The sequence below is a fragment of the Enoplosus armatus genome, chromosome 7, assembly GCF_043641665.1.
Source record: "Enoplosus armatus isolate fEnoArm2 chromosome 7, fEnoArm2.hap1, whole genome shotgun sequence".
Classification (NCBI taxonomy): Eukaryota; Metazoa; Chordata; class Actinopteri; order Centrarchiformes; family Enoplosidae; genus Enoplosus; species Enoplosus armatus.
Genome location: NC_092186.1, coordinates 13792692 through 14043619, shown reverse-complemented (window position 1 = coordinate 14043619; position 250928 = coordinate 13792692). Strand labels below are relative to the sequence as shown.

The window sequence follows — 250928 nt, the reverse complement described above, 5'->3', positions numbered from 1 at the left end:
TTTACCTGTGTGTGTGTGTGTGTGTGTGTGTGTGTGTGTGTGTGTGTGTGTGTGTGCGTGTGTGCTCTCAATAGAGAAAACTTGCCAAATCAAGTGAACAGCAGAGACTGGCTGTACTATAAGTAGATCACTGCAGGCAAACCCAAGTGTTGCCCAAGCCTTCCCACAGAAGTTAGTGTTTTGATTGTTATTTGAACAAAATATGGTGAGACATCGATCCAAGGTGTCCAAACCTCTCCTCCTCCTCTCCTGAGACACAGATTCTAAGTGCGTTTTGTGTAGGTGAACATAGAGGTAGCATGTACAAATGTAATACGATGAATGTATTTTAGCTTTTGGTTCTTATGTTCAGGTCATTTGAGAGGGTTGCTGTTAGTCTTTACTGTTCATAGTTCATAGTGAGAGTAGCAATGAAACGGGTTGATTCAGACGGATTTTGGCAACCAGCCACTCCACACAGTTCCTGTTTACAACGAGAGCATCCACATGGTTCATGGGCATTATACAGTCACTAATCAATAAATACTCAATACAGGAAATCAAGTTCCAGACCTTAAAGTGAGCAAAACCTCTAGTGATGGTCAAGTTATTTTTCTGTCCTTATGTGAAAACAATGACAGTGTACCTTCAACTTCAGCAGCACAGTGCAGGTTTATTTTGGCTCTGTGGTGTGAAAAAGATGCTAAAGATATTGAACAGATTACAGAATATGAGATGTTTGGTCTCAGGATACTGGACCATTGAATTTGTAATATATTATCTGAAATCTTCTGAAACGATGTTCATCTGAGACCCAAAATGAAGACTTGTGAAAGAAGCACTAGAAATGTCAGCATGATATCAACATGACGAGACTGGACCAGTGTAGATTTCACATAGGCCCTGAGGTCTGCATCTGCTTTGTTTATGGACAACCACCTGTAGGACAGACAGCCTGAGTGAAGGCAAAATGGATGTTCATCTTTCACGTTTCTGTGCTGGATAACCACAGTCAATGTTGTCAGAGAGGTGAATAAAGCCATTTTCTTCTGGTACATAGAGCCAGGGACGTGTCTTCTTCAGGATGTGTTGCCTTCTTTCACGCAGTGACGAAGATGATGAGAAATGAATGTCCTTTTTACATGTGATGCAACATGGATGCTTTTACAAAAGAGGAATCACAGGCACCGTTTGTCTATATGTCAACTGCCACATTGTTTTCGTCACATTGAAGCCTATGTTTTCAGTAGAAACAAGCTGTATTTTCTGTGCTCCAGAGTTATTGTAATTTTCCACATGCATGATCATTGTGACAATGATAATGACAGAGGTGTGAGAGAGATGAGCCTTAGAGCTGCCTGGTTGTTCTTATTTTAATGTATCCATGATATTAAATGGGATTTAAAACCTCTTCACCCACGGAGTGATTATAAAACAGCAGGCAGAGAAATGTTGATCCTTTTTCAGTCCTAGCATTCACTGTCGGTATCTTCCAACCTTCAACCATTTGTTGTTCCCCTAAATAAGATGTATATTTATATCACGTGCTGTTGTGTTAATGTAATATGTTGAGTTTGACATGTTGCTGAAATGTGAACACAGGACATATCTGGACTGAGGATCCACAGGTCAGAAGAGGTCACACTCACCTGCTGGAGTCCCAAACAGAACTGGAGTCCTGGACTGAAAAAGATGTATTTTAGCAGAGAAACCTCCTTTTTTGAAGTGTGTGGACTGCAAGGCTGGATTCATACAGCACATAAGTTAGGTCAAGGCTTCTGCCTATAGTTTATAGGAAAGTGCGTAACATGTACAGTGCAGCCTAGGACTTAACCTCGATGTCCGTCTCTGTACAGAACAGCCTAATCTGTGCCTGGGGAAACTCGCCCTAAGAGTTCCCCCATCAAGCCTGGATTTCATAGATAGAGAAGCTTTCTGGTAAATATGTAGTATAAACTGTACAAAATTAAATCCATGTTTAATTTATTGCACCGTTTATATTTGATTTGAATCATGATGCCTGTCTATGACTTTAACAAAAGAAATGTTTACATATCTGTTCAAAGGACCATTAAAGAGAGATCACTTGTCTTTTCTGTTCTGGCTGATATTCCTACTTTTAAATACTTAAGAATCTAACCACACATGTTTTATATTTTTCTTTTTTTTTAATGGGGATGGGGAATAACATGCCACAAAATCTACCGGCGAAGTTCATGGTCAGCGCCTTAAACTCCTAGGACAGAATTGAACTACTGTATACTGCAATAGCAGTTTTTAAAGCTTTTTTATACATATACTGAATGACATCCTCAATGGTATAATGGCCTTTTGAAAGTGGATACCAACACATTTGTACTGTATGCAAACATCCCTCCAACTGCACATAAAAATAAAAAAAAAACAAGACAATATATTTAAAAGCTATCAATAAAAGATAACTGCACTTGAGGGGAAGTATCTGCAACAACTGTTCCTTTTGAGTTTCAATGCACTTACACACTTTTGACGAAAGTGTTTGTCAAATGAATGTAATGTTTAAAACATGTCTTTGATCAGACAGGTGCCTGGAAATACATGTTTATAATCTTCTTATCAGCACCAAAGCAGTCAGAGAACCATTAGTCCATGATTGGATGAATAACAGGTTTAAGCTTCATATGCACAGATTTTCATGATAATATGATGTGTTACGGTTTTCACAGAACCCACTGACTCCTCCGGGAAGGTGTGTTTTTGCGTGTTTCTGTGTCTATGTTCACATATTCCCTAAATCACCAGGTGCAGAGGTGTCAGTGCACTGGAAACGTAGGTGAGATATCTAGTTTGTTGTTGAGAGATCAGAACACAAGCGGAGTGTGTTTGTGACGCCGGGCAGGCTCAGCCCTGCAGTCGTTGTGTAGCAGCAGCTGAGATGTTCTAACAGCATCACTTCTTTCTCTGCCGTCTACTGAGGACATGATGCCGAGCTCATCTTTGCTCTCGGTCCTCTGGGTTCAAGCCTGTCTGTTTATGGTCTGTCTCAGGAGGTGAGCACATCACAGCTACGTTATCTCCGGCCTAAAGCAAAGGATCATGGGAAGGCCGGAAGACGTGAGAGACATGCAGACTTGAAAGGTAAGCTACCTTAGGAAGAGCTCTCTGATGGCTGAGTGTGGGGGAAATGTTGCTGAGATTTAATTTTATTCTTTTTAATGTGAATTCAGTGTTTCACCACATTTTCACCACATAGTAATACGTTGTGGCTTGTTCCTGAGAGCATTACTCATCCACTTTACTCAAAAACATCAGTTTCAGGTATTCTGCTGACTGAATGACGTGTCAGAAATTTCATCTGGCTGTTAATGTCAATGTTTGCTTATTAACCACATGTCACTTCTGAGGTCAGCGTGGTTCATCAGTTTGAATCACATTGAACATAACGTTAAAATCTTATTGTTGTTTGTCCATATGAGATGTAAAGCATCCACCTATACTTCCACATTCTCCACAGACAGTTTCAGTAAATGGCAAAAGCCCAAACTCTGGCCACAGGTGGAGCATCAAGCTGTAACATAAGATTGTGTTTGCAGAAGTGGATCTGTTGCAGCTCTTGGACATGCAGTCGGCCACTCATTACAACGTCTCAACAACAGAAGATGACCGAGGACGTCCAGCTTATCAGATTGGAGAATATGCAACGCTGTTCCTACCAACAGCTACAGTATTTGGTCCTCTGTAAGTATGACCGATCAGGCTCAACACAGGATCTAATGGTGAAGAAGTTAGTTAGTAAATAGAGTTCATTAAGTAAGAAAAGGAAAGTCTCTGAAATTATTTAGTGAACACGTTCCTACACGGATGTTGTATTAAGTCACGTTCATAACACAACCAGAGGTCTCAACAGGAAGTCGTGTCATCTCAGGCCCACTCCACTTCACACAGACCCAAACTAAACTTGTCTACTATACTATAATAACTTCTCACCTCACCTGTTCATAAGTTTGTAAGAAGTTTCTATCAACATTTATTTCTAACATTGACAATATGTCAATAGTCATTGTACATTGTCCATCAATGTATGTATGATCCTAATTTATATAATGTGTTGAAAATCAAACAAATCAACTATTTACTTGCCTGTAACTCAAAAAGTTGAACAGTTGAGGAACTAACTAAGATGGACCAACAACAGTTCGTTCAGTCCAGACCAGTTTACTGTGTTTTGCTTCACATGGCATTATGCTTCCAAGGCAAACGCTCCATTTGCAAAATATTTCCCATTTACAGACTAACTCTGCTAAGTTTGTTCTGTAAATCAAGCTAAATGAGTGGGTGTGTTTTTCTTTAAGCCATAACACATTTATTGAAAAAACTGAACACAACAAACTAAGTGGTGTCAGATTATTGCATATTTTACTACAAGAGATGATTTTCCAGAGACAAGGTCACACAAGACTGCAGTGAACTTGGATGGTTTTTCTTGCCATGATGTGTAGGTTTGAAAGGATTTAGCTCAAGGTTTTGGTGTTAAACTTGACCTAGACTATTTACACAAAGAGTACAAACGCCGTCTGAATCTGTCAGCTTTGTGATACAGTTTACGTTCACTTGTGAAGTGGCTGCGAGGAAAGTCTTTAGTCTCTCGGTAACACCACAAGAGTGGGTTTACAATATATACTGTCCTGTCTACTCATCTCACAACAGTCCAGGTCCAGAGAGTGACTAAAATGTGCATATGAGCATGTGTGTGTGGGGGGGGGACAGAGTCTTCTGTATGTGTACATTTATTTGTGAATGTGCTAACGTTTACATGACAGTTTTCCAGATGAGCTGAGTGTGCTGATGTGTCTGCGTCTGGGTCAACGGGGGTCAGAGGAGATGACGCTCCTGGCTATTTTAGGACAGGAATGGGAGGAGCTTTTTCAGCTGAACGTGGGGCCCAGACTCTTCACTGTCGTCAGTGCCTGGGAGCAACACTATGAGTGAGAAAACACAAAGACACACACACACACACACACACGTATACCACAGATAATAATGATCCATAAACAAACATCCACCACTGAATGTGTAATAGAGAGTGTTTTTTCTGTACTCAGTCATCTTTAACGTTATCAACACCTGTAGGTGAATAGTAGGAATTTTTCAATGTGTGGCACATTTTTTGAAACATTTCAGTTATTAAACCAAATGTCCAGGTGAGGGGAAAAAAGGTGCAGGGTCTCATAATAACTCATAATCTTTGCAGATCACAAAAACATAAGCACTAAAACTGATTTAGCTCCCAAAGTAGTAGAGTTGGAGTAAGTAGTAAAGTAGAATTTTGCTTTCTTTTAGGAAATATAACTACTAAAACCCTAAGATATTAGGTTAAATGTTAGATCCTACAAATGTCATGTCAAGTCTGCATATTTGTATTTTCATGAAGATGGGAGAATGCAAGAGTCAGCAGCAGCACTCTCAGTTTCCCATCAATGCTCAGTGATTTCAACCTACAACACAACTTGCTCCACTCCAAACTCATTCCCTGAAGCCTGAAAGTGAAACTATAGCCAGCTTTAAAGTTACTATGTGTATAATTTGAATGTGATTATTTACTTAATTTAAAGGACTCTGATGGCACAAGTTTTAGTATGTCGAATATAATTTAAACTTTTGAGTCGTGTGCAGTCGTGAGTGTTGCTTTCAGCATTTCAGCATATTCATCTTTTGATACTCCCACTGCAGGACACCAGAGTAGGGAATTTACACAATTTTACAAATAATTGCTTTTAAGAGCAACTTAACACCTCCTGAAAACCTTGTGACTCCGACCTTCAGAGGTTTAACTTTTCACCTTGCAGAAGTGATGTAGAAGTGTGCTCCAGGGTGTGTCAGTTCATCGTGACATCACTGCTGGGTGCAGTCAAACTTGAAACTTTCAATCTGAGAGTACAGTAAAACACTGCTTTTCTGAAAATTTTTGCTGCATGTGACAATAAAAATTCTCACAAGTCTGTCTGACAGGTTTCCTGCTGCTCCTCTGTGGGATGGACTGTGGCACAGCCTCTTCCTGTCCGTATCTCAGTCCAGACTGGAGCTGTATCTGGACTGTTGTCTGCAGGAGACCACCCCCTGGCGTTGGGGTCTGGGACCGCAAATCAACATTTTAGGCCTGACGCTGTTGGGAGGAGCTTCACGTCCTCACCACACACCCTTTACCGTAAGCCCCAACCTCATCCGACACAACCCTCCTCGGGCTGCAGCCCCTCGCTCTTCTGATCTTCATGTCACATTCCTCACCTGGGCCTCAGTCCTCCCCTCCTGACCCCAGACAAAAAGGATGGAGGAGGGAGGGCTCAATGTGAAGTTCAATGGCAAATTGAGCAAAACGCAGTCATGAGTTGATTCATTTGTTATTAAATAATGGCAAAGTTTACTGTTGTAGGGGTTTAATCTCTTAAAATAATTGAAATCTCAGAATCTTTATGAACAATTAAATGATGTCCTCTCTCAAAAGAGGAAATACAGCACATGTGAATCCTTTTACATGGTTTTTACCTGTCTAACACTAACCCTTGAGCTAGCAAATCTGTAAATGTGGGTCTTTTGTGTGGCCTGATGAACTTGGAGTAGGAATAAGACTAGAATGGAGACAAAAGGAGGGTGATGAGATGAGCCTCTCAGGATAGGAAGCTCATCCCTCATCGCAAGCCCCCTTCAGTGACAGCTGTGTCTCCTATAAAGTCTCACCTTCGCCATCAATCTGCCCTGATCTAACAGTCTAAACCACCTGGGAAACAGGGGACTTACACCTACAGTACAGCAACAGACCCAGTAGACAACACACCTATGTCTGTGGCTGTTCACACTTGCTAACTTGCTGAGTGTTAAGCTGTGGCCACAAGAAGTAGAAGGGATATGAAAACATGTGTGTGTGTGTGGATGTCTGTTTTTGTGCTGCATGTTTGTACGAGACTTTGGGTCTGTTGATTTCATCATCTCACTGGGCTGTATGTGTGTGGTCAGTCAGGCCAGCGCTGAGCTCAGTCCTCCAGGGAGGGGTGTGTGTTTTAAAATGCAGCCCCTGGAGGAGTGTGTGAGGCAGCTACAGTCAGAGGAGTGCAGAAGTTATCTTCATCAGAAGCCATGCAGGGCGCTGTGGTGCCGCTGCTGCTGCTACTGAGCTGCGTAAGTCTGATTGTCTGTATCATTGGTCTCGAACTTTCTGAAAACTTGTGGTAGAAGATAAACTGTGTCTTTTTAGATTTTAAATGTTAGATTAGGAATACAAAGGGCTCTAAAAATTCACTAAATTTTAATCATCAAACAATGTTCGAGCCTTGCTTAATTTCTAAAAATGTTATTTATTCAGAGCATTTGATCCCATCAGGATGATTTGGAAGCATTATCTTGTGACTTTTATGTTTCTTATGCCATGTGGAGATATGCTGTAAAAAGAATTATACATTATCTTATAACCTTTAGAGTCACACTTGACTTTCTTATCTTCAGCCTGCTTTTCTCTTTCATTTAATGGGGTTTAAGTGGTTTTCTATAAATGTTTTGTAATTACTGTTGGCTGTGCACCAGTTTCTTGTTTTTTTTTTTACATGATGTATCACCAGTTGCTCAAATATTTCTGCATTAGGTTTGCAGGTTTCTAACGTGCATGTGAGAGGATGAGAGGCAGGGGAAGATTTTCACATCAACGAGTAAACCTCATAAAATGCTGTGTAGAAAATGGCACCCCCTTTGTCACCATGGAAAATTTTAAGCACTGCATCAAAATGGTGGACCTGCAGAAAGAAGTATTTAACCTCAGAAACTCTTGGGTTTGGTCTTAGTCAGTCAAATGAGGATGCAGTGAGACCTGACAGATACCTACACAATCGAGCCAGAATCACCTCGATTTCAATTCACTTCACTGAAGCTATAAGCCATGGTTTTGAATGAAACTCTTTAAACTGGCCACCATCTGTCTCACGTGTGTCTGTATGTTTGTGGTGTGTTCAGGGCACCATCCAGCAGATGATCTTTGTCTTGGGAGATCCTGCAGCAGCAGAGCAGCACTGTCGAGATCACAGCAGCACCTGCTCAGCTCTGACAGAGACACAGGTACAAACAACACACTACTGTTTGCTACAAAACAACTGTGGGGTTTTCCACAAAAGGTTTACGTCCTGATAACATCTGTTTTGTTGCTCTTTTTTCCTGATATTAAAAAGCTTTCCAGCCAGGCAAAGTGTTAATAAAGACAATTTAATTAGGAATGTAATGGTTGTTATTGCTGTTGTACTCATCCAAAAATATATTGTTTATTGTTACTTTTTATGTGTAATATCTAATCTCTAAACCCACCTTATTATAGATTCCCTTGTAACTGTTGAATTCTTCCGCAAGTTAAACATTTTCTGCTGTGGTGAACAGAGCTGAGTGGTTTGAAGTCTTTATTTTCCCACAATTCATGGCAAATGAGTCTTACCTAAGATAGTCAAGAACTAGAAAGCTCTGTGCAACAGATGGAATTAAACATCTATCTGAAGTCTGACTATAAGTTTGATCTAAGCAACAGTCAAAGTCTATCTTTGTGAAAATGGCCCCTGATCAGGTTGAAGTTAAGAGGAGCTATGCTGGTAATTATGTATACTCACCAAACTCCATGCAACAAAGCTAATAGTTCAGGAAGATATCAATTAAGCGTAGTTTGTATACACCCACACAGTCTAATTAGAAGAGGTCTAATGAGGCAAAATATGTGAAAACACCTGTGTTGGTGAACTGAGTTTGTATGAATTGTATCCTTTGGTCATTAATTATTGTTATTACATAATAGCTGTTTAGTCATTTACTTTAGGTCCTAGAATGGATTTAACCATTCTTGCTTTGGATATATTCAGTAATGGGACTGAGGAGAATTACAAAACAGTACAAAATGTACTGATACATCTTGAAAGAATTTCCTGCTCTCAGGTCTCTGTTATTCTCACAAAGACTGTACATAGGAGACTTAAAGGGGAGTTCAGCACCACAGTGCATGTTGGGGATACAGGGTAATGTGTTTTCTTATTTAAATCTTTTCCCAGGAAGTTGGCGCTATAGATGAGGTGACCGCAATCAGAGTATCATCCAGACCAGAAAATTCCCCCCAAGACACGACTCTACAGACTGGTCCCACTGAGCTGACACCAAGACTGGACCCAGTGAGCAGCACTTCCCCTCTAAAGTCACATCCTACTCCAGAAGCTGTTGACGCCAAAGCTGTAATGACAACCCTGGCTGACACAGACACACAGACTGTTGGCTCAACCAGCAGAGAAGAGGCCAAACCAACAACTGTGAGTGAGGAAGTAAATCAAGGTGGAGGTGCTGAACCACAGTCTCTCTCTCTGACTGGAAATGAACAGCTTTCTAATTTGCACCCTGACATATTAGAGACAATGAAAGAACTACAAAGCACAGAGGGAAGTATCATAACTAGGACTCCTTCTGTCCACACACTTCAAACTGCTCAGCACCCGAGACAAGTTCTTCAACCGGAGGGCTCCAGAACAAGTGACGCATCTGTCTTGGAAAATGTTGAGACGGCCCTCTCAAGCCCTAACGTTCAACAGAACCCCACAGCTCCAGGTGTCTCATCAGGAGGAGTAGGGGGAGCTGCAGAAACTTCACGCACAGAGACATCTTTCTCTAATGGGCCACAGGACTCTGAGTTTGCTACTGGATCTACTCTTGTCTCAAGCCCCATCACAGAATCAGGGTTTGTCGCTTCCAGCGCATACCCTTCATCTAAAGGAGGAGTAAGGGAGGCGAGACAGGAGGCGTCGCCACCAGTTATTATACCTCCAGTTTCAGCAGACCCACCAGTCTTAATTCAGACAGAACTAAATGTATCACTCGGCAGAGCAGCAGTTGAGGACTTTGCTGCCCCTCAGACAGATCCAGCCCCAAACCTGATTGTTTCAACTCCCACACTGCAAAGCGGAGAAGAGCTAAGTACCCGGAACTTGGAGGGTGAGATGGGTAATGTTTCAGCCAGTGAGATAAAAGAAAAAGAGGAAATGGAAGACAGGCTGGAAACTCTTTCAACCAACAAAGAAACATCATCACAACAACGACTTCCAGGTGGGGAGCAGGGGAGTGGGGAAGAGCCAGATGAAGAGGAGATAGATTTAGAGGTGGAGGGGGAAGAGCAAAGACATGCAGAGATGGAAAAAGAAAGTTATGATAATGACGCTGACATCTCTGAGGATTATAATCAGTCCTCACCTGATTTGATCTCCCAGTTCAGCACTGAAGACTCCTTTATCCAATCAGAAACTGAATCCGCACAGCAGACTGTTAAAGCAGCCAATCAGCCGCCTACAGTCAGACGTAACAGCCAAAGAGGTCAAAGGGTAAGACATTGTTTACATTTAGCAGTACCTGTGTAAATGTTCATAATCAATAATAAAAGCTGGATTTGTCATATGAAGTTATATTTGTCGTTATAGGTATACTTTAAACGTCAGATTTATTCACAGTGACGTTGAAGTCAGAGTATTAATGACGTTATAAATGCATAAACAAACCACATAGGAGATTTTAATCACATTTGTGTGATATTGTGATATTCTCATCTCATTTTCCGTCATGACCTTGGATGAAATTGAGTTTGCATGGAGCTGATTTGATGACTGAGATGGCAACATATATCTGTGTCAATTCTAGCACCTAGAGAGCCATGTCTGTGTGTGTGTGTGTGTGTGTGTGTGTGTGTGTGTGTGTGTGTGTGTGTGTGATTGAAGGGAGGGGTTAGTCTCTTCAGTGAAAGCTGTCATCTCCCTCCTCTGGCTAAACTGTGGTACTGTAGCCCTGAACTGTGAAATCCAGCATCTCTCCCCTAACCTTTACCCTTTGTCACGAAGAACAAACATTAGATTTATCAGAATTCAAACATAATAATCTGGAATATCTCCATTTATTTTGTCTTCTGTATAGGGAATAATGTTTAACAAGCACAGTTAAAGTTTAACTTTGTTTTTCATTCCACCCTGCTTTTGTCAATAAATCTTAATGGATTACAGTACATTATTTTTGGTCCTGCTGATTATCCAGATCTAACTGTTCCACCTCACTCTTTCATCAGGGATTGCAGGGTCCACCTGGGTTATCAGGACCACCAGGGCCTAAAGGAGACAAAGTATGTATTCAATTGAACCTGAATAAATTTTTTGTATCAACACTGAATCAAATGGTTGAGTGTAATGTGAGAGGATTTCTCATAGTGCTAAACAGATTATGTACAATATACTGCCAAACTATGCAGCCCTAGTATGCAGTTTGAAATTGCTTTTAATGTGGTTTAAGTTATTGTTTTGGTTTACAGACACTCGTCAGCTCTCCAATAGTGTAGGCCAGTCACTGTCAATTAGGAGTGTACCCCTGGGGGTATTTCAGGGGTTTCAAAAAATGTGGAGCAGCTCAACCAATTTGAAAATTAACAGTTCAAGTAGTTAGATAAAGGTAATGTATAAACAGTTAGCTAAAAGTAAAGGGTAAATAGATAAAATGGATAGCTAAAAGTATTGGATTAACAGTTCAAATAGTTAGCTAAAGGTAATGTATAAATTGTTAAAATAGTTATAAAGTAATGGATAAACAGTTGAAATAGCTAAAAGTAGCTAACTGATAATGGTGAAAAAGCTAAAAGTGATAAATGGTTGGAGCATAATTTCTGTAAGACAGGCATCAACAGTTTAAGCTTCTTAGGACACCACAATCAGATTTAAGATTTATTCTCATATGATACAGGCTTTAAATTGTCTTAAGTTTTTAACTTCAGCTATATTGAAGCTAAATGACACAACAACAGCCCCAACAGCAGTTTATAGCTCAGGGCTGTTTTTGTCAGCTTTTTGTGGAGCTTTTCTGCACCCTAGTGGTAAAAAATAACCACTAAAAATAACTTAGTGCAGCTGTGAATGTTCAATTTTGAATTAAAAAGCCAGATTCTTATCTCTGTAAGTGTTGATCAAACTGTTGGAACCGTAATCTAAACTCATCCTGTTTTCCACATCAAAGAGACATATTGTTTTCTGTCCTCTCAGGGTTATCAAGGCGTTATGGGCAGGACGGGGCGGACAGGATATAGAGGCCCCATTGGTCCTCCTGGGATGCCTGCCATTGTTGTATTCAAAACCTCTGAAGAAGAGTGGGAGGCTTTCAAGGTGAACTGCAGTTGTAGCTCTGCACCAGTAACCACACGCCCTTGGTGCTACATACTACAAATTTTTAGTATGAATATGGATATGGATCTATGAAAGTAATATTATGCCAATAGCTATTCCAAATGACTGACAACTCATACAGTACAAAGAAAATGACATTTAGTTTGATGCTGAAACAGTAGGGACTATTATACTAGCATATAAATACCAGTTACATTATTACACATGTATTCATATGTATTTCAGTATGAATGTTTTGCAGGTTGAGTATTGTCACCTCTATATATTTCATTGTAAAGGATTTAATATATCACAAACAAGCAAATTTACCAGTTTAGATCCACATTTTATTACAGAGTCATTCTTATGCTTGGGTTATTGTTCTGAAAATGTGTTATATTCAATGCAAGTATTTGTGAGTATAATTTGTTGAGTGAAATGGGTTTACAGTATAAAAGAAACATTTCATTTCCTTGCAGAAAAAGAAGATTTATAAAAAGCTGATTTCTGCCTGGCCGGTAGGTGTTTGTTAAACAAAAATGAATGCACTTAAAGTCCTTTTTTTTTTATCATTGATACAAAATTTTAACTTACTCCAACAACATGCTGTATTATTACTTTATTTAGAGTGTTTCTAGTGTAAGAAATACACATGTATACAATAAGGACTTGTTGAAGACATTGTGTTTTTTATCTTCAGAAACTTAAGGGGCCTCCTGGACCTCCTGGACCTCCTGGAGATGACGGGTCAATTGTAAGTGGACAAAAGTGTTAAAGGCTAATTTTAAACAGCTATCCAGGTTTAAACTTTATCATACCATGGCAATACAAAACATAGAGAGACTGTAAAAGGACTCTTTTTCTGTCCTTATTTTGTATTCCAGGGGCCACCTGGAATTACTGGGAAGCAGGGACGAAAAGGAGTTCAAGGGAAAATCGTAGGTATCTCTACTTTATTTGCATCTTGTCAGAGTCTACAGTGAGGCTTTGCTTGCTAGTTTATGGGCACACCACACACCACTTTAATAAGGATTATTTTATTTACACCTCTTCAAGTGTCAGACATTTAGAAAGGAAATGCTAAGCTTCATGCACAGTACATTATTACAGTGTCTGCACTCATATGACAAAAACGTAGATTGATAACACATTGAGTTGACTTATTCATGTAGAACAACATGGAGTTATAGATACAGGTTGTGATAGTGTCATTTTGTCAATGAAATGTATGCATACTGTTCTGCTATCTAAGAAAACCTCACCAGGTGGTTGCTAGGCAGTTGCTAGGGTGTTAGTAGTGGTTGCTAAGGTGTTGCAAGATGGGTGCGGTAAGGTGGTTATTATGATGGATTAACTAATTGCTGTGGTGACTGGTTACAATGCAATCAAATTCAATAAACTGTTTCATCTCTGATTTCTGATATAAATAATTAAATACATTATCTTATATTTTCTGCTATGAAAGTTCAGAGACCAGGCAAACTGCATTACATGTTATGTTGTACTTCAGGGTAGTCCTGGACCACAAGGTTTGCCGGGTCCCCAGGGTCGACCCGGAAGAGAAGGGACCCCAGGAGAGTATCCTGATCCAGGCCCTCCAGGTTTACCTGGAGAACAGGTAAATCTGCAGAGAGACATGTAAAATATGTGTGTATTTTCATAGTTGTAATGCTGTCAAACAGGTCCTTAATACCTTGTTATATGTATATGTATTTCCAGACAGACATGTAACTCCTGTTGCAGGTGGATAAATCCACTCTGTGCTTGTCCTCATAGGGTCCTCAAGGCTACAGAGGAGAGGAGGGCAGCAAAGGGGAGCTGGGTGAGTGGGTAAGAGTGGCCTGGACTTCTAATGTTATGGGGATTTAAATTATGGATGCCCAAATATATATGTGTATCTAATATGTATCTATCTTGCTGTCTAAGTACTGTTGCATTTTGCTTTTTATTTTTTGCAGCTACCTCACACTATTTTCATTGCAAAGTTGTTAATATATTATATCGGACTGGAGCATTTTATTTATTGTTATTTGTCAAACCACTTATTCTCCATCTTTAGGGTTATCAAGGGGAGGCTGGACCACAGGGAAGCAGAGGACAAAAAGGAGACAAGGTCAGATTCAGCATCCACCACACACAAATCTTTTCCAGGAGCAGTGGGCTGGTACATGTGATTCTAATGTCCCTGTCTTTGCTGTAACCAGGGAAATAAAGGAGTCAGAGGTACCGTTGATGTCCCTGGCTACATAGTAAGTACGACTAACTTTGCTATAAATTACCGGTCCAAAATTATAAAGTGCCATTTGAAACACAAAATAATTTTTTACTGTGCTGAAAACGATTACTTTTTGTTTATTGATGGTTGTAGAAGTGATTTACAACGTTACATTTATGTAAAGTGAATTTCTGCATTGCAACATCTGTATTGTCCCATGTTTACAGGGACTGCCTGGAGCCAGGGGTCCTTCTGGTTTTCCAGGACCATCAGGACCTCCGGTCAGTGTCAGACAACTCACTGTGTGAAAATTATTCATATATACAGTGGGGTCCAAAAGTCTGAGACCACATCAAAAATCTCAAATATTTTCACGTAAACCTGTAAATTATCACAAAGTTTGAGGATTCAGAAACATTTAAAAGCACCAGAAGTTATGACATGTAAAATGAGGAATATTTTGATTCTGCACTATTTTTAGGTCAGCAATCAACAATCAATTTAAGCAAATTTGTGGCATTGACCAACTTAACTCCTTCGTACAAAAGGTCAGATTTGTTTGAATTGTATCCCTTCCATTGAAGTGTGCCTTCAGATGACACAATATGGCTGTGCCTCAAGTTTCCAGCAAATCATTGCTTACTAAGTAGCATTGTGATAGTGAGAAACATGGCATCCAAACTGAAATCCGAAGTGAGAGTGTCAGAAGTCAAATTGTTATTCTGAGCAAAGGAGGGCTTTCTCAGTGTCAAATCATGGCTAGACTAAAGGTTTCTAAGGGGGCAGTGCATGGAACTCTAAAACGCTTTGTAGAAACGGGATCAGTTGTATCCAAAGCACGATCAGACAGACCAAAAGTGACCACACCATCAGAAGATCAATACACCAAGCTTAGTTCCCTGAGAGATAGAAAAGCAACTTCATCACAGATACAGAATCTGCTAAATAAAGAACGCAAGACTCCAATCAGCAAAAGTACTCTCAAAAGAAGGCTGTCTTGTAGTGGTCTCAGAGGACGGGTAGCAGTTTCTAAAAGTCTTCTCAGAAGGGGAAATAAGGCCAAACACTTGGGGTGGGCTAAGAAATACCAGCATTTTACTGTGGATGACAAAAAGTCCTATTTACTGATGAATCCAAGTTTGAGATGTATGGCAAAAATGGTAAAAAATAGTATTACATTCAAAAGAAATTCAAAATGGAAGTATCTTGACCAGCGGTCTCAGACTTTTAGACCCCACTGACTAATACATCTTGATCATGAGGCCCACAGCTCTTGTTGCTTTTAATGACACTGATATTCTTGTTTGATACACTGCTGATTATTTTCAGGGAGAGATCGGAGCTCCAGGCTTTGGTGGACCACCAGGCCCACCTGTAAGTGTTCTAACACAATATACTACTACAAAGTTTTCATAAAATGGATAAAATGATGATGCTGAATTAAATAATGAGATACCATTGATTCATCTGTCTTCTGCTCAGGGCAAAATGGGCCCCAGAGGAGTAAAAGGTGTCTTCGGAGTTAAAGGACCTCCAGTGAGTAAACAACTTGTCGATCAAGTTGTAATCCAAACTGACTAATAAAAAGATATTTGTGAAACTATATTTTTGTGCTATCAGGGTCATCAAGGTGAACTGGGCGCCAGAGGAACAGCTGGACCACAGGTGACAAGACACTTATAGATGAACTCTTTCTTACAGAGACCGAACAATAATCCGCTATGACATGTACCGACCTTATCAAATGTCTAACCTGTATACATGTTGCTTCAGGCAGAGCCTGGTCCTGATGGAGTGGTTGGGTTTCCTGGTGTTAATGGCCCTCAGGTATAACAAAACCTTTTGAAGAGTTTCATAGTACTACACAAACAGTTTGATCAGACTCAGAAACAGAATCAGTGTGTTATTGTTAGTTGGTTTGCATTTATAGTAATTGGGGATTTGACTTGGTAGTTTGGTTATGAGTAGGTCATAAACATAAGACAAACTAATCAAGTTGGGCATGAAAAAAAGAGAAGAATATTTTTCCTCTTTTCCTTTTAATTGTGACCAATGAAGTGCTTTACTTTCAGGCAAATCTTTGTTTTAACAAAAGAGATGGTTGTAAAAGTAGAAAAAGTAGAAAATTATGAATAAAGAAAACAATTTGAATTTCTTTTTTTCTCACAGGGAAACCCAGGACCAGATGGACCTCCAGGTCCTAAAGGTGACCCTGTGAGTGCAACCAGAAGCAAAAGTTGTAAATGCAGCAGCTGATTGCCGTCATCATTTTAGACTCACTCTGTCATCTGCCCTCTGTGTGTTTCAACAGGGTGATCCAGGAGATGAAGGGAACATAGGGGAACCTGGACCACCTGGACTTAATGTAAGACAACAAGGCCAAACCCTTTGCACAAGCATCATGAATTCCCAGAGAAGATATGAACTCAGATGGACGGTAGCGACTTTGTCATGTTGGAGATGAGGATATTGGTTTTCTTTCTCATTTCAGGGAGCCAATGGGAATCCAGGAAAGCCTGGACCCTCAGGTGATCCCGTAAGATTACTTAAAGCAATTTCAATATTGACAGCAACTAAAACGTTAACATCACTTATAATGTATGCCAATATTTAATGACTTTAACCATATTAAGCCGTTATACTGTAACAGCCGTTTTGGTTCCTAAGGACAGTGCTAAATCTGCGTGTGTGTGTGTGTGTGTGTGTGTGTGTGCACTTTTGTCTACCAGGGAGCTAAAGCCAAGCGAGGTGAGAAGGGTGATCCAGGGTTTAAGGGAGACCTGGTGAGTTTGATCTTTCCTGTCTATCTGTTTAGTTGATTGCTGATCAGTTAATTGACCAGATCAGTTCAAAGACTGTGTGTGTGTTTGTGTTCAGGGACTTCCAGGGCCTCCAGGTAAACAAGGATTTAAAGGGCGTAAAGGCCCTCTAGGACTTGAGGGACTTGGAGGACCAACAGGGCCACCGGGACCACCAGGACCCAGTGTGAGTGAAATAAACGTAATGAATCAAGACATTTTCACTAACGATACTATACTGTAGCGACTGTAATAATCAAGTTTTGTCTTATTTCGGCCTTCATCGTTGTAGGGGTTTGATGGCATCTTGGGGGAGCAAGGGAAGCAGGGAAAAGATGGACTGAAGGTGGGTTTTCAGAAAGAATCATGACATGTGTTTTCTATTTAAAAATAAATGTTTGTGAAATTGTGCATGTGTGTGAATGGATCTGCATGCATGCACACGTTTGATTCTGTAGGGAGATCGAGGGCCAAACGGTATTCAAGGAGTTCCTGGGCCTCGAGGCGACAAGGTAGGACAAAGATGGATGCTGAATACATAGATTACTAGCTTCACATTCACTGGTCATTGATGTTAATTAGAGGGAGGGAATTATTGTTAAATATGTCAGATAGCTACAACTTGGCACCAAAAATAAAATGTAAGAAACATGGTCATATTCCTTATATATGCAACATTTTGAAGAAACATAGTCCAGTATTGATGCTATAATAATAAACACCAATATGCAAAATACTGATGATACACTCAAGTCACCACAGGTGTCAGTATATCCTTTTTCTATTGATAGCGTCTGAGCTGATGCTATGTGTCACTTTTATTATTTCAGTTTAGTAATAATACCAGTGAAAGCAGCATTACACCTACAGTGGGAACTCCTGGAGTGGATTTTCTATCTTAATCAGTCATTTTTCCTGTCAAAGGGTCGAGAAGGTCGAGCAGGATTTTCTGGACTGCCAGGTCCAATTGTGAGTATGAGTGAGAGGACATTAAGTTTATTCTAGTTGCTGATCATCATACTAAATCCATACAAATGATGTGGTTGTGTTTTCTGTTTGTAGGGAGAGATGGGAAAATCTGGAGAGAGGGGACGTGAAGGAGAACCTGGTATTAAGGTTCCTATGTGGCTACACTTCTTACTCTGTCCTTATGTGACCAAACATATAATCACTTTACTATTCACTACTATTTTTAAAAAATACCTCTGACTTAATGGCTTTAATTAACAGTTTAGCGTTGATTTGAAGATGTTGAATGTGTCTTTACAATCATATATGTAGATTGTCGACTATAAAAAGCCTTTCAAATATTAATTTCCCATTTATACATCTAGTCTATCATTTTAGTCTGTCCAAAATGAATATGTTCATGCGATTTAAGACTGTATCGCTCAAATTGCTGCTAATGTAGATTTTAATGAGGCCATGTGTTTTTATTTGTGTAAACCTTTCGTATAGGGAATGCCTGGAGTCCTGGGAGTGACTGGACCTAAAGGCCTAAAGGTGATCAGAATTATATAGACAATGTCAAATATTGTCAAGTAAACTTATTGAAATTATGAGTCTCATTTTAAATTTAAATACTTGGAGGAAGGTACTGTTTTTTTTGTAATTTGAAGTTTTAGTCGATGAATGTCATGTAACCTTTCGTTCCAGTAGACTCATGTTTCATCCACAAGAGCAACTGCCAAAAGATCTCACATTATCTGTGTCCCATCTTAGGGATTTCAAGGTCATTTGGGTAACAGGGGACAGGATGGACCTCTTGGAGCCCTGGTAAGAGCAACCAGCAATATGTTACCATTCATATTTTTGACTTCCAACCCCATAAACTCCATATTTATGTGGTCTTGGCCTCTTTACTAAATGTTGGACTGATTTTTCCAAATCCATGAAGAGAGGGTGTAAATTAAGTTTTTATTTTTTGTTTTGGTATTCATTGGGATACACAGCACAAGCTGTATAAAAATTGTTGATGAATATGCCAAAAATTAAGAAATCAGCTGCAATATTTATCTTAGAAGTTTAAATGTAATGTTCTCTTTTTTTAAGCTAATGGTCTGTATTTCTCAGAAATTACTTTCCCGTGGGGTTATTAAAGGGGTAACCCTTAACAGGGAAAGACATGTGATAAACTATCATCTTTCTGTCAGGGACCCATTGGTGCAAATGGAATGAATGGGGACACCGGACCTCCGGGACCAAAAGTGAGTTTAGCCCTCTATAATCAACACTAAACAAGTAAATGTTCTTGCCTTATAGTGTCACAAATGGATAACTAATACTCTGCTACACATTTTCCACAGGGATTACCTGGGAAGACAGGGCCTCCTGGTTTCCAAGGACCTGTTGGGAAAAGTGTGAGTGTCAATCACCTTTGTTTCAGATTGTTCTAAACTCTTATTTAATGAAACAAAAGATAACATTTCTGTTAAGAGTAAATGGGGAGAGTTGTAGGAAACAGTTATTTATGCATTCACAAGTATTTATGTGGCCATACCACATTACTGTAGGTTACTCCAAATTATATGAGTATGTGGTTCTGATGGGATATGTTAATGTTATATAGCTCTACATTTGTGTCAATCAACAGGGAGATGCTGGCAGCAGAGGAAGGAAGGGGACGTCAGGAAGGATAGGAGAGCGAGTAAGTTACAACATCACCATCTGGCTTTTCAGGATGTTACAGTGCAAACTCTGTCTTGTGGTGCCACAACACAGTAAAGCTTTGATAATATCAAAGCAGAATTTGTTGAGATTACTAAGAAAAGATGTGATACTAGATTTTGAATGTAGCCATGATGATGTTGAGATTAAAGAATTGTTGGTTTCCTTTAGGGGATTAAAGGAAAAGAAGGCCCAGGAGGGCTTCCAGGAAGTGAAGGCTTAAAGGTATCTGTTAATTCAAAGCTTCATGTTTGTTAATACTTAATTAGAGTACATGTCAGTATTATAAGCTGCATCATTCTGTCATGTTCGGACCAATGTGTTCACTTGGTTACTCTGTCATGGTATACAGTTTGCAATTTAATGTGGTGTTCACCTTGTTATATTTGTTGTAAAGGGGAAGAGAGGTGAGGAGGGACCAAGAGGGAAACAAGGCCGCCCAGTGAGTGAATCAGTTTCTGTTTCATTATATATTACCAGTGCCAGCGCATGTCATTAGATCAGTTTTATCAAGTTCAAGTTTTCAAGTCAAAATATTGCTTTTTTTGCGGTCCTTCAGGGTGAGATGGGCATGCCTGGACCACAGGGATACAGAGGAACTCTTGTAAGATGATTTTATTTGTTCCTTCCAAACACTTTGTATTTTTGTTTATTTCAGCATAAAATGCAAACAAATTCAAGAGATATTAAATAAATGTTGTTCTTGTTTTTTTTCAAGGAGCACACCGTCACGGTGTGCATCTTCAGCTTCCAGTCAGTATTAGTCTTGAGCATAAGCTTGCTCTATATATACTGTGTAGCATTTACTATATGCATTGAGTTGATCATCGATTGACCATTTTACCCTGCTTCTAATAGCCTTTTCATAAGCCCAGCGAAACTCCTGTACACTCCCACACCTCTTCCCTTATGTGTTAAGATTTCTGCCTAAAGACCTGAATCTTTATCCTCCCAGAATGCTTAAGTTTACTTGGAAACCAAAGTTAATGTGAGTCTGTAAAGCCAGTTGAGACATTATGAATTATATATAATTAACCTGACGTGACCTGAAATTTGTCTTGATAAACAAAAGGTTTCTATCTTGTTTTTATGAATACTTTTTTTCCTCCAGGGTGTCCAGGGTAACATTGGACCATGGGGTGAGGTTGGGCCTCGTGGCCTTCCAGGTGACAAGGGACCACTCGGCCCAGTTGGCCCCCTTGGAGTTACAGGTTACCCAGTAAGAGCTGAAGCATTGGTCTGGGTTTGCTACATTTTATTACAGAAATCATTTTGAGTTTTACTTATCTGTTGGCTGGCGGCAGGCCTCTTGTGACAACTGCTGATCGAAGCTTGATCTGATCATTTCTTTCCAGAGTGACATGGGGCGAGAGTTTCTTCTATGCGTTAGTCACCAGACCAGGTCTGGTGGTATAAATAAAATTAATTAATTGTCGTCTTAATCATTGTGTTTCAATACCTGTCTTCGAAGATACATTAGATATTGCAAATTTTGTTTATATCGTCTGATTGATATACTGTCTGTAATAATAAACTTGAATTCATATTGTGAAATTGATCATGCTAAGAAATTCTGCTGCACAAAAACCTTAAAAAATATTTTTTTGGTTATATTTACACACAGAAGTTTGTATAATTCCCTGTGCATCAAATTATAGACAGTATGAACAGTATTTTGCATATTATAAAGATCACAACAATGAAATAAGCACAGAGCCGTTACATTTAATTATTTGTAAATACAAACTGACATACTGTACATGTTAAGGTCCAAGCACTAAGCTCACCAAGATGAGTTAGTTGTACACGAGCTTCCTGTCTTCCTTTGGGTCACTTTGAAAGTAGGTTGTAGGGCAGGAATATGAAGCGCATCAGTCTTTTCTGTGCAATTGTTGTTTTATTCTCTCTACATTTAGGGTAAAGATGGACCTCAAGGACTAAGTGGATCAGCTGGTGTCAAAGGAGATAAGGTAATGCTATGCTGAACATGCTTCAGGTATCTGCTACATACAAGAGTGGCGGGGAGATGGAGTGGTCTGTGCAACCATTTCAGAAACAAGACATGTCTCTACATGTCGTCTTTTCAGGGATCCAGAGGAGCTTTGGGGCAGGAGGGAGTTGCTGGTCTCGATGGTGAGGAGGTAGATTGATTAGACTGTGTTTGTCACAGATTTGATTTCTATCTTTTGCAAAGGCACTTAAACGTCTTATTTTCTAAAAACACAGGATTAGAGGCCTATGAACGCTATAGATTTGACTGTCCAAAAAGATAGATGTATGTTAAGCTTGATCCTGTGTATGAGTAACCCAGCGCTCTTGTGTTTAGGGTCCAGTTGGGCTGAGGGGACCTGAGGGGCCAGCTGGACAAAAAGGCATATCTGTGAGTAAATTAATCAGTCAATTTTTAAATGTGTAATTTTGTTTTATTTTAAAGGGTGGATAAAAGGGTTATTTTTCTATTCTTCATGGCCCTGCATGTAGATGGAGGAGAAATGTATCAATCAAACTTGAAAACCATTTGTTTTACTTACATTTCAGGGTGACAAGGGGAACAGTGGAGCTCCTGGACAGAAAGGGCCAAAGGGAGCTGAAGGCAACAGAGGCAACCGAGGGCCACAGGCAGCAAAGGGGCCATCAGGGAAACAGGTGTGTAGGAGTTGTTTCTAAAGTATAGTTTAAGAGAATATTGTAATCCATCTCACTTTCATACAGTGTGAGATTAATGACACAAAGCAATGCCAGCAATGAAGCCACTGATGTCTAAAATATGAAGTGTGTTGAATATTTTTGAAGTGTAAATTAAAACAAGACAATGTGTCCCCTCTGCTCTGTCTTCACCATCAACCCTCTTTTGCAGGGATACAGCGGTGCACCAGGGGACAGAGGAAAACTAGGGGTCCCAGGGCTCAAGGTGAGTCATTACGGTCGGCCAGAAGTAATGTTGGACTTGACCTGAGAAATCATGTTGTGGTCAAAGTCTGCAAAGTTAATGTTGAAAGTTTGGTTTAGAGTCCTCAATTTATGATGATGATGATGATGATGATGATGATGATGCTTTCACAGGGTGAGCCAGGTACCAGGGGTTCATCAGGCACGCCTGGACAGTTCGGACCAGGGGGCAACACTGGGGCAACAGGGGCCAAAGGCCAGAAGGGGCTCAGGGGACACACTGTTAGTAACACAGCTGGATTCTTGAAGCAATGATGTCCAAAATGCTGTATGATGACGACTAATACCAATCATGATGAGCTTCATGTTATATGCAGTATTTCTGTGTCATATGCTGGAGCAAGCTTGCCTTTCTTGTGTCAAGTGTCATGCGGTTACTAAAACGTATATTTGAATTCTATATTTAGCTGTGATTCTTTCTTTTATTCTTTTTCATGACTCGGATGGAAAAACACTTTAAGTTTTATGCCATCTCATTCCAGGGCCCCCCTGGCAGTATAGGTCCCCCTGGAAAAATTGGACCATCAACACCAGTATGTGTTATTAGATGTGGCATTAACATATTTACCACATATTATTCAAGAGAAAATCCACACACAATGTTTATTACAACCTATGTAACCTGTAAAGTAACATTTTACTGCAAGCGAGGCATGCACCATGTTGAACATTTAAACCACTCAATGGCAGTTTCTCAGCTTGTGTTTAGTTTGACTTAAATGTCAAATACATGAAGGTGTACATTAAGATTGCATACACTGTGTATGAAACTGCTTTTCCTGAATTGGTGGGTGAAGTCCATCAAGGTTGCCATACAAAACAGATATGACTTAACTTAAAGCCTGATCTTGTTTTATTGTTAAAGCTTCATATTTCTAAAATTTAATTCAAATAATCGGACATCAAATATGTATGTGTTTTTTCAGGGTTTGCCGGGCAAGAGAGGTGTTGAGGGCAAACCTGGAATCCCTGGACCAAAGGTGTAATGTACCATCTTTCTAATTGATTCATTCTGCTGTGAAACACTTCAGTGTGATCTGCCCGGCTGCAGTGGCTCACTTGATAAATGTAATGTTGTTCTCTGCTGTGTGTTTGTGCAACTCAGGCCAGTCATGGTGAGAAGGGCGAGCTCGGTCTTCCAGGCGTCAAAGGAGACATGGTGATATTTCATTATGTGTTGCACCCTGTGTACATCATTAATCTGGTCATGTGTATTTAATGGTGTGTATAAAGAGGCCTCACGATGTCTGTGTGTAACTTTCTGTAATCCACAGGGCATTAGAGGTCAAAGAGGTGCAAAAGGAGAGCCTGGGACAAGAGGCACAATGGTAAGAGAGTATATTTGAACTAGTGTTACTGAATGTTATATTTTATCTGTTCCAAAAATCTATTTCTTGACTCAATAATGATACTATTATAGTATAATTTATGTGTGGGACTGTATTTTTTAGGGGACAGTGGGGAAGATGGGGTTTATTGGCACTCCAGGTGCTAAAGGTCGACCTGGACCTGCTGGTCCTCCCGGTCTTCCAGGAACTAAAGGGACTCAGGGGCCAAAGGTAAGAGGAGGCCACTGCTTCACAGCTCAGATGAAAATCTAAAACAGACTGTCATAACGGAGATAATGTCTTTATAAAGGGGAAAGGGGCCCAGCCTGGAGGGAAAGGAAACAAAGGAGCTCCTGGAAAAACTGTGAGTTTTATTTTAATCTTACATTTAAAAAATAAACATCATCATATATTATCTATCTCTCAAATATAAAATCTGATAACAGACATGGCAGAACTGAAAAATTATAAAAGACAGCTTGTACAGTACTTTATACTAACATATCTGGAGGTAGGATTAAATCACTCAATCCAAATTCTTCTCTGAGCCTCACAGTCTTGGTCTGGGCGTTGAGCTCATCTAATGAAGTCTGTCTTTTAGGGAGCTGAAGGCCCGCTGGGTAGACCAGGATCTGCTGGACGTCCTGGAAAACCCGCAAGTATCCCTTTTGACAGATGAAATACATACATATAAAGTATATAAATCACTGCTCAGTTTCAAGTCATGCAAACCAAAAAGTGTACATTGTAACATAAACTGTTGTGCTGTAGTTGTATTTTATCACACAAACAAAGTTAAAGTGAGGAATGCGTTGACGGCTGGTTTCTTGTCTTGTGATGTTCTCAGGGCCGAAGCGGTTTGGATGGGTTACTAGGGGTTGAGGGTAATGAAGGAGATCCGGTAAGAAAAATTATCAATTATGCAATTTAGTCTGTTGTTCAACCTTTTTACTAAATTCAGTCCCTCCCCTGCTCATCCCAAAGGGTGAAATTGGTTTCAGAGGAGCTCCTGGAACACCTGGCAGGCCTGGCAAAATGGTAATCTCCCAAACGGACATGGAAAATATGCAGTCCTGCACCATAAAACCATGGGAATCTTCCCTTATTCACAAATATGTGTTCTAGTTTGGCTTTCAGATGCATTTTGTGATATTGAATACATTTAAAACATATAATGCTCTAGGGAAAACCTGGAGCTCCTGGGATCATGGGAAACACTGGAGCACCAGGCTTCAAGGTACAATATCAATTTAAATTTAAGATAATATACATACATATATGAAAAGTATGTTTTCTGTGAACATGTGTATAAAACTAACATAAATCACATTGCCAGGAAATGCGGTATTTAACATGATGTCCTGTTGTGTCTCTCAGGGTGAAGCTGGACCAAAAGGAAAAGAAGAGCCCCCTGGACCAACAGGGCCAAAGGTATACAAGTTTGTTAAGCTGATGATAATAAGATCACTAATAAATATAATACCTTTTCCAGTCAACATCTGCATCATTGCTGGTCCTTAATACAGGGTATTCCAGGACTGAGAGGGGAGAAGGGCGAGTCTGGAATTACTGGTCCAAAGGTAATAGTCTGACACAGTGCACCACCTAACCCCACCTGGATATGGCCAAATACGTTTTTTAATATTTAGAATATGTTTTGTCATATTTACCGGTGTTCCTTGCTCCTATATTGTGGGTAAATACTTATTTCATATGATACTTTCTGTAAGTGCTTTGTCCTATCATGTTTCTGTTCTGTATACATTGTTCCCATCATCTGCTGATGTTGAAGATGTTAGTTAAATAGACTATAGAAGACTTTAAATAGATATTTGGTCTTTTAAAAGTGGTCAGTTGCATAGCTTCAGGATTTTGCATGCGCAGAAATTCAGACAAAACAATAACAATCACATTACCTGAGAATCATGTTGTAACATCATTCTCATCCTTCTTTTCTCCACCTGCAGGGTCTCCCAGGTGACACAGGAATACTGGGACCAATCGGGCCACCTGGGCTGAAGGTTGGTTGAAATTATTTAAGACATGAAATATTTTTAAAATGCAAAAAAGGGATAATTTCAGTTGGTCTACCACATTTCTAACTTTTATCTTATAGGGGAATCCTGGTTTGCAGGGGCTGAAAGGTCAAACAGGTCATAAGGGAAAGCTGGTAGGTTGTGTTGTACTTTTCTTTTAGCATTGTTTTTAACAGGTAGTTAAGTTATTAATCAACTGGCTGATTTTCACAGGGGGATAGCGGTCCTCGTGGTCCACATGGGCGAGAAGGCTTCCTTGGTCTTCCTGTACGTTGCTTTGATTTTCTGCTATATAAAACAGTTTACTGAAACATTTTTCTGAAGTTATTTCTCTTCTGTCTTTGTTACAGGGCCAGCTTGGAAAGAAGGTGAGAGACTGTTTATTACTTACAGTTTTTGTTGATTTCTGTTTATGACTTTGCAGGTTTGTGGGGTCTTCCTGGACCTGATCTGGTCAGACATTGAGAGTGCTTCTTTATTTCTGTTTTATCAGAAAAGTCACAGTTTCACTTTATGTTTGTTAAGAAAGCATTTTGGTGCACAGCTGATATCTTTTATTACTTTTACTTGGCTCTATGATTACCTTGATTGGGAATAGTGAGATTTGTCTTTATGCGTTAGTTGTATCCAGAGAGAGCCTGACTGTGTTTGGACCTTTACAGGGAATGAAAGGTGTCCAAGGCAGGAGAGGACCAAAGGGAGTGAAAGGCAAGCGTGGACCTCCAGTAAGACATTTTGCTCACACAATACAAATGAACAAATGTTTGACCTGATCAAGAAACTAGACTGTAACATACTGTAAAGTTTTAAGATGCATTTGAATTCTGCTTAATTGTTGAGAGGTTTGTACCATGCTCTTAAAGCAAAGTCATTTGTTTCAAAGGGAAAGCCAGGTGCTCCAGTCAAACGCAGGCCTACACAAAGACGGGGACCAAAACCTGAACCCAAACCAGGTCAAAGAAATGAGCTAAGGCCTAAAACAAGACCCAGTACAAAATCGAAACTGAAAAATGTGCCAAGATCCAGACAAACACCTGGCCCCCTGAAGCGAAGGGAAGGACAACAAAAAGTTGGTACAAGCTTTCTTCTCATATACACCTTATGAACACAATGTCTTCATTTTGTTTTGTGTTCATTCATGATTTATATTCAAGGAGCTGTATTGTGATTGATAGTTGGCCAACTGAGTGTTTGGTTGTCTGATTGAATGACTGAATTCCTTTATAGCGGCCCAGGTCGGTGTCTAGGAGATGGTCTGAAGGAGATGAGGCTGAGGAATCCTTCAGCTGGCCCCAGGGAACCAAAGACGACCCTGCCACCACCTGCTATGAGCTGGGACTCATACACCCACATCTGAATGATGGTAGGGTTCTGAATAGGCTCATCACCATGACGTGATGTGAATCTGTTTCTGACAATACACTGTATACCACATTAGTCTCATTTGTCAATTATCTTTCAGGTTACTTTTACATGGACCCCAACCAAGGATGTCCCTATGATGCTGTGAAGGTATTCTGTAACTTCACAGCAGGAGGAACAACCTGCATTGACCCTTTACAGTCACAGGTATACTCACTTTCACCTACAAGGGTTAACATTAGCAGGCCGAGTGCTGAGCGAGGAATGGGTTCACTTTCTTGTGGTAGGCCTTAGCAAAGTTACAAGAACATAGAAAACATTCAATCTCCTGTTTTCAACTGCAATGACAACATGATATGATCCCATGGTTTTACATCATGATATACTTATATACTGTTCATACACTATTGCTCCAATTTCCCACAGCAATGATTTGAAATATCATAAAGACGCCAATGTTTGCAAGTGTAATTGATTTTTCAGCAGATTTCAAGTGTAGGAAGCAGCATTCATAAAGCTATTTTACCCAAGGCAGTGTGGGCCTGTTAATAAAAATAACTCCTGGAAAGAAGGGTATTACTACTCATACTTTCTTTGATTAATGTAAGAATGTCTTTCAAAATGTCAGTAATATTCTATTCTTTAGATTAAATTAATTTGGGAACCAGAAAAGAAGAAATCCAAAATGTCTGTCCAGTGGTTTAGTCAGCAACATGGTGGAAGCAAGGTAAGACTGTACGCACATACACACACACACACACACACACACACACACACACACACACACACACACACATTCACATTTGTGGATTGATTGAGGAACATTTAGTACATCTAACACCAGTGAGCCTTTTCCTCAGATTTAAGATAAATAATTTCTGTTTCTGATAGTTTGAGTATGCTGGTGTGGATGTTGTCCAGCTGAGGTTTCTGCGGTTACACAGCCACACATCTTTCCAGCACATGACTGTCAGCTGTACAGCAAACCACTCATGTACTGCTGCCGCAACTAATTCAGCCAATAGGATTGTTCGCTTCCTGGGAGACTCTGGAAAAGAAATAATTTCACACCTTACCACAGTGTCCAGGAAAAGCCGTGAGGTGAGACTTATGAGATTTAGTTTCTGTCAAAAACTATTTTTTGTCAGTTTAGCAGCTTTTGGTCACAGGAATAAGTTGTAAATCCAGGAAGAACAAAGTACACATGTGTCTTGTGTCTGATCATTTTGCAGGTGGAGGTGGTTGTGATGGTTCAGGGGAGCACGGAGCTACATCGAGGTGATATGGAGTTACTTCCTGTCAGAGATCTGGGTGTAGCGATGAGGGCGCTATCTCCCCTCGTCCATGAGTTCACTGTTGTTTTGGGACCCCTCTGCTTCTTGTGACCTATGAGTAGTGTGTGTGTGTTTTTGAGTGTGTGCCTGTGCATGATGAAACTGTGTAAATTTCTTTTATGTAGAAAGCATGGATATATGGTGTCTAGATATTTTACATGAACATTTTAGTTAGGATTTGTTAAGATTAAATTGCTCAGTACTGTATTTTGTGTATATTTATTGAATTGTCACAAGCTGAATGGATTGTTAGATTGCTATTAAATGTTATGTAGCACCAACTGAAAGTGTTTATACTACAACTCAACGTATTTGGTGTCTTATTATCCTCACAGGGGAGTGATGTGCTGCTCTATCAAAATAAAAGAACGACTTTGAACATGTGGAATCCAGCCATGTGCACCTGTTGTTTCTTTACTAAGCCGGCCTGTTACTACAGAATGTGTAGGTTGAGATCTTACACCAATCAAGTTCAAGTTTACCAGTAAGAAATGAAAATGATCTGTCTATGTAAGACTATTACTAGTATAGTACCATTGATTTGAGCCCTACTGTTATTTTTTACTCTGCTGCAGATAAGGGCCTGATGTCCGAACAGTAGATTCACAATTTTGCATTTGTGCAGTTTGTTTGGACAGAGTAGCAGCTTCCCAAGTGTCCCAGTCCGGGAACATTTGAAACATTTCTCATGGCTATTTTGATTGTGTACAACATCACAAAGTGGCCTTGTTGTGACAGAAAAGGCCTGCAGCCAGGCAGCTGAAATGGCCTGCGTCTCTTTCAGCAAACTATACTGCCTTTTACCAAATGTATGTTGAGACGCCTCATGCTCCTCGCTCTCAAATTGACTGATTTTCCTTATTGCCCTTTAATCATGCACAACACAGTCCCGAAGCAAATCTGTGGTTTTATGTGTGCTATTATATTACATAATGTAGATGATTCTCATAAATGTGTCCCTGTGTCTTTGCATTTGATTTTATTTGACACACTCAACTCATAAGACCAGTTCAAGTTATGATGTATGAGTCACAATTTAGAGTATATTTCAATTCAGTATGCTTTTATTAACACAACTTTACACTTATAGTATGATGTAATGAACTTTTTGTATAAAGCACCTGTGGTGTAACGATTGGATATGAGATAGTCATACACATATTAATTATTTGTGTAATGTGATAAACACTATATACTAGATCATAAATTCATTTTTGAGGTAACAGATGTTTTCCTGTGTTTACTCATAGCTCATCTTATTTACTCAGTTTGTGACTTTAACACATGTATTATGTATAGCTCTGAAAGAAAAGGTACAACCAAGACTGAATTACAAACTGGGCAAAGCAGGCAATAGCCACAAAGCCCCAGACCCCAAGGTGTGGTAATTTGATTGATTGCAACTTTTGGGGGGAACACTGGAATAGAGTACAATATCGACTGACATGAAAAGGTGGGTCCTGTCTTGAACAGGGCCCTTGGATCAAAATCCAAAAGTTTTAAGACCTTCTGTATTTCAGCTGAAGGTGTGCCTGCATGGTGCCTGTTCCTAAACTCAATTCCTGAATACAATTCTGTTTCTGTCCATCAATAAGCATTTGTTCAAATAAACTAATAGCATTATAAAAAATAAAATAAATAAATTAGTGTAATGGCCACACGTGTACACAAACTACACGTACTTGGTGCGTGGTGAGTCAGATGTCAGCGATAGTCAACAGTATGGTCGCTGATGACGTCGAAAGGAGGAGAGACTTTCGACCAATCAGCGTCGGCTTCCCTGCTCATCATCTCCTGTGTTTATACAATGGGGAAGGTGAGCAGCAGCAGCAGCAGCAGCAGCTCAGGTTGTTGTGATTAAAGGAGTTACACTGAGAGTCTGAGTTTGAACTCGGCAACGTCGGAGGTCGACCTGAAGAGCACCCGGTGGTTGAAGCGAGTAGGTATCCAGGAAGTCGGTAGGCAGCCTTTTTATATTCCCGTCCCGCAGCTAACGATAGACGTCAACAAGTTGGCTAATTTGACTAGATGTTACCCAGAGCTAGCAGCCGCGAAGCGTGACTGTAAGAGTAATAACCAATCCAGGTGGCTATTTAGCTCACGGCTGTGTAGTTAGCTCATGAATTAACCGCCGCCTGTCATACTGACTCTTTAATATCAGCTGGCGGGAGCTAACTGACCTGTTAGCTGTCTGTCTGCTGCGTGTCCGTGTCATGTGAGACTGATTTGATTGTCAACTGGGTTTGAGTTGTTTGTCCAAGTCCTTTAGCATTCTTACCCATGTGAGGTGGTACGAGCACTTCTTCGTGTGTCCTTAAGACATGATGCCTTTACTTTGGTAATGCTGCCACTCATTACATTTTTAAACTTAGATTACTTTCGGTTTATGTAGGATGGAGAGTGGGGTTGACAGTGTCCTCCGGTCTCGCTGCCGAGCCATTCCTGAGATACCCGCCTTCCCTGATTTAGATAGCTCTTTGGATGGGGAGTGTAACCAAGGTGGACACCAGCAAGCCGATGGAGACAACCACATTACCAGCAATGGTAAGAAAATCTCAACCCCCGCATCAGCAGGGCCAAAGCAGAGGACATTGACCTCTTATGACATTGACATTTAAGCAAAGTGCATGTTGATTTTCCTTTTTTTAAGTTCAGTAAAATTCCCTGAGTGTCACTGAAACCATGTCATGGGACGATGTGTTCCTCTTAAGCAATGTGATGTGACCTGTGGTGACTCCCATGCTGTTATCTGCCCCACATAGTGACACAGACAACAAGTGATGGTCAATGAAGTGATCGTGAGAAGTCTGACATGTCTTTGGACAACATCTCTGTATATTGTCTGTTATTTGAAAGTTGAAACATTTGGAAATTATGCTAATAAAATGTAATTTATTGGGTTTATTGTCCTCCCTGTCTTTGTTACAATGTCAAGTTCAGTCAGTTTTCTTCTTTGCTATATTGTTTGTTGACATCCTCTTACTCGATGGGTGGAGTGCTTCTGCTGCTTGTCTCTTTGTGAGATTGAGCTCAAGCTCAAACTTGTTCATCATCAGACAGCTGTCAAGACTAATAACCTATAGTAACACTAGATTGTACTTGCCACACTTTGTCATAGGTCAACTTTCTATTGAGACAAGGTAACCTGGCAACTGTGTTGCTCTGTGTCCAAAGCACTTTATAATGGTATTGTAAGATGAGAAAACAGCATGTTGACAGCTATTATTTGATCATATTCTCAGACTTGTGTGTTCTCTTTCCAATTTCAGGAAAAATTGAAGTGGAACAGGTGATCAGCAAAAAGCTGCAACTGAAAAGGAGAGCAGAGGTTAGTAAGTCGGTAATTTGGTTGTTGGAACCAGCCACTTCGAGCACCCTCCAAGAGGAAAAACTTATTTACAATTTATCTCCGTCAATAGTAGTCTTTTAGCACTTACTTTAATCATAGGGTTTATTTATGTTTTAATGGGTTTTCTGGTGCACTCAGATAGACGCTGTTTGAGAAATTTTGTGAAACCAAATCCCTACCAGATTGATTTCAGTCTTTCTCAATCCTCTATTTGCTCTATTTGCTCTCTCTTGAAGATGTTCTGACCATAGAAAATGTGGATTATCTGTGATCTTTTTTATTGGTTCATTACGCATTTTGTAATACTAGAACAGTAATTTTACAGTGGTTTCCACAAGGCACCTACAGACTTCCTTGTGATTAAATGAGTATATTTCACATTCAAGCAGTTGCGCAATTCTGCAAGCAATGCGTTCAGTTTACTGTCTGTCACACGTATGGTATGTTTTAAAATGACAGTAAATTACACAGTTAAAGTGTCATCATAATGCTAACACATAGCTGCTGTTGGCATGAAAGAACTCTGGCTTGATGTTGACTGTTAGTAGATCAACAATTTCACAATGCAGTTTAACAGTGCTGCAAATGTACTCTGTATTACAAGGGCTTGTATGCAAAGTGTGAAAATGTACATTTTTGGCAATCTACAATATTTCGTCTAAGTGGTTGATGTGCCAAAATTCCACCTGTTGAAAATGTGCTCAACATTTCTACATTTACACTTTAGCTATTTAGCTCTTATCCAGAGCAACTGCTGATGACTGCGGAGGTGTTTCAGTGGGTTGCTCAAGGACACTTGACACTTGAAACCATTTTCAAACCATGTTTCTTCTCTCTTGAGCAGTGTCAAAAAATAAAAAGCAATATAACTAATTATGAATCTTCTACGTTTGCTACAATCATTTTTGCATATTCAGAAGGAACTTCATTGTTGCCACATAAATACAAAATATTCCATATTTGTATTAGTATTTGCAGACTACGAATGACAACTCTTCCTGCGTCTTTTGCTATTGCTCAGCACCTGAAGAGTGACCTGATGCGTCAGTTTGACAGTCAGGTCAATGACTTTATGGACAGTCTTATAGAGGAGTCGGCCAGCCTGGAGCCTGCACCTGTACCTGCTGTTTTCTCACCTCCGCTGTCAGACAAGGAGAGGAGCAAACTCAGGTGCTGCCTGTCATCTTCTCTAGCCTAAAGCAAATTGAGTTTTAAGTTGCACTTAATACCAGATGAGGTTTGTTTCAGCACACATGGACACACTTTTCCCATTTCTCTCTTAGTCATACACAAACACTTTTTCCTCCAACAAAAACAGATGTGCTGGTTACTCATTTTGTTTTGCTGATTCTATTTCCTTTAGGCATTTTCGGCCTCCTCATGGCCAGGGCAAGCAGTTTGTCAGTCGCAGGTCGCTCCTAGAGTAAGTTGACACTATGATCTGAAAGAATTGTAAATATTGCTGCCTGGAGTGCATTGCAACACATGTTTATTACAGCGCACTTCATTAAAGTCTCTGCTGCTTGGAGTTTATTTGTCAACATCAGTGTAGCTGCACAGATTCTAATCACCTGCTGTCTGTTTTTCCTGCAGTGAGCTGTTTGAGGTGAACCACATCAGGACTATCTACCACATGTTTATTGCCCTGCTCATTCTCTTTATCCTCAGTACACTGGTGGTAGATTTCATTGATGAAGGCAGGTAATGTAGAGGACTGCTATGTGTAATACTTGATTGATGATTTTTGCACCTTTACAATTAAATCAATCAACTTGACAAATCACCATCTTGTTCTACTTTTGTTGAAGTAATGGATTCCTTAAATTGCTATCACTTTTGATCTTGGTAAGACCCTTGACGTTTCTCATCTCTACTTTATCACCTCTGCCTCAGACTGGTGCTGGACTTTGACCTGCTGGTCTATGCGTTCGGACAGTTCCCTCTGGTGGTGTGCACATGGATCTGCATGTTCCTGTCTGCATTGCTGGTCCCCTACACCCTGTTCCACCTGTGGTCACAGACCCAGTCTGGGTCTTTTAGTCACCCCAGGTTGTACAGTTTGCTGTTAAGCTCTGTATTCCTGCTCTACCAAGCTCTGGGTCTTGGATTCCTGCCTACATATGTGGTGGTGACCAACAGTTTTCCCCCTGCATCCTGCTTCATCGTCATCCTGGAACAGGTAGATGACTAGTTTGATCAGTGGGACCACATCCACAGTTAGTGTGTGCCATATTTCTTGCCTCATGTAAAGCACTTTCAAACGCCTTTTGAAATGGGCTATATAAAGTTGCAGTCCCTTTTTGAATTGACTCCGTAGAAAAAGTTGTAATAGCTGCTGTGTCTTTTTTTATTATTATTATTTGTCTAATTCCAGGTGCGTCTAATGATGAAAGCCCACTCCTTTGTCAGGGAGAATGTACCAAGAGTCCTGACCTGGACTAAAGACAAGACCAGTATGTAACCTTCCAACCACAACACATCTTTTTCCTGCTTTCTTTTTTCCTTTATACATTTTCTCTCTTTCTTATAGCTACTGTGTTCCCTTTTCCTTATGTCCTTATGTTGATAAGCAGTCTCTCCTGTTATCTATAGGCCCCAGCCCAGTGGTCCCTCAGGTTTCTCAGTATCTCTACTTTCTGTTTGCACCCACACTCATCTACAGAGACAAGTACCCCAGGTAAGCAGACCCTCTCATTGTTTGTGGGGTTTTTTCTCATAAAGTAACTCATGTGTAACTCACCTTGTTTCTGAATGAACGCAGGAACCCAGTGATCAGATGGGGCTACGTGGCCACAAAGTTACTTCAGGTACCAACCTCTCTCACAATTTAAGGCTGACCTTACTTAATTGCAAGCAAAAGATATTAGCCTGTAGTTCTGACAATTTCAACCATTCCTACCCCACAGGTACTAGGCAGTCTGTTTTATGCCTATTACGTGTTTGTGCGGCTGTGCATCCCTCAGTTCCGCAGCATCAGTCTGCAGCTGTTTGACCTGAGGGCCATGGTCCTTTGTGTCTTTAACTCCATCTTGCCAGGTAAGATCGCCCAGTAGTTTGTGGACCCTTATCAACAAATACCCGTCATATACACCTTAGTCTCACTCAGTGTAAACAAAGAAAACATGTTCCGTCTTTTTTCATTTGCAGGAGTGTTGGTTCTCTTCCTGGCATTCTTTGCCTTCCTCCACTGTTGGCTTAATGCTTTTGCTGAGATGCTCCGCTTTGCTGACAGGATGTTTTACAAGGTACTTCTACTGCCACTGCCAGCTTCAGCAAAATGTTAATTAAGTTCCTTTGTTGTACTTTATACTTAACTTAATGACTTTTCATTACACATCACAGGATTGGTGGAATTCAACCTCTTTTGCCAATTACTATCGCACTTGGAACGTAGTGGTCCATGACTGGCTGTACTACTATGTGTACCGGGACTTGCTGTGGGTGAGTGGTTTTGCTATTAGGGATTTTATTGACAATTTTCTAATGATGGATGCAATTATAATATCAGTGTGAAAAGCCATTAAACACATTTTCCAAGTTATTGCTAATGCAAAAATACATGGATTAAATTAAACCTGTATGCCACTGTTGTTTTGACGTGTCTGTTCTCTCCGTTGTTGTCATTCCAGATGTCTCAGAAGCGTTTCAGACCTGCAGCCATGCTGTTTGTGTTTACAGTGTCTGCTGTGGTCCACGAGTACATTCTTGCAATCTGCTTTGGCTTCTTCTATCCTGTGCTCTTCTGCCTCTTTATGTGCTTTGGAAGTAAGAGAAAAGACCTAAGTTCTCCTCACTATTGTCACACCACTCTGTTGTCTGCTGTTACCCAGACTTGCTTGAAAATTCAGTTAAACCTAATATCATAACCTGATTATTATTCTGTCTGTGTTATGACACACACAAAATCAAGTTATGTCTCTCTGCATTTGTGTTTTCATTATGCTTCCACCCTCATCTTCATTCCTCACCCTTTCACAGTGATGTTCAACTTTATTCTGCATGACCAAAGGAAAGGTCCCATCTGGAACATAATCATGTGGACATCCCTCTTCCTGGGTCAGGGAGTCATTATCTGTCTGTACTCCCAGGAGTGGTATGCCCAGCGCTACTGCCCCCTGAAGGAGGTAACACCTGCAGCATTTCTTTGTGCAGTCAGGTGAAATGTTGCCCTCGACACACAAGGAAATGCTGTTTATTTATATACAGAAATTCAGCTGAAAGTTATTTTTTGCTTCGCCAGCCTTAAGCATAGACACAAATTTAGCTTCATGTGATGTTTTTGTTTTTTTTTCATTTTAGCCTTCGTTCCTTGAGTTACTGAAGCCTCGCTCCTGGACCTGTCAGAGAGGCCTGATGGCGGACTCTGATAGGCTGTGATCTACATTTGGACCACTGCCAAGGACCATCACTGATCAGTATAACTTTGACCAGCCTTTTTGTTTCTTTCATAACTTCTATTCTTTCTTGTTTGTTTTATTGCACTAAGGTTGTGACCTGTGTATGAATGTGTGGAAGTGACTCAATAAGTATCTGCCAAAATGTCAAAGTGATGCCTTACTTACCTGTTTTATGTTTTCGAAAACAAACCCAACAAAATTACAAGTTCACATAAAACCACATGTGAACGCTTTTATTTTTATGTACTATTTATTTTCCAGATGTATTCCCATTACTTTTGCCTTGATCAACTGTGAAACCACTCCTTGTGCCAATATGATAGTGGTAATCATGATATGGCAGCTGAATACAAACATCATTCACATATGCAGTAATAGTTCATATTTAACAATGGTTGCAATTACTACTATATTATAAAAAACATTCAGTATGTTGTTTGGAAAAACTTTCAATTTTATTTATTTTCACTGCCAATGAGATTTATTTTGGAAAATGGCCACTGCTTGGTGTTTTGTATAAATCTATGAGGAACTGTGGCCTCTGTATTATAACTTGAAGATTGTAGTCAACTTCTCTGAAGCTGATATAGTTGGGAAATTATGTTATAGTAAATCTGAAAATGTGATTTAGAGCTTTTACAGATTGTGGTACACTTGAACTCTTAATGTTTCCCAAATCCCAAATGCAATACTAACTTTTCACTTGATCTTCAGCTGTAGGGCACTTATTCACAATCATGACACTGAACTCCATTAGACACAATGGTAAACAAAATAGAGATGACAATTATGCTGTATGGAGTTAATGTATTCTGTGGCTGCTGAATGTATTGATGATCATTCGAATATTTTCAGTTGAACTGGTTTGAAAATACATTGTCATACAGAAAGTTTCTTCTGAACCTAAATGACGACCTATATGTTTTATTTTGTTCACAACCAACGTTGAGAGTTATGTGAATGTGAACTCAGAATAATTACGACTGTAACTGATGCAGCTGGCTGCTAGAATGTTATAACATTGGAATAGTGATGATACTTGATTAGCAATAAGGGCTACAATCTGCTTAAATGAGACAGTGTTTTGTTGTTGAAGTCAGAACAGTAATTCCCATGTCAAACATTTTATATTTACATTTATATGCTCCGTGTGCTTTTAGTTCTTGTCGTCTTGAAATAATGTGTTTACACGTTTGTATTTTTTTTTTGTTGTTGAGGAAATCACAAAGTTAATGCACAGTTAATGTTGCCAATTCTGACATATTTCAATGCAGGGAGACTGTATTTACACTTATTTACACTTCTTAATAATGAGATGCACAAAACAAAGTAAAAACCAGCAATGGAAAACTCTGCACTTCCAAAAACTGTATGACCACAAGGTGGCACTGTATTAAAAGCCCAAAGCTTCTGATCCTTCATCTGCTCTATTTGGCTGTGAATTCTTGTCAGGAGCAAGAGAGGCTTCCCCGGAGTCCAATACAAATTTTATATTAGCAAACACAAGAACCAGCAACTTATTTTTTTTAATATGTACAGATAATATTGGAATGCCCTGTGGTATTTACTACTAAGTAACTATTGGGAACTCCACATTTGGCTGAAGCTTAAATATTGCTTTATGCCTTTGAGATTTTGTTAATAAGGATAATATTTATAGTAGTGAAAAGAACCAGGCTGCAGAAATACTGTTTATTTAGATGAGATGTTTATGTTTGGGAGCAGAGCTTTGCCTCCTTACTCTTACAGTGATATTTGTGTTGATTGTGATTTTTTTTTTCTGGGCTTGAATAGTTCAATGTGTCAGGTGACAATTTTATGAATCAATGTGTTGTATTTTCGGATGTAGACAAATGTGTGATACATTCTTTACAGACACATCAAAATATAAGTACGATGAAGAATAAAAAACGAAGTATGTCCCTCTTTATCTCTTTCATTCAACTTTATCTTTGATTAATGTGTTGTATATAATGGTCAACGTAGTACTAAAATAGTTTATTTAGAGTTGATTTGCAAATTATCAGATAAAATAGATGAGTTCAATACTGATCAGAACAAGTTTATACAGTCTATTGGATTCTGTAGAGTCTATAACATTTACAAATCACTAGCATTTTATTTATTAGATTATGTTTTGCACTTGAGAGTTCAGTTTTATTACATATGGATTTAGGATATAGGACATACCTATAAAGGCCATATTATAGTGTTATAGTACAGATAATTTCAAATAACCTCTTGAAGCACTCATTATTTTATATCACCACTCTGCATTGGCTTGGCAAAACAATAGCTGATAGTGGTATTTTAAGATTTTCTGCAGGACTCTGGGATCAGATAGCCCATCAGCCCCCCGCCCCCCGCCCGCTGGAACCGGTGCTCGGGAACTGTTGGGACCCAGTTAGTGTTTGTGCTGGAGAGGTGGAGGATCACGGTGACAGGGGATCGCGGCGAACCCCCCGCCTTGTGCAACACATCTTCTATTCTGCGGTAAAGATGGCGGCGTCAGAGGGGGCGCGCAGCGGCCGGACAACGGCAAAACGATTCTGAAAAGCTCCAGATTTGACCGAATCTCACTCGTTGGGTACCGTTAATTTCTGCTCGGATACCATCTGGATCACCGGAATAGAGACAATCGCTGTCACACGCCGGGGTTGCGATTTTATTGTTAAAGGCAGGGTGGGTGGGTTTCACTGATAGCTGCTAACAGGCTAGCCAAGCGAGCTAATACGGGCTAGTTAACGTTAGCTCCGTGAAGAAGAGCGGGGAGGGGATTGAGGAAGACTATTCGGGCCAGGCCGCTCCAGCTTGGGGGAATGTGAACCAGAGGTGCGCAGGGGGTTTGCTCGCTTCGTCCCTAACGTCCTCACGTCAAACTACCGGGATGGGACAGCAGGTAGGCCGCGTCGGTGAGGGCACATCGACCGGACTCCAGCCACCACAGCCCCACGCGTCCCAACCGCACCAAGGGAAGGGGAACCGGGGGAGCGGCGCCGGGAGGAGACCCCGAGAACCCGGCAGTAGCACCGGGACACCGCCAGGCAGGACTGCTGCAGTCAACGTGCCCGACCCAGGGATCAATATATTCACGCAGCATTCAGGTAACGAGAGAAGCACATTAAATAAAGAGGCGTGTATGATTATGAAGGAGTCCGTTTTTACATTGATGTGTGTTTAATGCTGATCAGCGTTTGCTAGCTGAGTCCATGCTAGTTTGACAACGACGCGTTAGCGGAAATAGCCATGCCAACCAGCCTTAGCTTTCCATGTCTCATCCATTTTACTGAGTCTGTGTGTGTGTGTGTGTGTGTGTGTGTTAATTTGTCCATTGTCTGTGTATACAGACATGAGGCCGTTTATTCACAAGAGGAATAACTAAATTGCTCCGATATAGCGGTATGTTGGAGTAAATGTATGTGCTGCATGTGACCTAGTGATCTCCAAAGGAGAGACAATGTTTTTGAAAAGAGGAAGAGTCTCCTGTGCTCAGCCTAAGGGTCATGACTGGAGGTTAGCTGGTTATGATTTCCTCCAAGGCCCCTCTGTGTGAGACTTCGTTTGGTAAACAGTGATTCTTGCCTCCGGTGGTTGAGTAGCAGTTCCACCCCATTAACTCACTATGGAAGCCACCAAAGGCTCACATTACAATACCTAGTGGGTTTCACATGCTCGCTTACATCCTCTGTCTGATAATGTCTACTGTTACAACACACTCAGCAAGCTGACTGCACAGTTTGATCCAGTGGGAAATCTGTGTGAATTATTTAAGTCACCTTCTGTCATTATTTGATTACAGTCATGCAAACATCAAAGTTTAAAGCTACTCTTATGTGATTTATATTTTAATACCCTAACGTCTCATTCTCACATGATCGGTGAAGTCATTAGGTTACTCATGTAGTACAGGAATAATGTAGGTTATATATAGGTTATTTTTTTCCCCCCGGGGATCAATAAAGTATTTCTGATTCTGATTCTGATTCTGATAAAAAGTAATATATAAAAAGACGCCCACAAAACAGAGGTTTGGCAGCACCTATCATCACCCATGTTACTGCCTCAGAGCAATAGCTAGGCATTGATATTGTTATCTGCTCTGTGAGTCATGACAAATAGTCCAGCAGTAACCCCTCCATGCCCTAGATGGCCTGCCTCCTACCTCCCAGCCTTCTCCCCTTAGGCAGGGTCTGTCTGTGGCTGATATGGGCTTATAAGTAATGGAGACGACAGGATGCCTAATTCGTGGCGTGCATAATATCATCATAATTGTAATGCATTTTATTCATAAAGGGCTTTTCTTAATACTGCAGTGTGTTTTACATGGCAATCAAGAAAGCACCCACACATGGTTTACCCTTACTTGATTGTACACTCTGGGTGTAAACTTGGTGGGATGGTTGTTGTCTGTCTACCTGCTGTTGGCTTTGTTTCTCACTCGTGTGTGTCCTCCAGTGGATGGTCACTTCACATGATATAAAGATGACATAGATGTAAAAGTATTGGCATAACTTTCCTTGTTTCCGCTGATGTCTCAGACCCACCTTCCTCACACCATTGCCGTGATCAAGGACACATAGAAGGTGCAAGCTTTTGGGCATGAAACACATTTTCAGTTCCCGACTGGCACATCTCAAAAGTAACCATCCTCAGCTTGAGGTACATACACAGACAGACAGATATACTAAGTGCAGCACCACTCAGTGTCTGAACTGTTCTGTTCTCTCCGATGTCGGGGCAGGAGTGGCCTTTTTATAGCAGCCAGGATGCAGTCACACAGCCACTCTGCAGAGAGACTGCTTCTCTTCAAAGCACACAATAATAGAACAAAGACTCTTAAGTGAGGAAGCTTGGGACTGTGCACTCAGTCCTCAACTGACTATCAAAGTGCCTTTTTTCTAGAAGTCTATTTATGTGATAATGATGCAGCATTATCTTACACGTCTGTGTGGGTGAAATTTTGATATTTTTCTAAGGAGGATATTTTGATTGTTACAAAGTCAGTGTTCGTTAGGACTAAAAGAAATCTTCATTTGTCATTTTTCTATTAATGTCTTCATCTTTAGTTTGTAAAATGTCAATAAATCACAAACACTCACAAGTTACAAGCCCAAATTGATGTGTTGCAGCTGCCAATGACCAGAAGCCACAAAACAAGTGTGTTATTTTTGTATAATGTATAATATGATATATAGCAGCTCCTTGAATTTATAATCATGTAGCCACAGTCATTTATGGGGTTTAATTCATCTGTTCAGCAATAGTTTTGATTGAATTGATGAAGCAGCTAGATTTGATTTCAGTTGATTTGACAATGACTTTGTGTGACCAGGTATTGTCAAGAGGAAGTTAAGATAAGATAAACTTAATTGAGCCTATGCAGGGAAGTCGAAGTGCCAAAGCAGCAAAAGGAAGTACAAGAACAGATTCGTAGTATAGTTATGAGTCAACCAGTGGGACGAGGTGTTGCTTTGACAGCAGCTCTAATTCAATGTGTGTTTTCATATCTGTTGGTGTTTGTGTTTTCTTAGGCAGAATGGCTTCAGTCTCTCCTACTGAAAGCTATCAGAGATCAACACGCTGAAGCGGTTTTATTAATCCAGCTTCATAACCACGTTATAACAGACTAGCATACTTTTGAGGCTAAGTGATGCCTTCTTGTTGTGTAATTGAAAGGTGGCAGTCTAAGAAGAATGTGTTGAAGTCATGCCCCTGTGTTGCTGCCTGTCTTTCCAGTGGGTATCAGTGGGTATCATATATGCACATGCTTCCACTAGAGTTTCTATCAGTATACCTGAAACCACTGAGTCATATTAGAGGAACAAACAAGACTCTAGCCATTGTCTGTTATCATGCCTGGCCCAGTGGCCTCTACCTCCCCTTTCCCTTCACGTCTCTCTCCCCAATAGTAGTGAATTGTCCAACATCTGTAGATTCCAGCTTTTGGGTGTCCACTTTAGACAAGGTGAGTCAGCTGCTGTCCCTTGCTCAGGTGGGCAGCAGTTCTCAGCTCATCATCACTAATGTAGCATCTCTGTCTCCCAGCAAGACAATGTTTATCCCACTAGACAGACAAGCCAGCTAGAAAAAACACTGAGCTAAACAAGGACAGACAGGGAGCAGACCGCCTCTGTGCTGATTCAAAGGGAGCTGGCCAGACAGCCACCTCTATGAGTATTGGTGAAAGTGCAGTATTGGTGAATCAGTGGCTGCAACATATTGATGGTTCCATCCCTTTAGCCTTGTCAGTAGTTCAGAGATTTCCATCTCTGCAGTGGGTTCATCTGATACACACACTGCAGTGGGGAGAGTCCTTTGAACTGACACAGAGGGGTGATTCTGCTGAAAAATCAGCCTCATTAATGAGGCCATTGCAAGGTTGCACTACAGTTGATTGCTTTTCGGTATTTGTCACTTTCACATGTCTTATAGTTTGAATTTCTTAAGTGATACCTATATCTCGCTTGTAAAAAAAAAATCTGAGGCCTGATTTTGTGTATTGACTGTGTAAAGAACCGGTAACGGTACTTTTGAAGGTTCTTTTTATAAAATCAACAAAGCGATAAGCTAATCTATTTTTACTCTAAACAGATCATAGAAATTGGGGCAGATGAGTGGATTGGAATATATTTTGGCAGCAGTACTGATAGTGAATGTAGAGCCAGCTCTACCTAAAGTGCAGCACTGTTAAAGCTGCCCAGAGGAGAAGAGAGATGCCTGGATCCAGGATCCAAGGACCTAAGCTGATTTGCATCACGGGTGAAATTAGATTAGAGACAAATCCACTTTTCTGTTGACTCTATGTGCTAAACCCCCAACAACCAGGATAAGTCACACAGCAGCCACTGCAATATCTGGAGAAAATCAAGTTTCAGATGCTTCAGTGGCTATGGGTGAGATTTTAATAGGCTTTAAAAGATAAATAACCTGAAGTAAAGATGCTCTGTTGATAAAAAGAAGTTAGTCAGTCCTAGTGGCTGCCATTAACCACTAGGAGGAGCCATGGCCACAGCTCCTCTGGGTGAAACTGACTAGAAATTAGGGCAAAAATTATGAGTCTGATTGTCTCACAGTTGGGAATAAGTGTGAGTAGATGGATGTGTTGCTAGAAGCATAGAGTGTTTCTGTGCAGATCATTTTAACACAATGCTTCATGTCTGAAGATAGCATGTACCATTGTGCACTCTGTAATGGTTGTGTGTTAAATAATTTATGTCTCTCTGTGCCTTCATCCTCATCCCAAGCCTGCCCTGTGCTACAACTGACTGCCAAGCCTCTCTATCCCCCAGCCTGAGCCTCTGCTACTTGCTACCAGCTCTGCCTGTCTACAACCATGTCTGTGTTGAAACCTGGCTGCTGTGATGGGCCTCAGTCCCAAATCTATCTAAGAAGAACTATGCCATTAAAAATCAGTAAAATCCCCATTAATTCGAGTTAATTTATTCATAATACATCACAACAACGTGCCATTTATCTCATTTGCATGTAATCATATTTTAAGAAATTTAACAAATAATGATAGTAATACCAGAGATGAAAAAAAATTAACAGCTGAGTTTTTGTCCCCCCCCCCCCAAGTTTTTGTGTCATTGTGACTGCATGCTTCTGTGTCCAAACTCACAGTTGTAGCCTTGAGTCTTTGCATCTGCTACCAGTCAACCTTCTGCAGTTCCCAAAACCACAGTCCTAGTTTTTTTCCTTGGCCTCGGCTCTCTGCAGCTTATATCATTAAAGAGTGAGGATTAATCAGAACTGTGAGTGATTGGCTGTGCAGATGGTGAAACCATCCTTTGCATCTGTCAGCTTAAAAACACCAAATGTTTTAAACTTTGCGGAGAAGTCTAGCCAAATTGTGGTAGCTGCTCCTGGTTAAATCGCAGTTTTCACTCTTCAGCTGCAATGTTGCAGCAGTGAAAAAATTAGATATGGGGTAGGAAAGGGGGGCAGTCCCTGTGCCAAGCCTGTTAAGCATTGATTTGCTTCCAGGATCAGTCCTCTGTTGCTGGCATTATCGCTGCTGCTTATCTTCTGGGTTGCAGGCTGGAGACTTGGCTCGAAACACACTCATGCACACACTTACTGCAAGACCCACACATGCATGCTCATGCATATACCCATTCTCACACACACACACTTTCTTTCTGTCTGTCCTCGTCAGTGAAGTTGTAATGTGGTGCAGCTCTTTAGAGGATTATCCAGCACGTCCTACTCCTTCAGTGTAATCGCCCACCAGCTGACCAGCCAGTCAGAAAACCTTAATCTGGGTGCCCTGGGGCACTGCTGTCCTCAAGTATCCTGTCTGATGCATGTGATTATTCTGAGAAGAGACGGCTGAACTTGTTAGTTTTACCGGACTTGGAGTGATTTGCTCAGTGAAGGATTTCAGATTACTTTTCAGCCTCGGTTACAGGCAGAATGAGAAGGATTTTCCGACAAACAATGTATAGACTTGTACAAAATGAATCCCTCTCAATCATCACTCGTCATAAGTGTGTGCCGTTGTCTGTATCTACAGAGACCCTACACTCACAGACTACACAGACGCCGGTATATTTCTATTATTTTGCTGTGTTCAGGACATCATAGTGGTGTGTAGCTCCCAGCCAATAACAGCGCGCATGGTGTGAGTGCGGATAACCAACCGCAACTGACAAATCCTACTCATTCTGCCTTTTAATTAGTTTCATATAATTAATAATTCTGCCACCCTCCACTGTCATGTTATGCGTTATCATTACATCAGTAAATAATGCTGTTAATCCAGTTTGAATTTGAGATGGTATGTGTAAGATGAGTAACCATATATGTGAGGAATGGCATGGCATGATACACTGAATGAGGATGCTCCACTGGGCTGTTTGGCAGCCAGAGGCATCTCAGCTATCTAACCGAGAGCACAGTGGAAGTAAAATCTTTTGGGCTCCGATCGCTTCTTTAAACTGAGTCATTGTAATGCAGCTTAAACGCACACCCTAGCACAGCTTAACCACACCACACACAGATTAGCTGTTCAGACATGAAGATTAGCCCCCGGATTCCTCTGTAAACCCTCACTGCAAAGAAAGAAGGGAAGCAAGCAGGAGGCAACAAAGAGAGTGTCTTTTATTTGGCTTTGGAAAGATCTGCTGCGGTGAACACACCTCTTTACCTGTGAGGAGTTGGCAACATAAACACACACCACAGCCAGACATTTTACATCATCCGCATACATGATGTGTTGGACAAGAGTGGGCAGATCTGCAGTGAGGACAGTGCTCTGACAACTACTCTAGTCATATCGGCTTAACTTTTCCATTCAGTGTACTTTTGTGTGAATTTATGGCTTCTGCTGGACAGAAAAACACACTTTCTTTTTGACCTGGGGATTGTGCAAGGCTAAAGTAGAAATACTTGTTAACAAGGGCACGTTCTTGCTTTTTTTATTTCTATTTTACATCACACCGACAATGATGTTTTTAAGCACAGACACCCAGTATTCTGCACCACACAGATCAGAGAGCCTGGATGACTCTACATTGTGTATGTATTGAAATATAATTATTAAATGTATGTGTAACTGGCCTTTAGCTCGTCAAGCAGTAGTTGCAATATTTGCCGTATGTGTGAAGCAGACCACTCTAGTGTGGATGACGAGTTTGTTTCAAGTCAACGTATGCCACTCATCCTCTCTGCTGTCACATAAAGGAGCACTTAGCTTTGTTACCAGCACACCTAAAGGGAAGCACTTAGAGCCCATTATTAACCCATAACAAGCCCTGAGAGGGGCAGGGCAGGGCAGGGTGAGCTGTGGGTTAGGGCTCCATTCTTCTCCATTCCAGGATGATCCACTGGCCCTTAGGCCCAGACTGCTGTTTGTCCACTCCCTAATTGGTGTATTTCCATTTAGGCAGCAGACGTGGACAGAGCTGAATAGAGAACATTCACAGGCGTTCCCTACAGCGGTCTGTGTGTGAGTGTAATTACTTGTTCAGAGAGGTTTGTGACACCAGGATGTGTGATGATTGAGGGAGACATGTGAATCTCCCAGTATGGACCTGCGTGAACTGTGGGCACAAGACAAGTGCATGCATGTATGTGGTTATTATGGTTATTAAGTATTATGTATCCAGTAGTTCCACTGCTGATGATAAACGAGGAAATATCTTCCTGAGCCAGTCCACACACACACACACACACACACTTGTGATGTGGCATTAATGAGACTATTGTCCTTTGTCCATTCCTCATGAACAACAACTGACTCTCCTCTCCAGCCATGGATTCTCTCTCTCTGCTTCTCAAACTGTTGATGGATTAAATCCTGTTTGTGACACATACATAAAAAGCATGTTAACTTACAATACAGTTCAACAAATATTTTTTTCCAGTATTGACTTACCTTGATCTTGATAAATCCATTAAACATTTACTCAAATGTCTACAATTAAACAAATGAGGATTACAAAGTTATCATTCTGCCAAAAAACGTTAAATGTACATTGTATCTCAGGCTCCAGCCCTCCTTTTATGTAGATATCTATGACTCCCCCGAGTTCTTCAACTTTTCTGTCGCTGAGTCTACCACAGGATCTGATCTGGCCTGTCCCATAGGCTTATGTAATGTGTTGTGTATGTGTGTCTCATCCGCAGCATTGTCTCAGGATTTTGTTCAGGCTTCCTGCAAGCAGGCAGCCGTCTATCTCCGCACCACCATCACTATGTGCTCTGCAGAGTTATTTCTGGATGTCATGCTGCTATGTTTTGTTCTCCAGCAGCTAAAAATACACCCTTACCTCGCTGGTCATGGGCTTCAGATACGATCTGTATTGTTTTTGATGAGGGTGTGTAGGTGATGTTATTGTGTTGTTTAATACTTTGGCGCAAGGTGGTGGGTTGGTGAAGTGAAAGCTTTGTAGACACATGGAGGCACAAACTCTCAACCAAACAGCTGCAGGGGAAGCAGCAGGGTTGTGGGACAGCCAAGGAGATAGTCTCACCATTGTTGTGTGTCTACATGTCATGTGTGCCTTAGGGCCAGGGTCACCTCTGTCCCAGCTGTCTTAGGGGGTGTAGGCTTGGCGTGCCCCCTCAGACTTGCAAATACCCTCTCTGCTTTGCTGAACACAAAGCCGTAGTTTCTTCAGAACGCACATGTGCTACACTTCACAGCACACACACACTGAGGCACCCGGACGGGCACACGACATACCCCACGCAGACCAACTGCTCCCTCAATCAAACGATTCAGCACATGAGTTTTGAGCTTGGCCAAGTGGAACAGCATCTTGCTTTTTGTCTGACATACGAAGGATTTAGAGGCGACTTAAGAAATACGATCAACTTAATGAAACTGGAACATGCTTTGCAAACAATTTGGTGTAATTAGGTTATTTGATTTGTGCCTTGGAATACTTGAGTAGTCAGTGATTGAGTTTCTTTTTGTGTCTTACTTTTTGTCTTTGACAAATGTGTATGGCATAATATCACTATTTCATTAAAAACATTCCTGAGAAGAGTGATGTGATACGTAGCTGTGTAAGAGGAGCAGCTCTGACAGTTGGCTCAGTCTGGCTACAGCAGTTGCAGTCATGCACATTTACACACTTCTTACTGACACACACACACACACACACACACACACACACACACACAGAAATAAAAGTGTAGGTCAATAGGACCCCCCACCCCCACTCCCACCTAGGGGAACAAGACCAGCCATCTGCTGTTGCCACAGTGCTGGTCCAGGCCTCACACACACCCACACCGCACATACACATACACATGCACACACGTCACATTCAGCTCAACTTTCCTCCATACCATACATCCTGCCCTACCCCCCAACCTCTGTGTATACATGCCCCCCCCCCCCTTACCACACGCCTTTCTCGCTCCCTCTCTCTGCCACGTTTTGCCATCCCTTACAGTGCATTAAACCACAGAGAACATCAGTCATGGATGTCTGTGCTCTCCAGATGGACCTTGGAAATCTTGACTCCCTTAGGCCACATCAAAGCTAGTAGGGAGTTCCCAGCAGGAGGCTGCTAGTCACTACTGTAACTTCAGAAGTTTAGGCGGTTTGATTCAAGGACAGCGTGGGTAAATACTTTGTCTGGGGGGTCTCCGTCTCTCCGATTTCTTCGCGTATAGCATTTGTACTCCCACAGTGAAGGAGATGGTTTAAACACGTAGCTCGTGCTCCTTAGTCTTTTTTTTTTTTGCCAGGAGAATGAACACTTGTGCTTTTCAGTCTCCATCGTCTCAGTCCACATAGACTCAAGCTTTAAAGCAACTGTTCAGAGTCAGCACAGCGGATCGAGAAAGCCACAGTGTTTCTTTGGATACTGGGACTGGTAGCTGACCAGACCAGGGCAGAAGATGTACTGGGAACTGTGGCTGAGCCAGGTCACGGCCAGTGCTGCGCTGCAGTGCATGCTGGTCCAGAACAAAGGTGGGCAAGCCTTGTGTGTAGATGTGGAAGCATAGTGGACAGACAGGACAATACAGAGCTGAATCGTTTGGCAAAGGTGAAAGATATTGAGTGTTGGTTTGAACATTACCCTACATGTGCCTGCCACATGGTGTAGACTAACAATGGAAAATGCTTATTTTCTTGATGAATTTCTGCCAACTTTGCAAGATTAGAACAATGGCACTGAATGCTTTGAATTTGCATGGAACAAACTGAACTGTTCTAAGGAAAAATTGACCATTTAACATGGCTTAATCGCCAGTGTCTCAAAAGCTTAGAGTGAAAAGGCTGCACCATTCTCACTGACTTACTCATTATGGTCTGATGTTAAAAAGTTGTCAAACATTTATCAAGTTTATGTTCTCAAATTAAAAAAACAAATCTAAAAGAAATGTTAACTTCTGAGCTGTGTGATCTGTATCTGCTTTATCACATGAGACTAAATATCTTGTCATATTGTTTTAATGTAGTTTTTTCTGTTGTTAAAGGCTGCATTACAATTGTGAAATTAAAAAAATTAAAAAACACTTAATCTCTGACAATTATATCTACACTATGTTTTTTTCATTTGATTCACCATGAGGGCTACAGTATTCATACTGCACCTACAAAATCTGACCCTGTTGGCAATAATGAAACCTGTGTTACGAGTCTTACATTGAATGTTTCACTGCCAACTGTAATTGCAACCACAGAATCAGTCCATGGTGGCTCAAGGTGAAAAGACAACATGACAGGATGATATGCCTGCTAATTAGTGCTTGTTATTAAAAGCACAATTACTTACAAGAGGGAGTCATTTGTCAGGTCCGACAGTAAACAACTGCTTCCGGAGGACTGTTATGAATCAGCTAGTTTTCTTAGAATACATTAGAACTGCTCCAGGTGGAGGAAACTGTTACGAATCAACTAGTTTTCCCTGAAAGCGTAGGTGGTAGCTTGTAGTGACCGCAGATGTTGAAAACCGGAAGTTAACCATTAGCTGTCCTCATAAATGCCTTATGTTGTTTTATGTTAAAATTCCAAGTCATACCCATGTGATTTGTTTTCTTAATCTTGGACTTCAACATTAACTATTTAGTTGCAGGATTCAAGACCACACCATTCTAATTAAATAATGACAGTTTGTGCTAATGTAGTTCACTGCTAAACCACTGTTTATGGTCTTGCCATCATTGTTGGGTTTGTAGTGCTTTCCCTGTTGTTTCTCCAATATTTTTCTCACATGGACAAAATATGAACACCACTCGCTGTAATGCTATCCTAAACAACTAAAGCCCCCAAAAGAACCATGGAGTTAAATGAACATAGTACGGCTGTTGTTTTGGATTATATTACACTGTGTGTACATTTTAAGCAAGTGAACATAAATTAAACACCAAATCTGTCATTTCTTTCAGTAATAGAGTTGTAACATTGCAGCCAGTGTACATAGATTAGATCTTGTGCATCTGCTAAGGACATTGTTCATGTTTCAAAGTGATTCTATGAATACATGAATTAAGAGTCACTCTGTTAATGTTTGTGTCACAGAGTCCACCTTATTTTAAGGCAAAAAAAACTATTTAAAAGATTCTCTCTTTCGCCACCCTCCTCTCCCACTCGCTCAGCAGCTGTCCAGACATGCAGTGACTGTAGCAGCAGCTGTCGAGTGTAGTATGTATTAGCCACGCATGTACTAGTTCATCATTGTGTGTATGTGGGTGTGGGTTATGTAGCTATGGTAATCACTGCATCCTGTCTAGAGAGAATCTTTCCTATCCCAGTGTTGTAGCTCCTCCCTCTTGCTCTCTATGTATATACACACACACAAAAACGCTCCCACCTCAGATCTTACCTGGCACGGCAGGCCTCTGTGTGTAGCCAGTGATAACATTGCTCTTCAGAGAGTGGATTGGTAAAGTAATGCCTTTGAGGTGCCTGCAGGCAAGCAGCAGTTTTGAAGAAGAGTGGACAGCTCTGAGCGGCTGTCATCTTCACACAGGGCTCAGGCAGGGGAAACCATCTGGACAGACAGGTAGAGGATCTGCGAAATGGACTCTTAGGAATATGGAGAATTCAATCTGTACCATTTGGTCAGAGGGCATCAGTCTTACCACTCAGCTACCAAATACTTTTTGCCTCAAGACAGTACTGGAAGTGGACAGCTTTTTGTGATCAGTTTGTGCTGAGTGATTAGTTACAAAACAACTCATTGTAATGGGTTCCAGTGTGTTAGACTGTACATTTAGTCTGCGATTGTGATTTTTGTTTTTTACCCACTGTTCACCTGTGTAGATTATTTTCCATTTTCAGTTACACTTAGCTTTCAAGTCTCATAGTTTGTCTTCTCTCTCCCTGACCCTTGCTCCTCGTCTCTCTCTCCAGAAGCTCTCCACCGGCCTTTCGGCCTGGACACGGCGGCGCTGACTGAGGCGGTGCGCTGGAGCTCCAAGGAGAACCTACTGGGGGCGGCCGAGAGCGACCCTAACCTCTTCGTTGCACTTTATGACTTTGTCGCCAGCGGAGACAACACGCTCAGCATCACTAAAGGTAAACAATGGCGTGCTGCTGTGACTTTTCTCTCTGATTTCACAATGTACTGAAACAATACTTGAAAGACTTCAGTACACTCAATGCATCACCACAGAAGGTTGTTACTAAGCTACGTGATGTTATTCCTGTAGAGATTTGTCCACGTCATTGATCATCTCAACCACGCCTTCCTAAGCCACACTGTTGTCATTTGTTGCAACAGAATAGAGGGATTTCCTTATATGTAGTAAAGAGTCATTGGTAAAATCCTTAAGGCAATGCCATTGATTGGCAGGTCAGCAACTCCTTGAAAGAGTAGTAGAGCTGTTTTATGAGTAAAAGTGTAGTTATGCCAGAGGAATGTGGTGTGTCAATAGAGCTTACCCAACCGTCTATAATTTCACCCTGTCCTGACATCAGCAGGTATCTGAACCCAGCCTATAGTTTTCTTTGTCACCCACCCACACACCCCACATCCCTCCTTCACACTATACTTTAAACATTTACCCCACTTGTGAGACAAATGTTTTTCTACTGTATTATCCACTAGTCCAGAGGTTGAACATTAATATTAGAGCCTGTAACAAGCAAATGTTATCTGGAACCTGTGCTGATAACATGACTAAAATACAAGTGATGCTTATACTATGGCTTAATCTTTTCACTATTTTCTTATTTCCCACTCCTTCCTCCATTACACGCACTCTGTCTTCAGTCCAAACCTCCTCTCTCTCAACCAGGAGCAGTTAACCAGTCAACTAGCTCTCCCCTGAGTAATGAGCTTAAAATATCCTCATAATATTATCCAGAGACAGCCAACCGATCTAAAGCATTAAACGTGGCAGAGTGTGTTAATTATCCATCGTTTTAGGACTTCCACGGCAGCTGCCTGGGATGGAAATGATGTTTAGACCCTGACTCATGGAGTGAATCTGAGATTCCTGCCCACATGCAAGAACATGTGCACTCCCAGGCTCCACTGCACTTTTCCTATCTGTCCAGCTCTTTGCTCTGTCACATGGAAACATCCAGGCATGCCTCTAATGCGGCGTTAATATGGAATACATTCAACTGTAATAATAACAGGTGGATGAGCGCAGTGGGCAGAGGCTGATCGCAGAGAGGGACTTAGCAGGCTTGTGTCATGGGCTATTCGTTGTCTCTTCTCTCTGCTAGGCCAAAGCAGGCTAGGCCAGACCAGACCAGAGTCCTGCTTCAGGCACACATTGCGCCCAGTGTGAGGCAGGGAGGCAGTCAGTGTTTCCACTCGCTCAAAACCTACAGACACAGAGGAGACTGATGGATTGGTGGGCTGAATGTGGATAACCATCTCTGTTTAATGTAGTTCTGTGGATTGCAAGCATTGAGTGTTTTGTTTTAAGGGCTAGACCTGCAGCTCTGGTTCGTGGTTATATGTTGGTGGGCCATGGTTGTCTTACTTACTGTAATTCCTTAAGTTGAATGTCTGCTGTTTCTCACAGTTTAAGGTATTATGTGACAGAGTCATGATAGCCTAAAGCAGCATTCAAATCGACTCTAACTCTGCCTGAAAAACTGTAGTCACAAATGAGGCGCACATTCCTGGTAGATAACTTTGTAATGCTGTATTTCTATTGTTTATTTCCCAACAAAAGATCAAATATTTGCTGCTGTGATAACTTTGCAGAATAGTAACGTCCTGTCACTGAGTGAACTGCTGTGCAGTGTTTTGGCATCTGATAAGCCTTTAAGCTCATTAATCTGTTACTCCACATGGATCATATTTCATTGTCTTACCGATATCTGAAGTAACACACCCACACCAACACAGCCCCTTTTGTTGCTTTACCAGAAAATGGCTTGGTTGAGTAACATACCATGTGGTCATCAGAGTTGCTGAAAGAATTCAAGGGTTAAAGGATACTTTGTAAGTAAAACTTTGAGTCTGAGTGGAGAAAGAGATAAAGACAGATATAGACAAGTAGAAAAGGCGTGGTGGAAGTGCAGCGGTAGCTAGACTGATGCTTCGTCCTCCCTCCCTGGGCTGGCTGAGTGCCTGCTTTCTGCTAAACCATCCCTCCCAGCCAGTCACTGCCCTCTTTCTTCTCTTTCGTCTTCCCCTTTTCTTTCTCCAATCCTCCATCAGACTGACTGATCACTGCTTCATTCAGTGTTGTTTGTTGTACCGATGCCCCCCTCCCCCATGTCTCCAGCATATCAGCCACTCTGCACCCTCATGTCTCCCGTACTTGCATCAGAGAGAGACAGATAGAGACAGCAGACCAAGTTACTACATGCCTGGTTTTGCCTAGCCCTCTATGACAGATATGCAGTTCACCCAACCCTATCATTGTTCCATAGCTTTTGATGTAGTTTCAACAAGAGGCACGTCGTATCATGACTCCTCTCTCCTTTGTGTAGTATGTTTGTATTATGGCTCCATGACGCTGTGACCTGATGAGGAATTTCATTCTACTTTCTGTCGCGAAGGAACTTGAAAGAACTGAAGTAATGAAATCCTGTAATCAGCGTCAGATATTTAATCATAAAACATTAGCACCTTTTCTTCGAACTCATGCTCGTGATAAGTTTTATCTCCACGTTTCAATTTTAAGCATTTGGCAAAATTACTTGCCAGGCTTACTCCTGTACTGATTAGCTATTGTCTCTTTCTAAAGGGCACTTAAGCAGTACGCGTAGATGAGATAAAAGCCATGAACATGTGACTCTTTTACCATATTAATCTTTCTAACCACCAGTCCATGCTGCCGCTGATTATATCACCATTAGATCAAATCTTACAAGCTGCCCCTCCCATGTCCAGGTGAGAAGCTGCGTGTGCTTGGCTACAACCAGAATGGGGAGTGGAGTGAAGTACGCTCTAAGAACGGCCAGGGTTGGGTGCCCTCCAACTACATCACGCCAGTCAACAGTCTGGAGAAGCATAGCTGGTACCATGGGCCCGTGTCACGCAGCGCCGCAGAGTACCTGCTCTCGTCCCTCATCAACGGCAGTTTCCTGGTCCGGGAAAGCGAGAGCAGCCCCGGGCAGCTGTCAATTTCTCTCCGCTATGAAGGGAGAGTCTACCACTACCGGATCAACACAGCTTCTGATGCAAAGGTAGAGTGAAGTAGAGTTTAGAGTGGTCCAGAAAAATGGAAGAATGTTAGGACCTTGACATCATTTATTAACTCTGTCCCTCTCTTCATGCTTTCCTCTTGTCCTTTGTCCTCGCCCATCTCCATGCTTCCCCATCCCCTCCCCCTCAGGTGTATGTGACGTCTGAGAGCCGCTTTGCTACCCTGGCCGAGCTGGTCCACCACCACTCCACTGTAGCTGATGGCCTGGTCACCACCCTGCACTACCCAGCACCCAAATGTAACAAGCCCACAGTGTACGGTGTGTCACCCATCCATGACAAGTGGGAGATGGAGCGCACAGACATCACCATGAAGCACAAGTTGGGAGGAGGCCAGTATGGGGAGGTGTACGTGGGAGTGTGGAAAAAGTACAACCTCACGGTGGCTGTCAAAACACTCAAGGTAAGCTGGCCCTCTTGTCATTATTTAATTTCACAGAACAAGGAAGCTGAATTTTAAAAGATACTCTGATGGTTATTATCTCAGCACCTTTGTATCTGTACATGATGGGCCATGGGCAAAACAATGGTATAGATCACCACCTGCAGGTTGAATTTGGTATTACATGTTACCATCACTTTAGATACTGTATGTTACATGTTACCAACTGCTATGTCTGTCCAACCCACCGATACGATTCCTCTTTTTTTTCATTTTCTATAATGACAGGAGGACACCATGGAAGTTGAAGAATTTCTGAAAGAGGCAGCAGTTATGAAGGAGGTCAAACACCCAAATCTTGTTCAGCTACTAGGTCAGTATTTAGTCACCAATGATTGTATGTTGATGAAGCTTTGCTTTCATTTTATTTACTTCATTACATTCTGACCTCTGAAATCTTGAGCTGGCTTCAACAGACATATTCACTCATAGTGGTTGTTTGCATCTGTATTCTAACTGCTGCCTCTCCCACAGGTGTGTGTACGCTGGAACCTCCGTTCTATATCGTGACAGAGTACATGCCACACGGCAACCTGCTGGACTACCTGAGAGATTGTGACAAGGAGGAGGTGAATGCTGTGGTGCTGCTCTACATGGCCACGCAGATCTCCTCTGCCATGGAATACCTGGAGAAGAAAAACTTCATACACAGGTAAGGGCATAGTGTGTGTGTATGTGTGTGTGTGTGTGTGTGTGTGTGTCTGTGTGTGTGTGTGTGTGTGTGTGTGTATGTGTGTGTGTGTGTGCGTGTGCGCGTGCGCGTGCCTCTCTTTGCCTCTCTTTTGTCCAAATCATATATCAAAGTAGTCTCATTTCTCTCACTGTCCCACCTTGATTCCCTTCTTCCTCTCTATCTCCCTCTCCTCTGCTTGCTTCACTATCTCTCTCTCAGGGATCTTGCAGCAAGGAACTGCCTGGTCGGGGAGAATCATGTGGTGAAGGTTGCAGACTTTGGCCTGAGCAGGCTGATGACTGGTGACACCTACACTGCCCATGCAGGGGCCAAGTTCCCCATCAAATGGACAGCACCAGAGAGCCTTGCGTACAACACCTTCTCCATCAAGTCTGATGTCTGGGGTAAGCAGTACATGTGCATACATTCATACAGTGTTGATTTTTCTGTCTTGTCGCTTATTTCCAATGTGCTCCTGTTTGATCCTCTGAGCATTTCTTCCTTACAGCATTCGGGGTGCTGCTATGGGAAATTGCCACCTATGGCATGTCTCCATACCCCGGCATCGATCTGTCTCAGGTGTATGACCTCCTGGAGAAAGGTTACCGCATGGAACAGCCCGAGGGATGTCCACCCAAAGTCTATGAACTCATGAGAGCTTGTGAGTAGTTGATATCTTACCTACCTCTTACATATTCACCACATGGGTGCACTCCAGTGAAAAGACATGAATAGAGGTTGACAGCATGCATTCCAAAAAGTTGGGTTGCCCATTAGTCTTTCCTAGATTTCTGTCACATCTTTGTCATGTCACAATTCACTCCATCCCCCTCCATACTGTCTTAAAACTTGTCATTGTTATTAGAAGAAAAAAACAAGACTGACAAAATATAGTCTGGAATTACAGGATCTGTGAAAGACCAGATTACTTTAAAATGATTTTAAGTCATGTATAGTCGTCAAAAACAATACTTTCTTGTAGTAACATGCCTTTTTGTATGTCTCTCTACCAGGCTGGCAGTGGAGCCCATTAGATCGGCCTTCATTTGCAGAGATCCACCAAGCCTTCGAAACAATGTTCCATGACTCCAGCATCTCTGAAGGTACGAACATGTAGCTTCTCTTCAGCTTCAACTGTCAGGCTTTTGTGCAGCTCAAAACCTGCTTTTCATAAAGTGTCTAAAATCTCTGCACTGAATAAAATGCAGGCAAACTGGACTTACTTTTGTTAGCTGAGCTGCCAGTTCAATCAGATGAAACTTTATTAATCCTTGTTAAGAAAACAGTGCCATTGGAGCAGCAAAGTGTTTAAAATACGGGTAGTAAGAGAAGAAGGAATAGAGGTGTAAAATTAGAAAAGGAAAAGGGAGAGAACAGTTTATACCTGACCACATAATGCAAATTATTTAATGAGGGTTAAAACACTGTCATGTAAATTAATGTAGGTTTATTTGGTCATCAAACAAATGTATGTTGGTTTAAATTTGGATTGTGACTGCCTTCTGATGGAGTTTTCTTTCTTTTTTGTACAGAGGTAGCAGAGGAGCTGTGTAAGACAGCCTCCTCTGGTCACTGCGGACCACTGCACTCTTTCAGTCACGACATGCCCCTGTTGCCTTCCAAATCTCGCACACTCCACAAGCACACAGAAAACAAGGAAAACATTGAGGGTGGACTCGACGGACGGTCTGACCACAGCACGCACGGTCACTCAGGTACAGCCAGACATGCCCACCTTACTACCAACCAGTCAGATGCACCACATTATGATTCTGCAGGTAAACCAGCGGACACAGAGTCACAGAGTCAACTGCAGCGCCGGCAAGCCCGCCGTCTGAGAGGAAGGGCTGTCATTTTCCCCACCAACTGACTGCCAGTGCCAGCATCTGTCTGGCATCCAGTCGATCATCCAGTGCTGTCTCAAGGCGGTTCTGCAAGCACAGCCTGACATAGTCCCTATACATTGGCTTAGAATTACAACTGTGTCAGCACTTGAGAATTTCATTAAAAAGTATTTGATTTCTAGGGTTCAAGGTTATATTTATTTAGCCATGAAACTTCAGTGCTCAAATCCATCATCTAACACCAATTAAAAGATACTGAAATACTAGTAGAGATACTGAAATACCTGCCATCTTTACCAACATCATGTAGTACTGAAGGATAATGGAGAGAAAATACTACTCTGCAAGACTTCCACTACATTACCACTACGTTTAATACTTTCTTTAGCCTGTCTTTACAAGTTTTACTAATATTACTAGTATCTAATATCCATTACACATTAGTGTAACGGATAATACATTAGTTCCATGCACAATATATATAGATGACAACATTTTAGCATTACCATTAAAAGATTTCAGTTTCCTCAAACACTCAAAATTATCTATCATGTGATCCATGGGCTCACTCTAAGTCAACCACAAACTGATCTACATGTTCAGCCACTGTTCCTTTTCCTCTGACACTTATACAGTGCTTAACAAATTTATTAGACCACCTGTCATAAAAATGAGAAAACACAAATATTTTAGAAATCTGTCAAAAACTTGTATTGTATTGTTATTTATTAGGCAAATAACAAACTGGAACAACTAAATAGTCCTTATTCACATATATTAACCAAAAAACCTCCTTTGGCCCTGATAACAGCTTGCATTCTTGCAACCACAAAACACATTTTTCCGTTCAGGAATGCAAGTAAATAACTGTAATTTGGTATCTCAATCAAAAAATAATAATGTGCTTTACTATTTTTTTCTGCTTTTTTGTAAAACAGTAAATTTGAAAATTCATGGATAACAAAAATAATTATATTTAAGCATTAAAGATATCATTTTGATTAAAGAGCTTGGCTTGCACATACCGGTGGATTAACCATTACAGAAACATAAAATATTTTGGTAATCAGCAATACTGTTAATTTGGGACAGCGGTGGCAAACACCTTACACTGGGTGGTGGTCTAATAAATTTGTTAAACACTGTATATGGAAGCTGTTTGTTACCTGTGATTGAATGTCTTGTCCTATTTGTTGCGTTACTATTATTCCCATATCCCAATCAATACTTCATGTATTTACATTTACTAACCCTAATATTAAATTTCCATAATATTATTTGTCTTGTCTTGTTTAAGTTATTTATTTGTTTTATGTTTAAAATAAACTTTTGTGTCGTGCGTGTTTACCTGATGTGTAAAGAAGACTGAAGACGTCTGTCCTGTTCTTTGTCTTGTCTGCCTTTTTTTCCCACCTCTTGAGATATTTTTGTTTAGCTTTTATGTTTTGGTCCATGAAGTATTTGCCAATAAATTGAACAGCAGCTTTCATTAAGTCATAAATCCAATAAAAGAGATGTGAACATGCAGAATTTTTCACAGCACAAGACTCTTGAAGTGTAAAACATCAAGTGTACATATGATAATAATGAAACCAGTTACCATCTTTTTACTTTATGTGTCGTGTTAATATTTCTCGCCTGTATGCATTTATATTTACATGCAAATGCTATTGATAAAGAGAGAGCCATGCCGTGTGAGTGAACTAATAGTGCCCTCATTCACGTCACATAACTTTTGTAGGTATAATGGATTAGGTTTTGCAGTTTTCTCCTCCACAAGTCCTAATTTATTGCCTGATTAGAGAAAACTGCACTCTGCATTCTGTATTGATTTGAAGGCCAGCAGAGCTGTGTATAGAAATGTATTTCCCTCTTTGAGCAAAGCTACACGATAGTCCTAGTAACAAGGGTTGGGCAGCTTCTGTGTGACATGTTATCAAGTGTATTCATCATCCCCTCTTTTACAAGAGCAACTTGTAAATCATTGAATTAGTGTGTACATGTGTGTGACTGGCATGGCCTCAAAACTTTCCATCCCTTTTCCTGAAATGCTTTTTAACTTATGAGTCCCCAAGGAGGAACAGCTTTAAGATAGAGAGGGAGCACACAGCTGTCTGATGCAATGAGTGACATTAATGTATCGGCAAGCATATTGAGATCAGTATTGTGTTCATTAGCTGTTTCTTGTAAGATATTAAGCAACCTTTAAACAAATAATGGATGTGTTCCTGCTGAGTTCAGCCAAGCTTTGATGTATTGTTTTAATCTAGCCCTCTCTTCTCTTTCCAGGCTGGGCTTCTACTTTGTTTGGAGGGGATGGCCGATCAGGCAGCTCCCCGGCTCTGCCCAGAAAACAGCAGCCACGAGATAAATCTCCCGGCAGCCTTTTAGAGGATGCACAGGATATGGGCACATTTACACGAGACCGCAAGACTGGCTTCTTTAGCTCCTTCATAAAGAAGAAATCTTCCTCTTCTTCTTCCTCACCATCCTCTCAGCTCCAACAGAACCTCCCAACGCCACCCAAGAGGAGCAGTTCTTTCCGGGAGATGGAAACACAGCCTCACAAGAAATACGAGCCTACTGCTGATTTCAGCGCTCCCCCTCCCCTACCCCAGTCGGACAGTCTTGGTGGCTTCTCTGCCTCTCCCTCTCACTCCCATGGGGAACCCACCCAGGGTCAGTCACGCTGCTGTGGGGCTGCATTTGGACAGAAACCCTCTGGTGGGGGCCTTGGTTCACAGGTGACAAGTGGCAGCAGTTGGGGTGGGTTAGCTGGTTTTTTCACCCCTAGACTCATCAAAAAGACCCTGGGATTACGGACAGGAAAGACAACCTCTTCAGAGGAGGGTGGTAGTATAGCTGGAGGGCCTAAACCCTTCCCTAGGTCCAATTCTACCTCCTCAATGTCTGCTGGGCTGCCAGACCTGGAGCGCATGGCTCTGACTTTACCCAGGAACCGTAGTACTAAACCCCCTTTAGAGAGGACAGCCTCTACAACCTCCCAGCCAGAGAATGGGGCTGCACGGCCCTCAGAAACTCTGCTGAGGAGGCTGGATGAGGGGACTGCACAGATCAGGGAAAGGCCCAAAGCCAAGCTACTGCCCCGGGGCACTGCTGTAGGGGTGAGGGCACCAGGGGTTGGGGGGGAGGTAGGAGAATCTGACAGTCTGTCTCGGGTCAGGGAGGGTAGAGAGGAGAGTGGTGGAGGACTGGACAGGCAGCAGAGTTGGTCATCTCCCTCTAAAACTTCTAGTTCGAGTGCTTCATCAGCTGCAGCAGGTGCACCAACCCACAACCACAAAGTTCCAGTCCTGATCTCCCCCACGCTGAAGCACAGCCCAGCTGACGTGCACCTGGTCGGGCTAGACTCTCAGGGGAACCGCTTCAAACTGCTGTCTGAGCACCAAGCAGACCGGGACAGGCCACGACTTGTAAAACCCAAGTGTGCTCCTCCTCCCCCTCCCACTCTGCGCAGCCTGCAACACTCCTACAGTGGCGACGGAGAGGAGCAGGTAGGAGGAGCACCTGTGGAAGTAAACGGAGACACATTAAAAGGCCACCGGTCAGGGCGAATGTCAGGAGGAGCGTCGACGGGCAGACCGTCAGTGCCGCCACCACAAGTGCCTCCTGCTTCTTCCTCCTTCTTTTCCTCTTGCTCTGCCAGCACCAACACAACTCCCACCAAAATGGCCAACGGAGCCACCACCACTGCCTCCTCCTCACACACAGCACCATCTGCCGGTTCCAAAGTGGCACTTCGGCGAACCAGGCAGCAAGTGGAGAGGGTGCCCCTGGAGCGGGTTAGTCGTGAGGCCCTGCTGGAGTGTGCTGAGTGCCTGAGCAGCGCCCTCCACGCCAGCTCCGAAAGCCCCGCCAGCAGCCAGGTGCTGGATGCTGGCCACCAGCTGCTAGACTACTGCTCAGGTTATGTGGACTGCATCCCTCAGATGAGGAACAAATTTGCCTTCCGAGAGGCAGTGGGGAAGCTGGAGCTCAGCCTGCAGGAACTGAGGGCCTCGTCCTCAGGAGGTGGAGGGCTGAGCAGTGTGGGGCCCAACACTGTACTGGACAACCTGCACGGCTGTATTAAAGAGATTACTGACGTAGTACAGAGGTAGCCACTGTGACACCAACTGTCACCTCTAACTACCCGACAGATCACTTATATTCCCTTTTTTATGTTTCCGGTTCTATTGACAGCTTTTTGGGGGACGAAATGAGACGAATCTCTAAAGTACCTCAGAGAAATCACTACAAAATTTAATCTTTTTATTGTTTACAAACAACTGTTTCATAAAATGCCAGTGTGGACACTAATTTTGCTCTGACCTGTACATATTGAGAAATGTTTATACCAAACTAAATGTGGTTTGAGTCACACCATGAATCGTTAAGCCCCACGTCGCCACCTGGCTGTGACAAAGGCCTTTTTGTTATATGAATGTCGAGTGTATCAGCTGTGTGTAGCCAGCCCAGAGAGTAGGTAAAGTCTCAGCTCACTCTGCTTGTCTGTCAGTCTGTCACATACTGAGAATGGTGGTGGTTGTGCCCAGCCTTACTGAGAATACTAGACAACTGTTTTCACTGACTAAGCTCGAACAGTGTTTCACAAATGAGTGAATCATCAGTTGGGTGTACAGTGTTTCACAGTAGAGTACTTTACTCAGTGTCTGGGGAACTGAGTGACCATAAGCCATTTATTTTGAAGCCATTGTATTCTAAAGGATTGGAAACAACATCAGCATCAGGATTAAATATGATTTAAGGTTTTGGGGTCTCAATTTAACACTTTTATTTTGTGTGGAGATGTTTTTTATTTTGTCTTATTTTCATTTCATATCATAGATTGCAACTGACAGTCAGTATTTTTAAGTAGATGGACAAATGTGGTAAAATTATAAATCCCCCCCAAAATTGATTTTGTTATCGGATTAAAGCCTTGTTTTTGCGAATAGTCTTTAGAGAATAATCAGCTGTTTTGACGCCGACATTCCCACGTGTCCACACACGGTGAGACCGTTGAGAAAGACTGAAGGGATCACTTGCATCATTGAAAGTTGTGTGCGTGTAAATAAGCTCAAATGAAACGTTAAGTTTGCATTTCAGTAATACCAAATACAGGCTTATCAAATCTAAAAAAGAAAAGATTTATATGAATCTATTTTGTTTATTCCCCACAATAGTAAAACATAGTGAATGAATGTGGGGAGTCTTATCATATGCACAGCATTTGTCTTCGCTTCAGTGATGTGACAGATGTTCACACCTTAACACAGTGCCACATAAAATGGGGAAAATCCCCAGTCCCCTAAAGCATTTCAATATTTATGTCCAGTTATCCTTGCACACTACATTTCTCCCTTGTCTGATGGAACATAAAAGAGCGGAGTGAGGGGAGAGCACAGGGTAGCGCATGAGCAGGTGAATTGGGACAGTATTTCTATAAGTGTCCTTCCGAGTATGGACAGTGCTGGATTCCCTGTAGCCTTGTCGTGGCCTCAGTGCCTCAAATTCTTCAATGTATGAACACTGCGAAATGCAGAGACCTACTTTACACTAATCACACAGTACTGATCTTTCAACAAACAAACTGCAGTATGTCTTCAGCACATGAGCGATTTGTACATTATTTGGTTCAAAGAAAAATGCTTTTTAGAATGTCTATGTATGAACTTGAATTTTAAATTATTCCTGTTTTTTTTGTTTTTTTTTATTAAAAGCACAGACCTATTTTGAGAGAAAAGTTATGTAAATATTTGATTTATTTCATATCCAGGAAACAAAAGATTTATGTGTGGTTACAGCATAAAGAGCAATGTTTTTGACTAAAGAGATGTATTGCAAGACTGAGGCTCATCCACCCAGATCTGAATATCTGCTTTATGAATGTATTATTCTTCTGTTCTGAACCCGGCCGAATGTTCATCTGCATGACTCTTTGCCATTTTTTTTTTTTATTTATTATAATTTTTTATTGGCCCATACTTCTAATTTTGGTCACACTAAATAATTAAGTCCTGAAACAGCTGCTCTGTTTTTTGAGCACAAACAAAACTGTGTACAGCACGTACACAGACACACACACACACACACACACACACACACACACACACACACACACACACACACACACACACACACACAGCCCACAGATATGTTTATTTTCTTTGCTTTGGCTCACATCTTAATGTACACTGGATAAAGCCTCAGACACATTGGTTCATTGACACGTGTTGCATACAAAATCTAATCTGTAAACACTGCAGGTCCATAACACCTTCAAAATGCCTGTTAATGACACTTGATGGATTGCCAAGTAAAAGTTTTTTGTCAACTTGTTTTGTGGTGCATTTCATATCATCAGTTCATGTTATTGTGTGTCAGTATAAACGTCCCATTTCTTGCCAAACCGGAACCTTTGAGACAAACTGATGATTCTATTCACTGTGAGTTTCAAATAACATGGACAAAAAAATGCCATTTTTTTTTCCCTTTGTTCATGATTCTTGGTGCCTTTTTGTGAACAGAACATTTATGTACAGTACACTATCACTGCAAGAATTCACAGGCATGGCAATGTTAAAGTCCATCATTAAAACATTAGTGTGTTTTCTTTCCTTTGCCATGAGATTGTGATGAGGATATCACTACAGCACGCATTTCTGTCATTTGGAGGTTAATGGTCAGATGCAAACTTGAAACCGAAAGGTGCACTTTGTCTATTAAGATTGTGTATGTAGATACTCAGTTACTGAGGCCATTCATTTGTGGCCGTTAACACTGTTAGTGCAGCCACATCTGGTTATGTTTCCTCTCTTACAAATGACACACATGAGTCTGCTGCGCTAAACCAAAGCTGCTCTGTTGTCTCATAATCGGACCACATCAAAGGTTTTGTCTCTTTATAATTGCCAAGCACCAGTCTGCTCGTCTTTGTCTGTTAAGTTTCTGTTGATTTTTAGTGCAACTCTGTAGTGCAAAAGCCTTGTCAAAGAGTGAAAAAAAAAAAGTGTAATCTCCCAGAATCAAACACATTTCCAGTCTGGACTGTTTTTTAAGAAATGAAACATGTAGACATTCAATAAATGATTACAATGTCAATCAATTGATTTGGTACCAATGTTGTTGTTTTTTTACTCAAATCTGATATCTGAACAGATGCTGAATATTTGAACTTATCACAAATTTCTGCTCATTCTCATTATCCGTCTTTTGCATTGTCTTTCTTTATGTTGCCTGCATTTATCCTGTATATCTGTTTTGTTTTTCTTCTCCTGTCTCTCTGTTTTGGAGAACAGCTCTGGAGAACGTGTGTACTCATCATTATACCAAAGGCCACGTCTTCAGTTGTACGAGTGCAATGTAAACCAACACACACACAATAATGGAATATGTGAATCTACACAGGGATGACAAATGGCAGAGATGTTAACATTAACTTTTTTATTGTACAAAATATATATTTTGTGTTTTTGTTTTTGTTTTTTTATTTAAAGCTCACGTTATATTACTGTGAAGTTTTGCTTATCAGTGTTAAGCCTATTGTAAATAATAAAGATATTGATGAATACTGTTTTGTTTTTGGTTGTTCATCTGCCTCCAAACACTTGAATCAGTTATTAAAATTAGTGTCTGTGGCTCAAGAGCAAAGGCAGATTAGCCTCTTCGGTAAGCAGCACACTGGTAACCATGTCTATTATTATTATTATTTGAGTAATTGTTTTGGTCAATAAAATAGAAAATAACTTTCCCAAAGCCCAAATTTACATATTCAAATAGCTTGTTTTGTCTGACCAACGATCCAAAACCATTCACCTTAGAGGAAGAACAATTAAACGATTATCAAATCTGTTGACTAATCATTCAGCTCTAGAGGCTTAAGGGGGCATAGTTTGGAGAGCATTAGAGTCTCAATGGTTTATATATTTTTAAGCAGATCCTGGTTACATGTTTTAAAATGACAGAATTAGTGCGGTGGGAGGGAAAGTTGACTGTAGCTAATACACCTAGTGGTAGAAATTAACTACCTAACCAAGTCAGTTTACTCAATTACTGTAATTTAATATAATTTTGAGGTACTTGTACTTTAGCTTTAGTATCTCCATTTGATGATACTTTAATCTTGTTTCACAGCTGTAGTCACAAGTTGCTTTTCAGATTAAGAATTTACTAACCAAACATGATCAGTTAAGAAAATATGATGCATTATTATAGATTAAACTACTAACTACTAAAGTACTTAAATGAGATCCAATAATACAATCATATAACACTGACAGGGGCCATTCCAATCAGTATTTTTAGCTTTGATACTTGATGTACATTTGTTGCTAATACTTCTGTAAGATTTTGTTGCAGTTTTACTTGTAATCGAGTATTTTAGAGGGATGTTGCTACTTTTGCTCATTTAAGGATCTGAATACTTCTAGTATTTAATACATCCATGTAGTGAGTCAAGCATCCCTGATATGGGGCGCACCATCACCATCTTCATCATCATCATCAGCAGCAGCAGCAGCATCCAGCCCGTGACGCCTGCCCACACCTTATCCGAACTCCTCCCCAGCCGTAGCCTATTGTAAAGATGGCGTCCATCATGGAGGGGCCGCTAAGCAAGTGGACTAACGTTATGAAAGGTTGGCAGTATCGTTGGTTCGTTTTGGACTACAATGCCGGCTTGCTGTCATACTACACGGTACGTTCATTTCCACAGTTTGTAAACGCTAAACTGATCCGCTCAAGAGGTTAGATAGTAGAAGTTGTCGCAGGTTGTCAAGCCCAAGTGGGATAAGGGCCTTGTGTTTGTCAGGAGTTGAGCGACTCAGCTGGCACAAAGAGGCGAGTCTCTGTGATGACAGACCTGTACGTTAGCCAGTAGCGACGGTCCTGGAAGACCAACTGACGAATCGAATGACAGTATTTTTTCCACACTTCCGCTAATGGAGCTAGCTAGCTAGCAAAGAACTGAAATACACAGATTCGTCGAAACATTATTGATAACAGATAACTGCAGCATTAGGTGAGAGAGAGACAGAATGATGTATGCTGGCGAGATGACATTTGTCCCCGGTTACGTTAGTTAAATAAGAATTCGACACTCACTGGTTTGCTAGTCAAATAGCTAACAAGACACCGCGGGAGGAGACAGTGGCTGCTAGTTAGATTTTGATTAGCGAATCCTATTGAATTCACTGTACTCTGATCAGTCATGTCGAAAGTAAAGCAGGCAAGAAACTGTCAGTGTTGCTGCTAGTGAAACAAGTTGTAAGGAAGATAACAACTGAGTTAGCCAAGAGCTGTCCACTCCTCAGAAAGTTGACTGCGTGGTCAAAGCATTAATTTATCTTATTTAAGATATAGCTGATAAAGTTGTTGTCTTCAATGAATGTAAACGAAAAACTCTTTAGCTCGCCTAAGGAGGGTTTTGTTTAGATAGCTGCATGAAATAAATCACTGTGATGGTCGAGATTTGGTGCCTGGTGAGGTGTGAGAATAAACCTGCAGTTACTGTATATTTCTGGGCAAAGCCCCACTGATGCAGAGGTGTGAACAAGTCAGTTCTGCTCAAGTCCAAAGTCAGACTGTAGTCTCGAAAGAAAGCTCAAGTCTTGAATCTGATAAATGTAGAATATAAAGTCATACAGTATCTGATTTAGAGCAGAGGCGATCAGTTCATTAGCAGATTGACAGAAAATGAGCAACTATTTTGATAATAAATTATTTGAGTCACTCTCCAAGCAAAAATCCCAACCATTTGGTGGATTCAGCTGCTCAAATGTGAGGATTTGCTGCTTTCCCATTTTCTTTGATGACGATAAACGGAATATCTTTGATTTTTTGACTGTTCGGACAAAACAAGCAATTTGATGGTTCTGACATTTTGTAAACCGAATGATTAATTGAGAAAATAATTGGCAGATTAATTGACAATAGGAATAATGCTTAGTTGCAGCCCCAATCTTATGTAAAACAAAAATTTCAATTGAGTCAGTTATATGAGAAAAACTGAGTTTTAAATGTATCTTACTCCTTTTTTTCAGTTTACATCATAAAGCACACATTAACAGTAAGTTGAATTGTAGCTTGAGTCAGACTTGAGATCTAGTGATGTGACTTCAGTCACCTCCTCTTCCTTCATATGATTTTTGTCTAAATTTTTGTGGTTTTCTCAAATGTATGACTTTTAAAAACTGCTACATTCAAATGCAAAACACAAGTTAAGAGGGGAGCATCTTCTCTCTATTAAGAGCAGAGACTCTGAGAATATAGGTGGATCAAATTGCTCATAGATATTAAAAGCCTTGAGACATACAGAACAGCCTGACTATGAAGTTCATATGCAGTTAGCCTTGTGCATAATATGGAGCTGGCCAGTTATAATCTCTTAAATAGTGATGTGTGTTAAATGTTCCTAACTTAACCGAAACTTCATGCTACTAATGTGCGTGGTATCTGTAAGCTTTTCACAGCAGACATTTCGACGTGGTAGAAAGTAGAAAAAGCACTGGTGTTACTAAGAACATTAACAATGGCTACGTCCTATTCAAGTGTCCCAGTTAGCCAAGTGACAGTGTGCACAATATCAGGACCCTGAAATTGAACCAGATTAATGGAGTTCAGCAATTGTTCATTTTATTAGTAACACTTATGCTTTTACTCCTGTGTCAAAATATCTTCTGTGGAAAATGCCCATTAAGATTGTTTCCTATTGCAGCATCTAGCACAGGTTTAAGCATACACTTAAAAAAAAACATTGGCAATGTCCACCCTACCCTGCATACTGACTGTATTAATCCCTGATCTGTTCTGTTGTTGATTTACAGTCAAAGGACAAAATGATGCGAGGATCCAGAAGAGGCTGTGTGCGACTCAGGGTAAGATTCTCAGTTTAACAGTTGTCTTTTGATAAATCAACATGCATACTGTGCATGTCTGGCTGAGAAGCTGGTCTGCTTTATCAGATATTTGGAATAGTTTCCACATGTTCAGGGTATTGTATTTCAAGTGCAGTACATCACATCCCATGTATGACTTTCTGACCAGGTTTGCTTTGTCAATGCAATCTTTCTGGACCATAAAAGGCTGGTACAGTATATGCAGAATTGTGCAGCTTTCATCTTACATACTAACTGCCTGATTTGTTGGCCTAGTTCAACAGATGTCAATAGTTTAGTGCAGATAAATCCACAGCTCGAACGCTCTTGTTTAGCTTTCCCAGTAATGCCATTTGCCCTTACAATGTGTTTCAGTATCAAGCAGTGTCCACTAGATGGCAGCAGTTGCCCAACTACAGTATCTGTTATACTACTTCCAAGGAGAGGAAGAGGAGATTTCTAATGCAGTAGGGACTAAGCCTACATTAGTAACAAAAGAATGAGCTCTCATTTCTTGAAAGGGCTGTATTTGTCACGAGAGAAGCCAACAGAGGGCCAAACCTAAAAGGTAGGATTGCATTGGCTTAAGTTGATGAATTATAAAAGGACAACATTTGTTTCTCTTTTGAGGCAGTTATGAGGTGAGTCAGTTGAATGAAATCTCATTTTGGTCCCTCGTTTTGGTCTTTACTGCTTACTTGACCTTTTTAGTCTGTCTTCAACTTTTTTTTGTAAAAGGTGAAGTGGGCTGGGCGTTTCTTCCACATCCAAATTCCTAACTTTATACATTGTTAACTTGTAGACCCCCCCCCCCCCCAACAGTATTCACATGCCTGACCCTGTACTTGCATAATCAGGGAGGTAAAGTTTCTCATGAGTTTTCACAGAAGCAGTAGTGAAAGCCATATTTTCTGCCACCACACCAGTTTTAGGACAAAAGGTATTGCCGAGCTCCCTCAAAATGTTTCCGTAGATCTCACTGAAGGGAGGAAGGAACTACCTGAAAAGAGGATCCAGTGTCATTTATAAACACGTAGTCATGGGTCAGAGGTTTCAGTTTGGGGTTAATTAATGTGACACAATTTATTGCAATACATTAATTTGATGATGTGCATCATGAAAAAATAATCACTATCAACTAAATTGAACGTATTCATTTCCCTTGGACTTGTATTTTGTTTTTTTACAACTTTGAATTTGGTTAACAGAAGGAAAGAGGCCTTCTAATGTGAAAGCATCTCTACAAATTCAAAAATTAATCAATTGTTGAACTTCTAAACATTGTTTTTGTCTGTTTTCAGCTTTAAAGAAAGTAATTGTATATTGCACCAAACCCTGAGCTGACAGTTTCAGTTTCTTACAGTAAAGTATTTTTCCCGCGGCTTCCCTCTGTGTTCCCGCCAAACCAGTCATGCCTTTTCTTGTACGAAAAAACAGTGTGGCCATAACATCTAATGTAGTGTTATTATGGTTGTTGTTGTTGTTGGATTATTTTCAGGGCAATGTTTTGTTCCCATTCATACATTAGTCGTCTTTTTAACCATTTGTTTTCCTTCAACTAACTATTGACCAACTTGTCTCTGACAGTAGGGGCTTTCCTATAAGATATCTTGGGAGGAGAATATCCTAATTGGATCTTGTGTTGTTAATTTGTTGAGTCTCATTACTATTACGCATAACAAGATACTGTACATACCAGACCTTTTGTTGGAGTTTTTCGAATGGAAGGTTGTTTTTGATGATGCTCTGCGTTGTGTCATGTGGTGCGACTGTCTATCAACATTTAAATGATTAAAAAACCAAAGGGACGCAATGGAATTGACTTTATGTGGGTTCTGTTTTTTTTTAATGAAAGGGTCATAACGTTGTTAAGAGTCGCGGTCAGTCAGCTATACTTACGAACCTTGTTTTGGATAGATTTCAGTTTACACCTCACTGAGAGTCTGAAATTAAACATTAATTAAACATACGTTTCTTAAAGGTGGGGTTTATGGAGAGCTATTCTACTGGACTGCATAATATTTTACAGCTGTTTATATTATTTCATCCACCCCTGTAGTTGTTGTTGTTTTTATTATTTTCAGGTTTGCTGTATGAGTCACACACCCTGTTTCTGTTGCTAGGAGCTAATGTCCCAGCTAGCCAGCAGGCCGTTTCGCTGCAGTTTTTTTTCTCTTGCTAGCTGCTGGTCCCCGGTGTCTGTTTCTCTCCACCCTTCACTGCCTTTCTCCTCCTTCGCTGTCTCCCAAATCCCACCTCCTCCTCCCCTCCCTTCTTCTCTCTCATGTTCCAAAAGGCTGCACTCGGATGTGTCTGTTAGAGATAAACACAGAGTGATTGTGAGAGGGCAAGAGGAGCTTTTGAAAGGGTAAATTTACAAAAGAGAGTCAGTCAGGGGCTGCTGGAACATGTGGAGGGCATGAGGATAGAAGTGGAAAGTGGAGTATGACGTGTCCCGCTGTCTGACTGCCTGCTTTTTACCCCCCCCCCTCTCTGTTTGCCCAGGGAGCTGTGATCGGCATTGATGACGAGGACGACAGCACATTCACCATCACTGTGGACCAGAAGACTTTCCATTTCCAAGGTGAGATGTCCCCCTTTTTAATTTTGTTGTGTTTATGCCCCCCTCTTCTCTGTTTTGCCATCACTGGCTTTCTTTCTCTGTGATCTCTTTTGCATCCATCCCTGCTGTTCATTTGCTCGCTCTCTCTGTCTCTCTCTGTCTCTCTCTCTGTCTCTCTCTCTCTCTCTCTCTCTCACTCTCACTCTCACTCCTCTTTCCCTCCCCTCCTTTTAAAGACTTGGATTGGTCTGCTCTAATGCCAGGAAACACATGCACACAGACATCTACACATTGTCAAAGCGTGCTGCGTGCATCTGAGCTTTTTCTCTCATGCTGTGGAACCGCTCCAAGCTCTGTGAAGTTGGACTGACACGTATTTCTGTAGATAAACAAGATTTGTTCCACTGCAAGCTAGACAGATTCCTCTGGAACAGAACGAGCAAGTAAGGCTTTTTTTTTTCCTCTGCCCTCCCGACTGTGGCTGAGGAGGAAGATTGCTGCTTCTGTGTCTCTGCAGTTGAGCCTCTGGGAATAATAAGGGAATACTGCTGAGCTGGAAGCTGAGCTCAGGTCTCTTCTGGTTGCTGCCGCTGTTCGCCCTTCGCTACACCGCTACCGCCGCTTGCTGCCTACCAACCACTGACTCCATAGGGACAGGATTGGCTCCCAGCTACAGCATCGCCCCCCTCCCGTCCTGCCAACCCTTCCCTCTTTTTTGACAGGGAGCTGTCCAGTCCAGTACACCGCAGACACCCTTTTTTACTCTATCACTCCACCAGGTCTTTAACTAACCTCCTCCACCTTTCCTTCATCTCTGTCCTTCCATTCGTCTATTTGTATCCATTTCCCCCCCCTGCCAACACCAAACCCCTCACACTCAGCACCCCCCCTTCACCTCCTTCCTGAGGGTCACCAGCCACAGTCCATGGGCCCCCCGCCCCTCTCACCTACTCCATGCCCTCTCCCATGTCTGTGTTCCGAAGCTGTATGCTGTGGTTCTACAAACGGAAGGGTAAGGAGAAAACTGTGCACGTCTCATGATCCGCATGCATGCCAGTCCCGGGCAAAGGATCGAGAGGAGGCGTCGTTTGTTTGCAGTCAGGGTGGAGCAGTACGTTCTGTAGCGCTCGGGTGTATTGGCTTGTTATCGAGGTTCAAGGACAGTTCAGAGCAGTGTGAAGTAGACAGTTGGTGTGAGGAATTATTAAGAAGGGAAGCGTGTTTCTTGAATCAGTCAAATGTTTGTACAGACTAGGTGTGTTATTTAGAAAAGGATGTTTGTTGTTACTGGTTTTGCTGGTTTGGCTAAACAATGATGTAATCTTCCCCTCAGGGTGGTAATAATGTTTTATAGAGATGTGTCTGTCAGTGAATAATAGCTCAAATGTCATGATTGTAATTTATTCTGTGTCACAGTTAGTTTTTGGCATCGGCTGTAATGCCTCAGTGAGTTAAAGTTGCATTCATTCGATTTTTAAATGTTGTATGTTCGGTTGTTGGTGGACATTATCTGAATTACCTGAGAGACTTCTACATCAGAGAACAGCAGCAATGTATGCAAATTATATGCTAATTTAATGAGTCCAAATTTAACAAATGTATTCAAAAACCTTCATTAATGCAGTCAAAGAGGGAAACTAATTTCTAGCAGGGTGTACACCTTGCATGAAAATGCAACACAGACAAAGGTATGTTGTTAATATGTCGATGTATTACTACAAGATTTTCACATTGTAAAGATCACATTCAATTTAGACATTTCTTGACCAATGAAAATGAAAATTCTAAATCAGCAGTGTGGGAATAAGTTATCTTTGAAAGCTGCATATCCTTGCACAGGACAGTCTGAGTCTTTGCAGCACACTGTGACCCCGATGTTCGAGGGACAACAATGAAATGTCACTGTAAGACACATCTGCTCTCCAGATACCCAGAGGAGCACTGTACTATCTCATGTGTCATCACTGAAGGAACGGGCAGGAAAATTGGCACTAAATCTCTGCTGAACATGAGATTCTGGATACATCAGCTGTTAGCTTGGATATCAAGAGACGCACAGGATGTTGGGCAGGAGGAGATTTCTCTGTTGCTGTAAAACGATCCTGGTCGGAGCATGTTATGCAGTCAGTCTCCCAGGATTCACAGCACGTCTGAATGTGGCTCATGACGGCTTGTGTGCCGTCATGTATGGGTTTCATATTATTGTGTTATTGTTATTGTTTCATGTTATGGTGCAAAGAGAATGATTATTTTCCAGGATTGAGTGATGGTACATCCTCTTACAGGACAGTCTAGCTCACAGGTTGAAGAGTAGTTCTGGGCTGGATGGCCACTGTGCTAACCCAGAGTGCAGCTCTGCACTGTCTATTTAGAGAAGCATCCATTATTCATCAGCCCCTCTCCCCCGGCGGTGCATCAGAGTTGCCTGAGAGCCCTTTAGCTTTCCGTTTTCCTCTTTCCCCCTCTCTGCTCTCACTTGCCTCCTCTTATCTATAGTAGCTATCAATCTTTCATCTTCTCCTCCCTCTTTGTCAGGCTGCCCTGACTGCCCGGAGCATCAGTCCAGGATGAGAGACCCCCTCGTGCTCTCTCTCCCTTGTCTCCAGGGTCCTCCCTCACCTCGATATCCCCTGCACTGTCTGCTCTCTTCTCTTTTTAAATGTCCCACCCTGGTCATCATTTTTTTCCACTGTGTTCTGTCAGGACTGCATCTGGACTTGTGTATTTAGTTAGAAAGATGTTCCCAAGTACAGATCATACGTGACACAGTCAATCCAAAGCAATATGATGTATTCATTTTACATTTTTGCCACACAGTTGGAACTAAATCATATATTAAATGAAATTATGCATTTTCTTTGCACCACATTCGGGTAGCTACCACTTTGTTGACAGGTCGCAGTCCTGAGCATCAAACCCTCTGTCCTCCCGCTGGAGCATGTACTGAAACATTTCATCAGCTTGTCTGAAGATGGCAGGAGGAGAAAGAAGATGGGAGGGATGAATAATTCACTGAGGCCTTTTGGAGAAAGGAGGAGCAGCATTATGGGGAGAGGCTGAGCATTGTAAAGGGAAATCTTTGCGATTACATACCCTGACTAGCTTAACCTATCTGTTTGTCTGAACATGGTATCTGTCCATGTGTGTGGTAATAGTACATGCTGGGTATATATATTACTACCATCTGTCTTTGTTTACTTGTCTGTGATGACATTTACTGCAGTCTAAGTGACTGTAACTATCCGTTGCTTCATTTATGAACATTTACTGCAAGATGTAAGTTAGACAGGGACAGACAAGAGTATCTGGAGGCACATTTAATCAGGGAGCAGAAGATGGTTGTCTGGTTAATAACCTGCTAAAGATGAATTAAGGATGTACAAACAGGTGAAAAACATGCAAAGGTTTTCAGGCATGTTCATGTTGAATTAAAAGGAGGCCATGATGCTTTTATTCTAGGGGACATATTCTTACAAAAATTGATCACAGAGTTGCTTGCTTTACAGTTGGCCAAGTATCATCTTTAAAATGATACTGGACCAATAATAATATTACTTTTCGTGTGGATATATGCTGATGCTAGCAGTATGCCAATATATTGGTGTATGTATAATAAGACTGTTTCATCTTCAGTAAATAAAAAGATAATAAAAGGACCGTTCTGCTAGCCGGGGGGTTTAAGACGCAACATAACCTCTATGTCCTTGTTCCAGCCAAGGACCTTGCATGTCTGTTCCATCTCCCCTCATTTCCATTCACCTCTTTACTTTAGTTTACACTATATAATGGCTAAAAATACTTAAAACATGAAATGAGAATGGAAATAAAGTAGACAGAATAAAGGGCATTCACATGATCACCGTACATGGAAGTTGGTCACTTCCCTCTGCAAACACACAAATATTCAGTATCTGCTGGGTGCATTCAGAAGAGAAACAAGCGCTGAAAGGCACAGCTAAAATGATGAAGAGCTGTTGAGCCACTGACTGCGTAGTCTGCATAGTAGTGCAATAGTTTGAGAAAGAATTCAGGCATACGTATTTACAGACTTCTGAAGTCTAAAGATTCAGTGAGACATTTGTAATCCTGGTTCCAAAATGGGGATTATATAATTGGAGTTTTGTGTAAGGTATGTCGCATTTTTTTGTGAAATTATAACTAAGTGACTCTAGATAGCCTTTCAAATGTTCTCTGTATGATGGGTTAGTTTTTTTTCTGCACTGTCAGTTTGGTACGTCACACAGATAATGTTTGATTCTGATGACCTTCACAGTATATTTTTTATGATATTAGTTGGTTTTCTTCTTGGTATCGCAGATATACCCATCATATCATCCATATCAGGTTTGTTTTGCCATTTGGTGGTGGTGAGTGTGGTTGTATTGTTAAAAAAGGACATCAACAGATCCCCTTTGTTGCAAATGTATGTCTGGTATCAATTCCCTGTGCTGGATATGAGTTGACCTCCAGTGTCAATGTGGTCATCAGGGTGCTGAACTGCAGCCTGACTGGGGTTATTTGCGCTCCGTGTGTCTGTATCTGTCATGGGTCTTGATCCAATACCGACAGAGTGTCTGTAATTATTAGGAAGGTGTGTGTGGGTGGATAGGTTATCGATGTGTGGTACAGTACCTCCTGTATGTGCTTGTTCTTCTAATAACCTTGGTGTGCCTCTCTGCTTTCCTCTAGCAGAGAAGCATCAGATCCTACAGTAGCAAGGTTTAGTCAGCACACCTCTGTTATGACACTACTTAGCAGCTCGCCTGTGAGACTGTTTTACACTCTTGAAATGCCATCATAAAACTCAAGAGTGTGTTGTAAATGTCATTTTTGTGCAGTCATAGGTGAAGAAAATATAGCTTAATGACTTTTAGACTTTTGCACATTGTAGATTTGTTGAGTTGACTAACTGCTCATACCTACCTGGGAATATAAATCATGATGTACATGTGAGCCACAGACTAGGACAAAGATTGAACTTGTGACACACTTCATACAGTTGTAGTATTTGTTTTTGTTAAATGGCTCTGCTTCTATCTCCCTTGTGTCATGAATAGAGCTAAACAACATTAGCCGCAATAATCTGTTCCTCTGGAGGGTCTGTATGGCTGAGGAGAAAGTGAGAGGGCAGCAAGGCGCTGTCTGAGTGGATTGGCCTGAGCCTCGGCTGCCTTTTAATGTCTTTAAAAGCTTTTCTGCTGTAGCACTGCTCAGCCTCTGTGCTAGCACAGCCATTCATCTGCCGTACTGTCTTGTTTCCAGCTCCATGAAAAATGACTCTTACACAGGATATAGTTTGCCAGCTAATTCAATGGCATATATCTTATTAAGTTCTTCTTTCACAGCTTTTAGAGTTAAAGTTTTTTGGAGTGTGGTGAAGCAGAAGTAAAGCTACGTTCCATGTAAGAACTTTAAAACATTGAAATACAGTCTATGAACACATACAACACTTGCATACATACTACAACCTGACGGGATGGATTCAGTCCTGGTCGTGTGTTGGCAGAGGACAAACTATGGTATCTCTGTTCGCTCTTGGCATTTTGCAGTTGTGCGCGTGTTGCATGTGTCAGGGCCTGTATTGGGTCACTGTTTAATGTCACTGGCAGTCTGTTTGTTCTCTGTCTTTGCTCTGAGGGTGCAGCCTCACCCAGCTCCATTTCACACATGGACCCCAAAGCCTCCATGTGAGAAAAAAAACAGGTGAGACTGCCTCACCACTCTGAAGAAACTTTAACGCCTCATTTTTACAATGATCATAGAAGTATTTCATTGTTTTGGTGTTGATTAACCCATCACTATCGTGCATAGGACTGGGCATCAAAGCTCTGAGTTCACCGACCAAAAACGTGAGTGCTTGGTCAGATTGAGTGTGTTTATGTATTTGATCATTTATTTAAACTTAAATAATTTAAATAAATGTTTAGTAGTAAATATATATTAAGCTTCCCTTAAGTATTCTCTGATTGAAGTGTATATTTAAATCCATCATATAAAAGCTAACTTTCTTTAGATTTGTTTTGTACAGTAGCACAGCTAAATAGCTGCTATTTAGGCACAGCCCTAACCTAGCTTTGCTCAGTACTCTTAATTTAAAGGAATAGTTCAACATTTTGGGATACACACTTTTTTTTGAGAGTGAGATGAGAAGATTGATGCCACTCTCACATCTGTATAGTAAATATGATGTTAGTCAGGAGACGCTTAGCTTAGCTTAGCATAAAGACTGAAAGCAGGGGAAAACGGCTAGCCTGACTCTGTCCAGGGTTATGTGCTGAGCATGGAGCAATAACTCTCTACAGTTTTGTCGGCACCAAGAGGTTGCTAAGCAACCAGGGGAAACTGACTGTAGAAGTGACTGCACCCGGCCAAGAAATAGTCCGGCATGTAACCCCCATAAATAGACAATGTGTTGTTTTTACGCTTCTGTTTTTCTACGGATTAAACAAACAAGATATAACATGTTATTTAGTGAGCTTTAGAGGTTCTGCTGGGCGGACTTTATTACCTGTGGAATATTATGACCTTTTTAGCTAGGCTAGCTGTCCTCCCCCTGCTTTCAGTCTTTATGCTAAGCTAAGCTACCTGGCTGCTGGTTGTAGCTTCATATTCAACAGACTGATATTAGAATAGTATCAGTCTTCTCATCTAGTTCTCGGCAAGGAAGGGAGTATGCATATTTCCCAAAACGCTGAACTGTTTTTTTATGGAAATTCATGAGCATCTGTCATATACTTCATATGACAGATGCTCAGACATCTTCTGCATTTGATTTTCAACCAGGAAGTTATTACATACTGTTTCCTTTTATTGTCTTATTGGATTTCATTGTCTGGTCTGTGTTTAGTGATCTGTGTTGTTTGCTTCAGTTTGAAGCACATTGTTTGCCCCTCTAATAAATAACGTGTGCTATACAAACAAAGCTTATGGTTACTGTCTTATTTGTGAAACTGCATATGATTATAGGTTTTTCAGCCCTGAACGTGAGGTTAAGCAGAATTAAGGTATTTTAGTTGAAAAGCAAACTATAATTTCTAGATGAATACACAGCGTCCATCACTGCGTCACCAGTACTCATGTCATTTCAGTGTTGTGTCTGTGTGCCATTACTGTGTAACACGAGTGTAATGGCTACTGATGGTGTCTGTATGGAAAACATGGCTCACTGGGTGTGTCTGTGTGCTTCTGCCCTCAGCCCGAGATGCAGACGAGCGGGAGAAGTGGATCCACGCCTTAGAGGGAACTATCCTCCGTCACACCCTCCAACTCCGGGTATGTAACCATGCACTTGTTTGTATATGAGTGTGCAAGTGTGTGTGTTTCTGACTGTCTGTGTGTCTAACCCATCCACTATAGTTACAAGAAAAAGTCGTTTTGCTGTGGGGCTCCTTAATGTTTGTTTGCCTGTTTATGCTAATTCCTATGTCAGTTTCTATGTAGTTTTACTATTTACCATCTCTTTTCTTAAGCAAACAGGCAAGATAATACTGGTATAGGTAAAGTGAGGATAAATGTGTTACCTAGACATCGAAGCTTTGATTGTGGGGTTTTTATTGAGCCTCAGATTGCATGCATTTGCATATTCCGTAAATCTTGCACTATGTTACACCATATGATGGCTTTGAAAGGGACTTTGTATCTCAGGTCTTGTTCTTAGCACCAGCTTTATGTGTCTTGCTCGTACCTGATTGTTTTGCTCAAGAGTAGTTGAGAGTCAGTGATGAGTCTGAGGCTGGCTGACATTCACTTCATCATAAATGGAGGATGTTATGGCAACATGTGTCTGCTTTGGACTAGTATGGGACCAGGCTTAGTTTCATGGAAAGACTGTTTGATTTACTGCTGACCTGTTTTTTCCCTTTTTATTTTTTGTATCTTTGTTTTTTATGAGTGTTGAGACTGAGTGTGTCTCAGCCAGTTCATTTTCCTGCTCGTCCTGCTCTTCAGTTGTTTCTCTGGCCAACCTTATTTCCTGCTCTCCTTCCTTAAACCAAACCCTCCTCCTTGTTCCCCTCACATCATCATCTACGTACAGCTCTTTCCACCCTTCTCCTCCTCCTTTTCACCCTCATGACCAACGTTTTCATTTGCTCTCCCTCCCTCCTTTCTTTTTTCTGCCTTCCCTCCCTCTGTGGCAAATCCTTCTGATGTGCTACGTGTGCCTGCTTGCTCGGTGCACACACACATACACACACTTATGCAGTGTTAGCGCGCTGCTGTCGTAGCATCATGTGACCCAGCAGTAACCAATCTGAGACCTGCTTGCTTGATCAACCAAACATCTGCCTCTGCTGCCTCAGCCAATCAGAGTGGCCGTTAATGCTTGTCCCTGTCAGCACTGCGTTTTGTGTTTTCTCTTCTGCCTGCGTGAGAGGAAGTGTGCCTTTCCTGCCAGGGGAGGGTCCTGGATTAACTCGGCTCTGTTCTCCTTCATACCAAACGCTCAGCTGATAACTGCTGCCGAAGGATATGCTGTAACCAGACTGGCTACACAGCTAACTCACAGTCTGAAGGCTGCTGTGGTTTATATTGGCAGACTGCAGTGGAGAGCAAGTGGAGGAGATTGTTTTCTGTTTCTGTGTGGAGGGGGAGGAGAGAGAAAAGACGCTAACTTCACCAGAGCTTGTGGTTTTTTGCTGTAGGGAGGGACAAACAGAATAACAAAGGCAGAGAAAGAGAAAACGATCTTATGTCAGGCTAAATGGTCTGATGGGAGAGATGTACAAGGTTTAACACAGCATGTCCATTGGAGCGAGGCACCCAGTAAGTAAACGCACACACAAACGCAAGCGACACTGCACCATAGCAAGGAGAACTTTAACGGCTGCAGTGCGCTGCTGGGGCAGCAGCATTTTAAAGTGGGTCACACTGAGTGAAAAGACAAATAGAAACAAGAGGGGGTGGGGTGGGAGGGCAGTGTTGTTTGCAGAGTCTGGGTTGTGGGGTGGTTGGGTGGGTTTGTGAGTGTTTATGTGTGTGAGACTTTGCGGACCGCTCTAAAATATTCCCACTATCACAGTCACACACACACAGGGATGCACGGCCTGTGTGGTGGGAATGAGTGGAAGCGGAGGTGCAGACGTCTGGGAATATTTCAGGAACAGTGATGAAGTGAGCACTGTGACGTGGTGCTACAGTGGCTGTTTATAAACCAACCACCTGCCTCTGACTTTCCGCTTCCAAACTTATCTGCTCTTTCTGTAAAAGAACATCACTTCCCCTCCATTATGTGTGTTGACACAACATGAGATATTGTTCACTTCTTAATGATAGGGGCTTCTTTTTCACCTTGTCAGCTTCATTTTCCTGCTCTAATTTTGTTTCTTTAGATTGTTTTTACACGTTGTTAGGCCTCTAATGGCCAGTTGTAATGTTGGTATAACACCTGTACAAGGAAATGCAGTCAAATATACAAGCAACATTTCTCTTTTAGTATTTTTGTACAGATCTTGTGTTGTATTCAATTGCATTATGTTGTAAGTATTATTTTGTAAATACTGTAATGTAGGAGGTGCAGATGCAGTTAATCCTCACTGTATCAAGAGAGGGGAATGGCAAAATAAATGGCAACACTTTACTGTGCAATTTGAAGATTACAAGATTGTAAGATTCACAAAGGTAGTCCACATCCTGTATTTACACAAGCACATGGATATGTTTTTGGCTTTGCTCTGAATTTGGTTTTGTTAAGTAAAAATGACCGTGATATAATGCCTTACCAGAAAGATAGCAGTTCTTTTCTTGATAAAATGGAGTGATTTTCCAGTGCAGTGTCAGTAAACAGACGGGGCAAGTTGTTCGCACTGGAATGACTGTGCCAATCCAGAAAAAGGGTGGACACACACAGACATATTGATACAGTATAAAGACTTTCACATCTGCATCAGAATTGTTTTTGCTCAGGCCCTCATGTGGCCAGCTATATTTTGCAGTCACGCTGTCAGTGAAAGCACCTTTGCTCCTTTTTGAGGAAGTTTGGCTTCAGTTTTAACTGCAGGCTTCATGGTTGCTGAGCTAACTCAGACTTTGTTCTCTATAAAGCTAGTATGCTTTTACAGTTTAAACTTTAGCAGGTTTCTGGTCGGGGCAGCTGCCAACAGTGTTTGGCTGTTAATGGCTTTTCTTCACATTCCTGTGAGATCGTCTTTAGCAGGAAAACAAAACCCCACAGACTCGGGACACACTAGGACTGTGCAACGCAGCAAATTCGAAGCAGTGGTAGAGCTTGATTTACTATTACTATTCCCAAGGTTTCTGCTTGATTCTAACAGTAGTTATCAGTTTCACTATCACTCTATCTGCTTTTTCTTGTAAGAGGTGTAACTGCTCTGTGGCAGTAAATTGCCACACGCTGTGTTGGTTATCTTACTGATTCGTCTGGCTTGACGTAGAGGGGTTATTGTGTTGTTATTGGTGCTGAATGTCCTTGGTATTGAAAGGCTCCAGCATTAAATATGGGGTGATTTTTTTTTTTGTTTTTTTTTTTTAAAGGAAGTCTTGTCTATGCGTACGTTTATCTGCTCATTTTCCTGTTTTTGTGTCACAGCCAACTGGATTGTTCTCAGCTCAGACAGATAGAGACAGATACCCTGTCACGTCTGCCCTGCCAGTAGTCTAGTAATTACCTTTTAATGGATATTATGTAATGAAATTGTCTGTGCCCGAGTTTCTGAGCATGTGTGTTTGTGGAGTCTTATGTTTGGGGCTATTAAGGCAAGCTAATTAACAAACAATGAATTGAGTGCACCTCAATCCATTTACACACATGTTTCCCTGTCGGTAGCTAAATTCTCTCTAGCCTTGAGTTCCTTGATTCAGTTTTGTTGAAGCCTGACATTCGCTGGCCTCCAGTCAGGCAGGCAGACAGACCTGCTGGCCTTTTATGTAGGCTAGCCTTTAAACAATAGTATTCATATCTCCCCCAGTACAGTATGCTGCTGGAAGATTCTCCTGAACTGTTGATGTTTCTGTCCACCATTTTGTGTAACAGTTTACAAAGCTTACCTGGCCAGGAGGTGACAGAGACGAGCTCTTTTTTATGAATAGATAATATGTAAATATGTGGCTTATATTATTGGTAGTGGTTGTGTATTTTATTTTGATTATGCAAATACTTGCATTTGACATTGATTTGTTTAGGGCTGCACTAATGCTTAGCCGCATTTGTTTCTCCATCCTCAGGAGGCCGAGACAGGATTCGTTCCGAGTGTTCAAGACTTTGATAAGAAGCTAGCTGAAGCTGACGCCTACCTACAGATTCTGATTGACCAGTTGAAGGTAGGACTCAAAGAAGCAACACCTAACCGACATCATCATTTCATCTGGAATATTTTACACTTTCAAGTAGATTTGAGAAATTATGGATATCTGCCATTCGCTTTGACATATGTGGCTAAACATCCAGAGGTAATATAGTCCATTTGAAAAAGTTTTCACACAGATCAAATAATTTATTCTAAATTGCAGCCTAAAATTTCTCTAAACCTGTAAATTTATCATATACATGGCATGGCTTGCATTTGCATCTGTGTCATGACTTCCCTTATTTGGTCTCTTGTTTTTCCTTGCTGATCTCACTCTACCAAACAAAGCAGAAGTTATTCAAAATAAGATTTGTAGTAGCATGATGATAAAGCAGATTTATTTAAAGAAGCAGCAGCATATTGTCTCAGGCAGAAAATCTTAATGAAAACACTGACCTTCCTTGGTGAGAGCTCGCTACTTGCCACCATGTTACCTCCAGCCACATCATCTGTGCAGATCTGATTATTTCAAGACTCATTGGACTGTGTACCCTTCATAGTTCATATTCCACCCCCCCCCTTTCATCTCTTGTTTTCTGTCACTCTCACACAGCTGTTTGATGAGAAGATCAAGGACTGCAAAGAGGATGAATCACGCAGAGTGAGTACCAGCAGAGCTGCTCCGTCCTTGTGCATCTGCTCTCTGGTCTGCTGTCCTCGCTGTCATTAGAGCCGAGGCTAACAGCAGGGGAAGCAGGCTGACACGTAGTGCTGGGGAGCGAAAAATGATAGCTGTCAGTGTGGTGCAGACGTTTGATATCTGTCGCTTGTCAGTTTTAATCTTATTTTTAAAGGTTATTGCATTGGTTCAAAAATGACCGTACGTTATGACCTGTTTCTCTGCATTTGTATTGAGAAAGTAATTTAAGAATTTGTCTTTTTATTTGAAAAGCTTGCAAATCGGTTCCATATCTTACAGTATGTTACTGTTACAGTGTACAGATGGCCTATTTGAGACAGACACCCACTACTGACAGTCTTCTGATCAGAGACAGAAGACTGACATTAATCGATTAATGTGCAGATTATTTTCTTATTTAATTGTTTTGTCACATAGTGAAAACGCCAATGTCCAATCAACTGTCTAAAACCCAAAGATATATTTATTAAAACTGGGAAATCAGCAAATCCTCACATTCGAGAAGCTACAAACAGAAAAGATTTGGCATTTTGGCTTTAGAAATGACTGAAATGATTAATCGATTATCAAAATAGTCACTGATTAAGTTTCTGTTGGTTGGTTAATCATTTAGTTGCAGCCCTAACAGGCTGACACAGTTTGCCCTTCATATGGCAGTAGCTGATGAACAAGAGGCCCTGCTTGTGTATTAAAAAGTAAAAGACATATATAATCAAGGGACCATTGTTAAGTAAATGATCTTGTAGAGGTGTATAGTATTGTTGGAGGAAGCAGTTCAATTTCAGGGTGTCTTCGTCGTTTACGAGCAGCTGTGTGATTCACTTCCTCCCTGAGATTAATGTTAGCTTTTGGTCACTTTGACTTGTTTGTCACTGTGACCTCACTGATCCCTTCAATGTGGGAAATTGTCTTGTAAATTTACAAAGAACAAAAAAGCTGCTGCAGTAAGTTAGACGTTACTTTATGTTTTCTACCAGCTGTTTGCTGTTAAACTGGTTGCATCAGCGCTTCTGCTTTTGAACTAAGTGCTGTTGGATTTTACAACCTGTTTTCTTTTCCTTCTACAGAAAATTGAAAATTTGAAAGAGACTACTTGTGTAAGTCAGAACTTAACACATTTTCCTTCCTGTCTTTGAGTTTTTAAGTCAGTTCCTAGTTATTGAATTCCTTTTCTGCCTTTTTCTTTCAGAGCATGGTAGAGTCCATCAAGCACTGTATTGTACTGCTGCAAATCGCCAAGGTAAACACGATATCGGCGCATGTCTGATTCATGTCTGTAGTTTGGGCTGCCACTTCACCATATTCATTGTTCTTGTGTTTCCACATCAGTGTGCACTGTGTGTTACCTTGTCTCTGGGGTAGTTCCCTGCTTACAGTTACTGTCTGGGTCGGTGGTTGATGAGGGTGTAACCCAGTATTCGTTTCATCACATGTTGTACAGTCTGCTTCATGTAGTTGTTAGGTGAGACCTGTAGCCTTTTTTAAATGTCAGAACACTTTTACTGATGAATAGAATTCTAGGAAACATGTAGATTACTTTACAGATTGGCATTGCAGAGCAATCCTGCCCTTATTGATACTGAAAGAACTGATGGAGGGTTTTAGCATGTGATGAAAGGATTACTGCATTGTGGCAATATTATACAGCTCCGTGTGATGAGAGGGATGGATCTCATCGCTCTCTACACCGCAGATGCTCAGGATGCTTTATGAAATGACTCTTCAGCCTTCTTACACAAGTAGTCTAACATTGTCTTCTCAAAATTTTAAGGACCAAAGTAACGAACAGCAACACGCAAACGGACTTATAGTAAGTTTGACATTCTCCGTCCATGACAGAAATTGAAATCAAACAAACTGCTAACTTTCTTTTCTTGTTTAATTTACTCTCCACTGTAGAAAATCAGATAAATCCGATCTCTTTAGTGCATGCCGTCTAATTTGGAGATAAGCTCTGTTTCTAGCTCTTTCCCTCATGTCTGCCACCACTATCCTGTTGATTAAATTAATAATTTCCTGACTTCATCTGAGATTTCAATTCTTAAAGCAATGGTTGGGAACTAGTCTTTTCTTCATCAAGATACAAAATGTGTATGTGTGTGTGCAGAAAATGCACATTGTTGCAGAATGTGTATGTGTACGTAGACTATACATGTGTTTGCATGCCTTTATATGTTGCACTTCACTTCACCCACTAATTAGAGTAAACTAATTCACCATTGATTTATCGTGTGCACCCTGCCTGCTTATCGAACCATCGAGCACTAATAGCCATAAAGCCATCCAGAGAGCACTTTACTAGTTCTACAGGTGTCCCGTCTTCATGTCGAGGGCAATCCTGGGAGTTTTGCATGTTTTAACTACAAACCACATGTACTTTAAATGACTGACAATAATTTTCCAAAGCCTTTACTGCAAGTTTTTAGATTGATTTCTTTTCTTACAGGGAGCTATTTGTTTCCATTCTTTACTATGCTGTAAATATCAACTTGAAGAATTAAAGCATGCATTAGATTTGTAACCCATCACAGTAAACATGTAGTCTTTATCATGCAATCTAATGCTACAAAAAATTGAAAGTGGACTATATATTCAGTGAACTGTGATGGGTTACATATCTCTATTAAGTTTATGTGTACATGTAGATTTTTATACCAATGCAAAGGTTGGGGAAGAAGTGGTGGGGTAGAAAGGAAAGAGGTAGGGAGGTGGACGGGAAAATGGAAGACTGAGCGGCAAATGAAACATGTACTTGGACCCAGCGTAGACCCAGTGGGAACCTGGAAGGTAAAAAATCAATCTAAAAACTTTCAGTATACTTTGGAAAATGGTCGGTAATGTAATGTAGAGGGTTTGTAGGTAATGGTCTAACACAGAGCCTCCAGTGTGTTCCTGGAGTAAGAATCCCACAGGGGTCGTACAGCTCATAGGCCTGCGTTGCTCTCATAGCCGACTTAATCTCACAGACATTAAGTACAGTATTACATGGTATAAATAGCACAGCATAAGCTCTATCTACACATCTAACTGCACGTTTTATATGGCATAATCTTTGTGATAAAGATATCTTTGAGGCTTTTGAACGTCAAAAGGTCTGTCACGTTGCCTGTATGCCTATAATGTGGATCAAGTGATAAATGCGCTGTAGACCTTCGTTTTAAAATAGTGGAAACACAAGCAGCATGTTTCATTGACCTCGTCGAGCTCTGCACCAGCAGGGGAATTGCCATAAAGTGCAGGAATCATTTAAACCGAGCCCACCAGGAGCCTGTTCAGTATTTATCTGTCAAAATAATTCATGTGCTATGATTGGTTTAGGTTTGCTCTGCTGCTGCTGGAGCTACCTGCTGCATTAATATTACATTCACTAAAAAGAATATATCGATCATGACACAGTGCTAAAAGCCATTTTTAGCTGCAACTCCTTCTCTCTGCCTGCTTTTGCTTTAGCTCCGGCGCACAAGGCCACAGGCTGGTCCCACCATGACAGACCAGTATTTCTGTAATTGGCTATAATTAGTAGCCCTCGCCTTACTTTCATGGAGGCACGTGGACTAGGCAAGCATCGGGCAGTGTGGAGGGGAGGTAGAAAGGAAGGAATAGAGGCAGGAAGCTTGAGGATAAACATGGCAGAAACAAGATCCGATTTCCCATTCAGGAAAAACAACCATGGTATCACAGCTCTTCTTCCTCTGTAGTCAATATATTTTATGTAACATGCTCAATGTTGCATCCTGGGATTGTGGAGGCCTGTTGTCTACTTTCTGGTAATCTAGTCCAACTTTGGTACTTAATACCAGCTACTGTATTTCCGCCCTTACAGCCTTGTGTTGGGTCATGTTCTGACTCACCGTGCCTGTTCATCTCAGATGACTTAATCAAAACTTGCCCTAGAAAAAAAGCTGTACAAATCACAGGCTAGAGGTCAAGTTTGAGTAATAGGATAACACATCACATTGACTGGATCTAATTTCAGTGCCACCAAGAGCCCTGAGGGTAAGTTGTTGGGGAATGAGGGTCAATATGATTTTGCTTTAGCTCATGTTGTTGTTGGTGTTCCTGTCAGTTGGGTCATTGGTGCCAGTGACCCCATTACACTGAGCCAGCAGGCTACCTTTTCTGTGTGTTTGTGCCTGTATTCAAATGCATGGACACATGATGTTAAGATGGCTCTGTTGAGGGCAGGCCACTGCAGATACGAAGGTCCCCGCAGGTTTTTACCACAGGGAAATCAAGAGCCAGAGAGTTACAGCATGTTACAGATTTAGTCTGCAGCCCAGTGGAGTTAATTAACTCCCTTTTAGACTGGAAGGTTTCTCAGAGTTCAAGATGCGCTGTTAGATGTTGTGTAAAGCTTCTGCCAGTGTTTGGATCTCAAGCAGTGTTGTTGCTTTCATATTGATTAGATTAATGAAACCTGGAAACACCACTCTTTCCAGGAAATGAAGTGAAAGGAAATTGATCTTCCCAGGCTGGGTGGTGCATATTTTTTTTCACTGCTCTGAGTAGGTATACCATTAAGCTGACCTATAGCCAATACACAGGCTGTGAAGTTGGTGACATCTGGTTTGGGTGTTTAAGGAAATGGTGTTTTACTGTGGTTAGCTTGTAGCCACATTTGTTGAAATAGGCTAATCATATTGTACCTGGATATTCAAAAACAAGTTGATGTTTTCCTATATAACTATAGACAGTTTATTGGCCAAGACTGGGACTAAACTCTCTCTTGCAGTACTGGATTTTAGTCTCAAGGTTTGTCGTCTGTTAAGCAACATTTTAGATTAGTAAGCAGGCAGTGGCGTGGGTGTGCTATTGTGTCTGATGTCTCTTGCAGAGAGTTGTTATTTTTGTTGATAGCTATGTTTTTGTTTGTTTCCTCCAGAGCACCATTAACCCAGTGGATGGGATCTACCAGCCCCCTCTGGACACTCCTGTAGACAACACCACGATGCCAACACAAACCACACTACCCACAGGTTCTAGACATCTGCCTCCTCACTATTTATATACACATTTAGACATGTGTGTTTGATGTGTTAACACATCTGTACAGAGACTCATAGACGCAACATCATTCAGAGAGGTTGACAACAGCTCCCCCTGTTGTTCCTCCAGCTGATAGATCCGCTCTGTGCAACACAGTTGACGTTGTCACAGAATTGTCTACAGCTGTGTTCAGTTGCATGATAGCCATTACGCGCTATTACATGTATTTATGTGATTATATTTCACTTTTCAGATATAATTCTCTCTGAAAATTAATTTATTAATGATGTGCGTTGAAGCAGATTCCTGTCCTTCAGTGTAATTATGTTTTAAAGACATTTTAGTCATAAATTTACTTAATTTAATTGCATGGTATGACAAAATCTTTGGGCTATTTTGGTCAGCTGAATGTGACTAGACTGTTTAAAAATGCTGTGAAAATGAAACATACAAAGTAGGCCATTCTAATTTCGGTCTCTTAATAGACTGTGTAATCCCCCTCGCAGCCGAAGCCTCTGTCTGCAGCGTCTCAGATCATTTTCTCAGCCTCCTCCTTTTTAATGTGATTTGGCTTCATTTGGAGGCTTCAGTGTTAACTCAGCTACTTTCTCTTTTTGCTAAAGACGCTTCTCAGGTGTGTAAATCAGACCAACGACCCTCCACATTACCTGTTGGTCCCATCGTCACAGTGATGGGAAGTCTGCAGACCCCAACTCCCAACAGCACAGGTAAAAGTCCACTTGACTCTTGCAGCCAATGATCACAGCACTGGGACATTTGTTGTTGTTGTAATTCATGTGGATTACACATTCCTCTCATGATTACCTGATAAATATTAAATATTAGGAACTACAGTTATTTCCCTGGTTTGGTTCTTTGGTACAGTTCCCCAGTACCATATTTAAAATAGTTACCAAACATACAAAACACATTTTGTCCAAAAAAAAAAATCCCAACTCAAGGTTCATTTAGTAGCTGTTCTGGTGCTTTCAATCATATCACATGGTCTTCATTAGCAGATGGAGTTTTCATGGAATTAAAGATCTGAGCACTTCAATGACTTTTCCTCCACAGTGACTTAAACACTAAGGTTCAAAGTTCATTATTGACCTTGGAAATAGCAGCTGACAAAAATGAATCGCCTGTTAGAGCCTTTCATTTACCAGCAACATGAAGCTAATGTAATGCAAATAATATTAATTATTACTGTACTTCTCCATCCCGGAGTGCTGCATCTATGAACATTAAGTAAATAAAGAAGCCAAGTACAAAACCAAGGCAAAGCAGAGGTTCATGCCTGTTTGTCTTCTGTGCTGAGGCAGCACTTATAAAATGCTGTGCTGAGCAATAAGGAGGCAGGCTGCATGCATAAGAGCACTGTCAATATGCTCTGCAGAGGAGGCCGTCAGTATAAATAAAGAAGCCTTATTAATTCCATCCATAAAGTGAAAAGGAAAACACTGTTAGAGCCATGACATGACGCACAATCTTTTTTCCCCTCTGTCAGGGAGTGGCCCATCAGGCCCCAGCAGCGGCGTCGCCTCCCCAGCTCACATCCCCCTCCCCTCGCACTCTGTGCCAGACTTCTCCTATTCCTCCAGCGAGGATGAGTTCTACGATGCTGACGAGTTCTACCAGAGCAGCACTTCACCAAAACACTGCATAGAGTGAGTATAGCATCACCCCGCCTCCCTGCAACCAGCACTGCATACAGTGAATCTATTGTTTCATAGCTTGAAAGCAACACTGTAATTATTGCGTTTAGCAAGTCAGGTGGGGAAAATGCTGCCTCAAGCGAATAAAGTCAGAAGTTTGAAACAAAATTGCCTGTGAAATCCCACTCATTCTTTATCTCCTTATCTCTCCTGCTTCCTGCCTCCTTTCCGCTCCCTTTATCTCCTCCTCTCGCCCTCAGTCCCTCAGGGCCTCCAGCTGCCTCGCCCCTCACTAATGAAGAAACAGCATTGAAACGACCAGACACCACTGAGTCCCTCAACTCGTCCATGTCCAACGGCACCACAGACGCAGGTAAAAAGGGAAAGCGCACAACACACACACAAATATGTTTCAACTATTTTTCCCCATTAAACTCTGTTATTACAACCATATGAGACCTGTCCTCCTGCTGTTGTCTTCAGACCCGTTTGATAGCCACGACGACCGTGATGACGACGGTGAGGGCGAGTCTGTGGAGGAGCACAAGAGCGTCATCATGCATCTTCTCTCTCAAGTTCGTTTGGGCATGGACCTCACGAAGGTAAAGAGCCCTGACCAGCACGCTTAGTTATGAGCCTGGCTCCCTCCACGCCGGACTCCAGTGTCCCTCTTTGTTCTGTCTAAATTTCCATCACTGCAGTGCTCCTTTATCCTTTTACTCACCAACATCATCTGTGCAAGCTGTTTCTTGTGAACAACCCACGCAGCTACAGTTGTCATTATATTTCACAGGTGGTCCTGCCTACCTTCATCCTAGAAAGGAGGTCTTTGTTAGAAATGTACGCAGACTTCTTTGCACATCCCGACTTGTTTGTAAGGTAATGGTCATCTCTCTCATTGGTGCGAGCTATTGTATCACACAGATATTTAAATATAAATATATCCAAAATTCAGAAAAAGTAGTTTAACTCAATCATGTGACTTCCACTAGTATCGCTGAGCAGCCGGAGCCCCGGGAGCGCATGGTGCATGTGGTGAAGTGGTACCTGTCAGCTTTCCATGCAGGGAGGAAAGGTTCAGTGGCCAAGAAACCTTACAACCCGATCCTGGGAGAAGTCTTCTACTGCCACTGGGATCTGCCCAGCGAAACAGAGGAGCCTTCCCCACCCACGGTGAGACCACACGCCTCTGCAACCGTGGCTGGTTCTTGACTACTTGGGACTATGTAAATAATAATAATGTACTTTTTTCACCTCAGGTTAATGTTACAGACAACTTTTACACATCCCTACTAAAGGGCATATTTAGTGCAGGCCTGATTTATTGCCAAAAAACAAATTCAAGCTGTTACTTTGGCTAAAATGCTGTTGTGGGCCTGTTTAGCTCATCAAGACACTGACATGTGATATTTGGTTATACAAATATACTTGACTGGAATTGCAAGTATAGTCACCTTTGCAAACACTAAACTGAACAAATGTTGTTCCTTTTGCATCAGAGCTGGTTGTCTTTTATGTATATATGTGTTTTGTTTTTTATTTTCAGTGTTAACACATGACACACAACACACCTTCCATTTTAATATTGTTTATATTCGGTAACACCTCACCTCTCCTCCACCCTCCAGGAGACAGTATCAGACGGTCCAGTCCCGTGGTCTTCAGCCAACAGTGTGCGTTTTGTGGCAGAGCAGGTCTCTCACCACCCACCCAGTGAGTGTCCAGCCTTCTTCTTCTGAGTGATTACACGGTCAAGAAAACTGTTATGGACACTTATTATTTCTGGAAAGTGACCAGCAGCCACTAATTCTTTAGATAATTTGGAATTTACAATTTAGAGGTGTTGCACATGTATGTTAATTTTCATTATGTTTGATGATGCTGAATCTTGTACAATGTAACCTTAACAGAAAGTATAACAAGTGGTCAGGTGTTAAGACATGAAGTGAGACCACATACAGGCAGAGAGACTTGTCAGAGGGATGTTAACTGTCGTAAAAACCAAGGCTGATGAAATGTAGGAGGGTAACAAAATGCCACAGCACCACAGATGGGAGGATAACAGTACTAAACTCTGAGCATTAAAAGTGTCACAATGTTTTTTTTTTTTTTTTCCTTCTCGTTGTCAGAGTGGGATTACAAAATTGACAGGAGGCCAAAAACGCTTAAAGCAAAATATAGGTTGTTGATCCCATGTTGAACTATGTTAATGTTGTTGAAAATGTAAATTAATTGTTTGACTGGTTTTTAAAGACTCTAGCTTATTGCTTGTTTGCTTCATTTTCTGGACTATCGCTGAGAAGTTGTCACTTTCCTACAAACTCTTGAGTATTTCCTGTCCTCTCTCTCTCTGTAGTTTCTGCATTCTACGCGGAGTGTTTAAATAAGAAGATCCAGTTCAATGCTCATATCTGGACCAAGTCTAAATTCTTAGGCATGTCCATAGGCGTCCACAATATTGGCCAAGGTATTCAAAAGCACTGCTTCATACACTTAAGTATCTGAATTTTTACACACTTTACAACTTCATGTAATGTTGTAATAATTATTTGCTGGTGTCATTTAGGTTGTGTGTCGTGTTTGGAGCATGATGAACATTACATCCTCACCTTCCCAAATGGATATGGCAGGTGCGAGTCACTGTATTACACTGTATACACTATATGAATCACATCTTTATGGTCATTAATCTGTGCTTCACTGACCTGAGTCTGTCCGTGCAGGTCGATTCTGACTGTGCCGTGGGTGGAGCTGGGTGGGGAGTGCAACATCTCCTGCTCCAAGTCAGGCTACAGTGCTAACATCGTGTTCCACACCAAACCATTCTACGGAGGAAAGAAGCACCGGATCACCGCTGAGATTTTGTAAGAGGAAGAGGGTTGCACGATACAATATTTAAATCACAGTTCAAGGACCGATTTTGGATAAAAGACCCTGACCTTTATAACAAAATATACCATAATTCTTTTCTATTTCTCTTTCAGTCCACCTAATGATAAGAAGTCTTTCTGCTCCATTGAAGGAGAATGGAACGGAGTGATGTATGCCAAGTGGGCAACTGGAGTGAGTCTCTTCTTTATATCTTTTTTTCCCCCCATTTCTCTTTTTTTATCTTTTCGGTGCAGAGTATGTATCAAACTAGACAATAATTACTTAATGCAAAAAAGCAATAATTTACTAGTTGAACCAAAACAAAATGAAGGCATTCATTGCACTGTGGAATAACTACCTAAAATAGATAAAAACATGAATGAATGTCTTTTGTATGTGTTTCTAGGAGAACACCGTGTTCATAGACACCAAGAGGATAGGCATCATTAAGAAGAAAGTGAGAAAGCTGGAAGACCAGCTCGATTACGAGTCCCGAAGGTGAGAAATAAAACTGGCCTCCTAGCAGTCTTGCAGATCACGGGACCCAGGCTCCAGAAACAAAGTCCTTAATTCAGAAACAAACTCTGTCTTTGCATATTTGACTCTCGCTCCTTCAATTCACCAGATTGTGGAGAGATGTGACATTGAACCTGAAGCTGAAAGACATTGATGCAGCAACAGAAGCTAAACACCGGCTGGAGGAGAAACAGAGGGCCGAAGCCAGAGAGAGGAAGGAGAATGAGCAGCAGTGGGAGACCAGGGTGAGGCTGTCTGCCAATGTTCTTCACCTACCAGAAAGAACACGAACACTGTGTGATAATAGACTACATACTCACAAAACGCTGAGGCATTAACATCCCCCTAAAGCGCATATATATATATATATATATATACATATATATATATATATATATACATATATATATATATATATATATATATATATATATATATACATATATATATATATATATATGTACTTGTTTTTTGAATGTGAAATGACTGAATCTGAATAGAACAGAATGGGGAGTTTTAATTATTTTTGAGTTAACAGATTGTACACAGTCCTCTTTGTCGTTGTCATTTACATTCATAATAACAAGAAAAGGCAAAAAGCTTACTCCATATTTGACAGATCCAACACCTGTGTTTCACTGGGAGCCAAAGATCAATGTTAGAAATGTCATAATTTTGCACCTAATAATTGTTATTGCTTGTGTGTTTCTGTAGCTATTCCACGAGGACGGGGAGTGCTGGGTCTATGATGAGCCTCTATTAAAGAGATTAGCCTCTCAGAGGCACTGAGAAGACTACGCACACTCTGATACACACACATACATATGCATAAAGAAATGCACACACAACAGAGTCTTCATAAGAACTCTTTTGCAAAACCACTTCTTTTCCAAGCCTTGGAATGACTGATGATTGAATATGTACACAGCTTTGCATTTGACTGTAAAATAACAATATGGAAATGAATGAAATCAAATGGAAAAGCATCTAAGATGTATCATTAGTAAAGCTCCTCTCCTTATTTGGGCAACATCACTTCCACCGCCACCGATACCCACCGCCCGCCAACATGAGACTCGGCAGTGCAGAGTGGAGACAGGAGGGACGATTCTCACAACTCTGTCCGTCAGCTTCACGACCACACCCTCCATCAGCTCCACAGGGCGAGCCAGAGCAGCACTCGTTTCCCTACACGAACGGTTTTCTTTGGGGGGGCAAGGGATGTGTGATTGATGGTGTTCAAATCAAATACAGAAATAAAACGGCACTCTACATCTCAGGGAATCTGGTGACTGAGGAATGAAAGCTGCTGCCCCCTCCGAGAGTCTGACAGCCTTATAACGGTGGGGTGGATGAATCTTAAAGGGGCGGGGGAGAAATTCTCCACTTGCCTGCAACTAGTTGTAACTGTTGTTTATATATAGATATACATATGATGGATATATAAATATATATTCTTTTTTATTTTCAATGCTCTTCTTGTTTATTTTTTTTTTCTTTCGGGCAATAGTGTAAAATATTTGAGGATATGAACTTGATGGCTTTACATCTTTAGGAATCATTCCATTTACCCTCTTGATGTTTTGTTCCCATTTCAAGTTAAGATTGCCACCTATCTGGTCCCTCACACTGTTCTGCGTCTCAAGTGTTATCCAGAAGCAAAGCCCTACATAGCCATAGCATCTGAACACACTGGGAGAGTTGTGATATAGTTATGGAATATATGCAATATAGAGATCATTGACATTGCCTGTCAAAGGACAAATATGGGTGTCCATTATGCCAAAAAATGGTTTAGATAAAAGGCTAAAGGGACTTTGATCAGGACAGAGAACAAATAGTCCTCTGAAGGTGTTTCCATGTTACCTGAAGGCATTTATGAACAAATGATTGTTTACATATTTTTGTCTTTCTGTATCGTTGGTCCATGATGAGGACGTAAGGCTAGGACCGAGTCTGCAAAGTCTCCCTTTTGTTCCACACATCCCCTGGCCTCGTTTCCTCTCCAAACCCACAGATGTCGCAGTGGATCACCTTGAAGGTTCACTCTTGTGTTGTCAGAGGGTGAGGAGAGTGAAAACGAGGAGCCAGAGTAGACTTTTGAAACACTGCTTCTGTTTCATAGTGCTGCTAGAGTCCAGGCTGTATTCTACCGGTTGAGTTTTCTTGTAAACTTAAAAAATTTTTGTCCAATGTTTTTCAAGATAACGACCACCTAGAGGGCAATATTTATCCTACTGTACACCTCTGCTTCTTTGAACCATCATTCATTCTCTTATTTGCAGCTACATAGTTTGGATCTAAATGCAATGATATTTGGATGAAATGCAGAAATAAACAATTTTCACCTGAAAATGGCCAAGAATATCTCTCAATGCTTTATCTTTGTGGTTAACATTCAAGATTTGATTATCGTCTGTTCTAGATGTTTGGCCTGTATGAAAAGTAATCTGGTTGATTTAAATGAATATTAAAATCAATGAATCTGGTGAAGGGATCTATAAAGACAAACATATTCCTGGTGCTGTTTTCATATTAAGTTAAAAACTTGGTAAAAAGTCTTGATGCCTGGAGTTGCAGCTGTTGAATTTAACCCTCCTCTAAAGCAGACAAAAATGGCTTTAGAAACAAGCCAAATTAAATTCGGAGTCCAAGTTAAATTTGAAGCTATTGCATTGTTTTTTTTTCTCCATGTTATGTCTTTGTAAATTATATCGAATCGAGGCCTTGCCATACATTTCAGTATCACTCATCGCCTGATGGAGAGCAATCAAAATGTATTTTTTATTTCATTTTGATCATAACCATTGATTGTATCAGATTTTCCTGTTTATTGATGCATAATATTAAATCTCCATGAGTTTATTCCTGCGAGATTTTGTCATGGTTATTTCAGACGAACATGGTGGGTAAACATGGCTGGATTAACGTGGTAGGGCGTCCCAGAGCAAACATTTGTTGTGAGGCCCATATTTAATCCAGTTTTAGCGACTAAACTCAGTAGCATCATACACAGACGTCAGGATAACATATCTTCAGAAAATGTGACATGCAACAACATTATTCAGCATAATGTTACAGAACTTTAGGTCCACGTGGTAATAACGCAGTCATTGTTTCCTGGAGCTTTCAACCGCGCAATCTTCCTTAGCAGATGACTTTAGCCCAGTTGTCATGGAGATAGAGCAAACTCCACCCACTGAGGAAAATGGCGAGATGTGTTTGAGAGTCCCAGAAACAGTGAGTAAGTGGACCTTGAGTTAAGTTTTTTTTTTTAGACAAACTGCTGTTTTCAAGGTCAATAATAAACGTTCACTCTTAATTTAATGTATTTATTTTTTATTATGTTTTGTTACTTTTTTATCATCAATGACACGAGTGGCCAGCAGGGGCGCTAGTCGTCGCACCATTTTTCCCATCAGCCTTTGCGACATCCCTTATAAAGTTGAGCCGCACCCTCCGCCTGGCCTCACTCCCCGGCTCTGCAGCAGGTAATTATGTCGGCTCTCTTCAAATGTGTCTTCTCCACTCGCGTCAAATTATCGACGTTTAGCTTTGAAGGCAGAAGGTGTAATGCAGTATATATAGTTGTTCTTCTGAACAGGTGCTGTTTTTTTCAGCCAAATATTTCCTTGATGGAAATAATGTGAACTGATAGGCGCGGGCCTCCACCACGTGCTACATTGCGCATGTTGAGACGCTAAATAGCCAACAAGCTAATCTTTAGATTGTACTACACAAGAATCACCTCGCGACATCACTGTCCCATGACTATATGATGAAATAAATGTTGGTAGGGACATCTGAGTAAATCTGAAGAAATGCCAACTCTTCTGACTGCATGGGACAACTGGTAATTACTTTCAGCTTAACGTTAGCTTTGTTAGCTGCACACCTCATGTGCTATTAGCTGCTGCGTGTACAACAGTTAAACAGGATTTAATGTTTCAGATCTTAAGTAAGAAGTCGCATTGCTTAAAACTAGGCAATACTTTCGATCTTAGTTTACAGACCTGGCTACAAAGTCTTTTATAATGTAGATGAATATCAGGTGCTAAGTAACCAGAAATGGCTTGTTTGATATAGAACTACTGTGTTTTTATAAGAGAAGTGACTTCTGAAACGTCATTGCAGAAGTTTATTTTAACTTAATCATTAAAGATGAACGTCATACAAATGTGGCGTAACTTAAGTACTCTTCTCTCTTCAGGTTCAAAATGATTCCAAGTTTTGACTATCTTCAAATACCATGCTGGTGAGTTAGGTTTTTCTTAAACAATTAATTCTTAATATCCTAATTTGGAAGTCAATGATGATTTATGTATAAGAGTAGTGGACAGAAGAGATTTCTGAACAATTTTACACTGAGACTTTTAGTTGAGCTATGTGTCTTGCTCTTGAAGTGAACCAGTATGGTACTAAAAGGTGCATCTCCACAGGTCTCAGAGTCCAGACATGAGGCAACGGGTGGAGCTAAAGGAGGTGAGGCTCAGTTTAACTTAAATTGCTGTTAAGATGGCATTATGCTTCTGAGGTTTCATGTGCTTTACTCCCACATTTGGTTTTTGCCTGTAACTTTACAACACTACATCCATGTGATGTGCTTCTATCCAAGATAGACAGCACCAGTGGCTGTGCAAAGACCTGCCCTGCAAATGTCTTTACTAGATAAAAGTTAAAGTGCAGACATAATTCTTGGGTCTTGTCCACATGGTTGATTCCACTTCAAGTCACTGGATTAAAACAGCAAAATGAAATGTAACTGTGGCTGCACTGTCTACATGCAACACCCAGAGAAGCATCAGTCTATCTTGCCCTGCACATTCTCCCTGTGCTGCTGTGATGACCTTTATTTGCTACTCTTGACAAGATGGATGACGACGCATTCAACCCACCAGTTGAATAATCTGAGGCACAGAACTTGATGCCTGCAAGTTTAAGATGATCATTTTGATTGCTCATCTTTTGTTGTCTTCCTGCAGGTCTACTTGTGTTTGACTTGACTGCTCAACATGCAGATCAGGTAATAGACATAACTTACCTGCCCATTCTCTAAAAAAAAAAAAAAACTGTTAATGATGACTTTTGTTTATAAAACAATGGGAATCTCTCTGAAAAAGAATGAAAGATGACTTTTAACTGATACAGTGCAGATTAAGAAATAACAGCAAATGTTTAAAATTTGGGCTTGTATTAATGTTTGGTGTTTGACTTACAGATGGACTGCATATTCTTTGATCCAATTTTGATTTTCCTGGGATCACTTACAGGTGAGTTGAATTGTGTGCTTTAGAATAAAGTGTACAACTCAAAGGTCTACTACAATGATGAGTGCATAGTTCAGCAGATTACACCATGAAGAATATCTATTGTCTTTCGCTCCTAGCTGATGTGTTGGCCTCCATTACCAGTGAGGCTGCTTGTTTTTAAAGGGTTTTGTTAACTTTGTTTTTGTTTTTTTTGCCCTAGAAACAAGTGTCTGACGGTACAAAAGACAAAGCAAAGGTGAGTTGAAAGACTGCTGTACAACATTCTCTAATGATACTTGATACAATGATGAGTGCATAGTTCAGCAGATTAACCATGAAGAACATCTATTGTCTTTCGCTCCTAGCTGATGTATCAACTGTAATTGTCCTTAAGCCCTCAAGTGTCTAAAAACCAGTAATGACAAAGCTCTTGTATTATCCCATCCAGAAATGTGAAACCTTGCAGTCGGAAGCCTTGTGCTGGTAAGTATTTTAACAAATTTGCATATACTGCTAAAATAAATCAGATGTGATGAGTTTGAATCAGGTCTCTGATCTAGTTGAGGAAGTGAAGTCATTTATTCTGATCTGGATTGTTTTCAGTTAAAGAGCTATACTTTGTCCAACGTTGGTTTTTAAAATGAAACGGTTTATCTTTGCAGAGGAAGTGGGATTGCCAGTCATGAGGACGAGGTGTCTCACAAGCATGGTGAGTATTAAAATATACATTTAAAGCACCCCAGACCCACATGACGCGTGTTGGTTGAGTTGGTATTTTAAATGTACTTGTAATTCCATATTCCTGAAATCTAGGGTGGTTAAGTTACTTGGTGGTTTTTGCTGTGCAAGAAATTTGTCAACTGTTCCTTGACGCTGCCTCATCTGGGTCTGAGAGCTGCACATGTAAATTACTTGGATCTTGGTTGCTGTTATAGTCAACCCTTAGTTGATCCTTGTAGACTGACCTGTATGATGATCAAGTGTAGACTGACTACAAACCATGGAGTCATTTCTATTAGCTCTAGCTGACCTGGTTGGTGTGTAAATGTTCATCCATGTCTGTTGTGCATATTTACCTTACGCTATTCTGTCTCAAGGTTATGAAGCTCCCTTTTGGAGGTCATTTTGAAAGGCAAGGATGAGATCCATTGAGGTGAGAATGCAGATGCTCCCACAAGATTCAAAATGGCTGACATGGGTTCAGTGATGTCTTAACAAATGTCTGACCTGAACTAAAATGTAGATGGTATGTTACTGAGTAACCCAGTGAATTGAACCTTCATTAACCTGTCATGGACTTGTAATAAGGTTGTTTTTTGTTTTTTCCCCTTGGCCCCTTTCCAGGAAAGGGATGGATCTCAAACTAATACATGGTAAGTATTTAAGTGCCCCATGTTCAGTCAATTAAAGAGTAAAGTTTCTGAAATACTCCTGTGGGTACCATAAACTCAGATTGTATTGACCACTGCCTGTGATGAAAAGATTCTGCCAAATGATTACTCATGATTATAACCCTTACCGTTCCATTATTTCTGAGGTTGTGGTCAAACATCTGTTCTGTCCTGCATTGCTAGTTTTGAATTTATTAATGAGAAATCTGTTTCTTCCCTTAAGAATGCAGCTATGAAACCTCTGGCCCAGGAGCAAGCCTCACACGTTTTGCTCATAAGTGAGTATGAGCTTATTAATGTTTGAAATAAAATTGGCTTCATGTATGATGTGAAAAGCTGTCAAAACTTAAATGTCCATGTTTAAGGAATTAATGTTAACAGACAACCTGAATAGCTCCATAAGTTAACTTAAACTTTTTTTTTTTCCTGATTGTCTTCAGGTGGCTTCTCTCAGGATGGTGACCAGAGAGCCTGTGGACAACAAGATCTTGTCAAATACTGTGTAATTTCCCCCTGGGGATCAATAAAGTATTTCTGATACTAAAATATTGTGCCTGGTTGTACTTTGTCTTGTTGGGGGTGGGCCAATCTGTATCAAAAACATGCAATATGTTTACTGTTTGTAGTCAAATTCTTATCAAATAACATTTGTAAGCAATCCTGGCAGATAATATACAAACGGATTACTAAATAAACAAAGTCCAGTACATTTGTTTTGTGGTGACGGTTTCTAGGACATCACCGGATGTGACGCAGTTGGCACCTCCTTTGCTTGCTTTGTGTTAATGTCTCCGAAGAAGTGCATATATATATATATATATATTTATCTTTTTTTTTTTTTTTTTTTTTAATACCCGGTGGTCTCCCATGGGCGGTTGCGGAGGTGAACATAATTTAAAGTCTATTGGAACTGTTCTAATTTGCACGTACTCGGAAAATGTGGATTGCGCTTCATTAAATGTCGGAAGGCAGAAAATAGCCATCCATTTGAAGAGGGGCGGAGCTAAGTGGCCGCAAAACGAGCGCCCCTCCTTCGCTGCCTTGGGGAGAGGGGTACATATCCCACATTGATCAGGCCGCAAGCACACAACCAGGTTTAAATAAATGGGAGACAAGGCTCGGGACCCGGCTTTCAGTCTCGTTTCGACCGCCTCGGCCCATCCTCTTCTCCGATGTTCGTGCGGTGGCTGCTGCCTGCGCTCTGGGCTCTGTCCGCAGAGGCAGACTTCTTCCAGTTCGACAGCATCTCCAATGCTTCCACTTACTATTTTAATTACATTTATTGCAATATATGGGATGGGGATTGTCAGCCCAACCAAGACGATGCTACACAGCAAGGTGAGAGACTCGGCGAAATTAAATTATTTCATTTGATGAAAGCTACATCACGAGCTATTATGTAATACTATTCAAATTTACCAGAATTTGTATCGTGTCTTGTATGACTCATGGTATCGATATATAAGTGTTTACAGCACTGTCTCGTTGTGTTGATGTGGGCAGTTCCTACCAGGGATCTGTGGGCAGGTTTCCCTCAGGACTACGTTAGCCTGCTGCACCAGTGGTACTGTAGCCTGGGCCAGTGCTGTGACTCTGGAGACTGCAGGATAACCAACAACATCACAGGTATCACACTCCATCCCTGTGGTGGCAACTGTCTTGCTTATATGGCCCAATGTGCTTGTTGATGAGTGTGTATAAAATGTACTCACTCTGAACTTTACTGTATATCACATTTTTTACTTTCTTATATAGTATCTTATATATTTTTAATTCAAAGTATTGTGTTAGGGTCCTCTGCGCTGTGTCTTGACACAGAACATGGTTAGAAGCACAATATGTATCTTATCAGCTTTCATAAAGAGGATTTGATTATTTTCCTGCTGGCCTGTTTTATTCTAGTTTAATTTAAATTGTGTCTGTTTATTGGCATTTTCTGAAAGTTTCTATAACAGTGAAATCAGTAGTAAAAGTTACTTTTGGACCGCTTTCAATGGCAATAAACATTTACATTAAATGTTCTTTTGTTGTGAATACACTCCATGTCATTACAGTAGGTTGCAACCATAGAGTAGGTCTGACATTTTAATGATATGTGACAGGAGGTCAGACTGATATTGATGAATAGTTCAGGTTTTCGCCGAACACTGAATAGGTTCAGTTCTGTTTGAGTAAAAGCTGGTCCAAGGTGCTCTTGGAGAAAGGTTTCAGAGGCCTGTTGTAGTTGCACCCATAAGAAGTCAGCAAGTTTAATTCAGTTTATTAGCTGTTCATAATCAGTACTTTTAGTTTGCTTTCTTGATTGCTCTTTGACATTGAATAAAAGACATTGACTAGTGTCACATATTAGTATTAACACCATTGAATATTTCTGCCTGTCTGTAGAGATGTTTATATTGCATAGGACTGAAATACATGGAATAACTTTTGAGCCTTGTAGAGCTTATTCATTTGAATATAAATTCAGGTGTTCAAGCAACAGAGTAAAGACTACTGCAATAACAAGGCTTGCAAGACTATGCAAATGACAGCAGGTATATAGGATTGGTAAATTCCTGTCCTTAACTGACCTACCTGAGACTTAAAAGGCCCCTGTAGTTTTTGTCTTTAAGTATATTAGCTGGTGCATCACATATTTTGAAGAAACACATTCATATACATTGTAAATATTTGGATATTTAGGCAGAGCACTGCATCGGTGCTGGGGTTGTCCTTTATCTGGAAGTTTTTACACATGCTCTCTCTTCTGTGCAGGTTTGGCGACGGACCTTCAGACAAAGCTCCATGGGCAGCACCTGGCTCAGTCTGTGGTTCTGAAAGCCATCCAGGGTTTTATCAACAACCCAGAGTCCAACAAGCCACTGACACTCTCCTTCCACGGCTGGTCCGGTACCGGCAAGAACTTTGTGGCCCGGATCATCGCAGATAACCTGTATCGTGACGGGGTGAAGAGTGAGTGTGTCCGGCTGTTCATCGCCCCGTTCCACTTCCCACACGCCAGACTGGTGGACACGTACAAGGCAAGACACACAGAGCTCTCTTGGCACAGAGTTTGACGCTCTGTGCCAGAAACATGCTGGCTGTGTTCTTGGGAGCCCCGCTTGCTTAGTCAGGTGTTCAGTTTGTGTGTTGTAATTCAGCATATGAATGATAACGATCACGGTTTGGACTGGTGCTTCAAATCAAACATTGATCCTACAAATACTGACATGCGTGGCTTTTTGGAACCTGGCGTTTCTCCCACCAGGTGACAGGTACCAGCGTGGTCCCATCTACACACATTTTTACACAATCACGGCATTAGATTTCAAAATAATGTTGACACAGAATTATTACACAAATTAATCCAGATTTAACAGGCTATAGTACCCAGGATGACCTTTAAACTGATACTATCAAAATCTGCTGAAGCTGTAAATGTGGACTGGATTTCTGAACATTTCTGCCACATGTCTCCTTTATAAATTAGATTTAGATGGTTGAAGGTTCATAATAAAAATACAAACAAATTCTAAAACCTCTAAATTACCTTTGAAAATGTACCTTTTCTTTCTCTCATGACTTAAGTGTGATGAAAATTAGTTTTTGACCTGGCTCAAAAGTAAAAAAGAAAACACACACACACAGTATAGTAAAGGGAAAAACATGGACATTTCTACAGAGTAAAAATGTGTTAAATACAAAAGAAGATTATAGATATGGTAATTATGGCTGTACAAGAAGTAGCCGAGTGTCAATGTGCATGTTTTAGAGTTTGAATTAATTATTCATTTTAAGGTATTTTTGGCTACTATAGTTATAATTTTCATCTTTACATATGAAGTCTAAAACTCAAATTTCACCCTCAAATCGACTTAAACATGAACTTGTGCCAGACTCAAAACCTTAACAGAGTCAAAAACAAATGCATTTTCTTGTGCAAATCAAGAGGTTTTAGTGATTTTTGACACTTTGTTGTTGTGTCTTCCTCTCTGTATCCAGGGCCAGCTGAGAGAGGCGATCCGGGACATGGTGTTGCGCTGCGCTCAGACTCTGTTCATCTTCGATGAGGCTGAGAAGCTTCACCCAGGTCTCATCGATGCCATCAAACCCTACATGGATCACTATGACAACGTAGATGGCGTCAGCTACCGCAGAGCCCTCTTCCTCTTCCTCAGGTTGGTTTATGTATCAGGCATGTCCTGCCTGATGAAGCTGAAACTATTGCACCTCTGGCCCAGGTACTCTGACAGCTCGTCTGTGATGAAGGATGTTTCTCCCTTTAGCCCTCTTTATGGATTTTTCATGTTTTCAATTACTCATGTCGGATTTCTGCTGACTGATAATCTGTTCAGTCAAATATAGAAATGCGTTTTTCACTTCACCTTCATGGTACAGTGATATGATGAAGGAGAGGCCTGGGATCACTAAAACACTATGGTAACTGTGTATGAAGTTAATGTATTTAAAAACTATATTTAAGAAAATACATAACGAACTCTCCTTCCACGACTTGACTGGACTGACAACCGTCATTGTACTGATGTTGCCAACCAAACCAGAAATGATGAAATCCTCCACAGATGTCAACCACTGCAGAGATTTTACATCATGCTTTTAACGTGACTGTTGTCTGTACAGTAATATTGGTGGAGCAACGATCAACGATGTAGCGCTGGACTTCTGGCACTCTGGTCAAAATCGAGAGGACATCGGTATGGAAGACTTGGAGCATCGGCTACGAGCTGAAACTATGGAGTCTCAAGGTATGCTGCAGTGCTGGCTTTACGTTTTATGCATGCATAGAGCTACAGACTAGAGTATTGATTCTTGGCGGGATCAGTGGCACTAGCAACCCTCTCACATTAAAGCGAGTCATAATATAAAACATTGGTTGGTGGAACTTTAAATGTGTTTGGGAATCTCTAAGCATTTTGTCTGAATGGTTCTCTTCCCCAGGTGGGTTTGCTCAGAGTGAGCTGATGTCTGGCCACTTGATCGACTTCTTTGTGCCGTTCCTGCCTCTGGAGTACCGCCACGTCAAGCTCTGCGCCCGGGACGCCTATGCAGCACGAGGTCTGGAGACAGATGAGGCTACGCTGGATGAGGTGGCCAAGGCGATGCTGTATGTCCCCAAAGAGGAGAGACTGTTCTCAGCCCAGGGATGCAAGTCCATACCCCAGCGGATCAACTTCTTTCTCCCCTAGAAGGAGAGACAAGCAGACACAGAGAGAGAGAGACCTGGAGGAGGTGTGAGATTGCTTTACCAGCCCATCTGCATACAGAGCCACAGATACAACACGTGTCTGTCCAGGTCCCTCAGAGAAGGCCAGGCAACAGGACAGATCCAGTATTAGAGTGGAAAGCAGCGCGACCCACCCTGCAGACATGAGTAGCGCCAGACGGTCTTCATGTGCAGTGTGGCTGCTCTTCCTCACATACCTGGTTTGAATCCTCACAGTGTCAAGACTGAGAACTGAAGAAGACACATTAGTGGTCATGCAGTGTATGTCATAGAGGAATACTGATGCATCTTTTGTCACACTATTTATGTCTGTTCACCGTGGCCAAAGTCTGAGTTGCACAGTTTTGTTATGTTAAGATTCAAGTCATACTTCATGTGTTAGTATTTTCATGTCAGACATTGCGCTTGTATTAGCACTGATTATTTATTGACATAATTTGTGCCATGTTTGAGCATTTTACTGTACCAGATTATTTTTTGTGGAGTTGTTTGAATGCACATTTGGTGGCTCTGTAAGCCATTCGTAAATATTAAATGGCACTGTGCCGTGAACAGTATGGCGTGTGTAACAGCTAACATACATGGTGCTGTGAGGCAAATGTTACTTGAAATTGTTCCTGGAAAACGTGTCAAAAGCAATTAACCTATTTGAAAGTTAGCTTTTTTTGTGTAAATGTGTTTCATAATTTATTTATCATTGTCTGTAATTTGATTGGTTCATATGAATCTGATAAATGTCTGCGTGTCATCATTGCATAACATACTGCTGTTAATTTGGGCCATAGTTAAATATATTTGTATTCACAGACTTGCTTTATCTCTATGATTCATGCATTCGCTTTCACATACTTTCTCACAGGAGTTGCTTTAGTGCTTTTGTTCTCTAAAGCTCAGCGCCACATCACAAGAAGAACGTGAAAAGAAATGTCAGAAATTATGAAAATAAACATCCACAGTGAACCAACAGGAGTTGTTTTATGTAATTATTTGAGAGGATTCATTTGTCAAAATATTTCAATCCCAACCAGACTGTACCATCTTTCTATGTCTTTAAATAGTTGAAGCACATCAAATCTGAGAGCTGAAAGGATTAGTTGATCATTCAATCAACAGAACAGTAATTGGCAACAATGATAATCGATTACTTGTTTCAAATAAAATGTGACTCAAGTTTATCAAATCAATTGACAATTTCTCACTATTTTTCAATTCACATACGTTTCATCACTTCATTATTATTGATGGCAATTTTGTGTTGTGAATGATGAATGACGAATGTAATGAGGGGAAATGATGAAACATGGCTCTGTTTTAAATGGGCTTTAAATGAATCAAATCACTTGATAATGTAAAACTCCATTCTTATGGCTCCATTTTTTCAATTCACAATGCATTTTCATCACCTCCATTTTTATCAATTAGTTTGTATTACTTCCACTCTTCATAGTTTGGAAGTCAATCGTGGTCCAGTATGTGTGTGGACATTTTAAACTTCCACATCGATTTTTCATATTCATAGACTCTATTATACTATTTTTAATTTAGAGAGAAGTAGTCGGTGTGATTTTATTAATTCTTAAGTAGCTTATTGAGGGCAATTTGTTATTCAAGAGTATTTTTATGTCAAAACATGTCCGGAGAGAATCCTTAAAAGTAATCACATTTGTTTTTCACATGTCGAATTATTCCACTTAGTTTGGCTTCGGATACATTTAAAAAACTGTTATATTACCAGTTTACATTGATTTATCCATGCTTATACTGATTTTAATCTCCATACATTTGATTCACTCTCGGCGCATCATCCTTCCTTGGGTGTGTATCAAGCAAACGCGTGGTCTACTCCTATTGGTTACAGCAATTATTCGTCTAGATTTCCTCTCCTCCGATTGGCCGAGAGGGGTAACGTTTCCTTATTGAGATTCGGGGCCGGCGTCCAATCAGATCCAGACATCTGTTCCGAGCCGAGAGGAGAGCAGCGGTAGCGTCTCAGCCTTTTTCACTGTAACGTTACTGTATGAGAGACTGGACCGACCAACAACGCCCGCTGTACGGAGAAGATAGATTATAGAGACTTATTTGTAATCATTGTCGGTTAGTTGTGTACTTGGCAGCGTGCTTCAGCTTGTCACGATGACAGCCCTGTCGCTGCTTTTGATGGCCGTGTCGGCCGCTTCGGTCCTGGCCGAGTCCGCTGTGTACTGGCGAGAGCAATTTGAAGACGGGGGTGAGGTCCTTTACATTGAATTATACCTTCATTGTTGAACTGTTTTGTTGTGATTTGTTGATACTGTAAATGCATCAGGTATGACAGTACTGAATCAGTGCATGAGTAGCAAACAAAAACGGTGGCTATTCGTCATGTTGGGTGGTTGGAATGATTTTTTTTTTTTTGACATGACAACTTGAAATTTTACCTAAATTACTCTGGTGCATTTGTCTGCTGACTGCTCAGCTTGACATGCGTTTAGTCTACATGGGCCCCATTCATCTTTTGACCCCCCCCTCTCCCCTCCTTTCTTCACCGTCCTCTCCATTTTTTCCCCCCCAGCTATCATCAAACCCTGTCTGTCTCCCCATCCCCCTACTGCACATCCCTCTCCTGGTCATTCACTGTTACCCTCCTTTACCTAGTTGTCTTGTTCTTTCATCACCATCCTCATTACAAACTCCACCATATATAGTGAAAGCAGCCCCATAAAGCATGCCCCTGCAGCGTAACACATGTCCCAGTGCACCTGCACTGATGCATCATCCGTGGTGGATTAGCAGCTTGTGAGTGACTGCTGAGCAGCTGAACCTACACTTGTTTGTGCAGATGCCTGGAAGAGTCGCTGGGTGGAATCCAAGCACAAGTCAGACTACGGCCAGTTTGTCCTGACTGCAGGGAAGTTCTATGGAGATGCAGAGAAAGACAAAGGTGAGTGGAAAGCTTAAATTGTATCCACCCACTGTGGATCTATGCAAGATGGTTAACTCCCACATTGTTTTGGGTGTTGTGCTGTGTTTTTTAGAATATGGGTGTGTATCCTCTCTTTGTCTGCGGGCTGTGTTGAGGAGGTTTAGTTAGAGATTGTGGTCTTTAGGATTAACATGCAATGGTCCTCTTAAATCCTAAAAAACACACTGTTGGGTCTCTGTAAATAATGTTGTAAAGAGTATGATCTAGACCTCTGTATAATAAGTGCCCTGAGATAACGTCTGTTATATAAATAAAAATCGAATTGAAATTTAACTCTCTCTCCCTGACCTAGATATTAGAGCTGGAAGTGAATGACACTGGTTGCACTGGCGTTCAAATGACACTGAACTAGTGACTAAGTCTGTGGGCTCATATGTCATTATTGTTTGAGATATTTTACCCAAATGAGACTACTCTGAATGTAGGGCTTCTAGCTGTGAATCTGAAAGTGTGACCACATCCCAGTGAAATCACAGTGGGTGTTACCAGAGTGTCTCAGAGTTGTTCCATTATTTGTGTCTGTGGAGCAGCTCCAGTATTTGCCTCTACATGACATCATCACAACAGGCTGTCTCTCTGCTGTGCGACTTGTTCAAATTCACACATTTAAACATGGAAAACAACGTGGATGAATTATACTTAATGCTGGATTTTCTCTGAAGACATTGCAGTAACATTTTTTTTTTTTTTGCCACAGGTCTGCAGACGAGCCAGGACGCCCGCTTCTACGCCTCGTCGTCCCGTTTTGATGACTTCAGCAACCAGGGCCAGCCTCTGGTCATCCAGTTCACTGTGAAACACGAGCAGAGCATTGACTGTGGTGGAGGCTACGTCAAACTGTTCCCCTCTGACCTCAACCAGGAAGACATGCATGGAGACTCCGTCTACAACATCATGTTTGGTGAGTGTGGATAGTTTCTAGACTCTGTCTTTTATGTATGTTCTTCGGTGATAACAGCACAAGTCATGTTGGAAGACCACAGTCACCTTGACAATGCTGGAAGATCTGTGTTGGTGGCATTTTTCATCTCATTACGTTTTTCATTTTAGATTGATATGATATATGCCTTATCCCTCACCCCCTTGTGTTTTCCAGAGTTTCTACTCTTAACTTAAGGATTGGATTCCACATTTTTTAACTCATTTGTTTGCTTGTTCAGGTCCTGATATTTGTGGACCTGGCACAAAGAAGGTTCATGTCATCTTCAACTACAAAGGCAAGAACCATCTGATTAACAAGGACATCAGATGCAAGGTGAGACATCAACAAATGGCAGACGTTTTACTAATTCAAATTCTGTTTGTAACATTGCTATTGTCCTTCTCAGCATAAAACCAAACCAGCAAGGACATGTTGAAAAGTGTTTTGCATTATAAATACATGTAAATCACTGGTGAATAAAGTACAAATAGTACAGCTAACATTTCTTTTATACCTCGCAGGATGATGAGTACTCCCACTTGTACACACTGATTGTCAACTCTGACAACACTTACGAGGTCAAGATCGACAATAAGAAGGTCGAGTCCGGCAATCTGGAGGATGACTGGGACTTCCTACCCCCCAAAAAAATTAAGGACCCTGAAGCCAAAAAGCCAGAGGACTGGGATGACAGGGAGAAGATTCCCGACCCCGATGATAAGAAACCCGAGGTCAGTCTGCTTGAGCCACCCTAGAAATCTGTGTGTCCATATTTTATATAATCCTTTTGGACCCATTTTATTCCTACTTCTTATCTTTTGCTTAACAGCATTCACTTCATTTGTATGAAACCAATATGTTTTTATAAATGTTTATGATATGCCTTTGTGAGGTCATGTCTTCACCTGTGTCTCTCTTGGTAGGGCTGGGACAAGCCTGAGAATATCCCAGATCCTGACGCTAAGAAGCCTGATGACTGGGATGAGGAGATGGACGGAGAGTGGGAGCCGCCTATGGTCGCTAACCCTGATTACAAGGTAAACGGCAAATAGCACTTAACATACAATGTCCAGTCAATAGGTTACACTATTGTTGTGTATGCCCCTTATAGCGCCCTCAAAGATTCCCACAGTGGAACAAAAAGTATTTTCCGAAGCAAGTACACCTCTTTTTGCTAAAAGGCCCACAGTTCAATTCTCCCACATTTGATGGGTATTAAATTACATTTATTCAACACTTCATCTGTCAGTGATAAGGGAGTGAATAAGGGCGTGATTTTTGGACACAGCCTGTTTCAACACGAGTAAAGCTTGAATTGTAATTAGGCTAAAAATATTTACTTTGGCATTATAAAATACAGTGAGGGAGCAGGTTTTTGTCATTTTTCTCATCTCTTCTTCTGAGGCATTTTATGAACTTTGACATATTGTTGCCTCATTAGCTTCTTAACCAGCTGGCGTGAGGTAGTTTCCTCTGACATTAACTGTCTGTTTTTCTGTGCCTGTGTGCTGTTAACAGGGTGAATGGAAGCCCAGCGAGATCAATAATCCTGCCTACAAGGGCAAGTGGGTGCACCCTGAGATTGACAACCCGGAGTACACGGCCGATTCTGAGATCTATAAATACGACAGCTTCGGTGTGATTGGACTCGACTTGTGGCAGGTAAGAAGATACTTTTGCCTACTGTCTTATTTACTGATTAGTGAAGAGTCAATTTTCTGAAATTAACAACAACAAACTAGTATATGACTTGTACTTTATCAGGAATAGGAACATTTTACTTGCTCGGTGTGTTGTGCCTTATTTTCAGTTGGGGCCACTGCAATGTTTGTTTTGTTTTTTCAGTAAGTCAGTGCAAAATTGTTACCTGATACTAAAATACACGTTACTGTTGACTTCTTTTTGATGTAGGTCAAATCTGGTACTATCTTTGACAACTTCCTGATCACCAATGACCCAAACCTGGCAGAGGAAGTAGGCAACGACACATGGGGTAAAACTAAGGTAAGCCCAAAACTTGTTTCTTTACCAGTTTCAAACGTCATGTAGACATGTATCCTGCTCACATGTGTATATATCCTTATTTCATTGCTTGGTGGGTGAAGTTGCCTGTAGACTACAAAGGAATTATATATCAATTTGTTCATCCTCTCCAGGACGCAGAGAAGAAAATGAAGGAAAGCCAAGAGGAGGAGGAGAGAAAGAAACGTGAGGAGGAGGACAAGGTGAGGAGGGAAGAGGCAAAGGAGGAAGACGAGGAGGAAGAGGAGAAAGATGAAGAGGAGGAGGAGGAGGAAGACGAAGATGAGGAGGAGGGGGAAGAGCAGGAGGAGGAAGAAGAGGAGGAAGATGGCACAGACTCTAAACTCAAGGACGAGTTATAAACTCCATGCAGAAAATAACCTGACTGTCTGTGTCAATGAGCCATTGGAACAAGGCTGGAGACTGATATGATAGACCCTCATGACTGACACCCTGGGGTGGGGGTTGGGTGGGATGGGGTTTTTCATTTGTTTGTTTGTTTACAAAGCAAGGGAGTTGGTGAAAAAGGGCAATTATTGTTCCGTTTCCTGTTTCCATGTGCTATTGTTGTTATTATTATTATTAAAGGAGGAATAGTGATAGAAAAAATGAAGATGTCATAACGAATGTCAAGACAGGAAATCATAAAACAAAATGGTTTTGCATTTTATACCCAACAGAAATATATAAATTGTCATTTGTGTTCTGCAGAAATCTGGATTCTTATGAAGTATAATGTTGTTGTGACATGAACCGCTATGTTTGGTATGTGGACGATACCATGAAAATGTTTTGTTTACCTCATGTGTTTTGTTTGTCTTATTAATCTGCGTCACGTTTGCAGTCAGTCATGTCACTCAGAGATCCCCCTCACGGCCCCCCTTTTAAAAGCTACGTCAATCTCAAAGGATTCGGCAGGGTTAGACATCTTTATGCAGGGTATCTTGCCTGCTCTTATTTCTCTGATTCAAACAAGGGTTGATGGCATGGGGACAAGAGTGCATCAGGACTGACACTATATATATATTCAACAACCTGTTCAAAAAAGCCGTTGTCCATAGGGTGGTAATACGGGGTGCTTTAAGGTGAAATCCCTTGCATAGTTTTGTACTGTATAGTTAACACTTTTTCACTTCAGTGCACATACAGTAGTCTCGTGTGTCTAAATAAACTGTGCTCAAACTCAGATGTACATTAGGAGCACTCCAGTAGCAGGAAAGCTTCCGTTCATTTGGTACGCGTTCACTTTAGATTTACTCGTAGTTGGTGTACACAACCAGTTTCCTCATTTCTGATGCTAATATCTCTGCACTGCTGTACCCCAACACCCTGTCCCAAACAGTCTGAGAGATTTTTTGTAAAAGACACATTTTGTACTAATGGTAGTAATTGAAGTGGGAAGATTTTCATGTTGCTGTGTAAAAAAAACAAAACAAACAAAGACAGGTGCTCTGTCCAATAAAACAACCAGAGGAAAATGAGCAGAAGTCTTCCTTAGTTTTGTTTTGTTATAGTTAAAGTGACTTTTCATTTTTAGAGCCTGCCTTTACATGAATAGCACAGGCCTGTAGGCCATTTTAATTCGTTTTTTAGTGGCATTATTTGTATTCTTGTTCATTAGACTGGTTGTTATTTGGCGGTGGAAAAGTAACCAAGTATATTTACTTAGTACTCGCACTTATGTATTTTCATTTTATGCTGCTTCATACCTCTACTACGCAACATTTCAGATTCAGATTTCACATAAAAAACACATGATCTGATTAAATCGTGTATGGATGAAACAATCCACCAGCATATGAATTAGTTAACATTAGCTCCACCTAATGGTAGTAACAACAATAACAGGAAATATTGTGAAAAGGGCCTTTTAGAATACTTATTTATTTCTATTTAAATAAGATTTTGAAAGCAGTATTTTTACATTGTTGTCAGGGCCATTGTTGTCATTCACAACAGGTCATGTCCTCAGTATTTTTTCTTGGGCTTTGGGGGTTTTAAACTGAATCCATTATTTTTAGACTAATTATGTTGAAACCAAATTTGACAACTTTTAGGCCAATGGACAGATAAAGGATTCATGATTGATATTTTATTTCTGGTAGTGTGGAGCTGTTTCAAACAGAATTTAGATGGTCATGTTGTTAAATAACATTTGCAAAAATTAAACAAACTGCTACATACAAAGTGAAAAACACTTAACTTAATACTTTACTATAAATTATAGAAAATGGGTGGCTGGGCTCATGACCTCGGTATTTCTGAAATCCTTCTATTGCTTCTATTACTTCAGTAAAGTAAAGTAAAGTACTTCTTCCATCTCTGCTCTATAATGTTATATATATATATTTTTTGGCATATGGTTTGTTTTGGCTGACTGGATGACAGATGATAGTTTACATGATTGAAGTCTGCAATCCAGTCTTAGGTTTTAATAGATTCCTGTCGGGGAGTCCAGTGCCAGGTTTTTCAGCGGCCTCTGTCTGTGTCTGGCAGCAGCGCAGCATGAAAGCAGTGGGAAACAGAAACACTATGGCTGCCACTCTGTCTCTTACTCAGGTAACACTGTCTTACAACTCAAATCTAACGACAGCAAACGTCTCATGGCCTCTGTCCGTTCTGCTCGGAGACATTACAATTGTGTTTGTGAAACTGGGCAGGCAGAAAGGCGAGCATACCTCGGTCCTCGTCTCTCTTTTTGGAAGTTTAGTCCTGCTGTGACTGGGAAAAGTTTCTGCCTAATCTCTTTGGGGACTGCGTAAGGGCGTAGCTAGCTAGCTAGCCTGCAAGCTAACAGCTAGTTTGTGTGCAGTGTTGGGCTGTTTTAGAGTCGCTTTATCAAACTTGAGATAAACCATATAACGTTACTTGGCTTCGTTTCGGCCGGGAGTGTATATAATCATGTTTTGCACCGCCTCGTTTTGCTGCAGGCTCGTTGGTCCTGGCCAAAGAGATGTTAATACGAGGCTCACTCATGTGTGACTCTGTTGTGGCTTTACTGTCATATTGTTGCTCGTAGAGCCTCTGCTAACGTTGTTCTCCGCTAAAAATCAAGCAACATACAGACAGTGTACGTTATAGCCTACGTTGGGAGTTTCCTTGCTGCTTATGTAGCCTGCTGTATGGTTACACTGAATAACCAACCTGTTTATTGCTATTATTAGAAGTAAACATGCTTCACTGACTGGGTTAGTGTTTTTCCCTGTGACCTTTTCTGAAGAGGATAACGTCAACTGTTAGCTTGTTAGCTGCTGCGGTTGTTTTGTGTCCATAATGTTAACATAAAAACTCAAAATAGTGTAGTCAGTTGTTTTGCAACCATTAAGAGGAAGTGAATTTGCGTAGCCGCTAGCCAGCACTGCTGTCACAAAATGTCAGTCTGCTGCTAGCTTAAGGTTAACTAAATACTGCAATTTGTGTGGAAATGTGTTTGTTTGCACAGTAAATAAGTTATTTAGCAAGTAACAGCCAGGTCTAACAAGTGGGCTACAGTCCCACAGTCACTTGTTACCTGAGCCACTGTTGCCTCTAACAACAGACAGGAGCTGTCCGCCACCATCATTATCCCTCAGATGAGTTCAAAAACATGTGTTGATAATATCTCTGTGTTGTGAGGCTTCATTGGTCTGCCAGGTAGCAATGCTTGTTTTAAGAGTGTCTGTCAGCTGTACCACCTGATAATCCTCACACTGACCTACTGTTGGAGGTTGCTCGTGACATTAATGTGTTTTATTGCCATGGGTGAATTAGGGAGTTGACATTTCTAGAACAAACTAGACTGGCCTGTCAACTCATGCACTGTAATGTATGTTGCTATCTGCTGCAGTTTTGTATGGGCTCGCTGGGGAATGATTGAGGGATGTTTTTTCAATGCTCAATTAAAGAGTCACCAGTACAATGACCACAGTGTTACAGCCGCCAACAGTTCCAGGCACACTATTGTGTGTCGCAGAAAAAAAGTTGCATTGGCCAGAGAAAGATAAGTGTGTGTGAACAGTTATCTTGGTGTAAATTGGCCGTTGACAAAGCTGACAGATAACTATGCTGATCGCTGGCTGTGTTTTTCTGAGTCTTCCTCTGCGTCTGAGCTGTGTGTGCAAGTCTGCAACAAGACTAACATCCTCACAGATCTTTGCTGTACTCTTGGTTTTGTTTTACATCATGTAATGATGTTTGCTGCATGTTTGTTTCTCTGTTGAGGAACATTAAGACAGCTTTACTCAGTGGTTGAATAGCCAGCCACTCCCTAGTTGAATCACAGATAATTACTGTCCACTCCTTTCCTCCGTCGCTGCACCTGTTGATTTAAAAGCGCAACCAATTGTCAGTTTCAGCTATATGGAGAAGGAAATGCTGATTCTTTTCCTGTTCAGCCCAGCAGCGGACAATCGTATTAACAGAGGAAAGGGGGGTGTTTAGGGAGGATATGACAGAGGGCCAAATTAGCTGTTGTCTGTGGAGTGACGCCCTGCTGTAACTGTCTAAAGCTGACCATCAGTAGCCTTGGGAAGTGTAGCCTATATCCTTAAGTCAGGACGCTCACAAGTCATCACCCTCTCTGCGTGCAATTCAGCAGAAACCTTCTGTATCATTGTGACTCATAGAGGTTTACTGTATGGTGTAAGACACATACTGTGTTTCTGTAGAAAATCTTTGCACATCTTTGCCAGGAAGCACATCATAGCAATGCCTCTCAAATAATAATTACTGGAATTATCTAGCTAGTGCAGACATTTAGTTAATTGAGAAAATGAATTGCAGACAACTTTGATAATCGATTTAATTTAGTCAATCAAGTCATTTATCAAGCAAAAATGCCAAACATTTACTGGTGCCACCTTAGCTATTGGGACTATTTACTGCTTTTCTCTGCATTGTATTACTGTAACTTGAATGTATCTGGGTTTTGCAGATAATTGAAAAAATAATACCGAAAATTATTAATTGCATCTGTGTTTTACTGTCATGTCTGGAGTTGTATCGTTGTATCCTACCTGTATGTTAGCTGTCTTAAACTGTATATGTTGCGGGAAAAAACTAGACTACTGTGTCTTCTTTCATAGTAAAACACAGTGAACTAAATTAAATGTTGCATTTGTTCCTTTTGTCTTGGCAGTGATCAAAGTCACTGTGTTTAATTTTTCTCGGCAGATGTTTTGGTCCTTTGACAAATAATTAAGCTGTTTCAGTGACAGAAGTGTCAATGGGCGTGATGATGAAAAATAAAGCAGAATTTTAACATATTGGTTATAGTCTGTGTGTCTACATCCTCCATCTGTAGTGGATCTGTCTTTTGTTTTTGTTGACAGCTGCCTTGGCTCAGTGGATGACACACTCACTGTAGCCAGCAAACACTTGTTGATCATTTGAGTTTGTAAACTGAAAGTGCAGAATTGAGAAAACATTTTAAAGTATTGGTTTATTCTCTGTAAGATTATTTTAAAGGTAATTATTTTAGGGATTTGATCAATTTCATGCATAAACCTAAAAGAGGCCATATGAGCGGACACAAGTGGGGTTGTTACAGTTTTAAAAGGTGCTTATAAATGTGGTGAAATGTGTTTTTTTTTTTTTCTTAACAGCTCTCCAGTGGAAATCCCATCTATGACAAATACTATCGGCAGGTATGCAAATATATTTTCCTACAAATATGGTTTATTCAGATTAGGCCATGGTGTCCTTTATAAGATAGTATGTCTTTCACATTGGTTAAAATGTGTGTACAGTATATTATTAAGTAATGAGCCCATTACTATTGTTGACTGCATTGTGCTGTAAATTGCTCTGGATCAGAGATGTTTGAAGTACAAAAAAAAGAGAGAAATACTTATATTGAGAAAATATGTTTTTTGTAATTTGAGTGCTCTGAACCTTTAGACTCTAAACTCGCTTTAGCTGCTTCCATAAACTGTAATGTTGCAGTGAGCAGTGATCTCTCTTCTCTCAGTTCCTGTTTCTGTGTCCAGTAAAGGAAATATCTCTATGAATTAATAATGTTTCCCTTTGCCCAACATGTCAGGGGAGCTCGCTTTGAGTCTCCATGAAAGAATACGACCAGATCCAATATCAAGCTAATAGACTGCTGAGAAAATAGCTTCGAGTCACTTAGATCAATACTGTTAATAACCCAGAGACTCCGCTATCCTACAGGGCAATTCTCACAGTTTTCATTTGTTCTTTATTTGCTTCTCTCTTACTGCTAAGAATGCACTCACAGCTTTTCTCCAGTGCTGTGGTCTAAAGCTATTGGCTAATAAGAAATGCAGTGTCTTTCTTAGCAGTACAGATGTGTTACTGATGTTTCTGAGATGGTATAAGCTCTAATGATATTGTGTGTTGGTTGTATGTGTGTAGGTTGACCCGACTGGCAGTGGGCGGGTGGCAGCGGCTGATGCAGCTCTGTTCCTGAAGAGGTCGGGCTTGGCTGACTTGGTCCTGGGGAAGGTGAGCAAAAGACTCAGATCAGTGCAGCATTATACTTACCTGTTGTCTTTGCTGGTTATGTTGATGGTAACAAATGTGTAAACTGTGTGTGTCTCCATAGATCTGGGATTTGGCAGACTCAGAACGTAAAGGTTCTCTTAACAAGCAGGTATAAATGCAGTGCAGAGCCACACCATAATGGATTTGTTTGTGTTATGTGCATCAAGTGCAAATGATCGCTGGATTTATGTCACATACTGTACCTCTGTTCCTCTCAGCAATTCTTCATAGCGTTGCGGTTGGTGGCCTGTGCTCAAAATGGCCTGGATGTGGCGCTCAAGAGCCTCAATGTGGCTGTTCCTCCTCCCAAATTCGTAAGTCTGCTACTGTGAACTCCAAATCAGGCTCTGTCCGTTAAGTTACACCTAGATATACTGTATAATCAGAGGTGTTAGTATAATTTTACTGCCATAGCAGTTAGACACATTATTGTATTTTATATGTTTTATATTATACATTGTACAGTTTTTTAGATGAGAATAAGAATAACTGATGGAGTTTTGTGTTTGTCTCCAGCATGACACAAGCAGCCCGCTGTTAGCAGGAGGAGTGGCTGTTGACATTCCCTGGGTCGTCAAGGTGAGGCACTTTTTATCTTTCTGTCTTAATGTAACATAGTGATCTATGTTTATTTGTAATTTGCCTTGATGTCTTTGTCTTCCTCATAAGAGAAAAAAGTGATTCCTTGAATATAGTATATATCCATCACAGAGTCAGATCTTTTATGTTGTGTTCCTGTAAAATGTGAAATCATGTCAGCTCAAATATGACAGACATTTACAGCCGAACAATGTCAGTACAATTTGTTCATAAACATTGACTAGTAGTTCCTATAAAAGGCACTATTTAAAGGCAAATGTATTGCTTGACAGCCACAACAGTAACAGTTATAATGATTTATTTACACAGCTGATGGGTCTGAATTTCTCTGTTGCTTGTTGAACTTTCTGGAAACATGTTACTGTAAAACATAGCCTTTCATGTCTTTTATTAGATTTTTTTTTACAGTAGCTGCATCAGGACTAAATTAAGTTTGAATCCTCGGCCTGTAATAAGTGGACATGTGTTTTTGTTTTTTATCCCCAGCCTGAGGAGAAGATGAAGTTTGACTCCATCTTTGACAGTCTGGGTCCAGTAGGAGGGATTCTAACAGGAGACAAGGTCAAGCCTGTCCTGCTCAACTCCAAACTGCCAGTGGACATCCTCGGCAGGGTACAATGACACTTTAGTTTCACCTATTGACAGAGTGATTAAAAATAAACTAAAGAGAGAAATTCTATGCTTTTAAAAATAAGAAGAAGTGAATAGTTGCGCAGGTGGCTTTCAGAAACCCAACTAGCTCATTAAAACATCCCAAAACCAAAAAGTGATGTTTTTCATATGCAACAGTCTAAATGATAACAAATGAAACCACACAATACAGAAAGTTTTTTTTTTTTTTTTTTAAAAAAGGAAGTGAAATCAAAAATCAGTTGGGTAGAAAATGAAATCAGCGAGGAAGTGAGAATCGGTAGTGAGTCAGGGCTTTCAGGGACACATGTTATTCTGTATTATATAGTTTTGTAATGATGCATGCTTGATAATAATGTCTGTGTGTATTGAAGGTGTGGGAGCTCAGTGACCTTGACAGAGACGGCATGTTGGACAGAGATGAATTTTCTGTGGTAAGAAATTAGTTAATGTCACAGATAGAAAGAAACCACATAGGTTACGGTTACAGTCTGCAGTTAGTTTCAGTTTGTACTGTTTTTGAATTGATATATTCAACTCTGTACTGTTTCCCTCAATATATTACAACATTGATCTTCCAGGCATCTAAATCATATCAAAGGTTTTCTAGCACTTGTTTTCAAAAAGGTGTTTTCCCTAGTCTTCATCTGAATATTTTTGTTCTAGGAAAAGATTTCTACGCTCAATCTTTTGTTTGTGTGTATACGTGTGTGTACAATCTTGGAAGCTGTTACAGGTTGTGAAAATCTTTTCTGTAGCCCTGAATGGAACAATTTCCAGACATGTGGAAGAAGTGTGAAGACTGAATAACTGCAGGATGGTTTATTGGTAATTGCCTTTTATCATTGATTTTTGTTGCCCTCTCCCAGGCCATGTATCTGGTGTACAGAGCTCTGGAGGGGGAGCCTGTTCCCATGTCCCTACCACCTCCCCTGGTTCCACCCTCCAAGAGGAAAAAACCCTCGGTGCCTCCCGTGATGCCCCTGTTACCCTCGCCCCCCTCAGTCAAAGAAAGTCGCTCCTCCCACACTGGCTCTAAGACCATGCCCCACCCCCCTAAACCCACCCCAGCTCCTGTCCCAACACCAGCAGCTGCCCCTGTGAGTACTGGACCCTGTGCATGCAGTACCTTTTTGAAAAGCTTTTGGATGTTTCATTTTACTACTATATAGCTGCAACAACAAATATTTAAAATGATTTCAAACTGGATAGGCCAGTGTGTTTTTCAAAAGAACAAGACAAGACGGAGCGTGAAGGTAAGTAAAGTATTGAGTTGGTGTCTTGTCATCTGCGTAGATTGTACAACCAGTACTGTATAATTCCCCCCCGGGGATGAATAAAGTATTTCTGATTCTGATAGTTAAAAGTTTGTTTTGTTGCCTGTGCAGTGGGTGGTGTCGCCAGCAGACAAAGCAAAATATGATGAGCTGTTCAACAAGACAGACGGTGACATGGACGGCCTTGTGTCTGGACCTGAAGTCAGAGATATCTTCCTCAAGACTGGACTGCCCTCTGGCACACTCGCACGTATCTGGTAAGTAGGAACAGCAAAACTCCACCAGCGCATAGGGCTATTTCTATACAACACACACACACTCACACCTTGTAGCTATTTTTGTTAACTGATGTGAAACCTTTTCACTTGGTCTTTATAAAATTGGTCTTCAATTAGTAAGTGAAGTCAATTTATATTTATATTTGCCAAAAATTACAAATCTTGCCTCAAAGCGTTTTACAATCTACACAGCATACAACACCCTCTACCCTTAGAGGATAAAAACAACTTTTATTGAGGGACAAAAGGACAGAAAGACATGCAATAGATGTCATAGGTACAGAATAGAAGGGAAAAACAGCAGTAATGTTATATATATGTTACATATTTGATGAATATCACAGTTTCCAGAGTACATTTTGTTGGCATTAGGCTGCACAAATTGTGTTAGATCACATGCTGTTATGAATTTAAGGTCTGCAGTTGAACATAGTCAATGTTGATAAAGGATGAAACGAGAAAACAATGTTGTCCCTGAAATATAATGCCTGTGATTATTAATCCAATGACAATATATGGAGTGAACTAATAATGATTGTCATTTAAGCTGTAATTGCTCAGTCCTGGGTGATATTGGTGCTGGAAAAATAAGAGCAGTTTTCATAGCTCCGCAGTGTTTGCTGACGCATATGACCTGGAGAATATCACGTCATATGGATTTTTATCTTCACACAGTTGATTAGCTTCTGTCCTGCTGTGACTGTCCTGTGTGTTGGCCTCCATAACCATTGAACATGATGATCAGTCAGGCTATCAAAAATAGCCATCGCCCGAGGTGTAAATCATTACTCTCTTATGTAACTGATGTCTGTTTGTGTTTTCAGGGAGCTTTGTGACATTGGAGACATCGGGAAACTGACCCGAGAGCAGTTCGCCCTGGCACTTCATCTGATCAATCAGAAGCTGACTAAAGGCCTGGACCCCCCGCAGAGTCTCTCGTCAGAGATGATCCCTCCAGCTGACAGACAAAACATTAAACAGGTGAGTCGCTCAGCGCGCTCAAGTCTATGACTTATAATTATATCTGGAACCCCCTTTTTTTTCTCTGTTCAACATGAAGATGTGCCTGACGACACAGAAAATTTGCGTTTTTTTGTCATTAAAACCTGCTTCAGAACCAATGCATCTATAATAATGAGACTGATGGTGTTAGAACAACAGACCAGCAGTACTGTAGTAGTGATAACAGTTGAAACCAGAATGATAATAGTGAGGTGCAATAATTTGAGTAGTTGTATGAATTACTGTATGTCTTGAACGCTGCTGCCTGATATTGTTTGTTCACATTTATACAGGAAAACATCTGGCACTATTTTTCTTTTTAAGCAGAAAACAAAACTTTAACCATTCACATCTTGCTTTTTGCCTGTCTCTGTATGTTTATGTTTTATATATTATTATCAAATATGCTATCATAACTAACTGATATTATTTGTATATTTTTATAAAAGTCAAATTAAGTTTCTTGTTTTATTATTTTGACTTACATTGTTCCTTTTTTCTCCTGTTTTTGTGCGTTTCGGATTTTGCATGCAGCTGTGTATCTTTCTTTTCCTCCTCATGCAACAGTTTTATGCTGTTTCCTCTGTGTCTGCTCTTTACATTCTTACATTTCGTCCACCTCGCATGTGCAGCAGGATGATCCTGAGTGAGTGTGTGGTAGTTTACTGACTCGGGGGCATCTCATTACTTTTAACAGGCTTCCTCTCTTTGTCGTTTTTCCGCCTTGTCTATCAAATTTTCTCAAAATTTGTGTTTCTGTTACTGAAACTAAATAATATTTTACGTCTTTATTTCTCCCCAAGTTCATCATCATTAGCTGTCTAAATAGTTATGCTTAAAAGGTAAGCTGACAAGAGCAGGGGTTGCTGTTTTAAGTATTTTGGGATGCACCAACGGCTCCACGTATGTAGATGCAAACCAAAGGCTTGAATTTTGCTTTATGTATCTTTCAAAATGGACAAGAGAAGTTGGGTTGTTGCTGTCTTCATTCTCTTAACATTAGAAAAAGAAGTGAAATCCAACACAGTAGATATAGTTGAATAAAACCCTTGGACCCAGAGCTTCTCTCCATTACTCGTATCCTCCCAGTGTAATTACCCTTGAGTCAGCCTTCCTCCCATCCCTGCTGTTTTGTGTCTCCTTCAGTGACTTCATGTGTAATTTGTTTAAAGCCATCAGTGTAGCTCTGCTCATTTCTATGTGCTATGACAGTTTTTTTCTCTTACGCTTATGCCCTAAGTATCCTTAACCCAGGATTTTTCATCCACATATCAGTAATTATTATAATCCATTCTCTCTAGTGTTACAAAATCAGTCTATTCCTTCCTTATGTTACTAGAGGTAGTTGTTAGCCTAGAGAATAGGAAGTTTCATCATCGAGTTTAATCCTCTTTTTATCCTCTGCCTCGCGTCCTCTGCAGAACAACGTGGTTAACCTGGCAGCTGACTTCTCTGCCATCAAGGAGCTGGACTCTCTCAGTAACGAGATTGTCGAACTACAGAGGTAACCTTTTTGTTCTCATTCATTTTAAAAATGGTATAAAAAAAACAAAAAACATGCGTGTTCTTACTGAAGCCATATTGGTGCAAGTTATGTCACTGGTAGTGACAAGAGGTACCTTGAGATGGCCGGTACTTGTTTAGAGTGTCCACTAATTAAATATAAATAAATGGATGATTTTTAAGCCATTTTTGACTGCGATGTGCATCAAATGTTATCAAACAAAAAGATATGTTCTTAGTGTGAGGCCCAGCTTTCATGAATGTATTCTTGGAAAAGTCGTGCATAATGTAACCACCTTGGGATAAAAACACAAGACTTCCTCATGAAAGTCAGCTGTCAGAGCAGATGCTTGTATCTCTGTCCTGTACTGACCAGCAGGAGGCAGTGTTTCCCACAAACTGAGGGAACTGGGTAGTAAATCCAATATACTGGGAAACAGTGATTTATACTAACTGCTGGTCCCAGCTGGTGTTGTTATTTGTGAACCACACTGGGTGAAAGAGTTTAACTGGTTCAACTGTACAAGATTATATCACTCTCACTCTCTCAGACTTTCTTTGAACACACAGCTTCAACGAAAAGAAAAAAAACATTTGTGTTCTTGCTGCAGGCTACCAAACACAGCAGATGGTTATAAAGCCGAGTTATGCAGCTTCTGTTTGACAGTGACGTGAAAGGAGAGTGACAGACAGAATATGCAATATACACCAGACTTCATGTTTTCACCTCCACTTTCTTGGTCTAAACATCTAGCCAAATGATTATTTTTAAAAGTTAAGGAATTTTACTACATATGTTTAACTTTTTGACTTCAGTATTTTTATTATACAGAGAAAATAAATGTAACAAAGCACCTGCTTTTGCTCCACATCATCTTTAATACCAAAATACTTCCCAGTCCCAGTTGCACAGAGATGTTGAACAGATGTAGCATTTTTCTCTAACAACTCTTCATTTTGAAAGTTTCTTTAACAGTTGTCTTTCTCATTTTAGAGGTAGATGTATAAATCTTTTAGCATTGCTTTTTATTGCTTTTTGGGGGTTTTTTGTTTCACTAACAGATGGTTATCAGCATCAGTTGTTGAGGATTTAAATCTCATAACTAACAGAATTTTGCTTCCCTATTTATGAAAGCTGAGACTGAGAAGTGAGAATGTAGCCTTCCACCCAACCGCCTACCTTTCGACACACACACACACACACACACACGCTAGATGACAGCTGTTCGAGGAAGGAGGGAGAGGTTTGAAAGATGGAGAGAAATGGAAACTAAGTGACAGAGATCAGAGCTTCAGACAGGCAGCAGATCAAGAGGAGCTTGAAAAGATGATGCATGTTTGTGACTGCTTCAAAATGTGGCAGCAACCTTCTGCTCAAGATGAAGAGGATGATGATGAAGGGTAAGAGGAGGATGGGAGTGATACTCGGTAGAAGAAGTACTGTTATCAAGGGAATTGTGCTTTTTGTTGTGAGGAGAGAGAGAATATAGAAATGTCTGCTGTTATTTTTAGTCTGTGTTGAAATGGATGACAAAGGAGAAGTACTTTTTAAAGCTGATGCCTGTTTCTTTCTTTTTTTTAATTCAGTTATCGAATAGTGAAACTGAGCAGGAATAATGAGTGTTGTGTTAGAACAAATGTACATAATGGGTGTACGAATACTGTTTTCAGAGCTGAAACAATAATACAAAATGCATGCGTAATATGTTAATCCTATCATGAGGCTAAACAAAACACAATATCACACTCTCATAGCCTGTAGTGCACATTATTTCCATCTGCCTGACAGAAATAAGTCGCTATGTGAGAAAACAATGGAGGAGCCTAGTGAAAATTACATAAATAGTTACAAGGGGTTGATCCTGTAAAATAAGAAATGTAATACATTCACTTACCAGTACTTATCAGCATGTTTTTCCAGACATTCAGATTTACTGAAAAGCATATTTAAATCAAAGTTTCACTCAGGATATTTATTTGTAAGGAGTGTCCTCAAACTTGTTGTGTTGTTTCCTTTTTTATACATTTGTTATACAGACATAATGCCCTTTTTTAAGTCCAACACAATCCAATGTTGGATATCCATATCTGGTACAAAATGAAGCCCTATATCCATATAAAGGTTTCAGTTGTAGCTAATTGCAGTTATCTTACTGCATATTATGGTCATTTATATTAATCATGATTAATGATGAGGTTTAGTGATTTGAGAGGCGAAATGGGTTTAAATTTTGGTGTCTTATTCAGTGTTAACAGTGTGACTGTAACTTCACAACTTTAAAGTAAACTGGAACATTTTAGTGTTTCTGCCGTGCCTTTTTATTATTAGTAAATAAAATACACATTCATTAATTGTCAGTTGTGCACAAGTTATTATGCATCCCTACTCGTCACCCCGCCCCGTTTCATTTCCTCTCTGGCTGGGTGGATGAAAGAGTGAAGTAGAGAAGATGAACATACTGGCAGCACAAACGATAGATGCTGTACAGTCGGTTGGCTCATCATCACTCGTCCCTCCTCCCTTTCTTCCTCCCTCCCTCCATCCTCAAGGCAGCCATCTGCTTCTCACTCCTCATCTCCCACACATTTGACTGAGCAAGCACATGCTCACTTTCTACAACACTCACCCTCGTTGCGCTTACAGCGTCGTTCATCCGCAGCCCTCAAGTCTCACACTCACTCCACCTTTCTTCATATCCTGCCACACACACACACACCTGCTGTAGCTGCAGGCGTTCAGGCGGCTCTCTCTGTACTGTGGAGTTGTGATTTCAGGACATCATGGTGGTTCAGGGAAAAGAGGTGGTGGTGGTTCAGGGGCCAGGTAAAGAAAGCTCAGCGGAGAGCTGGCTGGGGCTGGGTGGACTTGGAGTACCGGGTCTACCCTCTCTGTCCTTGGTGACTAAATACTCCTGTCTCTTGTGCTGGACCCCCAGGGAGAAAAGCTCTGTGGAAGAGGAGATCAAGGAGAAGGAGGAGGCCATCAGACAGCGCACCAACGAAGTGCAGGTAAGGTCTCGCTGTCTCTGTTTGTCTCTGTTCCCAGAACAGAACACAAAAGGGAAAGAGGGATTTATGGGCAGACAGTGGTTAGATATTTAGGAGAAATATGTTTTTGTAAGCAGTGCCTTTCATAGGACTGGTGTTGAAACATAGGTAGTGTACGTATAGGAGCATGTATGTAGTTCTGCTGCTTGTCCCTTTTTAAAATATTGAAAATATAATAACATAAATCCTGATCAGACTTAGCAGACAGTAAGAGCCGTATGTGCTAAAGCAGTTGTTCACTTTTGTTGTGATGCATATACTGGAGGAGGAGATCAATAATACATTTGGCCGACCGTCTTAGGCGCTTGTTCAGAAACACAGTTAATGTTTCTCAGAGAGGGAGAGGCTGGTGTCCTTGTGTAGGTGTGTCTGCCTGCTGTGAGCCTGAAAGAGAGAGAGACAGAGACTCTATTTTAGGAGTTGATGGCTTAAAGGGCTAGTCTGCTCCGCTTTTGGGAATTCAGTCTGATGTTTGAGTGTGAGGGTGGGTCTCAAGGGAGTCTCACGCTGATGTTGCTGAATTTCTTAACTGCACCGCAGGGTAGCCTTTGGCTATTTATACTGTAATGTGTTTTCTAAATATATTCCTCGACGTCACATATTGTGTGCTTTGTTTGTCGTGATCGGTGCAACTACCCCTGCCTAGACTCTGCACTAAGACTTCCCCTGCAGTATTTCTCAAAGGCTGAGAATTTATGACATATAGCTATGGTGTAACCTGTCAAACTGTTCTTGTTCACATATCAGGCTGATGGAGATATTTCTGATTTATTAGCCTGCCTTGTGAAGATTGCTGCTGTCCTTTCAGCGGCAAAGCTCTACTCAGCTGCTGCTGAAAGGAGTCTCACTGACATATTTAACTATTAAACAATCTTTAGCCTCTAAACCAAAATACAATCTGTACAGCTAAAGTTCTCTTGCTCCTTCTTCTACCAGTCAGCTTACTTCTAACAACCAGCTTGTGTGAATTTGTAACAGCAGTTGGTCTCAGTGGGCTGGATTAATAATTGTTTTGTGGCACTTCTGCTCTGCTGATGAGTCACTTCTTGTGTGAATTCCACTTATAATATGTAACATGAAACAAAGGTGTCTGGCCATAATCAAACCAGGGATGTTGCGAATATTTGGTTTCACAAAAAATTGACCTTCACTAATTTCTTCCTCATGTCATAATGTTTTTCATGCATTTCTTTTTGTCCCTCTGCTCAGCTTCTGCCACAATGAAAAAAACATAAACATATTATTGTAATTTCAGATGCTGGATCTCACTCTGAGGACCTGGAAGATTAAAGAGCCTCTTGTTTTCCTTTCATGAATTATCCTTATCTGAAATAATCTGTTTGCCTGTGAAAGAACACACGAACACATGCTTATTTCCTTGATGTCTGCAGGACTTACAGGATGAGGTGGCGCGGGAGAGCGAGGAGCTGCAGCGGCTCCAGGCTCAGCGTCAGAAGGTCCAGGAGGCCTTGGATGAGCTGGACCAGCAGAAGGGCTCCTTGGAGGAGCAGCTGACTCATATTCGCCAGCAGACCAGCCAAGAGACCACACTGGTAGGTCTGGTTGAATTTGGCGGTGAACTAGCAAAGCACATCAGTAGTATAAATTGATAAACCATTCCATTCACATGACTATATTCCCCCGAGTGATACCAGCTCATTCATAATGGGTACGTCTATCACAGATTTCATCGTTGCAGTCAGAGCATGAGGAGCAGGAACAGAGAATTTGTCAGTATGAGGAGGAGCTGGTCCAGGCCCGAGAGGAGCTCCTCGCTCTGCAGGAGGAGAGCAGGAGGCTACAGGAGAAGGTCCAGGCCGCTCAGGAGCAGCTCACACCTCTGCAAGAGTCTGTCCGCGACTCCTTTACGCAAGTTGCACAGGTTTGTTCGTGTGAATCTGTTTCTCATGCTCATAAAGATTCCTTTCTTCGTAGAAAATTGGACCTATATTTTATTTTTCTGTTATTCTTGGAACCTCTCCACCTCTCTTAGGTTCAGCAGAAACTGAACGACCTTCAGGTGGAGGAGAGGTCAGTAACTGCCCAGCTCAGCTGGAAGAGAGCCCTGGAGGATAGCTCTCCTGTCATGGTCAACGGATCAGCAGGCCCCACTGCAGAGCTGCACCAGGGGGACCCCTTCCAGCAGGACCTCTTCCAGGAGGACCAGCCCAAAGAGCTGAAGGAAGAAGAACCAGCTGCTGTCTGCAGTCAACAGAAAGAACATTCAGATCAAAAAGAGAAAGACGGGGTGAACGAGAGAGAAGAGGAAGAAGAGAAGGAGGAAGAGAGTCCAAAGACTCCAGAGGAGGAAAAGCTGAAACCTGACCCCTTGGATGATCTCTTCACTAGTCTAGCCTCCTCTGAGATGTACAATAATGTGTCGACTCTCGCCAAGCCACAAGAGAACACGGTTAGGGTGATAAATATGCTTGCATTAGTTATCAATCCTTTCATAGATGGAAAAAAGCCACTATACAATCTACAACATCACTTCCTACTACGGCTGTGCAGTGCTGCTTTCTGGCTGGTCAGCAGCAGAATATGGCCAAGTTTGTCCCTGACTGAGAGATAAAGTTACACCATTGGTCGGTCGAGTGTTGGAGTTAGGCCTAGTTTTGTTTGTTTTTATTCTGAAAACCTCACAATTCCACAAAAAAGGGTTTTCCTATTTTTTTAGCTCCCACTAAGCATGCAAGACCAGCAGACTTAATTTATATTTAATGTGATCATAGTTTTGTAGCAATACAAGAATTGTACCAAATGTATATGTATAAACTCTGAATGTTTCTCTGTAAGTAACACTAGTCCTTGCTGTGCTGTCCTCTCATGTCTCCAGGAACACAGTAACCCTACGCCCGACGTCTCCTCGGAAGTCATAGATGATGCAGAGGAATCCCCTAAAGAGAGCCCGCCAAAGGTAAAGACCCCGAGTTACTGAACTATACCCGTGTTATACAGACGGTAAACAACATTGGTCTATCCGTGTTCCTGTAGAAGTATCTGTGTATTCAGAATAAAATGTGTGTTGGGTAACGTGATCATATAATGACAGATCTGAATGCAGGTGTAAATGCTCTTCAACAGGTTGCATCGCCAGAGCCAGAGGGCAAACAGGAGCTGGCAGAGTCCCCAGAAGAAACCTCCACCACCTCCTCGTTACCTCCTCAAGTGGGACCTCGCTCTATGCCGCCTCAGACCAGCCCTCCCTCCCTGCCTGAGATGGACTTCTTCCATTCAGACCCCTTTACTGACCGTGAGTCCCCACTAACATCTAAAGTTATAGTAGCTAATAGCTTACAAATAAAATGGCTTCATACCGAGGTTCCCTATGTTTAGAAAAAGTTGACCTACTACAAATCGATTGGTTTCACAGACTTCATTGTATTTATTGTACATTTTACATTTTATAACCTTACAGACGATCCATTCAAAGATGATCCGTTTGGAAAAGCAGATGTTGCAGGCAAGTTTTCTAAGTTAAACCCCTATTTGAAAGTGAAGGCAAACTAATCTCTTTCATGTAAAAGAAAACCTGAAAAATGCGTCAGTATGTATGTGATCTGACAAACGTACCAATTTATATATCTGTGAATCACATTCTGTATCTGTTGCTGTTTCTGTTAACTCAGATCCATTTGGAGGAGATCCGTTCAAAGGCTCAGACCCCTTTGCTGCAGACTCTTTCTTTGCACAGACCTCCAGCGCCCCCTTTTCCTCAGACGACCCTTTCTCTGCCTCAGCTGACCCCTTTGGTACCACTACTGGCGTGCCAGAACCAGACCTGTTTGCAGCCAAGCTGAATGACGCAGCGGCTGCACCAGCAGCAGGTCCTGATCCCTTCATCTCCAAACCTACCAATCCAGCTTTAGCAGCCAAGGATCCATTCAGCTCCACGGGGAACAATATGGCCGATTCTGACCCATTTGGAGGGAAGATGAACTCCACTGGGGAGGCAGATCCATTTGGTTCTCAGGACGGAGGGGCAGATCCCTTCAACTGCTCTTCACCCAGCTCTGATCTGGCCGTGGTGAGTAGGCCGGCTGTAAAACCTGCTCACAATGTACTCACTCCCAAATTTAATGGGAAGTTATTGGGAACTCTTGATATAAGGAATACAACAACAACAATTCAGTCTCAGTTGTGAATGTTTTAGGATGCTGTTGTGGGTTAGTTTACATCAGTAATTTTTGTAAACAGATTTAACAAGCCTATATTTCTACATTTCCTATTTTTCTTCATCTAGCCAAACCTTTATGCAAATATACCTGTGATTGATATGGCTGAAATGTCTGTTTCAAAAACAGAATAAAGCCTTAATTCATTGTAAGTTGTTCAGACGTATTAAAATGACAGGAAGTAATAACGGAAGCCTTGTTTTTAACTCTAATTTTCACATTAGGTATTAGTAGTATTGTAGTAGTACAGGGCATTGTTTTATCTGTATATCTGAGTTTGTATTGTTTTGTCTGCACCCTTTCATGCTGCTGTCTGGCCAAGTCTCCCTTGCAAAAGAGCAATCAGAAGGAAAAATTTTAAAGTGGTGTTAATAAATTAGTTCCATTTAATGTTATCATGTCAGTATAGTTTCTGCTAAATGTGAACTTAGTGAGAATAAAAATTATGAATGGGATCAGCAGTAGTGTTTGTTTTTGTATAATGTACATCACTTATAGTTCCAGTTAATGACATAAAGTTTGAGTATATTTGTGCTCACAGCAGAGTTTATTGTACAATATGCTAAGTACTAGTATGTTTTGTATGTTCTATTTTTAGAAGGACACTGCGGCAACCAATGACCCGTTCGCTCCAGGTGGTACTACAGTGAGCGCTAGCTCCGATCCAGGTGTGACTTGTGGCATAGCACCACCCTCTGGGGACAGAGGCTATTGCAGCTGTTAAAATTATATATGTTCAAAATACACTATTTACAGTGTCTGTATGAGTGTTGCCAAGTTTATATGCTCAGTGACTTTTATATGTTCATGTGTTTCAGATCCGTTTGCTGCTGTGTTTGGTAATGAGTCATTTGGAGGGGGCTTTGCAGATTTCAGTGCCCTGACAAAGGTAATGAAGTGATGTTGTTCGTGCCCTGTGCTTCACCTACACAGAGCTGAAATAACACTTAGTATGTGTCATAAAACTGACACAGTTAAGTCAGTGGCAGTAGAAATTGTTGTGACACAGTGAACTCACTTTTGCTGTAAAACCAGAACATATAGGAAGACTGAGTGGGTTGTTGAGTGTGTTGTGGTTTTTGGGAGGAAATAGCTGGAACACTTGTATTGAATTCTCCCCCGTGGAGGATTTGGACAGTAAACTCATCGTTCAGTACTTACAACAAGCAACAACATTTGATATTTCTCCCTTTGTTTCAGTCAAACGGTGCTGACCAGTTTGGCATCAACAATAAGAACCTGTTCCTGGAAGATGGCCAGTCTGCCAGCCCTGACGTTCCCCCAGCCCTGCCCCCAAAAACGGGTACGCCAACTAGACCACCTCCTCCACCTCCAGGTCAGTACTTACATTGTTCAGTGTCACTATGGAAGGATAACTGTTGTATTAATAGTATGTGTTAGTCATTTGAAAGAAAACACCCTAGTATTATTGTATTCACTGTTAAAATATGCTGGTTTCTGCTTGGTCTGTCTTTTTACAGTTTAACTTATTTATTCTGTGTATCTGTACTCTTGTATATGTCTGTCTTATCAGGTAAGAGATCGTCCCTCTCCAGAACAGAGTCCTCTGACTCCTTCCAACGACGAGGGCCCTTCCTCCCACAGCCTTCAGGAGACTTCACCTCCTCAGCCTCCTCCTCTTCCCTGCCTGCTAAGGATCCTTTAGCCGACCCCTTCGCCCCCTCCTCCCCTCCTCGTCACAACGTACGGGAAGCTGACCGATTTGCCAGCTTTGACAAAGTGAGCACCTCCCTCTCGCCCTCTCCCTCACCTTCACCTGACTCTCACTAGTCACGCCCTCCTCTCTTTTGTTTTTCCTGCTAATAAATCACATTTAGTTGTTTAATTAAGTCTCAACCATCAAGCAAATCAGGCCAGCTTTATAAATCACTCCATCCACTGCCATTAAAAAGTCCCAAAGAAGTGAACCAGTAGTTCAGGTTCTTGATGCTGCATTTATTTATTTGATAACCTCGTTTTCTTGAGCTGAGCTGACATAAGCTACTAAACCTTCAATATTTGAGTTTGTTTTTCTTGCATTCTGTCTGCTGCTGGTGTATATTTTAGCTCTTTATTATGAATGCAATATTTCCCTGCCATGTAAAGATTCTTTATACTTGTAATTATTTTTTGTTACTGATTTATATTGGGATTGCACTTAATTTAAGCCCTATGATTGACGTTGGACTGTCTTACTTTAAAAGAACTGTACAGAAATGTCATTATGGCAATTATAAATACATTGAGATGTTAACTCTGCAACATGGTTGTAGTAATGGACGCAAGTTCTTTTACAAATTAATTAATTGCACACATCTTCATGATACCAAGTCCCTCTTAGTGGTTGGCAGTGAATGGAGAGATGAGAGGCTGCTTGTATTTGGCTTTTGTTGGCCATCCCATCCCCAACTCAGCACACTGACATTACAGCATGTGCATATTTCAATCTAAAATGAGATTCATATTTTATTGCAAAATGTTTCATTTTATGCACCTTTTTACGCTGAAATTGCATCTCAGGTAAATTTCATATTGTCGTTGGTGCACAGTGGTCACTCTGGGTCTGACCAGTGACTGGGCTCAGAGTCGATATGTTGCTGAGTCATTATAAGCATTATATCAGCTGACCTTGACTAACGAGATGCAGAGGAGTGAGATCCCATTTCAGACCGTTTCAACCTTTAAACTTGAAGTTGCATGAAGCTGTCAGTGTTTTTATAAACTCATTGATTAAATGTGCTTCAGGAAAAAAATGTAGCAGCTGAGCTAACAGATGCCTTTTTTGAGAAATAAAAAAAAAAGAAGAAAGAGCCAGGTTGCTCTAATAATTATATTGCTTTAACTGAGAAGAACAAGGGAATTATAGTTCCCTGTCTGTTTTCTTCTCACTCTGTGCAAATAGTCATATATCTAACATTTAAAAAATAAAAGATAATAAAAGGTCTAAACATGGGTTGAACCCCTGTTGATATATCAGGAATAAATTAGTAACAGTATTAAAATCCTCTCAGCTCTTCCCTTTTGTAATACTGCCTAGAAATGTACTGTCACGCTGTGAATTTGGATGAATAGCTATTATTATTATTATTATTATTATGATTAATAAAAGACAGTGTTTAGTGTTCTCGTGCCTCTCCCGTCACATGACTGCACCTGCATGTCCCTGTTGAACCCCGACCTGCACGCACTAACCTGTGTTTGATTGGCTGGCTCTCATTCACTCATACCACTGCCTCCGCCATTCCTCAAATTGTTTTCCTTTACACATGCCGCTGTGTATTCATCCATGCATCCATCTGTTCATCCATCCATCATCCATCATCCCTTCATTTAGCAGTTCATTCAGCCTTTGCCTGGTCAGCAGTGTGTTGTGGAGAAACAGATGGCCTGTATTCTCTCTGTGTCTTTACACCTCTGTCATTAAAGTTGAATAAAGAGTTGAATCAAGGGCACCATCTCTGGCTTCTATGTGCATCCATGACACCACTATCTGCAAATGCCTGCGCTTTTAAAGGACCATGCCAAACGTTTTTTGCATTTTCAGTTCATTTACCACATTCACTTTTCATTACCGCAGACATTTTCCAAAGCATGCTTTAAATTTAAGATTATTTCCTGCCTTTCAAGCCGCCTACTTTTGTTTGCCAGTTCTGTCATTTCTGCATTGTTGTCTTGCATTGTAAGCAAGGACTGATTTGTACATTTTGAGCAACAATAGCATAACTTATGAATTAATAATGAAGGTAGACATGTTATCAATCGTGATGGTTTTATTTCAAGCAAGTTTTATGTCTGTGCAAGTTCATATTTATTTGTTTTGATACTGTAGTGCCCACGTGGCAAGCAGGAAAAATGCTTCCAGTAATCTACAGTGTGGTATGCCTTGGAAAATGTTTGGCAGTCATACATTTTAGAGGATTTGTACTAAATGGGCTAAAACATGCAGAAACGCCAGTATGGTCCTTCGACAGAATCCTATCAAATCACTTGAGTAACTGAAAGTAAAGAAGGTAAAGTACCAGATATGTGAGTTTCTTTAAGTTTAGCAATAAAACACGTCATTCTTCTTGCTAAGTACTTTATTGATGTCTGATTTCATTCACATTTCAAAAGCAGCAGTGGGATGTTTCGGCTACAAGTAATAAATGCATGTTCTCTACTAAATCCGTTACATGTCTCATATATGTTCTCATCATGCATGTTCTGCGCTGCTCTACACCGAAATCATCAGCTGTTAAATACCTGCTGGTGAACATCATCACCGCTATCTACTACTTTCCTTTGCATGGGTGGACACACACTGGAAGACCTGTGGTGCTTCTGTCTGTCATTCATTAAGAGATTAATGACACATTGCATGTCCGTCCTGTAATGATTAACTGACTTAACCAGCGTACTGTCTATTTAAATGTTCCCATCTTTTGCCTTTTGTTGTCGTGAATCTACAAATGTGACGACTCTCATAGATTCTTCACCGGAGATCCCTGTTTTCACGCTTTATATCTCATTTCAGTCCGTGCTTTTATCCTCATCACACACCTCCACAAAATGTGTAATGACACTCGCCTGAGAGGCAAAGACTGTCGCTGTCCTCGTGGTCATCTTTGATGCAGAGACATTTATTTAAATGGCTCGTTGTTGTTTGTAGTTTGGTTGTATTTTGGTTGAGAGACTGAAACATGACATTTTGGATTTATAGACCACACGGTGACGAACCTTTGTCATGATGGATATTTCGACTAATCGAACACCGACGTAACGAATAACATTAAATGATGGCCGCAGTACATTCAGGTGTGTCAGTTCGAGGGCCCTGATAATTGTGCGTGCTGGCTCACTGTCACGGCTTATTGACACAGATAGATATTGATTAGCTACAGATAAGTGTTATTAGTTACACCTGTCAAACTGTCAATTGTCAGTTGTTGATCAGAAATGTCAGTTCAGGCTTTGAGAGATCAGAAACCCCTCTTAAAACCCCACAAAAATATTAATATTATATATATTATTATTTATTAATATTTTCAGCCATGAGCCAGGAAGTGCTCAACGTAAGCCACAATGTAGTTAAAGATGCCTTCCCTGCAACCGGCATTGCCAATATTATTGGCTAATTTTAGCTTATCATGGATAGATCATTATCTGCGTATATGGTGGCCAAATGACAAATTGCAGGGTGTGTCACAGTGGCCTAGGGGCTAAGATGCGACCACGTAACCATCGCTGTTCAGTCCAGCCAGGGAGCTTGGTTGCAAGTCATTCCCGTCACTCTCGTTTCCCTCATTTCCTGTCAAATTTCCTGGCAAAAATTCCAAAATTTAGTTTAATTTAGAAACATGTAACTATTACATGGTTTGTCCACAGACCTCTTGACAAGTTTAATTTTCATCTGTCAAACAATACCTCACAGGACATTCACTATTCTTACATAATCAAATTTAAGGGATTCTTATTGAAAATGTTGTCGTTTATTTAAAAAGAAAACTAATATTGGCCCATGTATTGTTATCTGATATATGTCGATATTGGCCTCAAAAACACAGTATCAACTGGGCTGCACATGTTGACAGGAAAGCGTTCCCTCTGAGATATTGTTCCTGTAATCATGATTACATGGATGTTACAGGGCCAGACACAATGTAATACAACAGCCCTGCAGTTATCGGTTCCTTTATGGAGCTTATAATGCTTATTGATAGTGGCATGCAGTATATTATCCATCCTGTTATTGTTGGTTATCTGTTATCAACAGGCTCTAAGAAAAAGTTTCTATCTCTGAGAATTTGTTAACTGTAAATGTGTTTGTCTTTGTTTGTGTCTCCTTTCCCCCATATTTCTTTGTATATGTGTGTCCTTTCTGTCCCCCTTGTGTACAATGTGTGTGTGTGTGACGTGTGTGTGTGTGTTTCCTGTGTTCATGGAGCAGTATCCAACAGAGGAAGACATGATAGAGTGGGCAAAGCGCGAGAGCGAGCGAGAGGAAAAGGAGCGACTTGCCAGGCTCACCCAGCAGGAACAAGAGGACCTGGAGCTGGCTATCGCACTCAGCAAGTCTGAACTCTCCTGAGGAGCTCGTTCCCCCTCCCCCTTCCTCCACTGGCCCGGCTCGGCACGGCACAGCACAGCCCGACCCAGCCCAGAAAGCACCAAAGCAAAATGGGGACTGTATAGGACTGATTCAGCAGCACTTGCTGACCCCATGAAGAGACTTTCTTAGAATAAATCCATGTCTGAATCTTTCACCGCCCTTCTCCTCAGATTGTGTCCACTGTTCATTGCAGTATCGTGTCTTTCCATCCCGTTGGTCTCTGTGGTTTCGCTTGGAGGAGAGGACCAAGACGTGTATCCTCTAAAGAATGGATTGTTGAATGAAATGCAGTGAACATGGACTTAGAGATCGTCAGATGTTAACATTAACTCTCCAGAATGTAATTTATTTAAACATACACTCAAAATAGATTGAAAATGCTTTGTCAAAAGTCCTGTCTTTATCCACTAACAGTACTCACTACACTTTATTCAATCTCAGAGATTTGTTTCATTAAAAATAGACTTGCTAATTTTGTAGAACCCCCAAATCCCCCAATTTCCTTCCAGCTCTTGTTTAATTCTCTGAAACTAAATTATGAACTGTGTAGTTTCAAGACAACAAGCTGGGAAAAAATGTGCGTTTTTGGAGCCACTGTAACAAAATTTAAGAGAGCAAGTCAGTCTTTTTCTTTTTGAAATGGAGTGACCGTGTACTTTATGTACTTTTCCCGCCCTGTTTGATGGCAGGCAGCCTATGAGATTTATCTTTTTCCTTTTTGTTCAGGACAGGGTGACAGAACTCAACATTTCTACGTGTTTAACTGGAAGTTACCAGTCCTCTGATATGTGAAATGCATGTGCAGATTTATACTAAAGTTGAACAAATCCATCACAGCTACCACATTCAGCTTCTAGATACTTTAATTTCTTTTACATTTCAAAAGCATTGCTTTGGCCATTTCCTGTTCTGCCTTTGTTAGGAAGTTTATTTTTTGTGGAGATACTGAAAGGAATGAAACTACACCTATTACATGTAATGATTACATATTAATTAACGTTGAATGTCAGGGCGCACTACAAGGGAGTCCAACACTCAATACCTGACACTGCTCTACAAATGTTATTTTGTCACCCAAACACTTATTATCTTGAAACTACTTACTATGAAACCTTAAATTCTGGGCAATTAATTATGAATAAATAGACATTTTATTAATGTGGCCTGAGATTAAAGAATGTTATTTTTTGCTGAAATGTGACTGCAAAACTGGTGTGTTTGGACATTAACAGACAAACAGTTCAAACATAGAAGCTGGGTTGTCATGGATGAATGTATGAGTGTTGAAAAACAGGTTTATACCCACTTTACCTGCTCTGTTTACTCATACATTAAATGAATAGTGTTAATAGTTAATCTGGAGAGAGACACACACACACACACACACACACCCTACTGGGAGGTCAGTGTTAGGCATTACTGAATGACACTTAAGCTACATGGATGCTGGTTGGGTAACTACTATTTTTAATGAGAGAAGTGTATTTAAAACAGACCAACTCTCCTGAGAGGTCTATATTCTTTTCACAAATCTCACACCAGGTTTCCACCGTCTCAAAGTGTGCCACTGTTGGTGCTTCTTTTGTTAGCGTTTGTATGAACCTTTTATTTTTCCAGGAGATGCTTCCTAACTAACTGGATTTCAAAGTCTTACACAAAGTCAGTAAAGGTTGATCTGTGTTTTGGTGGAGCAGTTTGTCTTCTGTCTGTCCACTTCCGGCTCTGTGGGGATTAACTGCCGTGTGTTTTGAGGATAAACGCTCCTGTTGCACTGCATCCTCATTCCTGTTAACACCCACACAGCAGTCGGTCGGCCAGTGATTCCTCTTCTTCTTGCTGCGTAAATTTAGTGTTTTTTCTCCCAGAAAATGAGCTAAGTTACTTAACACTGAGTGCTAAACTATGATTGCCTTGGTTGAAGAGCAGGAGGCCTTTTGTTTTCATTTTCTTTGCTAATTTCTGACCAAACAATGCACAACATTTTGGACACCTCTTCCTGTTCTCTTTTCGGCCTTGTTAAGAGCGAGCATCGTCATAGTTTCCTCTTCTCATGTTAAACCAGTTTACTGTCTGTGGTTGAAGCTGCACTTCCTACTCAGTGAGTCTCTCATTTTGCAGTTCATGTTTATTGTAAATACAAGAGAACAGGAGTCGTCCATCTCTTGTCATACTACAGTTTATAGTTTCATTCTCTCATGTTTTAAAGGCCACCAGACACGTTACTGTCATTTGTACAGACTCCTCGAATTTTACAAATCACAAGAACCACTTATGTTTCTAGGCTTATCCATAAAGGCCTTTTAAAGCTCAAGCTAATTGTATTTTATTTTGTATTTTCTAACAGAAAAAAAATCCTTATCGGGAGGTTTGCCCAGATATGTAATGCATTTAATTGAAACAGAATAAATATTAAACGTGTACTTTTGCAGTTTGTGTGTTCTTACTGGGATCAAGTAAACGACTAGTGGTGGAAGAAGTTTTAGATCCTTTAAAAAGTAAAAGTAGCAATACTGCATTATAAAAATACTCGATTACAAGGAAGTAATTAAATACATTTTTGAGGTATGCTACTTTATAGTTCTACTCCACTACATTTCAAAGGGGAATATTGTAGTTTTTAATCTGACACACACATAATTAGCAGATAAAATGTGATGCACTGTTAAACTACCCAACAGGACATAAAGTAACTACACTTAATAATGCATCTTTATGATCCAGTAACACATAATAATGTAACACTCATGGGCCAATGTAAAGTTGGCAGATAATATCGGTACATATGTACTTTTTAATGCAGGACTTTTACTTGTAATCTGAATACTTTCTCCACCACTGAGTAAAAATACTGAAAGTATTATCAACAAAATGTATACAAAAGTAAAAGTACTCCTTATGTAGAATGGCCATATTCATAATGTTACATTGTTATATGTATAATGTTATTGGATTATTATTGTGGCAAAAGATGAGTTCATGTTTAAGCAGCATTTGTGCTGCAGGTCAATGTGGAGTCAACGTCACTGTTAAATGCTCATCTGCAACGTCACGAGTAACTATAGCTGTCAAATATAGTGGAGTGAAAAGTGCAATATTTCCCTCTGAAATGTTGTGGAGTAGAAACAGAAAGTAGCAGGAAAGTACTACAAAACTGTACTTAAACACAGAACTATGCAGAAAATTATGAGCATATTTAGATATATGATCATGGCCATCATTAATATTTATACTCTCTATTGTAGACCTGTTTTTGTTTTAAAGTATACTTCAAAGTATGCTTATTATTTCAATAAAAAGTCCATTCTTGACATTGGAAGCAGCAGTTGTTTAAATAACCTCACCAGGTCCATTTAGTAGCTGTTCTGGAGCTTTCGATCATATCACATGATCTTTGCCCAGAACTGTAGAGCACTTTAAGGACTTCTTAACGATGCTGTCTTAGAAGTTCAAATCCAATAAAAATACGGCATATAAATATAGTATATAAAATAATTGTAATATTAGGGCTCATGGATTTATTCGTATCACCTTTATGTATTTATTTACGTGTTTGTTTGTGGTCATAATATGGAGGGCTTTAGGACCGTGAAGCCTGGACCTGCAGCAGCCACAGTACAGTGCACATAAAGTCATTATGATGAGAGCAGCACACCTTTACACGTCAGGAAGGAGGAAGGCGCACAGCGGCTGTTGAACATTCATTCCTGTCAGTCAGCTGCTCCTCTTCCTCCTGTCCGTCTGTCCGTCTGTCCACCCATGCCCGCGCTGTGAAGCTGCTCTCTCCGGGGTAATTCTGCTGTTTCACCGGATCCCAGTGCTGTGGAATGAGTTTTATCACCAACTGGAGACGAAGCGTGAAGAAAAATGACAGCCAAAAGTGAGTAGAAGAGAAGTGAAAGCTCCCGAAAATCAGTGCAAGTCCTGACCCTGTCCGTACTTGTCTGTGTTCATGGTGCGGCCGACAGTGAGAATTGAATCGCACTTTGTGAGTATCATGATGTGACTGTGCTTGTGTCATCTCACTGAGACTGACATGTTCAGGACCCTGATGGATCCTCTGTAGACCACACACACTCTCCTCTGAGCGGTTTACACCAGAGACGTGATCCGTGGTCAGATTCATATATCTCACTGTAACAAAAGCTGCCACTGATCACCTTTCAGAAATAAAACTAAAGTGTGTGTTTGACAGTCAACTAAAGGAGCTAATAAATCCACAGTCTGACCGCTGTCAGCCAGTCGGAAAAATCACTGTTCTGTAGGTGAAGTCTGGTTTCATGATCCGTCTAACTGCTCCTGGAAGCCTGTCAAACAACATTGCATTCATGATGTGGTCAGGCAGGCTTTCAGTGTCGATGCAGTGTGCTGAGATACAGTTTTTGATTTCAAAACATAAAATTTAAGTAGTAATTTTTCTGATGCCTTTTTTTGTTATTTTGTTGTTCTTTGTCTCATCTCTACAGCTGCATTTAGCAGATCGATTTTGCAAACTGCTATGAGTAAATTAATCTAAATAAATCATTTGGAGGTGGTATAAGTTGGAAAAAAGGATTGGATTTAATGTGATGATTAGCGAGTGCAAAACAGTAAATAACTGAATTCAGCTACACCAAATCATGTTTACTTTCTGACTTTTCTCTCAGCTTTTTTCTTGTCAAACACTGTATAGTTCCTCTCCAGGTGTCTCGCAGACATGCAGCCTGTGATGACGCTCACATGTGCGGGGGGTCACAAGCTGAAGACCACTGATCTAACCCTAACCTAAGAATTAAAGCCTGAACGCTGTTTCAGAAGCTTCACACTGGCTTAAATACAATTCCGTTGGTAGCACTTAATCCTTGCACATTAAAGTGTTGTTACTTCTGACATGTGCTTCTTTGTTGTTGGCCCCTCAACATTATTAGTGTGCTTGTTGTTTCCACGTGAAGTGTAATGAAAACTTTTTAACTTGCATTTGATGTCCTCTCTTATTCATCACATATAGTTTTAATATGCTGGTAACGTTTTTAGTTGAAAGTATCTGTACGAAACTCTCGAGTCCTCCTCAGACCTTCAGGTCGGACCTCCAGTGTCATAGCACAAATCCTCCTCTCACCATCATGAGAGCCATTCTCACGTTCTCTCTAAATTGACCTTTGACCTCTTCACAGGGACGCCGTGCAGGCACAAGACGTACCTGACGGCCCGGACTCCCCGAGCCGGTACGTTCACATTGTGCACCCAGTCCTTTATTCTTACAGTCAGGAACAATCAGCGGTGTCACAAAGAAAACAACAAACCTGAGCTGCACGGTTTAATAACAGTGTAATGATGAGCCTCGTCAGTTCACCAGTTGTTAGCATTTTAACTCCTACAGACATGCTGTCGTATACAGATTAACTTTTATTTGTTTTCCCAGGTTGTCAGTCATAAACAGTCCAGAACTGGATCCCATCATCACAGACTTCAGGTGAGTGTCTTTGAATTGAAGACCACTGAAGGACATATATTAAATAAATAACAAAATCTGATAAAAGCATATTCTGGATTACAGTTTACAGTGTTTTTTTTAAAGTAAAGGTTTTGAGTATTTCTGTGTTTTTATCGTTAATCAGATTTCACAGACATTTCCCCAAAAAGCTTGACGTTAATTTCTAGAGAAGTGTCCTCAACAAATCATTACCAAGAAATAAACAGCCTGGGAGTGTCCACATGTATCGGTGTCCGTGTTTCTATGGCTCTCATGATCATGTTCCTCAAACAATAGCTGGCCTTTCAGCTGGTTTTCAATCCCTTGAGATTCCTCTTCTTTTCTCTAAACAGCCTTGATTTTGTTCCTCTGTTTCAGGTTGCAGCTACCGGGAAACAAAGACGCTCTGGAATCAACAAATCCATCAAATGGGTGAGACTGGACAGTGAAGTGATCACAAAGCAAAACTCACAACAGAGAGATTTGCGGGAATTCCTCTTGAAAACTCCTCACAGCACCGTGTGACAGTGAGTCGCTGTGAGGGGACTCGAAGGACTATATTAGTGACATGTTGAGTTAAAGGTCATCAAAAGGTCACTGGCATTAACGCAGCTTCTCCCTGCCGTTTGACATATCGATAATTCAGACAGAGAGAACCAGGGAATCACCTCCCACCTCTCTCTGTCGAGTTGTGACCGGATGAGTACAAACATGAACCAGCTGCTTATTCAATAGTCTTAATCCTGCGTCTGTCAAGGCATGTAAAGGATTTCTAGGTAGCCTGAGGAGGATTTGAGGGAGGGAACTGACTTGAACAAAGGTTACACATTCAGTTTTAGTTAGTTAGTCTTTACAATATATTTTGGGACATACGCTCATTTGCTTTCTTGCTGAGTTAAATGAGAAGATTGATAACATGCTCTGTACGCTAAATATGAAGCTACAGCTAGGAGACAGTTAGCTTAGCTTAGCATAAAGACTGGAAACAGGGGGAAACAGCTAGCCTGACAGTGTCCAAAGGTAAAATGGACATATGGACAGATATGAGAGAACAATTTGTTTTTCTTTATGGCACAAATCCATTTTAGTTGCAAGTAATGACTACATGCCTTAATGCTCGAGCTGCATCATTCTAACTACATACTTTCAAATTCAGATTATTTCACCTCATTGGAAGAAATATGTTATCAATGGTCATTATTGGCTATAAAGTCTTGTTTTTGCATCATATCCTTTTCATTGAGGGTTGTTTAAGGAAAAGACGTAGTAGTTTAGAACAACAAATGTTTCGGATGAGTCACTATTGTGTGGCACATAAAAGAAGTAGATATTTGGTTGTTATTATATTAAGCTAAAAGCCTTGATAGTTTGAAATGGCAACATCTCTGGAGTCATAAATCCTTGTTTTGTTTCCAAATCCAATTGTCCACCATGAGGGCAGCTGCATATCAAATCCAATTATCTCCACCTTAAACCCGTGACTCTCCGTGCTCCTCACAGCACACACATGGAAGCAAAAAAAATGAAGCTTTTATTTTTACTACAGTCTATAAAGATAGAGGGACTTCCCCTCATGTTTCTGTGCAGGTGCAAAGTGCTTTGCTCTTGTAGCTGTGTTTTTTTATGGGCAAAGAAATATGTCAAACGTGATGAGCACTTAGACACAGTCACATGAGTGTGATCTTTATGCTTTCTAGATGTTGGCGGCGTTGATAATAGAATGTGTATGTGCTTGTGTGAGTGTGCTACAGAGCTACTGTATGTTTAATATTTTCCTCTGGCTTGATGGAGAGAAATAATATTTTCTATTAAGGAGGATCTCCAGATTTGGATTTATAGTCTTGTAAGTGATTCACTTCTGTCTACCAAGATAACCCAGTTATGCAGTTCAGCACTGAAACAATTAATAAAAAATTGATTAGTCAATTGATAAATTCATTTTTCAAGCAAAAATACCAAACATTCCCTTGTTTTAGTTTCTCAAATGTGAGGATTTGCTGCTTTTCTTTGTCTCATTGGATAGTTAACCTGATTATCTTTGAGTTATAGTTATAGTATAGTTCCTAGAGTGTATTAAATCCTGTTTACCACTTTTGGAAATGATTCATAACCATTTTCTGACATAAGATAATGGATCTTTTTCACAGCAGACATTTTGATTTGTCATGGCAGGAAACACACAGCTGTAATTAAGCCTTTAATGATGGCGCCGTTCCATTTAGCGTATCAGTTAGCCTGTGTCCTCGTTCTCACCTAGTAAAGCTAAATAGAGTGTAACCCTTGTTAATATTATTAATCATACCTGTGGTTGTCCTGCTATGTCATGTCAGATTGTCAATAAAGAGGGCCATTTGTCAAGTGTGGCACATCTCTTAATCACCACAGATGTGAGACGTTCTTCGAGTCAGTCTTCTCTGAACTGAAGCTGATATGTCTTCTGCTTTCAAGTGTGCGAACATCTCTCCCTCCCTCTCTCTCTCTCTCATGCACATCTGATGGGAGAGTGACGATCTGCAGTAACTCATGGAACTGTGCCTACATTTCATTCATGATTTCACTTTAGCTCCTGTGTATCCACAGTATGAGCCACTGTACTGCATCTGTGTCTTCTATTTCTGGACTCTCTGGTCACTGCAGTGTTCAGGCTCTGCCACTGCAGCAGACTGGGCCAGCTGACATTCCCACTACGCACCAGCACTCTCTTTTTCTATCCCTCTCTCAGCTATAGCAGCAGGAAGTTTTGAATGTAACTTGTTTCTTCGTTAAGCCATCACTCTGTCCTCTTATTCTTTTATTTTTTTCATTACATAAAAAAAAGTCGTGGGCTTTTAGCCCTGCCCCTGACTTTGCATTGACCAATCAGAGCAGAGACTGCAGTGTGTAGCATTAGGGTGATGATCGGAAGATGTGGGACAGGTTTTTTGTATGTGTGTGTGTGCGTGTGTTAGAGGCAGCACAGATAGACTGTGTATTCTCCCCTCTTGTGTGATAGTCATCCCAATCTTATTAAGATCTGCTGTTGCTGCTGCGTCCTTCCTCCTCCCTTTCTCCCTCCCTCCCTCCCTCCCTCTCTTCTTCAGTCTTCCCTCTGTCTCTCTCTCTGTCTCTTTCACCCGCCTGCCCTTCTGCTGCTGCTGCTGCGGCTGCTGAGACATAGACCATTACTCTGCACTGCTGGAAAGGCCCCAGGCTCACATTCACTTCTGCAATTCTTTTTTATCTCTGTCCTCTTTCTCTTTCTCTTTCTCCGTCTCTCTATCACACACACACACACACACACACACACACACACACACACACACACACACACACACACACACACACACACACACACACAAACACTTTGCCAGATGAAAATGTCAGGAGAGGAAGATAATCTGTCAAATGGGTAAGATACTTGCTGCATGTTTGGATGGTGTGTGTTTGTAAGATCGTCTGTTAGATGCTCTGTTAGTGTTTGTTGTGTGTGTGTGTGTGTGTGTGTGTGTGTGTGTGTGTGTGTGTGTAGTAGCTGTGACACTCAGGCATGTGGACAGACTTGCTCGGTTTATTGTAGGAGCAGCTCGGCTCTTTTGTGTCACAGCTCAACGCTATGAGGCCTCAGTCGATAAACTAATGCTTCGTCACTCTTGGAGGAGTGTGTGTGTGTGTGTGTGTGTGTGTGTGTGTGCATTCAGGTTTTCATGAGAACATGCAGGGGTGCGTTTATGAATAGTGGTTGTGTGGCTTTATCTGTATGTGTGTTTGTGTGCCTCACTGATAATGATCATCATTGTGAAAGTTGCTCTCTGGAGAAATCAACCCAGAATTTCAGACTCGCTGACTTGAAGTCCAATTAAATTATTGGGACAATGCGTAGTGTGCACATCCTGAACCTAACAGACTCTCCTCATTGTGCTGGTGGTCATGCCTTGTCTTTCCTGCATACAATTGTCAATTATTCCCTCCATTTAAAGCACAGATTCCTGTACTGTATGATAATCTTCCCTCACCTACTGAGAGCTGGCTTCTTCTCCTTTTGGTGTCCTCAGGCCTCAGATTGTCTTTAAGGTGTTATCCTGTCAAAATCCTGTCTTCCAGTCAATCAGGACCAGTTGAGTTAATTTCCAGCTATTAAGGAAATGATGACGCCACTGATTGTTAGCATGCTGTCAACATGCTAACTTCTATTATTTACTGAATTGATTATTTGCCCCTGCATAAACAACATAAACAATTTGAACCACAGGAAGGCTGATCAGAGCCATTACGTTATCTGCACACTGTACCTGCTGTTACTGTCTGTTTATGTCAGATAAGTAAATAAGCTCTCCAAAATACCATAGTCCCTCAACAATTATTGACATTTATTATTGATGAGGTTATGCGCTGAATGTAACAGGTGATTAGACTCCAGCAAGGTCATAACCCCTTTAAGAAGACTGAATAATAAATAGTGATATAAATACTGTATCTGAGGGGTTAAGACTTGGTTGTAGGGTTTAGATTACAGTGAAGACTCAGATTAGAGTTAGAGTCAAGATCAAGGCATGTGTTTTTGATAGTTATGGTTAAGGTGAAGGTTCAGGGAATGAATATAGTCACTGCAGAGTCAGCACAAGAACAGTGAGACAATTACAAAGTTTGTAGGTATTAAAAGTATTAAAGACAATAGCTGCATCTGATTGCTTCTAGTTCTCCTGTAAACTCGTTGTTGTAAGTCAAAGTGACAGAAGGCAGCCACTGCACCGAAATTCACACAGAGAGAAAACTGGTACGACACAGTAGAGAAAGCTCTGGTTGGATTTAGTCAGTGGCCACTGGGGGAGGACATGTGACTCTGCAGCATTATCCTTGAAATCAATGACATAAACTTATGCACAGTGTGCTTCCCTGTTTTAATATCCTCCTGGAATTATTAGTGTTTGTGTTATTGATCCCTGTATGTCTCATTGTTTTGTTGTTAGTAGGCACTCAATTATAAAATGGCTGAATATAACTAAAGTTTATTATTGTAATGCTATGTATTATAGTTCCCACGTCCCACGTAACCTTTGAGTATAACAATTATTCATTACTGAAACTTAAACTTTGGTGCCTGAAATGTTTATATGTATCCTGAACATACATGTCTCTGTTGTCATTGTGAGTGTCCTGCTGTTATCAGGAAGCTCAGCTTGCTGCTGGTCATATGGTGAACACGGCAGTCACCCGCATGTCATTAGCCAGAGCTGTACCAGTGTGTGTGTGTGTGTGTGTGTGATGAGTTTATGGTTCGTCTGTGTTTCCAATGGACAGGAATGTAAAGTGAATGCTGTCTGTTAGTCATTGCTGTTATGCATATTTGCTGTGGTTGTGTTTGCTCAGTTTGTGCTCTTCTAGTCTTCTGCATCCGTCTAATGTTTGCTGCTGAGTTAAAGAGGTAATACTGGCGGACTGGCTGACATGCTCATGTGATAAATACAGTGGCCAGGAAGTTCAAAGCACATCACCAAACTGCATTACAAGATGAGACAAAATAGAAATCAAGGTCCTGTTTCACAAAAACACATCAATAACAAAACAAACTAATGGACAACAACAAGAAAAGATGCCACTTTTTGCAAATTGACATAAACAGCAAATAACTGAATCTCTGGAAAAAAAAGCATAATTCTACAAAACAAACAAGTCATGATTCAGATGAAAGAGATAAATCATCTTAATGTTGAATAACATTAGTGTTTCAGATTTACCATCAAATTAATTCATTTGTTCAGCTCATTAAGCTGATTGTCAATGTGTTTTTCACATGCTGTGTGCTGCAGAAATAAAACACACATTTAAACAGATCCGCCATGGGCACAGTGAGTGAAATCAAAGAGGAGGGAGCCTTGTGATGAAGGGATTCTCAGTCAAGACTTGTGCCCAGTTTGGCCACACTAGGCATTCGTCACGCGAGGGTCATGTGCACCATGTAATGAACTCTAATTGAGCAGCAACATTATCAATAGTCATCAGTAGCTTGTCGCTTTCACAAAGACAGCTCACAGCTGTGAGTTGTATTTACAAGAATGATCTTATTCAAAAGTCAAGTCGAATGAAGTCAACTTAATTTATATAACGCAATATCACAAACCACACTTTGCCTCAAGGGGTTTTACAATCTGTGCCGCATGCAAGGCCCTCTGTCCTCAGACCCTCGATTCGAAAAAACTCTTTTAACAGGGAAAAAATGGAAGAAACCTCAGGATGAGCAGGACGGACAGACATGCAATAGATGTCTTGTGTACAAAATAGAAAATCATAGTATATTCAATTATGACCAAAACTGGTCCCTGATCTTGGTGACTGTGAAAGTACTGTAATTTATGCCAATTCCCTCTGTAATGTGCAGTGTGATGCAAACAGCAACAACACTAACAGCAACAACACTCTTGAGCCAACTTGCTTGTCTGACTCACCCTGCCTGTGTTTCTGTTTCCCTTGTAGTAGAGAAGTGGAGAGGGTTGAATAAAGGAGCTATATGTGAGTAAACTGAGATAATATCAAGATCCCACTCTCAGGTCAGTGTCTGGAGACTGCCTTTTTTGTTGCAAATGAGAACAGGGTCACTGCAGTAGTGAGGGAGACAGGTAGAGATACTGAGGGGTGGCAGAACAGAGTAAGGTGACGTGGATCTTCAAATATGAAATTCATTTGAAAAAATGTCCACTTAAAGATGGTTTTAGGGAATGTTTGTATTGCCAACCTGTGAAATTGTAATGAACTTGATTGACTTTTTGAGCACTTTTGAACACTCAAATACAAACACATTTAACAACCGTATCATTTTTCAGTAAAACATTGTTCCTCTTGAAGTTATCAATGTTGATATTTCAAGGGATCAGAACTGCTCAATTTTGGCTTATTTGTTTGTTTTGGTTCTGCAGGTGCACGCGGTCAGACCTGTCGCTGGCTCTGGAGGACTGCATGGCTGCCCTGGATCTGTTCCTCAGAAACCACTTTGAGGAGGCGCAGGCCCGGCTCAAATGCAGGTAGGAGAACAACCTGAACCACCTGCTTATACAGCTGCTCTGCTCTCAGCTCCGGTCGAGTTCTGACCCACCTGGCTTTGTGCTTTCATGGACAAATATAATGAATTAGAAACAAACAGCTGATGTTATGCATCACAGCAACTATATTTTGGGATTTTCAACAGGAAACTGCATTCACAGGCAATAGGCCTAAGACACTCATTTTAAAGTTTAAATACCCAGTCCTTGGCACCGTGTCAGAAACAGAGATACTAGTGTCTACATCAGGGAGGGCTAAAGGTACTTTGGTGTTTTCTGCTGATGCCGGTTAGACGATTTTACATGATTGACATGTCGCTTTGAATCACAATCACAAACACAGACTCCCTCTCTGGGCTCACACCCTGCCTCTGGCTTTGTATTTTAACACTGTGTCATCAAGTTACTCCATTATTCACTGCTCATTCTCTCCTCTATTATCAGAACCTTTATCACACTATCGCCATTATCCTCCACCCTCTATTTCTTCTCTGGGACTGTGGGCCACTCCTTAGCCCCAGTTTCTTCTTTTCAGTTTTGCACCGAGACAGAAGAACAGCCTCTTGTCGGCCTGTACTTTCTTTTTGTAATTTTGTACAACGGCTAGATCGATGGCCTATTGTCAGTTTGGTGTGTTTAATGTTTGTTTGGTGTGTTTGTCACTGTTAAGTGTTGAAAAAGAGTGATGTCATTTGTTTGATTTCTTAGCTCAGACTCAATTATGACTTTCATTACATAAATACTCTGTTGCCAAGTGGCTGTCATAGTCATAATATGCTTTAGAATTTAAATCTGGATTTGTGGAATATTACAGCCTGGAGTAAAATCTGTCTAAATCCACCTCAACGACACCTCTAGCTGCTGCCACCTGAGGCTGAGACAGACTGTCAGCTCAGCGGGTGTCCTCATATCTGTCTCGATGTTGTATTCCCACAGCTCTGTGTGCGCTATCTCTGCCTCTTTCAGTCGCTGAAGTGCATCTGAACAAACACTAGTTGCAAATATGTACGTGTTTGAAGCTGTTTTGAGCCCCAGATGGTTGGATTTGACACATGCAGTCGGACAGAAATCAGTGCAGATTGAAACTTAAGAGATAAGACAGGTCTATCCTTTAATAATCAGAGGCTATTGTGGTTTTATTGTGGTCTTTACTCACTAAATGTCCTTCTTAGGTGTGTATAGTTGCTAAGTTGCTGAGAAATCGCTGTTTCCTTCCCTCCAGACTCTCCCTAGTTTTAACAGTCAAATGAAAGTGTTGTTTTACACATGAATGCAGCACTTAAATCAAATTGAGGCAGGGTTTTATTTTGTTTGGTTTCTACAAAACCCGATAACACCCACAACCTCCTCTGAAATTTCCTGTTTGCTGCTCAGAAAAAGGTTTTGTGATGAAGCTTGAGGCATCAGACTTATGTAACATTATGTAAGGTGTGATGACATCTGCTTATTTTGAGAGAGATACTCTGAAAGACTTCGGGGACAAGCAGTCCTGAGGATGTGAAACACCAGCAGAAGATTTCCTCGTCCTCCTCTGTGTTTGTCTTGTCCTCTGCTGTAGTCCACGTATGCTTTCCAATTCCCTCCTTCTTTGATCTGCGCCTCCTTTCCCCTTCCTTCAGCTGTGTTCTGACGCAGTCAGGTGTAACAAAGGTATACTAGAGTCTCTGCAGCACACACACACACACACACACACACACACACACACACACACACACACACACACACTGAAACCAAAATACTGGAGACTCTTTTAGGGAGCTTTCATTATCTGCATGTACTTCAGTCAATCATATGCCTGTTACTTTTACCCTTACATTCCTGTTTATGGTCAGTGACAGCTGGGGCCTGTCCCAGAATGCATTGGGAGGAAGACAGAGTTAGTTTAAATATATTTTAATAAATAAAAATATTTGACTGGTTTGTTTCTCTGTGAGTTAATCATTGAGCTACTGATTGTTGTTATGGGGACAATTATATTGATGCCATGTGTGAATTAGATATTTCAGAATATTGAGGGATGTTGAATCTTTTGGATCACCTTGGTCTTAAAGGGTTAGTTCAGATTTTTTTTGACATACATTGGTTTGACCGACTCCTTTGCGAGGTAGAGGGGCACCTGTAGCTCAGATGGTAGACTGTGTAGATGTGAAGATGTGAAGTTCCTTTGGACAAAAGTGTGTGACAGAAACTCCTATGAACTATTCATAACACAGAGGAGGTCTGTGAAGAGATTCAAAATGTATTGAAGATTATCTTGTAGGATGACTGAAAGGTTTTGAGTGCTGTGTTGTGGTTTAAAATGTTTTTATCTACTGGTCTCATTTGCTGTGGTTAATTTCAGCCTTACAGGATGCCCCCTCGCTTTAATATTTCTGAGTAGAGGATGTGTAGTCTGAACTATTGTCCACGCATCAATATCACTACCAGCGAGCGACTCATTCCACGTCATATAAGCCTATACGCTGAGCTAGCTCTTTAAATTGCTACTCTCTTATAGGGCTCAGATATTTGAGGCCCAGGCAGTTTCTCGTAGTCAAGGAGCCACTGCAGACTCATCTACAACACTGTAGAAACATGCCTGCTAAGTAACAAGTCAAGTGTTTTGTTTTTTTTTCTTGATCAGCCTTTGAATCCCGGAGGTATCCATCAGCAGGCTTACTTTTATTTGCCAGCACTCTGTTCAAACATGCCACCAAACCCAGTGCAGCCTAAACAGTGCAATCTTATTCTCCCATCTCGCTGTCCTGCTCCATTCCTCACAGCTGCAGCAGGGAGTCGGTGCAGGAGGTGTTCTGGAGAAGTATGAAGTACATCTACATTACAGCGACTGACGGCAACTAGTTGTGATGTTGTTCCTACTGAACTGTGCCTGTCTCCTTAAAGTGTCATGACTTTTCAGAAAAGATGTCACTATTTTTGGTTGTAATCTAATTTTGGACCTTAGCTACACATTTTCTGCAACTTTCACACTTGAAACAATGACAGAAATAAGCTGTTTTGCATGTAGAGACGCTCTCTCGCCATCTCTGCACTTCCTGATTGTTGCTAACACGTGCAGAGCTGAACACAAAACACAACTCTTCCCTTGCGTCATGGAATGTTGTGGTGAAAATATGTGGGACACCCGGCTCCTTGTATCCCTGAGCCCTGAAGTGACGCTGATTGAAAAATATCTGAGTACTGCTGGGAAATATTTGGAATTCTCAGCCACTTTCAGCGCAGCTACGAGCAATTCAATTTACCTCACAGCTCCATCTTAAAAGGTTTCTCAGCTTCAGTTTGGGTGTCTTACATAAGCCTGACGCAATGGAAATGTAAGACAGGCAAATCTCTCTGCTTCTCAGTCCGTACCTCCGCCTCCTCTCACTCTCTGCTGTTGCTTCATGGTTGTTACTGAGTTGGTTCTTATTGTCACTTCATTCAAATTAATAATATTTATTCCTTTAGGGGGATGAGTTGAAGCTCAGCAAATGCTTCCTGTCTACTAGCTGATTTATTGCTGCAGTTAAATGTCCCTGACAAGCTAAGAGTCACATGGAGGACACCACTTTCACCTCTGTCTGCTTCTCCTTTATCTCCTCTATCTTTATCAGATGTATCTAATAATAAAAGTAAAGTTAAACAGGATTAACGTGGCGGTGTGTCTCTGTGCTCTATTTCCATTGATAACAAAACTCTGTTGATGCAAATTTAGTTTCCACTGTCCACGAAGAACGACTGGTTGGAGCTCAGAGTAACATCAGTAACATCGGTCACATAAGTCAGTCTGTGGTGAACAGCGGCGTAATGTCAGTTATGCAGACTGACAGCATTCCTCTCTACACACCTCTGCCTTTATGTTTGTGTGCATGTGTGAAATACACGCACACACATACAATACATAGGTAAAAACACAGAATATATAAAGCTATTTAAACCATCAAATGACTTCAGCAGGACAGCATATGAATGCCAAAGCCCTATGTTTTGTTTTGTTTTCGTTTTTTTTAAAAGTAATTAGTTCAAATGGGTTATAACTAGAACGACAAGCTCCCTTAACTGGAACAACAAGTACATCTACTGGAAAAATGTGTGTGACATCAAACACATCCTTCATCAATGTAAAACCTGTACACACTCTTGTTAAACACAGGACGTGATGTGACAACAACCACATGTATAAATAGACACTCACTGTTTACTGGTAGGGTTAGCCTTCCAAGTATTCAATCACATGTCTCTGTCGTTAGCAGAAATTGATTATCTGACTACAGCTTTTCATGATCCGTGCCCACGTTGTTCCATCTCCCATTTGTACTGCCTGATTAAGTGACTTCTATACGAATCTTCTCTTATTCAAACAAAAGTGTTTTTCTTCCCTCGTCATTATCTCTGTCAAAACAACAGAAACAGCACAGGAGCTATCTTAATCAATATGTCGTTTTATATCTATAACTTCCTCTTTCATTTTCGAGGCCAGTGCAATATAACTGAAAACAAATATTGTGTGTTGTCTTTTTACAGAACTAAAGACAGCATGTACCACGCTCTGACCTATGCCACCATCCTGGAGATGCAGGCCATGATGACCTTTGAACCCCAACACATCCTGGCTGCAGGAAACACCATGAAGGAGGCCCAGGCTCTCTGTCAGCGGTAGGACTTAAAACCAGGGTGAAATAATGCCACAATGACCAGCTGATAAACTGTGACAGGGCATTTGTTTTTAGTTCATCTCTAGACAGCTGCAGAAGCAAATTTTGAGCCAGAGACAAGCAAGAAAATTTCGATTTTAGTGACAAATCAGCACTGATACTGCGGATTTAGACACATGATACTGTATCTTTTGAACACTGGTTCCCATTAATAACATCATGCCAAAACCAGAGAACATGCTGAGATCATCCAGACTCATTGAATGTCACAACTGTCCGTGAATATTTGTCCTGGAGCCACTTTGAGAATCTGTCATGACTCAGAGCTGGACTAACAGTAGATCTCATAAGCCCACCCAGACACACACACGCACACACACACACACACACACACACACACACACACACACACACACACACACAAGCACACTGATCTTAGGTCAGAGTTACAGTTTTCCGTTTCAGTGTTATGACTGTTAGGTAGGGCATTTACTGCACGGTCAGCACCTTGTGGTAACTTCAACCTGCAGCAGCTCAGCATCCTGTCTTTACTGGAAAAGAGGCTGAGTCACTGATTTGCATAGAAACAAGATAAGCAGAGAAATGCGGGACAGTGCAGCACTGCTGAAAAACAATCAGTGGAACAGATGCACTGATGACTGATGATGTTGTTTTTCTGTTTTGTGCTTTCTCAATCAGGCACCGCAAGAGGTCAACCTTCTCCAAAAGCTTCACAGAAGGTCAGTGAAGTCCTGTATTGACTGAGATGTGTTATTAATTATTAGTTATTAATTCATAATATCAGTATTAAAGTAGCAGTTTCAGTTGTGCTTTGGATGTGCGAGCACTTGAATGTGTTCTTGAGCCCGTGTGCCCTCTAGTTTGAATCTTTGCCTCTAGTGTGTGTGTGCACTCATGTTAAAGTACTGTATATGCATGTGTATGTGTGTGTGTGTGTGTGTGTGTGTTTGGCCATTATACTGCAGCTTTCAGACTGTCTGACTGAAGATAACTGTGTGTTATCATTTTCACCTCAGAGGAACTCCACGCGGAGGTTTGCTACGCCGAGTGTCTCCTGCAGAGGGCAGCACTCACCTTCCTTCAGGTCAGGAGCTAGGCCTACCCAGATAGCATGCTTGCACTGGGGAGAAGTTAGCCCTTAAGCCTGTCTGCCAGAAAGGCTTTCTAACATGCGGTTAATGCTGTGAAAGGGTCAATTTTAACCCAAACCATGATCTTTTCCTAAATCTAACCAAGTAGTTTTGGTGTCTAAACCTAACCAAACTGAAAATAATTTTGAAAAACTAAAATAAATAATTTCCCTTACCTCGCCTGCTGTCTTGCTCCCTCCCTGTCCAGGATGAAAACATGATCAGTTTCATCAAAGGGGGAATCAAAGTGAGGAACAGCTACCAGACATACAAGTGAGAACCTGAAGTCCAGAATATCTCTGGTCTCATCTCGTCATGTTTGTGTTATTCCCAGTTTCCTATCAGACCTTTTTTTAGTTCCCTTTTTCTTTTTTCCCCATTACCTTGTGAAGCCCTCTTGAACTACTTCCTTTATCTTTTATCTTTACAGAGAGCTTCACACAGTCCTGCAGTCCTCTGGATACACTCATGGTGACAACCATGGCCATTTTGAGGGTGGTGTCAAACTGGGAGTAGGAGCCTTTAATCTAGTAAGTAGAAGGCTGAATGTTTGCACTTGTAAACATACATGGCTCAAAGAGTAGTAGTAGTTCACGTCGTGAATTGTGGGACAAACGACTCTCAGAAAGTATGTAAGTTGCCTTACATTTATTGGGATACTGAAGATGCTCATAATTAAACAGAAACTCATAAAGAGCAGAATATAAACATCAAGTAAGAGTAGCTATTACCTAACATGCAGACAAGCCTTGTGTTTTGAGGTTAGTGCTCCTCATGCAGCAATGATTGATCGGTGTTAGATTATAGCCAATCACATGTTGTTATTCTGCTCTTCTGTGCATGTTTTTATTTACTGAGCATCTAACATAAAAAATGTTCTTTGCATGCACAGTCCAATCCTATTCACTCTCTCATGTATGAATTATATTAAAGAAGTAAAGTGAAGTACAGAAAATGATCTGGGGTTCCTAGACATTTGCACATGTTACTGTTATTGTTCGCCTGTTTCACGTATTTGCAGTGGAAACATCTGTAATTACTGTACAACCCGTGGCCCTTGTACAGTATGTTCATAAAATTCAAGATCATTTCCTTGGAAACCACTGGTGTTGTAGTTATAAAGAAAGGGATCCTGCTGTAATTCCGCTGCTAGCCTGTCAATTCCACTGCTTGTCTACTTCCTGCAGATGATTTCCATGTTGCCCACACGGACACTCAAGCTGCTGGAGTTTGTTGGTTTCTCCGGTAATAAGGTGAGAGCACAGACGCCGCAACGGGTGGAGTTAGAGGTGTTTGACAGTGGATGGATTGTTCCGTGCTGTGTGAAGTACTGAGCCTTTGCTGTTAACAATGAAAGGTGCATGTGGATAACTCATGAATTTGAATCCGTAATTGCAGTTTCACTGGTTCATTGACTGACAGTAAATCTTGCCTGTGATATGTGTTGAAACTCATATGAGTACTACTGAGTTGACAGTGCTGAACCTGACACGTTTAGTGAAAACACTTTTACAGATTGATCATAATAACTAATGACTGTACCATTTCTCTGGATCATGATTTACTATCATTTGTTGTACTAAAATAATTATTTTTACTTTTTTGATTCCACTTTACAAAATAATCTGAAAAGTTATGTTAATCAGGGTTGAGGTCCTGATATTGTTTGGGATAAAAGACATCTTCTATAGACATCTGGAGTGTCAAGAGTTATGCAGACATGATCTCGACACAGTGAACTTGCACATCCTGTATATCTATGTACTTGCACATTTTGCTGTTCAGATTGGATGCCTAAAAGTAAAAAAAAAACAGTTTCCTGAGCAGAAGATTTCTCCAAAATGCACTAGTGTGTTCTGAGCTAATGTGTGCACGTCTATGTGTGTGTGTTTGTGTGTGTTCATGCAGGAGTTTGGTCTTCAGCAGCTTCAGGAGGGCTCTGCAGAAAGCACTTTCAGGTCCTTCCTATGTAACATGCTGCTGCTCTGTTATCACACCTTCATGAGCTTCATATTAGGTGAGCAAGGACACACAAACACACACAAATGCAGCTGCAACCAACCACAGAAACAGATGAGGATCTCAGCTGGTTTTCTTCTGTTTGTCTCTCGCAGGCACTGGAGAAGGAGACGTTGAAGATGCAGAGAAACTGCTGCAGCCATATCTCAAAAAATATCCTAAGGTTAGCCAGAATTAAACTTGTTTTTTTTTCTTCTGCATAATCAGAAGTGTCTTGTTCCCAAACATACTGTGGGCTGTGTTTCTCCCAGGGATCCATCTTCTTGTTCTTCGCTGGTCGAATAGAGGTGATCAAAGGCAACTTGGATGATGTGAGTGCCCTTCTTTTATATACTTCTGAAAACAAAACAAAACCACAATGACCACTGCACTTTTCATGAGGACATGTTTTATTTTTATGCATCATGCCATAACACATGTCTTGATGTCTGCAAGTGTCTTATGTAAACATGTGTCTGTCAGCCTGCATTTGAATTTGAGTGCACGAGTCTGTTAAATGATATGTTCATGTTTTTACTCCACAGCTCAGTTGTGACTCCGCCTCCATGTCAGACTATGCTACAGCAAATGCTTCTTTGTTAATATGTGACTTGGTGACAACTGATGTATTGTGATCTTTGTTGATCATGATGATAATAATAATTTGTGCTTTCTGAATGGTACATTTGGGTTTATCTTGCAAAGCAAACATTGCAGCTTCAAGCACACACAGAAACATGTTTCTAAGTAATTATGTAAGTGTTTATAAATTGTATTTAAAGGGGAATAGTGTAATTGCCAAAGTCCATCGATTGACTTTGTCCACATCGGTTGATTAAGTATTTGTTTAGTTGAGTTGAGCCCTCTGTGTCCTCTACACATAATGCTTAATACAAACTATCCTGAACAAGAATGAAATTAAAAAAAACCACAGCAAGAAAGCTGCCTTTATTTTTATCACACTAAGTCATGTCAATAATCAATTTGCTTAAATCTTTGACCCATTCAAACATGATTTGTATTGAGTCCACACTCACCACAAATTAACATTCACTCTGAATATGTTTAATGTTCAGTGGTTTGTATGTTTCCAGGCTATCGAGCGTTTTGAGGAGTGCTGTGAAGCTCAGCAGCAGTGGAAGCAGTTCCATCACATGTGTTACTGGGAGCTGATGTGGTGCTTCACATACAAGAGGCACTGGAAGATGGCCTACTTCTACGCTGACCTGCTCAGCAAGGAGAACTCCTGGTCCAAGGTGGGCCATGGAGTGTGGGATCTGAATATGTTCCGGCTAATTAATGAATGCAAGTTTGTCTAAGTAATGGGGAAGACCAAAGTAAGGCAAAAGAGTTTATGAACATTTCTGGCTGATGAACCTGCAAATCTATAAGAAATTCCTGATGAAAGCAGAGATGCTGAAGGACCACAGCACACCTCTGTTGTTGAGTGGCCATTAGAGTTAGCCTTTCATAAAACAAGAACACCAACCTTATTTTTAGTTTGATAAATGTTTTCGATTTATCAAATTCAAAGTAGTTTTCATGAAGAGAAATGTCGTTGACCTTTTCTCAGCTCATAGAAAAAAAGCACATGACTTAGGGGGTGTCTTGGTGGCCTAGTGGTTATGGCACATACCTCATACAGTGATAGTGAAAAAGAAAATGAACTACATTTCATGCTGTTTAGAGAGACAGAAAGCCTAGTCAGCAGCTTGTAGTGGCAGAAAATAAAACTGGTCTTGAAACCATACTAAAGACTAAAAATGAAGTTCTGCAGTGCTGCTCTGACTCCACAGAGTTGTTCCTCTCCTCATCTCATTTAAAAATGAAAGACGGGATTGCAGTAGTAACCACTTTTTTCCTTCTCTCAGGCTACGTATGCGTATATGAAAGCAGCCTACCTCAGCATGCTGACTACGGATGATTGCCTAACCTTCGGGGAGACTGCGTTCACTCTGTTTAGGTATGAAGTCAGAGCTTAGGCACTACTGAAAGTACTCACAGCACCCACAGTGAAACAGAGATGATTCACCGTGACAGCGTAATTACTGAAAACTCTGTGTCACATATTTTCTCCATATTACTGATATGCATTTGTGTACTTTCATATTTCAGGCAGGTCCCAGGGCTGAAGCAGAAAATAGCGGGAAAATCTTTACCAACAGAGAAGTTTGCTATCAGGAAAGCTCGTCGCTACCTCGCAGAAAGCCCCATTCCTCTTCCTGCTCCTCCACTGGTCAGTCCTGGACCAGGCTGTTCGCCATTTCGCATTGCTTGTAGCATGACTGGATTTTTACACTACAGTGTGTTGCATTGTTTCTTTGAAGTAACTGTATCAAAAATATCAGGGAAATTAGTGGTTTTGTTTCACACAATCTTTGCCCTATAACAAGCTCTGTAAGCCTCCCCATTAACCCTGGAGGGCAGTGCGCTGAAATGTATATGTACTGGTTGGACCAATCAGCCCAGTGCTCACAGAACCAGGGTTACGATGCATAACATTTGTTCTGTTTCACAGAGATTTTACCCTGTAGCAAAGGTTGACAAAGAACAAATGCTCAATGCCTAATATTATGGCATTTCACAAGTCTATCATCATCTGCCTGGGGTGGATCAGAAAGTGAACGTTTTGTCTGAGTAGGATATGGGCCCCCCTGGGTCCATATGCTGCACACTTTAGCACTCCTTTACCTTCCTCTGTCATGTGTCCTTTTGTTCTCCTTGCAGGGGTTGCAAGCATCGGGCTCTGTCCCCATCAGCCTATAGTGCTTGTTAGAGGCCAAAGCCTGTATGAAATAGAAAACCTAGTAAACCTAGCTCTATGAGCAAAGGTGGAGCTCTCTAACCTTGTCATTCTGCCACTCCTTGAGTTGCTGACATTGTGGCTGCCAGGTTAAGGTACCATAGGCATTTATACAACCAACACTTGCAGGGTTTGGTGGATCCATCTGGACTCTTAGAACTGGTGTTACAAGAATAACCTTTGTTAGAGTCAGATCCATAAAGAGAGCTAAGGTTTGTCACAGAAAAAAATACTTTTTATGTTCACCTGTATCAATGAAAACTCCACGATTTGTGCGTATTTGTGTGTTGTCTAGGAGATGATGTACATCTGGAATGGCTACACTGTCATTGGCAAACACAAAGACCTGACTGAAGACATGCTGAAGACCCTGCATGAGGCACAGGCTAAACTCGAGAGCAGCCCAAGTATGCAAAATGATTTACCAGAGCCCAGAGGATCATTCTAATTCATTAAAATTGAAATTTTCTTTTCTTTTGATATGAATATGCTAACGTGGATTGCATTTATTTTAGATGCTATTCTGATGCTAAATTTACCATGAGCATCTCTGAGAATTATATAGTCTGTAGATATAATCTTTTTGTCCAGAATTACTGACCCTATTCTGTAATCTGTTGGTCCTAACTGTCCTGTTCTGTGTTTGTCAGGGACTGAGTTCTCCACAGATGATCAGTGTCTGCTGAGCCTCTTGAAGGGACTGTGTCTCAAACACCTGGGGCACCAAGAGGAGGCTGAACACTACTTTACCCTCGTCCTCTGCAAGTAAGCCTCTCTCAGTAATGTGCATAGACGTGTACAGTGTTCGCTTAACCAAACCAGAAAAAATTATATGCTCTAGTTTCTTGCAGTGTGTCATCACCATTTAGCCCGATCATATTCTTTGTACATCCTCTGGTGAATAAAGGCAGTTCTGTTTTGAAAAACGAACAGCACAACAGTTGATATATATATATCATACAGACTTCTCCTCCACACATACTATAATCACTGTGTTCTGACATTATCTGCAGTGAGTCTCAGATCAAGTATGACCACTACCTGGTTCCTAATGCCCTGCTGGAGCACGGCCTGCTTTGTCTGGAGCAAGGCAGAAAAGAGGAAGCTATCAAACTCCTAGAAACGGCAAAGTAAGTCTTTCAACCAGAGCATATTCAAAGCATGTTCAAACCATCTGTACTCACGGAGAACATTTTTAAATCAAAGATTCTCCACTTGCTTGATGCAGTTTAATGAAATGTTTACAGTACCTTATACTAACTCACATAGTGTACAAGTCATCGCTTTTGACTTTAAATGATCAACAATGTTTGCTTTGACTATATTGTAAACCATCTTTGTTATTTAAGGGTTTATTACAATGCCTATGTGAGAAATAAGAATTTAGATTGAGATTTACCCCTGACTTGATTGTAAATGACTCTTTTTGCTCTGTTTCAGGCAAAATTACAAAAACTACTCGATGGAATCACGGACACACTTCCGTATTCAAGCTGCTCTGCACAAGGCCAAGGGCGCGGTGGAGAACGGCACCCATGTTCCCTCCAGCCCATAACAGACAGAGGAGGGCACACTAGAGCTGAGACAGATTTCTGTTTCCACAGTGTCACAATGCAACACTCAGCCCAGCCCCGCCCATTTAGGCGGATGATTTCTTTTTTCATCAGGAGGGTAGGGGAAGAAGGATGCTTGTTTATCTTGTATGTGCCGCCCCAACGGGCGACTGCAGCTCTATGTGGCCCTGACTGGATTAGGCAGGTTAGCTACGCCCTCTCCCAGAGTTATATTGTGATGAACTCCACTTCCTTGTGTGATTTCAAATAGAGACAAGTTGAGAAATGTGCCTATATTTATGAAACATTGCTTCTAGCAGGCTTGTTTGTCTAGCACCGTGGCCACCCATAAGGTGCGCACTAGGGTAGAAAACAAGGTTACACTTTTGTAGTATATACTGCAGTTTACCTCTACTACTACACCAAGGTATAAAGTTCAGGGTAGTAGGGTAGGATCTGATGGAGCCTGAGTACCAAACACAGCCCATATAATTACTGACACTAACTCCACTTAATACAAAGTTTAATACAAAGCTCTCCCACTTCTTTTAATTTAATGTAAATTAAAGTTAATTGCCCAAATTGAGTAGACGGGGGATGACACATATTTATGTGTTGACATAGTTTGACATCAGGTATATATCATATCATGGAACTCACCACATAGTCCATGAGGACTATGACACTGTTTAGTACTGTTTACTTTGATACATTTTGGTTGACAGGTTTCACCTATGTTTAGATATTTGAATTCTTTGTATGATGGATTCCCTTTTACATTACATAAGCTTTGGTTCATAATGTTTCTCAGAGAGAATGAATGTTTTATTGTTTATTTTATTTTCTTCTTTTCCTTGAAACCTATTGAAACATTGAAAGACACAAATTTATTCATGTGTAATAATTTCTTCTGAAGAAATGATCCAATCTGCAATCCTGTTGTATTTACAGTTACATGCAGTGGTGTTTGCACAGAGCTATGTAAATCAGACGGCCACGCAAACTCGAGTAAAACAATCTGAGTTGCAGTGAGAGTTGATCTTTAGATTTATATACTGTAAATGGCACCTTTTACACAAATTGTCCCATTTTAAGAGGACAGATGAATGTGTCTTTTAGAAAGGCAGACTCCCTCCTTTTCTCCTCCTGGTGTGTGGGACAGGCTCCAACAGTACTTGAGCTTGAACAAACAGGCCATTCACACTGAGCAGCAGAAGGACTGTGTGCTTGTCCGCCTGTTGCATCTTTAGTGAGTGATGAAGCTCTAAACAGGAACCACCACAGTCTTCCTGCTTTGTGAACTGCTCCTATATCAGCCATGCTTGATACCATCTATAGAAGGACTTGAACATAATAACCACAACCCTGTGTCAAATAATAATCTGCATATGACCAAATACTTGAAATGATCAGACAGAAATGGGTCACCTTTAATTGTGCTGGTGGTGAGGTTATTTGAAGGCCTGTGTCCCAGCAACAGAGTGTCCAAAACCTAGAAACTCAGATGGTGTCTCAAGTGTTGCAATTAGAGCACTGCTGATTTATTCATGATTAGAGTATGGTTTGGGATTCAAGATGACGACTAGGAGTCAGTTTCAATGTTTTTTAATGGTGGAGGAAATGTCCTTTCAGTGTAGTTTTAACAGTAATCGTGAATATTCCAATAACAAATCATATTTTATTTTCTAATAATTAATTAAGCGTCTTTTTCCCCCCTTTGGTTTTGCAGATATACCTGAAAGGAACTCTCAACCAAATTTAGTGGCATTGTGATGTTTACAATCAGCTTATTGTAATGGGCACGGCTACCACTGAGCAGAATGACATTCCTGTACATAATGAATGTTTCTATTGTAATTTAAGATGAAATGATGATACGCAACTAAAAAACACATCCCATGTCGTAGTCTTTTTTTGTCCTTTGTGCACCACAAACAGAACCACAAAATACAATGTGTACAGTACAAAGTGGTATTTGCAGAACAAGGAGGCAATGCATGCATGCATATCTTTGCAACTGTCGTCTCATCTTGATATGAAAGACAATGGCAGCCGCGGGCAAGCATACAAGGGGTGTTGGAATAGTATACACATTATATTCAATTGAGACAAGATGACTTAAATTGACCAGTAACAGAACCGTGAATTAGTGGGTGATCATGTAATATTTTGAGGCTAGTACTGTCATAAGAAAACTGCCCTGAAATTTTAATAACAACGACTCATTTCTCGATTTTAGCCCTGTGTTTACGTTTTTAGCGAAGGGCAATGTGAGCACGAATCTGATTGGCTGAGGGTAAACGCTTCCTGGATGTAGGTGACAGCTCATTGGCCCATCGTCGCTACATCACCACCTTTTGTCGTTGTTCGGCAGCTGCTAAATGGAAAGTCCCTGACAGCCCAGGGAGGTTTCAGTCAGAGAACTGCGGTCAGGTTTGTCACTTTAAATGAGGGATATTCATATTTTCTTCGCTGCTCAGTCTCCGGGGGTATAAAATTCCGTGAGGGTGTTTCAGTCGTGATTTTTTAGCCGTCCGAGTAGATGCTCCCCTGCGAGTGCTAGCTGGTGTTAGCAGACTAGCTCTTTGTGTGGCTAGCTGCTAGCTTAGGGATGTGGTGGTTGTTGTTGTTGAACTGAGCAGCCCTCCCGTCGTCTGGGAGAGGAGATTCATCAGCTGTGTATGGAAAAACGCCCTCTCGACGCCTTCTCACCCACTGACATCATTTGTGAAAGTGGCCCGTGAGACCCCACTGTTTAACGTTAGCAAAGCGGCACCGAGAGTGGGGAGAGTTTGACCGAAGAGGACGGAGATGGGAAACTGCCTAAAATCTCCGACCTCGGATGATATTTCTTTGCTACATGAATCTCAGTCGGACCGGGCCAGCTACGGAGACGGTGCCGACCCAGACCAGGAGCCACCGCCCCCTTATCAGGTAACTTTGACCAACTGTTTGGACCAAAACATGACCAGCTATCCTTTGTGTTTTTGTCATAAGGCTAATCAAATCCATGAAACACCTGACGTTCAGATAATGTCGTGTGATGAGTGGCAGGTCTGGCCCAGTTTTGCTAAGATTCTGCCTTTCAGTCGCCGATAGAAAAGGAGAGGACACCAAGAAACTGGTGTTAAACAAACAATATGTGAGACTAGATCAGCTGTTTACAGATCCAACATCACCCTTGGTCAGCAGCCCAGCCCACTGACCCCGTCCCTTCAGGGCTTTGACACTAATCCGCTTTGTTATATCTGAAGGTCTTGTCTCGGTCTACCACTTCCCTGGAGTCATATTATGATTCATCCTTTCACTGATATGATAGCAGCGCTATATCATCACCTGCTACAGTCTTCATTCAAACACACTGAACCATGTCGTTTTGGCTCACATCAAACGGACTGTACACTTTAACAGCATGAAATGTGAATTTAATGGACGTGAAACAAACCCCAGTTCTACATTAAAGAGGGGGTTTTGTAGTTGGAAAAGAGTGACTCTCATAACTTTCTCAGCTGCTTCTTTCACTGATCCCCTCCCGGGCAGCAACTTTGTCTGGTGTCCCTATTTCCTGAATTAGATCATCTACAAACAGAGCAGGTCATGTTGTGGCTGTAAATATGATTCATGGTGTTACCCTTCTCTCCTGTGTTTTTCTATGTTAAGAGGCAGCTGGTATAACACATACCAGGCCTTGGCAGAGAGTCGGCCTGTTACTGGGTTAAGCCAATCCTTATCTGTAGATATAAGATAAGTGTTTTTTAAAGCATAGGAAACTGAAGGTGATCTCAGGTCAGTACAGCATAAAATCTCTTATTGTAGAAAGCTACTTAATTCTGTATTTTAGATTCAATATACTGGAACCAAGTGCAAACCCTTCATGTAAACTATTTACAACAGAGTTGAAAACATAAGGGATGACATAACAATTTACCCTACTCTCTGTCTATTGTTGTCTGTCATTTGAAAAGCAAAATTTGACGTTGATAATCGTTTAATTAGATTTTAAGATGGTAGATTTTATTAAATAGACATGAAGATGAATATATGTAATGATATGAGATGGATTTTTGAAATGCCATAAACACAGATTGTTGGTTTCCCCTTTGAAGATCTAATTGACTTTCACCATATATACAGTGTATGACCAGGCAATCTAACCATTGGCTACCATGCATGCTGACCAGTTATGACTTGGGCTGATGGTATGTTTTTGGTTCTTTTATAAATCTCACTATATCACCATTACTTGTGAAGTGAATGTGATGCTTCTTTATTTTTGTGTTTATTATAAATACATTTCTTTACGACCAAAACCAACAATGAATATGTCCTACTAACAATTCTAAAAACCATTAAGAGATTGTTGCATTGGGTGACTTATTCCCTCAAAATAAGTGTGTATACCCTCATAACATTGAAAGCAAGTCCGTCTTAAAAGCTGAAATCACGTCAACAGATGTGGAAAATGATGATGCATTGCAGTGGCCAAAAGTCATCCTTTTAAACAGTTTGAATTCATTTTCAAATCATGGCCTTGCTTATTTCCACTTACTTGACTTAAATGTATGTTGATTTTTTTCTATTTTTCATGGTGCACCTGGGTATGACATAATAGATCACTATGGCTGACTGGTTGAACACTCACAGGTTAGGCCATCAGGGTCAGTTCTAGCTCCAGTTTGAGCCTCTTGTTGGACAGAGTGAGGTGAAGTGGCAGACAGGAAATGGGGGGAGAGAAAGAGGGGCATGACATGCAACAAAGCGATGTTGCAGTCATATGACATGCGTTGTAACCATATGGCTGAATGTATGCTTATACATGACAGGCACGAACGGGGACATGGTCAGTCCATGTAAACTTAAAACCTCCTGGTAACATCACAGAGACAAGACAGTTTAAAGTTTTAATTCATAATTATTTATCGTCAGTTTAATGTTTCTCTCAGAGGGCCTTCATCAGAGTCAGTCAAAGATAATATCTGAACAGGGCCGGGAGTCCTTGTTATGCACCCATGTCCAGGTTACAAGTATGTCATGTCTGGCATACAACAGTGTGTAATTAGGGCAAAGCAGCCAGCTCTGGTATCCTAGAGAGTGATGGTGTAATAATCGACACAAACATTGCTTTCTTTGGAAGAGCTCTAACAAAGCTTTCAGTTGTGTTGAGAAAATCTGTCTTCAGTTTGTTTATACCGAGTTTCACAAAAGGGTTAACTAACTAGTTAAAACCTACTTATAAAGGGCTCTTTCAGACCTGCCAGCTCTTTTCTCCCTGGTGACCATAGTAATCAGCACCTTCACCATCTGAACCCTGTCTGAGAACACAGCACACATTTTGTGTGCAGTTCAGCTTAACACACTTTGGAAGTGCTGTGTGTGTGTGTGTGTGTTAGAAGAGGGACTAAAGGCTCCACTATGCTTGATTTGAAATTGAATTTGGCGTTTTCTTAAAGTACGGTCCTCGGTGCAAATGCCAGTGTACTCACTGTGCTGGAGGTCTGTCCTTCATACCAGAGGGTGAGGTTTGCTAGTCATGGTGAAAAACACGATGCTGGAAATCCCAACCGTGACATCCGAAACAAAGACAACATGAGCTCTGGCTGGGCTTAAGTTACAGAAAATGAATACAGAAGAAAGACAATGATTTAGAACCAACCCTGGTATTGTTTTTTTGTTTTTTTTTTCAGCCAAAAAAACAAAAGTGAAAGGGAGATGGGAAGGATTCTTTTTGTTTGATTTTCTATCAACAAATGAGAATGAAAAGGACTGCTTCAGTAAAAGTCTCCCATCTATTCAATATATTCAAAAAGCAATTGGAAATACAATGTCACAGAATGATTAACCTGATGAACCTCATTTTATTTAATTAAATAAGATTTGTATTTCAAGTGCTGAATTCTGGTCTTCTGTGTTTTATATATGGACACATATGATAATAGCTGGTGTCTGTTGTTGGGTCAAAAACCTAAACAACGGAGGTATGAAAGTACAAAAGTAAAACTACAGCCCAGTAACAGTAGTTTAGCCTACAGTTGTATTGAGTTAAAATCAGTTTTGATGGCACATGTGTAAAAAATTTAAGTAAAACAGTCAAAGTTGTCCCAACACATGTAAAGTGCACATAGAACTGTGTAACTACATGCCACTCTTCAGACGCTCACCCTGAGGGTGATACACGTCTGCTGCTACTTGAGTTCATTTGTCACGTTGACACAGATCAGACTGCGTTTCCTGGGAATCCACAGCCAGCGGTGAATCGGAGGATGAATTCCAGCATCTGGAGTTGAGTCTATCCACTACCCAGCCAGACGCTGCACTTGCTGCTGTTAAATAATTTCCTGGCTGAAAAGAGGCAGCGCACAGACTGGCATCTGCAAAGCTCAGGGCCAACTTAAGTCATAGGTCGAACAAAGAATGTGGACATTATTCACAGAGACTTTTTCCAATCTGAATGTTGACCTTTCTCTAAGTAAGACAATACTTTGAGTTCTTTCTGATTTACTCATAAACCCTTTTACTAATATTCCTTTCTCTCATGTTGACGCCACTCTATGTGGTTTGAACCATACATGAGAGTCCGTAGCGGTAGGAAGATCTCCCTGACTGAGTCATAGTTTAATGTGTATAGTACATGTCTAAAATTCCCTTTAATAATATGAGATTAACTGGAATACTCTATACATCTTCATTTAATTATGCGTATAACAGCTGCAATCAGAAAATACTGATGCTGTACTGATACTGTTGATTTAACATTGTCTTAATTAGCATAATATCAGAATATTGCACTCCATATAGACATGGTCTGCATAAATATAGGATGAGTGGAAGCCCTCTGAGCCAACCACTTAGACTAGTGGACCATTTAATGTCTTGTCAAAATGATTTCAAAGTGAGTGAGCATATGTGAGTTGTGTTCATGTTTCGTATCAATTGTGGAGGCTAAAAAGCAGAGGGAGGTGCAGTTCTATTTGTGCTCCACATATTGTGAAGGCTGTAGTGGTGAGTGAGTGAGTGAGTGAGTGTGTGTGTGTGTTGCATAAAACACGCTGTGTGTCGAGCGTGGTGATTTGGAAAGCAGCTGGTGAGACGAGTGCTGACTCATCGCTGTGGAACAGGGCTGCGAGAGATAAGGCAACCGTGTGTGTTTGCATTTGAGAGGGAGAGTGTGTGCGCGTGCACATTTGGCCCCCTGGTATGGCCTGTAATGCCCCTGTCTCTCTCGTAAGCCTCAGAGATGGGAGCAGCGACAGGAGTTTTTATTGATCACATTCAGTTGGGCACAAAGGCTTTTATGCTGCTGTCAGCCAGCTCTATGGCCAAACCTCATTGGCTGGAACACCTTGCAGACTTTAAAAGATTCACTGTGTCTGTGTGTGTTTGCGTGATGTAGCTGAACTTGGTCTTTCTTAATACACTTCAGTTTTCAGCCTTTTTCACAGTTTCTCTCACTTTTGTGTGAACATGAGGCCTAGAGGGTAAAAAAGGATCTAAAACATCTAATAAGCGCCTGCTCCTTTGGTCAAAGACGAGGCCAAGTCTCCTTTCCGATGGTTTAGTAGAGCAGGAGGTATGCACCACTGACTATAGTAGATGTCAGGGCTTTCCACAAGGATATGGAGTAGCCAGCTAGCGGGAACATTTTGGCCATGAAAGCCCGAATGGCCTCTGGCACCTTTAAATGCCACTATTCGATCATATACTCTGATACTTGATCATATATATTACTGCAGGAACTTTCATTACATCATATCCTATTTTTAAAACCGGATTTAGGACATCTTTAAAATTACAGTGTTAGGCTGAGGCATAGCCTACATTTTCCTCATATGACATAGGCCCGTTACTTTGACAACACTGCTTGTTTTAGTGTGTGTTTGCAATGTGTCTAAGCTGGCTCTGCTGTAAAAGGCTCAATGTAAATAAAGATAGATCGTTCATTCGTATATATGGAAAATGCTGCGCTTTCAGTGGACTTTAATGCTTACCGCGCAATCGTCAAGTTGCTGCTACTGGTGTTTTCCGAAGAAGCCCTTCTAATGAGGATGTCCCCTGTCTGTGCAATCAGCTCAATTCATAATATGTTTTGTCTTCATTTATTTTGGTAATATTTGTCAAACACTAAAGATGACTCTCCGCTCTCTTGTTGGCGCTTATGGAAAGCTCTGAGATATGCACACAATTGAGAAGCACAGAGTCTGTCATGATGACGGGGCTTGCAGTCAGCAGTTTGGTTTGAGCTCAGCCTGCTTGGGTCAGAAGAAATGGGGAGGAAAAGTTTACTGTAGAGGTGTTTTCTAATTAGCTGTCAAACCTGGAGACAGGAGAAGGGAGGACCCGCCTGACACTGCCTGAAAAGGAGGCTTTGGCATCAATTCAAAAGTTTAACTATTAAATCCGTCTTCTGGCTGTGACGGAAGCAATAAGCAATTTGTATAAGTCACATATTAATCATTTAGTAACCATGGTATCCTCATGGTACCATGCCTCTTTTTCCTGTTTCTAACTGTCATTATTCTTAATGCGAGGAAGACATGCAGTGCCAACTGATACTGCTCCTAGTTAGTCAGTTATTTTGTTGTATGCTCTGACACTAAAAAATAAAATCTTTAAACTTTTGCTGCTGTTTTCTGTTGGTTCTTCTATCCAAATGGCCATTCTTATAGGTTACGCTACAGCCAGTCAAGGCAGGAAAAGAGTGTGACTTCCTCACTGTTCAGATAACAATAATGTGTCTGGCAGATGAGTTCAACCACAACCAACTACTGGTATGACTGAGTCACTTAAATCAAATATGATGTTAGTTTTTAGCCTTGTAAGGCAGCGCTACACCCCATCAGAGAGCCCCTTGTGACCGATTACCAACCGCCTTGTCCTAATATGGTAACTTTTGGCGGGTGGAGGAGGTGGTGCTGACAAACAAGCCATTGTACTGCAGGTCAGCGACATAGCCTGTGGGCTTTGGCTGACACACAACCACGTAGAGGTTGCTGCTCCTGAGCGCTCACCACAAGGACCAGGACTCAAATAACTCTTTTGTCTCTCCACGACAGTTGGCAGCCCTGGCTCATAAGATCAGAGTGGTTTTGGTCACTATATTACAGTGGCATAACTAAGTGAAAGGCTGTTAAGGGCCTATATAATGTGGTACAAACTGTCATAACTCCCCTGATACTTGTTTTCATTGGCTGATGCTGCTCTGGCATGGTAAGACTATAGCTGCTGGTAAAATAAATTATAATATTACTTTTTATTATTTTCAGCCAAGATATGTTCATTGTATGCATCATCCAGTTTTTGTGTTGCAACAGTAAAGGCTCTGTGTGAGCTTCGTCGTACGCTATGTATAAATACAAGGATTAATACTCGTAGCCTACATCAACGCCCCAACTCCCTGCTTTACCAGGCTGATGAAGTAATGCGAAACACACACATACTGTTATCATCATGCCGTCAGCCTGTCCCGTTATCACATCAACAAACACATCCTGTGATGCTAATGTCCATCCTTCTCCCATTGTTGTCATTGTTGCATGTGTGAGTGCATGCTTGCCTGTATTGTGTGCAGGTGTCTGCAGGTCTTGTTCAAAGATTTTGTTACTCTGCGGTTCCTAGGCAGAGGGCTAAGATTTCAGCACCTGTGAATGCTTCATGTTTCTGGTGTGTCTTCCCCTTAAGTGCATATTGACACTGCTTAGGTTTCACAAAAGAACCAGCAACGTTTGGCAAGTAGATATTTCCTGCTCTGGATAGGATTGAAGACATTACAAATGCATTTTTTTGTATTCAATGTCTTATCACTAAGCTGTTCTTAAAGCATTTTGCCCAGTCATCATTTTCCCACAAACACATTAGCCCTTAAATGCTCTGGCAGCTCTGGTATGTCGGCAATTATGTAAATGTTACATCATGGCTTGGGTGGGAATAAAGCAGTAATATTCCCAGAGTACAGAAGTGTGCAACAGGTTACGTTTTTGCATATTACAGTTTTGTGTAGCCATCAAGGTGACCCCATGTCTGGGAGGCACAGGAGGATAACAGTTAGTAAAAAGCACTGTATTTCCCCTGTCATAGCATTCCTGTGATGCTTATAGTGATATTCCACTCAAAACTGATCATTTTTAGCATCAAATGCTAACCTCCCGGAGGCTTGAAGAGTGTCTGTTAACTGTTGGTAATGTCCTCATTCATAGAGAAACGAGGCTGTGGTTAGCTTGAATTGTGGTCAGCGTTAAGTGGGTTTTAATGTAGGAGTGGTATGAATGGTATTTTTTCCCCTGTTGTGAAACCTGCTACCTGTGGAGCACACTCCAATAGGCATTTGAAGAATGATGAAGAGACTCTGAAGAATTGTTGGCAGCCCAGTCGGGGAGAAAGTCATTTAACTGTAAAACAAGATTAAAAACCCATTCATTAGGCAGCCTGTGAGAGTATTCAGAACTCTTCTGCTTGGGTCATTTTGGAGCAGTCATTTAGTCTGGTGACATTATTAATTATATCAATATAGGAGATCTGTGTGTGAATGCCAAACACCACCACCTTCCCTAGATGACTGAACCGGTGATGTTGCAGGCGAAAGTGTGCTTCTAACCTATTTTCACATCCTTTACATGGCCACACATTTATGTACGTACACATAAATACACACATACAACAGTGGGGAAAACCTGGGCTGTTGGGTTTTATAGATCGAATTATCCCTTATCGTGTGTGTGTGTGTGTGTGTGTGTGTGTGTGTGTGTGTGTGCGTGTGTGCGCGTGCGTGTGTGCGTTTGTGTATGTGTGTGTGTGCTCTTCAAGCTAAAGCTGTTGTCTGTTATTGAACTTGTGGGCTGAGAGTGCCTTTTTCTTTCATTTCCCCACCCTTGTTTTTTCTGAATTCCTTTCATAGTGATGGATGATGGACGAGCTAGGATAAATACCTCCCCTCTCTCTTTCTTTCATTTTAACTTTGTTGTCTACAATCTTCACCTTCCTTCTGATCATTAGCAGTCAACAATTACATTGCTGACCACTGCACAGTTAACCACCCCAGCGCACACACAGAGTACCCCCTCTGAGGCCCTGTCTGTGACTTTTATTCCTGCTGCCTGGCTGCCGTCCCTCTTTGACATGGGTGACATGGGTGAAATGAGTGGCTGTCAGTGGAGCAGCAGACAGCCTCAACTACTAAAGTTATGCTGACTCATGGCTTAAAATGCTGCGGTGCAGAGAGGCTGACTGCTAGCTAGCATGGTCACCTTTGTTTTGCATGGTGAAAACTAAAGAGGTTTTCATACAAAAACTTATAGCTTGAAAGCTTGAAAAGCTATCTTTAAAAAAAAAAAAGAAAAAAAAAAGGTTATTATTATTAAGGTCAATATTGTATCTATGATCTCACCAGTGAAGGCAGGTTTACCTTAAACACTGCTCTGCATACTCTGGTATTGACAAGTTTTTTCAGGTCACATCTGTCTGCTTGAGCGTTGTCTCTTCATTTCATAATTTAGGGAGATACTATTATTACATTCATATTCACATTACTGTCACTGTCAGTAGACAGTGTCAGTGGAAATCTGTACCTCACCTGTTCATACACCACCTCACTATTTATTCTAAATGTTTAAGTGCAATACATATATAGTCACACACTTTAGTGCAACACATACATACATATACATTGTTAGTGTATATATTTTTACCTCATTTCACTTAAATACTGTAAATGTGTATATTTTGTATTTTGTATTTCTTATTTTTATATTTTGTACATACTCTTAGTTCTAAATTATGCTACTTTCTACTCTTGAATGGGAGCACCGGTACTGTACAATTTCCCCCCGGGGATCAATAAAGTATTTCTGATTCTGATTCTGATTCAGTTGATGACATTTCGACTGCACAACCACGATGAAGTGAAACAACCTCAGATAGGAGACATGAGACGCTCCGTCAGGTTTCAGAATTGCAGTTTTAATTAAATAGCCCACCATGCTTCACTTAGGCAGCCCTGTGTTAAAACCGAGACCATCCAGGAAGTCCAGTTTGCTTATTATATTTATACCAGCATTTAAAGCAAAGTTTTAAAAGTGTTTAGTCTAACATAATGCATGTCAAGCTAAGCATGAGCATGAAACACTTATAAACCCCGCCTTCTACCATTCAGCCAAAAAGAAAGAAGGAAATGGAGAGTGACTTGAGTCTCGTGCCTACCACTCGGCCTGACACAAATCTTTAGCGCAGTAGTTACTTTAACTGTGTTTTGTGCTGGTGGATCAGAAAGGGGGGCGGCAATTTAACACAATGTTGTCTGATAAACGTTTATTTGAGGCGTCTTTCCTGCTAAGGCCTGTCTGACCTCCAGCTGCATTCATTGAAGTGTATGGCGCTTTGTATCAAAATGTCATCTCTGGAGTGTGGATATACAGGTGGTTAATGAAGGAGCTCACTTAATGGCATTAGAGTGGACTTAGCCTAATCCATGACCTGGCTGTTGGATCCTTTCAGTTGCCTGACATGAAGGTTTGGCGCGCTGTAGGAGGAGGAGAAGCATGGGCTCAGGGTGGGAGAGGAGGAAGTGGTACTCGCACCACAAGAGACTGTAGTGAGTGTATAAGAATGCATGAGGATGGAGGGAGGAAGGGAGGGAAGGAAGATGCACAGTCATAGACCGCAAAGTGAGGGAGAGTTGAGTGAATAGAAAGTTGTGTTTCAAGAGGAGGAAGATAGTAACAGATGGTTAGTACACGAGACGGGGAAACAAAATGTATGCGAACCTATTCCCTTCTGAATCTAAGTAAACTGTAACTATCAAGGAGATAGAAGAGACAAGACTGTAGATCAATCTGTCTTGCCACTGTCATTTCCTGAAAAGCTTTATTTTGTCTCAGATCATGTATGGCATGCTAAAAATGACAAAAACAACAAATATGTCATTGGGGAAACTTTTGGAACTTGCAACAAAACTGTTATTTAAACAATGAAGTGACTATTAAAATAGCTGCTGATAAAAAATGTTTTTGTGCTGTTGTTTAAGAATCTTAATTGCAGGTATAAATAATACTTATATTATTACTTGTATATTGGCAGTAAAGTTTCAGGTTGACCGTCACATGGCCAATGAGTCATCCTGTTTGAGAAAATACTTACAATATATTCTTACAGTGTCACCTGCAGTATAGGTTTGGGATGTTGTAATATTATGACTTTTTTTTGCTCGTTGGACTACGATCTGATACAGAAGTTAGTCACTTTGATTTTATGCCACTTTCATTACCCTTTAAACTTCCACTGATGTGTTTTTTTGAGCCAACATGTAAAACATTGCTGACAGACATAATGAAAGACTGTCGCCTCACTTTTCACATTCAGTTTCACTTGGTTCAAACCAAAGGGAGATTCTTGTCGATCAAAGTACAGAAGGACGGGGAGGTTTTGACTGCTTTGAAGTTTGGTGCAGGCCAGTGACCACACATTTCAAGAGTGGAATTTAGGCTGGACCATATAAAATAGATGAACATTTCCCAGGGCGGTTGAAAGTTTAGTGTATGTTTTTGAGCAGTCTGCAGTGACTTCACAGTTAGGTTAATGGTTGACCTCCCAGGAGAAACATTCAGAGAGAGCTTTGCCAGAGCTCATCTTTCATTACTTTTAACTGTAGACGTCTGCCCTGTGGTGCTTAAATCAAAGTCAAGTGAAATTGTTTTATTAATCCTGTTTCATAAATGAGGTCTGTGAGGAAACTACACAGCTCTCTGCTGCAGCGGCTGTTTGGACACGGTGTGGGGAAACACTACCACCTACTGCCTGCGATCATAATCCCACATGGCCAGAAATATTGTTGGCTTGAAATGAACCATTAATTACATTAGTTATTTAGAATAGTTAGTGTGAGCGTTTCAGTCCTGCAGGCCCTCTATATGAGAGTAATAATTACATACTGAAACAAAGAATGTGTGTTGGATTGTGAAACTTACAGTCAACTGAATACTACTCATTGTGTAGTGAGCCAAGTGAAATCCACCCCTCAAGGTGAGGGATTTACATACTAATGCTTCCCATTATTGTATTAACAGGTGGTGCCATTATTCCGTAACTCAGAATTAAAATAAACACTTATGTCCCAGTTCATACAACGTGTTTGTGCCATAATCAAAAGAAGGTTTCATAAGTTTGTGGTTCATCTGCTAGACCCGGCTTGACTTCCACCGAAAGTGATAACAAGAACAACATCTTCTGCTTTTGTTAAAATAACATCGCACAATGGCAGAATTAACGGTGGAGAGAGATTTGGTAAACTGGTCTTATGAAACAAGAATATTAGTTTGCAGTGTATCTTCAAATATTTCCTGCCACCAACCGGACCTGTTCATGTTACCGACTTGTTACACTAAATGATTATCTTTTGAATCTATGCCTGACTTTTTTTGTGTGGTCTCTCTCTCTCTCTCTCTCTCTCTCTCTCTCTCTCTCTCTCTCTCTCTTTTTCTCTCTCTCTCTCTGCAGGAGCAGATCCATGTGCCTATCTACCACCCAACACCCAGCCAAGCCCGACTGGCCACTCAGCTGACAGAGGAGGAGCAGGTCCGCATCGCCCAGCGGATCGGACTCATCCAGCACCTCCCGAAGGGCGTGTACGACCCAGGACGGGATGGCTCTGAGAAGAAGATCAGAGAGTGAGTAGAAACCCTGTTTGGTCTGATCCAACAGTGGGAGTTAGACGCTGCTACACCGCAGTAATCACAAGTGTTTAGACTAGAATTATCTAAATTCACGGTCTGAGAACGGGATTAAAATGTAGTCAATGACAGTGATAGTTTCTGAAATAATTTCATTCAAATAATGTCTGCTATTTTTTTAGTAGTCAGAAATTATGACCACACAACCACTTATGAATTTAAATAACTCAAACTTTACACACAACTTTCTTTGTCACATGCAAAGAAATTCAAATTATGTCATGTGAGAACCTACTTTGTCATTATTAGTGTGCGTGCACCTCTGTAATACAGAGATGGATATTCAGTATTTTTATGATATTGTTATCACATATTGTGGCATTTTACAGTAATGTAAAAATAGCGCATGTATGATAGTAGATTATATAATCTATAACATAGCGTACAATAATGTATGTTTATAACATGTTAAAAAGGTTTTTCAAATGGTTAAGATAAAACCAGTGGAGTTACACTTTTTCCTATCATTAAATGCCTATGATGACTATAAACTCACTGATTTGTACTGTATTTGTATTTTGTTCTTTTATTGTCCTCCTTCACATTTAAAATAAATAAATAAGTTTATGTAGTGTCAAGTGACATTACAAAATAATCTTTGTACTTTTTCTTTGCTTTTTTTGTGCTGTCCATATCCAATTCCTAACAAAGTGTAGTATTGTGTTGATGGGGAAATATTGAGTGTCTGTGTTCACCTACACAGGTGCGTCATCTGTATGATGGACTTTGTGTATGGAGACCCCATCCGGTTCCTGCCTTGCATGCACATCTACCACATGGACTGTATAGACGACTGGCTGATGAGATCCTTCACTTGCCCCTCCTGCATGGAGCCTGTGGACGCCGCGCTGCTTTCCTCTTACGAGACCAACTGACACACACAAACACATATGCCCACAGACACCTGTGGACCAGACTGGACAAACACACACACACACACACACACACACACACACACACACACACACACACACACAATATACACACAAATGGACATACATACAACTTCCATCTTGCTAACCTGTATCCTGGATTAGTAAGGTGGTGATATAATGCAGTGACGATGTAAAAGATTTAGGATGAACTCTGTGTGTGTGTGTGTGTGTGAGCATGCGTGTGTGTATATGTGTGCCGCACAAGTTCCTCAGTTGGCCTGCTGGACAGGATTGGAGGAATGAACAGGGTGCCGGTATAAAGGTCGAGCAGGCGGGAGCTGGATCGAGGAAAGGAGTAAAAGACGGGAGCTGACAATGGGGAATGTGAGGATACAAGTGTAAAGGGAAGTCGAGGAGAATGGATGACGTTAACTGATATGACCTTTCCAAGATCCGCTTTTATATACGCGAATACACACAAGTGTGTCCAGTCACACACTTCCTTTATTTACTCCCTGTCATTGAAATGAACTGCGACAGAATGCAGGTGGAAGGACATCTGACCACCATCGTCAGGCTGCAGATTGCATTTGTTGGACTGCTGAAGCCTGATTACTCTAATGTCATACTGCAAGACAAAGGGAGAGAAGCAGCCTTCAGAACATCTGCCAGATGCTTTGATGCGTCTCCATACAGACAGGAGTCATATTGCAGAGTCATATCTGCTGCAAAAACTGCTACAGATGCAGATGTGTGATTTAAAGATTGCTTGAGATGGACATTGGAGTTAAGACTACGGACGTTGGATATATTCTGCAGACACACCACAGGCCTCCACTTGTCCACGGCACTCGGGCCTCGAGTTGTCTGTCTGTATAGATCTTTCATGAGAAAAGTAAGATTGGTCGGTGGATTGACCAACTGTCCTGTGGTTTTGTGAAATATGTTGTGTGTTTGTTTTGTCAGTCAGCATAAGGGCTCCGATGAACCAGTGTTTACCAACAACACAGATATGGCAAAAGGAAATACAGTATGTGCTTTAGTCAGTAGTGTGATGGATAGCTGGTAGACTGTTGCTGTCAAGCTATTGACTCCTCATGACTTTTTCAAGTTACAGTGAGATCGCAGATTATTGGGCACAAGCAGCACCAGTTAACAAACCATTGATACAAATCCGAGATATTTGCACTTCTTAATCAGACTTGTGACTCTTGTAAAAGTTGACCGTATGCATTCAGTGATTATGTCAAAGTGAATTATGTGATTTGCTTTATCTGCATTCTCATTACCATAGCAATGATTTGCAATGAATGCCACTGTCTCTGTGGGCAATGCAGTGGAAACTGGAAATTTATTACTGGTGATATTAATCAAACTACTGAATTAATCCCAATTTTGGCGCCCCTGTTAGTGTCCAACTCATGTAATTCTAAGGACAAGTCACAGACCGAATTAAGAACATACACAAGGTTGGGCTCATTTGATGTGTTTGCATATGTAAGGCATCACTTCATAAAACCAGACCTAAAGCAAACATTCACAAGGGAAACGGTTAACGCTGGGAGGTGCTGCCATTAGGACACTGCTGATGGAGAATTCATCTCCAATGAATATGACCGAGGGCGCTTATTAACCTGATGAGGTCAGAATCAGCCGTTATACAATGCTGACTGTGTTCTCAGTTAAGAAAGGTTATATTTCTATCCTTTTTCATTTTCTTCACATCAAGTTCAGGCCTCAATCTAAAGGACCTCCTACTCACATTTTAAAATCACCCAAGTCACCCAGTTTACTGTTAAAGCACAAACAAATACAATTGTTCAGCTATATTTTCCTTCTCCCTGCTAACTTTGACCTATAGGTGAGTCAGCAAGACTTTATATTATGCAGGAATAGGTAAATCATTTGAGCTCCCCCTGCATACCGGGCGTGATACAGATCCGACACAGTTTGAAAACATGCCTTTAGTGATCTGTGTATGTGTGTTCGTACCTGCGTGTGCGCGTGCGTGCGTGTGTGTGTCCGCATATGTTTGTATTAGGCTTTATGGCCTCTGTGTGTATGTTTGAGAAAGATAAAGAGGGGGTGGAGGTGGCAGTCAGCACCTTAGTTTTTGCACAGTACTTTAATCTGCGTAACTCTTTATGTTGTACATTGTCCTCCATCAGTAAGGTGGAGCCTCATGGCCTTAGGTTACACGTGAGTGAGGGTTGGTAACAGCTGCTAAAATGTGGAGCAGAGTTGACATTGAGAAACAAGAAGGGGGGGTATGATGCACAGACATGTCTTGTCATTAAGAGTACAAAAGGTGTGTTGAGAAAATTGTCCATCTACACAAACTAATAAATAAATTGTCAGTGTATTGTGATGTTTGGATTGGATTTCTGTCACATCACCTGGCTCTCTTCATGAGGGTTCCTGTAAGAACTAGTTCCCACCACTTCCATCTGCACTCTGCAACAGTCCTGCGGTACAGCAGATTACAGGGGATGAACAAAGTTAAACCATGCCATTGTGTATGTGTGTTTGTATCTGCCATAGTTCCTCAGAAAATATTCTAAAAATGTAATCTACATACATATCCTGAGTCATGTGAAGACTGGCACTCAATGTGGCACTTCGGGAGCTGCTTCTGTGACACTTGAGTGGGAGGCTAACTTATGAGATATTGTACCCGAATAGATTTCCTGTAATGTGCGAACAATTCTGAGTGAAAACATGCTCACATCCCCGGAAAATGACTCATGGGTGTCAACACAGATGGTCTGACATTCTTACAATGAAACGGCTGCACAAAATCTTGCTTAATCACAGGCCGAATAGAGCTTTGGCTCTGACTGTGAATCTTGGGAGAGACTTTATTTATTGAAAAAATGTTCAAACTCACAGGAATGAAGTGAGTGCAGTTTTAGGGTGGATTTTCCGATTGAAGTACAGGATTGAACATCAAGGTTTGCTCATATTTGAATGGAGTATGTGTGTTGTATGTTTGTGTATGGATGCTTGTTAGACCTTTCCTTGTTTGTAAGCATAAATATGCATATGCTATGTACTACAGGCAAATAAATAGACATTGCAACAGAACATAACTGTCAGTGGGTGTGATTTATTTCCTCTGTTGACACTTTTTTTGTTTGTTCCACAAATGGACATGTCTTACAACTGGCAGAACTTGTGGACTCTGCCAATACCAAATCAATATGTTATTTATCTCTGACTACATGGCAAAACCTCTCGCAATACAAATGAAACTCTATAGGTTCTTGTACAGTCTTGGATATTGTAATAAACGTGTACACGTGACCATGTAATTGATCTACTAAGATCGTTTTATTTTACGCAGCGTTTGATTATTAGTTATCCTGATCATAAAAACTTCAAGGCTTTTCTGACAACGTGTCAGTCTAATTTGTAGTTTCTGTGTGAGTTCAAAGGCTTCTCCTCCTGTCCACTTGATTACTATCGGCCTATACCAGATACCATATTGTAAACGAAAGACAGACACTTTTGCAGCACCGCAAGCAAAATCACCTACCTCACTCGTTATTGATTATTTGGCCATATTTAGGCTAAATGAACAATTACATTTACAATTACAATTTCTGGCCGTGTTTCTTGTGAAAATAATGTTCGGTAAGGCATTAGATTACGTTCAGCGTAATTCTTCCCAATTTTACAATTTTAATAGTTTCTACTAGCGGAGTACCAGTGGGCCTACAGTAAGTGTCGACACGTACATGTAGCCACAAGGGAACTAGATGTGAAGTTGGGGAATAAGGAGCTAACAATCTGGGAACATAAAAATATTTTATACTGTTTTTATTTTTTAACCAACTAAACTTACCCCCCGACACACTCAAATGAATGGGAGGACTGGCGTTTTCCCCGGAACGCCTGATTTGCTCTGAATGCAGCCTGAATGTGCGGCTCTCAAGGTATAAAGTTAAAGTTACGAAGTTCCCACGTTTTTACCCCCTCCCTTATTCCCTGTACTCGCACATTGTTCCCGTGTATCTACACGTATGTAGGCTATAGGCCTACTGGTAAATCTCCATGGCTGGTTCACTGTTAGTACAAAACACTGTGAGCCTTTATTGGGTAGAATTACTCTGTACGTTGCCATCTGTGCCCAAGAGTTTATGAGCGGGCCTGTTAGCCAGTGGTGGAAAGAGGCCTATCCAGATTACTTTATACCACACTGTGAAAATACTCCACTACAAGGTCCTGCATTTAAAACCTTATACTTAAGTAAAAATATGTAAGTATTATCAGCAAAACTGTAAGTAAACGCGTGCAGAAAAACGGTCCCTGTCGGTGTTTGCCAATCATATATGATGTTGCTGCTGCATTAATGTGTATGTTGCATTTCACTGCTGTCGATGTTTATGGTGCTAATTTTCACTACTTTAGGGTAGTTTAATCTACAGCAATGCATCATCTTCTATAAGATCATCATATGTTTGTAGCATCGCTGTCCCGTGAGAACCACGTATCTCTCAAAAGTCGAGATTTCATGAGAAAAACAGCCCTGTTTTCCGCTTTGTAACACTGCTTTTCCAGCTAACCCAAGGTTGTTGTTTTCTTAAATAGTTTATTCAGGGGAATTTTCTCAACCCATAAGGGAACACTTCATCCTTCAGTTTATCAGAAACACTCACATTCAAAATCACCGCATATGGAGATACATGGTTTTCACTGGACAGGAAAGGTATGAAAAATTGCAATCTGAAAAATAACTAACTAAAGCTGCAAGACACATACAATGGAGTAGAAAGTACAATATTTGCCTCTGAAGTGGAGTATAAAGTTGCATAAAATGGAAAAACTAGTAAAGTACAGGTACCTCGAATTTGGACTTAAGTACAATACTTAATTAACTGAGTTACATTCCTCCACTGATGTGAGCGCTGGATTTTTCAAAATGCACCAAGTTTGTAAAAGCTCCCTTAGAATATATACCCGCATGTTTAAACAACTTAACGAATAGGCTTACATCTCTGGTTTAACATTCGGAGAGGAAGTAATCTTATAACAAGGTAAGTGTGTGACACCGCGGGGATGTTTGTTTTAAATTGGTTATAAATTGGATATTCCACCAACATTGGCAGCAGGAGGACGGTTAGCTCTCCTCCCAGCTACCGCTTCACCCCTGGGGGTTGATGTAGGGACCATCAATAAATTACTGTTTACATGACACAATACTTATGTTCTTTTCAGTACCTTCATTCTGACTTGCTTATATTGGTGACATTTTTGATTAAAATACTAAATCGTTCTCATCTAACACACTTATTTTTATTGCGTGTCATTCCCTTATTTTACAAAAATAATGGCAAAATAATGGCAGTGTTTTAATAGCCTCCATGTAATGTGACCTAGTGACTCCAAATCAATACCATAAATGTATCACTACACTTGAAATAACAATAAAAGAAGCACTAAAATCCTGTGTAAAGTGGTTGTGTCCTATTTTTTCAGTGCTAAAATAATTTTATTATTTCTTAATTAAATTTGGTATTGATTTGGAAACACTGGGTCATATAATTATATTGCTATTATTTTAAAACCATTTAGGGCTATGTAAAATAAGTGAATTATGCATTAGAAATCAAAATAAGTGTGCTGGTTAAGACTCATTTAGTAGGTTATATTCTTTTTAAATATAAGTCAGCATGAATACAAAACTGTTAGTGTCAGTTATACAGTAATTTGTTGATGGTCCCTAAGTAAACTCCCCCCAGTGGTTAAACGGTGGGGGCACGAGAACAAACCGTCCACCCACTCCTCCTCCTCCTCCTGCTCCTCCTCCTCCGCGGTGCATCACACGGCGGAGCACCAATAGTTGGCGATTAAACTGATCTTACTAGTTTAATACTTGAACAGAGGAACAAAAGATAATGCTGCATTCACATGGACTCCGGGAGACGTTAGACGGCAAACCGGATATCATTTTAGTGGACGAGGGCAGGACGGTAAAATTAGGTGAGGCAGGCAGAGCATAACGGCGATGGTTACGGTACAAAGTTAACTTTTTTTTTACAATCGGATGTTTCGTAGCTCCCTCACACAAGAAGAAAACAAGGACGAGAAGCTAAACACGTCTCTTTTCCAAACAAACATAAATGCATGTGAATGCAGCATAAGACTCTCCCTCACTCTAAACCTGCTCCAAAGATCTGTACATTTCACATTTTGTGTACAATGAATTTATATGAAGATTTAGGCAGTTGCCTGCAGTCGAAGGCGAAAAGGAAACTTTATATTAATAATCAGTGTCAGTGACTAACTACTCCAGAGTCCTAGTTAAAAACAAAGGGGCCTGAACTGGCTCCGCGGCTCTGGACCAGTCTTCCTCTGAGCATCAGAACCTACTTTTACAGAATATCTTTTCCTGACAGCTGACTGACTACACTTCTGTGGTCATGAGCTGCTGGTTTTTATTTCTTCATTGAGAGTTTTCACCTTTTATGTGTGTGTGTGTGTGTATGCTTTTATATGTATGATTATATGCATGTATGTGTATGTGCATGTATGTTTGTATGTATATGCATACGTTTCATTATTTAGCTCTTGCAATTGTCCCTAATGTTGCCAGTGTTTTTAATTTTCTCACCTCGGAAAGCACTTTTTGCTTGCTCTATGAATAAAATTGTTATTGTTATTTGCTAACAATGACCTGTGTGTGTTTCTATTAAAGATAAAAGTCGACCCATATTAAGTTCTGCAGCTTCTTAGCAAATGTCAAAGAAAAAAAGGAAGTTGTGCAGATAAATGACCCTCTCTCTCTCACACACACACACACACACACACACACACACACACACACACAGAAACTGATAAAAATGGGAACAAGCAGGGATATTAATTGCTGCCTTTTATCATGACATATTATTATTATTATAGGACCCTTAATGCTTTGGCAATATTTTCATCTTTTACATTCACATTCGCAGAAAAAGAAAGAGAGGGGTGTTTTTCATTAGGAATGACCAAAATATTAGACACCTCTCAACAAAATGCAGCATCTACAAGAGGCAATATGAGTTGAGTTAATGCTTCTTTGACACAGTGTCATAACCTGAACATTATAAACTTCATAAAGAAGATTTTTTTTTTTTTTTTAGAAAATACAGAAACAAATGTTAAAGTATCAGCAAAAAGACATGAGCAGACAGAAGCGTTGATCTCCATCTTCCTCTTCCTCTAGTCTGTGAGAGAGAAAAGACAGAGTGAGTGAATTTCAGAATCAGAAATACTTCCCCGGGGGGAAATTGTACAGTAACGGTGCTCCCATTCAAGGGTAGAAAGTAACATAATTTAGAGCTAAAAGTATGTACAAAATATAAAAATAAGAATATCCCTATGCCAACATAAACACTAATAATGCAATGATAAACAAGCACAATAAAATAGGCATACAATGTGAGCAAGAAACAGTGTATACATATATTTACCTCGGCACACAGAGCCATGGAACTAAAACAAGAAATAAACCTGATATGATTTTGTTTATCACAAGTCATGATGACCAAAATGTGATTTTAAAAAGCAAAGAAGAAAAAATAAGCCCCTTGAAAAACCACCTATGCTATAAAAAAAGAGTAGAAAGAGTCATTTGTGCAAACTTCTTTAAATTTGAACAGGTTTGAGTCTCTCATTGCTTCAGGTCGGTGGCCAGCCTCCTCCTCACACTGTGCAGCCAATCCAAACCATACTGTTGTGTCGTCGTCCAATGACTCTCGGATCGACGCCCATATAGGGTTGACTCCTCCTTCTTTTTCCAGGACTTTATAAAGATTTTAAACGTGGATTCAGCTCCTAAAGAGACATTTAAACAGTCTGCGGAGACTCGGTGTCACCTGGGCAAAGCTGGGGAGGTAAACATAATACGTGGTAGGGACGTAGGGGAGAAACATGGCGTCTGTGAAATTAAAACGCATCGTTACTCAACGTTTTACTTTTTCATCCGCACTTAACCTAAGACCCAAGCTCTATCTTAATTTCTCTTTGCTATTTGGGACCTGATAAGTATAAAAACTAAGCATCATCTGTTGACATGATGTGGTTCCGCATACGGGGACAATTTTGAATTTCCATATAAGCAGAATGAAGTATTATGGTATAACCCAAAATGTGATGTCCACGCATGTGGATGCCAGGTCTTAGGAGGTTAAGGCAAGAAGATCAAAATGAGTCCAATCACAACGAAAACGTCGAGGACGTAGTGAGAATAACACTGAAAATGAAATCGCGGCCTACAGCAGGAGCCGTAACAACTGAAAAGCACTCCGGCTCGGATACAAACTTCACCCACTTTATCAGTGTGCAATAGCCCTGCCAACAATGTGCAGTAATATTATGCTGCAGTGCATTAACAGTGAGCTTCCATGTTTTGTTTTTTTAGCCATTTATTGACAATGATATGAGACAGATGCACGTTCATGTGGGCCAGACACAGAGAGGCGGGAGTGTGGATTACAAGAAGACAACACATTAAAAGAAACACATTTTTTTTTATTAGGCAATATGTTGTTCCTCCGTTTTTTGAAAGCATTTAATTTGGATAGCCATCACGTCAACAAAAAAAAAGGAGGTTATAGTGTATAAATTGTGACCTCAAGGTAATTTGAGCTGAAATAATACAAGTACAGTTGTTCTGGGGTCAGTAATGATCATGTCTGAGCTTTGTTTCTGAATGTGCAACAAGCTGTTCAGCACAGAATCACAGCAGCTAGTACAGCAGGATGTGGTGGGCAACGCGGCTGAAATATAACTCGACTTTTTTTAAAGCTTTTATTAATGAAACGGCTTTACAAAAGGATTTAGCTAATCAGAACAATAATTTAACAGCCTTCATCAATTACCATCAGATTTAAACAGAGCAGCAAAAAATATTCTCTCATTGAGCTTTATTAAATTATCTTTAGACAAAGCGGAATTACAACACTAATGTATATGTATCTATCTAATAACCAGGTTGCAGCTACATGATTGTAGGCTAAGACACTGCAAAGTAGCAACATACGAAAAAAGGTTGTCAGGTAGTCAGAAGGCTAACAACAGGAGCACATTGATGGATTTGTTTTTCTGCTTCCTTTTAAAGGTGTGTGTTTGCATATCAACATCATGTTCACTGCGAAGCAATAACTATAATAAGCAATAAAGACTGAAAACTCCCAGGATGACTCTCATACACCATGTGGTTTATTAAATCTTGTCATTGCATTGACTGATATTCATTCCCTGGCGTTAGGCATTACCCATACACCTGGCCCAGCCACGAACATTAATCTAAACCTTGAACCATCCTTTAACGTTTGAATGGTTGAACTTAGATCAAGTCCCCTGACTGAGACTGTATCTTCATGAATAACAAGCACACTGAGAGAAAGAAAAATACAGAATGACTTTCACTTTCGATTCCGCTGCTGGCAGACTAGATGTCGATTAGAGGCTAAATATGCAGCCTGCAGGTTCTGCTTTTAGGCAAATCAGGTCCTGTGTGGCCATGTTGTGACTAGGCCTGTATACTTATATGTGTCGTATTTTGAAACTAGGGTTATCATATTGCTAACTTTTATTCAACAAAATTCTGAACATGAAAGCATGACCATACCCGCACTTTCAAATGGCTGCTAACTAAATGATTCATTTAATGGAATGGTGCCGTTTCATTATGACACCACAACTGTCAAACAGCATAAAAATCATATTATATTCGAGTTCAACGTCAGATTGAGGAGGAGGCGGCAACATAGAGCAATATATTCTACAACAAGGCGTTAAAAAGCTCACTAGTAAGTTTAGTTTAAAGCAAAAACAAAACAAAACCAACTCGTGTTTATTTATTAAGGGCTGTAGAATAATATTTGTTGATGTAAATAATACACATACAAGGATACGGCGTCATATAGAAAGTGTGACAGTCTTAGTTTTATACCTGGTCTAAAATGTGCTCAGTCATTATATTTGCTGCCACTTCAGCCTAAAAACCATAAGAAGCATAGAAACCTAATATTGCTTTAAATTCAGAAGCCCCTGTTCTCTGTCATATGTTGATGTTCTTCATTAGACTTATTCATTTACATGTTGCCCTCAACACCACTACGCTCTCAGCACTTTTTGACCAGACAAGTTGGTTGTGGCCTTGAAGAGTAAAGAGTAACAAAAATCTCAATGAAGTCTCGGCCAATTCGTTTTGTTTTACATATGGAAACAAACTAATTATGGTTCTTCGTTCTCTTTTTAAAAGAGCCAATATGCAGTATCAACAGAGGCAGCTGTGTTTTTTGTTCTAGTGGAGTAACAGACATTTTCTTTATTCGTAAACAGCATATACAGGGCTCCTCTGACTACTTTCAAAACAACAACAAAGTTACTGCACAGCAGCAACAACATAGCAGTTTTTAAAAAAAATACCATGGCAGTTTTCTCGTACTGTGAAGCTTGAAGAAAGAATAAAGAATCTTTCAATAAAGATAAGATTTGTGGGCAAAACGTAGAACGAACATAACAGGATAGACCTGAAGATAGGACTTATTCTATGCTGTTGTATTGGATTGCATTGGATTGTACAGCTGCACTAGTAAATCAATGGATATTAGGCATGGGCATTTTTGATCGATTAAAAAAAATGCAGACTCACCTGAGCTCAAATACTCGTCGATGTATTTGACAGTTTCCATCCTCTTGTGGTTGAGCGCGAGCTGCCTGGCGGTGTCTCCCAGACCGTTGGGCGCTTGGGGGTTCTCGGTGCGTCCGATCAGCAGCTGGACCACCTCCAGATGGCCTTCCCTAGCGGCCAGGTGTAGCGGCAAGTTACCTAGGTCATCCACGAGGTTCGGATCTGCCCCGTGGTCCACCAGCACGCGCACAGAATCTATGAATCCCTCGCGTGCTGCGTCGTGGGTGACAGTGAGGCTGAGGACCCGGTCGCGCAAGTTGGGGTCAGCCCCCGCCACGAGAAGAGCCCTAACCAAGGCGGTGTTCCCCAGCATCACGACCTGCACACAGACAGACGGAGCAGGAAGACAACGCGTAAGGGCGATGAGTCGAAACATACAGGCTGACTCATATTAAAGCCTATAGGCTATTATTTACCTCTACATTACTATAGACTGTTAGACTTAATAGACTAGTGCTACAGTAATAATGGCCTATTAACAATTTTTATATAAAAAAGAGACCAAGAGGTTATGTAGCCTTTTTCAACATTGAAACAAAATTAGAGCTGCATATGAAAAGTGATTTATTATGAGGAGGAGGACACTATAATGACTCCTCTGCAGTGATAATTTTAACATACCATAACATTACCATTACCAGTATTACTAGTGGTAATAGTCATATTAGTATTACTATTGATTGACTTTTACCTGTATATGACCTCTGTGCAAACTGTATTAAAATAATCTAGACTATAAATCCATGCAGGAACAGGTATATTGTGTAACTAGACAGGCCTCAGTCACCATTTCCTCATCACCACCATTTTGTTACTCCTTTTCTCACACTCCACCAGTAACTCTCAAATTTAACTTTTATCTAACTAAGCATGCATTTCTTTTATTACAACAATACTAAAATGACCTTATTCTTTATCATATCTCAATAACTTCTTTCTCTGGATCAAATGCAAACTTTATATGCTGGAACTACACTCAATTGTAACACTTAAAAAGAACATCCATTAAAAAAATCAACACAGATTTGTTCATATTAATCTACACTTTTATGATAATCTGACATGAAATAATTAATTACAGCAAAACGAATGCATTTCAGAACGATTTTGCTAAGCTATGTAGCTATTACTTAGTGTATTTAGATCACATGTGCTACAAAGACCAAACTCCCCTCTGCCTTCTGTCCACAGTTTTCTTCATTTGAAAACGTTACATGTATTTACACTATTTCATTTTGTATAACGATGAACATATATTATTGTAGATATTTGAAGATAAAATATGATTAGGCATTATATCCTGTGCAACAACAACACAAAGACATAAGGAAGTCAAGCATGCAGTCTGTCTCACTCCAGTCTACAAAAAAAAGACCAAAAACAAACACATTTTTCTTCAAAGTTCACTTCAACACGAACTAATTTGAAAGCGGATTATACCAACCTGCAGTGCAGTTCTCTTGTATTTATTAAATCCATTAACATCGGCTCCATTTTGCAGCAAAGACAACACTTCAGGTAGGTTTCCACGAGCAGAAGCAGTGCAGAGTGTGTCAGCTGAAGTGTAAGCCATTCTTGTGAAAAATATAAAGAGATAACAGCCAAGGTTTTTGACAGGCCTTGTGGAAAAATGATAGAATCCAGAAGGATGTCTGGTCAAGTATATCTCCTAGCACCACCCTCCCACCCTTACATCATACATGGGCTTGACTTACCAAAACCTACCAAAGACCAATGCTATGAAAAAACAACAACAGTAATGTATTACCGTACTATATATCTCAACAATCTACAACAAAAGGTGTTAAGAAGCAGCTGAAGAGGTTCTTGAAGACAGGCCTGCAAAATAAATATATAAAATAAGCTTCCTTTTATTTTTATTTTTCAGTATGGATGTTTAGATGAATTGAGATTATTATTGTTGTTTTGTTTTACCTGTAAATCGATTTAAATTGTTCCATTGTTTCATTTAATTTCAAATATTTATGTAATATTGATTGCTGAGGAACTATAGGGGCTGTTAGATATATAACACATGAATAACTAATTTTCCTGTTTCAGCTTCTCTCCAATGCTGACAGACTGAACAATGATATATCATGGTTAAGGATTACTTTTACTTTACTTTTTATTTACCCATGACACTTTTTCACTTTCACAGCTTATATTCTACTCATGGCATCAATATTTTAGTGCTCAATCAGTATCCAGACGGGCAATAAATCCTCCTAGCTCTATGATTTGCACAATTTTATCTCCAAATTCAAATGTATTAGAAGCCAAGTACATTAAAATGTTCTATGTGCTCCAATAAAGTTATGTTAGTTATGCACTTCAGCTGCAAAACATATTCTATTACCTCCGAGTGACTGGCATACTCCATTTTGGTTCTGTTTGTGGCATTATAGGTCATAATAATATGGAAACGTATTTTTCCGCGTGTTGAGAGAGCACTATCTCGCAGCCCTGACTGTCTCGTCTTGTCCGATGTTTAGTGGCTGATCTAGAGCAGATGCTGAATTTAATATTTAAGCTGTGTAGGCTTGTAAGACAATAGGCTTGTTGTACACATAGGATGTAACCTGTCGGCAGCGATAATAACTTAATAATAAACTCACGCTTCAATTTGTAGTATTGATATCCGAAAAAGCCTTACTTTAAATGTGATTAAAACCATAACACAAGCCTTCCTCCGTGTAACTGGTCGTTGGATGCCATCCTAAAGAGTCGAAGGCTGAAAAAGCAAAACAAAAATAACAACAACATAAAAATAAATAAATGCACATAAAATGGTTATACATCTAGGCATTTTATCAAAAGATGTGATGTCACTTCCCGCTCATTTTCAAAAGATTTTGCCAAAATGTAAAAAGTGTGTTTCAGTAATCGGCTGCATGTTGTTGTAATGTCAGCATCGAATGGAGAGACTGAGAGATCAAAGCAGGTCTGCCGATCTGCAATCATTAACGTACGAGATTTATTTGATTTTCAAACCTAAACCTACCGAATGCGATGATCCTCCATGAAACACAACGATGTCCGATTGAATTTCTTTCAAACGTCGGTGCAGGCTGAATATCCAAAGCCCCCGCTGAAATATCGTCTCTGACATCACAAAGCACGGCTCATTTGTGTAGAATGCGCTGTAGGATGCAGGACGTTTGCCCCCAAAGCTTAGCCGAGTAAATATTTTTTGAAATACTTACGAAAAAAGATGAGATGGCGTGATTGGATAGTGCTAAACGATAGGCGGGACGCTTTTTTAACGGAACTTTGGAAAAGAAACCATGATGCTGAAACAACGCAACGCTGATAAAGGTGCCCGCATTCATCACTGCGATATATAGATCTTATGCCAGAGGACATCACACATTTCCGCATACTAATATAATCAGTGTGTCCTATTTGATCTTTAATTATAATTTCCTGTGAAAAAGAGCAAGAGAAGCTTTTTATAGTGTCATCGGGTATCTTCCAGTTCCCTTTTATCATGCCGCCCTCTAGTGATGGGACTTTGTATAGCTTCAAAGCCTGGTTGGGTGTCTGGTGCAGCGCTGAGGTCAGGTGTAGGGACTTACTGCGTACTCATATAGAATTCACGCGCCACTTTTCACTCGTAGAGCGCCCATGAGGATAGGCGCACTGAGACGTGATTTATACATCAAGCCTGCACAGAGCTTTATTAATGAGATTTAGTGTCATATACTCTATAGCAACGCGGAAAAAAGAATAATATGGTAAAATCGGGTAATGTGACCGGTGCCCGTAGGCGTAATCGGCCAGCAGGCTGTTAACATACGTAAAGACACAAAGGTTGGCTTTGTGCTTTTTCGGTGAAGGGGATCTATCAAGCCTTGTCCAGTCAATGACAAGCAGGCACGTGTCGTCATACGCATTCGGAGTTTGTTGTATTTCCTCTTGCGCTATCGCCTGACAGTCGGATGCAGTAGTTGCGTTTGTTGTCTGTGCAAACGGAAAATCTAGCTTTTTCATTTTCAATCCTTCAGTTGTCCGTAGGCCTATTAGTATCTGTCTGAAGATATGGGATGCTCTAAATGATACAAGTCCAACCAAAAAGACATAATGACATTTGCACTGGTTCATGGCAAAGCTATAGCTGTTTGTGCCATCACCCTGGTGCTGCATCTGATCTGGGACCTGTCTCTTGCTAGGCCTACATCCATGGACCCTGCCCTATTTCTTCTCTCCCCCCACTGCCATATCCACCATCATTGGATTGACGACCCTCTCTTACCTGTTTACCCCCACACACACACTACTGATAACCGAAGCGCACATAAATCGGGGCACAGGGGTTTATGAATCCGGAGTTAACGTGAACCTAACTGGGCAGGCGTAGTAAGTATTTAAGCACAGAGTCAAACGACTCTTCTAAACACAGCGATATGGGAAAGTGGAAATATAGTCTAACGTCTTTTCAGTGGCGATAGCATGAAAAAGACGGACGGTCAGGATCATGTAGCAACAGAAAAGTCAACTCTAAGAAGCAATCTCGCGTCCTCGGCTCGAGTTTTTACAACATCTGCAGCCACTTTACGTCAGCCGTAAAGCAATGGACTAGATGACAATAATGATACGAGATAACTGAACACTGTAACGTTACTTTACAGAATTGTGTCTATCAGAAGCGGTTAAATACCGATAAAGTTAGATATTTCCAATTTGCCAACCTCAAACTCGTCGCCACGTCTAAGCAAAGTATTTTATTAAAACTCAGTGTCCCTCTGTGAGGCGAGAAAGCGACGAGAGCCAGTGGAAGAAGAATTGCTTTTAGCCAGTCATTGCCATGGCCTCCGAAAGCGGCGATAGCAACATGGATAGAGAAATGATTCTGGCCGACTTTCAGGTGTGTCTCTTTTGTATGTCTCAAATATGTTATTCAGTAGTTAGTGATCTGTTTGCCGTTGTTGAATTTCCTTGAGCTACTGTCAACAACGGTTCACACGACCTGACTGGCGTCGTAAACAGCAGAGCTGAGCTGAGCTTTGCTTTCTGTGGCTAGCACACTAAGCTAACAAACTGACAGCTTGCTAACTGCCCCTGAAGTCAGTTATTAGCTGTAAGCTCGCCAACTAGCTAGATAACGGTTGCCCAAAGCTGCCAGTCTGAACAGTGGAATAATTTGTGTTTTGCGCTGGTTACAAGTTTACTTGCTTTACAGATAACTGCGATGTAGTTAGCTAAAATGAGAGCTACGGCGCTCACGTAAACTGTCAACTTGTTTACACCACTGCTAGTTGTCCTGTCAGGTTTTTAAATCCTCGTCTGAAACTAACTCATGTGTCCCTCGAAGATACCATATTTTAAGTCCAATTTGCAGGCAGGATATTATATTTTGATGGTGGGAAAATTCAGGCTACCAAATGTTTCCCCTCCACATCAATACACATCAATACTAAAATGATATACATCCTTCCTCTTCCTAAATGTACACTTATATTAACCAAAGGCCTTCTCTTTGGCGGTGTCCCTCTTATTGTAGCCTTGTGTTTTAAATCAACAAATTCCCTTTAATGATATTTGGCAACAGGCCTAACCAATGGTATACAAGTTTTTCACTCTTAACTGATTTGCTTTGGATGTTAGGGTGAGAGCCGATATGTCATTAATTCAGATTAGGACAGGCCACAATGGATGTATTGTTTAGTTAGGCCACTGATGGCTCAAACTCAGAATCATTTTCAGAATTAATTCCTGTGTGTTTACACTTAGTTGGGATCTGTTTCTGTTAAGTTTCTAAAGGAGACACAACACTTTAAAGTTGTGTCCTATATCCCATATAGTGCTACTATGCTCATTACTTGAGGTAAAACTAATTAATAATACTAATACTAATTTCCTAATACTTGAGCTAATCATTCTATTTACCTCTATTTACCAGCTTCATGAGATTGTGTTTCAGACACATGAGATCAGATATAATCAGAAACTCAGAGTAAGGTATCCTAAAATGTTATGTGATTACTGGAGAATACTGATAAGTACTAATGTATACAATATTCCTCTTGACTTCACAGCAAATATTGCTAAACAAAAAGAAGCATGCACTACATGATAGATAAGTCAAACCCACAAAAACATAAATGCCAGCAGACACAAAAAACAAATAAGCCTTGAGAGGGTGATTTCAACTGGACATAATGCTCCTGATCCCAAAGATGATATGAATATGACAATGTTTGCCAGGTATTTTACTGCTCTGTTGTACAATAGAGGTTGTAAACCTCTAAAAAAAACATAGTAAGGACACCAGGAACACCAATTCATTAAAAGACTTGAAAAATGTAACTATTTTGACCTTTTGACCTTCAATTAAATCTGCTTAATTGCAGAGGGGTAACATTGCACCCATACCTAAATAAAATGATCATATCCTTGGTCTTAATGATGTTTAGATTTAAGTAATGGTCATCACATGACCACATCACAAATTCATCCCTAGCAATAGTCCTGTTTCCTGCCCTGAAAATAAACTTAGGTAACCAGTACCATGTGCATACTTCAGGATACACCTGTTTCTCTGCTGGCTTCCACAGTCATTAGTACTTGTAAAAGAGAGTGGACATAAAATAACCCTTGGTTTATCTGGCTGAGGGCCTTTTCGACAGTTAACAGATTTTTAATACTGCTGGAGTCAAAGGTCCAAATTGTCGTTGCTTTATATAATTTCCTTCCTAATGTAAGGAAATTATGCATTTAGCTTTGGATTGTCTGCTTTATTTTACACTTCAGGAAGAATACAAAGATTAGTCAGATATCATAAAAGGTAAAATTGGAGTTGGTGTATCCTGACCCACTTTGCAGTATTGTAATCCTTTTATACTATGAAGAACATACTTTGTTTAGCCTGCTTTGCAAGGGTCAAGAGTCCAAGGTATCAGGCAGAAATCAGAGGATATTGGTGGCCTTTGTTTGATCAAGATTCTGGCTGTCGTTCTTGTGAAGACTGCCACCACTTTTGTTGTTATGTGTGGTAGCATAGTAGGTAAACTGTTTGCGTTGATTTCATTCTCCTCTGTTTTGTTGTGAAATGTATTTTTTATGTACAGGAAGATCAGAATATTTCACAAAACAAACTGCAGCAGAATCTCATGCAATTCATTTCTCTCTTGTAATTCCCTTTTCTTTGTTTTTTCCTCTCACAGGCTTGCACTGGAATTGACAACATTGCAGAGGCAATCACTCTGTTAGAGCTTAATAACTGGGATTTAGTGGTAAGTTCATTATCTGTAAGCTTTGGGCTTTGCTCTTTGATAGACAGGCTTAGTCCATCTAGAGTACAGGTTCAAGAGGGCAGTTAACGTCCAATAACACACACTCGGTGTACTTTCTGTTATGGCCAAACCATTTCTTCATTTTACCCAGTATGTTTTGTTAAGCAGGTGGCTGGACTGCCACCCTCTATGCGGTGACTGAGAGAAAATGTGTCCTGAGAAGTGTGGTAGCGTGAATGTGGAGTTGAGAGACACTGTGAGAAAGAATATGTTCTGCCAAGTTTGTATTAACTCATGATGAGTCTGAAAAACAAGGAGCCCTTTACTGCGCAGTGCATATTGGAAGGGGTCAGTCTATATTTAGACTGATGCTGGCAGGAGTTCAAAGCAGGCAGCAGCAGCAGCAGCAGCAATAGTCTAAGCGGTGGCAGGACAGACAGTGGAGCCTAGACTCACTGCACCTGTAAATCTGATGACTTGCAGTTCCTCTGCAGTAGCTGGTAGATTTTGTAAACATTAACAACAACAAATCTGCTTTGTGTGCATGTGTATGCTTGAGCAGTGTTTCCCCCAGAATATTGTTTAGCAGAGCAAGAAATTGTTTAATCCACCCAGATCCTGATGCATCTCATCTTGTGATCAATTGGATTAGTAAATGACAGTCTAAACAATAGACAAATTAATTAATGATGGCATGTGCTGTGTGAAATACTGCCTTTGCTGTTTTCCCCTAAATGTTATTGTTTTATTTCATATAAGTGCAGGTGGTTTTTATTTCAGGCTAGATTGTCCAAGGTAAAAATATGCAAAATAAAAGTAACAAAACATCCAAAGAACTTTTCAAAACACTCTTGCCATATAATCCACTCCTCCACTGCCCATGTGTATGGTCACTATGTTCCAAAAAATTGTTGCCACAATATGGCTAAATAGGCTAAACCGTTTTCATCTAAATCCATGTACAGAAGGCACATTAGAGTGCCCACCTCATGCTCTTCTCATCTATCCTCGCTGTCATTAGATATTTCAACCAACCCACCTCAGTCATCTTCTTTGGTCTGAATTCTTGTTGTAGTTTACTGATGAGCATCAGACTCAGGCAGTTAATTACCACCTGATTACATTTTTGTTGACTTTGTGTCTTCATGTAATATTGTAAACTTGTACTCTAAAAATGAATCCAAGAGGGCTACACCCTCTTTTCTCTGTAAAGAAGCAAACTGTAAACTTTGTACAGGCACTTTTCCAGTCTGCAATGGGTCTTTGATACTTAAAAGATGGAATTTGGATACTTTAAATTGATATCTGAGCAACGCTATTGTGATAATGAAAATGCCTTTGTCAAACTTGTTAAGATAGATTTTGTATTTGCAGCAGGTATTTTACTTGTCAGTGTAGGAAAAGCACAGTTGTCACTAATTTCATGACCGTTCTATTCAAGTGTCCCAGTAAGCTAGTGCAGTGCGACAGCGAACCAGCAATACCAGGACCCTGAAACTGAGATCATTAGTTTGATCAGCTACAGCTGTGCTTCCTACTGTGACATGTCAGAATGTCCTCCATGAAAAAGGCCTATCCTCTCCTTTTCAAATGTACTTATAGCATTGCACATTGATAATCAATAGAAACAATGGGGCAGAAACTATGATAAAACATATATTCTTACCTCGAAACAACAAAATTGAAAAATGGAATCTTCAGTTACCAAAGACTTTTGTTCAGTACTGCATTGGAGTATGTTTAGTCCTGATAACTGCCACCACAGTTTGTGGCACTTTACCAACAAGGAATGTGTGGCTTCTTGGTAAACTGATCCTGCAGACACCATTGCTTTAAATAATTGCAAAAAGATGATGACTAGATGCTGCAGATAGATATCCTATTAATCCATCCGTGGATACAGACCAACACTTCGTTAGTTTGTTTTTCAGTGTTAATGTAAGACCCTTACTTTTATTTGGCCATTACACATTTCTGTCATTCAATATTAAAAGAATAGGGTATATGATTATACCAGCACATAACAACTAACCTTATTTTGCTTGTTTCGCAGTGAAGAATAGTGAATGTTCGAGAGAAATCCAATCAATTGTCCGTTCAAACAAAAGCTCAGTGCAAAGCTGACAGTGGTTACTGTCATGTTTGTCTTTTCAGCTCTCTTTGTTGTGATCAGCCTCCCTGTTTGAATATTCCATCATTCTGTCACATTTACATTTTTGGGTTTAGTCTGAAACCTTTCAGTCAGGAAATATCACACAAACATGTTTCAGAACCAAAATATAACTGGTAAATTTTGCGTGGTTACATGTGGACTGGTCACCTCGGATCCCTTATACTAAAAAAGATAAAAAGAAAAAAATATGAAAGTTGCAGTAAAACGCTGTCAACTGCACCAGAAAAGGAACATTTTCAGGATTTTATGACATTGTGGTGCCACAAGGTTGATTTCACTAAATCCATTTTTTAAATGATCATAGTGTAGATTGTTTTTTAGGCAAGTTTTATGATCGTTGTGATGCACCTGATAATATAGCACCAATCTTTTTGACAAAGTATTTAGCAAATTTGGAACATAAAGTGGTTTTGTTCATAAGGTGTTATGAATGTCTGGTTAGCGTGCCCGTTTTAAAGAAATGTATGTCAATTAGTATGTTACAATTTACAGGGTTTTGTCTTTGCATACACAGAAAGCTTTTCATTTTGGAAATGGATTGCGGTTCTTTTAGTTACTGTCAAAATACCTCTATAGAAAGATATGCTGCAATATCTGCCAGCCTCTTTGAAGCATGCTCCTCGTGTATTGACTGTTTTTGTCATGGTGAAGTTTTCTGATGTGAATTTATTTTATAGTTAAAGATGGGATAGCTTGAACTTTACAAATCCCAGAGCACAGTCAACTATTTTCTGTGGCAAGGAGTTGATACAATACCAAAACTAAAACAAACAAATTGCATTATATTGTGTAATTTACTTCGACTTTCATCACAGGCAGCCATCAATGGAGTGATACCACAGGAGAATGGGATCTTACAAAGGTAATAACCATGTTAACACACATTTACTGTAAATCAAAAAATGCATGTCCATCATGTATGTTGTTCTTTCTGTTGTCACACTAGAATGATCATGTAAATAAAAAAAGTTTGAGACAATGCCAAGGAAATATGAGCAGTTGGTATGGGAGTGGGGATATACGTCACTGAGAAATATGTGCCTGTGACTGTGTGCACCTACAGTGCAAATTAGCACATGGAGCAACTTTTAAGCAATGCAGGAAATGTGAAACCTGAGTGTATTAGCAGGAAATTGAAGTCCCCACCCCAGTGATGACCAGGCAGTGTGAACTTGCAGGTTCAGTGTCTGTCTTAATGTTTCCATGAACTCGGCTTTTACTATGATTACAGCGGGTGTGGTTTGTACACCACTTGAATAGGGCAGAATATATATATATATATATATATAACGCTAACATAGATGCTACTGAGTTGGAGGTTATTGCTCCTGCTACGGTTTCTATTCTGCTGTTTAAAAGAGGAATAATATAAAAGACACTGCAACTGCAAGGAAACATTCTGGCAAGAGTGGAGTTGTACACAGTTTCTGAATAGAAAAGGTTTCTTTAAGAGGCTTTGAGCCCTTCACTTTCCTTCAACGGTTAGTTTACACTCATGAATGCACTGAGCTGATCTGAACCCACTCAAACTGGAGACGTTCTGTTAAACCGTTTTATTTTGTGTACACACTTGTGTGCATGTGTGCGCATGCATGCATGTACTCTAGTGTGGCTCAGGCCCTTGGGCCATGAGAATATTGCTGGTCTTTCTCAGGGGCACACATTGCTATGAATGGAAGCTGGCTGGCAGTGGGACCAGCAGCCAACACATTTACTAAGTGGCTGGCACTGGCATGAGTAGGTTGGAGTTGCCCAGTAAACAGACTCTGATGACGTGACCTGAGCCTGAGCCAGTTGGAGAGTACGCCAACGCTCCTGTCTAAAATGCATTGCTGTGCTCTCTTGGAGCAGGTTGGGAATTATAAGAAGCTCGCCTTCAGTAACCAAAATTCCTCAGGGCATCAAAGCATCAAAAATAATTTCCTCGTGGGACTTGATGAAAATGCTGAATCCTCTGTTGAACTCGGTCACTGATCTGACGGTTTGTCCGTGGGTGAAGGGCTCAGCAGTTGTGTCTGCTTTGGGACACCTCTTGAACTGCACAGGAGAACAGTGCCATCTAGATGTAGGGCAGCATGGAACTACACCCGAACAGCAACAACGGACAATTTAACGGCCGTCAGTGTTGTTGTGCCAAGTTTAGGTGAAAGTGCACTCAGGATCTTTTTCACTTGTTGTGAGAGCTCACGCTATGAACTTGTTTTTTCTCAGGTGCTTTCAAGAATTGTAAGAATCCTCTTGGCAAGATTTCTCTCTTTTTTTCCTTTACTTTTTAGTGAAATCTTTTCTTCATCTGTCTCATTTGTATATCATCTCTATTTCTCCATCTCCCCACAGTACTTTTGTGAGATGATAGTTGTCGTCAGTCTGGTTCACCTTAGTGGTGTTAATATTTTGTGCTGCATGCTATCGCAATAGCCTTCTGCAAATACTGCCATGTCCGTCAAACACATTTACATGTACTCATGGCATGACTTCCTTCCTTTTTCACAACCTGTTTTTTGCCAACTGTGCCATTTGGAGCATTCAGATGGTTTTCAGATGCTTTCATATCACATATGTCATTAACCTTTTAACTTTAATTCAGTAACTTCCATTAACGCCGGTTTAAATCAGATAACTTAATTTCTGTGTGATCCATTCGCCCTTAAAACACAGTCTATCTCATATTTTTATGAAATGATTTCAGAACAGATCAATATTGAGTGATTTCAGTATGTATTAATTAAATAAGGGCTTACTTTCTTTCTTGTTCTCAGGAACTATTCTAACTATTTTACTTAAATTTAGGAAATAATTGTTTGGTTGCTAATCTTGGTTTGTTACTGAAGTGGCTGGTGGAGGAGACAGTTATAATGTGATACCGTTTGGTTGGGTTAATTTCCCACCCTATTGGCCCAGCCTGTTTGTGGAGGTTTTGTGGCTGTTGACCGCCAACCTACGCCTCAGGACAGTGGCCTCTCTAATGTGGTGGGCCAAATAAAATACAGCCTTTGTTATAAAAGCCTGAGTCTGGCACTCTGTTCTTGCGAGGCAGTTGCTGCTTACACTTCAAGAAACAAAGGGCACACTTTGTTCATGGTCAGGAGAAAAAAAGACATTAGTTACTGTTTTGTGTGAAACATGGGTCATACACTTAGCAAGCAGCAAAGAGAAAAGCACGAAAGAAGAAGCAGATATTGTAAGGGAGGATGGGAGGGAAAGACCTTTGTTGTTAGTATATTTCTTGCTGTAACCTCTGTTGGTTCTTGACCATCAGGTTACAGGCTTAAGACAAGGACAACAATAAGTTTGATGTGACCACAAATATATTATAGCCACAAATATCTACAGATCTATTTACAGATATTTGTGTCTGATAGCATCTGTTATGCTTTGGCTAGTTCTTCTGTCCACGTCCACACCATCAGTAACAGTGTCACCTCTGTACAGTAACTTTTCCAGTGAGGCGAGCCAGGCCAACATATACGGACCTCCTAGCCAATCAGAAGCAGCCGATGCAGCAGCAGGAGGTGCAGTTCCTCCCCCCTCCTCTTCGTCTTCGTCCTCCTCTCCTCCATCGTCCTCAGCTTCAGCTTCGTGCCCCAGCAACTCCTCCTCCCGACACATTGTTGAGCGCCAGCCCCGGATGCTCAACTTCAGGGTGGAGTACCGGCAGCGCACTGTAGAGCTGGTACTGGAGGAAGGCAGCACAGTCGGTGAGCACCACACACACTGATATACACACTGTGTACAATACTCAACAAATCACACTGCCTCTTCGTGCATAATATAAACTCCATTGGTCTTGCAGGAGAAATCAAACAAATCCTTGAGACAGAGCTTGGGGTTCCAGTGTCCAAAATGCAGCTGAAGGGATGGAAGAGTGGAGATGTATCTGATAGTGTGAGTTAAGTTTATTCTTTGTAGTGTTAGAACATAACATACATGGCTTTGTTTTAACACTGTTATCCAAATCATCCTAAAAAACAATGAGTGTGTTTATATTTTGCATCTGTGGCCTCACGGCTTTGCTCAGTTCAGCAAGCTCTAGACATCAGAACCAACATTAGTCAGACTACTTGATGTTCCGCAAACAATATATCTGTGTGTGTGTGTGTGTGTGTGTGTATAATCAGACGGTGCTGAGAAGTTTACACCTGCCGAAGAACAACAGCCTGTATGTCCTGACCCCAGACATCGCCCCTACTGCCAGCACCAGCAAAAACAGGTATTCAGCCCAGCACTCATCACTCTCTCACTCTTCTTTTCATGTGTAATCTCAAAATAAATCCTCCACTTCTTCCCATCCTGTTATACATAACACCATGAAATACTACTGGTAGAGGTATGTGCGTAGTACCTAATTTTGAACACCAGGTGGCGGTCAATGTCCACTTATGGAGAAGATGCATCCAGAATCCAGCTAGCAAATAGCATTTTCATTGGTATATTAAGAGACATTTGACCTGTCAGTGCACATTCATTTTCTCACATCCATTGTGACATTTTGAGAGGAACATCTGCCGCCGCAATCTCTGTGTGTTGTGTAAATAATAATTTTCTCTCCCATCTTTGTTTCTTTAAGCCTGACATTGTTGCTTACTGAAGGTTGTTTTGCATCTCTCTCTTCGTAGACTGCATATATGATATCCCCACTTAACAATAGCTATTATTTATTCCTTTTCTTCAAAACAAACCAGTTCGTCACATTAGTGATAATACCAAGCGACAATAGAGTTTTGTTGAGAAAGCTCCATTAAGCCAGTGTTCTCCATCCAGGCGTTGTTCTGTTCATTTCAGTGAATCCATGGCAGTATTAGCAACCTTTCCTTCTGAAATGTCAGGCTGCTCTGTGTAAAGTCAAGGTGGTAATACAATCGCAGGTGGCAGCTGAACATGTGATTGTGTGATTGTCCTTTTCATCAGTGTCAGGTAAACATTGTCAAAGAAGTCATATTTCTCCCTTCATTTCACCTGCATATTGTAGGGTTACCAAGACCCTTCTTATTTTTAATTTGAGGATAAGACCATTGGTAAAAATAGATATGTGAGGGTACCTACCTTGCCTGCGTGTAAGATATTGTGTGTGTGGATATGTTGTTGTTTTTTGTTGTGTTGCAATATATGGTTGGAGAGCTTGCCGTGCGTCTTTGTGTGCATTTGCTGGATGTCAGTGTCACTCTGATTTAATGATCTGACTAATAATCAGAGGGAGGACTATATATCACAAAACAAAAACAAACCAGAGAATTAAACCTTTTTTTTCCACAAGCAAATGTTAAATACTTGAATTATGTACTCTTAATATTAGTAAATATCATTGAAATTAATGTTTCATGAGAATTTTTAGAGATGCTGTTACTCTCTGGACTATTTTTCAAGCATTATCATCCACCTTTTAAAATGTAAACATCAGGTTGACTTCTTTTTAAGCATCTCTGTGGTCTTTTTTATTGTATTAGTAGTTTGGTGCAAAAAGCTGTCATTTTAAATGCTGAATTAAAACATTTTGACAAAACATTTAAGTAGAGTAAGGACACCCTGGGACACCTTTTGGTAAAACATTCTGTGTTGTTAAAGTTTAATGAAAGTACCCATGTTATCTAACAAAACAAAATGAGATAGGATCATAATAACAGATCTTTTGACCATCAGTAGCACTCCTCTGAGACACATTGCCTTTATTAGCCAGCGTTGTTTATAGCCTCACATATAATGGCCCTGGTTTGTTTGTTGACAGTGGATTCAAAATTAAAACTGTACTGTAACGCTCCCCACATTTCCTCATGTTAGCAGCCAAGCAAGCATCCACATGTCACCAGAACACTTGTAAAAGAAGTCATTTGGCAGTTTGCCGCGTTGCCTGCTAGTTAGGCTAAGTGGTAGTTATATTGTGTTGGCAGCTAATGGCCCTCATCTCCCCAGTCTTCCCTCCCTCGCTCTCTCCTCTCTGTCTCTCCTCGTCTTCTCACTCCCCCACTCACTGCTGTGTCTTTTTAGCAGCACCGTTGCCATTTCTCCAAGTGTTATCGATATCATTTTGGGTGTCAGGAGCTCATTATTCTGTGTCAGCTATTTTGGTGGAGGACAGTTGGGGCTGAATGGAGTGGGTGGGCTTCTGTGTGTATGCACATGCATTTGTGTATAAATGTGTGTGTGTATGGTAACCCTGCTGTCATACTGGGAGAGGATAGGTGACAGATCACAGAATAGAGGGGGGAGCAGTCCCCTGTAGTGGGACCAGACAAGCTGTTAGCTTGCAGTAAAAATAAACTGTGGTCACACCGTAAATCCACAGTACGTGCAATTTATGTGCAGTGTGTGTAAATTTGTTGCAGTAGACAGAGCTCAGTGCCAGTAAAGGCCTCAACCTAAAGTTTGCAGGTAGGGAAGCACACATTATCACAGCCATACCAACTCAAGCTGCTAATGTGTCTTGTTAAAGTGAACTTATCTGATCAGGTACCACTATTTACTTCTGCACAATTATTGAAAACAAAATGATTGATGAACCAATTTATCACGCTTAATATAACAGCCCTAAATATTATTCACAGATGTATGCCTCTTCCTAAAAAAATATGTCATTGTACTTAATGTATATTTACAGTATTTTAAGTTTTCCCACTCTTAGTATTGCTCAAAGCAGAATCTGTTACACACATTGTCTCCATCTAGTGTCTCTTTATTACAAGAAATTAATTCAACAATTGCTTCTTTGTTATTTTGTTGACTCTCTTTATATAAAATTAGTAACGTTTAATAAAACTATGTAACTTTTAGCTAATATTCCTGTAAGCTGTCTATTTCTCTGTCTTAACTTTGATTCATGTTGCACACTCTATAGCTATTAAATATCTGTATATGGTAGGGGTTGTTGGCGTTCAAAAACAAAGTCTCCCATATACATCTGAGTCAATTTTTTTCACACATGACTTTGTTTCACATAAATCATTGTTTTATTTCTATACCAAACATGCATATGCATAATCTTAACGGTGCACAGGTTATACAGAACTACATTGCCCTTCTGTGGTTTAGTATCTACTGGTGAAATGCCATCATAGGTAATTCTGTGTTATGTTATGAAACCAGGATAAATATCTAAAAGCTTAAGAAAATATGTATTTTATATATAGAACTTAACCAATATTTTCAGTTAAAACGATTATCTTTAATTATATGTTTTGAATGACGTTAGGTTGTCTCCTAAACTATATTGGCTAATTTGCAGTTGTAGTCTGAAAAGACAGTTATCCACCCAAATTTAATTTCACAATGTTTATTTGCTTCAAATTGTTGCTGAGTAAAAATGCAAATGTCCCATAAATGGTAATATCCCTGGCAATTACTTTGTAGAGCTTGGCTCATGCATCATACACACATAAACCAAACCGACTGATTAAATAGTGCTGCACTGTCATTATGATCCCGCTGAGTAAACTCCTCTTAGTTGTCTTGTTTGATTAGAAATAAATCTTGAGGCTTTGGGAGATTTTCCTTTGAGCACCAATCCATCTCAGGTAGTTATTTAGTTAGCGATGTGATGTGCAGTTAGTACTGCAGTGTTAAAGCCCAGTCTGAAGTAGGTTTTTCTCTGTGGCCATGTTGATGACTGCCTGTGAATACAAGAGGGTGTTGAGGAGGAGCTAATCTCTTGCATAAATGATGAAGGCCTGATGAATATTTCAATGGAGCCTGTTTCCTTCCTCGTTTATTCTCTGCTCAGCTCTCAGGAAGCATGTTTGCCAAGGAAAGGTTATTTTAATTTGAACTCTCAAAAGAAATTTGAAATTGCAAAAATGATTCATTAGGTTTTGTGTGTTTTTATTGCGGCTTCCTGCCCCCCCACCTCTCCCTCTGTGTGTCAGCTTTCCAGTAGCAGATTCACAGATGCTTTAGGAAGATAGCTAGCTGGTTAGCTAAAGCAGCCCTGATTGGAATTATCTAACTGTTAGCATGCTAATTAACTTTTGGACAAGATGGCAGACCAAAACAGAGCAGAGCCTGAACGGTTTCGCATCCTCCTGCTTTGTTGTGGATGCAAAATGTGGAGGAGGTAAGAAGACCTTGTGTGCGCTTCATGACCTCTTCTGTATGTATTAGAGGCAACATGGTCCATCGGCATGTACTCTCCAGACCAGTGTGTTATGTGTTTGTGTGATTCTAAGCAGTTGAAACACGTATGATGGGTTAGTGAGTATGTGTTAGTGTGTGAGAGTTGGGGAGAATGTGTGTGTATGGGTATTTGTGTTTTGCAGGCACATGTCACATTGTGTGTGTGTGTGTGTGTGTGTGTGTGTGTGTCTGGCAGTGCTAGTTTAATAAGGTCTAGAGTCTGCTCTGTGCCGCAGGGACTCACAGCTTAGGCGATGGGCTTACCTCAGAATGAAACCAATCTGTTTAGCCTGCTCTTCTCCCCTGCAAAACACTCCATTTTCTCTGTCCATAAAGTTAAATGACATTTTCCTCCCGGCACCCTTATGCCATGTCAAGTACCTCCAGAGATGTTGCAGGCCGACCTGGATGTCACGAGTGTGTGTGTTGAGTGAGAAAGAGACCTCTGAAGGCAGAAGCAAACACTGCGACATCCACATTTCAACCCCGTACTGCTTGAGGGGCCTGCTTCTATCAGAAGACAGCTGCTTTGAGAACATCAGTGGTGAAAGCACTCGAGCCAATGGGATATTAGACTTGAAACATGGTTGTTTTGTTTATATATGAACCAGCAGGCCTCTTCAGACAGATGGGAAATGACAAGGAAATGACTCATTATGAATGGCACTTTTTTTCCCCTCTGACTGCGTTTGATATTTTGAGTAGCTATATTTGTACTGTAGAGCACACTGAGTGATCCGATTTTTCAAAGTAAATCTTGAACAGAACTTCACCCACACACACACCAAATGGCTCGTCGGTCTGCCATAAATGACTGATAAGATGTTCCTTCTTTGCTTGGAAGGACAGAGTAACACTTCCACTCAGTTTACCCTCTATCTCTGTCTATTTAGGAGTCTAGCTGCCTGCCAGCAATAGCTCGGGACTGTGTCCAAACATAATCATGATATTAGCTAGATCCTTATTTATGTGTCCCTACCCATTCATTTCTCCTCTCTCTCTCTCTCTCTCTCTCCCTCACTCACTCTCACTCTCTCACACACACATCTCTCATCCTTCTGCTCAGCCCTATTACGTATGCATACATCCTTCCCACTCCACATATTTCCAATCTTCCCCAGTTAGCTACAACAAACATTACATTTACATATTGATTTCGTAGTTTTAGTCAATGTAAATATGCTGTCATTACAGTAAATTTGAGCTTCTGTTAACATAAGCTCGTCCAGATCTGCGCAGATTAAGGGTGTGATTGCATAATTAATGTGTGCGCTACATATTAATTCCCCCATCCCTCTCTTTCTCTCAACTCTTCCTCCTCTCCTTGGGTTCTGAGCCCTGATTAAGTGCCTGCTTCGGCCCTTAAGCCTCCCATTGATATTCAGCCGCACAGACCCAGCGTTTGCTCAAAACGCTACTTAACCTCACAGCTTATTGTAAATGAAGCTTCCAAAAGTTGATTCCCCCACCTCCTCCTCTCTACGTGAAGCACACAAAGTGTCTGCGTTGCATCGTTCATAGCGTCTCCGTCACCGCTGTAAGCTACTGAGCGAGCTACGGTGCCAGTCTAGGAAGTGTGACCCTCCAGGGCCTCTTGAACAGGTTGTGTCTTCACTGCCAGGTCCCTGCTCACAATGTAATCACAACATGACATACACTGTGAGAGTGTGAACATCTCAGACCAGTGATTATCTGTAAACAACTTGTATCTGTCTTAACATTTTTAACAAGTTGTTACGACTGAATAGATAGATTTGTAGATCAATAGTTCAGGGGTCCAATCATTCATGCAGTTGGAGGTGAGATGTAATGGAATAATTTTACTTCCATGTTGTAATAATCTGAATTTCAGTTAAAATGGGAGAATGTTTCACTGAATGTTGTTAGAACTGATACAGATAGAGGTAGTAGCGTAGTTTAGGAGCATTACATAGTAAATCAGTCAGGTTGCTGGCACAGCCTGTAATTGATATGAACTGATATAAACTGTAATTGATATGACTATAATCACTATGAAGTCATGTCTCAGCAGATAGACAGAGACAGTGGAGTAGCCAAATGCAGAAGTAATCCAGCAGCATCTGCTGAAGAGGTAGTGTATCATGATGCACAATAATGGCTCTTTATAATTTGCTTTTTTGGCTTGAGAATGAAAGTAGTTGCAGTGCTGGTCCCTTACATACAGCATTGTCCACACTCTGAAACAAAAGAAAACTTTTTTGAAAGCCAGAAAACTCAGTACCTTGAGTAGTTGATGTTGGTCAACAACCTTTCCAAACCTGCAGATGTGGTCAGTATGTCACTGTAAAATCTTGCTTGCTTGTAAGGCATCTCTAGGGTTTGTAGTTAGGAAGGTGCTGAAGGCTCTCCTGGGTTTATTTTGTAATAGCTGCCAGGTTTGTTAGCAATAAGACAGATTGATGGACTCCATGCTGTTACTGTGCAGGTGGTCATAACTGTGGTAGCCTGCTGTGCTGAGTGCAGCTCTGGCCAGGCTTGTTAAGACACAACCAGTGAAGTGGGCGACTAGCCCCCAGAGGAGGCACCCACCTCCCTGTGGGCCAGCAGGCTACCACTAGTTGACAAGTTTCAGCTTGCCCTTTACTTGACTGAGTTGCTCTTAGTGATAATGTTTGTTTTTCTGTCCCCCCTTCTTTTATTCCTCTTGCATCATTATTCTGCCTTGCTAACATGTTCTTTTTCTGCATCAATTTCAATTTTTTTTTAATTTCCTTTTACTGTGTTCATTCCTATTTCTTACTGTTTTAATTTTTCCCTCCTCATTCAGTGCTCTCCAAGAGTCGTTAAACCAGAACTTCCTGCTGGTCATCAGCCACCGTGAGGCCCAGAGGGACTACAGTCTCAACTTCCCCGGCTCCAGAACCATACAGGAGGTATGACACCAGCATGCATGCAGACACAGGACCATACAGGACATCAGAAAGTCATTTTATATGCCCAGACACACACAAAAGCTCTCAGTAACTCACCCTCAGACTCACATACATAATATTATTGTACCTGATTCTAGTTTCCCGTAACACAGCTTTCATTCCATTGGCCAAACATTGCTAGTCTATCTCAGCCATCGATTCATTATTCATCACAAATGATCACATTTCCGAGCACATAATTACTCTCACAGCTGCGGTCTGGTACAACCCCCTCTTTTTCTCCCCACTCCCCCTACGCTGCGTCTTTCTCCCTCTCTCTCTCAGCAGTCTAGGAGGCGGTTTAAATACTGAACATTGTTTGATCTAGGCATGCGGGAGCAATGGAAAGAGACAGAGTCCATTCATTTCCTTCATCTGAAACTAAACAGTAGATTTGGCAGCCTATGAAATATTTATAGTAACTCAAACTGGAGCCAGTGGGAAGGCAGTACACCTCTCTGTCCATCGGTTATTACTATCACAGCTGCAAATGGATTAAAGCTTGAAGAGCATGAAAATATATGTGTCTGCTTGCTTGCCTATGTAGATGAGCAAGTGTGTGTGCCTGTGTCAATGTTTGGCCCCATGTGAGTTCAAATCAGCACTCCCCTACACACACACACACACACACACACACACAAACACACACACACACAAACACACACATACACACACACACACACACACACACACACATACACACACACACACATACATACACACACATATAAACATATTACAGCCCTGTACTGTCCTGCTCTAACCCCCCGTCCAGAGGGAGACCGGAGCAGGCGTCATTTGTTATTCACAATGTGTAGCCTGCTGTCACAGGTGAAGGGAAATAAGCTCCTCGAAGACTGATCAGGTAGGATAGACAGGTCCCACTATTGATCGTACCTAACATGCTAATGAAGTCATTGTTAAACCATTTGCACGCAGTATATGGCATTGGAAATATTGGTCTTTAGTTGTTTTCATTCCTGTGGCAGCTTTACATAATTTGATTTCCTGGTTTTCAGTTTTCTTTTTTTTTTCTTTATGGTCTCCATGTTTTACATCCAGCTAATTATTTACTCTCAAGTAGCATTGAAAGGTGTTCCTCATAAGTTCTTTGCTCACTGCAGCTTGGGCCTGGCTTCTCAGTACGGGTGAAGATTACACTAATAATAATCAGGCTACTAGCAGGGCTTGTAATGGTGTTAATTGAACAGATTAGTACAACCAACATCTGAACTGGAGGAGGCAGCTCGCCTCCCTGGTTTTCTCCCTCTCCTCCCTTGCTCTCCTTTTTCTCCTCCCTCCGTCATCTCTCTCTTTCTCTCTCACCCTCTTCTCAGGCAGATGGTTTTGATGAGCACCCACTGTGAACCTTAAGTGTTTCTGCTGGGATTACAAACACTGGGGAGGGGTTCCTGTGGTGTGGGAGGGGGGAACCATGGACACAGAAAGGAGGCAAAAGACTGTTGGCTTGGTGGGGGTGCTGTAAGAGGCCATAGGGGATGGAGAAGGGACAATGTGGGCTTAAACAGGCCTCCATGTCGCGGTCTTTTCCTTACGCATGCTTGTCTTTAGGCATCTCAAGGCCCCCTGCAGTGAAAATGAGGCCCAGAACTTTAACCTGCATAGATCTGGACTCTGTTTGCCCCATGTTGACCATGCTCTTTATATATTTACTCTTTAGCCAAGGAGCAAGCATCTTTCCTTTTCTATTACTGTAATGTGTTAGGAATGTGTGTCATTAAACCATGTGCACACACAATGTAGGGGATGATTCAAAAGGTTCAGTAGCCAGTAAGGAGAGCCACAGGTGCAAGTACAGTTTGTAGAGGCAGTCAAATAGTAGTCATGGATGACCTCAGTGAAGTTGCTTTGTGATGCTCATAGTAAAGACGAGGAGTTAGGTTGTGAAATGTTTAGATAAAAACAATAATAAAAGACACCAACACATGTTTTTTTTGTCATCATAAGAAGAAGTAAGAATGCAACAAAGAAGTAACACCATATTCAGCCAGCCTAACTCCCCTTTCTGCTCATACTGTGTCCACTCACAGACACATATGGACTCCACCACAGAGCACCTTTCTCTCCCCACTCTCCCTTTTGTCTTAGCTCAAGACTAGCCGATGGTCCCTGCTTGTGCATATCAATAGGGATAGAGTCCTGTCTTCTTGTTTGTCTTTGGCAAAGGCTCTGGCTTTGCCTTGTGGCTCTCAGGGAACTGCCCTTGCCCCTCCCTTTCTATTCCTTCATTCTCCATCTCTCTCTCCCAGTGTCCCTTCTCTACCTTCTTTCTTCTCCATCTCTAGAGCACAGGGCTGTGTAGACTCTGATTGGCATTACCAGACAAGAGTGTGGGGGTAAGTTGCTGGCTAGCTTCTGAGCTAAGCTGGAGAGCAAATGTTTGCCAGGGACGTAGAGGGTAGAATAGGGATGGCTGCTGGTTTCGGGTTGTCCGTGACCAGACCAGTTGTCCTGGGGATTTCCCTCCTCTACTGCCCCCCGGGGCTGGGCCTGGGCCCCATCCCTACTCTGCAGCTGGGAGACATATAGGAACCAAATGCAGACAGGGCTACAGAGCTGAGAAAAGGAAGGTTGGATCGAAAAAAGGAATGAAAGAAAGGCATCTGGTGCCTAGGGGAGACGAAGAAAGAGAGAGAAAGAGAGAGAGAGAGCGCTTGTGACTGTTTAACGGAAACCTTTCCTTCTCTTTGATTTGCTTCCAGCCAGGGATTACAGGCAATTGGCATTTACAATGATTGGATCATTAATTTTGCCGTATTGCCCAGCAGCTCAGCACCACAGCCAGTCTAGCTAATGTTGTGTATAACTGGCTCGTACACCCCTACCTCATCTCAACAACACACAAATCAGCAGCGCTATAAATCCTGTTCTGCGCTGTTAAAGACATTTCCTTTACATTTTAGCTTCTGTATGTACAAGTCAGGTTGATGGATACTTTTTATGAGCCCCTGGAGTCTTTCACCATGTTCTTGCTTCTGCAAGTTATACAGCCCAGTGTACTCAATTGTTGTAGGTCAAACATATTTTATCTAGTTAAATCTAGTCAATTTGTTAAAATTTGCTACTGAGAGTCATGGATTACATATGATAGTTTTTGATTTGTTGCAGTCTGACTCATCAGGTTGTGGCAGACAGGGGGCAGCATTAGACAGTATTGCTCCCTGTATGATGGCTGCTGTGGCCAACACAAAACTGCGGGGGGCTGCAACAAAAACTTCGGCTACCTGGAGAAGCTAGGGCAACCCTATTGTGAGGTTGCTATTTTTTCTACTTTGTTTGTCTTTGATATGGTTGCATCAGGTTCTCATAATAGCACCATGCTTTTCATATGGTCAGAGAAGGCCTGTGTGAATGACTGCCTGCAGATTCGGGTGGTGTAGTTTCAGGTTGGGAGGCCTGGTGTGTAGCTGTGTTTTCTTTCTGTGGTGAGATCAGGTTGTCCTCTGCCAGGTGCCTTTCACTGTCTGTCTCCACTCTCTTCCTCCTCCACCTCTCACCTTCATTCTCTCTGTGGTGGGCGTTAGTTTGTTGTTTCTCTGATGCTGCTTTAACCTCTGACAGCAGCCGCTTCATTACTAGTGTTTATGCCTCTCCTTCGCTCCCTTTTCCCCTCTATTCATCAGCTGGCCAGCCGGTCAGTCAAATCCCTGTAGTCCGGCTGGTCAAACATTGATATTACACTCTGTAATAACACTGGCCACCCGCTCTGACCCTGGCCTGCTATCCTGGCCATAGCTTCTCTTCATAAGGATAGGCGCCGAACAGTGTGGTGTGGGATTTACGATAGAAAGACAAAGGATGGACTGTGCCACTCATTTATTATTGTTCTTTTATTTTTTTTCTCAGCTTGTTTGTACTGTGAATTGCTTTGCTGTGCCAGGCCCAGCACAAATAACACATCATTTCTTTGAGAGATTGATAACTTAGATAGAATATTTACTGTTGCCTTGATAAAGGGATAAATTCAGATTTAAATATAATCATCTCTGCAAGCAGCCCATCATACGTTGTGTGCTCTCAGACACCCACACAAGTACATATACAGATGTGTAGTAATATTTGAGTATTAAGGTGTAGATCTGCTTGCGCAGTCTCCTTAGTTCAGTGTTTTGTGACTGCTTTCCTGCTTTGCCTGACATTGGCTTTGACTTTGTGTTTGTAGCGGTCTTTAAGTTTCCACCTCCATGACCAGCAGCCCTGCATGTGCCCAAGGATCCATCTCTCTTCAGTGCTTTTTACAAAGACAGGATTTGACCCGTGTGTGGAGGGATCTTTGCTCCACAATTGACAGTTTTCTCAGCATCAGTGTCCAGCCCTGCGTGCCTGAAGGGCAGGATTCTGCTGAACAAATGCACTAGAATCCACGGCCGCCAGCGCTCAGACGCCGACGGGGCTTTGATCACCTTCGGCTGGCGCACATCAGGCTGGCGTTAGGGCTTTAAACCAACAACTCCCTGGACGGTGTAACACGGAGCTCGTGGGACAGGCGCTGCTGGCTGCTAACTGTTTAAAAGCACGGAATGTTATTAAGTGATGCAGATACAGCGTCCGCGCATGAATGGGAAAAGAGAAATACTGTTCATTTCAGAGCGTGGGGCTGTTGTTGCTGGGTATTAGCTGTGGCATCTGAAGAATGCTGATAACACTGGCTGTCTTTTTTTATTTTTTTTGTCCTCCTCTCTCCTTTTGACTCATCTTCTCCTTCATTCTCTGCCTCCATCCTTCTTTTTCCTCATGCTGCTGAATGGAGGACACTTCGATGCCCTTGCTATGATTTACTACATTGTATTTACTGTTTTAAATTAGTCGTGGAAATATTTTCAACTTCCAGTTTTAATATTACTTAATAATGAGAGGATGGTAAAGAGAAATATAAGAATTCTTAGTGGAGATTTATAGTTTAGTGGTGTATAATGCTTTTTTATTTGACCTTTTTGTATCATTAGTTTGTGTTTGTCTGATTTTAATTTTATCTTTCCTTTATGTTTGCAGGTGAAGAGGAACATTTCAGACTTGACCAACATCCCAGTCCGGCATCAACAGTGGGAGGGATGGCCTGCGTCAGCTTCTGATGACTCTGTAAGAAGCACAGTCACACAAAAACATAATCAAAAGTTTAACATTTGTCACTCAGACTTACTCTCTTACTCTTCACTTTTCTGTGTACTGTAAATGTTGCCTATACGGTGCCCTCACTGATTCTTGGATCCCAGACAACATTCTTAAAGATAATTAAAAGTCAAGCACAAATGGTTCACAGATTTTTGATTTACATTATTGTAATACTTGCAAATTGCAGTGGAAACTGTTCCACACTCCCAAAAGGCATCTGTCAGAAGCATGAGAGTAAGATGTTGAAGCTAATTAAGATGTCAAAGACGGTTCCCATCCTGTGTCCTCTATCTGTGGACGTTAACTCTCACATCATTGAGTCCCGCTGACCTCTCCCGTCCAGGGTCGCTCTTCCCAGCTATTCACCCTGCACACAGTCAAGCTGATCAGAAGCAGCCCTTATACAGAACCTTGAAGAACCTCTGACCCCTTTTGTCTCACCCCTTCTTTGACAGCATATGTGTTCCCATGCTAATTGTATGGGATGGTTTATCATGCTACATTGAGGAGCTGTTGTGCACACATTCTTGCGTTAACCCCTAGCTAACGTTTTCCTTTTAGATCTATGTGATTCTTGTTTGGTTTGGAGTATTGGTATTGACTTGGTTTCACTTCTTTTCCAAGTGTTATCATATATGTCCAATGCCAGAACTGGCTCTACTGTAGCAACTAGACGACAGATTTTCTATTTATTTATTATAAGTGGTAGTGCATTTGTGATGAATATGGATGACCTGTTTTCTATATACAGTGTTTTGGTGGATACAGTCTATTCTATATGTCACCCATGTTCATGTTTCATTTACAGTTTTTCCAACTCAAAGTGAATGAACAATAACTGCACCTGTTTTTTATGACTGAAAGTAAAGCCTGTAGGATTAACAGTGAAAGCAAATACATTACACCATGAATGTCCCTAACAGGGCAAAGGACAAAAGGTTATGCATCCTTTCACTACAGAAGATTGTTTGCTTTATTTTGTTCCATTGCAGCTCAGAGCATGCAATTGTAAAGCCGGTAACCACCAAACAAACCATACTGCTATGATACAGATTTGTCATTGTTTGCATTATCTTTGTAGACATCCAGTTATGTGATCAGGACATGGTCTGGAATTGCAACAGAAATAGTAGTTCTAATCTGAGAGCACATTGTGGGCATGTTGTGTAGTGACTGACCTCAGTGTTGTGCTCATGTATTATGGCACCAAATGACTTACTTTTCCAGTTTGCAACCACAGCATGCAGCTTGTGCTTTATAACTTTACTGTTCACACTAACTGAGGAAGAGAGGTAGCCACAGACATTTTTTAAAAATGGTGTGTCCAGCTGCAGTAGACTTAACTAGGAAGTTGTGATTCTTCTGCAAAAATAGAAAAGGAATGGGAACAATTCGTCAACCTGTTTTCAGTGATCAAATGAATTTCTTTTTGTGAATTTTGGAATACACCATTTTTAGGACAAAATGTGTTTCCCTTACCTGAATACCTTTTGACTGATTTTTGTTATTTTGGCTTCAAATTTATTTTCCTTATATAATCTAAAATAATATTTTTAAAAGATCTATGATTATATAAAGGAATTGCATAATTTCCATAATTTCCTTTAAATGTCTGTATGTTTCGCCTATGAAAAAAAGGTATTAAAGCATTTTGATTGTATTTTTCTTCCCAAAAATATGTGACCTAACCACTAAAAACCAAGTAAACCCTACTAATCTCAATGTAATGTTAAGATAAGTAAGGATAAAGCAAAATAATTCAGTTTTTGACATTTATATTTTTGTGATCTGTGTTCTGGACATCAGAGAACCTCAGATCAGCAACCTCAGCTCAGTTACCCCCTAGGTAGCAGTGGATATGATGGCCAGGGATCATGAATAGATTGCTGCTCATTGTGGCATCATAGGCCCAGTTGGCACCTGGCTAACACACATCTGCAGCGTCTGTGTTTCCTGGATGAGGAGATATTAAAAAGCACAGAGACAGAAGTGTAATAATGGCCTCTGCTCCAGCCGCAGCCCTCTTATTGAAACGTCTGAAGGTATTAACAGAGAAAGCCCAGGGCTTGGCTGGCCTAGCAGGCGGGTAGGGAGCCAGTGTTAGTGTCTAGCTCATTAGCCCAGTCTCATCTCCCGGGGTTTGGGCCAATAAACATGGCAGCCAGAGGCCCCAGATTACGTTTAGCTCTGCACACTAGCCCGCTTGCAGTGGAATCGATTACTACTTAACTCTGCTTTGCCTTTAAATGCGTGATATAACTGTGTTTGCCTGCTTCCATTTACGTTTGTGTGTGTTGTGTGTGCATATTTGCAATTGTGTGTTTGCAAATGTGCCTGTCTTATTGTACACACTGTCTTTGGCTGGTTATCGAACCTTAATACTCTTGGAATACCAAATGAGTTGTGTCTGTAGCACCAAACTTTGAAAACGTTGCATTGAAAATAGCCATTGAATTCTTGGTCAAATTGTTGTCTTCTTTACTCCTTTTTTTTAGGTCATATATTTCCTGATTTTTATCAGTTTCTTTTAACATTGTTAAAATGTGTATTTAATTTAAGTAAAGTTCACAACACTAATGTAGTATTTTTGTTATTGGTAGGAAAGCTGTGACAATACCAGCGTAGTTGCCTTTAGCATGGATGCTGTAGCATTTGTCTTGGTAGTTCCTTGTTCAATTCTCAGACAGGTTGGTTGCGGGAGTTGCTGTGTTAAACAGTCATAAGTGAAGTTGTAGATATATTTTTTTGCAGGCGAAAGACGCACAAATGTGTTTTTTAATTCAGTTCATCTAATTGATCAACTTGTTCAGAGTATCAACTGTCAGTTGTTCTTGTGTTCTGAGAAAGATATGGTGAGTGGTGGCATTGTTTTATTTATGTATTTTTGGACTGTAGGAAATTAGTTTGTCAGAAAGAAATTCTCACCTTTCAGGGAAACCTGTAGTTATGTGTTACGTCACCCTCCCTGAAACTGTCCACTCAATGTGTTTCATTGTTTATTGTGCTCTGAATAATTCAAGGCCTTATGGAGAGTTGAAATTGGATCAGGATGGATAATGCTCAAGTAGCACTGAACAACAGATCAGTTTATTCAGTGCACTGTGTTATTGTATGTGGTGTTAGACCAAGGAAGTGGCACAAAGTGTAGTTGAAGCAGTAGCAATGTGAGGTGATGCTCATTTCTAGCAGACAGATTGTGTAGACCTGGGTCAAGTACTGGTTAGCAGGCAGATTGGGTTGACCTGGGTCAAGTACTGGTTTGAAATATTTCTCAGTGAGTTCCTCATAGATTGATTAGAAGACAGCTTGTAGTATTTGCCAGAGTAGCCAAGTAGAGGATCATGTGGGGAAACTGTTAGTCATTTTTGTATGCGTTTGTTTTAGCCTTTCTTTTTGATAGTCATCATGTTTACTGCATAACAGCAATCTTGATAGTTGTGGAAAAGTCCACTTTGCTATAGTTAAAACTTGATGGAATTCAGTTTTCTCCAAGTAGATTAAAACAAATACTCCAGCGTTAGTTGCAAATACCATGATCTAGCTCTGCCTTCAAATTCCTCCTGATTCTTGTGGCTTTGGCAAAGCTGTTCTGAAGTGCTGAAGATGATGACAGAGGTCTTGGCAACAATTGATTTGAGAGCCCAACAGGACATAACTTCCTGTGCTGTTTGAAATATGCTGATTGAGCCTCTTCCCCTGCTTCCTCTATCTCCTTCTCTTCTTCTGTTCCTTTGCCTAAACAATACAGCATGGAGAGTTTCCACACAGGCCTTCTCTCATTGGAGCTGTTTTGATTGGCAGTCTTTCCTCCACACCTGTTGGAGTGATTGACAGCCAGTGAGACATCCTTATTACATCCACTCATCTCTTCAACCCCCACCACCACCACCCACCCTTCCTTCTAGCCAGTAATTGCTGACATTTATGCAGTGTTTCATGGTGTTTGCTAATGTATTAAAGCTGCGGCGCCTCCGAGGTGCCTTGCCTTGTAGGCCAGCACCTCCCTCCATTTCCCAGCTGGCATTAATGGAATCCTCCTCTACCTGGTAGGGGCCTATGAAACCGAGGGTTTCTTTAGGTGGGCCTGGTGGTTTCCATAGCAACATGGCTCAGCAGTAAGCTCAGGCAGAGCCCCCCCGGTGTGATTGGCTGCCTTCAAGTGACATTCAGCACCAAGTTATTCTGTCTGTCTCATTTTTTATCTCTTTTAACTGTTTTTATGTGTTCTGTGAAGCTCACATTTCACAGAGATGGCTGTCTTTATTTGAGATGGAGGATGTTCCTCCTCATTAGCTCGGTCACCTGCGTACGAGCATAGAGCATAAAGGCACACCACCATGCAGGATGGAAGAGATAACACCTTAACGCCCACTGTTAAGTATCCCACTGATCCAACAGTCATTTTCTATGCCTACCTTAGCCTTTAGCTCTGTATTTGTATTTGTATGTGTGTACATACATTACACGCACTGTGCAGGACCCCAGATACTAATCTTCAGCAAGGCTCAAAAGAGCCTGAAACAAGGAAACCAACAGGTGTTAAAGGTGGGGCACACTGGGCCTATCTTCTTTTTTTTGCCTTCTTTCTCCCTATCCAATATTATTTTTTGTCATGTTTGCACGATTTCTCACCAGTACTTCTTCCTCTGTCAATCTCCTTTCCCTTTACTGTCCTTTCTCGCCCACTTTTCTCACTGTTCTTCTTGCCCCATCGAAGAGAAAGTGGAGTAAGGTGGTACTGTGGTTGTGGTTGCTGTCAGTGCAGCTGTCAGTAGTAATTATCTCACACTCACAGCCAGACACCTAATCCAAACACTGCCCACAGTAGAAAAGAAAAAATGAAACACAGAAAGAATGAAGGGAGGGAAAAAAGGGTAGAGAAGAGAAGGGAAGAAAGGGTTGAAGAGGGGAGGGAAAGGAGGGAGGGGGTAAGGGAGAGAGAAAATTCTTTCCCTGTATCGGCCCCTGAATGCTTAGAGCCTCAATGCAAGTGTTAATTAAAAGAATCCAAAAAAGAGGAGCCAGTTCCTTTGTGTGGAGATGTGGGAGAGGGTCATTTGGGGGGGTTAACCTCATCCCCCCAACCCTCGTGCCCTGCGGCGCTTCAGCCTTGTTTCCACGTTTTACCACTGAGCCGCCAAGCTGCACTTGTGTACCTCAACATCAGGAGAAGCCATTGGGTCAACGTGAGGAAGAGGACTGAGAGGCACTCAACTCATTTTTTTTTCTCTTTTCACCTCCCCTCCTTGCATCCATGTCAGTTCAAACCCTCCAGGCTGTCTTTGACAGGGGAAGTGATCAACTTTATTTATACACTTATTAGGCCCTCAGACGAAAGCCTCTCATTGTGAGTAGTGGGGGTAAAGGGTTTATGGGGATCTTCTCGGCAGCCGCTGTTAAGATTCTCACGTTTGATTGCCACTCGATTGGGGAATAGACAGAATAGACTTGGGGCCATGCCTTCACATCCTTAAGGCTCAGACCCTGTATGTCTTTGTCTGGCTCAATACCTACAACTCTCTTTCGGTGCTAATTCAAGTCTCAGGCCAGGCACCCATCATGTCTCAAATGGCTGTAGCTTTTCTTTCGTTTAACAAAAAGTATTGCTAACTTCCTTTACTTTTACAGTTAGGGGAATTATGTTTTTGTTCCATTACTTTGTAAAGTTCTCTGGAAAAATATGAATAACACAATGATCTAATAAACAGGACCAGAGCACTAAATTAGTTAGAGTTAAGTTACATGAGCAAAGACGAGGCAATTCAGTTAAGTGTTCTTCGTAGGTGTTCCAGGGATACTCAGCTGTCCTTGCTGTGACATTTACACACTTCTCATTGTCCTGAGTACACTCGCTACTAATTGGTAATACATAAGAAATACAATCTGTTTCTCTGTTACTTTGTTTGGGGTGACTGAGTGTTTAAGGCCACACAGGAAAGGTCCTATATTCATATATATATTTATCATCTGTTCCACTGTGGCTTGTCTCTTTAGCTGTGATGTCATTCTTGGTATGTGTAGTTTCAACATTGCATCGCAGTCCAGCCACTGCTTTTTTTGAGCAGTTTCCTTTGCTTAAGACAACATGGAGGAGGAATACTCATCAGGATATTATTCATTCTTAAACTGTCAAGGGAGATACTGCGTTTCTCATATCTTCTCTTTGGTTACTGAGCTGATGGGAATTTAAGACACAGTGGTCAATATTATAATCAGTATATGCCCCGCCAACGTTTTTTGTGGGCTGCAATAAATTGTAAAATGGTTGTTCCTCTCCTGGGTATCAGTTTGTTATCTTAGTTTAGGCAAACAATTAATATAATTTCAAATTTGAAGTGTGTGTGTGTGTGTGTGTGAACAACCACATCCAAGGGACAAAGAACATAGTTGCACCTAGGGGTGGGCAATATGAATAAAATCCTCTATCACGGTATATGCCATTTTATATCACAAAATATATTGTGATACAGTATATTTTTTGAAAAATCTATCAAGAAACTGTTTATGGATCCAAAACCCGGACAGGAATGTCTGTTTTTGGTTAATCCAGTGAACACACCTGACAAATCAAGGTACTTCATGACATCGCTGCAAAAATCATATCAAATTACTGCAATATTACCACAAAGCAGTCCTGCTCATTGATTTGTAACATTGCCCAAAAGGGTCTAATACACTCAAAGTTATTATGGATACTATGATATAAAGGTTAAGGTCAGAATTTCTATTATATGGTATATATCGTCATATTGCCCAACACTTGTTTTGGTCTTTTGGCTGCAGCTAACTTGCCTCTCAAAATTGAAAAGATAAGGTAGTGTGAAAAGATGGAAAATAATAGATAGTGGGGCACTTTGTCCAATGTTTTAGTTCTTATCAGTGCCCAGTACACAGAAGTACTCACTAGTAAGTCCATGTTGCTGACAAGGTCTAGTGGTTACACTGTTCTCTCCTGCTATAGAAGCTGAGGCCAGCATGAGGAACCACTCTATTTTAAAAGAGACAGAGGGAAAGAAACTCCCTGCAGTCTGTGTAGCCCTTTTCAGACTCAATTGGCGTTGCATGTAATCGTCTCTTGATTCAACCATGTCCAGCTGCTCTTTGTGTGTCTTAGCACCTGACAATGGAGCAGATCACAGGACCTCTGCAGGGGACGAGCAGCTTCTCTTCCTCTTATCACACCCAGCCTGCCTGCCCTGCCCCAGCCCTGTTGTTTAGAAGTTCACTCTCCCAGAAAAGTATTTGCATCTGGGTTTTCTGCTTTGCTCTTAACAATTAGTGCGTCAGTAGATATATTGTTGCATTATTGTGTCAAGTATCATCAGTTGGTTGTTACCAGTCTTGCTCTTGGTGGTCATTGTTGATAGCAACTAACAAAGGTGTCTTCATGTTGAGAAAATTACATGAATCGATCTAAAATCTGCCGCTCCACTTTTTAAAAGCGAGGTATCTTTAGTTTCACACTATGTCCTGCAACCGCCTTGCCTGTATTGTTGATGTCCCGTGGGGTCTAAGCCAGGAGACACCAGCTGTAATGAGTCCCTGCTGAACGCTGACATTTTCAGTCCTGGCTTTGGCTTTGGCAGCTCATTAGTCAGATTTTCTCTTACTACAAACCACCATCAGACTAACAGCCACTGCAGGTGTACAGAAACCTCATCAAGGTTAGTGATTAGTGAGGTGAGCAAGCCTGAGTGTGAAACGTGTAAAGTATCTCATGATACGGGCTATGCTTCTACAGCCTGGGGAAACCTACTCCTAAATAGGCTAACCAAAGTATTTGAGATGGTACTATGATGTGCAACTTGAGAGCCAGTTGTGAGGTTTGTTTTCTTCTGATTAGAGTTCAGTCTTTGCTGAAGAGTAGTAGTGAGTGACATTTACCATCACTCACTCCCAGATGAACAGATAGGACTCAATTTAACTTGATGGTAACTTTGAGTGGACAAAGATTAATCACATATGCTGCAAGATCTCACATAACTGGTTGATTATTAGACTAGACTTAATCACTCTTTCATTATGTTTTCTGTTTTTAGATGACGCTAGCTGTCTCTGGGATCAGCTATCCTTGCCATCACCTCAGTGTTTGTCGAAGGTCCTCACCAGCCAATTCCCAGGAGCCCACAGAAGAGGTATACACACATAGACACTCTCTTTCTCTAAGGATCTGTGCTGTGGATTAATTTCTCCCTTGGCACTGTGTATACATGCAAACTCTTAATACATGGTAACGAAATGCTTCTGCTAATTACTTCTGTTGAAATAAGTCTGGCAATTAATGAATAATTTATGTTTACAGTGTGCGGATGTCCATATGGTCAGCGACAGTGAGGGGGATGATTTTGAGGATGCGTCAGAGTTTGGTGTGGACGATTCAGAGATGTTTGGAATGGGCTCCTCTACCTGTCGGAAATCACCTATGAGTACGTACAGTAGAGCAGCTTAATAATGTTCGATTAAGTTCTTAATTGTAGCTCCAGGTATTGTATTAAATGCCAGTGACAGGCATTCAAAACTTGGCCATAAAATTATTTTTGTCCCCTTACAGTGCCAGAGAATAGTGAGAACGAAGCTGATGCCTTACTGCACTTTACTGCCGAATTTTCTTCAAGGTGAGCTAAGCATCAGGTGCTTTTCATATTAATTGATTGAAATCAAAGAAGGCTGGCATGCTGCAATGTGTCTGTTCTGTGTGTCCTGTAGGTATGGAGAGACCCACCCAATGTTCTTCATCGGGACTTTGGAGGCAGCATCTCAAGAAGCCTTCTATGGCAAAGCCAGAGATGTAAGTAGGCTGATTGACTGTTTGGGGCCTGATAGGAAGGCTTTTAATTTATTAAGATACTATAATGGGTATTTATTGCAATTTATTTCAGTGCTGATGCAACCAATGTTGGCTTGTCCTTCTCTGACTGATGTCATTCCTGCTTGGTGTAGCCTTTCCGCTGCTTTTTTTGTTTTGAGAAGTTTTCTTTGCTTAAGACAACATCGAGGAAGAACACAGACTGAGCAGGATATTATTCATTCTCTATCTGTCAAGGGAGATACTACGTTTCTCATATCTTCATTATTGAGCTGGTGGGAATTTAAGACACAATGGTCAGTATTATAATCCTTTTCAGTATATGCCTAGTCTACTCTTTTCCAGGCTGCAATAAATTGTAGAATGGATCTTCCTGTCCTGAGGACCAGCGAGTTGAGTTCGTTATGTTAGTTTAGCAAAAGCTCTATGTAAACACACACACATACACAATGTAAAGATGGAATATGATAGAAAGTGGGGTACCTTGTCAGGGGTTTTGGTTCTTATCAGTACTCGCCCGTCAGTCTACATGACACCATGAAGAATTCTTACTGTGATCTTAGCAGCAGCGGACTGAAAATAGCTCTGTATATAAAAAATGCAAGGGAGTGGTTTATACTCCTATGAGGCAGACTTTTTCAAATGGGAACGTACTATGATGTAGTTTTCTCCTCAGTCTCAATGACTGTTGCTACACTGTTCATACAACAAGGTGTTCTTCCTGCATTGTGTTCTTGCATATAGTTGATTGACAACTGCACTGCAATGTGTTTCTGGTGTACGTTGATATTGCGTTGTGGTAAACGTTTAGCCAGGTTACACTTTTTGCGAATATCCCCTTTTATTTTTGCTGGATACCTCCGTGTTGGCAGCCCTGCTGTCTCAGGAGGTCCTTTCTTTTGTTGGTCTGAACGCAGCCTTATGTGGCAAATCCAGAGATGCGTAAGGACCTATACAGGGACTAGACACACAATATAAACACCAAGAGGAAAAGGATGTAACTCTGAAGTAACTTCTTAATGCTTCTAAACACTGCCTAAAATGCAGGACATATTTGGCCGAATGCCAGTTAGCAGTATTTATAACAGATGAGCAATTTGGTTACATCATGCCTCCATAGAGGCTAAACTTGCACAAATAAATATATAAAGAGGACAGTCTGAAAAGTCATTATGGCATATGCCAAACACAGACAAACTTAACTGACAAAAAGGAATAGCAGGCATTAACAGTATTGAATAACTTTAATTCAAGGTTGAAGTCCTTTTTCATACAGTGTTTACTGTAATTTGTCTACCCCCTGTGTCATGCTGTGTGTGGAGAAGGCTTTATAGCCACATTGATATCATTTCATCAAAACCCTCATCATATTTTCACGCTGACAGCTGAGGCTTTATTTTTAGCTGTCCACTTTTCCCGCTTGTTTTTTGGCTTTTGTCCTTTTAAGGATGCTTGTATCAACTGACAGCTTGTGTGGATTACAGCCTTATTAGACTGTGAGGACACAGCAAGATGTTAGGGGGGTTCAGATCACCAGGCACACAGAGAGGGAGGGAGGGTGGAATAGATGATGGTAGGGGCACAAATCAGAGAGCGTGGTCTGAAAGGAGAGGAGAGTGCAAAAAGTGAAAGTCAGATGAAGAGACTGAGTGAGAAGAAAGAAGGGAGTAAAAGCATGAGAGGTTGCAGGATAAGGGTTAGGGATGGAGAGAGTTTGAAATAAACAGAGATGGAAAAAACCTAAAGAGAAGCTTGGCGTCTCGCCTGCTTCCCAGCTGATCTCCTCTCCTAAGCCAGCACAATATGGCCGATGTCTCCCTGGTGTTCACACACTCTGTACTGTACCACTGTGCTCTACACAGCGCAGGGGCGAAATAGTATTCATTTTCACTGTATTATGTTTTATTCTGGGTGAGCTTGATTTAGTCTGCCAACTGTGCCGTGGTTAGAATGGCTTTAGGGAAGCTGGATATGTGCAAAGAATTTTGCATGAAAACAGAAGCTATTTGGTCTGTTCTGTGTTTGTCCTGTTTTGTCACAAGCGTCCTAGACGACAGGCCAAAACATGCTGCTTTTGACGGTTTCATTACACAGTAGCATATGTGCACGATTACATCGTCCCTTCCTCCATCTATCCAGCCATCCTATGCTTTGCTCTTTGCTTCCATTTGAAAAGGAATCTAGTTTTTGTGTCCTCATCGTAGAAAAAGCCTATTTCATTAAGGGGATATTGGAATAGGGCAGATTTGACTGAAAGGGGACTACTCGGTGGGTTTATAAACAGAGGAATCAGTCTCACTCCCTCAAAGCCTGGGAGAGACTAATCACTAAGCAAAACACTACATTTGATGAAGTGTTTCTGAAGGTGTGTGTTGGGGGACTGTTGAGATAGACTCAATCCATCCTTAATGAAAATGCTTTGGGCTGCAGAGCTGAGCTGAGCTGAGCTGAACCCTCTTGGGGATCAGTGGTTAGTCAGAGCGTACAGAGAGATAGGCCACCCATCACTAACCACGATCCTCACTAAATCCCCATCAACGCAGTGGTTAATCACTCTAACCCCACTCTCCTCCACTCTCCACTCCTGTCTCCTCTCTGCCACACACAAAGACACATCAAAATTCATAGCCTTGCTGGAGACGGGAGTTCAGGGATTTATCACTGCCAAGTATCCGCTTTAAAACCCAGCAATAGCCTTGCAAAGTCAAGAGGAAAGAGCGCCGGTGAATCAGAATGGCATATAGATCTATTTATCGGATCTCGGGCTGTAAATCACGAGCAACACAACCAGCCATGGTTTATTGACTGCACCTGAAATGATTACTCTGATGCTTAAATAGCTGGATTAAGAATTAAATCAATGTAGAGTGTAGAGATGTAGGAAACTCAAGGCATGAATATTTCTATATGTGAATATATTTAACCTACATTTTATCCTCCTAACCATCAGTAGATGGCATGCATAGCCAAAAAATACCTACTTAACTTTTAGCATGAAATTCAAAGCTGACAGTTCATTTGGTTAATTTCTTCACACTTTGGAAAGAGTTCAGAATGTATTGCTGAAAATACATTTTCAGCAGGGTGTGGAGAGCCTCCTGTGTGGTTGGTCATCGATCTGAATGTGTTTTCCCACTGTGTGTTCATGGTCATTAGATGAGTCATTTGAGCTCTTTGTTTTGAAGTGTTTGCTTTTGCAGACTGAGCCTGACATCTGTAGAGCAATCGCAATCTGCACTCATCTGTCCGTCTTTCTCTCTGTGCCTTTCAGTGCATGTCTGTATCTCATTCACTGGTCTCCTCTAGCCCTGTTAAACATACCGTACCTGTGATTAAAAGCCTCATCTTTATGTGCTACAAGAGTCATCCACAAAAAACTGGCCTTTGATAAATCTTTTAGCTGTCTGTCAGGACACAGATACCACTTGATCCTTACAGTTCCCCTTGGAGTTTTTTAAGAAATAATTCCATGACAATGTCACATATTGTTTATCTGTTTGTACACACGCTTTAAATTTCAGGTGGGTGAGAGTGACAGGAGGGATTAAAGAAAGATAAGACACTCAGAAAAGGTTACATAGGACCTGGACATACTGCAATATGAGACCAGATATCATCTGGGATTTAGGTTCTATTAATATCAGCTTTCCATTAAATGCAGAGGGCTCTTCACATCTGTGAGTGTGACTTCTTGTAGAGTGACACTTTGTAGTTGAAGGCTAGTGGGGAGGATAGGTTTGGTTGCATTGTGGGTTTTTTAGTAAAAAGCTGTGTTCGTGCTATGGGCACTGGTTTTTCTATTCCATTGAGAAAAGTTTTGAGGGCGCTATAATGTGTACATTTTACATTTTCAAATAAAATAGCCAAAGTAAATATAGTGCACCAGTAAGTAAATCTGCAGGCAGCCTATGATACAGCAAACCTGCATGAAAAATGTAATTTCTGTAATTACCATCACCTTCTTGTTTAGGTTGCATCATTTGACAGCGATGTACAGAAAGGTTTTTTTTTGGAAACATTATAGAAATAGAAATATATTTTCCCTCCATGGCCATGGAGAATACCTGATTATGATTGGTCAGAGAGTATTATCATCACTGTTGTTGGCAAGTGACAGTGGTATAAGTGTGATAACAGTACAGTTACAAGTGTAGGGGGTTAGTAGCCTCTGTCTCCTGCTGTATCTTTCAGTGATTGTATGATTAGCCCTTAAAACATATCTAAGAATGTTATTCATTCATACTTTAAGCGTTTCATAAGGTAAAATGGCAGATATCACCTCTGGATGAGGGAAATTAAATGCCAGTTATTATTGTTATTAATATATTATATGCTTTGATTCAAAAATATTGCATCCCACGCTGTTGGTAGGAGTGTTTAAGTGAGCTGCACCCAGACCGTGAATGTTTTATTTTTGTTTTTGTTTTTCTTTATATTTGGTCAATAGTGGGACCAAGAGAGTAACGTGTTGTGATGCCTGGACCAGAGGTCACTTAAAATCAAAGAACAGGAATAATCTGAAGCAATAAGCTATTAATCAATTTAAGTATCTTCTGTAAGAAGACTAGTAGAAACTATTAGAGCTATGACAGAGTCAAACCCTCTGTACTTTACGGTTGGGTCTGTCCAGTTCAGCTTGACTTTACTGTGGTGTTGAATTCATAGGGAGGAAAGGCCAAAATCCAGGATGGTAGCTACAGTAGAGTGCAGTGAATATTATCTGTTTTATTCTGATCACAGATATTCATGTTTCCAGAGGCCGCATTTAAGGGGGCACCACAACACTATACAAAATATTCAGTTCAAGCCAATGAGGTTTTGTTTCGCTAGAAATTGGCATTATAAGTTTGGATGAAAAATTATATATTTTTTTAATTAAATGTGGTGATGACTCAAATTCTCTGTCGATCTACCTTCAGAGTAAGAGTGGCATTGATAACTCAATCAGAGGCTCAAACTGACTTGAACGCTGCTACTGCGTGAAATCTTTGGTCTCTCCCTCACACACAAAGCAAGCTTAGATTTAGGTGAACAGGTGTGAGGAAGGGCTATGGGGTCACTATCTAGCTCAGGTTGGACCTAGTAATTTAGCTGAACTGAAGGATTTGCTCCTCCCTGCTAAGACAGGCAACACAAAAGATCTGACTTGAAAGCAGAGAGGGAACAGAGGGGTATGGACAGTTTAACTAAGATGAAGGAGTTCAGTTTGCCAAAATGCCCACTTTGATTAGTCTTTACACTTGGTCTAATTGAGCATGCATGTGTGTGAGTGTGAGTCCTTCACTTGTGGGTACCACACAGTTAAGTTCTGCGCATGTGTGTTGGGACGTCAGTGTTTTAAGTGTGTATCAGGTTGTTTTTTTTTTTCATGTTGTAAAACTCTCCCTCCCCTCACACTCATTCCTCTCTCAAGACTGAATTTGCTTGTCTTCTCAGCATGAGTGTTTAATCTTTTCAGGCCGTTGAATTGGCCCGATGAATGAGTCCCCAGCTCCTTCTCTCTAGGAGCCCTGGAGATTATTCTAAAGCACTAATCGTTGAGCAAACACAGCAGTGCTCTCCCATTCCCATTCTACACAGGCCACAGTATAGCACAACTTCTTCTTTCACTTCCCCTCACGTTTTACGCCCTGAGTAGATGTTTTTGCTTTTTGGCGTACGTAGCCTAGATTACAGCTCCTGAGAAACAGACCTCTTGACTCCCCCTTCACAGCCATGGTTAAAAATGCACTAAGCAGAGACTGAGAGAGTTTTTCTTATTTGTTCTTTTATAGCAAGAGAAGTGACATGTAATTTAGAGAGCATTATTTCCAACATTGTCCCCTGGAACCTTTTATGTTTGTGGGTGTGTTTGTTTTTTAATTAGATTGTCAGTAGGGAGAATCTGCCAGGCTTATATGATGGTGTCAATATCCTTGGATTTGGAGCTTCGTCAATATTGTCTGGCCCTGCCGCTACTAACCTGAACAGGCTGCTGGCATTTGGTGTAAAATAAATAGAGTGATTTGTCTGTTTTGTTTTCTCCATATCTTCATCGCCTCCAAGAGAAGTTTTATTTACACCGCTCTCCATTTGATTTTGCGTGGTATTTGCTTTTTTTGCCAGTTGTGGCCTTGCTGTGGTCTTTCGAAGTCATGCTGGCTCTGCACCCTGTGGTCTTTCATGTCATTTTATGGTCACGTAATGTGGAAATGTCTCTCCAGTGATGAGACACCCACGCTGGGCTGAGAGATCTCACACAGTACAGATTAGCACAGATCTGAGAGCAGTGGATTTTTTACATTACATTTTTATCATTTCAAAGACAGATTACAGATTTGATAGTGCATTATATTCTGAGGTGTTTGTGTTATAGGTCAGACTTGTAATCTGTAAAGTCTCTTTCCCTCAAATTTAAAAATCTGTGCATCCATCTATTAACAGCCAACTATACTGTTTGTTGTTTCACTCTGAATCAGCATCAGTAGCAATGGCCTTTCCACTTTAGCAAGACAAGTGTCCAGAGGGAGTCAATGGTACATTTTGCTCACATCTTTTCTTTCTCTAACTCTTAACTCTCTTTTCTTTTCTGCTCCCCTCCACAGAGAAAGCTGCTTGCCATCTACCTCCACAATGATGAAAGTGTCCTCGGCAACGTCTTCTGCTCCCAAATGATGTGTGCTGACTCCATCGTCTCCTACCTAAGCCAGAACTTCATTACATGGGCCTGGGATGTCACTAAAGAAGCTAACAAAGCCAGGTACCAGAGTCAGCCAGAGGGCTGTTTGATTATTTTCAGGTGACTTGCTGGTCACAGAGCTGCAGGGTTTATCAGTTATGTCATGGTGTATTTAGTTCCCTTATCTCTTATTTACTTAACATTGCAGTTGTGGTATGAATGAAGACATAACTGAGTTTAATACATTCTTTAGTTTACTAATTCTGTGATATGACTAATACCATATGACTAATAGGACTAACTCCTATTAGTCATATCACAGAATTAGTTTAATATATTCTTTCGTTTACTAATTCTTTGATATGACTAATACCAATAATACAGTCTGTGTCATGGGGTGGGCACAATAATGTATGATATACTTATATATATATATATATATATATATATATATATATATATATATATGTCACAGTTGTAATTCGTGGTGCTCTAGTACTGGATTGCATTGTAGTATTGGGTTTTTTGGTTATTGTGTCAGCCCCTGCTGCTACAGCTGTATTACCTGGTAGTTTTTCAGTTTCACTACAAACACTAGATACAGTTTTAAACTACAGTCCATGAAACATTGCTACATGAGTGACCAGGAAGGTTTTAACAAGACTAGTTTAGAAGTTATCAAATCAGATATTTAAATGTAAAAACAAAGGTGAACATATGAATGATTGCCCATATCTCAAATATAACAATAACACATGGATTCAGTTGTAAAGCTGAGTCCAGTGGGTATTCCCTGGTCTCTGAGTCTCATAATGAAGCAAGTGAGAAAAACGTTTTGATAGTCAATCGGATTGATGTGACGAAACTGTAAGACGCAGATTGTTTAAAAAAAGTAATTGCCCTTTAAACAGTGAATGAATTCTCTGGACCTCTCAGAGATCCTGTCACCTATCAGAATCATACTGAGTTTAGTATTGAATTTTGCTGTAAAGTTAAGTAGAGCAATAACTGAACCTCTAAGCCCTGACTGCATGCTTAATCCTTATGTTTTATTTATATATGACTTACTGTCTGGAGGAGTGGACTGTTTGCATAGTGAGTTGTATCTAATAAAGATGATATTTAATGTATTTCAGCAGGAGAGCCGCTTGATTGTGTGCTCTGCAACCTGCCAGAATGCCCTGTTCAGGAAGCTGTGTCTCTGTCTTGTTCTAGTATCATTGTTTTTGATGCTAGAGGAGGTTAATGTAGTTTTAATTAGTGCTCTGTCCCATCCTGCTACTTACTGTTATATAGTTATTAAAATGTTAAGCCTCCAAAGACTGAAGATGAGGTCTTTTCCTTTTCAGTATGGACAGTGAGCTTTTAGAAATTTATCTAAAATATTAGTGTGGACGGAACCTCATTTGACACATAAACAGCGTTTTCAAATCTATTCGCATTAGTGTGGACATGTCCTTAATTGCTGGCATTCAACTCTCACTCCATTGCTCACACCCTGTATCTCTGTCTTCTCATTCTCTCTTCTACTTCATTCTCTTTTTGAAGCTCGGAGGTTGCATGCTAACAAAAGGCGTTGTGTTTGCATGGTGAGGCCCCTGATTGGGCAATCTTGACTAAGCTGTCTGAATAGAGGGTCAGTGGGAGACGAAGGACTCCGTTGGAGTCCAAACATCTCTATATCTCCATTTACGCTCAAAGTCCTGGTGCAGTCCCAACAGCCTGTGTTGGTAACTGGCCGGTCTGCGCAACACCGTTTATTACACAGGTCCTGCTACTAGGATGGATATTTTTATCTGGATAGTAAATTTAGTTGTAAATACATTTGAACATCTTAGTTTATAATGTGATAGATGATCAGATCCCCTGCAGGTTCAAGTATAGAGCTGTGGAGAGGTGGAGGTAAAAGTGGACCTGCTGGGGGTTTGATTGGGTTTGCTCATTACCATTGTGCCCAGGGCAAGCCTCATTTCTCTCCTACTTCCCCTCATCTTTCTGCTACATCTTTCCTTCTCCTCTCATTTCATTCCTGATCCTTCCATCTTTCTTTATTTCCTTTCTCTTTATCCCACTACCTCAACCCTCTCCCTCCAGAGTTAAGCCTGCCCTCTGGTAGCAGCCATTTAAGAAAGACTCGCACCCTGACCTCACCCCTCCATTATTTCTTTTAAGGAAATTCCCTCCTTCCTTCATTCCACTCTCTTTCTCTCTCCCATTGGCCTCCTTTGCTTTTTGCCCCAGCTGAGCCTTTTTATTGCACATTAAAAGGCAGGCAACATCTGGAGCTTTTCATCACACACAGCTAGTCACAGCTTTGCTGCTAACGCATGCATGCACATGTGCACACTCACTCACTCACACATCCACTGCTTCCCTGCATTCTCACGCTCTCTGGTTGATCCAAAGTGACTGGTGATTGGCATCAATCACACAGGCTGTTGGAAAGGTATCCTACTTTTGTGTGTGTGTGTGTGTGTGTGTTGAACCTGCTGATATTGGAATGTGCCTGTTGCTTAACTCTCCGTATTCTCACAGGCCTCCCAGTTAAATGATTAATTATGCATAAATGCAGTTCCGCTGATTGGATGCCAGTGTAATTGTCACCCAGGGGAAATGAATTTGTTATAGCGTACAGGCGCTGTACTGTCATTGCACATGGCAAATATGGAAACTATCAGCAGATAAACACACTGAAAGTAGATCATTTTATCAGTGTGTGTCATGCTTCCTCAAATCGATTACACATATTATTCCAAGTAAGGGATTTGTCAGTGATTTGTCAGTATACAAGGGCCTGGCACAATAATATGAACACCTGTACAACGTAGTGCAGTGCAGTACAATGACCCAGCAATACAGGCATGATTGTTAATGACCTTTGAGTGTAATTTGGCGTCTTAACCGCTAAGAGCAAGGACAAACCAACATGCAAACCTGTTCTGTGTACACTTGACTTCCCCTCTTGACATCCTCCTACCTGAAAACATTACTGGTTGAGAACGAGAACAAAATGTAATTTTCAAATCAAAACATGTCCATGTTTGCTCTGAAACAAAGTGTGTATGACACAGTGAGCTATCAGAGCATCCGGTTCCCATACACACTCCCATACAGGTGGCTGGCAAAAACATTCCCTGCAGTGCTACTGTACTAGCCTGACTCATCAGCTGCTCAGTGGAGCAAATGTCAGGTCTAACCAGTCGACTCACATCTTCACGCACTGCTTTGATGTGAAGAAATGTGATGTGGCAGACCAGGGAAACATTAACTATTTTAGCTGTCTGGATGTGCAGTGAGAGATGGAGATGGGATGGGTGACAAATTAGAAGCTGTCAATCACATTAACCATTGGAGCAGAGCCTTAAACCCACGTTAGCTGCAAGTTCCATGCAGGTGTTTCCTCTACATTTAGTTGCCCCTGAAGGATGTACCACAGGTCTGGTACAGACTAGGACAGACTACATTCTTTACCACGTTATGTTATGGCTGGATGCGACTGTGCTGAACTGTTCACCTCAGTTCCTGCAGTAGCTTGACTTCCTCCTGCCCTCAGTGTCGTGTCCATACTTGTTCTATAGGTTCATATCCTGGTTACTGCATTTCTGTCATTTTTTGATACAGTTTATACATAGTAGGTTTAGGTTGTGTTTCCAGGTCGAGCAGTTCTTATGTTGTGATGATGTTTTTACCTGAACTGTCTTCCTTAGTTTTGAGATAGAAACCAAAGCAGGTTGGCTTGTGTTTGATGGGAGATTTAAGATTGGGTTACCCTTCAAGTTAGTGTCCATTGTTCCCTGGCCTTTCATTACAGGTTAGAGTTTCCCTGTGGGCTATTGTTATGGTCTGCCTGGGTCGAGGTCTAAACAGGGACAAATGTGAGGACAAAATGATCAGTAGGATTTAGGGTACTCAACTTCTTCGTTGCTAGATGTGGGTCACTCAAAGTTCAACATTTTGAAAAGTTTAGTTCTAGTCATATTCCTAAAATATCTTAAATTCAGTTCTACTTTGAGCTCAGGTGCTGTAGCTTCCATCCATTTTTTCAGCGTATACTGGTACAATTATTACTTTAAAAAGTACCACAATGAGCTCAACTACTCAATTTCACAGTTTGAGAAGTCTGTAAGTAGCTCCCTCAGCTTTGGCTTCATGTTTTAATGAGTTACACCCCCTCTCAGACAGCATACCCTCCATCTATGTTCTTCCTCTGACCCGCTGTCCCTCCATCCATTCCATTACTTCTCTATTTTACCAGCCAGTTATTAAAGTAGATGTTATTAAAAGGCGGGAGAAAAAGCTAATCTATATTTGCATTCAGTCTATAGCAATTCATTAATATTATGACATTTACAGGGAGCTTGGTGGGGCCCCGGCTGCCTGCTACCCTTTTCCCTCTCTGAAATGTTAATTTAAAAAGTTCTGTCTTTGTAATGGAATAAGAAATCCTCTCTTGCCCTATCAATTCTGGGTGTCTGGTGAGGAATACTAATTCATCTACGGTTCCAATTGAGATAGCATGTCATTCTGATGGAATAAGAAAATGCAGAATTGGTTTTAAAGTCCGTAATGCCACGAATTTGTGTGTATTTCTCTTTTCTGCTGCAGTTGGAAAAGCTGGAGTATACGCCTCCTTTGCTCATGAAAATGTTTGTGTGTACATGCATGTGTCTGCTTTATGGTCTATGTATTTCTTTTTAAATCACAGGTTCTGAAATATGTGTTCAGTTCCAAGAAAAACGTGAAAAGTGAATTAAATTAAATTAAATTTATTTGAATTGGATTATTTTTTTGTCTTCCAGACTACTCACCATGTGTACGAGGCACTTTGGCAGTGTGGTGACACAGACTATACGGACATACAAGACAGACCAGTTCCCCCTACTCCTTATAGTCATGGGAAAACGCACATCCAATGAAGTTCTAAACGTTATTCAAGGTAATTAAGACTTTATTAATAGTATGGTTATCCATATTATCTATAGATGTAAAAACATAAAGATTAAATTGTAAATTCTTTTTCTTTTGTCTTCAGGCAATACGACAGTGGACGAGCTGATGATGAGGTTAATGGGAGCAATGGAGATCTTCACAGCACAACAACAAGAGGACATCAAAGATGAGGTACAGTTTGAGTCCAATCAGGATGCCTGTGACTGCAGCAAAACACACGCATCCAGCTCTGAGTCTTGTAGAAAAGGCTTTGGATTATTTTGAAAAAATAACTTCCTATAACCCAACAGCACAGGAAACAGTCTGTCTGCTCCTGTTGACTAAGGTTTTTTAACTTTTTTTTTACTACCTATTGTGGTGGGAAAACAAATAAGCTAATATTCTTACTATTATCCCAATCAGAAACTCATGTATGCAAAAATTACATGTACTGCTTCTTTTTGTCTGCTTGTTAATCGCACTGACAGTTTTGGTTTTCTCTCTGTATTTGGGTCTGTTTGGGTTGACCACACTCAAAATCAGGTGTATTAAACCCGGTCTGTTTCAGATCAGGTCCAACTGTCCTTAGGTCCCTTCAGGTTCAGATCACTTTTTTAAAAAAATGTATGCACATTGGGTTGGAATGGGTTTTGTTTTGGACCTGTGAAGACCTCTAGTAACAATTCAAACCACTCGTTCATTAGCCAAATTCCTTGATTTAGCCTATGACTATAGCCACATTGAACGGCTGAGCCAGTCTTTTACGTCCTGCTTAAGAGATAAATGGCAGCATGCTGGGACAACTCAGACGGCATTGTCACACTGTGGCATACTAGTAATGACAAGCAGAGAATATGTCCACTTCATTCCCCCTTAAGTCTAGTTTAATGTGCCAACTACAGTTTTTTGAATAGGTACAGGAGTCAGACTCGTCTCCCATTCACTCCAGAGTGTAGGTACCACTGTGCTGCTCTGTGTCTGTCGACTACTCTTTTACGCCAGTAGAAAGTGGACAAACACCATTGAGGGATACACTCCATAGAAGAAGGAGAGGGAACAGTGGTGGTAGTCTTTCATATCATGGGAAGGAATCTGGGACAGTATGACAGGGAGGTCCTCTGACTGTCAAAGACTTTCACCTGACCGTCTTAACCACTTAAATTATATGTTTACTCAGTGACATCCAACAAGAGAATGAACACACACTGTGTTTTTGTCCAGACAGGTTTTCAGACAGCTGAGTATCAGAGTAATCCTCCCAAACTTTCTTTTCTCTACATTTTCTGACAGGCATTAGCAACAATATAGAACATACGATCTCTTTGTAGATTATCAAGTGCATTTTTAATCATTTTGTTATTCAATAAATAATGTAAAGATGTAGATGTAGTTTAGATAGATTTGTGATTATGAATAAGTCCTTATTCGTCTTCCTACGTATGACACATACAGATGTTTTGGTTTGTGTAGCGTGTCACCTGTGAAATCATAGTCTCACTTATTCCCACACTTTTCTCTCTAACATTGTCGTGCCTCTTTTTTGACTACTGTATCTATAGATGACAGCTGTCGTACCATATTAAGAATTTAAAAGTTAAACATTCAGTCAACCAAACAGCCTCTCAAACAATGCTAATGTGATAGTCATAGCATTTGCAGCTGTGGGAACCGTGGTTAAGAAATGAATCTTCTCGCACACACACCCTGAGGGTTAGACTTCCTCAGGTGGGTTACCGAGTGACAGCTATTCCCTTTGTGTTGTTCTTATTATTGCTACAATGCTCCAGCTTCATTTTGGATTTGCCACTCTTGTCACACTTCAAATAATCATTAATGATAAGAAGCGACAAGAGGTTGACAAGAGGTAGACAAGAGGTATTCAGAGTATGTACATGTGTCAGATCAGACTGAATCATAAAGTGTACTGCAGGGTCACACTTAGGGCTTTTTCAATAGTAGTGCCACAAGGATTACATACATTTCTCAATACCTTTCATTAATTTAACACATATTGTAACAGTCTAAGATTGACAAAATTTACACTTAAATCAGGACCTGGCTGATCACAGAATGAGGAATTTAAGCAGACTAGCGATGCCAGCTTTCCTCCATTGTCGGCTTACGACTAAATGTTTTTTCTTTTAATTGATTGTGCATTTTTCTTTTATTACAAGCTGATTTGTGTTTTCTTTGTCTTTCTTTTTATGGCATCTGCATGAAATAATTGTACTTTATTACTGCGTTATTATCACTTCTTTTATGATCATTGCAACAAGTGGCTTTAGCTCTGTCAGCTTTGCCATGGGATAACAATGTAGGAAAGCTGTTCTGAAATGGTATTGAAGTGTGATAATTACCCGGGCGTGGCCTGCTAGAAGGAAATAGCTTGTGAGAATGTCACAAGAAGGCAACGTAAAGAGTATAAGTGATGATGAAAGCATAATGTTCCAGTGTGATTATTCATGATTAGTACCAATAACCACAGCATTTTAAGTATATCCTGTATCTGACAGGACCTATCCCATCTTCAAGGTGAAGTCAACCTTGACACTGGAATAAACCCATCTTGTAGCGGCTGAATTTCTCTCCCTCCCTAGCTCCCAATCCCTCTTTTTCTTCCCATTTTTTTCCTTTTTTCCACCTCACCTTTTCAAAGACAAACTCAGACATGAACACAGACATCCACCCAAGCAACCCAGACATTCCTCTCTGACAGTGACTTTTGTGTCTGTCTGGAAATGGAGCAGCTGGACAGCCACATTGTGCCTTCAACCAACCTTACTGACTCGCCAGTCATTCCTATGGTTGTCTGTGTTTTAGCTTAGTAGTTAGTAACCGACTGACTACTCACTGCAGGTTTCGTGGTCAGCATCTGTCAGCATCACAGGCCATTTTCACTTCAGCTCATTTTGCATGCATTTCATGTGAAGAGCAGCCAAAACTATCCCGTGTTCCATTTTGGTCAAGGGCACCAAACATGCATATCTTTTGGAGGGAACTGAAGCACCCATGGGAAACATAATCCAACATCAGGGGAGCGTGCAAGGTCCACAGAAAGGACCAGAGCAGGGATTTTATTTACCTTCTTGCTTTGAAGTGATAGTGAGCCAGAGAGCCACAGTGCTGCCCCAAAACAAATAGATTAGATATACATTTAGATTAAAATTAAGCTTTTTGCAACACTTTGCCTTATTTGTTATGTGAGCAAACGTTAAATGTGTGACAGCTTGCATTTCTGACTTGCTTGACTAAAGTAGGAGTTTATTAGCCCCCCTATAAGCCAATTTGATGAGTAGCCAAGATATAGATGTTGAAAATCTGTTTCTTTTTTAAGGTCTTTAAATTCAATGTGTTTGAGCAGATACATGTATGTACAGATGTATTAACGTTTCACATCATGCCTCTCATGCACATTAGGTTATTTGAAGCAGATGATGCATTTGAAAACGCATTACAACAGTACAAAATGAGTATCAAACATGAGCTACTGTGCGACTTGTTTGCGTGACTCAGGGCCAGTCTATTGAAGGTAGCCACTTTTGATGCTTTTATCCCTCTCTACCATTCTTTTACAGTTTCCTTTCAATGTTCATCTATTATGCGGGCCAAAAGCACAAATGTATCCTTTGCATTTTCTGACTGAATACAACAATACACACTGTGCTTTTGCTTAGCCACTGCTTAGCTGCACAGTAGCCCTCTGATCATCACAATAAGCTTACTTTGCCATATCCGGGCTGGCACACAGCATGGGCCTTCAGAAAATAGAAAACTAATGGCTGTGCACTGTTAACACAATGGACACTCGTATTTAGTCCCAGTCTTTATAAAACACTTTGTAGCCACAGCAGGTAGAAAGAGAAGGGCCGCCTGTCCCCTTCCCTCTGTACAAACAGGAAGAGAGAGGCAGAGTGAATGAAAGAGAAAGGGACGGTGAAACTGAGATGAGGAAACATAAAAGAGGTTCAGGGTCTGGTAAATGACAGCCCGGTCACAATGAATTCCCCTCTGGTGCTACTCTTTCATACCTGGTGTTTGTACGTAACCACACTTGACATGCTGCATTTCTTTTGCTTGGTTCTTTCTGGCTCCCACACCCGGCATCTCAGCTTAGATGTTTTGTCCTTGTGTGTCCTTTTATTATGTTGTTAGTTAATGGGCCCCACTTTCTTTCTCCCTCTCTCCACCCAGGACGAGCGCGAGGCAAGAGAGACGGTGAAGAGAGAACAGGACGAGGCCTACCGTCTGTCTTTAGAGGCTGACCGTAAAAAGGTATTTTCAAAATAAAACAAATTGTCTCCTTGAGTTAGTTGTGGTATACAAGACAGTAAATGTACATCATGCAATTTGTGGGTTTAAGTAAAACAGCAGAAGCACCACCATGTTATTTTTTTTAAACAGGCATCAGTCCATTTTCTTTTTGTAGTATTTTAACCAATTTGTGTAATAAAACAAGTAGTTACACTACCGTTGCTGCTGATGTTTTAATGCTATTAAGCATAAGCAACAGTTCCTCAATTAACTGATCAGTTAATGGACAGAAAATTATTTTGCAACTATCTTGATAAACTGTTTAATCATTTAAGTCCTTAATCAAGTAAAAAAAAAAATCAGCCGTTCTAGCTTTTCAAATGTGAGAATTTGCTACTTTTCTCAGATTTTGTGTCATGTCATTAATTTGTATTATATTTAGAGTGTCTAAAAAACTAAGTTACTTTATCTCTAATGAAACATCAGTAACAACTATTCACAGGAAACTTGAAAAAATAGTAACAATCTTCTGCAGTTCACGTCACTTGGTATTTTGATTCTGATTCTGCTGTTACATCCCATTTCATTCATCCCAATTCATTTCTTTCTCTTTTAGAGAGAAGCCCAGGAGAGAGAAGAGGCCGAGCAGGTTCGCCTGGAACAGATGAGAAAGGAGCAGGAGGAGGAGAAGGAGGTGAGAAGAACAGCCATACACACATCACGCTCACATTATGCAAATGACGAAATTAATATTCCAATTTTATCAGTGCGAGGCTGAACAGTGATATGTTTTGCCAGCGCTCAGTGATTGTGCCATTGTGCTGTCGTTTTTTATCTGTCTCGCTCTCACTTCACAATAATGAGTCAATTAGATTGTGGTTTTGGGGAAGCCTGCCAGTCAGTGAAGCATGTGTAGTGTGGGTGAACAGGCAAAAAGCCATTTCAGAAGAGCGAAATATCCTAATTACAGCGAGGCCCATCCCTGTTAATGTCACCTTACATACACACAGTTATTGTTCTATTTAACTATTTAGCTTTACATTGGTATAGCACACAGCCTCATGTTGAAACCCAAGTGAACAAAAGACTGAGACGACTCATGCACACAGGTTTGTGCACAAACACACGCACACAACCTAAGCAAACACACATATTCACTTGAAAACAATTATTGTATGTGAAGAGGGGGCAAACACACACACACAGGCAGACACACACACACTGTCACGCATGTAGGAAAAACAATAATTGTCTGTGAGGATGGCACCAGTGTTGTAATACAGTCTATAGTAATACAGTGTAGTCCTCGCTGATTGTTGTTTACTCAACAGCAGAGAAGGATTGGGTGACCCGGGGCTCGCACAGGTGATTTGTCACTTAAGTTAAACAGATAACAACAAAAGAGCCCCAGGCCGGGCCTTCTTAATTATATCACAGTAGTCCACTAACCAAACCGTGTGTGCACGCTTGTGTGTTTTAAACAACAATAGCCATTATGGCCTTGTGTTTCCTTCTTATATCAATTTTCTCTGCCTAAGCTCAGTGGTTTCCATGGGGTTTCCTGTGCTAACATACTAGTGTTGTGCTCGTGCTACAGTCTAGATATTCATAAATATGAGAGACAACAACAGCTTCTGGACCCGCATGATGACAATTTAATGTTTCTTAAGTTTCTTTCTGCATTTTGTTGTGTGGACATCTAGTTCTGATGAGCTTCGGTCCACAGATACACTGACAGAAAAACAGGTGGAAAGAAAATTCCACTATAACATAAAATAAAACTACAGTGTTGATGCACTCAAACTCTTCAAGCTGAGAAAGTGAACATCCTACCACATATGCTGTTTTTACCTTCAAACTCAAGATCATTTTTTTGTTTTTGTTGTTTATAGTTTTTAGTTGAATCATATGAGTTAGTAACCTACTAATGTCTATAGACCAGACCGGCACATATGGGTTCTTTGTAAAACATTATGGCCACGCTTCTTTTTTGGGGATAGAAAATAGATTCAGTGCATTTTGACGTGTGTTTGGATTACAATTTTGACAAGTTTGTATGCTGGTTGTGGGTGCAGTGTGTATGTGTCTCATGTACCTGTGTAGGTTGACAATAGTATTTACCTCCTTCAGGGGGTCTTAGCATACAGTTGTGTGGCTGTCAGGTGCACCTCTTCCACCACACCCGTCATCTGTTTGCTTTCTGTGGTTAGCCAAGCGGAGCAGGAGGGGCAGATAAATGGACGAGTAGATGCTTCTGATTATTTGGGCCTAAGGCTCGACCAGACGTGTGTCCCGTGGTTTCTTTAGGGACGCTACCTCTCACTTGTGTGGGTGTTTATGCTTGTGTCTGCGGTTGACTGTCTGCATTTGTATGTCCCCCACCACACACACACCTTTTGGTTATTGTGTGTGTGTGTGTGTGTGTGTGTGTGTGTGTGTGTGTGTGTGTGTGTGTGTGTGTGTGTGTGTGTGTGTGTGTGTGTGTGTGTGTGTGTGTGTGTGTGTGTAAGTTTGTCCCCGGGGGCCCCTTTAACTCAGTCAGCATCAGCTCTTATACCTGAGGGAGCTGATGGTGGAGCGGCACGCGCTACCCTGCCCACCCAACACCAGAAGCTGCTAATGAGCTACTGTTGTACACTCTTATGAAATATAATTGCATTATGGTGTGTAAATAAAGCCGGGGCGTGTTGTCACAGCATATGTTCCCCGGCTGGCCAAACAGGAACAACAAGCCGGGGGAGGAGGAGGTGAGGGGCATGAGCAGAAAGAAGAGGAAAGCTCGAGGGAGTGGCTGAAGCGCGGTTTTTGGAGCACAGGAGAGCTGATTAGCTTTGCCGTGGAAGATGACAGTCGATGGTTGTCTTTGTGTAAGATAAGCCACTCTCACTCTGGTGTAGATAGTATTACTGTACCAGATTTAGTGCCTGTTAACTAAGCTATCAGCTCTTATGAAACTAGAGTTTAAAGTATTTGTGGTTGACACTGAGATATTCAACAGGCATAATCTCAGATTTCCCTAACAGACTGAGCAACAGCAAGAAAGCATGAAGCATAATGAATAACCTTGGCTGTTTTTAACGTATTGAAATGCTTCTTGGCAACCTTCTGAGCTACACCAGGCTTTAGGGAACAGGGTGAGACACAGGGCAACTAATTTAATAACATTCTCAGGACAAGAAGATCCTTTAATTAATGCGAAGCAACAGTGCAGTAATCAACTCCTTGGCTTGACTTTCATACTTGTTTGGATAGTGTGTCGTCATCTTCATAACTGCCAGCGTTACTGTTGAATCTCTGGTTTAAATTTACTGTAAACGGAGACAGAGCTAATTTTTTAGTTACACTTCATTGAATCTTTTTTTTTTCTTTGTACTTTGGGACTTTGTATAAGCTTCTTGTCTTCCTTCATCTCCTGCACTTATTCAGTAAGTTTTATGATTGTGTGTCTTTTGTTATAAATGTGCAAACAAATAAACAAGCTAAATTAGAAAATGTTTTAATCAGGGAAGCATTGTTCAATAAATTTATCACAGAATTAATCTAATGAATAACTTTTTTATTTTGGCTCACAATATTACTGACTGCTGACTCTGCTGTCAACAAACTGTACAATGAAACGATATAAAGAGACTTTGTAATGCTAATAAGCTTGAAGAAAATAATTGCTGCACCAGTATTGACAGCTGCATCTCGCCAGCAACTGTATGTAAACATCTCTGCCTTCACTTAACACAGTGAATTACTACTTTATCTGGAAAATGTGTATGCCATACATTAGTCTTTTCTTAAAATGCCCTTGATTCATTTTCATGTATTACTATGCATGGAATAGAGTATGCATCATTTTGTGAAGCGAGCAATAACATATTTCTAAGAGTTGGAGGAGTCCTCAGCTTGTATTTGCAACTTCTTCATCTACACTTGTCCAGTGTGATCACAAGAGAATTCATGAGTCCTATGTTGCCTCTGTCCTCAAATCCACCTTTAAAAAGTTAGGCTGTTTGCGTAATAGAAATCAGGACATGTTTTTAGTGATTATAAGGTGTCTCCACAATTATCATTGTGCTCCACTGACCAAAATACTGGATTTTTTTCACCCCTTCTTGCAGGCAATCCGCTTGTCATTGGAGCAGGCCCTACCGCCAGAGCCCGACGAGGATTCAGGAGAGCAAATCAGCAAACTGCGAATCCGCACACCAAGTGGCGAGTTTCTGGAAAGGCGTTTCCTGGGCAGCTGTAAGCTTCAGGTCCTCTTTGACTTTGTGGCCTCCAAGGGATACCCCTTTGAAGAGTTCAAGCTCCTCACCACCTTCCCTCGTAGAAATGTGAGTTGCATATTTTACTCTCTTACAGAGAAATCATGCACAAGATCACAAAATAATTAACCCCTTTTGCATATATATGTCCAGTGAACAGGCTTTAAAAGACCAACACATCTAGGCTGTTAAATTCATAAGTGGAGAGGGAAAGACGTTTCACTAAGATGGGGGCTAAATTATCCTGTTGTCCAATCTCACTTTGTGCGGTCTTTTACAGCAGTTCTCTGCCCACACAAACATGTGCTAAATGCGTCCTTGCTGCAGAAGAGTAGCAGCAGGTTATGAAGGGTTCTCGGCCACAGCTCACATCTCTGCTGGAGAGATCCACAGCTGTAATTGGCTTTTCCGTTCGGTCCTGGGCTGAACCTCAGGCGATGGCTGTGAGTGGAGAGCAGCAGGGACAACAGTTTAAGTTTTATTTATTTATTTATTTTTTTTGCTTTTTTTCATTATTGTCTTCATTGTCTGTGTGCTGCTTTTGTTTACTCGTACCTGTGTTTGGGGTAAGTTAAGCCAACTGTTTATCCATCCACCTGCACACTCGTTTTATTCAGTGAATATTAATTAGTATCAGTCCATTGTGAATACAGTACAGTATGACTGTGTTAGGATACAGTTGTCAGCACTAACAGTAGTATTCTCTATGGCTCTTCTGCTGATGCCCGGCAGCACTCAGCCAGCCACAACCAGTCATTAGAGGGCTTGGTCTGTGCGCTCTGTGGTAGTGAGCTAATGAGCACTGTTTTAACTACCAGTTTAATTAGCCATGCTGCTGGAAACAAAAATGGGATTTCCATTAATCAAGAGAGGAGTGCATGTGGAGGGGTGGGTAGTGATGGTTGTATAGAGGTGTGTGTGTGTATGTGTGTGTGTAGGCTTGCCCAGGCAGTGTGCCATCGTAGTCTGTAGAGACTGCTGGGGCACAAACACCTCAAACTAACACACACATTAACGCGTAGCTCACACTCTTCATTTCGTCACAATCACACACTTCAACACATGCACAAATATTTTCAAGCAAACACATGCCCCGCTCACAACTTTGTCACTTAAAGGATTCACAGTTGTCTCTTTATAATCAAGAGTAAACATGTGTTTGAGACAGAGATAAAGATGTGTCTGCATCGCAGATGAAATTCCGGCAAAAACAGGATGGGAGGATTAGCAGGGTAGAGAAGCGAGGGGAGGATGGTGACTGCAGAACTAGTCGAAAAAGAGAACAGAGAAGACAAAAGCTTAAACAAAGAAAAGATTTAATCAGAGAAACAGTCTGAAAGAGAAAAGGATAGAGAAGACAAGTAGGGAAGATATTAAAAAGAAGAAGATGGGAGATAATTCCAGAAAACAGAAAGACGAGAGATTTGGGGAAAGAGAGGAGGGAAGCAGCTCAGTGGTAGTGCCAGTATGAGGCTGTGAACACAGGCCCCTGTCTAATCCTGCAGCTCTGTGTTGTAATTAAATGAGAGGGAGCATAGAAAGCCTCCATCCCGTCCAGACGCTCTCACTGTTGTTCTGCCAGGATCAGAGGATGGAGGATAGACCACTATTGCATTTGTAATACTGCACAACTGTTGAAACCTTCTTTCCCTTTTCTAGTTTTCAGCAGCTTTGTGCAGTGTCACTCTTTCTTTTGCTATTTCCCTCCTCGTCAGCCTGCTTTATTTCATTTCCATTCATTCAGCTGTAACACAAATCAGTGGATCTACTCAATCCAACTTGAGAAAATGAAGTGGAGTTGTGTTGTATATTTGTGACTAAAACTACAATGTTATTGACCAGGAGAAAGGGCTATATTGTCTGTCAGTGAGTCGGGTAACACAGGTTTATTCCCATTTGTAAATTAACTTTTGACAATTTGAGATAAAACATCAGAGCCAGATCAGATGTCTCTGATTCATGATTTTCCACTTTCCTGTAGCTTTGTGGATAAGTGTCTATTAGTCTCCAATTTTTGGACTCAGTCTCTTCCTCAACATTTGGTATCAGTGGCTTATCTCTTCAGCACTACAGCAGGCCTTACACTGGCATCATTTGTTCTAGGCTTAGCCGTGCTCAGGGAACTAACCCTTTCTCCGTTTCTATGACTGTCAGCGAGTTTGAGGAAGGAGGGGGAGACTTTTAGTGTTTCAGTTTTCAGCTTTTCATTCAAGAATTTCCTCCTTTTCCTTTGATACTTGTTGAGCACAAACCACTGTTGAAAGGCCTGAGGTCTTCTTCCTTCAGCTCGCGGTGAACATGTTTAGACTGCCAGTATAATAATCGGCTGTCGGCTCTTCCCGTCTGGCTGCTCATAGACACCCAAACACTGTCAAACCGGCGTTTTAGTTTTCTCACTGTGATACTGTACTCTATTTCACCTTCTCCTAATCCTTCTTCCAGCTCTGTCAGTGAATTCGCCCGAATAATTCTTAGACAAAACCTGAGATGCAGAAAAAATAAACAGCGGCACAGAAGAAGCTGTGCGTTGTACTGAAATAGATTTTACATCTGTTATAGCGGTGTGTTTTGTTTTTCTTGTCCTGCTATCTGAAAGAATCGTATTGACAGGAAGAACTCTGACAGTTTATTTTAAAAGTAGTTTCACTCAAAGTTGCTTCCTCAGGACTGTTCTTATAATATTCCCTCCACATAACACAAACCCACAGCTTCATAGAGGCGTGTGGGACTCAACATCTGTAGGCATGGATGTGGAATGTGGCTCTATCTTAGGCCACGTACACAGGCCAGCATCTCCCTGATCTCGTAGTCCCCCTCCACTCGTACATCTGATCTGTAGAGCTTTCGCATTTATACATACATTTCACTCGCCTGAAATCTCAGTTCAATACGTGAACGTATGAGCATGATTTTGTGACATCTCATCGTGGTTCAATATGCAACACAAGTGATGATGTGGAAAGTTGAAACTCCCTTTTCAATGAAGTAGGAACATGAACAATATTTGTATGTTCATAGATTTTAGGATTTTTTTTCAATGAGGTAATTTTTGTTTTGTGGAAAAACCATATCAGGCAGAGCATTTTAACAACATGTCTTGAGGGAATCTCTAGTGTTAAAAGAGTTTTACCCTAAGGATCTCGGGCCTCCCTCCTCGCCTTCAGCCATCTACTCCTCTTACTTCCAGCTTTCCCTCCCTCCATCTCCCTTTTCCCTCCTCTCTACCTCCCTGCTCACACAGTCCCTGTCTCTTGCAATTACACTTTTGTTTTGCTCTCCAGCCTTTGTATCCCTCTCCATGTGCCTTCTCACTTTCTCCCCCGAATCTCTTTCATTTTTACCCTTTAAAAAAAATGTCCTTTTTTTTTAAAGCAGAAACTAGTCTGTCTGTATTTTCTCTCACTTTGCTTACTCTCTCCTTTTCTTTTCTTCTCTTCCCCATTCCCCATTTTTCAGTTTCCCCCTTCAGTCCTACCCCCCGTCCAGTCTGTGCGGTGCATTTCTCCCTTTGAAGTACCGTATTCTGGTCTGTTCTTTTCTGTTCACGCCCCGGCACTACGTGTTGTCAACGCTCCTGGCAGCAGATAATGATCTCCCACTGCTTTTGTAATTGGCCAAATAAACACTTGACAACACTAGTTTAAAACAGACAAGTTATTTGGTTTTAATTAACATAGTAGGGCCTGTAATGGCTTCATTAAAAATGCGTTATTTCAGCTGCACGTTTGATTATGTTGGAAGCGGACATCTTGAGGACCTGTGTTTATTTTCCCTTTCTTTTCTTTCACGGCTGAGCGTTGCTTAGTGTCGCCTCTTCTGTTATCAGTGTGTTTTATTCATTTGAATCAAGTGACTTACAATTGTGGTATTTATTTTAAACTTCACATTAAGTGCTAATTGTGTGGTTTTAACCGTTGAAATCTGCTGTTTTATAATGCCAAATACATGACGTTGATATTAGCTGATTATTTTATGTCATACAATTTTTCAGGGAAATAAAGACAAAATATCAAAGATTGCCGAGAAACACCATCTGTCTTTTTATTTGGTTCCAGTTTTAAAATTAGTTTTTTTATCACTGAGATTCCAGATATTGTATTACCTCTTTGCTTCAGGCAGAGTTCAATTCAGTTTTTATTCTGTTCATTTGTGTATTTTTAATTAACAGCGGGAAAACCTTTTTTTCCACACATTCTATTTAGTTAGATGAAAATCTTTTAAAATTAATTTAATCTTTTAAAATAGTCAGACGGTTCCCTCACTCAGCTGATTGATTTGATCTAAATCGGCTGATGAAATTTATATTGACTCAAGGTTAAAAGCAAACTGCAAAGCAGAGAGCTAGATTGTGTCTGTCTTATGTATGTATGTATGTATGTATGCATGGCTGTGTAGGCACAGGAGGAGAGAATATGGCTTAGACAGAGCAGAGGAAAAACAACAGCTTTGTTTGTTGACAGATGCCTCCTTGCTTATGGTCTGTTAATTGGATAACAATGTAAACAATCACCGATGGCGCCCGTCTCCTGTGTCAGTGTGGCATCTTGTTTCCCTACTTTCTTTTTCAGAGTCAGATGCTGCTCTCCCCCTGTCGTCTCTCCCTGGTGCACTACGAGCACAAACTCTCATCCCGAATTCACAAAGAGCACACCACATCCACACACACACACACACACACACACACACACACACACACACACACACACACTTATATGTAGTCCACAGACACACGTCTACACACACACACACACACACACACACACCTGCTCCACCCCAAAGCCTCATTTACTCCTACCTGATGCTGTGGTGTCATAACAGCCTGTCGGGTTCATTAGCATGGCAGCCATTTGCGACGCGCTGCTCCTGAGGTGGGAAAAGGAACGCAGCAGCCCTGTTGGTCGTTTTCCCCCACCGTTGGGATGGAATATGTTTGCAGCAAACACACACGCACACTCATATGGACACACACACCATTTTACCTCACTTCATGGCATCTCACTCCCCGTTGTGCTATGAGGCAGCTGACTAGGTGAGGGGCATAAGGTTGATGTGGCAGCCCCTCCCTGCCCACACCGGGCTCCCCGGGACCCCGCTGAAAAGTCAAGAGTCTAAATGACACGTTGAAATGAGGACAAGGAGATGAAAGACATGGAGTCATAGACCGCCGACGTGCACATGGTGTGACATTTCCAAACACCCATGGGAGATGAATAGGTTATCTGATGCTGATATGTCCTCCTCACCTTCCCCTAATTTACTTGCTTTTTTTTTTTTCTCAGAGTCCTTGAACACCTTCTAGTTTTATCTTGTAGTTAACACAAGTTTAAATGTGTAGATTGTTTTAATTATTTTGAGTGTTTAATCGTATCAATGCGCTCAGTTTTTCAGGAGCTAACAGACTCACTGTTTATAATGCAGTTTTTTGCGATTATACAGACAAGGGAAAGATTTCTTTACTTCTTATTTAGAAAAAAAAAAAGTCCAAAATTAAAGTTAGAGGTCCTCTTTTGATTAAAGTGTGGTGATGGTCAGAGTTCACATTTCATTCCCTACTATAGTCTGTCTCCGACCTATCACTCTGCTTGTTGTGAGGTCGACCTTTACCACGCTAGCTTTGCCCTCCGACCTTCTACAGCAGGTACAGGGAGCTGGTTAATTATCCCACTGTGAGGTTAGAATAGGAGCCCTAATCAGAGGGGCTGACGCAGCAGTCATCAGATAAGCCCTGGACACATCTCGGTGTCACACCACCTCGCCCATTCAGCCCAGGTGTTAGATTGGCCCGATGTAACACAACCCCTCCAGTGATTAGCTCACATAAGCTAAGAGGCTCACAGTGGTGGTGGGTGTCAGAGAGAGAGTCAGATTGTCCTGTTTTAAAAAACATAGGTCAGACCCCGTTCATGTCGGCTAACTCGATCAGCTCCGTTGTGGGTGGTACTGCATTATTGCTCTGCTTAGTTGTTGAACACAGATAAATGTTTCTCTCCTCTATACCATGAGCTACGTTCCCGTTTGACCTTAGTCACAGCTGAAATTAGCCATTATTAGCCATCCAAAACACACAAAGGTCTTCTCTCAATCCCCGCTACACACACTCTCTCTCTCTCTCTCTCTCTCTCTCTCTCTCTCTCTCTCTCTCTCTCTCTCTCTCTCTCTCTCTCTCTCTCTCTCTCTCTCTCTCTCTCTCTCTCTCTCTCTCTCTCTCTCTCTCTCTCTCTCTCTCACACGCACACACTCTCACTCTCTCTCTCTCTCTCTCTCTCTCACACGCACACACACAATCTCTCTCTCTCTCTCTCTCTCACACGCTCACACACAATCTCTCTCTCTCTCTCCTGTCCTGTAACCTTCATCAGTTTGTTCTGGCTTGGAGCCTTTTTAAGAAAACAAACCTGATGGTCCTCTTAGGGAAACAAAGCTCTAGCTGCTCAGATTACTGCCTATTTTTTTCTTTTTAAAACACAGTGTTAGAATAATACACACTGTACACACTCCCTTACAAACACACACACACACACACACACACACACACACACACACATTCAATGAACTCAGCAGTAAAGCTACGCTGTTCTCCAGTCTGGATCGCAGGGCACATGTGGTGAGACAATCACCAAGGGATTTCAAAATGACTGAGGCCTTGTCCACACTAATATGGATAAATATGAATAAACACCATTTAAGAGGTTTAGATATTATGGTTTAACTGGAGATTTTAAAACATAATTGCTTGTGTGGCATTGACCCGTCTAGACTGTCATGAAGTTTTGTATTTGTAAATAGTATTGTTGCTAAGACTGGTGTTGCTCTCCACTTTGCTAAGCTCTTTGATTAAGATCCCTTACAGTTTTGGAAAGTGGATGGAAGGCCGAAACAGGAGGAAAATGTAAAGCATTAGTCGTGCTGAAACGGTGGTTAGTCCATCAGCAGAATTTTTTTTTTTGCTGGTTCCGTCTCCTCAAATGTGAGGATTTGCTGCTTTTCTCTGTTTTATAACATTGTACATTTAATATCTTTGAGCGTTGGGCTGTTGGTTAAACTAAATAACCAATTTGAAAATGACGGTTTGATGGTTTTTCACTATTTTCTGACATTTTATTGACTGAATTATATAATTGTTTTATTGAAAAAATACAAATGTCAGATTAGTTGATAGTGAGACTAATTAAGCCATTTTATTGCTGATGTTCTAATATATTCCCTCTACTTCCCCCCACCTTGTCTCTGCTCAGATCACCCAGTTGGAACCGGGGTCGACTCTGCTGGAGGCCAAGTTGTTTCCACAGGAGACGCTCTTCCTGGAGGCTAAAGAATAGAAACTGGCCCTCTGATAGCTGAGAGGACCGACTGACTGACTGATGAACTGGCTGGACACACACTAGTCACCGAGCATGGGCCCTAACAGTCTGGGCCTACAGTACACACACACACACACACACACACACACACACACACACACACACACACACACACACACACACACACACAACCATCCTCTCAGACGTACATAGACACACTGGCATGCACATCCAGTGACACACAAGTGCAAGTAAGCTTCTCTGCCCTCGGCCTGGTCGTGGCACATGAATGCCTAGTGTACACGTGTTGCACAGAGGAGCAAAGACAGTATCACAAGCACACAGCCAAACATTCACCTCCCCCCAAACCTCCTCTCTCTCTCTCTCTCTCTCTCTCCCTCCCTCTCCCTCCTGCTCCCTCTCGCTCTCTCTCTCTCTCTCTCTCTCTCTCTCTCTCTCCCTCCCTCTCTCCCTCTCCCTCTCCCTCTCCCTCCTGCTCCCTCCTGCTCCCTCTCACTCTCTCTCTCTCTCTCTCTCTCTCTCTCGACTCCTCTCACACACTTCACAACTTCACGTTCCCCACTGCTGTGTCATGGTTTTCTGTCACACCACAAACACAAACACAGTACGAAAACAGCATTGAGAGACTGAGTAGACAAATCTTTGTCACAGGAAAAAATAAATAAATAAACATGGACTTGTGCCCCTTGTTTCCACATTCAACACACCAAGGCTGCTTTTTTAGAACATGTTTTTTTGTGTTTGAAATCAAAAAAATGCTAAAAAATTGAATAAAATAAACGGCAAGAAGAGATGTTGCCCGGCAGAAGTCTCGGCTGTCTCCTCCACCTGTATTTACCCCCTTTAACCTTCCCAAGCTCCACTTTCCAACCCCCCTGCCCTCCCCTGTCCCATCTCCTCCCCGCACCCCTCCGTCCGCTGTCTGCCGCGGGGACGGGACGTGACTGGACTCCTGCAGCATCTGCAGTGCCCCCTCAGTCTCCGCTCCCCCTGGTTTTAACATCCACTGCTCCACAAGCCAACGGATTGCTCAGTTTTCAGTTCTATTTTTCTTTTTTCTTTTTTTCTCTTGATCCTTTTTAAGTTTGATGCTGTATTAGTTTTAGTTTGATATACATTATATAAAATATATGAATATGAACATCAATTTGTCTCGCTCAGAAATCTGTTGAAACACGTCATGACACACACGTGATTTGTTTTTCTTGTCTTTTTGCCTTATATACAAAGGGTATTTTTTGTTTGTTATGAAGGGCATATAAATCTTTATTTCGGGGCTCCACAGTAGATTGAAGATCATCTGATTTTATATCAAACTTTAAAGTCAAAATCAATTTCTATATCATGATATTCCTCTGGGGGTCATTAGGGGATAAATGCAGGTTAATGGATTCTATTAAAAATCCAGCAAAGCGACGAAAAACATATATTTGATGTTTTGGGTTTATTTTTAGGTTTTTTTTTTTTAACAAATGTGAGTTAGAGATTTTTTGATTAGCAATGAAGTCTGTCTCTACAAACTTTGAGAGTTTGTTGCTGATGGGACACCAGAAACCAAAGTCTGAGTCAAAAGACAAAAGAAGTAAATCACAGAGGCACTTCTGTGACACTGGCTGCTAGAGATCATGATGTCCGGTGTTCCTATTGATGTTCTTTAATGTCTGAGCTGTGAGCTGCAAAACAAGAGGCTCACACATCACAGAACTGGCAAATTGATTAATTAAGACAACCTGAACACAGTGCCAGTCTTTTTACAGATACCAAAGATTCGATATGTATCCTCACACCTCTGTTGCCGCTGGCAGACCTTTTGCATACTTTTCTTAACAAATGTTTTAATATTCTCACTCACACGCCACCTGGTAATATCAGCCGCACCGCAGCTAATTCTGCCTTCAGCGAGGAGAGATCACGCAGGCTTAGCCCTCCATCTGCAGCAGGGCTCCTCAGTCAGCTAAAGGCAAAGTTTGAGAACCCCAGCAGAGCGAGCGTCACAAACAAACTGCTTCAGGGGAAAAAAACGGGGCGGGACAAGAATAGATTTGGACGGGTTCAGTGAGATGCACCAAATTGCATGTTTTCTTCTCACTGCGAATTCCCACATTAAACACGGTCCTGACAGTCATACATTGTTAGAAAGTAGGTAAATGTTGCAGTAAATCATGTTAGTTACTTTAATGAAGACGACTTAATTCTGACTAACGCAGCCTGTGATTAACAAAATCAAGAGCTGATTGGTAAGACTTTTTTAAGAATATCGATTGGTGCTGTGATACTGGAGTGATATATATATATATATATATATAACATATATAAAACAAATTACTCAAGAAAGTTAGTGTCAGACAATGATAAAAGTCTTTCATT

The 250928-nt window shown here is 40.9% G+C and overlaps 10 protein-coding genes, 1 long non-coding RNA gene and 6 other non-coding genes across 22 annotated transcripts; 16 read left to right on the top strand and 1 right to left on the bottom strand.

Moving 5' to 3' along the window:
• The first annotated feature begins 33208 nt into the window (after positions 1–33208).
• soat1 (sterol O-acyltransferase 1) lies at positions 33209–36564 on the top strand. The gene is made up of 13 exons (XM_070909195.1): positions 33209–33357; positions 33551–33610; positions 33781–33888; positions 34081–34366; positions 34562–34640; positions 34780–34864; positions 34949–34994; positions 35094–35223; positions 35335–35432; positions 35530–35628; positions 35817–35952; positions 36166–36311; positions 36487–36564. The coding sequence occupies exons 1-13, from the start codon at positions 33227–33229 to the stop codon at positions 36562–36564; spliced, it is 1482 nt and encodes a 493-aa protein (XP_070765296.1). The 5' UTR covers positions 33209–33226.
• A 2907-nt stretch (positions 36565–39471) lies between these two features.
• On the top strand, positions 39472–61924 carry abl2 (c-abl oncogene 2, non-receptor tyrosine kinase). 2 transcript variants are annotated; one of them, XM_070908544.1, is made up of 11 exons: positions 39472–39688; positions 51403–51567; positions 54353–54648; positions 54798–55070; positions 55338–55422; positions 55584–55761; positions 56002–56186; positions 56291–56443; positions 56796–56885; positions 57315–57497; positions 59916–61924. In XM_070908544.1, the coding sequence occupies exons 1-11, from the start codon at positions 39472–39474 to the stop codon at positions 61745–61747; spliced, it is 3657 nt and encodes a 1218-aa protein (XP_070764645.1). In that variant the 3' UTR covers positions 61748–61924. The 2 variants fall into 2 exon arrangements, with proteins under 2 accessions (XP_070764645.1, XP_070764646.1); XM_070908545.1 differs by lacking the exons at positions 39472–39688; positions 59916–61924 and adding an exon at positions 50885–51052 and having other exon boundaries at positions 57315–58905.
• Positions 61925–66213: 4289 nt separating this feature from the next.
• On the top strand, positions 66214–95870 carry osbpl9 (oxysterol binding protein-like 9). 4 transcript variants are annotated; one of them, XM_070908801.1, is made up of 24 exons: positions 66214–66324; positions 68453–68503; positions 71009–71087; positions 78262–78338; positions 82248–82343; positions 82923–82970; positions 84077–84106; positions 84199–84249; positions 84781–84819; positions 87892–87985; positions 88619–88723; positions 89503–89662; positions 89911–90023; positions 90134–90252; positions 90444–90529; positions 90643–90823; positions 91279–91363; positions 92007–92117; positions 92217–92280; positions 92374–92514; positions 92635–92713; positions 92928–93019; positions 93147–93282; positions 93752–95870. In XM_070908801.1, the coding sequence occupies exons 1-24, from the start codon at positions 66214–66216 to the stop codon at positions 93824–93826; spliced, it is 2223 nt and encodes a 740-aa protein (XP_070764902.1). In that variant the 3' UTR covers positions 93827–95870. The 4 variants fall into 4 exon arrangements, with proteins under 4 accessions (XP_070764902.1, XP_070764904.1, XP_070764903.1 ...); XM_070908803.1 differs by lacking the exon at positions 68453–68503; XM_070908802.1 differs by lacking the exon at positions 84781–84819.
• Positions 95871–96801: 931 nt separating this feature from the next.
• LOC139288339 (small nucleolar RNA SNORD74) lies at positions 96802–96883 on the top strand. Its single transcript, XR_011597436.1, has one exon. It is a non-coding gene; the product is annotated as a small nucleolar RNA SNORD74 (small nucleolar RNA).
• Positions 96884–97244: 361 nt separating this feature from the next.
• Positions 97245–100223, top strand: LOC139287257 (uncharacterized). Its single transcript, XR_011597414.1, has 11 exons — positions 97245–97292; positions 97477–97519; positions 98020–98060; positions 98256–98307; positions 98507–98542; positions 98735–98769; positions 98949–98995; positions 99384–99439; positions 99631–99659; positions 99901–99955; positions 100118–100223. It is a non-coding gene; the product is annotated as an uncharacterized lncRNA (long non-coding RNA).
• Positions 97342–97409, top strand: LOC139288343 (small nucleolar RNA SNORD75). Its single transcript, XR_011597440.1, has one exon. It is a non-coding gene; the product is annotated as a small nucleolar RNA SNORD75 (small nucleolar RNA).
• On the top strand, positions 98105–98187 carry LOC139288345 (small nucleolar RNA SNORD79). Its single transcript, XR_011597442.1, has one exon. It is a non-coding gene; the product is annotated as a small nucleolar RNA SNORD79 (small nucleolar RNA).
• LOC139288341 (small nucleolar RNA snR60/Z15/Z230/Z193/J17) lies at positions 98354–98435 on the top strand. Its single transcript, XR_011597438.1, has one exon. It is a non-coding gene; the product is annotated as a small nucleolar RNA snR60/Z15/Z230/Z193/J17 (small nucleolar RNA).
• LOC139288340 (small nucleolar RNA snR60/Z15/Z230/Z193/J17) lies at positions 98583–98663 on the top strand. Its single transcript, XR_011597437.1, has one exon. It is a non-coding gene; the product is annotated as a small nucleolar RNA snR60/Z15/Z230/Z193/J17 (small nucleolar RNA).
• On the top strand, positions 99753–99826 carry LOC139288348 (small nucleolar RNA SNORD47). The gene has a single exon (XR_011597445.1). It is a non-coding gene; the product is annotated as a small nucleolar RNA SNORD47 (small nucleolar RNA).
• Positions 100224–100849: 626 nt separating the features above from the next.
• On the top strand, positions 100850–104863 carry tor3a (torsin family 3, member A). The gene is made up of 6 exons (XM_070908222.1): positions 100850–101015; positions 101181–101303; positions 102432–102697; positions 103659–103834; positions 104298–104422; positions 104616–104863. The coding sequence occupies exons 1-6, from the start codon at positions 100850–100852 to the stop codon at positions 104861–104863; spliced, it is 1104 nt and encodes a 367-aa protein (XP_070764323.1).
• A 2171-nt stretch (positions 104864–107034) lies between these two features.
• On the top strand, positions 107035–111169 carry calr (calreticulin). The gene is made up of 9 exons (XM_070908221.1): positions 107035–107128; positions 107720–107821; positions 108561–108764; positions 109024–109118; positions 109307–109516; positions 109709–109822; positions 110304–110447; positions 110697–110789; positions 110942–111169. Exons 1-9 carry the CDS (start codon positions 107035–107037, stop codon positions 111167–111169), a joined length of 1284 nt encoding a protein of 427 aa, XP_070764322.1.
• Positions 111170–113332: 2163 nt separating this feature from the next.
• On the top strand, positions 113333–138303 carry eps15 (epidermal growth factor receptor pathway substrate 15). Of its 2 annotated transcripts, XM_070908532.1 has the most exons (25): positions 113333–113366; positions 116390–116431; positions 117162–117251; positions 117352–117399; positions 117509–117604; positions 117807–117869; positions 118377–118502; positions 118895–118954; positions 119390–119620; positions 119909–120054; positions 120900–121056; positions 122499–122581; positions 125517–125589; positions 127020–127181; positions 127313–127510; positions 127622–128038; positions 128465–128545; positions 128713–128881; positions 129047–129091; positions 129258–129655; positions 130402–130471; positions 130622–130692; positions 131004–131139; positions 131338–131543; positions 135730–138303. In XM_070908532.1, exons 1-25 carry the CDS (start codon positions 113340–113342, stop codon positions 135868–135870), a joined length of 3336 nt encoding a protein of 1111 aa, XP_070764633.1. In that variant the 5' UTR covers positions 113333–113339; the 3' UTR covers positions 135871–138303. The 2 variants fall into 2 exon arrangements, with proteins under 2 accessions (XP_070764633.1, XP_070764634.1); XM_070908533.1 differs by lacking the exon at positions 135730–138303 and having other exon boundaries at positions 131338–133250.
• Positions 138304–139561: 1258 nt separating this feature from the next.
• ttc39a (tetratricopeptide repeat domain 39A) lies at positions 139562–162384 on the top strand. Its single transcript, XM_070908296.1, has 21 exons — positions 139562–139768; positions 141042–141092; positions 141290–141340; positions 141719–141772; positions 148231–148335; positions 152857–152988; positions 153687–153727; positions 154025–154092; positions 154347–154411; positions 154569–154668; positions 155326–155391; positions 156047–156155; positions 156253–156320; positions 156409–156468; positions 157231–157392; positions 158008–158099; positions 158252–158372; positions 159235–159346; positions 159590–159704; positions 159953–160069; positions 160380–162384. Exons 1-21 carry the CDS (start codon positions 139716–139718, stop codon positions 160492–160494), a joined length of 1857 nt encoding a protein of 618 aa, XP_070764397.1. The 5' UTR covers positions 139562–139715; the 3' UTR covers positions 160495–162384.
• Positions 162385–163263: 879 nt separating this feature from the next.
• On the top strand, positions 163264–176674 carry rnf11b (ring finger protein 11b). Its single transcript, XM_070909241.1, has 3 exons — positions 163264–163426; positions 174974–175143; positions 175910–176674. The coding sequence occupies exons 1-3, from the start codon at positions 163304–163306 to the stop codon at positions 176079–176081; spliced, it is 465 nt and encodes a 154-aa protein (XP_070765342.1). The 5' UTR covers positions 163264–163303; the 3' UTR covers positions 176082–176674.
• A 6574-nt stretch (positions 176675–183248) lies between these two features.
• cdkn2c (cyclin-dependent kinase inhibitor 2C (p18, inhibits CDK4)) lies at positions 183249–189830 on the bottom strand. Its single transcript, XM_070908297.1, has 5 exons — positions 189770–189830; positions 189422–189499; positions 188210–188339; positions 186727–187084; positions 183249–183289 (listed from the first exon to the last, which is right to left on the bottom strand). The coding sequence occupies exons 3-5, from the start codon at positions 188336–188338 to the stop codon at positions 183285–183287; spliced, it is 492 nt and encodes a 163-aa protein (XP_070764398.1). The 5' UTR covers position 188339; positions 189422–189499; positions 189770–189830; the 3' UTR covers positions 183249–183284.
• Positions 189831–191449: 1619 nt separating this feature from the next.
• On the top strand, positions 191450–248922 carry faf1 (Fas (TNFRSF6) associated factor 1). Its single transcript, XM_070909066.1, has 19 exons — positions 191450–191632; positions 193932–194000; positions 196989–197035; positions 199606–199871; positions 199967–200058; positions 200292–200383; positions 207062–207167; positions 212220–212306; positions 220379–220474; positions 220642–220765; positions 220891–220954; positions 221046–221127; positions 227730–227884; positions 232603–232739; positions 232836–232924; positions 236924–237004; positions 237600–237677; positions 241093–241308; positions 248475–248922. Exons 1-19 carry the CDS (start codon positions 191573–191575, stop codon positions 248556–248558), a joined length of 2025 nt encoding a protein of 674 aa, XP_070765167.1. The 5' UTR covers positions 191450–191572; the 3' UTR covers positions 248559–248922.
• The last annotated feature ends 2006 nt before the right edge of the window (positions 248923–250928 follow it).

Excerpts from the sequence above, each read along its gene's own strand:
- cdkn2c (XM_070908297.1), bottom strand. The coding sequence starts at position 188,338 with ATGGCTTACACTTCAGCTGACACACTCTGCACTGCTTCTGCTCGTGGA. Across the intron at positions 187,085-188,209 it reads ACAAGAGAACTGCACTGCAG|GTCGTGATGCTGGGGAACAC; the intron begins GTTGGTATAATC and ends GTCTGTGTGCAG.
- eps15 (XM_070908532.1), top strand. The coding sequence starts at position 113,340 with ATGGCTGCCACTCTGTCTCTTACTCAG. Across the intron at positions 118,503-118,894 it reads CAGTGGACATCCTCGGCAGG|GTGTGGGAGCTCAGTGACCT; the intron begins GTACAATGACAC and ends TGTGTATTGAAG. Across the intron at positions 128,882-129,046 it reads TTCAGACCCCTTTACTGACC|ACGATCCATTCAAAGATGAT; the intron begins GTGAGTCCCCAC and ends ATAACCTTACAG.
- osbpl9 (XM_070908801.1), top strand. The coding sequence starts at position 66,214 with ATGGCGTCCATCATGGAGGGGCCGCTAAGCAAGTGGACTAACGTTATG. Across the intron at positions 88,724-89,502 it reads CCCAACTCCCAACAGCACAG|GGAGTGGCCCATCAGGCCCC; the intron begins GTAAAAGTCCAC and ends CCCCTCTGTCAG. Across the intron at positions 90,530-90,642 it reads CATCCCGACTTGTTTGTAAG|TATCGCTGAGCAGCCGGAGC; the intron begins GTAATGGTCATC and ends GACTTCCACTAG.
- rnf11b (XM_070909241.1), top strand. The coding sequence starts at position 163,304 with ATGGGAAACTGCCTAAAATCTCCGACCTCGGATGATATTTCTTTGCTA. Across the intron at positions 163,427-174,973 it reads AGCCACCGCCCCCTTATCAG|GAGCAGATCCATGTGCCTAT; the intron begins GTAACTTTGACC and ends CTCTCTCTGCAG. Across the intron at positions 175,144-175,909 it reads TCTGAGAAGAAGATCAGAGA|GTGCGTCATCTGTATGATGG; the intron begins GTGAGTAGAAAC and ends TCACCTACACAG.
- soat1 (XM_070909195.1), top strand. The coding sequence starts at position 33,227 with ATGCGTCAGTTTGACAGTCAGGTCAATGACTTTATGGACAGTCTTATA. Across the intron at positions 34,865-34,948 it reads TACAGAGACAAGTACCCCAG|GAACCCAGTGATCAGATGGG; the intron begins GTAAGCAGACCC and ends GAATGAACGCAG. Across the intron at positions 34,995-35,093 it reads TGGCCACAAAGTTACTTCAG|GTACTAGGCAGTCTGTTTTA; the intron begins GTACCAACCTCT and ends CCTACCCCACAG.
- abl2 (XM_070908544.1), top strand. The coding sequence starts at position 39,472 with ATGGGACAGCAGGTAGGCCGCGTCGGTGAGGGCACATCGACCGGACTC. Across the intron at positions 51,568-54,352 it reads CACGCTCAGCATCACTAAAG|GTGAGAAGCTGCGTGTGCTT; the intron begins GTAAACAATGGC and ends TCCCATGTCCAG. Across the intron at positions 56,444-56,795 it reads CTATGAACTCATGAGAGCTT|GCTGGCAGTGGAGCCCATTA; the intron begins GTGAGTAGTTGA and ends TCTCTCTACCAG.
- calr (XM_070908221.1), top strand. The coding sequence starts at position 107,035 with ATGACAGCCCTGTCGCTGCTTTTGATGGCCGTGTCGGCCGCTTCGGTC. Across the intron at positions 109,119-109,306 it reads ACAAGGACATCAGATGCAAG|GATGATGAGTACTCCCACTT; the intron begins GTGAGACATCAA and ends TATACCTCGCAG. Across the intron at positions 110,790-110,941 it reads ACACATGGGGTAAAACTAAG|GACGCAGAGAAGAAAATGAA; the intron begins GTAAGCCCAAAA and ends CATCCTCTCCAG.
- tor3a (XM_070908222.1), top strand. The coding sequence starts at position 100,850 with ATGTTCGTGCGGTGGCTGCTGCCTGCGCTCTGGGCTCTGTCCGCAGAG. Across the intron at positions 101,304-102,431 it reads GATAACCAACAACATCACAG|GTTTGGCGACGGACCTTCAG; the intron begins GTATCACACTCC and ends TCTTCTGTGCAG. Across the intron at positions 103,835-104,297 it reads GCCCTCTTCCTCTTCCTCAG|TAATATTGGTGGAGCAACGA; the intron begins GTTGGTTTATGT and ends TTGTCTGTACAG.
- faf1 (XM_070909066.1), top strand. The coding sequence starts at position 191,573 with ATGGCCTCCGAAAGCGGCGATAGCAACATGGATAGAGAAATGATTCTG. Across the intron at positions 221,128-227,729 it reads TCTATGGCAAAGCCAGAGAT|AGAAAGCTGCTTGCCATCTA; the intron begins GTAAGTAGGCTG and ends TCCCCTCCACAG. Across the intron at positions 227,885-232,602 it reads AAAGAAGCTAACAAAGCCAG|ACTACTCACCATGTGTACGA; the intron begins GTACCAGAGTCA and ends TTTGTCTTCCAG.
- ttc39a (XM_070908296.1), top strand. The coding sequence starts at position 139,716 with ATGAGTTTTATCACCAACTGGAGACGAAGCGTGAAGAAAAATGACAGC. Across the intron at positions 141,093-141,289 it reads GGCCCGGACTCCCCGAGCCG|GTTGTCAGTCATAAACAGTC; the intron begins GTACGTTCACAT and ends TTGTTTTCCCAG. Across the intron at positions 154,093-154,346 it reads CAGCACTCACCTTCCTTCAG|GATGAAAACATGATCAGTTT; the intron begins GTCAGGAGCTAG and ends CTCCCTGTCCAG.